This window comes from Ovis aries, chromosome 18 (assembly GCF_016772045.2).
Source record: "Ovis aries strain OAR_USU_Benz2616 breed Rambouillet chromosome 18, ARS-UI_Ramb_v3.0, whole genome shotgun sequence".
In the NCBI taxonomy this organism is placed as follows: Eukaryota; Metazoa; Chordata; class Mammalia; order Artiodactyla; family Bovidae; genus Ovis; species Ovis aries.
The window spans coordinates 21,899,095-22,152,411 of record NC_056071.1 but is presented as its reverse complement, the minus strand read 5'-3'; the positions used below and the strand labels follow the sequence as shown (position 1 = coordinate 22,152,411).

The window sequence follows — 253,317 nt, the reverse complement described above, 5'->3', positions numbered from 1 at the left end:
AATTAGTCTGTAGAGTAATCTGCATGGAACAGCTACTGGTGAGAATATTTTTAAAGATAAATCACTGATTCAGTAGGACCTGAAGTGGGAATTGGCTGAGCTAATGTTATAGCTGATGTTGGTAGAAATCTGTGCAAAGCAGAAGGGATCTTATTTGGACAGAATTCCAAGCTTGCAGAAATGCAGAGTGTTTCAAACCTGTGCTGTTCATTGCATTATTCATTAGTATGTATTCTACAGAAAATAAATCTCTCAGTTACTGAACCAGTAACTGTTCACAATGAATTTTACTCTCGTAGACTTAACCATCATCATTTCCATGAATTTTGGTGTTACTTAACTGTGGTAAAGTTTTTTTAAACATGTAATATTTATTATTTTAACCATTCCTAAGTGTACAGTTTGGAGGCATTAAATATGTTTACAGTGTATGGTAACCGTAATTTCTATACTAAAGCTTTTCATCATTCCCAACAAAAATTCTGTACTCATTAAACAATAACTCCTTATTCCCCCATATCATATTTTGTTTATCCATTCATTTTAGGGTGGGCATTTTGGTTGCTTCTGCTTTTTGGTTCTTGTGAATAATGCCGCTATGAACACAGGTGTACAAAGGGCAGTTCAAACCCCTGCTTTCAGTTGTTTTGAGTATATACCAAAAAGTCGAGTTGCCAGATCATATGGTAAACCTATGATTAATTTTTTTGAGGAAATGTTGTACTACTTTCCACAGCAACTGCACTGTTTTACATTCCTACTAGCCGTGCACAAGATTTCTAATTTCACCACATCCTTGCCAAAGCTTCTTACTTTGTGAGTTTATTTTTAAATTTTTTTTTAAAAAGTATTTATTTTGGGGTGTACTGGCTCTTTGGGCCAGTTGCTCTGTGGGCTTTTCTCTAGTTGCAGTAAGTGGGACTGCTCCTCGCTGTGGTGTGTGGCCTTCTCATCGTTTTGGCTTCTGTTGTTGTGGAACACGTGGCTCGAGGTGTGCAGGCTTTAGTTGTGGCGGCGCCCCAGCTTTAGAGCACAGGCTCAGTAGCTATGGCACATGGGCTTAGTCACTCTGTAGGATGTAGGATCTTCCAGATCAGGGATGGAACCTGCCTCTTCTGCATTGTCAGGGAGATTCTTTACCACTGGGCCACTGAGGATGCCCCTGTTAGGTGTGTGTATATATATATGCACAAATATATATATATGTATACACACATAATAGCCATACTCATACTCATGAGTATGAAGTGGTATCTCACTGTAGTTTTTTTTTTTTTCCTTCTAATCTATATGCCTTTTATTTCTCATTGTAGTTTTGATTTGCATTTCCTTAATGATTAATGATGTTGAGCATCTTTTAGTGTGTTGATTGGCCATTTGTATATCTTCTTTGGAGAAATACCTGTTCAAGTTCTTTGTCCATTTTTAAACTGGGTTTTATTGTTATTGAGTTGTAGGAGTTCTTTGTATATTCTGGATATTAATTCTTTATTGGATATGATTTGCATGTATTTTCCCCCATGCCATGGGTTGCCTTCTCTGTTGATAGTGTCCTTTGATGCACAAAAGTTTTAAATTTTGATGTAGTTCAATGAATTATTTTTTTTATTGCCTATTTTTTTGGTGTCATATCCAAGAATCCTTTGCCTAATCCTCATGAAGAATTACCCCTATGTTTTCTTTCAAGAATTTTATGGTTTTAGGTCTTATATTTAATTTTTTGATACATTTTGTGATAATTTGGGGGGGGTGATTGTATATTTTTTTAACCTCTAAACTTTATTTTGTATTGGAGTATAGCCAATTAACAGTGTTGTGGTAGTTTCAGATGAACAGCGAAGGGACTCAGCCATACATATATATGTATCCATTGGTGTTAATTTTTGTATATGCAGTGAGGTAGGGTGTCCAACTTCATTTTCATTGCATATGGAAGTCCAGTTGTCCCCAGCATCATCTCTTAAAGCGACTGTTCCTTTCCCATTGATTGGACTTGAGACTCTTATCAAAAATCAGTTAGACATGAATGTGTGGGTTTGTTTCTGAACTCTCAGTTCTGTTCCACTGGTTTGTAAGTCTGTCCCTCTGTCAGTCCACAGTGTTTTGATTACTGTAGCTTTGAGTGAGCTGTGATGTAGAAGTCCTCCCACTTTGTTCTTTTTCAAGATTTTTTGTTTGTTTACCTGGGCTGTGTAAGCGCTAGATCTGCCATAAAATATCACAGACTGGGTGGCTTAAACAGATTATTTTCTTAACCATCTGGAGGCTGGAAGCCCCAGATCAAGATGTGAGCAGCTTTGATTTCTCCCAACTTTGATTTCTCTCTTCTTGCCTGTAGCTGTGGCCTCATTTGGTCTTCTCTTTGCATGCACAGCCCTGGTCTTACTGTGGGTCCAAATTTCCTGATCGTATAAGGACACCAGGAGGAGTGGATGAGGGCCCACCCTAAGGGCCTCACTGTGACATAGTTACCTCTTTAAAGGCCCTGTCTATAGATGTAGTCACATTCTGAAGTATTGAGGGTTAAGACTCCTGCATGTGAATTTTGGGGAATACACTTCAGCCTCTTACATAGACTCCAGGCATTTGAGGATCAGCTTTTCTGTTTTTGCAAAAGAAGCCCACTGGAATTTTAATAGGAGTTGCTCTGAATTTTGTAGATGGCTTTGGGTAGTATTGACATCTTGACAGTATTAAGTGTTCTAACCCATGAGCATGTGATGTCTTTCCACTTATTTACATCTTCTTTAATTTCTTAGAGGAATACTTTGTAATCTTATTCTTTCAGATTGTCCTACTGTGATGAGTGCATGTGTGCTAAGTCACTTCAGTCATGTCCAACTCTTTGTGACCCTATGGACCATAGCCTGCCAGACTCCTCTATCCGTGGGATTCTCTAGGCAAGAATACTGGAGTGGGTTGCCATTTCTTAGTTCAGGGGATCTTCCCCACCCAGGAATGGAACCTGTCTCCTGCATTGGCAGGCAGGTTCTTTGCCACTAGCACCACTGGGAAGCCCATTGTGATATAATAAATTTATATTAAAATATATATATATACATATATTTGGTCTTTCTTCCCAGTTCCTGGCACAAAAATCTTCTAAAACCCTTGGGATTTCCTGAGTGTTAAAGATGGAAGGCCCATGATTTATTATTCATGAAGTGAAGAAAAGTGAAAATATTAATCCCTCAGTTGTGTCCAACCCTTTGCACCCCATGGACTGTGTAGCCCGCTAGGCAAGAATTCTCCAGGCAAGAATATTAGAGTGGGTAGTCATTCTCTTCTCCAGGGAATCTTCCTGACCCAGGGATCAAACCTAGGTCTCCTATATTGCATTGCATTTGGGCAGATGCTTTGCTATCTTAGCCACCAGGGACCCTTTTTTTTTTTCCTTTCTTTTTTCAGGGACCCTTTTTTGTTATTCAAAGTAAGCCCTTTTCAACCATACCTAAGTTTATGCTAATGAAGTGAATCTTGGTAGGGTATCGATAGCTTCCAGATCAGGGCTGATTGCTAGAAGAACCAACCAGGTGATTAGAGGATTGGAACTTTAAGCCCCACCCCTGATTTCTGTGGAGGGGGGTTGTTTAGTTGCTGTCATGTCCAAATGTTTGTGACCCCATGAATTCCAGCACGCCAGGCTTCCCTGTACTTCACTGTCTCCTGGAGTTTGCTCAAACTCATGTCCATTGAGTCAGTGATGCCATCCAACTGTCTCATCCTCTGCCTCCCCCTTCTCCTTTTGCCCTCAATCTTTCCCAGAAAAACAGTGCAAGTAGCAATCTTTATCATGGCAAGGGGAAAAGTTTTATAATTTGGGTACCCATTTTAACAATGAACATTATAAGACTTTCCAGGCTATCATGAACCCTTTCTAAACAATATCTCGATGGTGATATAGTAGTTTATCAATAGACACAGCAATTTATGTAACACAGTCATCGATATTTTCGCTGTTTTCAGTTTTGGGCCGATGCTGCTGCAACATGCGTTTGTATCCATAAAGTTCTGGGAGAGGCTGTTTCCTTAAAGAGATCTAGGACTGGAATTGTCGCATCAGAGGATGAAAGGTTGTAACTGCTCTTTTAAAAGGGGGCATCTCAGAGAATCCACTGAGGCAGAGAAACCATCGTCCAGGTGTGCTGAGCTGCTTGCTTCCCCACATCCTCACCTCTCTCATTTTCCACTGCCCAAGTTTCTTTTGTAATTAATTCAGTAGAAAAGGAGTTTAGATGGCATTTCCTCTGTAACTCACGAGGGAGATTATTTCTCCGTATAACTATTCAGTTCAGTTGGTAAATCATGTCCGACTCTTTGTGACCCCATGGACTTGGGCACACCAGGCTTCCCTGTCCTTCACCATCTCCCGGAGTTTGCCCAAACTCATGTCTGTTGAGTCGGTGATGCCATCCGGCCATCTCGTCCTCTTCGTCCTCTTCTGCCTTGAATCTTTCCCAGCATCAGGGTCTTTTCCAATGAGTTAGCTCCTTGCATCAGGTGGCCAAAGTATTGGAGCTTCAGTTTCAGCAGCAGTCCTTCCAATGAATATTCAGGGTTGATTTCCTTTAGGATTGATAGGTTTGATCTCATTGCTGTCCAAAGGACTCTCAAGAGGCTTCTCCAGTACCACAGTTTGAAAACACAAATTCCTGTCAGTTCTTCAGTGCTCAGCCTTCTTTATGGTCCAGTTCTCACATCCATACATGCAGAGGGCTAAGAGGCTAGAAATTGAGTTAATCACCAGTAGCCAATGATTTAATCCATCACATCCATATAATTGAGCCTCCATAAAAACTCTTAAGTGATAGGGGTTAGTGAATGAGTGCTGGGAGGGTACATTCCATAGTCCTTGGAAACTGAAGATCCTGTGCTCAGATTCCTTCCAGAACCCACCGTGTGTAACTCCTCATTGGGCTGTTCACCTGTGTCCTCTATAATAAACCCGTAATAATAATGTTTTCCCCTGAGTTCTGTGAGCTGTTATAGCAAATTACTGAACCTCAGATGGGGTCAAGGGAGCCCCCAGTTTGTAACCAAGTCAGACAGAAGTGTGGATAACCTGGGGGCTCATGGCTGAAGTAGGTGGATTGAGATTTTAAACCAGGGGGGGATTCTGTGCTCACTCTGGGTAGTGAGTGTCAGAACTGAATGAAACTGTAGGACACCAGTTGTTGTCTACAGAGAATCTGAGAATTGCTTGGTGTGGAAAACCCACACACAGATATTACTGTAAATAGAATTGATTTCAGTTTTCTTTTCTAGCCATTACTGGTATATAGAAACAATTGATTTTTTGCAATTTTGAGAATTTGTTGATTAGCTTCAATAACTTTATGGTACATTCATTGGGATTTTCTGTATATAGGATCATGTTACCTGCAAATACAGATAGCTTTACTTCTTTATTTCCAATATGGATGCCTTTTATTTTTTGTCTAATTACTGTGCTAGAATTTCTAGGACAGTGTTAAATAGCAGTGGTAAAAGCAGGCATTCTTGTCTCATTCATGAAGTTACAGGTAAAGTTTGCAGTCTTTTCTTTGTGGAGCATAATGTTAGCTGTGTTTTTTTCGTAAATGCCCTCGATCATGTTGAGGAATCGTCCCTCTATTCATAGTTTCTGAGCATTTTTATCATGAAAGAGTGTTGGCTTTTGTAAATGCCTTTTCTGTATTAACTAAGATGACAGTATTTTTTTCCCTTCCTTCTACTACTGTGATATATTACATCCACTCTTTTCTTACGTTGAATCGTTGCATTTCTATTATAAATTACACTTTGTCATGCTGTATAATCCTTTTAACACACTCAGTTTGATTTGCTAGTGTTTTGTTGAGGATCTTTGCATTGCTTTTCATAAGCAGTAGTGATTTCTGATTTTCTTTCTTGTGATTGTCTTAATATGGCTTTGGTATCAGGGAAATGCTGATCCCATAGAATGTGATGAAAAGTATTCTCTCCTACTTTGTTTCTTTGAAGAGTTTGAGAACTGGTGTCAGTTTTTCTTTAAACTTTTGGTAGAATTCACCAGTGAATCCATGTGGTCCTAGACTTTTCTTTGTCCAGAAGTTACTGATTACCGAATCAATGTTTTTACTTGTTGTAGGTCTAGTGAGATTTTCTACTTCTTCAGTCAATTTAGGTAGTTTGTGTATTTTGAGGAATTTGTCAGTTTCATCCAGATTATCCAATTTTAGAGCCCAAAGAAGGATTCCAGTTCTTTCTTTTGTTAAACCTTGGCTGTTAAGAGCTAGGGTGTGAGAAAGTATCCATGTATGGAGAGGTAAATATAAATATATAAAAATAAATTTGTGTTTATAAAAGTGCAATTTGATTTAGGACCTAACAGATTCAGCTAGCAAAGCAAGTTACAGGTTAAGACTATTTTCCTTCTTAAAAGAAAATGAATATTTTTAATTAAAAAAAATTTTTTTAATTATTTGAACAGGCAGCATGTACATGGTTCACAGTTCAAAAGTTACAAATGAGTTTACAATGAGCAGTTTCCACCCAGCTCATGTCCTTCAGCCTGCTGGCTCCGCCTTTGCACATGGAGCCCTGTTGTCAGCTTCTAATATGTCCTGGATATGTTACATGTGGCAGGTTTTAATCTGTTGTTCAGTCGCCAAATCATGGCTCACTTTTTGTGACCCCATGGGCTGCAGCACACCAGGCTTCTCTGTCCCTCACCATCTCCTGGAGTTTGCCCAAGTTCATGTCCATTGAATCAGTGATGCCATCCAACCATCCCATTCTCTGTCTCCCTCTTCTCCTTCTGCCTTCAGCCTCTCCCAGCATCAGGGTCTTTTCCAGCGAGTCACCTCTTCGCATCAGGTGGCCAAACTATTGGAGCTACTGTACCAGTCCTTCCAATGAGGTTTGATTTCCTTTAAGACTGACTGGTTTTATCTCCTCACTTTCCAAGGGACTCTCAAGAGTTTCCTCCAGAACCACAGTTTGAAACCATAAATTCTTCAGTCAGTTCTTCATTGCTCAGCCTTCTTTATGGTCCAGCTCTCACATCCATACATGACTACTGGAAAGGCCACAGCCTTGACTATACGGACTTTTGTTGGCAAAGTGATGTCTTTGCTTTTCATACACTGGTTTGTCATAGCTTTCTTGCCAAGAAGCAGTTGTCTTCTGGTTTCGTGGCTGCAGTCACCATCCACGGTGACTTTAGAGCCCAAGAAGAGGAAATCTGATGCTGGTTCCACCTTTCTCCCTTCTATTTGCTATGAAGTGATGGTACCAGATACCATGACCTTAGTGTTTTGAATATTGAATTTTAAGCCAGCTTTTTCACCCTCCTCTTTCACCCTCATCAAGATGCTCTTTTGTTCCCCTTTGCTCTCTGCCATTAGCGTGGTATCATCTGCATACCTGAGCTGGTTGATATTTCTCCCAGCAATCTTGATTACAGCTTGCAAATTCATCCAGCCTGACATTTTACATGATATGCTTTGCATATAAGTTGAATAAACATGGTGTCAGTAAGTAGCCTTGTTCTACTCCTTTCTCAGTTTTGAAACAGTCAGTTGTTCCAAATAAGGTTCTGATTGTTGCTTTTTGACCAGAATACAGGTTTCTCAGGAGACAGGTAAGATGGTGTGGTATTCCCATCTCTTTAAGGGTTTCCCACAGTTTGTTGTGATCCACACAGTCAGACTTTAGCATAGTCAATGAAACACAGAGGTAGATGTTTTTCTGGAACTCCCTTGCTTTCTCTTGGACTCAGCAAATGTTGGCAGTTTCACCTCTGGTTCCTTTGCCTTGCTAAACCCAGCTTGAACATCTGGAAGTTCTCCATTCACGTGATACTGAAGCCTGGCTTGAAGGGTTTTCAGGATGACCTTACTAACATGGGAGAATTGTCTAGTAGTTTGTGCTTTCTTTAGTACTGCCCTTCTTGCAAATTGGGATGAAGACTGACCTTTTCCAGTCCTGTGGCCACTGCTGGGTTTTCCAAATTTGCTGACATATTGAGTGTAGCACTTTAATAGCATCATCTATTAGGATTTGAAATAGCTCTGCTGGAATTCCATCCCCTCCACTTACTTTATTGGCAGCAGTGCTTCCTAAGGCCCACTTGCCTTCACACTCCAGGATGTCTGGCTCTGAGTGAGGGACTGCACCATCGGGGCTATCCAGGTCATTACGAGCTTTTCTGGACAGTTGTTCTGTGTATTCTTGCCATCTTTTCTTGATCTCTTCTGCTTCTATTAGATCTCTATTGTGTTCTGTTCTTTATTGTGCCCATCTTTGGATGAAATGTGCCTTTGATATTTCCAGTTTTCTTGAAGAGCTCTCTAGTCTTTCCTCTTCTGTCGTTTTCCTCTGTTTCTCTGCACTGTTCAGTGAAGGACTTCTTGTCTCTCCTTGCTGTTCTCTGGAACTCTGCATTTAGTTGAGTGTATCATTGCTTTCATCATTGCTTTTCACTTCTCTGCTTTCCTCAGCTATTTGTAAAGCCTCCTCAGGCCAACGACTTTGCCTTCTTGCATTTCTTCTTCTTTGGGATGGTTTTGTTCAGTATCTCCTGTACAATATTATGAACCTCTGTCCATAGTTCTTCAGGCACTCTATTTACTAGATCCAATCCTGTGACTCTTATTCATCAACTCCACTGTGTATTAATAGGGGATTTGAGTCGGACCTGACTGGCCTACTGGTTTTCCCCACTTTCTTTAGTTTAAGCCTGAATTTTGCTATAAGGAGCTGATGATCTCAGCCACAGTCAGCTCCTAGTTTTGTTTTTGCTAACTGTATAGAGCTTTTCCATCTTTGGCTACAAAGAATATAATCAGTCTGATTTCAGTATTGACTATTTGATGATGTCCATGTGAAGAGTCATCTCTTGTGTTGTTGAAAGAGGGTGTTTCCTATGACCAGTGTGTTCCCTTGGCAGAATTCAGTTAGCCTTGCTCTGCTTCATTTTGTACTCCAAGGCCAAACTTGCCTGTTACTCCAGGTATATCTTGACTTCCTACTTTTGCATTTCAATCCCCTATGATGAATAGGACATCTTTTTTGGGTGTTAGCTCTAGGAGGTCTTGTAGGTCTTCATAGAATCATTCAACTTCAGCTTCTTCAGCATCAGTGGTTGGGGCATAGACTTGGATTATTGTGATGTTGAATGGTTTGCCTTGGAAATGAACCTAGATCATTGTCATTTTTGAGATTGCACGCAAGTACTGCATTTCAAATTCTTGTTGACTATGAGGGCTACTCCATTTCTTCTACAGGATTCTTGCCCACAGTAAGTAGATATAATGGTCATCTGAATTAAATTTGCCCATTCTGGTCCATTTTAGTTCACTGATTCCTGAAATGTCAATGTTCACTCTTGCCATCTCCTGCTTGACCACTTCCAATTTACCTTGATTCATGGACCTAACATTCCAGGGTCCTATGCAATACTGTTCTTCACAGCATCAGATTTTACTTTCATCACTAGACACATCCTCAACTGGGCGTCATTTCTGCTTTCATGCAGCCTCTTCCTTCTTTCTCCAATCTTCCCCAGTAGCATATTGGACACCTTCCAACCCGGGAGGCTTATCTCTTGGTGTTGTATCTTTTTACCTTTTTATACAGTGCATGGAGTTCTCACAGCAAGTATACCGAGGTGGTTTGCTCCATTCCCTCCTCCAGTGGTTCACATTTTGTCAGAACTCTCCACTGTGATGTCCTGGGTGGTCCTGCACAGCATGGCTCATAGGTTCGTTGAGTTATGCAAGGCCCTCTACCACGACAAGGCAGTGATCATGACGCGTGTCCATGCATTGTTAAGACGCCCTCCCTTCAAGAGGTGTAGGTTTCATCCCTCTCCTTGGTTATGGGCTGGGCTTAGTGACTCACTTAACAGGACATGACAGAGTGGCAGTCTGTAACATCCCAGACTAGGTCATCCGAATACTTTGTGACTTCCTTGGATTAATTGCTCTGTGCGAAGCCAGTTGCCTTGTTGGAAAGACACTTTGGCAGCCTTTTGAGAGGTCCACCTGGTAAGGGACTGAACCCACAACCACAATGGGGGAAAGTCACCTTGGACGTGGACCAACCCTCCAGCCCCAGTGAAGCTTTCAGATGACTGCACCCCAGATAACATCTTATTCTTCTAATTGAGATATAATTCACGTATCATAAGGTTTGCCCTTTTGAAGTAGAAACCTAGTGGTTTTTTAGTATAGTCCCAAGATTGTGCAGCTGTCACCGCTATCTAATTTCAGAACATGCCCATCATCCCCAAAGGAAGCCTCGTACCAATTCACTCCCCATTTCTCTACCCCAGCTCTTGGCAACCACTAATCTACCTAAAAATATCTAAATAAATGAACCAGTACTCATTTGTTTTGGGCTGCTGGCTCCTCGTTGCTGTGCTCGGGCTTTTTCCAGCTGTGGCGAGCAGGGGCTGCTCTCCATTGCAGAGCACAGGCTCTGGGCTCACAGGCTTTAGTAGCTGCAGCACATGGGCTTGGAGCTTGCGGCTCGTGGGCTTCAGTAGTTGTGGCACGCACAGGCTCAGTAGTTGCAGCTCATGGCCCCTAGAGCACACAGGCTTCAGGAGTTGTGGTATGCTGGGCTTAGTTGCTCCGAGGCATGTGAAATCTTCTCCAACCAGGGATGGAACCGTGTCCCCTGCACTGGCAGGTGGATTCTTAACCACCGAGCCAGCAGGGATGTCCCCACTAGCCTGCTTTCAAGTCTATGGTTTGCCTGGAAATTTCATACAAACAGAATTGTATAATATTATGGTCTTTGTACCTGGCTTCCCTCACTTAGCATCATGTTTTCAGCATTCAACCATGTTCCAGTATATCAGTATTCCACTCCTTTATATGGGCTGGTAATATTCCAATGTGTGGATGATACCATGTTTTGTTTATACATTTATCCGTCTATGAACATTTGGGTCGTTTCAACTTTTTAGTTATTGTGAATAGTGCTGCTGTGAACATATAAAATTTTTTGTATGAATCTTAGAGTTTTCATTTCACTTGAGTGTGTATCTACGAGTGCACTTGTTGGTGTCCCACGGTAACTTGATGTTTGACTTTTTTGAAAAGTTGCCAAACTGTTTTCCAAAGCAACCGCACCATTTTACATTCCAACAAGCCAGAATACTGGAGTGGGGTTTCCAATTCCTCCACATTCTCAGCAAAACTTACTAACTGTCCTTTTTTGATGATGTCATATGGGAGTGTGTGAAATGGTGTCTTATTGTAGTTTTGTTGTGCATTTCCCTGATGGTTAAGGATGTTGAGCATCTGTTCATGTGCTTATTGACCATATGTGTATATTCTTTGAAGAAATGTCTATTCAAATCCTTTGCTCATTTAAGAACTGGATTTGTCTTTTAATTGTTGAGTTATAAAATTCTTTATATATTCTGTTTATTGGGACCTTATCAGGTATATGATTTGCAAATACTTTCGCTCATTCTATGAATTTTTTTTTTTTCACATTCCTAATAGTGTCCTTTGAAGCACAGAGTTCTAGGTTTTGTTGAAATCTGATTTATCTATTTTTTCCTTTGGTTGCTTGCACTTTAAGAAATCACTGCCTAACCCAAGGTCACTGATTTATGCCTGTGTTTTCATCTAAATACTATACAGTCCATGGAATTCTCCAGGCCAGAATACTGGAGTGGGTAGCTGTTCTCTTCTCCAGGGGATCTTTCCAACCCAGGGATTGAGCCCCGGTCTCCTGCATTGCAGGCAGATTCTTTGGGGAGCCACCAGGGAAGCCCAGGAAATAAGAACCACCAGGTAAACTGTTTCATCTAAAAGTTTTATAGTTTTAGCTCTCATTTTTAGATCCTTGATCTGCTTTGTGTTAATTTTTTTATGTGGTGTGAGGTAGGGGTCCAACTTTATTCTTTTGCATGGAGATATCCAGCTGTCTCAGCCCCATTTGTTGAAAAGACTGTTCTTTTCCCCCATTGGAAGATCTTGGCACCCTTGTAGGAAATCAGTTAATCATAAATGTAAGGGTTTATTTCTGGACTCTCAATTCTGTCCCATTAACCTATATACCTATCCTTACGCAGGTATTACACAGTCTTCATTACTTAAGTCTTCATTATAGAAAGTTTTGGGCTTCGCAGGTGGTGCTAGTGATAAAGAACCTTCCTGGCAATGCAGGAGACATAGATGCAGATTCGATCCCTGGGTCAGGAAGATCCCCTGGAAGAGGGTATGGCAACCCACTCTAGTACTCTTGCCTGGAGAATCCCCATGCACAGAAGCCTGGTGGGCTTGCAGATTCGATCCCTGGGTCAGGAAGATCCCCTGGAAGAGGGTATGGCAACCCACCTAGTACTCTTGCCTGGAGAATCCCCATGGACAGAAGCCTGGTGGGCTTACAGTACATAGGGTCGCAAAGAGTTGGACACGACTGAAGCGACTTAGCACGTATAGAAAGTTCTAAAGTCATGAAGTGCACGTCTTCCAACTTTGTTGTTCTCTTTCAAGACTGTTTTGGCTATCCAGGTCTTAGGTAATTCCATATGAATTTTTAGGATCGGCTTGACAATTCCTACCTCCCCAAAAAATGGCAATTGGGCCTTTAAAAGGGGTGGTGTTGAATCCATAGATCAATCTGTGGATTGTATTAGCTTCCTAGGGCTGCCATAGTAAAGAACTACAAACTGGGTGTCTTAAAACAATAGGGATCCACTTTCTCATAGTTCTGGAGATTAGAAGTCTGAGATCAAGGTATCTTCAGGGCCATGCTTCCTCAATCCTGTAGGTAGATCCAGCCTTGTCTCTTGCTAGCTTGTGGTGGTTTCCCAGCAACCTTTGGTGTTCATCGGCTTATAGGTACATCACATGTGGCACCTTTTTATAAGGACACCAATCATATTGATTTAGGGGTCCACCCTATTCCAGTGTGACCTCGTCTTAACTAATTACATCCACAAATGACCCTATTGCAAATAAAGTCACTTCTGAGGCACTGGGGTTGAGATATGAACATATGGCTATTGGAAGCGTATATATAATATACCAGGAGGAGCAGGGGGCGACAGAGGATGAGATGGTTGGATGGTATCACTGACTCAATGGACATGCATTTGAGCAAACTCCAGGGAATAGTGAAGGACAGGGAAGCCTGGTGTGCTGCAGTCCATGGGGTCGTAAAGAGTTGGACACAACTTAGCAACTGAACAGCCACAACAGTATATATTATTGATTCTTTATTCAGTATTATTGATTCAAACAGTATATATATTTGATCCTTTCCATTATAGATTATTATAAGATATTACCTATATTTCCTAATTTCATTCTTAATCATAGTGTATAGAAGTAGATGATTTTTTTATTGAAATATAATTGCTTTACAGTGTTGTATTCGTTCCTGCTGTACATACAGTGAAGTGATAGACTTGATTTTTATATGTTGAAATTTTTTAATATAAATTTATTTTAATTGGAAGTTAATTACTTTACAATATTGGTTTTGCCATACATCAACATGAATCCGCCACAGGTATACACGTGTTCTCCATCCTGAATCCCCCCCTCCCATTTCCCTCCCCATACCATCCCTCTGGGTCGTCCTAGTGCACCAGCCCCAAGCATCCAGTATCATGCATCGAACCTGGACTGGTGATTCATTTCTTACACGATATTATACATGTTTCAATGCCATTCTCCCAAATCATCCCACCCTCTCCCTCTCCCACAGAGTCCAAAAGACTGTTCTATACATCTGTGTCTCTTTTGCTGTCTCGCATACAGGGTTATTGTTACCATCTCTATAAATTCCATATATATGCTTTAGTATACTATATTGGTGTTTTTCTTTCTGGCTTACTTCACTCTGTATAATAGGCTCCAGTTTCATCCACCTCATTAGCACTGATTCAAATGTATTCTTTTTAACGGCTGAGTAATACTCCATGGTGTATATGTACCACAGCATTCTTATCCATTCATCTGCTGATGGACATCTAAGTTGCTTCCATGTCCTGGCTATTATAAACAGTGCTGCGATGAACATTGGGGTACACATGTCTCTTTCAATTCTGGTTTCCTTGGTGTGTATGCCCAGCAGTGGGATTGCTGGGTCATAAGGCAGTTCTATTTCCAGTTTTTTAAGGAATCTCCACACTGTTCTCCATAGTGGCTGTACTAGTTTGCATTCCCACCAACAGTGTAAGAGGGTTCCCTTTTCTCCACACCCTCTCTAGCATTTATTGCTTGTAGACTTTTGGATCACAGCCATTCTGACTGGAGGGAAATGGTACCTCATATATTGAAATTGTATCCTGCAACCTTGCTACTTTTGGGAAGGAGGACATTTCCCCCTACCCCTTTTGAGTTCTTTTGGCTGGTATAATAATTGAATAGACACCAAACAGATTAACAGGAGGGAAAGGAACTATTTTGTACACATAGAGGTCTCATAGAAATGAGACTCCCAAAGTGACCAAAGAAGGATATGTTATATATCAATTTTGAACAAAGAAACAATTATTTGTGAAAATTTAATGAAGGGGCTTGTGCTTAAAGTTGCAAAATTTGTTTATGCAGCTTTCTTAGCCTTGAATTCCCTAACGCTGGTGATAAGGATGCTTTCTGTTCTCCCGGTATAGGGAGGAGATTTTCTTCCCTCTTTCAGGGGAAGCAGGGAGGTCAGAGTATTTTTTATATCATTTTGTCCTCTATTTCTCAAGTAACTTCAACTCAAGACCATCACTGTGCCGTCGTGGCATATCTTGGAGTGGCCTGCTCTGATCCCAAGTGAGAAGGAAAGTGAGCATGGCTCAGTTGTGTCTGACTCTTTGTGACCCCATGGACTATGCAGTCCATGGAATTCTCCAGGCCAGAATGCTGGAGTGGGTAGCTGTTCCCTTCTCCAAGGGATCATCCCAACCCAGGGATCGAACCCTGGTCTCCTGCAATGCAGGCAGATTCTTTACCATCTGAGCCACCAGGGAAACCCCTCTGATCCCCAACATTAGGTCTAATGAGTTTGTGTGTGTGTGTATTCCTTGGGGTTTTCTATAGACAAGATCATATTGTCTGCAAATAGACATAATTTTAATTTTTCCCTTCTGATCTGGAGACTTTTCTTTCTCCCCGCCACTCCTCCCCCCGCCCACTCCCCAGTTTTCCTGGTGCTTTGCCTCAGTACAGTGTTGAGTAGTAGTGAGAGCAGGTATCTTTGTTTCATTCCTGATATTGGGCACAAAGTTTCCAGTCTTTCACCGCTAATGAAGAAGTCAGCTGTGGGTTTTTCTATTTCTAGTTATTGGTATTTTTTTTTTTTTTATCATGAAAGAGTGTTGGATTTTATCAAATGCTTCTTGAGATAATCATGTAGTTTTATTCTCTGAGTAAAATGTGTTACAATGATTTTCCAACATTGGACCAATCTTGCATTCCTGAGATAAATCTCACTTTTTTATGTGTAGCTGCATTCAGTTTGCTAGCATTGTATAGACGGTTTTTGCATCTATATTTACAAATGACACTGATTGATGGTTTTCTTGTTATATATTTGTCTAGTTTTGGTGCCAGAAGGGTAATACTGGCCTCACAAAATGATCTGGGAAGTGTTCCTTCCTCTTCTGTTTCTAGGAGGAATTTGACAGCAGTTGGTGTTAATCCTGTTTTAGATGTTGGTAGAATACAGTGGTGAAGCCATCTGGTCTTGAGGTTTTCTTTGTGGGAAATTTTTTGATCGCTAATTCTACCTCTGTTTATTATAGATCTGTTCAGCTTTTCAATTTCCTACCATGTCAGTTTCATTAATTTGTGTCTTTCTGGGAATTTGTGCCTTTCACCTAGTTATCTCAAGTGTTGTTATATAGTTATTCATAGTATTCTTTATAATCCTTTTTATTCCTGTAAGGTTGGCAGTAACGTGACCCCATCTTTCATTCATGATTTTCCCTTTTTTATATTCTATCCGGCCCAAAGTTTTTCACTTTGTTCATCTTTCAAAGTATCAACTTCTGGTCTCGTTGATATTTCTCTATTGTTCTCCTATCTTTGTTGCAATTACTTCTGCTATAATCTTTATTATTTCTTTCCTAAGGTTTCCTTTGATTTAGTTTGCATTTCTTTTACCAACTTATTAAGGTAGAAAGCTGTTGATTTGAGTTGTCGTCTTTTTAATGTATAATTTACAGCTGGAAATTTTTCTGCAAGCACTGCTTTCGCTACATTCTGTAAATTTCAGCCCCTTATATTTTCATTTTCATTCATCTCAAAGTATTTTCTAATTTCTCTTGTTACTTGTTCATCAATCTTTTAGTGATTAAGGATTATGTTGTTCAACTTCCAGATATTTGTGAATATTCAGATTTCCCTGTTATTTATTTCTAGTTTTATTCCATTTTGAGTAAAGAACATACTTTGTATGAGTTCAGTCCTTTTAAACTTATTGAGCCTTGTATCATGGCCTGTCATGCTCTCCAGGCAAGAATACTGCAGTGGGTTGCCATGCCCTCCTCCAGGGGTCTTCCTCACCCAGGGACTGAACCTGTGTCTTGTGTCTCCTGCATTGGCAGGCAGGTTCTTTGCCACTATTGCCATCTTGGAAGCCCAGTTGCGTTACAGTGTTGTTCAGATCTATCTCCTTGTTGATCCTCTGTCCACCTATAATTGAAAGTGGGGCATTGAGAACTCCTCCAATGATTATTGTTAAATTGTCTAATTCTCCCTTCAGTTCTTTTGGTCTTTGCTTCATGCATTTTGCTGCTGCTGCTAAGTCGCTTCAGTCGTGTCCGACTCTGTGTGACCCCATAGACGGCAGCCCACCAGGCTCCCTGGTCCCTGGGATTCTCCAGGCAAGAAGACTGGAGTGGGTTGCCATTTCCTTCTCCAATGCATGAAAGTGAAAAGTATTAGGTATATATGTTTATAATTGTTACATGCTGGGAGGGATTGGGGGCAGGAGGAGAAGGGGACGACAGAGGATGAGATGGCTGGATGGCATCATGGACTCAATGGACGTGAGTCTGAGTGAACTCTGGGAGTTGGTGATGGACAGGGAGGCCTGGCGTGCTGCGATTCATGGGGTTGCAAGGAGTCAGACACGACTGAGCGACTGAACTGAACTTGATAGACTGCTTCTTTTAGCATGATAAAATGTCCTTCTGTGTCCCTGGTAACAAGTTTTTGCTGTTTTAAAGTGTATTTTGTCTGATGTCAGTATAGCCACTTCAGTTCTCTTTCAGTTGCTGAGGGATAGATCATTTGTATCCTTGTAGTTTCAACCTGTTTTGTCTCTGAATCTAAGGTGTGTCTCTGGTATTGATTGGATAGCATATAGTTTGATTGTTTTAAAAAATCCCTTATGACAGTCTCCACCTTTAGCCACAGTGTTTGATAAGGTGGAATTTATGCCTTCCTTTTGGCTATTGGTTTCCTCTGTGTCTCACATCTTTTCTGTTCCTCTATGTTTCCACAACTGCCTTCTCTCTGTTAAATAGATATTCCCTAGTGCACCATTTAAATTAGCTTGTCATTTCTTTTATTATGTGTCTTTTGAATTATTTTCTTAGTGGTTGTTCATTTCTAATAATCTAATCATCGAGTTCAGATTAATACCAACTCTATTCCAATAATATTGAAAATTTTGCTCATATGCATTTCTGTTTCTCCCTTGCTTCGTGTTGGTATCACCCACATTAAATCTTCATATATCGGATGCCCACCCACACCCCAGCGCCATGGCATGTCACTGCCTTCTGGCCTCCATAGTTTCATGATGAGAAACCAGCTGCTGCTCTTACTGAGGACGTCTTACACATGATACGTGCTAAGTCACTTCTCTTTTCTGGCTTTTAAGATTCTCTTTCTCTGGCTTTCAATAGTGTGATTATGATGTGTCTCGGTATGGTTGTCTTTAAGTTTATCATATTTGGAGTTCACTGAGCTTCTTGGGTCTGTAGGCAAATGTTTTTCATCAGATTTGGGTAATTTTCTGCCATTATTTCTTCAAACATCCTTTTTGCCCTTGTTCCTCTACAAAAAGTTTGAAAGTAAAATCTTTAAAATTTTTTTAAAAAGTTTAAAAGTAAAATGGTAGAGAAATTTATGATTTCCCTCTCTCTATTGATCCTCTCTTTGGTAATACATTGTGTTCTTACTTTCCTTTAGTACAAATAGTATTCCTTTTAGTTCTTTGAATATATTTTAAGTAGCTGATTTAAAGTCTCTGGTCTGGTCTTTGAAGCTATTTCTTATTGATAAAGTTTTGCCCCCTGCCCCGCCGCCCAACCACACCCCCTGCCCCCTGCCTCCATATCTGGATCACATTTTTTTTTTTTGTTTCTTTGCATGTCTTGTAATATTTTCATGAAAATCTGCCATTTAAATTAATATAATGTGGCGGCTTTGGAATTCAGGTTCTTCCCTCATCCTCAGAGCTTTTTGTAGTTGCTGAAGTTACTTGTTGGGTAACTTCTCTGAACTATTTTTGTAAGGTCTGTACGCTTTTTGGTGTGTGTCCACTGAAGTCTCTGCTTGGTTAGATTAGTGCTAACAATTGGTCGAAGATTTCCTTTACTGCCTAGAACAATATATCACCTGGTCATTGCCAAGGGGTTCTGTATGCTTGTCGTGGTATGCCTTCAACCCTCGGCCAGAGACTTAGTAATATCTCTGCCTTACACTTCACTTTCTGCTTGTAAAGAGCCTCAGTGTCAGTTTGCAGTAAGAGGGCCTTATCAGTTCTTTTCTGAGCATGTACACAATCCTACTACTGGTGGCTCAGCCTTCTGGATTCTGAGGAACATTTCAGATTTTCAAAGCCCTTATAGACATCTCCTGCCCTAGATTTTACTTTTAAACTTTTTGAGGTAGCCTGTTGTTTGCCTCAATTGTTACCTACACCCTGCAGTAGCCATAGCATCAAAAAAATTATCTTGAAATGTTTTTACCAACACCCTCAGGGAAAAGACTTTTCTCACTGGACCAGCTCCAAGTCTAATCAGTGAGGACAGCCTTGCAATAGAGGATTCCGGGAGCCACCAGACAGGTCACATGATGGCGGTTCTGTGGGAATGAGGCTTTCAAGAAGCCCCGACCCCGGCTTGCCTCTCCTGCTGTCTGCCAGGCGGCTGTTTTCCACTGTGATTGTGGTTGGTGATTTTCAAGGCTATCATGGAGCCGGAGAGAGGGGGGTGGAGATAAGACAAGTTAAATTGCCCCAAAGCTCACTGTCGTTACTGAGTTTCGGTCACTTTTCTTGATTGAAACTTCCCAGATTGCTGAAATCTTCTGGTTAATTTCCAGACTCTGAAAAGTTAGTTCTGACCACTTTTGTCAGTTTTCTTACTGCCTTTCTGGAGCTTGGTTAGAACTTTTGAAGGTCCTTACTCCACTTTTACTTGACTGCAACTCTGAGAGAGAGACTAAACCAGAACCATCCTACAAAGGCACCCCCAAATTCCGGACCCACAGACACTGAGATAATAAATGTCTGTTCTTTTAAGTTGCGAAGTGTCTGAGTAATTTTTTAGGTATTTGTAAGAAAATACATATATTTCTCTCCTCTTGCTGCTGCTAAGTCGCTTCAGTCGTGTCCGACTCTGTGCGACCCCATAGACAGCAGCCCATGAGGCTCCCTGGTCCCTGGGATTCTCCAGGCAAGAACACTGGAGTGGGTTGCCATTTCCTTCTCCAATGCATGAAAGTGAAACGTGAAAGTGAAGTCGCTCAGTCGTGTCCAACTCTTAGCGATCCCATGGACTGCAGCCCACCAGGCTCCTCCGTCCATGGGATTTTCCAGGCAAAGGCACTCTACGCAGTGTTCTCCATGTTTTTTACTTAGTGAATAGTGGTTTCTTTCTTATTTCTCTTTTTGTATTTATTTGGCTGCATCGAGTCTTTTTTTTCCCCATTTTTTTTTTAATTTTTATTTTTACTTTATTTTACTTTACAGTACTGTATTGGTTTTGCCATACATTGACATGAATCCACCACGGGTGTACATGTGATCAAGTCTTAATTGCATCAGATCTTTTGCTGTGGCACACGGATGCTCCTTGTGGCACGTGTCCTTTAGTAGTTACGGTGCGATGCTCAGCTGCTCTGTGGCATGAGGCATCTTAGCTCCCCGACTAGGAATCGAACCAGTGACTCCTACATTGCAAGGTGGATTCTTAACCACTGGACCTCCAGGGAAGTCTCCCCATTTCTTTTTTATGGCTCTCTGGGATACTGTGCATACATTTGACCAGTAACTTATGATGGATATCTGCCTCCACTCACCCAATGATGTATATTAAGGCTGTGTCCAGGCTTCCGCTGTTTTAAATAATGCTGGATTGTGGTAGTTTTCTTTCTGGCACATGTGTTAAGTTTTCAAATGGGCCTGGCTCTGCCACACAGTTATATAGGAGCTGGCAGAGGCTTGACGACAGAGCGGTCTCTTTCTAGCCGTTCCTGCACCAGAGACGGCTCACATGTGGCAGGCTACGTCATAAGTCGATGTCCTTACAGACAGGCTGACACAGACCTGTCTGGCTTGAGGAAAATGTCTGCTGAGGGGTGATCCTCCATTCCTGTGATGGATTTGAAGGAAAAAAAAAAAAAAAACATAATGCTGGGATGAATAGTCTTATTTATTCAAGGTTTCTGTTATGTGTAGAAAATTCCCATTTCTAGTTTTGTGTTTGCCCTCTAAAACCTGAGCTTTTACGTTTTGTTTCCATAGAAACAAAACCCATGAACGAATCTAGTATTCTGCCACAGGACAGGCAGTTATCTCACTGAACAGGAAGTCTAGAGTTTTGAGGTTCCCAGGGCTGGTTGATAACACTGGAAACCCAGGTTTCTCCCATCCTTCAGCATTCTCTCTGTTGGAGGTGGCTTCATCCTTGAACTAGGAACAATATGGCTGCAACAGTGCTGGGTGTCACATCCAGACTCAACCCACCTAGAGAGAAGGGGGAGAGAGAGACTCTTTCTGTGGTTCCCTGGGGGGAGTGAGAACTCGATTCACAGTCATTCTTGCAGATTTCTCCTTATGGCTTGCTGGGCAGGATAGGGTCACCTGTCCATTCCTGAAACCGTCACTGATAGATACAGGGTAAGCATTTGGCATGGGAGGCAACCCCAGTATCAGTGAAGCAGAGATGGTGGCCTTCCTGCAGGCAGGGAGAGTCAGCATTAAACCTGAACTTGGAGCTTTGTTCTAAGGTCTTTAGGTCACAGTTGTTGTTCAGTCACTCAGTCGTTTCCAACTCTTGGCAACCCCATGGACTGCAGCACACCAGGCTTCCCTGTCCTTCACTATTCCTGGAGCTTGCTCAAACTCATGTCCATTGAGTCAATGATGCCATCCAACCGTCTCATCCTCTGTTGTCCCCTTTTCCTGCCCTCAATCTTTCTCAGCATCAGAGTCTTTTCCAATAAGTCGGCCCTTCCCATCAGGTGGCCACAGTATTGGAGCTTCAGCTTCAGCATCAGTCCTTCCAATGAATATTCAGGACTGATTTCCTTTAGGATGGACTGGTTTGATCTCCTTGCTGTTCAAGGGACTCTCAAGAGTCTTCTCCAGCACCGCAATTCAAGAGCATCAATTCTTTGGCGCTCAGCCTTCTTTATGGTCCAACTCTCACATCCAAACACGACTACAGGAAAAACCATAGCTTAGACCCAATGGCAACCCACTCCAGTACTCTTGCCTAGAAAATCCCATGGACAGAGGAGCCTGGTAGGCTATAATCCATGGGGTCGCAAAGAGTTGGACACAACCTAGCAACTTCCCTTTCTTTTCTTTCTTGACTATATGGAGCTTTGTTGGCAGAGTAATGTCTCTGCTTTTTTTTTTAATATGCTGTCTAGGTTTGTCGTATCTTTCTTTCCAAGGAACAAGCATCTTTTAATTTCATGGCTGCTGTCACCATCCACAGTGATTTTGGAGCCCAAGAAAATAAAGTCTGTCACTGTTTCCATTGTTTCCCCATCTATTTGCCATGAAGTGATGGGACTGGACGCCATGATCTTTGTTTTTTGAATGTTGAGTTTTAAGCCAGGTTTTTCACTTTCCTCAAGAGACTCTTTTGTTCCTCTTTGCTTTCTGTCATAAAAGTGGTGTCATCTGCCTATCTGAGGTTATTGATATTTCTCCCGGCAATCTTGATTCCAGCTTGTGCTTCACCCAGCCTGGCATTTCACATGAATGTGCTCTGCATATAAGTTAAATAAGCAGGGTGATAATATATAGCCTTGACGTACTCCTTTTCCTATTTGGAACCAGTCCATTGTTCCATGTCTGGTTCTACCTGTTGCTTCTTGATCTGCATACAGGTTTCTCTGGAGGCAGGTAAGGTGGTCTGGTGTTCCCATCTTTTAAGAATCCACATCAGTGCTGTTCTGTTTTCCCTTTGACTGTCAGGAAACTCTAAGCTAAACTTGCTGCTACTTGGAGCAATTATGGGACATCCTGGCATGTTTTATCCTCCCATTAGCTTTTTTTTAATCTTCATTTTTTAATTGTGTGTAAAATTTCTGGAAATTATACATTCTTGGAGTGGAGCTTATTGTAAATAGTATTTTTAATTTTCAGTTTTTAAAAGTTAATCTTAAGGGAGACTTGAGTCTTTACTTTTTGTAAAATCATTTGGAAGGTAAATCTTTTTTTTTTTTTCCTCTCTCCCGAAATCATTTTCTTTTTGAGAGCTCCACCACACCTGCAGGTCTGTGGCTACATCACTAGGTACCTGGGGATATTTTGAGCTGAACAATGGAGGGAGAGACCAGTGCCTCATGTGAAGCCAATTTCTGTCCAGAAGGAAACATATTTTTAATATATGAAAATGCTCAGATAAATTCTTATTATTTCTATTATTAGAAACACTGCCTATTCCACGCTCCGTGAGTGACTCGCACTCGGGCCCCCTCTCAGCCTCGGGGACAGAAGCACCCAGCGAAGCCGCCTCAGTCCTCCCCACGCCGCCTCCTGCATTGTTCTCGGCCTGCAGTGTTGTTTTTGGCCCCTGGGTTAATGCTATTGCTTCCTGACGGCTGAGTGTGTTTCCTCCTTTTCTTGGTTTTAAATAGGATCTTTTCCACGGGACAAGAATGGGGCCTTTCAGCTGGGGTCTGAGGCGTTGGTGAGGTGGGGGTGACAGGAAATGGGAAGGGTGGCTTGTGAGAACACCATGTTGCAGGGCCCTTCATTCTACAAAGAGAGTATCTGTTAAACCTTTTCAAAATCAGCGTGCTGGGCCCAGACTGCTGCAGGGCAGGCTCTGGGCAGCAGGTCAGGGGGCCAGGGGGCGGCGTGTCCAGCCAGCTGCTGGCAGTGCCCACGCTGCCGGTGCGCTGAGAGGTTTTGCTTTCTGGTGCACCGACCTTGCAGGAGGAGCAAAGACGTGCTTTTCTCTCGTGACGTGAGCCGTGACCGTGTCAGTGGAGTGAAAGGGCTTCTAAGTGTATGCACGTGATGGTTCCTGACTTTCCGAAATTTCCTCTTTTTATAGCAGGATAAGACAAATTGTTCAGAGTTTGTTCAGCTTCTTCCTGAGCTTGCTGTGAGCCGATGGTGTTAATAACTCCTTTCCCCATTGTTTCTGATCCCGATCCTCAGGGACAAGGTTTCCTTGTGACTCAGAAGCCCATTTTTCCGCATCCAGTTATTTCTTTGAAGAAGATGGGGGAGCAAGACTGCTTCCTACTTTCCTTTGACCTTTTTCTCCCCTTGCTGGAAAGGTTCAGCTCAAGCAAGGTGGGCAGACAGACCTTCCTCTCTGCTCCCGGAACTCTCTCTGCTCCCAAGGAGACACAGGCAGCGCCCACTCGCCACTGTCCGTTCCTGCCGAGTCCTCTGTGAGGCTCAGGCAGGAGGTGGAAGGTGTGGAACACAGTTATTGCTCTGCTTCTCCCCTGTCTCGGCGTGCCTGGGGGCTCAGGCCTTGCCCGCGGCCGCCCCAGGGACCCCAGCAGCAGGGACTAGAGCTGCGCCCTTTGTCTGCCCCCTCCCCGCCTTGCCCCTGACTGCCTCAAGCTTGTGTTGTGTCCACAGAATTAAACATGAGGTAGGCGTCACTGCAGAGTCCGGAGTCCACCTCCAGCTGCCTCCCTCCTCTGGTGTCCACAGGCCCTCAGCGGTCACTTCCCCGTCTGGACTGGTGGTTCCCCTCTTGAATCCTGGTTATGGACTCACACCACCTCCTCCGCCATTCAGATTTCAAACCTTGGAGGTATAGAAATAACCACAGGTATTATGTTTAGAGAAACCCAGAAAAGCACAAGGCTGGCAGTGAAGCCCCAGTGACCCCTGCCTCCAAAGACAGCCCCCGCCTCCAGAGACAACCCCCACAAAATGCCAGTGCATTTCCTGCCTTCTAGTTTTTTTCCCTAATCACACGTATCTTCTCCTCTCCCTCCAAAATGGGTCATTCCATATTCTTCAATGAATTTTCATTTAATAACACAGCCTTGAGGTTGTCCTGTTTCCTCGATTTACTAAATCATTCTTTTTAGTGACTGCAAACAACTCTGTTTTGGAATCACACCAAACTTTTCTTCTCAACAGTCCCCTTTGCTGGGCATTTGGATTGTTCCCAGTTTCTAACTTATGAACAGCTGTGGTGCACACCCTCGAGGTTTCCCATGGTCCCCATCTCACTGGTTGTTGCTTGAGTTAGTGCTGTTCCAGCTTCCCCATCCCTCTCCAGCCCCTCCCGGCTTTGTCTTGTCTCTTAAACTTGGGTGAAATTAGCAGGGTTTTGTTGTTCTGTTTTGAAATAAACTCTGTATTTTATATCATGCCTTTTCCATTGTGAGATGATAAGGATATTTTCTTCATTTTTTTTCTAATGCTTTTATGTTTAATTTTCACTTCTATAATTTAAAAAAAATTTTGGCTGCATGGGGTCTTAGTTGTGGCATGCGAACTCTTAGTTGTGGCATGTGGGATCTAGTTCCCAGACCAGGGATTAAACGTGGGCCCCTGCATTGGGCGCATGGAGTCTTAGCCACTGGACCACCAGTTGTGGTTTGGTTGGTCAGTCTTTCTGACCCTTTGCAACTCCATGGACTGCAGCATGCCAGGCTTTCCTGTCCTTCACCATCTCCTGGAACCTGCTCAAACTCATGTCCGTTGAGTCGGTGATGCCATCCAACCATCTCGTTTTCACTTCTAAAGCACTGGCACACTAAGAGTCACTTTCTCAGATAGCTACGTCGTCATCCTCACACTTATGGAATGAATCCGTCTTCCCTCCAGTGGTGTGAAGCAGCGCCTGTACTATTCTACTAAACTCCTGTGTCTGTTCTGATATATTCCTGGCTCTGTTCAGTTTTATTTATTCATCTGAATAGGGGTCAGTGTCTCAGTGTTTTAATCATGGCAGCTTTTTATCTTCTCATGTGTTAGGCTAGTCCTCTCTCTTCACTCATTTTCAGAATGTTCCTGACTTTCCTTCAAATAATAGATTAACATGAGAATGACCACTACATTAAAACGATTTTGAATTCATAGAATAAGTTAGGGAGAAATTGACTGTTTTACAAAATTAACTCATCCTGAAAGTAGGGTTCTCCTTTTCATTTATTCAGATCTTTGACTTTCCTCAGGAGCACCGTTCAGGATTCACATGTGGACACAGAGTGGCCGCTGGTCCCCACAGGCAATCCATGTCACTTGTTCCGTGGTGCGTGACCAGAGATTTGGTTTATGTAGTATTTAAACAAATGCTAGCATGCATGCATATTGTTCTGTGTTATGTCCTTTCCCCACACTTTAATATATCTTGGCAGTCTCTCCATATTAGCACATGAAGAACCTTCCCATTCCTTTTTATACCTAAAAAAAGCATAGGATTCTATTGCAGGGACAAACCATCATGTATTTACTCACCCTTCTTAAATCATAGACATTTAAGGTATTTTCAGTCTTTTAGTATCACGAGCAGGGCTGTCATAAACAATTCTGTATATGTATCTTTTCCCACATAATGAGCATATCTTTGGGGCTAAGAATCTGCCTGCAGTGTGGGAGACCTGGGTTCAAATCCTGGGTCAGAAAGATCCCCTGGAGAAGGGCATGACTACCTACTCCAGTATTCTTGCCTGGAGAAAGAATCCCATGGACAGAGGAGCCTGGCAGGCTACCGTTCGTGGGGTCACAGAGTTGGACATGACTGAGCATGGCTTGAGGAAGGTGTTTCTGGATGTGGAACTGCTTGGCCACGATGCTCCTACAGTTGTGATCCGGGCACACTCAGCAGTGCTGCCTCCACAGAGGCTGTACAGGCTTACACTCGCCGCCAGCACGTAAGAGTGCCTGTGTCCACACTCTGCCAACACTGTCTTTTTTGTTTACTAATCTTAAAAGTGAGAAATATCTCAAATTGGTTCTACTTTGCATTTCAGTCACTGTCAGTGAAACTGGAATCTTTTTATGCTTTTTTCTATGAACTTTCTGTTCATAAGTGAAGTCGCTCAGGCGTGTCCGACTCTTTGCGACCCCATGGACTGTAGTCTACCACACTCCTCCGTCCACGGGATTTTCCAGGCAAGGGTACTGGAGTGGGTTGCCATTTCCTTCTCCAGAGGTTCTGTTCATATCATTTTCCTATTTTTTCCTACTGTTTACTTATTAAGTTCACAAAAATTGGTATTTTGGGAAGTATACTTTTTGTAAACTGAATTAGAAACATTTCATTTCTTTTGGTTTATTGTGGTTGGTATCTAGAATATTTTTATAGTTGAGTTCATGACTGTTTTTTCGTATGGCTTCCCTGTGTTGTATATATACCACTTAAACTTTCTCTACTTAAAAATATTCTCCTAGCCATCTAATCACCAGGCATGGTGACCACATTAAAAAAAGAAAAAGATGGAATAGTTCAACATTTAGAAGAGTATAGTGATACATTTTTAAAAGACAGATATACCCATCACCAGGGCTTCCCAAGTGGTGCTGGTGGTAAAGAACCCAGCTGCCAGTGCAGGAGATGTAGGAGACCCCTGGGTCGGGAAGATCTGGAGGAGGGCATGGCAACCCACCCCAGGATTCTTGCCTGAAGAATCCCATGGACAGAGGAGCCTGGTGGGCTACAGTCCATGGGTCACAAGGAGCCGGACACAACTGAAGCAACTTAGCATGCAGCACTACCCATCACCAGAACTATGGTAACGCTGTGCCATGTCTGCTAGATTGCCGTCCTTCGAACGTCTCTGTAGTGACAGTGCCTCCCCTGCCCCTGAGGTCACCGCCTTTGTGCAGCTGCAGTGTGCCCTCCTGGTCAAGGTCGGGGGCCTGGATTTTGAGCCTGCAGAACACCCCCAGGCTAGCCGCAATGGAAGGGATTTACCAGAACTCTTGAATGAGTTTCCTGGAAAGTCTCCCTAAAATACAGATGAGGGCTTAGGCTGAGTCAGCTGTGCCCCAGAGCCTCCTGCTTCCACGGCAGTCAGCGCTGCCAGCGGGGAGAATGCAGAGTCAACAGCTCTTCACGTGTTCTCCGTTTATGCCGCGACTCTTTTAATTTTGGTTGCGCAGCACGGCATTAGTTCCCTGATCAGGGATCGAGCCTGCGCCCCTTGCAGTGGAAGCTCAGAGTCCTAGCCGCTGGCCTGCCAGGGAAGTCCCTGTGAGACACTCCTACATGGAGCCTTGTGCACTTGCGTCTCTGCCCATGTATGTGCTACGTCGCTTCACTCGTGTCCAACTCTCGGCTCCTCTGTCTGTGGGATTCTCGAGGCAAGAATGCTGGAGTGGGTTGCCATCCCCTCCTCCAGGGGCTCTTCCCGACCCAGGGATCCAACACTCGTCTCTTACATCTCCTGCATTGGCAGGTGGGTTCTTCACTGGGAAGCCCTTGCATCTTACAGCGGAACCTAAGGGAGTGTGGAGGGAAAAGCACTTGCTTTTCTAGTTAGTATCTACACCAGGAGCTTGGTGTCACACAAGCCAGTTCACAGCATTGGTAACCTTCCTGAACGTTTTAATGCTCCTACTATTAATTTTTCCATGAGTAATAGAGTATTGTTTCGGGTATTCAAAACATTGACGCAAATGGTATCATACTGCAACTTAGCCTTTTCTTTCGATATTCTTAAGCCTTTCCCTGTTGACATTTGCAGCCCTCCTTCATTCTTTGTAACTGCTGTGTATTGTATGTGTATCCGTTGTTATTGTGTAACTAACTGTCCTCAAATTTACTGGCAAGGAACAGCGTTTACCATCTCCCTGTTTCTGTGGGCAGGAACCTGGGTGTGGCTGAGGTGGGTCCTCTGGCGCAGGGTCTCAGGTGTCTGCCGCAGCTGTGGTCTCATCCGAAGACCCAGCTGTGGCAGCATCTGCTTCCAGCACACTCGTGTGGTTGCTGGACTCCGAGGTGGCCGTGGGCTGAAGGCTGGCTTCTTTGCCATGTAGGCCTCTCCAAAGGGCAGCTCACAACATGGCAGCTTGCCTCATCAGAGCAAGCAGATAAGAACAAGAGAGTATGCAGGGTGGGTATCACTGTCTGTAATGAATTGTGGTTTAGTCACCCAGTTGTGCCTGGCTCTTTCGCAACCCCATGAACTGATGCCCACCAGGCTCTGTCCATGGGATTTCCCAGGCAAGAATACTGGAGTGGGTTGCCATTTCCTCCTCCAGTTCTTCCCAACTCAGGGAATGAACTTGCATCTCCTGCTTGGCAGGCAGATTCTTTACCACTGAGCCTCCTGGGAAGGCCTTCAGGTTGAATAATCTCCCCCCAAATTCAAATACCCTGAAACCTCAGAATGTGACCTGTTTCTCGCTGTTATTCCCCGCACCCCCTCAACTATACCTACTTAATTTTGTCTGGATGTTTACCAATCTGTGCTTACCACTGCTTTCTATAGATACCCCACCCCTCTTTCTGAACTCGTTAAAGAAGTACATCTTTCAGCAGTTTTTCCCATAGTGTTCTGTTCGTGATTAACATGTGCATGTCTGGAGTAATCTTTATTCACCTTCGCTCTTGAACCATAGTTTGGTATGTAATTCTAGGCTGACAGTTTCCTTTAGCATTCTGAAATACTATTCCCTTGTCTTGTTGCAAATAAGAATTCTGATGGCAGTCTAAAGCTCGTTCCTTTGTCAGTGAGCTGTCTTTTCTCATGGGTTTAGGCTTTTCTCTTGAAACTGAACGCTCTGCATTTTCAGGGTTGTGTCATCCTGAGATTTGATGTGCCCTGTAATATGAGGAGTTGGCTTGTCAGGTCTGGAAGGACTCCCAGGCGCGCTCTGGATAGGGCTTCTCCCCACTTCTCCTCCCCCCAGATCACCTAACTTAGACGCAGTTTGGAGCATCTCCTTCTACCCTCCATATTTTAACACTGGTTTCACATTTTCCATTTTTAATCTCTGTGCTACACATTGAGTCATTTCCTTAAAGCTTCCAATTGGCTACTTCTCTCTTTAGTTATGTCTGGTTTTCTGGTAAACCTACGCAGAAGTTTTCCATTTGTTTTAATGACTATGTTCTTCATGCTTAGAATGTCTCTTTGGTTCTTTTTCAGATTTTTTTTTTTTTTCCTCAGAACTACCTTGGTTTACCTTATGGTTTTCATTGCTTCAAACATGCTGAGTGCTTCCATCCTAAAGTCTCTTGCTGATTATTCCCTCTGCCTCACGATGGTTGAGTTCCCTGTGGGATCACTCTCTTTTCTTTCCTGGAGGGGAGAGGGCTTTCTTCCCACGTCAGTCAACAGTTACCAACTTGGGTCGCCTGACTCCACACAGGAAAAGGGGGGATTTGTTTCCTTAGACAGACCCCTGAGGGGCTGGCCTTGTCAGACCTCCAGAGGGCCCTGACATCTTGAATGGGCATCAGGAACCCAGGACCGTCCCTGGGAGCCCCTCTGCCAGCCCCCCAGGGCACATGACCTCTCTGAATGGGCACCTAGTAGTGAATTAAAGGTATCTCTGAGAATTCTTCAACATATTCTGGCCCATTATGACCCAAAATAGTCATTTAACTATTTATTTCTTCTGTTAAAACAAAAGGTATCTTCTTTATTTATATGGAGAAAAAGATAAAGTATTTTAACTATAAGACTTCAAAGAAAAGGTGATACATGTTTTCTTTAAAACAAATACTTTAATTTCATTTTTATCTGGAAAAAAAGCATACAAGTTTAAAAGGAAACAGCAAGAACTTTGACATGTCGTGTCATTTTTTTTAAACAGTACTAGAACTTGTTCAAAATGTGAAGATACAGAACCGTTATAAATTTCTGGAATCAGACTCCAAATACAGACGAAAACAGATTAGTTATAAAATGTCAATTCACGAAATATTCCATTTTCTGTTTTTTATCGGGAATATTCTATAGAAACACTGTATACAAAATAAGGCAGACTTTTAGAAATTCAAGTATAAGATTTTTAGGAAAAATAAGTGTGAAGTCCAATTTCTTTCCCTTTGGGGAGTCGCCTGCAGAGCCAGTGTTGGAGCTCTGGCTGCTGCACAGAAGAGCCCTTTCGAGCTCTTCTGGGGTCACTAGTTGTTATTCAGTCACTCAGTTGTGTCTGACTCTCTGCGACCCTATGGACTGCAGCATGCCAGGCTTCCCTGTCCTTCACTATCTCCTAGAGCTTGCTTAAACTCGTGTCCATCAGGTCGGTGATGCCATCCAACCATCTCATCCTCTGTTGTCCCCTTCTCCTCCTGCCTTCAATCTTTCCCAGCATCAGGGTCTTTTCTAATGAGTCTGCTCTTCGCATCAGGTGGCCAGAGTATTGGAGCTTCAGCATCAGTCCTTCCAATGACTATTCAGGACTTATTTCCTTTAAGGTTGACTGGTTTGATCTCCTTGAAGTCCAAGGGACTCTCAAGACTTCTCCAACACCACAGCTCAAAAGCATCAGTTCTTCAGCACTCAGCTTTCTTTCTGGTCCAATTCTCACATCCATACATGACTACTGGAAAAACCATAGCTTTGATTATACAGACCTTTGTTGGCAAAGTAATGTCTCTGCTTTTTAATACACTGTATAGGTTTGTCAGAGCTTTTCTTCCAAGGGGCAAGCATCCTCTAATTTCAGGGCTGCCGTCACCATCTGCAGTGATTTTGGAGCCCAAAAATAAAGTCTGACACTGTTTCCACGTTTCCCCATCACTTTGCCATGAAGTCATGGGACTGGATGCCATGATCTTTGTGTTTTGAATGTTAAGTTTTAAGCCAGCTTTTTCACTCTCTCCTTCCACTTCCATCAAGAGGCTCTTTAGTTCCTCTCCACTTTCTCCCATAGGGGGGCATCATCTGCATATCTGAGGTTATCTGTATTTCTCCCAGCAGTCTTGATTCCAGCTTGTGCTTCATCCAGCCTGGCATTTCACATGATGTATGCTGCATATAAGTTAAATAAGTAGGGTGACAATATACAGCCCTTAACATATTCCTTTCCCAATTTTCAAACAGTCTGTTGTTCCATGTCTGGTTCTACCTGTTGCTTCTAGACCTGCATACAGGTTTCTCAGGAGGCAGGTAAGGTGGTCTCATATTCCCATCTCCTTAAGAATTTTCCAGTTTGTTGTGATCTACACAGTCAAAGGCTTTAGTGTAGTCAACAAAGCAGATGTTTTTCTGGAATTCTCTTGCTTTTTCTGTGATCCATTGGATGTTGGCAATTTGATCTCTGGTTCCTCTGCCTTTTCTAGATCCAGCTTGAACATCTAGAAGTTCTTGGTTCACATACTGTTGAAGCCTAGCTTGGAGAATTTTGAGCATTACTTTGCTACCATGTGAAATGAGTACAATTGTGCAACAGTTTGAACATTCGTTGGCATTGCCTTTCTTTGGGACTGCAGTTATAATATACCTTTTCCAGTTCTGTGGCCACTGCTGAGCTTTCCAAATTTGCTGGCTTACTGAGTGTAACACTTTCACAGCATCATCTTTTAGGATTTGAAATAGCTCAGCTGGAATTCCATCACCTCTACTAGCTTTGTTTGTAGTGATGCTTCTTAAGGCCCACTTGACTTCATATTCCAGGATGTCTGGCTCTAGGTGAGTGATCACACCATCATGGTTATCTGGGTTATTAAGATCTTTCTTGTATAGTTCTTTTGTATATACTTGCCACCTCTTCGTAGTATTTTCTGTTTGGATATCTTAATCTTTTTCTGTTAGGTCCATTCCATCTCTGTCCTTTATTATGCCCATCTTTGCATGAAATGTTCCCTTGTTATCTCTAATTTTCTTGAAAAGATTTCTGGTCTTTCTCATTTTACTGTTTTTCTCTATTTCTTTGCATTGTTCACTTAGGAAGGCTTTCTTATCTCTCCTTGCTACTCTTTGGAACTCTGCACTCAGATGGGTATATCTTTTCCTTTCTCCTTTGCCTTTCGCTTCTTTTCTCAACTATTTGTAAGGCCTCCTCAGACAACCATTGTGCCTTTTTGGATTTCAAAATTTTTCCCAATTAACATCAATCAGAAAAGCCTAACATACATAAATATTTCTTTCTTTTTTTTTAAAATTTATTTTAGTTGGAGGTTAATTACTTTACAATATTGTAGTGGTTTTTGCCATACTTTGACATGAATCAGCCATGGGTTTACATTGTGTTCCCCATCCTGAACACCCCCATCCCATCCCTCAGGGTCATCCCAGTGCACCAGCCCTGAGCACCCTGTCTCATGCATTGAACCTGGACTGGCGATCTGTTTCATATATGATAATATACATGTTTCAATGCTATTCTCTCAGATCATCCCACCCTCTCCCTCTCCCAGAGTCCAAAAGACTGTTCCATACATCTGTGTCTCTTCTGCTGTCTCGCATACAGGGTTATTGTTACCATCTTTCTAAATTCCATATATATGTGTTAGTATACTATATTGGTGTTTTTCTTTCTGGCTTACTTCACTCTGTATAATCGGCTCCAGTTTCATCCAAATATATTCTTTTTAATGGCTGAGTAATATTCCACTGTGTATATGAACCACAGCTTTCTGATCCATTTGTCTGCTGATGGACATTTAGGTTGCTTCCATGTCCTGGCTATTATAAACAGTGCCGTGATGAACACTGGGGGTACATGTAACATACACAAATATTTCTATAGTGCAGTAAAAATGTATCATTTATTTTAAATTTGCATTATGAAAATAAGTCTATACACCAAGTGATGCATATTTTTAATGACTGAATCATGTAAATTTGGTCATGGCATCTAAAGTTGGCTTTGGCTTTGAAGTATTTTTAAATTCATAGAAAATAGTGAACTTCTAATAAAATAAATAAAACATTTTAATAATTGATATTAATAATCAACTTCAGAATTTCTTTGTCTTTTTCATTTGCCATTTAATTTTAAAAGAGAAGTCACTTTCAATAGTGTTCCAAAGTGAATGATTGCACCTTCTATGATGTGGAAAAGATCCGATTGCCATTAGCTCTTCTTAAGCGCTGAATATAATTGAGAAACTGCAAGAAATTCTGTCATCAGCAGAAACTCCGTCAGCGTCCTTGGCTGGGCCTCCCGAGCTCGGGTTTGGACAGACCGATGCTGATGCAAGCCATGTTCTCTGAGACTCTCTGCGCAGCCCCGGCAGCAGGCTGGCGCAGTGAGAGGAGGAAGCCTCGCTCCACGGCAATGGCATCAGGTGGTGGTTAGGGAAGGTGACCGCGTCCGGGGGTGCTCTCGCTGGCTCTGTGCATCAGGGGGCTGATCGGCTAATACTGAAAGGAACTCTGGCGGCCCTCAGGCATCCCTGGTGACCACAGGGGTTCCCTGCTATTCGGGAGGCGGGCGCAGGCTCCGCAGCTTCATGTCGTCCAGTCCTTTCCAGTATTTAAAGTTGTTGTCGAGATGCTGCATTAACTCGGGCAAGTCTACAAAGGCTGCAAGAAAAACGGGAGTGTGGTAAGACTGCGCCTTCCCGGGATGCACATGGAGGCTTTCTGAGGAGAGGGACAGACAGGAGGGGACAGTGCTCCGTGCTCGGCAGACATGGAGTGGCCCACGAGAAGCTGAAACCCCATCTGCGCTCAGTGCCCGCCGCGCCTCTGTCGCCAGCTGACAGCTCTGGCGGAGGGAGCGAAGGGGGCTAGCCCGTTTTATCACCCTTAATCAGCACCCTGGGCTGCCTGATCCCAGCCCTGACTGGCTCTCCGGGGTGTCCCATCCCCCTTCCTTGAGCCCGTCCCCTTGCACCTGCAGCACATGGCAGGAGCAGCGAGCTAGTGAAGAGGACTTGGGCTGGGAGTGGCCACATCTGGTCTGGGCCCAGAAGCATTGAGCAGAGCCTGCAGTCTGGCCCAAGGCCCCAGTGCCTTCCACCACCTCAGTCCTCTGTCCACCCCCCTCAGCACCGAGACATGGACTCGTCTCCTGCTTACGGGATCCGGACCAGACATGGGTCTGCCTCCCGGCAGGGGCCCTTACCTAAAAGCCCTCTACCTGCCAGGGGGCTCTGCCCGCGCTGAGGGCTACGAGGAGGGCCGTGCCCCTGTCAGAGACCAGCCTGCCCTCGGGTGGCTACCGGGGGAGGCGGAGAAGCTGGGTGGGACAGCGGAAGAGCTCCCTCAGAACGTAAGAGGTTTTGAATCCCCAGCTTTTGACCAGCAGCCCCTTCAGCCCATGTTCAACGCTCTCATCTCTGCGATTGGGACAACAGGTAGCCCCGGAGCCAGGGGCAGCCGAGGAGAAAGAGCAGAGAGCGCCCCGTCTGCCGGGACCTCCTTGTCAGCGCCTGGCTTCTCCTCGGCCTCTGTGCACTCTGAGCCCCCGAACATACTCTTCAGTCAGAACGGCACCATGTGCTCCCCGTTCCTGAGGGATACACTCCGCGCCTTCTTACCGTCCCAGGCATCAAACATGTCTGTGATGAAGTAGTCGATGAAAGAGATCTGGGATTTGGGGATGCTGCAGGTATTTCTGTCAAAAACCGGCATCACCACAGGCAAGTCCCGTTGCTTCTCTTCATCTGTCTGCAAGGCGGAAAATGCCAGAATTATGAGACCCCAGGACCAGGCTCCACGCCCGCCAGAAGCATCCCCTCTACCAGAGCCTTTCCTGGCAGCCCACAGAGCTCGTGGGAGAAGCTGGTCACAGCGCCAACCAAGCACCCGGACCCTCCACGACGTGTCACGTCGTCCCCAATGGGACCCAACCCACATCTTCGGCACCTGAAGGCTCCTGCTGAAGCTCCTGTGGTGCTGTGCGGGGTTCCTGCAGTGCAGGAGCGCACCAGTCTGCCCAGCCGTCTCCCACCTGTGGGCATGTCAGGGGCCTGACCCAGGGCCACAGTGCCGAGTGAGAAACAACCCCCTTCACAGAGAAGGGACAAGTGCCTGCTTCTTACCTCAGGCCAGATTATTTTATTTTAAAAAGGTCTGAACAGCCTTGAGGCAAAAAAGCTCTAGGATGAAGATTTTATGTACTTTGATAGACCCTTACAGAACATCTTCAGTATTCCAATAATATGTGTACAAAACTGGAAATACAATGAGATCCTGGTGGGAGGCACGTTTATCTTAAAAGATTAAGGGAATTTCTCGTTTTTTGCTTTCATCATGTTGCTTTCATCAGAGGATCCAGGAGAAAGGATGAAGTGATACCCGAAGGGTGATGATGAAGCAGGGGGTCCTTCCTGGAGTAAGGTATGAACTCAGAGGGTTTGAGGGCGCCATTGGAATCACAGAGAGGTCCCTGGGGAGCCAGGCAGCCAGGGCTGAGAGTTAAATAGATGGTTACCCAAGGGGCAGGAAGAAGGGTCTTGAGTGCAGGACCAGGTAAGGCTGGGGTGAGCCGGGCGAGAGGACTGGAGCCATCCCCTGGTGCTGGAGGCACAGCTGTCCTCGGGGGTTTTGGGTCTTTGTTCTGTTGGTCTGGGCAGGCTGTCCCTGTGGGCAGCTAGTGAGAAAGTGATGGAAGGGGCAGCTCAACACGGAAGACAGGCAGGGAGTTAACACTTAGGAAGCCTGGTGTGGGTGCAGGAATTGGTTCTCTAGGGGCATCCAGCAGGGAGGGTGGAGATCCTGGGACGAGTGGACCCGCTGACCAATCCTGGCTTCTCTGGAGGGTGGTCAGTGAGAGCAAGGTCTGAGGACGGGAGGTATGCAGTGCATTCGGCCATCAGCCAGAGCCTGGCTCTGTGGCTGAGCTCTGTGGGCCATGTGGAGCTGTGGGAAAGTGAAGGACCTCTGTTAAGCATCTAATACAGGGACCAGAATTCAGGTGTTCCACAGGAGCAAAAGAAGACCTACACTTGGGGCTGGAAGCCTGTCCCTCCAACTCTTATACCTGGAACTGTTCCCACAGGGCAAACTGGGCCAGTCCTCCTTGTCCCCCCCAGCCCAGCGCTGTTCTGGACAGCTGGCCAGGAGCTGCCTCCCTGGTTCCGTTCTGCTTCTATTCTGTCTTTCTGAGGCCTGGCAATCACCAGCAGGGCGGCAGGGACTGGTGAGAAGTTACTGCCACCTCACCCTGCACGTCGATGGGTCCGAGGCCCGAGACACTGGAAGAACTGGGCTCCACAGCTAAAGGCAGGTGAGTTTCCTTGGAAGTGACAGTGATTCACTACAGCTCTCAACATGAAATCTCCACTGGAGGACACAGGTAACCTCTGGGGGTTTTCCCAGGAGGGACCGTTCCGCACGGAGCACCGTGCTGCAGAGACGTGCTTGTGCTGGGAGGTGCGGACAGTGCTGGGGACAGTGCCGAGGAAGAGGCCTGGGCTCCCTGTGCAGGTGGGCGGTGCTAGACTCCGGGCCAGGGCAGAAGCCAGCAGGAGGAGCTGCTGCTGCTCCAGGCCTGGGGGCCGAGGCACACAAGCTTGGCTGTGACTGCTCAGGCCAGGCTTTCCTGAGAGGCAGGGCAGGGACCATCTACACCGCTGTCGGGCCAGGAGCACACCCCGGGAGGTGTGGGAGGCAGGGTCGGGGGCTCTGGGCAGAGGATGAGTGGGAATACTGACAAGTCTGGGCTTCTGCTGTGGTGGAGCCTCTGCTGTCAGGCCAGTGCTGGCTCAGCAGGGTCAGCTCCGTGTGAGTCTCTGCCCTGGTGTGTGCGTGGCAAGGGGTGGAGGGTGCAGAACAGCCCACCGGCCTGACTGCTCAGAGAGCAGGGCCCTGGGGCGGGTGCTCTCCTGACATGCCTGCCCTGGTCAGCTGTTCAGTTAAGAGTCTCCACATCTGTGTTCCTGAGGGGAATGAGCTGTAACTTTCTCCTGGGATGCCTTTGTCAAGTTTACGTACCAGGATAGTAACAGCTTCAGAAAATGAGCTGGAAAATGTCTCACCTCTGTTTTCTGGTTTAATTTGTAAGACTAGCATTATTTATTCCTTAAAGGTTTCACAGAATTCCTCAATGAAATGATTGAGAGTTTTTTTTATTAAAACAAAAATCATGAAAACATTTTGACAAAATATTTCTTTACTATGGACTTTCTAAAGTTATTACTTAACCATGTCAGTTAGGGTAAATTGTATTGACAGTTTTTAAGGTACTCATCCATTTCATCTTAGCGGTCAAATTTATTGTGACATTCCTGATTTTGGTGATTTGCATTCTTTTTGGTTATTTTAGCTGCGTATTTACCAATTTTGCCAAAAAAAAAACACCCCAACTTTTGGCTTTGAAAATTTTTGTTATTCTTTTAAATATTTTTTACTTTATTTTATACTAGAGTGTAGTTAATTTACAATGTTGTGTCAGTCTCGGGTATACAGCAGAGTGATTCAGTCATACATGTATCTTTTTAAAAAAATTTATTGGAGTATGGTTCATTTTCAATGTATTAATTTCAGGTGTATAGCAAAATGGATCAGTTATTTATATATATATATATATATATATCTCCAGTCATTTTTAGCTTCTTTTTCCTGTAGGTTATTGGAGAATAGAGTGGTGTTCCCTTGTTATACCGTGGGAGCTTGTTGATTATCTCTTTTATATACAGTAGTGTGTATCTGTTAATCCCAAACGAATTTATCCCTCTCCCTTGAAGTCTGAGAGTCTGTTTATGTTTTGTAAATACGTGCCTTTGTATCATTTTTTGGATCTCACGTAGAAGCTGCTATGACATTGACCCTTGTCTCTCAGGCTTACTTCCCTTAGTATGACACTCTCTAGGTCCATCCCTGTCGCTGTACATGGCACTAATTTTTTATGGCTGAATACTATTCCCTTTTCTTTTCCACTCCTGTCAATAGACATTTAGATTGCATCCATGCCCTGGCTATTATAGTGATGCAGTGAACACGGGGGTGCGTGTGTACCTTATGATTTTCCTAGGATATATGCCTAGGAACGGGATTGCTGGATTATACAGTAGCTGTTTTTAGCTTTTTAAGGAACCTCTATACCTCTGTAATGGCTGTACCAATTTACATGCCACTAACAGTGTAGGTGGGTTCCCTTGCTCCAAACCCTCTCCAGACTGTACTGTTTGAAGACTTTTTGATGAACATTCCTGACCACTGTGAGGTGGTAAATCACTATAGTTTTGGTTTGTATTTCTCTAATAATTAGTGATGATGAGCATCTTTTCGTGTGCTTTGTGGCCATCTGTGTGTCTTCTTTGAAGAAATGTCTATTTAGATCTGGCCGTCTTATTATTGGGTTATTTGGTTTTTTGATATTGTGCTACATTAGCTATTTGTATATTTTGGCGATGAATCCCTGTCAATCACTTCATTTGCAAATATTTTCTCCCATTCTGTGGGTTGTCTTCATTTTGTTTATGGTTTCCTTTGCTGTGCAAAAAGCTTTTAATTAGGTCCTATTTATTTATTTTCATTAATCTAGAAGTAGATCCAAAAAGATATTGCTGTAATTTATGTTACAGTGTTCTGCCTATGCTTTCCTTTAAGACTTTTATAGTATCTGATCTTACAATTAGGTCTTTAATCCACTGAGTTTTGTTTTTGTGTATGGTGTTAGAGAATGTTCTAATTTCATTTTTCACATGTAGCTGAGAGTTTTCCCAGCACCACTTATTGAAGAGACTGTCTTTTCTCCATTTTATCTTCTCACCCCCTTTGTCATAGATTAAGGACAATAGGTGTATGGGTTTATTTCTGGGCTTTCTGTCTTGTTCCATTGATCTGTATTTCTATTTTTGTGCCAATACCACACTGTTTTGATGACTACAGGTTCACAGTATAGCCTGATGTCAGGGAGACTGATTCCTCCAGCTCCGGTTTTCTTTCTTGGAATCGTTTTTGCTATTTGGGGTCTTTTATGTTTTCATACAAATTTAAAAATTTGTTCTGGTTCTGTGAACAATGCCATTGGTAATTTGGGAGAGACTGAACTGAATTTGATTACCTTGTGCTGTACAGTCATTTTGACAATACTGATTCTTCCAATCCAATAAGGCCAGAGGCGTCCCAGCACCTGAGCCTGCAGGCGGCTGGGTGGGGACAGCTCTCAGTGCCAAAGCGGTGACCTCCCGGAGAGCTCAGCTGAGGAATATACCACAGGGCCTCCACCACTGGTGTTCCTGCCCCTGCAGTGGGCCACAGCCAACCCCTGCCTCCAGGAGCCCCTCCAAGACCTGCAGATAGGTCTGGTTCAGGCTCTAATGGAGTCGCTGCTCTGCCCCAAGCCCCAGTGCTCATGAAACCTTGCGTGTGCCCTCAAGAGTGGAGTCTGTCTCCCCCAGTCCTGTGGAGCTCCTGCACTCAAGCCAAATGTTCTGGGGGCTCCTCCCCCCGATGCCAGACCCCCAGGCTGGGAGCCTAACGTGGGCTCAGAACTCACTCCTGTGGGAGAACCTGAGCAGGTGTGGGATTTGATTATATTGTGAAAGCGGCTGTCCTCCTGTCTTGTGGTTCTTCTTGGTCTTTGGGTGTAGAGCCTCTTTCTGGGTAGGTGCCAATCCTTCTTTGATGAGGCTGTTCAGCAGTTACTCGTGACTTTGGTGTTTTCATGAGGAGCTGAGCTCAAGTCCTTCTGCTCCACCATTTGTCCTTTAAGTTTTTCTAGTATTTCTTTACTGTTTCCTCATTTTTTTTGCTCTTATATTACTTCTTTTCTACTTACTTTGTCTCTTTCTAATTTCTTAAACTGAAACCTAAGATGTTAACTTTAGGGCTTTTCCCTCTAATTATAAATGTCCCTCTGATCACTGTTTTGCTTGCATCCCACAATTTTAATATACTTTGATTAATTTCCTTTATCTGAACCATGGACTATTTAGAAATGTATTGTCAGTTTCTGAATATTTGATGTTTACCTAGGTACCTTATGCTACTAATTTCTGATTTAATTCCACTGTGCCTGGAGAATAGATTCTGTATGATTTCAATTATTTTAAGTTTACTGAATCTTTTGTGACCCAGCATGATGCATATTGGTGAACATATCAGTGTCCTTAATAAATATTCTGTAGATGTGTGATACAGTGTTTTATAAACATTAAGTACAGTAAGGTGGTTGACAGTGTTGGGATTATGTGTTTTTACTGATATTTTAATCTGGTTGTTCTATCAATTACTGAAAGGGGGTATTTAAAATCTCCAGCCATGTTGTACCTGTCTCATTTATTTTGAAGCTCTGTTATTAGATTCACACACACTTATGCTTATGTCTTCCTATAGGACTTTTTATCATTATGAAGTATCTCACTTTATCTCTGGTACTATTCTTTGTCTTGATGTCTATTCTGTCTGAGATTAATATAGCCATTCTAATCTGTAAATATAATTTACAGTTTCCATGGTATATCTCTTTCCATCCATTCACTTCACACCTCTCTGTTCTTTAAAGTGTGTCTTTTGTAGACTGCATGTAGTTGGGATTAGTTTTTCAAGATCCATCCTGATGATCTGTCTTGGAGTGTTTAGTCCACTAAATTTTAGTAAGTATTGATGATTAGAGTTGGCGCTACCATTTGACTGTTTTTTCTATTATTCTTGTTTTCTCCTGTTGCCTTTGTATAGTTTAATAAATTTTAGAATTCCATTATACTAATATATCTATTAGCTTTTAAGGTACACCAATTGCTCTAGGGATTACTGAGTACATTTTGGGATTACTAAATATATCCTTCACTTCTCAGCCTACTGAGCTAATACTATAACACTTAATGTAACAGGTAGGTCCATTTTACTTTCTGCCACCCTATATGCTGTAGTTGCCATATAGCTTATGGTTACATATGTTATATCCTTTACAATTCAGTGTTATAACTTGTGCTTAAAATAGTCTTATGTATTTAGAGAAATTCCAAGAAGGAAAAAAACTTTATTTATAGTTACCCAGCTGTTTATCATTTTTTAAAGTGTTTTTATCTTTTTATTTTTACTGAGGAATTTGATACACAGCATTATAGTAGTTTCAGATGTACAACATAATGATTGAAAATTTTCATATACTGCAAGATGATTACTACCATAAATCTACTTAACATCTGTCACCATATATAATTACAGAACTTTTCCTATAATTACAACTTTGAACATCTACTCTCTTAGTAATACAGTACTGCATATTTGAAAGTTGCTAACGACAGTTCCCATGCTGTACATTACGACCCCATGACTTCTTTATTTTATAACTGGGAATTTGTACCTTTTGACTCCCTTTAACCACCTTGCATCCACAAGCTAGCAACCACAAATTTGTTCTTTGTAAGATTCGACATATAAGTTAGATGATATAATAGTTGTCTTTTTCTATTTCACTTAGCATAAACCATTTAAGGTCCATCCATGTTGTCCCAAATGGCAAGAGTTCATTCTTTTTAATGGCTACATAATATCCCATCACCTTACTCACTGACCTATCAATGGATGCTTAGCTAAGTAGTCCTGTGGTGAATGTGGGAGTGCATGTATCTTTTGGGGTGGTTAGTGCCATTTGTTTTCTTTGGATAAATACCCAGAAGTAGAATTACTGGATCACATGGTAGTTCTGTTTTTAATTTTTGGAGGCATCTCCATAGTGGCTGCACCAATTTACATTCCCACCAACAGTGCACAAGGGCTCTCTCTTCACATCCTTGACAATACTTCTTACCTTTCTGATAACAGCCATTCTAACAGATATGATGTGCTGTCTCATTGTGGTTCTGTGATTTACCATTTTCGGGGCTACTCTCTCAATCTGTCCCACCCTCTCCTTCCCGCTCTGTGTCTACAAGTCTGTTCTCTACGTCCACATCTCTATCTCTGCCCTACAGATAGTACTGTTTTTCTAGATTCCACATATATGCATTAATATATGATGTTTTTCTCTGTCTCACTTCACCCTATATGCCAGTCTCTAGGTCTATCCACCTCATGAGAACTGACAAATTCTTTCCTTTTACATATAATGGAATATTACTGAAGCGACTGAGCCACACACCCCACAGCTTCTTTTATCCACTCATCCGTCAATGGACATCTGGGTTGCTTCCATGTCCTGGCTATCATAAACAGTGCCGCAGTGAATACTGGGGTACATGTAGCTTCTGAGTTATGGTTTTCTCAGGGTATATGCCCAGCAATGGAATTGTTGGGTCATATGGTAGCTTTACTCCTAGTAATAGTTTAAGAAACCTCCATACTGTTCTCCACAGTGTGACAGTGTTTATTTTGCCTTCATCCTTGAAGGATATTTTCACTGGATACAGAATTTTAGGGTGACAGTTTTCTCCTAACAGCTTTTTAAAGATGTTGTTCCAATGTCTTCTGGCTTCCATAGTTCCTGACATGAAGTTACTGTAAGTAATATGTCATTTCTCTCTGAGTGATTTCAATTTTGTTTCTGTATCTTTGGCCAGTAGCTGCTTGAGTATGACATACCTGGGCATGGGTTAGATTTGTTGAGTTTCTTAAATCTGTATGCATATATCTTTCACTAAATTTGGAAACATTTTAGCCTATATATATATATCCACACACCCCTGGCCCCAAGAATTTTTTTCTACCTAGAGAAACTGGGAGGGGCAGCCAACAGTGTAGTAATATTTTTAAAGTGCTATTAGGGGAAAATGTCAAATATCCATTGAAAATATCCTGTAAGAATGAAAGCATAGGCAAAATAAAACACATTTTCAAATAAGGGAAAACTAACAATTCACTGCCAGTAAGCCTGTAATATAAGCAATGTTCTTCACGGACAGAATTTCATTTACAATTCCACTTCTAGTTTTAAGTCCATTACTTCCTATGGTCCTTATGGTGTTTCTCTCTTTTACTTGAGGGAACTTCAGGAGCTGCATCTTACCTGAGAGAAATACTCTTCTGAGATGCGTGCAGCCCACTCGATGCACTGCTCCAGGGGCCGGCAGGGGTTGGACACGTCAGCACACTTGATCAGCATCCTTTTGATCAGAGTCCGGTTCTCTGGAGTCCTGAGCATGGTGTTTATGGCTTCTTGATCTTTATCAGTTTCCTAAAGCATGAGTGGAATTCAAAGCAATCAAAACGGAACCCCAGGTACCAAGCCGTTTTACTGTTGTGGCCCCACTGTAAGCACGGTGGGGCTCTGTCTGGGATCTACAGTTAGGGTCTCTCAAAATAGTGCCAGGGATGCTCTGAGGTTGGCCCTCACTCTGCAGTGGGGAAAACCAAGGCCCAGTGAGATTCCAGCAGAACCCGGAAGTAGAGCCTAGCACTGGAGGCTGGTGTATCTGCCTTTCCCCATCTTGACTCTCTCTGTTTCTCACAGTTGCCTTTTCTTTCTATCACTCACTAAGTACTCAAAAGACTGGCTTTATCTTTTATTATTTATATTCATTAAAAAGCACCATGGACTGAAAAGTGAACCCTTTCTCTGCCCTGGCAACGGGCAGTCCTGTGGTCCTCCCGGGGCCCTGCTGCTCCCCACCCACCCCTGGGAGAGGTGTGATCCTGGGAGTCCACCATCAGTGTACACAGTGTGTCGGATACACTGATGTTCCCTAAACTCTGCCCTCACATTTTATGGTGGACAGAGGACTTAGTCACGGTCTTGTGATCTGCACTCACAAAGACATCTTGTGGTAGGCATGAAAATCAGTATAATTTACCATTCTATTTTACAGAGGATGCCGGGACTCTGAGAGGTGAAGAGACTCAGCCAGAGGTACTGAGCTCGCCCAGGATAAGAGTGTGAGCCCTGCTTCTGGTCTGGACTCTTGTCTCTCCACAGTAGTGCCTGCGTCTGGCTCACAGGGAGCCCCTCTGGCTATGGAGCCTCAGCCCATGGCGTAAGGGGCCTCTGAAACAAATTCAGGTTGGAAGAGGGCGTACTGGGTCAAAGAGGTGAGCAAGCATCTGCTCTCCGACTCTGGGCCACCAAGCAGCTTCCAGAGGAGTCAGCCATGTGGTGTCTGTGAGCAGTCACAGTCATCCCCTATCAGTGGGACAAGATGGGAAGGGAGAACCCTGAGGCCAGGCTGCCTGGTCTTCCAGAAAGTGACAGACACCATGCCCTCAGTGATTCTCACCTCCCACTGCCCACCAGCTTTGTGCTGACCCTTCTCTCTCTGCAGGTGTGTGACTACTGTTCAGTACTGCCGGCTGGGAACTATTTTCTTCCACCTGCTATGACCCACTGGATCCTGGTTTCCAGTCTCTCAGTAAAAATCCAAGTAGTGACAGCAGAGAGGAGGAGGATGACTGTCAAGGAGAATGAAGACTCTGCTGAGTCTGGCAACTTCCCAGAATGGATGGAGAAAGCCAAGTCTGCGAGGTACGTGGTTTCTTTCTGTGCAGGGGTGGGGGGGTCAGCTGGGGTGTCTGTGCACAGGAGAATGACTGAGTCCTTGGAAAGGGCATCAAGTCTCTGACAGACTGGAGAATGGGCAAGGGTGAGGAGAGCAGAGTTCTCAGCAGGTTTCAGATTAGGTGAGACAGGGACAAGTCTGAAGGGTGATAAGCTAGAAAGCCAGGGACAGACAAAAGCCACGGCCAAACACCTGAGCTGCAGCAGTAGAGCTGGAGTCAAGAGGCTGTCTTCTCAGGATGAGCCATCTCTGTGCTCGGCGAAGACTGGCAGGGGGCAGCAAGAGTGGGGGAGGAGGAACGTGGGATTGGTGGCTGGGCAGCTGTGGGCCTCAGGCGGGTGCTGCGCTCAACACTGACCTAGCGTGATGGGCGCTGTTTATCCAGAGCGCAGCGCCTCGAGGGCTGCTGTGCCCATTCGAGACAAGGAAGTGGTGAAAGAGAGCCGAGAACCCAGAATGCCTGCTTTCTCAGCGGTGGGCTCTAGTCTGGCAGTTTCTCTTGCCAGAAAATTCTGGACTCCATGCCTCAAATCCAACACCACCAGCACCCTGTGGTCCAAATCCAGGAGCCTCCCCAACCCCCATCCTCCTGTGACACAAACCAGCAGAGGACAGGCGCGGCTGCACAGTGGGCAGTGGCTGGCGAGAGACCTCGTGGTCTCCAGCTGGCCCCAAAGTACTCAGAGGAGGGGACGGGGCGACTGCTGAACAAGGGCGCAGGAACGGCCCACCTCTCTATCGTCAAGTCCCTACAGAATTGTCATGCTTTTTCTTGTATGTCTTGCCAAGTCTTTGTACTTTAATTTCCACTGGTTAAAAAAGTATTTATATGCAGTGAGCCCAGTGCGGGGATGGTAATACTCATGATCTCTTAAGCCCAGGTTTCCCCACAACACACAGGAGGAAGAGTCCTAAACACAGACTCCATTTGCAGTCCGCTCACCTACCTCATCTTCTTCTAATGCTACCAAGGGCTTGTTGATGATGTTGACAAATTTGTTGACGTGCTCGAAGTGCTTTGTCATTTCTGTGGCTAACACCATGTCGATGATACCCTGGCGCAGCGTCTGGTAGTCGCTCCTGTTTCAGACAAAAGAGGAGAGGCTACTGCTGATTACTGATCCAGACCAGACAGGCGCTCCTGAAAACCAGCTGTGATCTAGGGCCTGTGTCCACTGCGGCTGAAATTCTAATGAACTGGGCTGCAGTGGCAGGGCACGCTTCAAAGAATGCGAAGGTTAAAGGTTGCTGCCTGGACTGCTACTAGTAAGGAGACCCTGAACAGAAGTTAACATGAGAATCTTTGGGCAAAACTGTGGGCTTCCCTGGTAGCTCAGCTGGTAAAGAATCTGCCTGCAGTGCTCGCTTCGGCAGCACATATACTAAAATTGGAACGATACAGAGAAGATTAGCATGGCCCCTGCGCAAGGATGACACGCAAATTCGTGAAGCGTTCCATATTTTTGAATATACAATGGAGTAAAGACAATCTCTTTAACAAGTGGTGCTGGGAAAACTGGTCAACCACTTGTAAAAGAATGAAACTAGATCACTTTCTAACACCGCACACAAAAATAAACTCAAAATGGATTAAAGATCTAAATGTAAGATCAGAAACTATAAAACTCCTAGAGGAGAACATAGGCAAAACACTCTCAGACATAAATCACAGCAGGATCCTCTATGATCCACCTCCCAGAATGCTGGAAATAAAAGCAAAAAATAAACAAATGGGATCTAATTAAAAATTAAAGCTTCTGCACAACAAAGGAAAATATAAGCAAGGTGAAAAGACAGCCTTCTGAATGGGAGAAAATAATAGCAAATGAAGCAACTGACAAACAACTAATCTCAAAAATATACAAGCAACTTCTGCAGCTCAACTCCAGAAAATAAACGACCCAATCAAAAATGGGCCAAAGAACTAAATAGACATTTCTCCAAAGAAGACATACGGATGGCTAACAAACACATGAAAAGATGCTCAACATCACTCATTATTAGAGAAATGCAAATCAAAACCACAATGAGGTACCACTTCACACCAGTCAGAATGGCTGCGATCCAAAAATCTGCAAGCAATAAATGCTGGAGAGGGTGTGGAGAAAGGAACCCTCCTACACTGTTGGTGGGAATGCAAACTAGTACAGCCACTATGGAGAACAGTGTGGAGATTCCTTAAAAATTGCAAATAGAACTACCTTATGACCCAGCAATCCCACTTCTGGGCATACACCGAAACCAGAATTGAAAGAGACATGTACCCCAATGTTCATCGCAGCACTGTTTATAATAGCCAAGACATGGAAACAACCTAGATGTCCATCAGCAGATAAATGGATAAGAAAGCTGTGGTACATATACACAATGGAGTATTACTCAGCCGTTAAAAGAATTCATTTGAATCAGTTCTGATGAGATGGATGAAACTGGAGCCGATTATACAGAGTGAAGTAAGCCAGAAAGAAAAACACCAATACAGTATACTAACACATATATATGGAATTTAGGAAGATGGCAATGACGACCCTGTATGCAAGACAGGAAAGAGACACAGATGTGTATAACGGACTTTTGGACTCAGAGGAGAGGAGAGGTGGGATGATTTGGGAGAATGACATTCTAACATGTATACTATCATGTGAATTGAATCGCCAGTCTATGTCTGACGCAGGATGCAGCATGCTTGGGGCTGGTGCATGGGGATGACCCAGAAAGATGTTATGGGGAGGGAGGTGGGAGGGGGTTCATGTTTGGGAATGCATGTAAGAATTAAAGATTTTAAAATTAAAAAAAAAAAAAAAAAGAATCTGCCTGCAATACAGGAGACCCCACTTCCATTCCTGGGTTGGGAAGATCCCCTGCAAAAGGGATAGGCTACCCACACCAGTATTCTTGGGATTCCCTGGTGACTCAGACAGTAAAGAATCTGCCCACAAGGCAAGAGACCTGGGTTCTATCCCAAGGTCCCCGGGGGAAGCATATGACAACTCACTCTAGCATTCTTGCGTGGAGACTCCCCATGGACAGTGGACCCTGGCAGGCTACAGTCCATGGGGCTGCAAAAAGTCGGACATGACAGAGTGCCTAAGCACAGCACATGCGTAAGACTACAGATACAGTGTTATTCGTGTTCTCATAAGCAAAAGGCATATAGTTCTTAAGATTAAAGAAAAGCTAGAACATAGCCAGCTGGGGTTATGAAGAACATACCCCACACAGAGGAACCTTGAGACCCAACAATTTTAGAGCCCAGAAACACAGAGGGTGGACCATCTGGAAGCTGAGAGAATCAATAGTGCATACCTGATGCCTCTTCCTCTAGCCCTTTATATTTATTTTAAAAAAGTTTACTTTTTGAGGATGGAAACCATTTAATTAAAAACATAAAAGGTACAAAGAGTATAAACTGAACTCTCTCTGCAGCTATGCTCTCTTCCCTGGAGACAGGCAAAGCTGTCAGGGTCTTGTGTATTTTTCCAGTGATAACTGACGTATATGTAAGCAACTATGGAAAAACCAACTTTAAGTCCACATATGAAATTCTAAAACAGAAAAAGTGTTTTTAAATCCCTTAGGTTTAATAACTTCCCTTAAAATCCCAATTAGTAAGTATTCCTCATGACAGATCACTTCTGTCTAACAGCCCCACCCTAGACAGTGAGGGCCCCATCAAGAAGAGAAGACACTGTAATCTCACAGCATCACCAATCAGACATGAGAAGTTTGCTGGGCAGAGCTTGCTGGGAGTCTGCCAGGCAGAGGTGTAAGACGACAGCTTCTGAATCTGTCAAGGTGTCAGCCTTACACTGTGGTCTTGAAATGTTCAGGACACAAAGGAACTGAGCCTTGAAACCATCATGCTTGTGAAAGAAGCCAGACACGGCAGACCACATCCTGGGGTGCTTCCATTCGTCTGAAATGCCCAGAACTCACAAAGCTACGGAGGCGGCAGGTAGAGCAGCGACTGCTTATGAGCTCGAGGCTCCCTTGGGGGTGATGGAAATGTTGCAGATGTCGACTATACGGATGGCTGCACAACTTGGAATATACCAAAAGCCCCGCACGCTTTAAATGGGTGAACTGTATAGTACCTAATTATATCTCAGCAGAATTGTTTTTTAAAGAGCAGAAGGAAACATACTTTCCAGCTCACTGTTCTTACCGTTCCATGTTTTTAAAGATGTTGCATTTGTCATCGCCAGTGGTCAGCTGGAAAGCCAAGGCCGCGTGGTGGTGCTCCAGCACAGCCATGTCATTGTAGAGAATGGCCAGCTCGCTCCCGGCGTTGCACAGGAAGGAGTTGGTCCTCCCGGGGTGGTCCACATCGTGGATCGTGGCTGCGAGGAGGGCACCGACTTCATCAAGCGGGTCTAAAGTTTGCTGAAAACAAGAGTTCTTTTAAAAATTGGGGCATGACACTGAAAGCAAGGTAGCCTTCTGTGTAGTTCTCTTTCTGCCCTTCTGACTTTAAGGTAAGAATATTTCAAACTTCTGAGAAAAGCACAGTGTTGAGCAAATCCAGTTTTCCTAACTCTACTCAGAAATAGTTTCATCTTTGCATGTTTCAGAGGAAACATTATCTGACTCCCAGTGTCGCACAAGTTAGGGATTTACCAAGACACAGGGTGTCCTCACCAGACAGGAGCCACTTCCTCAGCCAGTCTGTCTTTAGACCCATCACAAAAAAAGGTCCTTAGTCTGAGGTATTGACTTTCTACTTGGAACAGTACTTTGATTTAAAATATCAATTGGGAAAGTAAGATCCCACATGCCATGCAGCACGACCAATAGTTTCCATTTAAAACTTTAAGTACAGAAGTGCATGGTACTTTCTTCTAATAGTCTCCATTTCTAATGTGTATATTCCTGTTTTCTGTATTTTTTTTTTTAAAGTTTAGATACCTTTTTTTTTTTAAGTTGATACCTTTTTTTTTTAAGTTTAGATACCTTTTTTTTTTTTAAAGTTTAGATACCTTTGTTTTGTATTTTTGATTAGTCTGACTTGCAGTGAATTCTCTTGGTTGTTTCAAAGAACAATCCCAGATGCTCACTTTGCTCTTCTCATTCTATAGGTTTTGATACATAGGTTTCTCATTTTGTTGTTTTCTGTTATTTTTGGTTTTATTTCTTTGTTTAACCCCAATTTGTTCGAAATATTTTCTCATTTGTAGTGGCTGACATTTTTTTATTTAAGTTTTTTGAAGTATATCAAGACTGTGTCTTAGTATCAAGATCATTTTTGGAAATATCCTGCGAACACTTGAAGAAAAGGTGTATATCTAATAAACCAGGCTTGCAAATTTATTTAAATTGAAATTCAATAGTTTTAACTTAAAAAAAAAAGGTTGTTTTGGCCATGCTGCATGGCATGTGGGACCTCAGTTCCCCAGCCAGGGACCGGGCCTGCAGCGCCTACGCTGGGAGCATGGAGTTCAACCGCTGGGTGCCAGGGAAGCCCCCAGGGAGTTCTACCTTTAAATGGGTGAATTTTATGATGCAAATTACGTCATAAATTATGGCAAAATTAAGGTATTAGTAGCTTTCTGAATGTATATTTGTATGTTATCTATCAAGGAGTTTCAAAAGCATTAAATTACAGCAAAAATTAGGTTGCCTTTATGCTGAACCACACCGACACAGATGTCTCTCCTCTGCCCTCTGAGTTCACTCTTTATGAGAACAGACCTCTCCCCGGACCCTTGTCCTACCTGCGGCCTTAGACATGACCTTTAGCAAAACAGCAACAAAAAACCACCAAAGAATACAGCTAGAGGGAGGCGGGACTCGCCTGCGCTGCTCTTGTGCCTGGAGGCTGACCTGTCTCATTCCTTGAGAGGCCCTGATTTCTCACTGATTCCTCCGTTCTCAGGTGCTTCCGAGACTGACACGGCTGTGCACCTGCGCTCCCTGGGCTTCTGTGCCAGTTTATGGCGGACGATGATAGAAATACTAATAACACAAATACCCTGGCAGAGCAGTGCAGGCCTAGCTGCTGCTTCAAACATTTCCCTAATGAAATGATTTACAATGTGAATAGCTTTCTTAGGAAGCCTGGTTTGGAAGTGGGCAGTGAGCAGAGTGCCTTGGATGGCACTGTCTTCTGTGACGCTCTTACTGTGACACACTCACATTCCCTTTTCTCCTGAGTCCTCAAAGCTGGAGCTAAAGTGGCTCCTATTCTAAGGGGGAATGCCCAGGGCCACGTCGGGAATTAGTTATCCACTCCCCAGAGCCAGGGTGTGGCCCTGCGCCTCAGGAGGCCGCACCCTCCTGGGCCAGACGGCACCCTATACCCAGCACCCTCACCCCTGCTGTGAAGCACAGGGCACCAGCACAGCTCACCTTGATCCTCTCTTTGCACAGAAAGTAGGCAGTAGCGTGCAGCACATCAGCAGAGTGCGTGGAGTTGTGGTAGGGGTTGGAAGCGTGGTAATTGGCTTCGATCACCTGTAACCAGGATCTCAGCGTCGCCTCGGGGCATTTTAAGAATTCACAGACTCCGAAGCGAGCAAACACTTTGAGACCAAGGTAAATCAAAGGCCTATAGAGAAAAACACACAGCATTAAATCAAAGTAGAGAAACAGGTAGAGTGTCTGATCTGTTCAGATCCAACGGGCAAACCTGAGCCAGACTTCAGGGAGAGAGCAGGACAGCAAAGTGGAGCCTGTGAGGGTGGCCTGCAGGGGGCGCCCTGTCGCGCTCTCTCCTGGTGGCCGGCACCAGCCCTGGGCAGAGCCCAGCTGCAATTCCGGGGGCACCCGCACGGTGCTCCTACTGCGTAACTGCTGCAGAGGCCTCCCGGCACCAAGAGGGTGTCCAGGTCAACGTGCTGCCAGGCTAACCGCATCCTCCCCTGGGGCCTTGCTGGACGTGCGTCACTGGCCAGACGTCTTGCTGGAAGAAGATACCAGTTCCCCACGGCAGCACGTGAGCCAGACGCTGGCACACATCATGTGATGGTCTCAACACTCTGGAGGTGGAGGCTTCCCCGGACAGGTGACCAGCTGGTGCCAAATGAGGCCTGTCCTTGCGAGTCACCATCATCCAGCCTCTGGCCTTAGCTTTTGGCTCTGCTGAGGCAGTGGCCAAGCTGGTTGGGCTCCCAGGACCTGGGCAGACCCGCCCTGTGCCAGCTCACATTAGGATGTAAACCAGTGCCCACAGCTTGGTTTGTCGCTGTCACTGGCCCTGTGGGGCACACAAATGCAGAATGTCTCAGAAGCTTGACTCACTCTGAGTGTGGGCAAAGGGCAGGGGCCGTCATGGGGACCACCACCCACATGGGATGAGACCCGACGAGTCTCCTGTAACAGCCTCTCTCTGCCTGTCTGCTGGGGTTGACGCCTCACCCTCCTGAAGGGCAGTGCTGGCTGGCATTAGATCTGAACGCCCTTCCCGTGTGCCAAGCCAACCACACTCCTCTGGCTGAGTGTTCTCCAGCGAGGTATAATATGGGAGGGGAAACCCAACCCCACCCTACTCTTGGGGACCACACTCAGGTCAGGACTCTGGAGTGTGGGGTGTCCCTATGCTTGTCACCAACACAGCAATCAAGATCTGGGGACAGCTCTTCTCAGCATGTACATCCATGTATTTATTTTTTTGGCTGTGCTGAGTGGCATGTGGGATCTTAGTTCCCTGACCAGGGATCAAACCCAAGATCCCTGCACTGGAAGTGTGGAATCTTAACCACTAGACTGCCAGTGGTTCTGAGCTCTGAAGTGAGGCTCTTTGCTGCAATGTCAACATATCACTACTTAATACCTACAGGAGAAATTAATAACCGTATCTTACAAAAAGAAAACCTCTGCTACTTGGAGACTCCGAGTAAGTCACTTTCTCCCTCTGTGGCAGTCATAGCCAAGCGAATTCCCCTTGGCTTCTCCCTGACTCGAGGTATCTGCTGCTCTTTTCCTGGGGCCTCCTCCCTAACCAGGGACCGGCTCTGAGCAGAGCCTACACTCCCGGGGAGGCTTTCTCCACACTGGCCCTTGGAATCCAACTCCCTGTCTGCTGAGCTTCCATGGGCTCACCTTTTATGAGTGGCAGCCTCCAATTCAAAAATATTGAAGTCCCAGTACTCCTCCTTTTCCATGGCCCGAGTTATCTGTGACGGGACATCATGAAGGGAGATGGGGACGATGCTGCTGCCGGCAGCCTGCTGAAGGTCTGCAGGGTAAACAGAACGGGATCAACAGGCTTGACAGCATTTGCCACCCCTCAGGGGGAAAAGCGGAGCTTTGGGGGCAGATGCTTTGTTTCCTAGGGTTTATGATAAACCAGAAACTTCTTACTGATTAAAAAAAAAAATCTCAAAATTTTTATCTGAAAATTTATCTTTAAGTGTGGCTATAATACTAATGACAGTATTAGTCGTTCAGTGATGTCCGACTCTGCAACCCCATGGACTGTAGCCTGCCAGGATCCTCTATCCGTGGATTCTCTAGGCAAGAACACTGGAGTTGGTAACCTTTCCCTCCTCCAGGGGATCTTCCCAACCTAGGGATTGAACCCTGGTCTCCTGCATTGCAAGCAGATTATTTATTGTCTGAGCCACCAGGGAAGCCCCAATAGTATTAGCTAACATGCTAGTAGCAATCCAATAAATTAAAAAGGAAAAACTTACTTTTTGTTGAAAGAACATACTCATTTCCGGATAATCTTCGCAAACCATCCTGATAAAAATCAAGGAAATAAGAAACAAGGAAATCACAAGTATTCCTTACTCCTTGAAAACCCAGGACAGCCAGTCACAGAGGACAGCTGCGGGCGGCCATCTCCACCCACACGCACACATCGAAGCTCCCCTGTGATCACCCGTCTGATGACTACTGACAGCCCTACTGGTATGAAATCTAGTGGCTTTGGCAAGCAGCGATTAGGCAGGGAGGTGAATTTTCATTTCTGAACTTTGTCACCAAGACAGAAGGTAACAGATGGTAATGGAATGGTCTGTTTTCCACAGAGCTGGAGGCCTCTATCCTAGACGGCACCTAGAGCCCATGGTCCAAAGCCTCCAGCTAACAAAATGATCCCTCAGCCTCCTCCCACGATGTCACCTAATCTGTACAGGACGCTCTGGAGGGAGCCAGTCATTCTGTTCTGTAATACGGCATGAAACACTTCATATTTTTTTCTGCCCCAGTTTTCAAAATCTTCAAATTTTATTTAAATCAACTACTTGTAGAGCCCTTAAGTAAAAATGGAGACGCAACGCAGCAGACAAGCTGGCTGTCCTGAACACGCTCCTCCCTCTGTTCCAAGCTGAGGTCCCCCGTACCCCCCACCCCCCTGGACAGGCAGCAGGTGGGTGATGGCTCAGCAGGAGGGCAGCTGAGCCTGAGCAGTGGATGATCTAGGCCTTGGCTGACCCCACACACAAAGAGCGCTGTGTAGGACAGCATGTCAACAAGTAACCTCTGAGAAAACAAGCGAGAGCAGCGGGATGGAGCCAGCAGCCTGTCAGCACACTCACAGACACCAGGCCCCCAACGAGGTCGTTGGCATGAGGATCATCGTCCTTAGCACCGAACTGTGGCGAATATAACTCAGTGGTTCTTAGAATTTCCAGCACACGGTCTAAGGCTTCTGTCACAGGCATGGGACTGCTTTCCTGGGCAGCATTGATGATATTGATGACCTATAATAATACGGAAAGAAAAGTCCTGACTCTCATCACCTTAAAGGCAATGAGAGAGCAATCCAGAGTCAGGCTGGCAGCAGGGCTCATTGTAACTTAAGACAGCCAAAGTGCTCCTGTCGCCTTCCTCTCTCCGCAGAGGCAGCAGCTCCATACAACTAGGAGGGCCTCATCACTGCTGTGGGTCGCTGCGTCACCTTGGTGATGGGCGCCTCGATCGTCATGGAATGGATCCGGGCCATTGAAGAGTGTCGTCTCTGGCTGGAAACTGTGGAGAGACCAGGTGGTCCAGGGATCAGGGTGAGCATGGCCTCACTCACTGCCTCCCACCCTCTTCCTCCAGGGGTGAAGGGGCAGGACCAGGGCTACCTGGTGGCTCAGCTTCCTCCCTGTCCTACCAAGCCCAGGATTCTGGCAGACCAACTCTGCCTCCTTCGGTTCAAGGCACTGGGAGGCATGTGACCCCCTAGACTGAACCTCTGAGGTCATAGGCCAGCAAGAGAACAGAGGAAGCAATCTAGCAAGTCGAGGCCACACATTAGCCTCTCTGTGTCTGTAACAATAACGTTTTATAATTCAGCTTGCTGCTACCCAGGAGAGAAACGTTCTGAAAGACAATGCCACACAGGCCCTTTGTTTCATATATGGCGGGAACAATAAATACAGCTCAATGAACTGAAATCGGTATTTCTGGTTCAGCTTTTCAAGGCATCCTTTGGTGCTTTTCACTGTTCTGCTTGAGATAGGTACCTAATCTGTCAGCTTAGCTGAGGTAGGTGGCAGGTATTATGCTCTAATGTTTGTTACTTTTTTGTTGCTCCTGTCAAGACCCAGCTCCTCTGGGGTGGGGAGAAGCCTGGGCAGTGAACGGGCAGGAAAAGACACGCACGTGGTGTTCTGTCTCTCCCTGAAAGCTCCACTGTCCAGCCACATGCTGTTTACCAAAGGCCAGAGAGGACCACACACTGCTCTACCCGCTGAGATGTCAGCCTTATTTTACCAAACAAGGGCCTGAGGAGAAACAACCAGGACTAACCTACTCAGGGGCTCTCACATGCTTTAAATTGCAGAGACCAACAAAAACTCCCTAAATCTAATGCTGGTGACTGGCACATGGATGCTATCTTTCCACTTTACCCAACAAGGTCATTAAACCAAAAATTGAAACCACTATTCTATCACTATGTCATAATAGGACTTATTCTCATTAAAAAATATAGTGACGGTGACATATACTTATAAAAACCAAACAATACAGTGAATACAATAAGGTGAAAAAAGAATAAAGATTGTTGTGACTGCGTGTGCAGAAAATCTGAAAGACTCTACAAATGCTACATTTACAGTCAGTAAGTTTATCAAGGTTACTGGGTGGAAGGTCAATACACAAAAGTCAATTATATTTCTATATATTAGCAACAAACAACTGGAAACTAAAATAAAAAACCATTATGACAGCATCAAAAATAATCAGTATTCAGGAATAAATCTAATGGAAATCCAAGTGTAGGACCTACACACTGAAACTGCGCAACACTGCTGAGAAAAAAGACGCCCTAAAGAAAGACAAAGAGCACGTTCACGTTCTGAAAGACTCAGGATTATCAAGATTTCAAGTTTCTCCAACTTCATCTATAGATTTAAGACACTCCCCAATAAAATCCCAGGAGGTTTTGTGTGTGTGTGTGTGTGTGTGTGTGTGTGTGTGAACTAAGTAGCTGATTCTAAATGCTATGTGGAAATGCAAAGAACCTAGAATAATCAGGATAATCTTGAAGAACTTTACCAGATATCAAGACTTACCATATAACTGTAGTAACTGATCATGGTATTGGTGCAAGCAAGGACGAATGAAACAATGAAACAGAATACATGAGTCCAGAAACAGACCATGTATTTATAGTCAACTGGTTTACAAGAATGATACTATAGCAAAGGATGGTCTTTCCATATGGTGATGGGCCAGCTGGGTTTCCCTGCAGGGAGAAAATTCATCTTTGATCCCTACCCTCACTCAATATAAAAACTGGTTTGGAATGAATCACAGAGCCAAAGTGAAAGATAGAACAATAAGGCGTATAGAAGGAAACGTGGGAGAATAGTCTTCACGACCTTGGGATAGAGAGAGTTCTTAAAAAGGACACAAAAAAGTACTAGGTACCACAGAAAACACTGATTGAATGAACTTTAAGATTCATTAAGAACCTCTGTTCATTAAAAGACTATTAAGAGTGAAAATGCAATCCACAAACTCAGAACAGTATGTCTGGAACACATATCCACATCTAGAATATGAAAAGAATTCCTACAACCAACAAGCAAGAGAAAACCCAATGATAAAAATAGGCAAAATTTATGAATGTCACTTCACAGAAGAGGATATCCAAATGGCCAGTAAGCATATGAAAGAGGTGTCATACAGAAAATTAAAATTAAAATCACATCTGGTAGAGTATCTATAGTTTAGAACCTAGTGTAAGCCAGTATGAGAGAATGAGGAGCGACTGGAACACTCGAAGATGAGTAGCGGCATGAGGCACAGCCCCTGCCGGGAGAACTATGCACAGGTGCCCAGAGGCCCCACAGTGCCAATCCTGGGCGACGAACCCACATGTCAACAAAGAGAGACTTGCATAAAAGCACGCACAGCAGCCTTACCCTTAACAGCCCTCAAATGGAAAGGTGAACACAAAAGGACCATTCCTAAGAGAATGGATCACAAATTGTATATACAAACAATGAAGTGCTCCCAAGCAACAGAAAAGAACCAACTGCTAACACCCCCAGCAACGTGGGTGAGCCTCCAGCACGCCGAGGCGAGTGAGAGGAGCCACACTGCGTGTGCACTGCGCCATCCCATCTCTGTGAGGCGCCAGAAGAGGCCAGACTAACTCGTGCAAGAAATCTGCGGATGCCTCTGTGTGTGAGACCTGTGCGCAAGTGAAGGCCTGCATGTGTGTATTTCCTGTATCTATTTTGGGGTGGGTGCTAACAGTCTATACAGGTCAACGGTACAGAACTGTCAAAACTTATTGAACTCAACACTTAATATGGATTATATGTAAACTTCAAGTCAATCAAAAAGAACAAACATTAAAACCCAAAACCATTAAAAGAAAAATGTTTAAACTCTTCAAAATAGAGAAATGGACAAAGTAATGCAAAGGATGAAGAGGAGTCACAGTGTGGCAGCGAAGATGGTCCGGGGCACCTGAGTGACCTCTGCTCTGCTCAAGGGCGCTGACGGGGAGGACCATGGTGAAGATGGTGCCAACAGCTGCCATGACCCCTGCCAGGCACCACACACACTCAGTTAATCCTCACGTTGTCCCCTGTGGATCGCAGAATTATTCCCATCTGATGACGTGGAAATGGAAGCACTCAAGCCCACCCCAAAGGCTGCACAGAAAGTAGATGGAGCTGGGACCTGAGCCAAGGTCCAGCTGAGGCCTGAGTCCACACACTTCCCTGTACCACCTCTGCCCCCTGCCCCTGCAGCAGAAGGGGGGATCTATCCTTTATTCCCTGACTCCATCAGAAGGGTCAGATGAACCTACTGGCAAAGGAGTCAGGGGCGAGGGAGAAACGCACGCAGACTTCTATAGGGGCCCCTGCCTGCTGAGCTGGAGGGTGGGGGCCGTCACCCAGGCAAGATGAGGAAGGGAGCCTCATGTTTCCATGTGCCCACCACTCAGAGGAGCACGTTTTCTGCCTCGTCTTTGTCACCTACCTTCATTTGTTCGAGAGGCAACAGTTTTGACATCTAGGGAGCTTTTTCTCCTGTCTTTATGTTTGCCTGACTGATTATCTGTGGAAATAAATGATAAATTACCTCCGTGAAGAGATTATAACAACATATTAGTAAAATTACCAATATGAAAGCTTTAAAAGACAAAATTTAAGATTTAGAATGCCATTTAGTGAAGTGAAGTCACTCAGTTGTGTCCAACTCCGCGACCCCATGGACTGTAGCCTATCAGGCTCCTCCGTCCATGGGATTTTCCAGGCAAGAGTGCTGGAGTGGATTGCCATTTCCTTCTCCAGGGGATCTTCCAACCCAGGAATCGAACCCGGGTCTCCTGCATTGCAGGCAGACGCTTTACCATCTGAGCCTCCAGGGAAGCCAGAATGCCATTTAGGATGCTGCAAAAATCAACACAGTACACCAAGATGAAGTCTCTCAACAACTGGGTTTAAGCGAGACCAACTTTCTAAAAAAAAATTTTTTCCACTCACCATAAACGAGGGCTTTTGAGTTTCTAGATTGTTACAGAGGCTCAGGCCACAAAAACTGGCAGAAATGAACTCAGGGGAATTTCACCTACTTCTACGTAGTTGAACAAGTGGTGGGAAAATTTTGATCCCCATCCACCCTTGTCCCAAAGTGAAAAAAATCTGTGTTTTTTCTACAATACAAGCCCTAAAATGCCCTGGGAGAGGCTGTGCCTCTCTTCTGGAGGCAGGACAGGGAGCGCTGGTCTGGGGTCTACTTCTCTGCACCCCCTTCCTGTGGATGGCACCACTGACCCTCCAGCCCAAACAGGAGGGGTCTGACTCCTCTCTCCCCCCAACCCCACACCGATCAATGACAAGGCCAAGTGAACCTTCCTTCCTGCGCCCTCCTGGGTGTCACCCATGGTGTCAGGCCTCTCCAGCCTGTTCTCATTTCACAGATGGGGACATTGGGAGCCCCGTGAGATGAGCTCTCTGCCTTCTCCTGGCTTCCTCCCTGGACTCTTGCTCGCATACAGGATCCAAAAGCAGGCCCTTGTACTCCTCTCCACCATCCAGACCTTCTCCACTTGCTCTCTGGTACGTTCTCTTCTATATAGGCACTGGCAGTGACCTCGTCAAAATCGCCGATGACCTCCTGCTGCTACCTCTGAAGGACTCGAGTCAGTTGTGACCTGCCTCGTCTGACCTGTGTACTAGACACTAGTCAGTGCTAGCCTGAGCTCGCTTTCTGAAAACTCTGGTCTGCACACGTCCACCCTGGCTTTCCCTGCACCTCTAGCTGTTCCTTCCTGGTCTCCATCACCGCGTCTCCCACTCCTCAGCACCCTGCTGTTCCCATAGGCTCACTCTCTGCACCCGCTTCTCTTCTCAGACAGCACCGTCTCATTCTTCCCTACGGCCTTTACTCAGTCCCGTGCTGCTATCGTGTTCCTGGCCGTCCTCCCATGCTTCCATCCTCCCCATGCTTCCATCCTCCCCATGCTTCCATCCTCCCCATGCTTCCATCCTCCCCGGTCACTCGTCTTCCATGGGGACGCCCCTCAGCGCTTCAGACGAGCTGGCCCTCTTCTCCCAGGCCACTCCTCATCCCAGTCACTGGGCAGCATCTACCTGTCCACTTAGCTGGAGGCCAGTCATCCATGACGCCTCCCTGCCGCTCTCCCTCAAGTGTGCAGGTGTGATAAATGTCTAGATTCCACCTCCTAAACGTCTCTTCCCTGTCCAGGCTCGGACACCTGGATTACAGGACACCTGGGTTATCGTCCTCTGGGTTACAGGGACAGCCTGCCTCACCGGTCCTACCAGCCCCAACCTTGTCCTCTCCAACCCATTCTCTCCAGACAGTGCTCACTCTTCTGATTAGAACATTTTAATGGTGCTTCACTGTTTTTAGGGTCAGGTGTAAATTCCCCAGTGTGGACCCAAGGTCCCTTGTTCTGAACCTCATCTCTCCAGGTACCATGAGTTACCTATGATGTGCTAGGCCACCTCCCAGATCTCTCTGCCGTGGCAGTAGCTGCTCACCCCCACTTAGAAGGCGCCCTCCCCGGCTGCCTTCTCCTCCCTCTGCCTTCTCCGCTTGGTTGTCCTCTTGGAGGTGCAGGTCAGATGTGGTTCAGGTATCCTCCCCTCTGGGGAGCCTTCCCCTAATGCCTCAGCCCCACCCCGCCCCCTACCCCGCCGGGAACCATCGGCTTTACTGTGCAGCTCCCTCACTAATTGTGAACGACGTGAAGGCAGAAATGATCTTCCCCGCCCCTTCCTGGGTGACCAGCACTGCCAGCACGTTGCAGATACTCAACAGACAGATGCGTATCTGTTTCTCCAGATATATGCACACACACAAACCAGAGCACCACTAACAAACCACTCGGAGTCCACGGCTCGCCTGCTCAACACCCTCAGCACCTTGGAGGTAAAGAGGAACTCCCTGGCAGTCAAGGACAGGAGCAGTGTGCTCGCTGCAGCCAGCCGTTCATCTCTCTCAGTCTTGACCACACATGGGCTGCATGGACACAGCTCCCCTGTCTCAGGAACAGCCTTGACTCCGCTCCTCCACCTCCAACCAGGGACACGGTGCCCTGCCCAAATGCTCATTACTCCGTCCAGCCACACCTACTCTAACCACTCAGACTGCGGAGTCTCCTCTCTCTGAGCTCCAAGGAGATCAGTGTCCAAACAGCAGGCTGAGAAGCTGCGCTGTGACCTCCTGCAGTTCCCCCCTTCTTCTCCCTTTCTGCCCCTCAGCAAACATTCGCTGAGCGCCTGGGGCAGGTCAGGCTCCACGGCAGGCATCGGGGATGTGAAGACAACTGAGGCTGCTGCTTCCAGATGGAGAGCCTAATTTCCCCCCAACACCGAAGGACCCTCCACGATCCCACCTCCTTCCCACACTGACCTTTTGTACCGGTCGGAACGTCGCCCTGCTCTTTCTAGAACACACTCTGCACTCTCCCTCTTACGTCTAGGTCGCTTTTCCTCTGCACCCGCCTCCTCACTCCAGTCCACCTCTCCCTGTCTGGAACTTGCCTCGCTCCCCGCCCTCCTCCCCAGTAACGGTCATTCTTGACCACGTGCTGTGTGCCCCTGCTGTCCATACGGCCCTCTTCTTTTCAGGTTAAAGCCTGACCGCTCCCGGGGCGCCCGGGGGAACTGTCCCAGCATGTGCCTCAGACTCCTGGAGCTGGCCGTCTGGGCTTGAGTGCCAGCTGACCGCTTCCTAGCTGGATGTCCCGGAGCAAATCATGGGGCTTTTCATCTCCTTGTCTGTAAAAAGGGAGCCTGGTCTGTAAGGTGTCTCCCCCACTTAAGTCCTCCCGAGACAGCCCTGAGGCGAGGCAGGTCTGATGGGGTGTCTCCGCTGAAGACATGTGGTCCGACACCAACATCACTGCCTCTTCAAGCCATCAGGCTGACAGACCACACTCCGCTCAACACAGCTTCACGGACGTGCACGCACTGGAGGTGAGACCTGCCCCAGGATACCTGTCAGAATGCCCACCTGTGCTCAGGACCCGGGAGTCGGGGAAAGAGATGCTGCTACAGCGCTAGGAACACAGTCCCACCTACACACCAGGTGAGCTCATCGGAGGTAGGGCCTATTTCCAGTTTTTCCAAAGCTCAGTGAACCCTAAGGGTGAATACAGGGCACCGTACCTGCATAACTGTCGGTCTGAACACATTCAGCTATCTTCTCCGCCTAGAAATGAATATCAGAAGCCGTTAGATCTGAGTGCCTAGTGACGCAGTAAGGGAAATCCGGCTGGGCCCCCAGGGCTCCCCCTACATACCTTATTGTTGCCATTGCACACTCTGATAATGGACACATAGTGTCTAACTTTTCTGCAAGTAGAAAACAATGCATTATATTCCTCCCGGCCCTCAATTCTGGTGGACAGCTAGCTAGTTTTCCGTTATGAAAACAGCATCTCTCTTTCACAGCACACACAAGGCTTGGAGAGAGCAGTTCTATTGCTTGTGGTCAAGGCTGCCAATAAACAAACAAGAGTCCACAGGCATTCCCTGGTGTCTCTGGAGAAGAGAGGTTGACTCTTCAGTGAAAATAACAAAATCCTTCCAAGTCATCGCAACATTTAATAAAAAATACCCAGGTTTCAAAAATGTACTCCCTGTTAGCTAACCAAAAGCCTTTAGTTCCGTCACATGTTTTCATGTTTACAAGCCTTTACACTAATGCTCGTCTTTGAGTTTCAGCAGAGTCTGCTCACAACACTCGTGGTAACAGTCACAGGCCCCTCTGGGGCTGAATGTGGGTGTCTAGAACCAGGCAGCTAAGGTTCTCTTGCGAGTTGCTGACTCTCCTCACTTATTTACTATTCTTTCCATTTTTCAGCTTTTCCCCTTGATAATCCAATCCCTACACAGTTTGCCCCCACTCAATGAGGGAAGGACATAGAAAGGCAGAGTCAGAACAGAGAGCCCACACAGAGCCATTTCCCTGAGGCAGTCGCCAGCTGGCCACCAGGCCTGCTGACAAACACGAAAGCCTCACGGGCAATGTGCGGGGCTGTAGCCCGGCTCTGCCGAGCACTGTAGCCAGGCCCTGGGCTGAGCCCACCTCTCTCAGCCTCAGCTTCCTCATCTGTCAACCAGAGACCGTCACAGTGCCACCAGCGCAGGGCTGTGGTGAGGAGGAGGTGAAGGGGTGCCCACAGGCCCTGAACACCTGCCCAGGGAGGGAAGGGCTCCCAGACAGCAGCGTCGTTACAGCACTGTCTCCACACCTCCTCCTCGTCTTCACGACCAAGAACACACGCTAGGTGTGCTTTTATATTTTGACTTTTGTATTTATCATACACATTTCCCCCTGTGAGTTAATTCTCTATGATCACCATTTCGTGTATTTTATTGTTGAGTGTTTTGCAATTCACACTCAATTTTCCACTGTTTGTATTATTTAACAGATTCCGAGACAAACTATGACACTTTTAGGCCCCTCATATACACTGCCTTCCAGTCTGCGGTCACACCTGTTTCATATGAGTTTCTATTAATGACAGTATTGAAAACACTTTATCTAATTTGATAGTTCTGTGCAGAAATGATACAGAGGCTGCCAAACCAGATGTGTGTGTGCTCAGTCATGTCTGACCCTTCTGAGACCCCATGAACTGTGGTTCACCAGGCTCCTCTGTGCATGGGATTCTCCAGGCAAGAATACTGGAGTGGGTTGCCATTTCCTCCTCCAGGGGATCTTCCCGACCCAGGGATTGATCTGAGCCTTCTGCACTGCAGGCAGATTCTTTACCTGCTAAGCCAGGCAGAAATCTTTTAAATGTAGAGTCCACCAGTGAGTGTTCTTGGCACAAAGGTCAGTGAGGTGGCATCGGATTTAAATGCTTTCATCTTTTATGTATGTGCTCACATAGCTTAAGCAGGACTGTTGGAGTGTGGCGGCTCTGGGTTGCCAGCAGGAGGGTCAGGCTGTGACCATGAGGAAGCCACCCTGGAAGGTCACACTTTGGTGGTAACTGACCTGGTTACCAGTCCTTCTTATAAGTTTCCATGTGCAGTTAAGAACTGCACACTCTTAACTTACTTAAGTATTTAAAGTATATGCTGCAATAAGCCAAACATGGTATACTGACTGAAGTACTTGTTTTTTCTACTTACCCTCCCTGTCCAATGACAGGTATTATCTTCACATTTTGTTGTACGTTATCTCCATTTTTCTTCCTGACAGAGTAAATTCCTTGCCATTCCTATAAACGGAATGTGAGCATCATTATACACTGTGTTCCAAACGTGAACCTAAGTACATCCTCCACCTCAGGCTCCTGTTCACTCCCAGTGGCCACCAGAGCAATTAGGAGAACAAGATCCAGCTAAGGAGGACAATTCAGCCAGTGACTCTGCTTAGATAACAGAGTTGCATATAAGTTTTCCAGTCAAATGGAAACAGAAAGTATTTACTCAACACAGATCCTATTTCTTAGCAAAAATACAACAGAAGTCAAAGTTTCAGATCCTGAAAATAACAAAGTCCTACCTAGAAAGCTATTATGAAGAGAAAATCTGGTAACACAAACGCCTCACCAAGTGCTGACACACACAGACGGCCAGTGAGTGGCCTGTTTGGTTCCGCACATGTGTCTGTCTGCGCTCCTCTCGGAGTGACACGAGGCCTGCACCTCCCTCTCTCTGCTCCAGGGCCAGCTCAGCAGCGAGTGGGACTTCTCTGACTACCGGGACAGGCCCTTCGTGGTGGGGTCATCGCCACCCAGCTGTCCTATCCAGGGGTGAGCACAGAGCTGGCATGTGGTAAACGGTCAAGGACCACTTGGGGCCTTAGCTTACTTAATGGAAAAGCTAGGCCGAGGTCAGACCATGGAATCCTGGCGGCCAGGCTAAGGGACCTGAGCGGGGAACCCTTAGGGTCCATGAGGGGGTGACATCATCGGCACGATGACCTGGCGAGACCCGTCTCCAGCAGTGCAGGGGGACTGACTGGAAGTGAGGCTCCTCGGCCGGGAGGCCTCACTGCGTTCCGCTACCACCGTCTTGGAGTGTGGGGAAGAGGCCCTGAATGTGCTCAGGCCCAGGCCGTGGATCCAGCCCTGCAGATGGATTTGGTGAAAAGGGAATGAAGGGAGAGGGAGAATCCAAAACCAGTCCAGGATTCACAGTCCAAGCAGGTGTGAAGACAGTCAACGAGCAGAGACAGACGAGGGCCGAGAGAGGCTGGGTCTCCTGTCAGTGGGGGATGAGAGAGATTCATTGCTCTACAGGTTGGTTCCAAGATGACAGCAGGTGATGAGACAAACCTTGGAAAAGACCTTTGGGTGAAAACTGGGGAATGGGAGCCATGCACGCAGAGGAGGAAGGATGTGCAATGATATAATAGGGAACAGCAGGGGACAGAGCGCCCTGAAAACCTGGGAAGAAAGGATGGGAGAGGGGAGCTGGAGAGAGGGTGAGTGGGAGAGTCCCGGGGGCTGCAGAGGGCACAACGGGTGAAAAGCTGGGACTCCCTGGCAGCCTAGCGGTTAGGACTCTGCACTTCCACTGCTCAGGGTACAATTTGCACAGCACAGCCAAAATATATATATATATATATATTATATTATATATATATATATATTTTATATATATATATAAAAAAGCTGAAGGGCTCCCTGTTTGCAATGTTTTCCATTTGAACATCACTGGAATTTCTCCTGTGCCCCTAAGAATATCTGGCTGGTTGGACACCTAGAACCTGACACTCCAAAGTCCCCACCCATCATCTGACCATCTGTGAAGGCTCCAGCCTGGTCCCCAGCACAGGTCTGAACCCTCTCCATGGACCACTGTTTGTCCAGGCTGGCCCCTTCTCAACAAGCCCTTCTTCTCCCTGGGAAGACTCCATTAGAAAGGCCATGTATCTTTCTCAAAACAACAACAACAACAAAAACCCACAACTGCCCAGCTAAGTGGTCTGCCCTGCTGCAGGGCCAGCCAACTAGGAATGACCAGCAACAGACACGTGGCAGCTCTCACACTCTCCCCAGGAACTCAAGATCATGCAGAACCAATGCCCTGGCTCCGTTCTGAAATAAAGCAGTTAAGTATAGAGGTTGATAATAGGATAGTATGTTATATTCTCTGCTCACAGCAAACACAGATGTTAGAGAACACGTGTCCTGCTGTTGGCGTTTGAGGCCCTTCATACCTGGTGCCCCAAGGCATGACGCGGGAGGCGAGACGCTGCCCACAGGGGTCTGGGGGGATCCCTGGGCCTGCAGCTAATGCGCTGGATTCCCCCATCCCACCCCATCTCCACTTGCTCTCCTGAGAGGGAGAGGAGTGCCTCACTGACCCTGCTGCTGCCAGACAGAGGGGTGCGAGAGCCCCCATGTCTGACCCCCCACAGAGCCGCGCAACAGAACCACAGGCTGACCCCGTGGCCGCCCTGGACCTGGCCGCCGGGACTGGGGAGGCCGCCATGGCTCTGCATGGCTGCTCTCCTGTGGCTGCCTTTGGAGGACGCCCCGCCTCGGCCCAGCAAGGGAACACCAGTGGGCCTGAGCTCCTACGTTCTCTTGGTTCATTACCGCCCATGTTTCTCTTTCCAGAGAACCGGCCACGCTCTCTGGTAAGAAGATCTTCATCCTTGACAGAAGGAGAGCTGAAGGAGATCAGGATGCGTGCAGCGCTCACAGTGGCCACTCCCCGACAGGGCACCGCCCGGCCCCGCAGCCGGCCAGTCCCTTCCCTGTTCTCACTGCAAAGCCACTGCTGACTGTGCAGGACACCCACCCACTCACAGGCTCCTCGGGGGGCCCAAGCCAAGTATCGCTATGAGCTCTGCACAGCCCTCTGCCCCTGCTGGTAGCCTGCCCTCGTGGGTGACCAGACAGGCATGGAGCCACGTGCCCCAGGGACAGGGCTTCCGTGGGCCTCCAAGCGCTGGCAGGATGGCAGCTCATAAACTTCTCAAATGTTTTAAAAAATCATATTCACTGTCCCAACTCCTAAAAGTTAAAGAGAGCCCAGCAGAAAAGCCTGAGAATGACTATGGAAAGCAGTGGCCTTTTCCTTCCTGGCGTATTTTAAAAGCTAATACCAGTGAGGTGCTGACAGATGCCGTGGTTCAGAGAGAGAAACGACCTCCAGCCGGAGCCCGCCTCTGTCTGTCCCGAGTACCGCGGCACTGCGACTTCTCCTGTCATGGTGTATCTGTCTGTTCTGTGTCCTGGAATGTATTCTCTGAGCAGCTTTTCTTTGCTCGTCTTTCTATACCGGAATTCCGCACAGTGCCTGGCATTCAACAAGTGCTGACCAAGTGAACAAGGCCCCGAGAACGGATGGGCTCAGCTGTGTTCTGAGAACGTGTGGATTCACTGGCCATCCTTTACCCTGACCACTGCCAACATCCATCACTGAGAAGATTATTAGAAAGATCAAGTTACTTATTACAAAAATGAAAACAATGACTTCATATGTCAAAGTTACTCTTCCTGGCTGGTCAGGTTATATGTCCTTTCCTAGCCTCCGTTTCCTCATCTGCAAAGTGGGCACAATAGGGATAACACCACCTACAGTTCCCCAGGTCTGAGGCTCCCCAGCTCTGGCAGTACTCAGTGAGTGCTCAACCTCCTTCCACCCCTCTGTTTGTGGAAGGGACCAGGGTGCCACTCTCTTACTCACCTTGCATGAATTTATAGTATCGAGCAAATCAGCCTTTTTTTCATTTATAGGCACTTCTGCTATTTCCTTCCCTATTAATTCACCTGACTGATAGCCCATTGTTGTTTCGAACGCTGGATTTGCATACTGGGAGGGGAGGGGAGACAAAAGAGAAAACATCAAGTGAATTAAAAGAAATGTTGAAAAGAGAACAATCAACCTAAACCATCATCCTTCCCCCCCAGAAAGCCCAGGAGACTGGCGCTCACTATGATGGTGCTCAAGCTACAAGAGCACAACCCCAGGAAACCCTGGAGTCTGGAGAAGCCTCTGCTCTGGTGACGCTGGGCTGGGCTTGCTGCCACATTCTCCTGAGGTCCAGGGAGAGCGGCAGTCTCGCTCGCACTTAAACGCCCTTGGAGGAAAGGAGCATGGAGATACCTGGGGCTGCTGCACAAAGGCTGCTGGGATCACGACACTGAGAGAAAGCACTGTCTGGGAGTCTGACCCACCCAGCCCCTGCTTCCAAAAGTCACTTAGCTCCTCCCAGGTTTCGGTCTGCACATCTGTTGAATGGGGATGAAACGTTTATTTAGCCTCTTTCACATGATGCAAATGAAAGATGAGTCTGGAAAGCAGGCTGTGACAGAGGAAGTGTTTACAAATATAAGGCTTTACAGTGAAGTTTCACATAGGACTGTAAGAGTACAAGAAAATGCCTGGGAAAGCTGTGTGTGTGCTAATAAAAGTAACAAATAATGCTGATGATAAACAACAGCCATGCTGTTTTCCTTGCTAGGCACCACAGCAAGCAAGTTACACACATTAACTCACTTCAGTCCTCAGAACATCCTTACGAAAGGCAGGTGGTTGTCAGCATTATTATTCCCGTTTGTACAGATGAGAGAGCAGATTCAGACAGATTGGGTAACCTGCCTGAAGATGCTCAGCTCGGCAGAGGCCGAGAATAAAGGAACGCAGGCCTGACTGATACCAAGCCTGTGCTCTCAACCACCGGCCAGTGTCACGTCTCAGGGCACCGACTCCTGAACGTGGACATCATCAGGCTCTTTACCAAGAAAGTCACAGTTAAAGTGAAGAACTGCAGTGCTCATTACTAAAATCAACGTGGGGCTCATTCTCAGACACAAGGAACATTCCCCTGGCACATCTAGAACACGTGTTACCTGTTTGCTGTTATCTGAAAGCCATGTGACCCTCTTTTACTTTTTAATTTTACTGAAGTCTAGTTGATTTACAATATTGTGTTTTCACTGCACAACAAAGGAAATCAGTTACACATATACATATATCCATTCTTATTTAGAGCCTTTTCCCATAGAGGTCATTACGAAATACTGAGTAGAGTTCCCTGTGCTATCCTATAGGTCCTTGTTGGTTATCTTTTTTTTTAAAGGTTATTTTCTTTTATTGTGAATTATTTTTAAATGAAAGCTATATTATCTTAAGTCACTTATATGAAGCCACTTTGCTAATAATTTGTTAAGTAACTACTAGATTACTTTCGAAATTTTGTGTCCAGTAAATTTCTATGGTTTCTATAGTAAACTACCATCAAAAACAGTTAAGAAAGGAAAGCGCACACAGCCCTTATGGGCAGGGCCTCTCCTTGTTGCAATCGTCTCTCCCCACTTGGCTCCAAAATTCTGGATAAAAGCCCCTCCTTGCATAATAAATAAACAAGCAACAATGAGAGAAAAAATAAATGCCAGTGCCATATGTCTACAGAATACCTTCTAGCATATTAAGCAATTATTAGAAACTTTTCTTACCCCAGAGGGAACTTATCTTAGACTTTGTATTTTACAGATTTTGTTCTGATAAACCTCTAAGGAAAAACTGGTCCCTTGAACTTCAAAGAGAGAAAGAAAAAAAAAAATACCAAAGGGGTTCAACCCTAAAAATGCAAACAAACCAGAAATGCAGGACAAACTTCCAAAATAACAAACCTGGATAATGTGGTCTTCACTTGTAATCTCAATTGCTTCTTGACTTTTCTCTAATGCAGCGAACATTGAATTACAAGCCCTTTATGGGTAGAAAAGAAAAAGGACTGATTAATATAAATATTATAAAGTGAATTCTAGTTTTGGAATATTACATTAACTTACTTAATTGAGTTCTTTGATTATAAAGGTAACTGATGCTAACTTGAGAAAAAGAAGGGGGGAAGATTAAAAAGCAGAAGGAAGAAATAAACGCCTCCTGCAACCCCGCCAATTGGGATCACGACTCTGCACAACTTGGTGCTCTCCTTTCCATTCTAAGGACAAGTGGACCAGGGGGAGCCCACACAAGGGTCCGAGCACAGCCCTTCACTGGTTGTGGGGCGTGCCTCAACCTCCCCGGGTCTCTCCCTTCCCACCATGTGCAGAGTCCTCATGAGGACTCAAGTTCCCTGCACAAAACCTGGCAGAAAAGAGGCGGCCCATCGCCTGCAGCTACCACCTTCAACAAACTTTTCACAAAACAGATCATCAGGATCACTGGCTTTGTTCCCTGCATCTACTTAGCCTTATATTGTGAACATTCTCCCTGTCCTTGGTGGTTGAAAACATTTTTGAGTTACACAGGTAACAACTTTTTTTTTATTAGAAAATGAAAATAAATGAAATACTACATCATACCCACTAGGATGGCTATTAATCAAAGACAGTGTTGGTAAGGAACCCTCGTACACTGCTGGCAGGAGCGTAAAACGATACAGCTGCTTTGGAAAACAGTCTGGCAGTTCCACAAGCTGTTAAGCACAGTTACCAGTTTTACTCCTAGATAGGTACCCTACAGAAACAAAAACATACATCCACAGAAAAACTTACAGCCCGCAAGTGGAAACAACCCTAATGTCCATCAGCTGATGAATGGATGAATAAAATGTGATATGTCCATACAATGGAATACTATGCAGATATAAAAGGAAACAGTCCTCATGTGTGCCATCATATGGATGAATCTTAAAAACCATTATGCTAAGTTAAAAGAAGCCAGTCACAAAAGGACCACATATTGCATGATTCTATTTTAATGAAATGTCCAGAACAGGCAAACCTATATATACAGAGAAATTAGATTAATGGTTGTCTAGGGCTGGAGGTCATGAAATGTTCTAAAATTGTGGCAGTGGTGGCACAACTCTTGTGAATATACTCAAAGCCACTGAACTGGGCACTTTAAATGGCTGAACTGTACAGAATGTGAATTATATCTCAATAAATCTGTTTAAAAATAAATGAGATTAAATCATCTGAAATCCCAACACCTATAGAAATCAGTTGGTGTTCTAGGCAATTTCTTATATAAATATATATGCTGTATATATATATATTTATAAAAATATAATCATACCCTATAGTTTTATAATCTTGTCCCACTGAAAAATTATATTAATATCTTTCCATATCATTAATTAGTTCCTTATCATCACTTTTAATAACGTGTAATATTCTAAAGTTATACAATAATTCATTCAAACAAATTTCCCATGACTACACATTTAGGTTGCTTTCAGCTTTTTATTCCCTGCATATGCCTCAGATGATGAAAAAAAGAATGCAACTGTCTACTTTTCATAAAATTCATAATTGTTCACATAGTGCTGTTATATTATTCCTGGTATTACTAAGCTGTCTAGGTAAATAAAACAAAACAGCTTAGCCAATAAAAACTAGTCCTTCTTTCTTGGCATATATGTGAATTAGCCCAATAAAGCTATTATTTAAAAAAACAAGAATGAAAAAAAAAGAAGTTTCCACCTCTGATATAGCAAGCTAGGAGGAGATGGATCTGGGAGAAGCCTTCCTGGGTTTTATCATGTGTTTTTAAATTTCTACAGATCTGGTAAATAAAAAATGGTGAATCATTTTAATTTCTTTGGTTACTACTAAAGCTGAACATTTTTTTCATGTTCACTGGCCATTAATAACTCTTATAAACTGCTTATTTATGACATGTCCTTTGTAATGTTTTTTTACTAGGTGTTTCCATCTTTAAACTGATTCATCAAAGCTCTTTACATATTTAGGATATTAATCTGTCTGTCCTGAACGTTATGAATGTATTTTTTCCTAGTTTGCTATTTGTCTAAATTTTGAACATTATGTGGGCTTCCCAGGTGGTGCCAGTGGTAAAGAACCCAGCTGCCAATGCAGGAGATTCAAGAGATGTGGGTTCGATTCCTGGGTCAGGAAAATCCCCAGAGGAGGAAATGGCAGCCCACTCCAGTACCCTTGCCTGGGAAGTCCCATGGCCGGAGGAGCCTGGTGTTGAGGTACTTTTACCATCTGAGCCACCAGGGCTTCCCAGGTGGTGGTAGTGGTAAAGAATCTACCTGCCGGTGCAGGACACACAAGAGATGTGGGTTCAATCACTGGACAGTTTGATCCCGGGGTTGTAAAGATCCCCTGGAGGAGGAAATGGCAACCTACTCCAGTTTTCTTGCCTGGAGAAGCCCATGGACAGACAAGCCTGGCGGGCTACAGTCCATAGGGTTACAAAGTGTCAGACACGAAAGAAGCAACTTAACACACAAGGTGTTTTCACTGGGACAAGCTTAACATTCTTATCTTGCCTAATCTGCTTCTCTTCCTTTATGAAATCTTTTTGAAGCCACACTGGGTTTACCAAGGCTTCACTGTCCAATGGCATATGTCCACTGATATTTTTAGTACTTCTGTGGCCCTACTTTTTAACATGATGCACACTGGAGTTTATTTTGGAACTGGGTGTGAGATTGGGATATACCTTAGTTTTCTTTCCACATAGTTAATAAATTGTCACAATTCTGTTCACTGGAAAAATTTACCCTTTCCTGTGTGGATTTAAATTGCCATGGTGAACATATATACTTATGCTCTCAGTTCTTAAATACACTCATTCTTATTTCTAGACTTTCCATTCTAGGTTACTGATCTGCTTGAGACACATAGCTTTTCAGTGCATTTTAGTATCTCAGATGAAGCCTCTGTCTATGGCCCTCAATTCTCAGCCCCACACTCGTCCCTTCCCTGTTCTGTTATCCTGTCTCCCTGCACAGTGGACATCTCCCTCTTGCTGTCAGCTGGCACACCAAAGACAAAACACAGCATGGGGAGAGACGGTGAGTGCAGCTCTGAAGATGTGGGTTACAGCCAGAGGGCTACCTTTGTCCTGTGCCATGTGAGAGAGCTGGGACGAAAGTCAGTTAACCTCCCTGGTATCAGCTTCAGCCAACAGTAAGCTCCACGGCTCACAGCGGGGATGTGGCAGCCAGGCTGCGGAAGGCCCAGGAGTAAGGAAGGGGCAGGCTCAAGGCCAGCCAGCCACCTCAAGCTACCCTGAAGAGTCTGGCAACAAAAAGGAGCTCTTCTGTAGGCCTCAGCAGCCCTGAAACACCTCTGCTCATAGCACTTCTCTGCTACCTCACACTTCATTTCATTTCATCTATGAAGTATTTTCTTCTCCGCATGTGGTACCCTGTGCTGGTCGCCGCCCATCTTTATATTCCAAATTCTAACCCCCTTATCTCCCCCTGAGTGTGTACAGACAGTGATTCCATTCTCTCTTGGATCCTGGTAAAGGAAATGTCAAACAGAACCCAAGGAAGAGACTGAGGATGAGAAAGACTTTTTTTTTCACTTCTGTCAACCTCAGATAATTTTACTAATTTTGCTACTTTTCTCACTCTACAAAGAACTAGGTTTATATTCTTTTCAGGTAAAAAAAAAAAAAACCTGTTTAGCATGAGCAGATTACAAAATGTTTATTGTAGAGAAGAAAACATGTCACCTACCAGAAATATGTATGTACATATAAAAAAGAATTTTTAATTAAAAAACAAAACAGGTAATTGGGTATATATTCTTTCACATTCTGCTTTTTCATTTGCTATTATTTTGGTGCCCCATCTTTTTTTTTTGGCTGTGCCATGCAGCTTGTGGGATCTTAGTTCCCCCACCAGGGATCAAACCTGGGGTCCTGGCAGTGAAAGTACTGAATTTTAAACACTGGATCACCAGGGAAGTCCCCACTGGAGCCCCGTCTTTAAATGTTAAGTCTCACATCACTAACACGCCTACCCGTTAGACATCCAGGCAGACTCTCAAAGTCCTATGCAAGGAGAGGTGCTTTCCCACTGCCCCATCCTATTTTAGCAGGAAGTCAGTAACAGCCAGTGGAGCCAGCTGCCCACACTCAAGTCCTCAGTTGCAGCCACATCCTGGGTGGTATGGTGGGCTTTCCCGAAGCAGCAGAATTACCTGAGTTTCAGCTGTGAGCGCACTTCTCCAAATTCCAGCTGGAGCAGTTCATTGTAACAGGCCATGGGGCTGGGGTTTTCTATATACCTCTACAAACAGAAAGGGGATGGTGTGGATCAACACATGTGTACCTTTAAATTATTATACACACATATACAAAATAATGCTTTCCAAAAGACTTCTCACAGGAAATGAGATGAAAACTTACAATACCAAATCAGCATTTAAAAAATAGTGCTTGCACATATCTGAGAACATATTAAGAAACCACTGAATTGTATACTTTAAGTGGCTGAATTGATCAACTGTACCTCAGTAGAGAAAAAAGGCAGAAAGGAGGAAAGAAAGAAAAGGGAAAGTGTTTGCTAGAAAAAGATAAAATTAAAAATCTTTAAAATAATTTTTTAAAACTAGTATAACCATTTAATGGAATAGCACGCAGTAGTGTGGATGTGAACTTATATTCAATGATGCATAAGATACACTGTCAAGTGAAATGAAGCAATGGAAAATCATGTTATAATTATTTATGTATTTCTTCTATAAAAATGTTATATCAACTTTAAATAGTTGAATTACATGGAAAATGAATGGTATCTCAATTAAGTAGTCAATAAATGAAATTAGGAAAAACAGGGTCCATTCTTGGGCATATCCAGAGAAAACGGTAATTCGAAAAGACACATGCACCCCCAAGTTCATAGCAGCACAATCTACAATAGCCGAGACATGGAAGCAACCTCCTAAGCGTCCCCTGACAGAGGAATGGTTAAGAAGGGGTGGGTGTGTGTGGGTGTGTGGGTGTGTGGGTGTGTGTGTGTGTGTGTGTGGGTGTGGGTGTGTGTGTGTGGGTGTGTGGGTGGGTGTGTGTGTGTGTGTGTACCCCGAAGTTCATCTACAATAGCCGAGACATGGAAGCAACCTCCTAAGTGTCCACTGACAGAGGAATGGATACAGAAGGGATGTGTGGATGTGTGTAATAGAATATTACTCGCCATAAAAAATGCAACAATGCCATTTGCAGCAACATGGATAAACCCAGAGATCAGCATACTAAGTGAAGTAAGAAAGAAAAAGACAAATATCATATGATACCACCTATATGTGGGATCTAAAAATATAAAAATGAATTTCTTCACAAAACAGAAACAAACTCAGACATAGAAAACAAACTTACAGTTACCAAAGGGGAAGGGATGTGGGGATGGATAAATTAGGAGCTTGAGATGAACAGATACACCCTACTGTATGGAAGATAGGTGAGCAAGGTCCGACTACGTATCACAGGAAACTACATTTCAGTATCCTGTAATAACCGTTAATGGAAGAGAATCTGAAAACGTATATATACGTATGTATATACTTTGGCCACCTGATGCAAAGAGCCAACTCATCGGAAAAGACCCTGATTCTGGGAAAGATTAAAGGCAAAGGGAGAGGGGGCAGAAGAGGATGAGATGGTTAGATGGTATCACCAGCTTAATGGACACAGATCTGAGCAAACTGGGAGATGGTGAAGGATGGGGGAGCGTGGCGTGCTGCAGTCCATGGAGTCACAAAGAGTCAGGCATGACCAACAACTGAAGAACAGCATACATATATATGACTAAATCACTTTTATGTACACTTTTCTGTGTTGTTCTAACACAACAGTGTAAATCAACTATTCTTCCACTAAGAAAAGCTCAAGGGAAAAAAAACCAGGGATTAAGAATACTTTTCTTTCAGTGCCTTGAGCTATGAGGATATTTTGATGTCTACATGTCACTGGTAGAGGCTAGAATATGCAGAAGGAAGAAATTTATTAACGCAAGTCCCATTTATATTAACTTTCAGAGTCTCGTCACTTAGATGAGAGTCCTCTTTAGTGCTGCACAAGCTCACAGTAAGCAAAAACACACTTGCAGAGGTCACTCCCACTAGGCAACATCTCCCTGTACTAACGTCAAACAGCAGCTCAGCTAAGCTGACCAAGGATCATCCTCCACAGCAGAGGGGCTTGCAGAGCCATGGCTGGCCCCAGGCACTCCTAGCCCTGCAGATACTAACTATTCTCTACAGGATGAAAACATCTCAACAAAGCAGACCACATGGAAAGGGGAAGCCTGAGCCCATTCCACCAGATTAAGAATTTCATCAAGACATCTTACACGTCACTATGTACTATCGCGTAATTCCACTCTGCTGTAATGTTTGTATTTACTTGCCCCTGTTTCTGTGGCACACTCTTGATTTCACCTGCTCAACACATGGATAGTATTCTATCTGGTGAGGAAGAAGCTGAGGCCTCAGAGGCAGGGTATATGAAGGCCACTATCCACAAGCCAAAGCCAGACCAGCCTGGGCCGTGGGGCCTCATGTGGCGTTCCTTCTACCACCAGTGAAGGCAGACATCCCCCTGTTGGAACTGTGATCTTGTCTGTGTGTCAAGTAGCCTAAGAGCCCAGCCCCTGGTTCATGTCTTAAGGCTGGATGATCCTCTACGAGGCCCTGAAGCTTCCAGAGCCTGCTTCCTTACCCACAAAACAAGACCACCCTACATCCCTGACAATGCCCACGAGAAAGCACTGCGCCTGCAGACGGCTGCATGAACACACAGCAGTCTCTGCTGGCCCCTGGGAGGGAGAGCCAGGTCCCTAGGCCTGCAGGCCAAACACAACCATTCCTAACCACACAAGTCAGAGAGGGACATGCCCGCCAGCTCCCACCAACTGGGAGGAGTAAGAGTGCTGGCCTTGGGACGTTCTGGCGGCTCGGTGGTTAAGAACCCACCTGCCAGTGCAGGGGACACAGGCTTGATCCTTGGTCCAGGAAGATCACACATGTCATGGAGCTACTAAGCCTCGCACCACAACTACTGGAGCCACGTACCGTAGAGCCTGTGCTCCGCAACAAGAGAAGCCACTGCGATGAGACACCTGTGAGCCACCACTAGAAAGGAGCCTCCATTTGGCGGGACTAGAGAACAAGCCTGCATGGCAGTGAAAACCCATAAGGCCATAAACAAACAAAATCATTTTTAAAAAGAGAGAGAAAGTAGAGGCCCTGCAGCTCTCTCTTCAGTGAGTCACGACCCCATAGGAACACCCAAAGACACTGCTCATCTGCACAGGTGCCCACCGCTGACAGGGCAGGAACAGTGGCGAGATTTCTGGGGCACAGAGCGTGCCACGCCAGTAGACAAGAGGTGGGGGACCTGAGATGGACAGGGGTCCCCAGCTATCCCCGCTCTTGGCTGGCCTCACCTGTTCTGCAGGCAAAATCCTGGGACAGGGAGCCACGTGTTTCGTGTGACACAGCCTCCTGCGCATGTGGCCAGAGTTTTCACTGGATGTGTGCATCCAAACGTCTTTATCCCAAAGGCGGATGTTCAGGTTAGAAAACCAGTGCATGTCAACAGAAGGACTGCATCTTTCTCCTTCCGCCTGCTCCCCACCTTGCTACCTCTGCTTGGCTCTGTGTCTAAACATCCTGTCTCTCCTGCCCTTCTGCCGGTTTCATTCATGTCCTGAGGATTCCATGGGGTTGTGGTGGGTAGAGAAGGGCGTCAGGCCCAAGGAGCTTCAGGAATCAGGCTGCTGTTCCTTCAGCTTGAGCAGCAGCCGGTCTCTTCACCCCACCCCAGCCCATGAGAGGGGTGGGGCCACTGGCTCCCAAGCCAACTCAACCTGCCTCTCCCCAGAGCACATCACCCCCACCGGGCCCTCCACCCCCAGTGCAGCTCTGTCCCTGGCTGCACATTAGAACTCCCTGCAATCTAAAAAATAACACCAGTGTGCAGGCCCCTCCCCAAACCAGCAGAACCAGGGCCTCCTCAGGGATGCTTCTCAGGGAGTTCTAACGCGCAACTAGGGCCAAGAGACACCAAACTCTAACCTCAAGGTTCTGGTTCAAGGTGGTGAAGTCGAAGGATGTGCACTCATCTCCTGCGAGAGCAACGAAACTGCAACTAGCTGCTGAACAACCATCAACAGGAGGACGCTGGAACCCACCAAAAACAGATACCCCACGTCCAAAGACAAAGAAGAAGCCCCAATCAGACAGTAGGAGGGGTGCAATCATGATAAAACAAATCCCATCCCTGCTAAGTGGATGACCCACAAACTGGAGAACAATAATACCAAAGAAGTTCTTCTGCTGTTGTGAAGGCTCTGAGCCCCACATCAGGCTTCCCAGACTGGGGGTCTGGCAAAGGGACTGGGAATCCTGAGACTCTTGACTTTGAAGACCTGCGGGATTTGATCACAGGACTGCCACAGAACAGGGGGAAACAGACTCCACCCTTGGAGGACACAAACGAAATATGCGGTGCACACCATGACCCGCGGGGAAGACACAGGCGACTGAACCAGACCTACCTGCTACTCTTGGAGGGGCTCCTGCAGAGGCGTGGGGGAGCAGTGGCTCACGAGGGGACAGGGACGCTGGCGGCAGCAGTCCTGGAAGGGGCCCCTTGGAAGGTGCCATTAACACTACCATACAGCCTGTAGGCCCCAGGGCTGGGTTGCCTCAAGCCAAAAAACAGGGACAGATCAAAACCTTACCCATCAGCAGATAACTGGATTAAAGCTTTACTGAGCCCTGCCCACCACAGCCAAGACCCAGTTTTCCCATGCCAGTCCCTCCCATCAGGAAGCTTACACAAGCCTCTTAGCCTCATCCGCCAAAGGGCAGATATAAGAAGAAGAACCACAATCCCATAGTGGCTAGAATGAAAGCCATATTACAGAAAGTTAATCAGGATGAAAAAGCAGGAGGTTATGTCCCAGATGAAGGGACAAGATAAAATCCCACAAAAATTAAATGCAGTGGAGATAGGCAACTTTCCAGAAAAAAAAAAAAATTCAGAATAATGATAGTAAAGATGATCCAGGATCTTGGAAAAATAATGGAGAAGAAGCAAGAAACATTTAGCAAAGACCTAGAAGAAGTAAAGAACAAACAGAGATGAACAATACACTGCAAGGAATCAATAGCAGAATAACTGAGGCAGAAAGGATAAGTGACCTGGAGACAAAACGGTGGAAATCACTGATGCAGAACAGAATATAGAAAAAAGAATGAAAAAAAAAATGAAGATAGCCTAAGGGACCTCCGGGACAACATTAAATGCACCAACATTTGCATTTTAGGGGTCCCAGAAGGAGACGAGAGAAAGGACCCAAGAAAATATCTGAAGAGATAATAGCTGAAAACTTCCCTAACATGGGAAAGGAAATAGTCAACCAAGCCCAGGAAGCACAGCGAGTCCCAGGCAGGAAAAACCCAAGGAGGAGCAAGCACACCAAGACACACAGTGATCAAACTGACGAAAATTAAAGACACATAAAATATTAAAACAGCAAGAGAAAAACGACAAACAGCAAAAAAGGGAATTCCCGTAAGATTATCAGCTGATTTCTCAACAGAAACTCTACAAGCCAGAAGGGAATGGCATGATATATTGAAAGTGATGAGAGAAGAACCTACAACCAAGGATACTCTACCCAGCAAGACCCTCATTCAGATTTGATGGAGAACAAAAGCTTTACAGACAAGCAAAAGTTAAAAGAATTCAGCACCACCAAATCAGCTTTACAACAAATGCTAAAGGAACTTCTCTAGGCAGGAAACACAAGATAAGGAAAAGACCTACACAAAATAAACCCAAAACAATTAAAATGGTAATAGGATCATAAATATCGATAATTACTTCAAATGTAAATGGATTAAATGCACCAACAAAAAGACAAGACTGGCTGGGCAGATGAAAACACGTGCACGTATGCACTTCCACTTACCACATCACTCTACTTAACCCCCCAAACAGTATGAAATTATTTTATACTGTTCGGCTAATCATGTTTTTGTTATGGCTTGCAATTGTAATGATCTTTTATTTTTTGTCAGACTACTGACTGTGAAAACTGATAAATGTCTTTTACTACTGGGATTACATAACTATTATTTGCTTAATACCATTGTACCATGATTGGTCAACAGAAAATAAAAGAATTCTGTTATTACTAAAACTACCATTTAATCGGGAAATCTGTAATCACTTTTTAAAATCCAGATGTGTATCAGAATAATCTTGGAATTTTCTGAAAAATACAAATGCCCAGGTTTTGCTTTTTCTCTCCAAAGCTCCAAATGTGTTTCTAATGAGCAGCTATGTTTAAAAACAACTGGATTATATGATGATCTTTTACTTTTATCTAGATGGTTTCACTTTTTCTATTTCATATTCAGTGCTCATATTTCATTTATGTTTTCCAATTTCTCATCTCTTTTTTAATGTTCTTTCTCAAGCCTTTACCAAGTGCAGCCAAAAAGCTTTTGTAAACATAAATAGTATGTATTATATATATTTTAGAAAACATGAATGTTTGCCTATCTAAAACATTTATGACATTTTGATTCCACTTAATTGACTTAGTATGAATAGAATGCTAGATTTCTAATTTATATTCATTCAAAACTTTGACATAGTTCCATGTATTTTGGCATATAGTATTACTGCACAGCTAAAAGTCTAGAAAGTTTATCTTAGTCACATAAAAACAATCTTTTTGAATGAGGCTAGAAACTTCTAATCCAATTCTAAGGCTATAAAGAAATACAATATTATAAAAAACAAACAAGAAATTAACATGTGATACAATATTATTAACTAAATACAGATTTTGTTAAATTTTACAAAACTTTATGTTAGTGTCCATTATTTGTTTTCATACCTTATTGAAGACTCCACCCTATATTTAATTACACTGAGCAGCTTCAGGTACATGCAACAAATTCTGGTAAATTCTCTTTTCATTTTTATTCCAATACAAATATATTTCTAATTTTCCTTGTTATGGCTTCTTAGATACAACCATCATTTAAAAGTGGACATTTAATTTCCAAATGCATGGGATTTTTAAGGTATCTTTGATATTAATTTCTAATTTTGATACTAATTTCACATTTAAATGCTTTCTTTTCTTGAATCACCCTGTGTTTTTTCAGTCTTCCTACTTTATTGAGGTTTTCAAAGATCTCTCTTGGTAAAGTTACACTGCACTTGAAAATATGTGGATTGGGTTATTCTCAAATATCTTTTGATACTGATCTCTAACATAATTCCACAGTGATAAGAGAACAGACTCCGTATGATTTTAATAACTTTAGACCACCACATTTTTGCACCTGATCTTATGTCCCTGGATCTCTATCTTTCAGTGTCTCCTACTTTATAATCTATGGGAGCTTGAAGAGAATTTGTATCCTACTGCTGTGTGAGAATTGTATAATAAATCATAATTATTTTAAATTGGTTCATGATGCTTTTCAGGTCTACGTAAGATTCTACTTCTCTGTATACGCATTCTATTAAGTGTTTGATATTGAAACTACAACTAAAAATCTTAATTTATCTACTTAAAAAAAAACAATTGTAATATATATAGTGGAACTATATGTAACTTTGTTCTGTATTTTCGAAGTCTCCTGTAAATGTCTTATTGTGTTTTCATAACTGAAAAAATAAAAAAGAGGGGGAAAGATTCCCTAACCTCTGAGATTTTAGTCAGAAAGCTCAACTGCCAAGTCCAACTGAGGAGGTAGGCAAGTGTGCATCCACTGTGGAATCCTGAACTGGGGCCATCTACAGAAAAGCTGTCTGTACTATGAATCCAGAGATCGCACTGCAGTGATGGCTTTCAGGTCTGGGGGTGGGCTCAAGCCTGGGCCACACTGCCTCCCAGCCATGAGACTTCGGAAAACCACCTTGCCTCCAGGCCTGAATGCTCTGCAATCTGTGCCCTCTGTCCCCTCAGTATCCTTCTGATACCTGAGTGTATGGGACTCTGCGTGAGAAGACAAGTTACCTCACATGGTCTCGGAGGACTGGTCACCTAGTTGGATTCATCACTTACTAAGTGGTGAGACTGCTACCTCCATATTTCCTAAGTCACATACCTCTAAAATGACTATTTCAAACCTGTGCTTTATGCATGGAAGTGCTTTTCAAAGAGACATGCACTTAACCACAATTCTGGCAGAGGCTGCAGGGAATACCTTGATTAAGTAGTGCAGGTGAGAGGGCAGGGAGACAGTGTGTGTCAGTCACCTTTGAATTTTACAATTAGTTTAATGATAACACAATTGTACTACGAAAACACGAGGCCCATGGTTAACTAGACTTTCTACTGGAATATACTCTGCAGGCCATGAAGCTGTGCTGATGGACTTCCTTGTATACAATTTCAAACACGTATTTCCAATATTGCTTGTACAACCTCATACAAATAAAAAGCTTAATGCCTCCTGGCAGCTATCAGTTCAGTTTAGTTGCTCAGTTGTCCAACTCTTGGTGACCTCATGGACTGCAGGCTTCCCTGTCCATCACCAACTCCTGGAGCTTGCTCAAACTCATGTTCATTGAGTTGGTGATGCCATCCAACCATCTTATCCTCTGTCATCCCCTTCTCCTCCTGCCTTCAATCTTGTCCAGCATCAGGGTCTTATCTAATGAGTCAGTTCTTCACATCAGGTGACCAAAGTAATGGAGCTTCAGCTTCAGCATCAGTCCTTCCAATGAATATTCAGGACTGATTTCCTTTAGGATTGACTGGTTTGATCTCCTTGCAGTCCTAGGGACTCTCAAGAGTCTTCTCCAAGACCACAGTACAAAAGCATTAATTCTTCAGCGCTCAGCTTTCTTTATAGTCCAACTCTCACATCCATACATGACTACTGGAAAAACCATAGCTTTCACTAGACAGACATTTGTCGGCAAAGCAATGTCTCCGCTTTTTAATATGCTGTCTAGGTTGGTCATAGCATTTCTTCCAAGCAGCAAGCGTCTTTTAATTTCACGGCTGCAGTCTCCATCTGCAGTGATTCTGGAGCCCAAGAAAATAAAATCTGTCACTGTTTATGGCAGCTATAGGTAAGCAAACAACTCGAGGCAAGATGAATAATCTGTCCTCCCAGTCTCATTAGCTTCACTGGAAAGTCAGAAACATCGAAGGTCCTTGTTAAGGATGGCCAGTTCTGCAGCCTAAGAGTGCTAACACGAGGAACTTCAGAGTTCTCAGGGGAAGTTTCTTCCTCATGCTTCCCTAGGCAGTTTAAGGAGGGGCGACCTAAGGATCCGCTGGGAACAGGTGACCCACAACTTCCAACCTGGTATCCTTATGATGCTCACCTGCACACTGGCTAGCATGGCTGTTCTCATACAAGTTCAACTGGAAGTCAGGGAATGTGGACAGGTGCTGACGTGTGAATGTTGGCGAGGGTGGCGTCAGAAAAGGAGAACCACAAAACTATGTAATAGTAACAACAATGTAACATTTGTATATAAAATGTGTATTTAAAACAAAGTCTTAAGTTCCACCATATCTGATGTTGATATTGAAATTTCTGTGTTCCTTTTGTCTGCATTTACTTGTTACCTTTTTCTTCATTATTAACTTCCTTTTATCACTATCTTATAAACAACATATAATTGTACTTTTATAACCCAGTCTAATGGCTTATCCTTTAATGGGAGAATGCAGCCCATTTTCATGCACTTGACTTTGCTCCTGTCTTGCTCTGTGTTTATCACTGATTTCGCACTGTTGTTTCCTCTTCCTAGGATATGCCAATGTAATCCAGTTGCTAAAAATTCCATACTTCTTGGGCAGGGGCTGCTGCAACGCTTGAGGGATCTTGGTTCCTTGACCAGGGACTGAACTTTGGGCCCTCAGCAGTGAAGTGTGGAGTCCTAACCACCGGACCACCAAGGAATTCCCACAAACTCCATAATTTATTATTTCAGTTCTTTTTAAAAACAATTTATTTTTGGCTATGCTGGATCTTTGTTGCTGTGAGAGCTTTTCTGTAACAAGCTGTAACAAGCAGGGGGTACCCTCCAGTTGCAATGGGCAGGCTTCTCATCGTGGCACACAGGCTCTAGGGTCTGCGGGCTTCCGTGGTGGCGGCTCCTGGGCTCTACCGCACAGACTCAGCATTGGTGGCTCATGGGCTTAGCTGCTCTGCTCCGGGGCATCTGGAATCTTCAGAGACCAGGGATCAAACCAATGTCTCCTGGGTTTGAACCACAAAACTGTGTAATAAGAGTCTAAAATTTATTAGATTATTTTAATAACCTAAGTAGATTTATTTAGATTATTAAATAAATCTAATTTGTTTAATAGTAAATTAATGTATTTTATTTAGGCAGGCAGATTCTTTACCACTGAGCCACCAGGAAAGCCCCCAGAAGTTTTCTTAAACTTTTCTTTTATTGGTTACTTTCCTTTTCACTGATCTCAAAAGCAGACATAGATTTCTCTACTATTATTTGAAAACAGGTACCAATTAGTTCCAGAACAAAGTCTCTCCCATGAGCAGTGCTCTAGTCTGCACATTTCCCACAAAGAAGAAAGCGTCAGAATCCTTTCACTGCCCACCCACTTCCCTGTCTGCTAGATGAGCCACAAGGATGCGCTTACTGCCACTTTGTCCCCTGAAACCCTGAAGACACCTAGGGTAGGGTGTGCTTAGATACCCTAGAATTTAAAGACTGAGGTATTATCGGATGTTATATAATTACATATAAAGATACATATTCCACACTACACACACACACACACACACGTGTTATGTACACACACCACTTCTCTCCACTACTTTCTCCCTCATCTCAGAGTTCTGTTCTATTTCATTGGTTGAATGGTTGAAGTCCTTATTTAATTATTTTCCTCAGACAGGGCTTCTGGGGAAATAGATCTCTGGGTTTTATGTATTAATATAATGCCGAAAGGAATACCTCTTCCCTGAAGGGTTAACAATCACTTGGTTGGTATGGGATTCTCAGGTTATGGTCATTTTCCATCTGTGATCTCTAATCAGATGAGACCCTGTTATTACTGCTTTACACAGTAGAAAAAGATGCTGGTGCTGGGAAAGACTGAAGGCAAAAGGAGAAGGAAGCGGCAGAGGATGAGACGGCCGGATGGCATCACCGACTCAATGAACATGAGTTTGAGCAAACTCCGGGAGAGAGTGAAGGACAGGGAAGCCTGGTGTGCTGCAGACCATGGGGTCATGAAGAGTTGGACACGGCTGAGCGACTGAACAACAACAAATGTGTTTGTGTTCACCCCACATTCACAGTTTCTTGCTCCTCACTCTTTCTTGCCTTTCAGGCCTCCCACTTGGGACTTAGGACTCATCTTGCTTCTGCTTTAAGTATATCCTCCAGAATTTTCCTTTGAGAATCTGCTAGTTACAAATTGCCTCAATTGTCATATTTCTGTAAGTCTTGATTTCATCTCCATTTTTGAAAGTATTTATGCTAATTATAAGGGATCCCAGGTGGCACAGTGGTAAAGAATTTGCCTGCCAATGCCTCCATTCTAGTTATTCTTGCCTAGGAAATCCCATGCACAGAGGAGCCTGGCAGGCTACAGTCCATGGGGTCGCAAATAGTCAGATATGACTGAACAACTGAGTACATGCTAGGTATAACACTCTAGGAAGGCAGTTATTTTCTTTTATCACACTGAAAATACTATTCCACTGTTTTCTAACTTTAACCTACTGCTGCCGTGAAGCCAGCTGTTAGTCTGCTGTTCTGATTTTTTTCCCTCTGGCTGATTTTAATATTGTCTCTTTATTTTGTTTGTTTTTTCACTATGATATGTCCTCTTTTTATTTATTCTACTTTGGAATTCTGGAATCTGTGGATTATAGTCTTCCATCAGTTCTGGAAAATTCTCTTCAAATATAATGCCCCATTCTCTCTCCTACTCTTCTGTATCTCCAGTTATACAGATGCTAAACCATCCGCTCTATCCTCCACTTTTCTAAACTTCTCTAACTTATTTTCTGTTTTTGGATCTTTGTGCCACATGCTGGATAATTTCTTCTGACCTGCTAAGTTTTAAAATTTTCAGTTTATTACATGTGCATTTCTCAAAATTCAATTATGTTCTGCTTAAAATCTGCTACGTCACTTTTTATAACTTCCTATTCCTTGAAGGTATTTCTAAGCTTGTCCTGTCTTTGTCTCTTTACATATAATAAGCATAATCATTTCACGATCTTATCTGACAATTCTAACTTCTGAGGACTGTGAGGGCCTGCTCCCGCTGCCTCTCTCCCCTGCTAGTTCCCACTTGCAATGCTGCGTTTCCTTATGGATGGGTTAATGCTGACTGAGGGCTGCCTGCTGCCCTTGAATGATTATTTGCAGAGACTCTCTGAGGCTAAAGAAGAAGGAATTTCCCCTGGGAGGATGCGTATCTGCTTCTTCCAGATCCTTGGTAGTGCTTCCAGCCAGAATCAAGGGGTGAGGTTTCTCCATGACCTCATTGATATTTGGGCTACAAGTCTGCCCAATGATCAGCCTTATGTGAGCTCTCTCCATCATGATTCCCAAGGCTCACTAGCAACTAGCTGACCAAAGCCGGCCTAAGCTTTTTGGCTTAAGAGAAACCAAGAGATTAGAGCCAGGGGTAGAAAGAAATGGAGCCATGTTGGGTAGGTCTTACTTCCAGAATCCTTGAATTGGCTTTAAGGTTGCATGTATGCCTGTAAGCATTATTGACAACACATCCTATGGTACAACTTTTAACTAATGAGTAAGCCATTAAAGGAGATTTTTTTTTTATGTTTAGATGCATTTAGCAGGCATAGTTTTGAGCAACTGAGAAAGCAAAGTATTGTGGATTATCAGATTACCAGATTATGAAATTAAATCAAACTATAACACAGCATAAGGACAATTTTTCTTTTTCAAATTAATTCAAAACTATTGCCAGGCTCTAAAGCTGAGATAAAATAATCTGTCATGCTGAATTATACTTGCATAACAAAGAAGTGAGTACATACCCTTGTGAAGCCAGCAGCAATGAGGGACATCACACATGACTCTTCTCTATCCACTCTTTAAAAGAACAAGTAAATGGTTAGAGACAGTTTTTTCTAATCAGTTACATCTCACATCTGTATTTACTAATTTATATAATATTATCATTGGCATATAATCAATAGTTTTAGATGAATTAGATTAACGTACAAGTCAAATGTACAAAGGTAAAACAATGTTCTGTTTTAGTTTCACGCTGGCTTTTTGGCACCAGACATCACTGCTTGAAGCACAGAGATTACACTGAGAGCCAGACCACAGGCGTGAGCACGTGGCTGTGTGAAAATTTTAATTTAGACTAAATTATTTTCATTCTTTTCTTACCTCCCATTTTAATGAAATATAAAGTTTCCCCCAATTATGTATAATGTAAATTCTCATAGATAGTTTGAGTTAGAAGTCCCTAAGAAATATGTCCGGAAAACATTCATACTTCAGGAATGGCATTCTCCCTTGGTTGGCCCTTTTCTAAAGTGAAAGACAGTCCAAAATCACAAAACCTAGTGTTAAAGTACAAACTCCAGCCATGAATTTAACTGCCAAAGTGAAAGAAAATAAGAAAGCGGAAAAGGTCAAACTAGAAAGGGTGATGCCTATCACAGGACACAAGCTGATACTCAGGCCTCTGTTAATCACACACATTACACTGACATCTGAATTTCAAAAAAAGAAAAATATCTTACCTGCGTACTACACCAATAATAACTGTGTTTTCTGAGAGTTTTGATGATCTGATAGACCTTTAAAAAAAAGTTTTAAAATAAATTTAAAGCAATTCTTTAAAAACTAAATACACCTAAACCTAAATTTTGGTAGAACAGTTAAAGTTGGGGGAAAGTGAAAGATCGCTCCACACTCTGGAGTCACCTTCTTGGCTAACTTGACCTTTCTTTCTTCAGGAGACAAACTGCTAACCAGTGGCCTGTGGTGACTCTCAAAATTATGGAGCATGAAGACAGCAGCCAGCTCTGATGACATGCCTTCTATTTGTTCTTCTTCTGGTCTGAGCTGTTTCAGATGGAGAGTTTTCCCTACCTGGGGAATCCCCCTTACACGAGCAGGGTCACTCGTCTCTTCCTGTCAAAGGAAGATGCAGGTCTACATGTATCACAGCCAGCAGACGGTGACCATTACAGGGGGCGTGAGGCAGCCCGAGGGCCAGCTCTCCACTGCATTCTAAGCAGTGCAGAGAAGGGCTCCCGAGCAGGATGCAGGCAAAACAGAAAACAATAAATATTTAAAACTCAGAAATGCAAAGTGTTCTTATGCATCAGAATGAGGAGAATCAACCTCACAGGAAAAGTTAAGAACAGAAGACTGACGGAGAAAAGTAGAAAACACTGCTCTACTGAGTTACCCACGGAGTATGAGGCCACCCTTGGATGGTAAGGAGATCAAGCCAGTCACTCCTGAAGGAAATCAAGTCTGAATATTCACAGGAAGGACTGATGATGAAGCTGAAGTTCCAATGCTTTGGCCACCTGATGCGAAGAGCCAACTCATTTGGTAAGGACTTTGATGCTGGGAAAGATGGAGGGCAGGAGGAGAAGGGGATGACAGAGGATGAGGTGGTTGCATGGTATCCCTGACACAACGGACATGAGTTTGAGTAAATCCTGGGAGATAGTGAAGGACAGGGAAGCCTGGCTGCTCGTGGGGTCCATGGGGAAGCCTGTGCTGCAGTCCACGGTGCTGCAAAGAGTCGGACATGACTTAACAAAGGGACTGAAGAGGCTGCCAAAGGGACTGAATTTAACCCTTCTGGAGAAGCAGCTCCCAAGGAAGCCATGAGGAATGAAAATTCAGCCAAGAGATGAGAGAGGGCAGAGATAAACATGACAAAGAAGAGCAGAATATAAACTCCCCACTGAGATGTGCAATGGCTTTGACCCACCCTACACTGCAGGAAAGAACAGGACTCTCTGGAGAAGAAGAGCCAGGCCACAGGAAGGGGGAGGAACTTGGCCCCTGGCGCAGAAGGAAGAGACACACATTAGAGGGTGACTGCAGATGGAGGGGTATGCAGGGGGCTAGATTTGGACTCCCCCTGTCAAGACAGAAGCAAGCTGGCCCTTGGAGGATGTGTCCACGATGGGACAGAGAAGAGCCAAGACTCACTGCCTTACTTCAGTTCGGCTGGTTCAAGAATCACTTCTGTCACTTCTGAATCACAGAATATAGAAAATGACTGGTGTGACTATTTCTCCACTGTCCCAAGGATGACACATAACATAACCATTCCAGACGTGTGAGGGAAAAGTCAAGTCATCGTATGCAAAGGATGCCTCAGTTTGGGCAAAATTTTCCTGCAGAGGGCCAGACAGTAAGTATTTTAGGCTTTTCATGTCATATGGACTCTATCACAAGTACTCAATCCTGCCCCTGAAGCATGAGAGCAGGCACACACAAAACACAGATGAATGGGCCTGCCTGTGCTCCCCTGCTCTTACCCTTGCCTCAGGGTATTGAGGCTAAGTCTTCTTCTGGAGCTCAGGCGGAGCAAGGCTTAGAATCCAACAGTATATGCAGAGTAGCTCTGGGGTTGGGAAGCTGCTCAGGGATGGAGACGCTTCTCCACCTCCAGGGAACAGCCAGTCTCTCTCATGGGCCACACGGCTCATAACACATACACACTCTCTGTCAACATTTTTGCTTTTCCCAGTGTCCACTCTAAGCCCTATAGCTTCCATTTCTGCCTAGCATCTCCAGAGGGAACCAACTTAAAGGGCGCTTCTTGCATGGCTCTACCAGGGAGGTCACTGCAGGGCCTGCTGACCAGGCCCCAGTCCCATCGTGGTTGCCTGCCTGGAACAGAGCCGAGCTTACCTTCCTGGAGCAGGAGCCACAGAAAGGGCTGTGTGAGCTCAGAAGCATAACTGGCATGGCAGACACTCACACAGACGGGCCCCACCCACTTTTCAAACCTATTGGCTGCTACTCACCCCAGCACTAACCTTAAACAGGGAGTGAAAGATGCGGATTCACAAACAGTAGTTCCATGGCTTCTTAGGACATTTCTAGTTGTTCATCTGTTTATATTTCTATCATATCATGAAGATTTAGTGGGAGAAATGGCAACTCTGAAGTATGCCACCAGCCACCTCAAACCAGCTCATGACTTTTTACAGGAGAAACAGAGATCTGAGTGGTAACAGAGCAGGTAGGCAACCACACAGATGACCTCAGTAAGCAGGTCGGGACACAGGGATAAGGACATGGGGCTGAGGTCAAAGTGGAAGGAAAGACCATGTTTCCCAGAGACAAGTGCATCCCTCCAAAGGAGGTCTAACACTATGAAAAGGCAGGGGTGGTGTCCACTCTCACCACTATTATTCAACAGAGTTTTGGAAGTCCTAACTACAGCAATCAGAGAAAATAAATAAATAAAAGGAATCCAGATTGGAAAAGAAGTAAAGCTCTCACTGTTTGCAGATGACGTGATATTATACAAAGAAAACCCTGAAGATACTATCAGAAAACTACTAGAGCTAATCAGTGAATTTGGCAAAGTTGCAGGATACAAAATCAATACACAGAAATCACTTGCATTCCTATATACTAACAATGAAAAATCAGAAAGAGAAATTAAGGTATCAATCCCATTCACCAATGCAACAAAAAGAATAAAATATCTAGGAATAAACCTACCTAAGGAAACAAAAGAAGTGTATACAGAAAATTGTAAGACACTAATGAAAGAAATCAAAGGTGATATAAACAGATGGAGAGATACTCCATGTTCCTGGGTAGGAAGAATCAATATTGTGAAAATGACTATACTACCAAATGCAATCTACAAATTCAATGCAATCCCTATCAAATTACCAATTTCATTTTTCACAGAACTAGAACAAAAAATTTCACAATTCATATGGAAACACAAAAGACTCTGAATAGCCAAAGCTGTTTTGAGAAAAAAGAACGGAGCTGGAGGAATCAACCTTCCTGATTTCAGATTATACTACAAAGCTACAGCCATCAAGACAGTATGGTACTGGCACAAAACAGAAATATAGACCAATGGAACAAGATAGAAAGCCCAGAAATAAACCCACACACCCACAGGTACCTTATTTTTGACAAAGAAGGCAAGAATATACAATGGAGCAAAGATAGCATCTTCAGTAAGTGGTGCTGGGAAAACTGGACAGCTATGTGTAAAAGAATGAAATTAGGACACTTTCTAACACATACACAAAGATAAACTCGAAAGAGATTAAAGACCTAAATGTAAGAAACTATAAAACTCATAGAGGAAAACATAAGCGGAACACTTGATGACATAAATCAAAGCAAGATCCTCTATGACCCACCTCCTGAAAGACTGAAACCTGCTCAGTTGTGTCTGACTCTTTGTGACACCACAGACTCTACAGTCCATGGAATTCCCCAGGCCAAAATACTGGAGTGGGTAGCCTTTCCCTTCTCCAGGGGATCTTCCCAAACCAGAGATTAAACCTAGGTCTCCTGAATCGCAGGCAGATTCTTTACCAGCTGAGCCACAAGGAAGCCCAAGAATACTGGAGTGTGTGTAGCCTATCCCTTCTCCAGGAGACCTTCCCAACACAGGAATCGAACTGGGGTCACCTGCATTGCAGGTAGATTCTTTACCCCAGCTCCTAGAGTAATGAAAATAAAAACAAGTGGGACCTAGTTAAACTTAAAAAGCTTTTGCACAGAAAAGGAAATGATAAACAAGATGAAAAGACACCCCTCAGAATGGAAGGAAACTACAGCAAATGAAAAGATTGACAAAGGATTAATTTCCAAAATATACAAGCAGCTCATACAACTCAATACAAGAAAAAAAAACAACCCAATCAAAAGCTGGGGAAAAGACCTAAACAGACATTTCTTCAAAGACATACAGATGGCTAACAAACACAGGAAAATATGCTCAACATCGCTCATTATCAGAGAGATGCACATCAAAACTATAATGAGGTATCACCTCAAACTGGTCAGAATGGTCATCAACAAAAAGTCTACAAACAGTAAATGCTGGAAAGCGTGTGGAGAAAAGGGAACCCTCTTGCACAGTTGGTGGGAATATAAATTGATACAGCCACTATGGGAAGACAGTATGGAGATTCTTCTAAAAACTGGGAATAAAAACACCATATGACCCAGCAATCCCACTCCTAGGCATATATCCCAAGGAAACCAAAACTGAAAAAGACACATGTATCCCATTATTCATTGCAGCACTACTTACAATAGCTAGAACACAGAAGCAACCTAGATACCCATCAACAGATGAATGGATAAGAAGTCGTAGAACATATATACAATGGAATGTTACTCAGCCATAAAAAGGAACACATGAGTCAATTCTAATGAGGAGGACGAACCTAGAGCCTATTATACAGAGTGAAGTAAGTCAGAAAGAGAAAGAGAAAGATTGTATACTAACACATATATATGCAATTTAGAAAGATGGTACTGATGAATTTATTTGCAAGGCAGCAGAGGAGAAACAGAGAACACTTATGGACACGGGGAGAAGGAAGAGAGGATAGATGTATGGGGAGAGTAATATGAAAACTTACATTACCATATGTAAAGTAGATAGCCAATGGGAATTTGCTGTATGTCTCGGAGAACTCAAGCAGGGGCTCTGTATCAACCTAGAGTGGTGGGATGAGGAGGGAGATGGGAGGGAGGTTCAAGAGGGAGGGGACATGTTTATACCTACGGCTGACTCATGCTGATGCTTGACAGAAAACAACAAAATTCTGTAAAACAATTATCTTTCCATTAAAAAATAAATTTAAAAAAAGGTAGGAGTGTATTCTAGGCTTTTTACAGTCCATAAGAAAGAAGAACTGGCCAGGAAATAGGAATGCCAGGAACCTAGATTGAAAGCTAAGACTCTTTACCTTAGAATTCATGAAAACCAAGATAGAAATGACATGGCACCATCAAGATGTGCCCCCAGATGTAAGGAAGGAAGACTTCAAAGTCAGGAGAAAAGATGGGGCCTGAGTCCACAGCATGACGTTCTGCAGGCTGCGCAAGCACACTGGGAAGCCCCCAGAACCAGGCTCCCTGGTGTGACGCTTGTGACACAGCTGTGCACAACAGAACACTCTCAACAAGACTCAGCTCGCACGTCAAAGACGTGCAGAGGCAGGGAATCCACGCTGCTATGGCACTTTGCAACATCAGGAACCTAGCTTTTCCTGTCTTGGTTTCTTCCCATAATCCAAGACAGATGCCGAGCTCTAGCCATAATCTAGAGAACAGTTAAGAAAGGCGTGCCTTCTCCCTTCACGGACACTTTCCAGAAAATGCACATGACGTGCCCATTGCCCAGCGGCAAGAAAAGCTAGGGGGCGCAGTGTATGTTCTAGGTGGCTGTCTTCCCAGAAACACTAGAAATTCTACTATTAAGAAAAGAGTAGGGACTGCACTGGTGGTCCAGTGATTAAGATTCTGCGCTTTCACTGCAGGGGGCGTTGGTTCGATCCCTGGTCAGGGAACTAAGATCTTACATGCCCCATGGAACAGCCAAAAGAAGAAAAGAGTAGAACTGGATATGGAGGGGTGGGAGTGGGGCAGGCAACTGCCAGTGTCAAGATGCACCAGGGAACTACAAATAGTTCTGAGGATGGCCTTGACACGAAACCAGAGGAAGGCCACAAGCTGGAGGCTTTCTCTAAGAGCACAGCAAAGCCTTTCCATGAGTTAAAGTTTACAAAAGCCCAAGTCCATCATATGTACTTTGACACTGTTCCCTCTGCTACGGGGAATGGAGTTCACATGGACAAGAATGGAATTTACAGTAGTAAATAAAGGATGATCTTCAAACCATGGTAAGTGCAGAGATGGTTATGAAAGCATCCAGCACTGAGTGCAGTCTCGCTTCTACACTCAACACAGAACATCTGTCCATGTACGTGGGGTTTCTGTGTGGTGCTTTATTTCCCCCATCTTCTTTCGTAAAAATCTCCCCTTCCATTACGGTGCCCTGCTCCTGCTGCACAGAGGAGTATTTCTTCATTCCTTCTGAGGACACTAAGCGTACGTCTTCTAAAAGGTTCATCGGAGGGGTTTTTTGGCAGCTTTTAAAAATATATTCATTATTTGGCTGTGCTAGGTCTCAGTTGTGGCATGCTGCATCTTTAGCTGTCGCCTGAAAGCTCTTAGTTGCAGCATGTGGGATCTAGCACCCTGACCAGGGATGGAACCTGGGCCCCCTGCATTAGGAGCACAAAGTCTTAGCCACTGGACCACCAGGGAAGTCCCTTCAGCTGCTTATAGAAAATAATTTTCTTAGTCTTTAAGGCTGTTCTTTCCCCCTCCATTACTTGGCAGCTTTTTACAGGGCCCCATCTTTGTTCTTGAACTGGAGGGTCATCAACCAGGCAGCGTGTCTGCAGCAGGGAGGGTCAGAGGTGACTGCCTGGGCGTTAGCAGCCATCCTTCTCATAGGTCTGGGCCTGCAGAGCGGTCAACAGGAGCAAGTTCGTGCTCAGAGCACACCGCCAGCAGGTGTGCACGGGTCTGCTACACAGAGCGGCCTCCTGGCCTGCTCGCTCTCCCCTTCTCTCAACTGAGAATTAAAGCAGTTCACTGCCTTGATACCGCAGTAGGTGAAGGACTGATGCCAGGCTCCTCACGCCTCCAGCCTTCTTAAACACAGCAAGAGAAACCATATCTTTGTCTGCCTCCCTCTGCTCCCTGTCCTGTGTTTCCAGTGGATGTAGAAAGCGAGTCACAGAAGTGGTGGTGCTCGGCTCTGGCTGGTGTGGCTCCAGCAGCAGGCTCAGAGGTACGCAGCTGGAGTGAAGCTAGCTTCTTCCCTCCTCCTTCCTCTAGGGCCTGGGATTTCAGCTGTAGAAGACATTCCCAGAACAGGCCCCTCTACTAGTCCCCACAGCATAAGAAACTTGGCAGGGAGCCTGTCCTTCTCTGTCTCCCGACTTCCGACACATCTGTCATCTTATCTTGGTTTGCTAATGGCCGTGGTCAGCTTTTGTCGCCATGGGAAGTTGGGAGGGGGCCCTGGCCTCAGCAGACTGGCTGGCCTCGGCCCTGTCCATCTCCTACTTCACTCTCCAGGTGGCAGCCATGACTGCTGAGAAAAGTCAGCAACTGACGAAAAACCCTACTCAGGGGTTTTGATCAGGTGTCCCAGAAGGAAGATGAAGGGACAGACAGAGCTCCGCCAGGGCTAAGGTCTCGTGAGACGTGTAAGTGGAAAGCAGGTTCAGGAGGGAGATCCTGGATAGAGTCCTTGAAGGGACAGTCAAGCAGGCAGGAGGGAGATCCTGGAGAGTGTCCTTGAAGGGACAGTCTAAAGTGGGCAGGCCCCCTTAAAGGGATGATCTCAAGGGATATAAGCCAGGTAAGGGCCAGAATGGAGATGAAACTGACCAGCAAGATAAATCAAGGTCCACTCTTACCTCTAGAAAACTCCTTACAAATGGCACAAGGGTCCCTCCCCCTTGTAAATCCTCAGCCAACAAGACAAATATGACGTGGTAGAAAACAGCTAGTGAGAGAGACTCCGGATTCTCGACAGGGCTGTGACACAGCCATCAGGAAGGGAACGTGACTGGGGTGCATGTGCAGAGGTCAGCTCTCCAGCCAACACAGCGGGGAGCACTACTCTGCTTGCTCCACACTCGTCCTCCCAAACCTGTGGGCTTTCCAGTTCTGGAGCCAGGCTGACAAGAGCTCCTGACTGGAGGAAGGTACAGAGAAGAGACCCTCTTTCTGGGACTGGACTATGAGACCACACTTTGTGACAGCAGTGAGGATGTGTCCACCCCGAAAAGACCGTCCCTGCCCTCAGATGTTGGAAAGTGGGGGAAAGGGATTAGAACTGTTCTAGTGACCCCCGGGCCAAATATGGACAAAGCTGGGCTCAACATGGAGAACTCCTGAAACCTAGGACTGCCCCTTGGGACCCCTAAGCCCCAGGAGAGGCTGCGCAGATGGTGGTGGGGACTTGGAGAGGACATGCACACATGACAGTCTGTATGTCTCTAAAACCACATAAGAAGCAACCCAAGTCACCTTCTCTATTTTGAAACTGTAAAACTGGACATTTATATATCAAGAAAAGTTTGCTGAGTAAGTTACCCTATTTGTTTAGAGGGCTTCCCTGGTGGCTCAGATGGTAAAGAATCTGCATGAAAAGTGAGAGACCCAGGTTCGATCCCTGGGTCAGGAAGATTCCATTCCCAAAATATGTAAAAATATAACATTTTCCCACCTGAAAAAGTGGGGCATAATTGCATGTCATATGTATTTGTTGTTATTTATTCACTAAGTTGTGCCCAACTCTTCTGTGACCCCATGGACTGTAGCCCACCCAACTCTTCTGTCCATGGGATTTCCCAGGCAAGAAACTGAAGTGGGTTGTCATCTCCTCCAAGGGATCTCACTGACTCCCAGGGATTTGGAACCTGTGCATCCTCCAAGGGCAGGCAGATTCTTTACGAGGGAAGTCTTATATGTATTTTTCAGTTCAGTTCAGTTGCTCAGTCGTGTCCGACTCTTTGCAACCCCATGGGCTGCAGCATGCCAGGCCTCCCTGCCCATCACCAACTCCAGGAGCTTACTCAAACGCAGGTCCATTGAGTCGGTGATGTCATCCAACCATCTCATCCTCTGTTGTCCCTTTCTCCTCCTGCCCTCAATCTTTCCCAGCATCAGGGTCTTTTCCAATGAGTCAGCTCTTCGCATCAGGTGCCCAAAGTATTGGAGTTTCAGCTTCAACATCAGTCCTTCCAATGAACACCCAGGACTGATCTCCTTTAGGATGGACTGGTTGGATCTCCTTGCAGTCCAAGGGACTCTCAAGAGTCTTCTCCAACACCATGGTTCAAAAGCATCAATTCTTCAGCACTCAACTATCTTTACAGTCCAACTCTCACATCCATACATGACTACTGGAAAAACCATAGCCTTGACTAGACAGACCTTTGTTGTTAAAATAATGTTTCTACTTTTTAATATGCTGTCTAGATTGATTATAACTTTTCTTCCAAGAAACAAGTATCTTTTAATTTCATGGCTGCAGTCACCATCTGCAGTGATTTAGGAGCCAAAAAATATAAAGTCTGTCACTCTTTCCCCATCTATTTGCCATCAAGGGATAGGACTAGAGACCATGATCTTAGTTTTCTGAATGTTGAGTTTTAAGCCAACTTTTTCATTCTCCTCTTTCACTTTCAACAAGAAGCTCTTTAGTTCATCACTTTCTGCCATAAGGGTGGTATCATCTGCATATCTGATGTTATTGATATTTCTCCTGGCAATCTTGATTCCAGCTTGTGCTTCTTCCAGCCCAATGTTTCTTATGATGTACTCTGCATATATGTTTATGCAATAAACTGTGGAAAATTCTGAAAGAGATGGGAATACCAGACCACCTGACCTGCCTCTTGAGAAATCTGTATGCAGGTCAGGAAGCAACAGTTAGAACTGGACATGGAACAACAGACTGGTTCCAAATAGGAAAAGGAATACTTCAAGGCTGTATATTGTCACCCTGCTTATTTAACTTATATGCGCAGCACATCATGAGAAACGCAAGCTGGAATCAAGACTGCCGGGAGAAATATCAATAATCTCAGATATGCAGATGACACCATCCTTATGGCAGAAAGTGAAGAGGAACTAAAAAGCCTCTTGATGAAAGTGAAAGAGGAGAGTGAAAAAGTTGGCCTAAAACTCAACATTCAGAAAACGAAGATCATGGCATCCGGTCCCATCACTTCATGGGAAATAGATGGGGAAACAGTGGAAACAGTGTCAGACTTTATTTTGGGGGGCTCCAAAATCACTGCAGATGGTGACTGCAGCCATGAAATTAAAAGACGCTTACTCCTTGGAAGGGAAGTTATGACCAACCTAGATAGCATATTCAAAAGCAGAGACATTACTTTGCTGACTAAGGTCCATCTTGTCAAGGCTATGGTTTTCCTGTGGTCATGTATGGATGTGAGAGTTGGACTGTGAAGAAGACTAAGCACTGAAGAATTGATGCTTTGGAACTGTGGTGTTGGAGAAGACTCTTGAGAGTCCCTTGGACTGCAAGGAGATCCAACCAGTCCATTCTGAAGGAGATCAGTCCTGGAATTTCTTTGGAAGGAATGATGCAAAAGCTGAAACTCCAGTACTTTGGCCATCTCATGCAAAGAGTTGACTCATTGGAAAAGACTCTGATGCTGGGAGGGATTGGGGGCAGGAGGAGAAGGGGACGACAGAGGATGAGATGGCTGGATGGCATCACTGACTCGATGGACACGAGTCTGAGTGAACTCCGGGAGTTGGTGATGGATAGGGAGGCCTGGCGTGCTGCGATTCATGGCGTCGCAGAGTTGGACACGACTGAGCAACTGAACTGAACTGCATATATGTTAAATAAGCAGGGTGACAATATACAGCCTTGACCTCCTCCTTTCCCGATTTGGTACCAGTCTGCTGTTCCATGTCCAGTTCTAACTGTTGCTTCCCGACTTGCATACAGATTTCTCAGGAGGCAGGTCAAGTGGTCTGGTATTCCCATCTCTTAAAGAATTTTGCAGTTTGTTGTGATCCACAGTCAAAGGCTTTGGCATAATCAATAAAGCAGAAATAGATATTTTTCTGGAACTCTCTTGCTTTTTTGATGCTCCAACGGATGTTGGAAATTTAATCTCTGGTTCCTCTGCCTTTTCTAAAACCAGCTTGAACATCAGGAAGTTCACAGTTCACACTCTGTTGAAACCTGGCTTGGAGAATTTTGAGCATTACTAGCATGTGAGACGAGTACAACTGTGCGGTAGTTTGAGCATTCTTTGGCATTGCCTTTCTTTGGTACTGGAATGAAAACTGACCTTTTCCAGTCCTGTGGCCACTGCTGAGTTTTCCAAATTTGCTGGCATACTGAGTGCAGCACTTTCACAGCATCATCTTTTAGGATTTGAAACAGCTCAGCTGGAATTCCATCACCTCCACTAGCTTTGTTCATAGTGATGCTTCCTAAGGCCCACTTGACTTCGCATTCCAGGATGCCTGGCTCTAGGTGAACGATCACACCATTGTGTTTATCTGGTCATGAAGATCTTTTTTATATAGTTCTTCTGTGTATTTTTGCCACCTCTTCTTAATACCTTCTGCTTCTGTTAGGTCCATACCATTTCTGTCCTTTACTGTGTGCCCATCTTTGCATGAAATGTTCCCTTGGTATCTCTAATTTTCTTGAAGAGATTTCTAGTCTTTCTCATTCTATTGTTTTCCTCTATTTCTTTGCATTGATCTGAGGAAGGCTTTCTTATCTCTCTTTGCTCTTCTTTGGAACTCTGCATTCAGATGGTGTATCTTTTCTTTTTTCCTTTGCTTTTCGCTTCTCCTCTTCTCACAGCTATTTTTAAGGCTTCCTCAGATAACCATTTTGCTTTCTTCCAATTCTTTTTCTTGGGGATGGTCTTGATCTCTGTCTCCTATACAATGTCACGAACCTCCGTCCATAGTCCTTCAGGCACTCTATCAGATCAAATCCCTTGAATCTATTTGTCACTTTCACTGTATAATGGTAAGGGATTTGATTTAGGTCATACCTGAATGGTCTAGTGGTTTTCCCTACTTTCTTCAATTTAAGTCTGAATTTGGCAATAAGGAGTCATGATGTGAGCCACAGTGAGCTCCTGGTCTTGTTTTTGCTTACTGTATAGAGCTTCTCCGTCTTTGGCTACAAAGAATATAATCAATCTGATTTCGGTGTTGACCATCTGGTGATGTCCATGTGTAGAGTCTTCTCTTGTGCTGCTGGAAGAGGGTGTTTGCTATGACCAGTGCATTCTCTTGGCAAAACTGTGCTACCCTTTGCCCTGCTTCATTCTGTACCCCAAGACCAAATTTGCCAGTTACTCCAGGTGTTTCTTGACCTCCTACTTTTGCATTCCACAGTAAAAAAAAAAAAAAAAAAAAAAAAAGTAGAGCATATATTTAAAGTGGATAACCAAAATAAATAAATAAAGTGGATAACCAACAAGGTCCTAGTGTATAGCACAAGGAACTCTGCTCAATGTTATGTGGCAGCCTGGATGGGAGGGGAGTTTCAGGGAGAATGGACACATGTATACGTATGGCTGAGTTGCTCTGCTATGTACCTGAAACTATCATAATACTGTTAATCAGCTATACTCCCACAGGAAATAAAAAGTTAAAAAAAAAAACAGCAGAACATAACTACCACCATTGAATCTTTCCCTTAGAGCCCTGGATGGTCTAGCAAGGCCATGTTTGCAAGTGCGAAGGTCACGGTTCTGCACACATCTGTGGCCGGGTCTGGACTTGGATGAGACTGTGAAGGCAGCCAGGGTTTCCTCAGCGCCTCATCCCTCTCACCTCTTCTATCTGGGCTCTCTGGCCCTCTTCAGACACCTCTCCTGCCTCGCAGCACTCCGTCAAGACTATAAGCACAATGTAGCTGAGACATTTTCTTCCCTTCCTCTGAATGCCATCCATCAAATGTTGGAGAGAGAAAGGATCTTGGAAACCAAATGTTCCAGATTTACAGCTGAGAAAACACATCCTCAGAGAAGATGTAAAGTGACCTGAAGGCCAGAGGCTAGGCCCCAGGGTCAGGACTCCCTCCACACCTCCGCAGCCCTCACAGGGGCACTGCCAGATGGCACGTCCGACAGATCTGGCTCCAGGGACAATGGCTAACTGTCATCAACCTGACAGTAACAGGAAAGGGAGGCAGGCAGCACAGCAGGCCTGAGACCAAGGCCGGGGGCAAGTCTGAACAGACGTGGATCACACCAGGGCGAAAGCCACCTTGTCTGACCACCTAACAGGTGAATTCTCAAGTACACAGAAGTCACCATGTACCTATAAACAGCCTTCTGATGGGATGTCAATTTCTTGTCAGCTCAGTTTTTAAATCGTTACATTAATATTTAGCTTTTGATCTTGTCTAGCTCTTAAAAATCAAGATTTAAACATTCCTAAAATTAACACCCAGCCCCATCACTTCATGGCAAATAGATGGGGAAACGGTGTCAGACTTTATTTTTTTCGGCTCCAAAATCACTGCAGATGGTGATTGCAGCCATGAAATTAAAAGATGCTTACTCCTTGGAAGGAAAGTTATGACCAACCTAGACAGCATATTAAAAAGCAGAGACATTACTTTGCCAACAAAGGTCCGACTAGTCAAGGCTATGGTTTTTCCAGTGGTCATGTATGGATGTGAGAGTTGGACTATAAATAAAGCTGAACGCAGAAGAATTGATGCTTTTGAACCGTGGTAATGGAGAAGACTCTTCAGAGTCCCTTGGACTGCAAGGAGATCCAACCAGTCCATCCTAAAGGAAATCAGTCCTGAATATTCACTGGAAGGACTGATGTTGAAGCTGAAACTCCAATACTTTGGGCACCTGATGCGAAGAGCTGACTCACTGGATGCTGGGAAAGATTGAGGGCAGGAGGAGAAGGGGACGACAGAGGATGAGATGGTTGGATGACATCACTGACTCAACGGACATGAGTTTGAGTAAGCTCCGGGAGTTGGTGATGGGCAGGGAAGCCTGGCATGCTGCAATCCATGGGGTCGCAGAGTCGGACACAACTGAGTGACTGAACTGGAACTGGAAAATTAACACATTATAAAATTTTACATTATATTCAAATTATGATTTGTCTTCCCCCAAGTAAAGCTTCCTTTTAAATAAAACTGCTATTTCACTTTTGCTTTGCTTCCATCAGCAACAAATGACTCTTCTTGAGAAAGCAACTTTCTTAGATTTATGTCTGCCTCACAAATTCTCTCATGATACTGATTTTCTGCAAGTATTAAAAACAAGGGATATTTGCCTAAGATTGGCAGACAATGTTCAAATGTGTTGTAACTTTTAAAACATCTAGAAAATGACAATAACTCTTGTTGCAGTCCTATGCAGGTGACAGTTGTGGTTAATGACATACGGGATTTCATCTTAACCCTTAACAGTTCACATTCATATTTTCTTACTGCTTTAAGCAAAGCAAAATGAAACAAAAGAGATAAAGACCACTCCTAAAAGTAATAATATTCTAAAGTGAAAGTGTTAGTTGCTTAGTCGTGTCTGACTCTTTGTGACCCCACGGACTGCAGCCCACCAGGCTTCTCTGACTATGGGATTTCCCAGGCAAAAATACTAGAGTGGGTTGCCATTTCCTTCTCCAGGGGCTCTTCCCAACCCAGGAATCAAACACAGGTCTCCCGCATTGCAGATGAATTCTTTACCGTATCAGCCACCAGAAAGAAAAGAAAAGTTATGACCAACCTAGATAGCATATTCAAAAGCAGAGATATTACTTTGCCGACTAAGGTCCGTCTAGTCAAGGCTATGGCTTTCCCCGTGGTCACGTATGGATGTGAGAGTTGGACTGTGAAGAAGGCTGAGCGCTGAAGAATTGAACCGTGGTGTTGGAGAAGACTCTTGAGAGTCCCTTGGACTGCAAGGAGATCCAACCAGTCCATCCTAAAGGAGATCAGCCCTGGGATTTCTTTGGAAGGAATGATGCTAAAGCTGAAACTCCAGTACTTTGGCCACCTCATGTGAAGAATTCTTGGAAAAGACTCTGATGCTGGGAGGGATTGGGGGCAGGAGGAGAAGAGGACGACAGAGGATGAGATGGCTGGATGGCATCATGGACTCGATGGACGTGAGTCTGAGTGAACTCTAGGAGTTGGTGACGGACAGGGAGGCCTGACGTGCTGTGATTCATGGGGTCACAAAGGGTCGGACACAATTGAGAGACTGAACTGAACTGATCAGCCACCAGGGAAGCCCGATAATATAGTCTAATGTCTTGTTCATTTTACATGCACGGAAAGCAACTTAAAAGACACTGAATTCAACTGAATGTATTTCAGGACTGCATTTATTGTCACAAATGCCACAGGACTCTCGAGGCCCACTTCTCAGGCTCACCTGCACAGCGCCTCAGCATCCAGATGTCGGGAATTTCTGTGGTCTATAATGATGATGTCATGGTGTTTGTCCAAGAAACAGGCGAGGGCAGTCTGAGCCTCCTTGGTAACTGTACACATAAACCCTGCTTTTTCACACGCCCTGCAGAATCCATTACACTGGTTATCTTCTTTGGTAAACACTAAAAGTACCTGAATCAAAAAAGCATGAACACTTCTTTAAAAAAAAAAAAAAAAAAAGATGCTGTTAGAACTGTCATGTCTTAGAAGCCCATAGAAAACTCCCAAGTGTTTTCAAGGCAAGTATACATATGTAAGCATTACAATCTGTTGAGTAAATCCTTTTCCTCCACGTAACTCAGCAATGTTACTGCTCAGCTCCCTGAAACAAGAGCTATTCTAGCTGTTCTGAGTCTGAAAGTCAGAGCATGGGTCAAATGCTTATTTCTTTTGCTAATAAGCCCACTGGAAGAATTCAACAAAAACTTAAGTATTTCATCTTAATACCAAATCAATCAAAACACAAATTTTAGTTAACAGGAAGTTAACTAGGTTACGTCCTTAGACGGTAAATGCCAATAATTCAGTCAAGCTCTTAAAATACTTAATACTTTAAATAATATTTAAAGTATTAAATAATCTGACTCAAGCCTTCTTAATTCCTCCAAGTTTAAAAAAATTACTTTGATTGTAAGACAGGAGATCAAAGCAGACCAAAATGTGACACTTTCAAACCTGCTCATTTAGTGACACGGGAATAGCTCCAGGTGCAAGAGCCAGCTGGCGCCCCTGTGCCCGGCCCGGGCAGGTGAGGCCTGCAGCTGCCTCTGCCCTGTGCGGCCAGGTGCCTGTGCCAACCTGGTAGGGCGTGCCGCCCCATCCCCCTTCACACCCAGGCTGGCCGGCCTGAGGGGAAGAGACTGCAAAGCCGACAGAAACTCTGTTCCTGAAGACTGGGTTCCTCTAAGCTTACTGGGGTGCACAAATACAGCAGAAGCAAACAGCAAATTTCCGCCAGTGCTTTTCCCGTGTTACAAATTCTAACAGTGTGTGTACCTGGGGCATCTGGTCATTCTGGAGCTTAATTTCAGTTGGTTATTTTCTTTAAGATTTTGGACTAGAAAATTTGCAGATAGTTTCTCTCTGCTGGAGCTGATTCAGTACCCTTGCACAGACTACGCTTTTACTCTATTTTAGAAAATTTCAAACCTACAGGAAGTTATGAATGACAATGAATGCCCCTCTTCTAATTTCATGAGTTGGTAACATTTTTACACCTTTGCTCTCTCTCTCTCCACACACACACACACAATTATTATTATTTTGCTGAACCTTTTAATTTTTAAAGTAGGTTGCAGACATTTCCTCATCTGTAAATACAGATGATTCATACAGAATAAATACAGAATAAATTCATCTATATTTCTAAGAAAAAAATATTCCCTGATATAACTGTAGTACTGCTATCAAGTTCAGGGAATTTAACATGGATCTAATATTTTATCTAAAAGAGAAGATTACTTTCAGTGTATATCCTTTACCGCCCCATTTTTAGAGACAATTAAGGTGAGGATTATAGCACTGTGTATTATTACCTGGAGTTGATCTGGATGAAATCTCATGGGGCCAAATTGCACATCAGCTACTGCTACCTGAAAGAAAAAGATCTGCTTAAAATTAAAAAGAAAAAAAAAATAAACTTCCTTAAATGTTGCTCTCTCTAATCAGTGCCACCGATGAAAGTGAAATTTCTACTCTAGAGAAAAATTACATAAATACTTATTAGATGGAGAGAACCCAGGTTTCTCCTTATAAACCCAGGAAAGGTGGAGAAGGACAAACAAAATGTGTCTGCTCTCGGCTTCTCTTTTTCTAGCTGTGTGTGACTCTAAGTGAGCTGCCCACCCTCAGCCTCAATTCCTCACTTGTTACAGAGATCAGGAGGCATACAATATAAAGAACCCCACAGATTAGACACTGAATGAACGCTGGGTCCTTACCATGTCTACTCCCGTCTTTCCCCTGACGGACAAGGAACCCTTACATCTAAAATGGCACAAAAATAATGAAATCCAGTAAGCAGAACCACAGGACATTAGAGCCAAAGACACCTTCTCTATACACAATGGTTATCAATAAATGCTTATTGGAAATTCCCTGGCGGTCCAGTGGTTAGGATTCCTCACTCTCACTGCTGGAGCCCGGGTTCAATCTCTGGTGGGGAACTATGATCCCACAAGCCACACAGAGGAAAGAAAAGAAAGCTTATCTACTTGAGAACTTAAAACCAACACACAAAGATAAATACAGTATCATTGGGGACTTCTCCAGTGGTCTGGTGGCTAAGACTCCACGTGGCCAATGCAGGGGGCCCAGGTTCGATCCCTGGTCAGAGAACCAGATTCCACATGCCGCAACTAAGAATTCGCGTGCCGCAAACATAAAAAAGATCCCATGTGCTGCAACTTAGGCACAGCACAGCCAAATAAATAAATAAGTTAATAATTTTTTAAAATGCAATGCCATAACCAAACCCCAGCAAGTAATAAGAATCACAGTGCCAATGGAGAGCGCAGTATACCCGGGCGCTGCACTAAGGGCTGAACATAGTTATATCTCAGTGCATCTCTGCAACACGTTGGGAGTTCACACTGGGAATTGGAGGTTCCAAGCACTTCGTTTAAGGCCACACAGTAGCTGGGACTGCGCCAACCAGTCTGTTTAGTTCTATAAATTGTGCTGCAAGCCCAGGGCCACTGGAAGGGCTGGGAAGTCTGTGCGCTACAAAAGGAGCACAAGGGAGGGGGGGTGGAGGCTGAAACCCAGCCCCAGGCCATGAGCCCCGGCCCTGGGCTGCTACCCGGAAGAAGAGACACATTTTTGCAGTTTCTCCAGAAACAGTGTGTGTGTTGGCAGGACTCCTACACTACTGGAGGCCTCTGGGTGATGGTGCGATTTCAAACGAAACCCACAGCAGCAGCAGAATGAGATCTGGAAACCTTCTCACAAGATACTTCCTACCTGCCTGCCCAGGCCCCATTTCTCCCCATCCTACAGTAAATCCATGGAACAAAACCTGTGGAGTGACGGAGGACATCCGTGTCTACTTCTAACTGTGAGAAGCTGATATCTACTAATTATGGGACGAAGGCTCAGTTTCCTTGCTTTGTAGGAACCTCATCCCTCAGAAGGTGTAAGGACGAGGGTCGCTGCTCCTCTAGACTCGAGACTGAGGACGGATCTCTGCAGTGTAAAGGAAGGGTGAGCACGGACATCCCATGGCACCGTCTCTCCTCCGGAGCTGGGCAGCCCCAGATGGATGCTGAAGCCAGAATTTCTGAGAGATGATGACCCAGGAGGCCCCAAGAGAGTCTCGAGACAGAGAGGCACTCTGTACAGTCGCTCTCACAATGCATTAGGAAGGAAGGCAAGAGGCACCAAGAACAATGAAGTTTTTGTTGTTTTTTTATTAGGAAGTGAATTAAATCAAAGAACAAGAAATGACAGAAGCCTACTGCTTGAAGAAGACAGTGAAGCCACTGAGGAAGAAGGAAGAAAATGACAGGAAAAAGAAGGAAAATTCATTTTGCTAATTTTCTACAGTGTTGAGAGGTGGAATTTCATGAAAGAAAAGAGAAAACAGTCAACAGGAGGGCTGTGCCACCGCCCAGGATAAAGCAGCTGCAACATTTGGGTCCTCTATGTGAACCACGGGCTGCAGCCTCTTACAAAGGATGCTCATGACATTTGCTGTGAAGGATCAAGGAGATAAAAAAATAAAGTCTGAAAGGGGAAGAAAAAGTACTTATGAATAGCATAAAAATATGTACCAGGTCACAAAGAAAACCTTAAAATATATTCCTAAAAACAAAACTTGCACAGTCTTTGTTTCCAACCATAAAGCAATCAAACCAAAAATAAAAACATAAGAAACAGCCCCTCTCTGGAAATTTAGAAAATATTTACTCATGTAAGTGCTGGATCAGAGAGGGGAATGCAAACTCTACCTATAGATTACTTGGAAAATAATAAAAACATGAATATAATGTAACAAGGCCTACAGGATACTAGAAAATTTTACTCAGAGGCAAAACTTAGTCTTAGATCTTTCTGTCATGAAACAAGAATTAAGTAAATATACTAAGCTTCCAGTTCACTAAATTTGAGAAAATCAACAGTTTAAACTTTTAGGAAATGGGGGAGAGAACAATAAGTTAAAGGCAATAATTAGTAAAACTTTAAAATGCTAATGACTAGCTTGATTTAAAAAAATACATATATATTTGTATATAGTGTTGGTCACAACCTGAAGGACAAGATAAAAATATGGGCAGCTAAGGGGCAAAAGTCCCACTCCTCCTGGGAAAACAATTCTGAGGACATGGTCCTCACCAAAAGTGGATGAAGGAACTTTTACAAAGGACAATGTCCCTTTATGATCTCAACTTATAAAAATAACTCACCATTGCATTAATTCTAAGAAAGAAAAGAAGCTCCAGATTGTCTTTAAAGATCTTAGATTCCACTTCAATATAATTTTAGCAGTGTCATTTCAAACATTAATGTCTCAGCAATTCTATTTTGTCATGAACACTGACTGTATTTACTTAACTTGACTGCATTCTAACCTTACATCCTGTCTACGGGGTATGTCCGGCTCTCAGGACCTCTGTTGAGCGGTGTCCCGGCAGGGCCAGACAGCTACTTACCATTGCCCCCCCAAAATAACCACCACCAGGAAATCTGATGACATTACTCAGCGAGCAGACGTCAGCAGCCGGTCCTCAGAGAGTAAACAACTTCCCAAGAGCTCTGGATTAGGGGATCGGAATGACTAGAATTGGTGGGTCCATTCTTTCTTTGTGTATCAAAATCAGAATCAAACTGACCTAATACTTCAGACCACAGCCCTCTTAATAATTTTTTATTTTTCACATTAATTTTAGAAGGGAATAGTCATTTTCAATTTTAATAACACAGCTATCAGCTTTGAAAGCAACTGATACTTTTAGGTAATATAAAAACAACAGCATATTTGTGGGCTTATATTAGTAATTACACAAGGGGCTGAGTTAGTCTTTCAGGTTTTTTAATATTTATATGTTTGTTAAAATTTATTGTTAAATTGGGATATTAGATTAGGATGATGTTTGTACTTTAATAGTTTAATTTTTTGTTAATATGGCTCATGGAAGTCTAAAATAAATTATTATTAGACACCTTGATGAACCACCTTTCAGTGGTTCTTTTGTTTGCCTAACTGACCTAACATCATGACCCTGCAGGGCAAAGTTACCACGTTATGAATCTTGATCACAGTGGGGGAGGACAGGAAAGAGATATATAATTCCATCCTGTCTAAATATTCTACTCCCCTGACCCTCCCTGTCCTGTCCCTTGCCTGCTTTTTTTTCCCCCCTGTAGCTTTAGTTCCCATTTCCCACACTACATATTTTGTTATCTTCTTATTGAAAGAGGGTCAATATTTATCTGCCTTATTCATTGCTAAATTTCCAATACCCAAAACAGTCCTTGGCACATGGCAGGCAGTCAAAAAATATTTCTGAATCAATGTTTACTCAACAGCTAATCTTTTTTAACCAATCATTTATCTAAAAATCATACTCATACAAGCTTATACATAACACGGGTATATAACAGCACTTCCAGGTTTCAGAGTATTTTCACTTATTAAAGGAACACAAAGAAAGGGAGGAATCTTCAGAAAAGCCTGAACACGAGGAACCACGGAAGAATCATGTGATCTATCTTTTTCCTACAACCCCTTATTAGAATCAGAAAGTTATGCTGGGATCCATTTTTATTAATTGTTTACAGACCCAGGAACTACAGTAAAGATGTAAATCAGATTTTTGTCTTCAGCCCAACTGTCCGTGCCCTCCAGGCTTGCCTGTGCAGCCAGTGGCTGTCTTGTCTGCCTCTCCCGGCAGAGTGGTAACTTCATCAAAGGGGCACAGCCTGGGAAAGAGCCAGGTGTGTTCTTAGGTGCAAGAGTCAAAATTAGTTCAGACATCTGTGGACCACAAGCCATGCACAGAGCCAGGTACTAGGAGTGCAAAGACCAAATGCCCACGCTGTCCGTGAGTGGCAGCAGGGGAATACGTAAATGATGACAATGCGGTGCAGGTTAAAAGAGAAAGAAGGTGTCTGAAAGCGAAAGTCACTCAGTTGTGTCTGACTCTTTGAGACCCCGTGAACTGCAGCCTACCAGTCTTCTCCATCCATGGGATTCTCCAGGAAAGAATACTGGAGTGGTCTACCATTTCCTTCTCCAGGAGGTCTTCCTGACCCAGGGATTGAACCTGGGTCTCCCGCATTGGAGGCAGACTCTTTAACCTCTGAGCCACCAGGGAATGTCCCTACCCTGTGAGTAAGATAAACTCATTAACTCCATTTTATTGATGACCAAACTAAAGCTTCTCTGGAGGAGGAAATGGCAACCCATTCCAGCATTCTTGCCTGGGAAATCCCATGGACAGAGGAGCCTGGCGGGCTACAGTCCATGGGGTAGCAAAGAGTTAGACACGACTGAACTACCACCACCACCAAACTGAAGCTTAGAGCAGTATGGTTAAAGCGCTGGTAACAGGCAATGGTGGCAACTGGGTCCAATTCTTGGGAGCTTAATTCTCATGGTCTTTTCATGATCTACTGGGAAAGACACCTGACCCTAATCTGTATCTAACTGAAACAAGACAAGAACCTGGAAAGCAGCATCCGTCCACTCCACAAACCTTTGTTAAGCACCCACAAGGTATCGAACGGTTTCCCAGACACTGGGCATTCAACAGACACCAGATAACATCTCTACACAGCAGGGAGGGATCTGATGGAGAGAAAATGGGCTGCTGTTTGGAATCAGAGTCAAGGAAGTCTCTCTGAGGTGGCACAGGGTGGCACTGTGGAAGGCGAGATTTGGACGAGGAGTCAGCCATGCCGGGAATGGACGAGGGGCACCAGGCAGAGCACAGGACTTGGGGGTGGGACCAGGGGGACATCTGAGGAAAGAGGGGGAGAGAGGGAGATGAGCTTAAGGCCAGGCAGGAGGTGTAAGATGCAGAGCTTTCTAAGCCGGGACAAGAAACTGGGGTTTTATTCTAAATTTCATGAAAAGCCCACCAGAGAGTTTTACCCAAGGGAATGACATGATCCGATTCTTGTTTTCTAAAAAGATCCCTTCGGCTACCAGTGGAGAAGAGTCAATGAGAGGATGAGAGGGGAGGCAGGAATAAAGCTGAGTAGTAGTCCAGATAGGTAAGAGAAGATGCTTGCTTGGCCTGGTAGTTGCCATGGAGATGGGTAGTTGAATCTGGAATATGTTTTGGAGATGGACTGATCAGGACTTGTTGATGAACAGAATACAACCAAATCCACTGACTCCCAGATCACAGCTGTCATATCTGACTAGAAGTTTTGTATCAGTGTTGTGTAGAAATCTGGGGAGGGCATCCTGGAGAAGCTTGGTCTTTTCCAGATCCACCCACAAGATGGCACCAAGAGCTACCTTGAGGCAAAGCTCCCTCCTAGCTTCTTCCTCTGGTCCTTGTCTGAGGGCAATCTAAACATCCCATGCGTGCATACTAGGTTGCTTCAGTCATATCCGACTGTTTGCGACCCCCTGGACTGTAGCCCACCAGGCTCTTCTGTCCATGGGATTCTCCAGGCAAGAGCACCAGAGTGGGTTGCCATTTCCTCCCCCAGGGATCTTTCCCACCCAGGGATCAAACTCGAATCTCTTTTGTCTCCTTCATTGGCAGGCGGGTTCTTTACCGCCACCTGGGAAACCCAATATCCACTTTCAATGTCCTATAGTCTCCTCTCTCCGCTTACCTACTCTTAATTTGCCCTCCAGTCAATTTACACAGCACATATTTACAAGAAGCCTTTTATGTGTTACCTCAATTGGATTCCAAAATCAAGTCACAGGCTACAGTGAAACTAACTGTTCAGGCTCTTTTTTCCCCAAACCCCATAGTGTTGGGCAAAAAATGGTGTCTGGATTAATGAGCTATTAAAGAGTTTAACACAATTCCTGACAGTGAGTAATGTGCAGTAAATTCTAAATATCTACAGAAAAGGTTTTCCAAGAAGTTTTTGCTATGAAAGTATACTTTTACTAACACACACACACACACACACACAGAGGCATTTTTAAAACTATATTTTCCCAAACAGCTATTTCTTGCAGAGCACTCAGGTAATCGCTAATAAGAACCATGAACATCATGATACCTTTAAATACTGTACAAAATAGAACCCATTTCTTAAATATTAATGTAGTTGGTACAGGGGACAAATAAAGGTTTTCTTGAAACCCTCGAAGAGGACTGACTACCTTTGAAGGTGAAAACAGAAGGAACCAACCCAGAAAAAAAATGAGCCTAGCCAACTGAAGGATAACCCAACCCATGTGCTTCTCTTTAACTGTGTCACTGAAATTTAAGAATCCCTCAAATCCAACAGCAGAAATCTGAGATGTAATATCACGGAGGCCAGACAAGAGTCTACTTCTCACCCATGCATGCCTGCTTAGTTGCTCAGTTGTGTCCAACTCTTTGCAACCCTCTAGACTGTAGCTTGTCAGGCTCCTCTGTCCATGGGATTTTTCAGGCAAGAATATAGGAGTGGGTTGCCATTTCCTTCTCCAGGGAATCTTTCTAACTCTCCCGTGTCTCCTTCACTGCAGGCAGATTCTTTACCTGCTGAGTCATCAGGGAAGCCCACTTCTCCCCTAGATCCTCCTAAAAGAGGAGAATGACCACTTGTATGAACTGGTCAGAATGAGAAGAAGGGTATACAGGCTGCCAGGGAGTGAGAAGAGAGACGCTGAGAACTCAGTGTTATTGACTCAGCTCCCTCCCAGAGAAAACCTGAATCCAGAAGGCATGGATGACGTGCAGACAAGAGGAACATTCCTGACCAAAGATTAATAAGTTAGCATCTTGCCTCTGTCTGGGACAAGTCTATTTCAGGCATGTTTTCATGAACAGGTCATGTTTATCGCACACCCTGCACACTCAGACAGCAGTCCACCTTGTTCAGAAGGCCCGACAGCTGCCTGCCCGCTAGCTGACCACACCAGCCATCCTGAAGCAAACACCAGCCCAGGTTTCATCAGGTTAGCTTCATAAACCTCAATGCTATCTGAAGTGGGTTACACACACACAACAAAATGAATTCTCCACTATCACCCAAGCTTCCCTTCACCAGTATTCCTGAGGTGGAAGAGATAGGGGTTTGAACTCTGACCTCTCTCCCCTCAAAAAACGGTAACTTTAGGCAAGTTTCTTCATTTTGCTAAGTCTCGCCTGGAAAAAACAGTGGGGACGGGGAAGCCTGGTAGGCTGCCGTCTATGGGGTTGCACAGAGTCGGACATGACTGAGGCGACTTAGCAGCAGCAGCAGCAGTGAAGCAGAAATGAGTAACAGATTTTCAGCTCTCTGTGCGGTGCTGGCATAGAACCATTATCACTAGTGAAAGTGGCTGCATACACATTCACAGTGCCCCTCGTCTGCGTCCAGAGCAAGGACGAAATCCTTGCTAGGTGTGGAAGCCAAATACACAGGTGTTGGCAGAAAGCGGGCTTCCAAACTGAAAGCTATTTGAAATAGACACAGAGTTAACACTGCTCATCCCCGCCTCCTTCTTGTGTTAAATCACCAGACGCCCTGAACGCAGCAGTTCTCAACCTGAGGGTCTACTGTTGAAACCATCTCCCAGTCCTCTTTTATGAGGGCTATCCAGAGAGTCTTAGTAATGGGCCTACATGGTTTTGTTTAACAAATAATACTGGTTTCTTTAAAACTTTATTTTGGAACATTTTTCACTACTAATTATGCCTAATTCCAAATGTCAAATAACCAGCTCAGAAAAATTCAGGAAGAAGTCATTTTTGGTTTAGAAAACTGAACTCTGAGTTTCAAAAGAGAAACCACTGGGGAAAGAGGGAGGTATATATTAAAAAATGAAGAAAGTAACACTATCAACAGAGATGAGCAACTCGTGGGGTAGATGAAAGCCTTGGATCCAGAATGGGGGTTCAGCATGGGGGTTGAGGGGAGAACAGCTAGAGCCTTGGGCCTAAGTCATGGAAAATCCCTGCCTCCCCCTTCAGTGCTCACAGCAGCAAAGAGCCCAGGCGAGAGGCTCCCCGGGGAGGCTGTCTTCTCCCAGGGCTGCTTCCTCCTAATGGTTTTAAGGTAAAATCTTGACGAGAAGTTGTCTGTTATTTGCATTTTTAAAATGCATATTTACAGCCTCCAAACTAAATATATATATATATACATATTTAATAGTTTTACTTATTTTTGGCTGTGCGGGGTCTTCATTGCCGCTCGGGCTTTTCTCTAGTTGAGCGGGGGCTCCTCTCTAGCTGTGGTCCGCAGGCTTCTCATCACTGTGGTTCCTCCTGCAGAGCACAGGCTCTAGGCACGCGGGCTTCAGAGCACAGGCTCAGTAGTCCTTCGCCTTTTCTAGACTACCCAGCAGCTGGAATCACACAAGTATGCAGCTTTTCCAGACTGGCTTCTCTGACTTAGTAATATGTATTTAAGGCTCTTCCGTGACTTTTTTGTGGCTTGATAACTCATTTCTTTTCAGTACTAACTAATATTCCACTGTCTGGATGTACCACAATTTACTCTTTCACCTATTCAAGGACGTCTTAGTTGCTTCTAAGTTTTGACAATTATGAATAAAGCTGCTAAAAACATCCTTGTGCAGGTGTTAGCGCAGTGTAAGTTTTCAACTCCTTTGGGTAAATACAAGGAGAGCAAACGCTAGATCTACGAGAGCAGTCTGTTTAGTTTTCTAAGTGGCTGCCATTCTACATTCCCTCCAGCACTGTTGACATTTCCCACCCCACCCCGGCCCGTTGCACCACATCCTTGTCAGCATTTGGTGTTGTCACTGCTCCAGATTTTGGCCATTTAAATAGGTGTGGAACCGCATCTTGCTGTTGCTGTAGTCTACGTTTCCCCTGACACGTGACGGGGTGCATCTTTTCATATGCTTATCTGCTATCTGAATATCTTTGGGGAGGTGTCTGTTAAGGTCTTTGGCTCATTTTTTAACCAGATTATTCATTTTCTTTCTTTTTAATTGGAGTATAGTTATTTCACAATGCTGTGTTAGGTCTTGCTGTAGAGCCAAGTGAGTCAGTTGTATAGACTTATCTCCCCTCTTCCTTGGATTTCCTCCCCATTTAGGTCACCACACAGCACTGAGGAGAGCTCCTTGTGGTATGCAGCAGGTTCTCATTAGGTAGCTGTTCTATATAGAGTAGTGTATACATGTCACCCAGATTGTTCACTTTCAATTATTGAGTTTTTAAGACTTCTTTATATAATTTGGACATCAGACACTCTCTGACATAAATGGCAGCAATATCTTTTTTCAATCCATCTCTTAGAGTAATGGAAATAAAAACAAATGGGACCTAATTAAACTCAAAAACTTTCACACAGTAAAGGAAAGCATAAAAAAAATAAAAAGACAATCCACAGAATGGGAGAAAATACTGGCAAACAGTACAACCAACATGGGATTAGTCTCCAAAATTTACAAACAGGTCATGGGGCTTAATATTAAAAAAAAAATAAAATTAAAAAATGGACAGAAGACCTGAATAGCCATATCCAAAGAAGACAGATGGGCAAGAGGCACATGAAAATATACTCAATATCACTAATTATTAGAGAAATGCAAATCAAAACTACAATGAAATAGCAGCTCACACCAGTCAGAATGGCCACCATCAAAAAATCCACAAACAATACACGCTGGAGAAGGTGTGGAGAAAAGGGAACCCTCCTAGAATGTTAGCGGAAATATAAATTGGTACACTCTCTATGCAGAATAGTATGGAGGTATCTTTAAAAAGTAAAAATAGAGCTACCATACTAATCCAACAATCCCACTCGCGGGCATATATCCAGAGAAAAATGCCAAGACACAGAGGCAACCTAAATGTCCACTGACGGATGAATGGATAAAGATGTGGTACATACATACAACATAATATTACTCAGCCATTGGAAAAAGAATGAAAATAATGCCATTTGTAGCAACACAGATGGAACACAGATGGACCAGGAAATTATCATACTACGTCAGTCAGACAGAGAAAGACAAATATCATATGATATTGCTTACATGCAGAATCTAAAAAAAAATAAAAATAAACTTATTTACAAAACAGACTGACAGATTTACAGAAAAAACGTATGGTTACCAGGGAGGAAGGGGGAAGAGGAAAGACAGACTGGGAGTTTGAGACTGAAATGTACACACTGCTATATTTAAAACAGATAAAGGAACTATGGAATGGCACAGAGAACTCTGGTCAATATTCTGTCATAACCTAAATGGGAAAAGAATTTGAAAAAGAATAGATACATATTTATGTATATGTATAAATTAATAAGTTTGCTGTACACCTAAAAAAAATTCTTAATTAACTATAATATAAAATGCAAATTTTTTAAATGTTTGGTAGAATTCACCAATAAAACGATATGGGCTGGGGCTTTCTGTTTTGGAAGGTTACGGACCCAATTTCTTCAGTAGATAGGTCTATTCAGATCTATTTCTTTTCATGTGAGCTTTGGCAGATACTGTCTTCTCAAGGAACTGGTCCATGTCATCCAGGTAATCTAAGTGCGGACACAGAGCTGTGAAAGTATTCTTTTACTATCCTTTCAATTTCCATGAGATCTGTAGTGAAGTCTCCTCTTTCATTTCTGAAATTAGTAATTTGTATCTTTTCTCTTTTGTAGTTAGCCTTATACAGAGACTAATACATTTTACTGATCTTTTCAAAGAACCAGCTTTTGGTTTCAAGGATTTTCTCTATTGATGTCTTGTTTTCAGTTTCACTGGGATTTCAGTTCTTGTCGTTCAGGTGCTCAGTTGTGTCCGACTCTTTGTAACCCCATGAACTGCTGTACACCAGGCTTCCCTGTCCATCACTATCTCCTGGGGTTTGCTCAAATTCATGTCCATTGAGTCAGTGATGCTATCCAACCATCTTATCCTCTGTTGCCCTCTTTCCCTCTTGCCCTCAGTCTTTCCCAGCATCAGGGTTTTTTCCAACGAGTCAGCTCTTCGCATCAGGTATTGTATTGACCACGTAAGGTATTGCATCAAACTACTGGAGCTTCAGCTTCAATATCAATCTTTCCAATGAATATTCAGGACTGATTTCCTTTAGGATTAACTGGTTTGATCTTGCTGTCCAAGGGACTCTCAAGAGTCTTCTCCAGCCACCAATTCTTCAGCACTCAGCTTTCTTTATGGTCCAGCTCTCACACCTGTACATGACTCCTGGAAAAACCAAAGCTTTGACCATAGGGACCTTTGTCAGCAAAGTGATAGCTCTGCTTTATACTATGCTGTCGAAGTTTGTCACAGATTTTCTTCCAAAGAGCAAGTTGCTTTTAATTCCATGGCTGCAGTCACCATCCGCAGTGATTTTGGAGCCCCAGAAAATAAAATGTGTCACTATTTCCCCATTCATTTGCCGTGAAGTGATGGGACCGGATGCCATGATCTTAGTTTTCTGAATGTTGAGTTTTAAGGCAGCTTTTTCACTCTCCTCTTTCACCCTCATCAAGAGGCTCTTCAGTTTCTCTTTGCTTTCTGCCATTAGAGTAGTATCATCTGCATATCTGAGGTTGTTGATATTTCTCCCAGCAATCTTGATTCTAGCTTGTGAGTCTTCCAGCCTGGCATTTAGCATGATGTACTCTGCATATAAGTTAAATAAGCAGAGTGACAATATACAGCCTCGATGTACCCCTTTCCCAATTTGGAACCAGCCCATTGTTCTATGTCCGGTTCTAACTGTTGCTCTTGACCTGCATACAGGTTTCTCAGGAGGTAGGTAAGGTAGTCTGGTATTCCCATCTCTTTAAGAATTTTACACAGTTTGTTGTGATCCACATAGTCAAAGGCTTCAGCATGGTGGATGAAGCAAAAGTAGATATATTTTTGGAATTCCCTTGCTTTTTCTACGATTCAATGTATGTTGGCAATTTGATCTCTGGTTCCTCCACCTTTCTAAACCCAGCTTGTACATCTCGAAGTTCTCAGTTCACATACTGTTGAAGCCTAGATTAAAGGATTTTGATCATTACCTTGCTAGCATGTGGAATGAGTGCAATTTTGAACATTCTCTGGCATTGCCTTTATTTGAGACTGGGATTTTCATCCCAGACTGGGCTCTTCCAGTCCTGTGGTTTCTACTGAGTTCTTCAATTTGCTAGCATATTGAATGCAGCATTTTCACAGCATCATCTTTTAGGATTTGAAATAGCTCAACTGGAATTCCATCACCTCCACTAGCCTTGTTCGTAGTAACGCTTCCTAAGGCCCGCTTGACTTCACATTCCAGGATGTCTGGCTCTAGGTGAGTGACCACACCATCGTGGTTATCCGGGTCATTAAGACCTTTCTTCTATAGTTCTTCTGTGCATTCTTGCCAACTCTTAATATCTTCTGCCTCTGATAGGTCCTTGCCATTTCTGTCCTTTATTGTGCCCATCTTTGTGTGAAATGTTCCCTGGCTATCGCCAATTTTCTTGAAGGGATCTCTAGTCTTTCCCACTCTCTTGCTTTCCTCTCTGTCACTGCACTGTTCACTTAAGAAGGCTTTCTCATCTCTCCCTGCTATTCTCTGGAACTCTGCATTCAGCTGGGTGTATCTTTCCCTTTCTCTTTTGCCTTTAGCTTCTCTTCTTTCCTCACCTATTTGTAGGGCTTCCTCAGACAACCACTTTGCCTTCTTGTATTTCTTTTTCTCGGGGATGGTTTTGGTCACCACTTCCTGTACAATGTTACAAACCTCCGCTTATAGTTCTTCAGGCACTCTGTCTACCATATCTCATCACTTGAATCTATTTGTCACCTCCACTGTATAATCATTAGGGATTTCATTTAGGTCATACCTGAATGGTCTAGTGGTTTTCCCTACTTTCTTTAATTTAAGCCTGTATTTTACAATAAGGAGCTGATGATCTGAGCCACAGTCAGCTCCAGGTCTTGTTTTTGCTGACTGTAAAGAGCTTCTCCATTCTCTGCTGCAAAGAATATACTAATTCTTATTGTTTTTCTTTGGCTTACTTTGGATTTAATTTGCTCTTCTTTTCCTCTAAGTTTAGATTACTGATTTTAGATCTTTCTTCTTTTCCAACATGTGCATTCAATGCCACAAATTTTTCTCCATGCACTGCTTTTGCTGCAGCCCACAGATTTTGATAAACTACGTTATCATTCTCATTCAGCTCAAAATATTTGAAAATTTATCTTGAAATTTCTTGTTTGACCCGTGTATTACTTAGAAGTATATTATTTAATCTCTGATTATTTGGGGATTTTCCAGCTACCTTTATGTTCTTCATTTCTAGTTTAATCCCACCATGGTTGGAGGCCAGACATTGTTTGATTTCTAGTCTTCTAAATCTGTTAAGATGCTGTGGCCCAGAATGTGGTCCTAATAAGTGTTCCATCTGAGCTTAAGAAAAACGTGTATTCTGATACTGCTGGATGAAGTAGTCAATAGATGTCAATTTTATCCAGTTGACTGACGGTCCTATTGAGTTCAGGGCTTCTCAAGTGGCACAGCGGTAAAGAATCTGCCTGTTAATGAAAGAGACACAGGTTCAATCCCTGGGTCAGGAAGATCCCCTGGAGAAGGAAATGGCAACCCACTCCAGAATTCTTGCCTGGAAGAATTCCATGGACAGAGGAGGCTGGCAGGCTACATGTAGTTCATAGAGTCGCAAAGAGCTGGACATGACTGAGCACACACTGTTGAGTTCAACTATGTCCTTACATAGATTTTTGCCTGCTAGATTTGTCCATTTCTAAAAGATTGGTGCTGAAGTTCCCTACTATGTTAATCTACTATCTCTCCTTGCAGTTCCACTGGTTTTTGTCTGATGCAGTCTGATGCTCTGTTGCTGGGAGCATATATATTAAGAACTGTTATGTCTTCTAGGAGAGTTGATCTCTCCATCATATGTAGTGCCTCTGTTCAGCTTTACTCATTAAAAGCTTCCCTGGGTGGCTCAGATGGTAAAGAATCTGCCTGCAATGCAGGAGACCCAGGTTTGATCCCTGGTCAGGAAGATCCCCTGAAGAAGGGAATGGCAATCCACTCCAGTGTTCTTGCCTGGGGAATTCCATGGACAGAGGGGCCTGGCAAGCTAGGGATTGCAAAGAGTTGGACACGACTGAGTGATTAACACACAGCTTTAGCTGTTAGGTCAGAGTGTTGATTTCCAAACACCTTATGTACAGAACTGGAAACCAGAAGTCCAATACATTTTGAATAAAATTACGTGCAGAAAGTCTCAAAAAGAAAGTGAAAGTGAAGTCGCTCAGTTGTGTCCGACTCTGCGACCCCATGGACTGTAGCCTATCAGGCTCCTCCATCCATGGGATTTTCCAGGCAAGAGTGCTGAGTGGACTGCCATTTCCTTCTCCAGGGGATCTTCCCGACCCAGGAATCAAACCTGGGTCTCCCGCATTGCAGGCAGACGCTTTACTGTCTGAGCCACCAGGGAAGCCCCTAGAAGCAGGAAGTCTCAAATTATAATCCAAATATACTTGTTAGATGACAGTAGCCATAACTGCATAAGCATTTTGGAAAGTAGGAAGTGTCTAAGGGGATGTGCACCTCTGAAATGCTGCAGAGAGGCCAACCCAGAACCATTTTCCCTGGGCCCACTCTCTGCTTCCTCTGACAGGTGACGGGGCTGCATGAAGCAGGCAAACAGTCCTTATTAGTGCCTTCAAAGCAACCACTGGTTAATAACCACTGGTGATTTGAAGGTGTTATTTTAAGCATTTTACACTTCAATATGCTAGACTGTTATTTATGTGTGGTAGTTTAGTCGGTTTCAGCTATGCTTTAGGAAATACATTCAGCATTTTGAGTTCACTTATAATGAATTGTAATCTTTCCCATTCAAAATAGTAAGAAATGACTACTACTTGATACTTTTACTTAGAGCATGTGATGTTCAGGAACCAACTATTAAGGTTAAGCCAAAACTGCCTATGCATACCCTACATTCCAGAGGTGAGAATTTTGGGTCTGTTCACAAAGATCTTTAGGGGACATGTGCAAAGATGTTTGTCCAGGGTTATACAGTGGCAAGGAGTTACAAGCGATGTGGATATATCTAACTGGGGGACAGTAATATGATAGACCCTTTTTCATTTTGCTGCACCAGGATCTTAGTTCCCCAGCCAGGGATTGAACCCATTCCCCCTGCCGTGGAAGCAGAGTCCCAACCACTGGACCACCAGGAAGTTCAATGCTGCAGATCTTAGAAGCATATGCTAAGTGAAAAAAGAAAACAGAATGAGATCTGGAATATAGTATTATTTATGTAAATTACAATACTTAAGTACATAACAAAACATATTTTTCTAAGAATACATAAAAACAAAATGACATACAGTAAATACATTAGAATGGTCACCTGTGGTAGGCAGGGAGGGAGTGGAGAATCAAAGACAAACCAAACAACAAAAAAAGAGAGGAACCTTGGGAAATACACAAGGATTTTTAAACACAAAAAGCAATAACCAAGCTTCCCTGGTGGTTCAGTGGTAAAGAATCTGCCTGCCAATGCAAGAGACACAGGTCAGATCCTACAAGTCGTGGAGCAACTAAGCCCAAGCACCACAACTATTGAGCCTGTGCTCTAGAGCCCGGGAGCCACAACTACTGAGCCCACGTGCCTCAACTGCTGAAGACCATGTGCCTAGAGCCTGTGCTCCACAAGAGAAGCTACCACAGTGAGAAGCCCATGCACCGCAACTAGACAGCAGCCGCCACTCACTGCAACTACAGAAAAGCCCCCACAGCAACAGATCTGGCACAGACCAAATAAATAAACAATAACTAAAAATTATTTTTTAAAAGTAATAACCATAAAGAAAAAGATTAGTAAATTAGATTTTTTAATTAGGAAGTGTTGTTCATCAAAAGACCCTATCCGAGACTGAAAAGGTTAAGTAACAGAATGTATTTGCAAAAGATATAACTGAGAAAGGATGCATACCCGTAATATATAAAGAATGCCTGAAGATCAGCGAGGCAAAACTAGACAACCCGACTGCAGAGAGTCTTGCACAGGCGGATGATGTTAATACGCTAGGAACTGGAAAGGATAATTCAGTCCTCTGTGTCGGAATTCCAACCAGGAAAAGAAAGTGAGCTCATCAAGAATTTAAGTTTTAACAATTTTATAAGAATGTATGTAAGCAGGAAATTTGAACAGATATTTTAAACCTTATAAAACATAAACAAATGTCATTGGCTAAAATCTCTTCTATTTTAAGAGAGTTCTTGAGAGAAAATGGAAAAAGCATATGCATTGACAATTTGTGTATCTACAAGGGGAAATGAGTTACTTATGCAATTACTACACAGTAGAAAGCTTTGTTTCCATAGAGATTATGACACAACTGATTTAGGCCTTAAATTAGAATATTCCGATTTGAATTGAGAAATGATCTTTTTGTCTAAATGAATAGTGTATTCAGTGCGAATAAAAGCTCTGCACATCTGCTGATATCATTTCCTCTGCACTTCAGTAATAATTAATAATGAGAATACATCCACTAAAAATGAATTCATACCCCGAAAGTTTCACAAGCGCCTGAAAATATACACGGAATGACACATTTCTACAGGATGTACGAAAATACATAAAAAACTAACATAAAACATTTCAAGATGTCTTCCTGCTCATTTCACATCTATTACATTTAAACAGTCTTGTGAACAGCAAGACCAAAAATGTCAATTCTGTCTTCCTTCCGTCATCACTACCTGAATATAACAGATAAACTATATTGTGGGAGCTGGGAGGGGTGAGGAAAGCATATTAATCCGAAGCACAAAAGCATCAGAATGTTAAGTTTCAAAAGGAATGAAGCATCATACGAGCCATGGATAGTGTGTGCGAAACCCTTCAATGGCCCCACGCTGCCCGCGGTAAGGCCTGCACTCTCGGGTACGGCATTCAAGGCTCCTGCAGTGCTCAAAGCCTGGACTCCAACTGCCTCAACCTCTCAGAACTCCTTCAGAGTCCCTGTCTCTTGCTGTGGCCACGTCACTCATTTGGTGTGGCACATTCCTGACTTCTTCCTCTTCTCCCCTAACTCCTCCCCATCTTTCTAAACTCTATCAAGGGGAAACCCTACCTACACCTCCGGCCCCAACCTCCACCTGGATGAAGTGTCACACACCGATGCGTTTCCAAGGCATCCTGGGTTTATCTCCATCATAGTGGGATTACATGCACTTGTTTTTCCTACCAAACTGGCTTCTGAGTTCTATTCACTTAAAAAAAACTGGAACCTAAGAAAGTAGAGTGCTTGGTAACTGCTGAATCAACTAATGAATTCTGAACTCAATTACTAAATGACTGAAATCCCCACTACTGCCCCATGTTTCCATAATAAATGTTCCTAAAGGAAATACCTAAGAAAATAAAGGATGAACAATAATCCCAGATGTTAGAGTAAAATCAAGATGGACTACGTTTCCCGATAGGCTTCCTGAGGAGCCACTCTGCTTCCTAATTTCACTGTGAGATCTTTCCAGCTGAATGTATATTTCATCTCACTCTCAAAGGTCTCCAAAGAAACCATCCAATCTTTAGTTTTGTTACTGGTGAGTATATTCTCAATTAGTCCAATAGTCAAACTAAGTTCTGCGTGATTAGATTCTTGTCTTGCTGCTGCTTTGGGCATTTTGGCTCTGCAGTTGAACTGCTCTTGTCAACCATGTTTTGTTTAGGGATCATAGAAAGGGCCTAACCTCCTTTTGAAAAATTGTTTTCCATTAAATTATAACATATATTAAGTGAAAAATAGCATTGGTTTTGAGCATGCATAATAAAGTCTCAAAAGAAAGCATGATATAAAAAAAAACAGGAAGTAAGCCTTCTCTATATCAATCAAAGGCACAATTTTCATATAAAAATGTTAGGATATGACCATGTGACTTAGTAGAAAAATGTGAAAAATCAATAAATAAAAGCAAAAAATATTTTGGAGACTAATAACAAATTTTGAATGTGTACCTATATACACTCAAAATATCTTTATATATCAAAGTAAATGAAACTTGAATTTTATCATACTCATTTAATAGTGTAGGAAAACTTTCCCAATAAAAAGACTTATCAGAGGAAGTATTAGAGGGGACTTCCCTGGTGGTCCAGTGGCTAAGCACTCCCACATGTGCTAACCACAGAGGGCCTGGGTTCTATCCCTGATCAGGGCACTAGATCCCACATGCCGCAACTAAGACCTGGTGCAGCCAAATAAATAAAAAATATTTTTAAAAAATGAAAAAGTGTTAAAATATCAAACATACATGGCAGTGATAAGGAATAAATCTAAAACATGAAGTTATATTCATAAATCAGCCTCAGAAAATAAACGACGGCAGACCACTTCTATAAGTAGCTACTTTCATTTATTCTACATTAATTTTTCACAAACCATTTTCAGTAAACAGGTGGCTGAAGGATTTTGGGAAACAGATCCTAGCACACTGAAGACTTTTTCAGAGAAAGACACTGTGGGATCCATGATGGGCTAGCTTAATTTACCATACCATAGGTAGTCTGAAAAAGGACTTTCAACAGAAAAGAACAAAAAGTCTGAATATGTGGTTTTATTTTCATGGCCATTTAACTTGGATTAGCTCTGCACACTGTCAGGCAGAGCAATCACTTCAGGGTATCTGAACTGTGGTGGATCTGAAGTCAGGGCCCCACAGGAATCGATGAAGATCTGCTCACAGAGGTGAATGTGCTTGGGGAAAGGGGGTTCAGAAGAAAGAGCTGATATTGAATGAAATGCATGAAAGAAATGTGGAAACGTTTTAAATCTATGGCCCTTCTGGAGGTGAATATTGGAGAGTCTGATATTCCAGTGACCCAACAGTTTGTGTCTGCAACTGGTATGTTGAATATGCCAGGCTCTTGTGCAGGGTAACCAAAAGTGACTTTAAATCTTTTCCCCACTTTAAACCTGTTAATGGAAAGAGTACTTCCTCTACTCCTAAAATGAAAATGTCTGTATCTTTATCTGTGAATTGTGTTGTTCAGTCGCTCAGTTGTGACCAAATCTTTCCAACCCTACAGATTGTAGCCTGCCAGGCTCCTTTATCCATGGGATTTCCCAGGCAAGAACACTGGAGTGGATTGCCATGTCTTCCTCCAGGGGATCTTCCTGACCCAGGGATCAAACTCCCACCTCTTTTGTCTCCTGCATTGGCAGACGGGTTCTTTACCACTGAGCCACCAGGGAAACCCAAAACAAAGATAAGTCTTGCAAAATTTTCTGCCCTTTTTTTTCCTTTCATAATTGAGATTTTATTGGTTGTTTTGAGGATCAGTACGCAGACATTTCAATTTGTACTCAATTCTTCATATACGTACCAAAAATCTAAAAAATCATGTAGTTGTATTTCTTAACAGTTATTCCAGTGACTTTCCAGCTTAAAATCTGGAGTAAATTTTCCTTAACAGGATATTAAGTACCAATACGTTCAAATACTGATATGCTGTTACATCCTAAGTCCCACTGATTCACATTTTAATATCAAATACACTACATACTCAAACCGTCAATAGTTCACAGCACGTTGAAGAATTAACTACGAAAATTGGACCACCACGACCAAAGATGTTATAGGGTGCAAAAACCCTGCCCAGGAGAGCCAAGATCAAGGCGTGAGTGGCTGGCTGCAGGAAACACTACCCCCAAAAACGATACGGGGAGGGAGGCAATTTACAGTGGTCAAGACAGTAAGTGCACAACTGACCCCCAGCTGCCAGTCAGTATGCTCTGTGCTACAGTATATAAAAGCTACCGCCCGTCTACGGAATGCTAAGCTAACACCCAAGACAATCAAAGCCTCCCCTATTCAATGTCCCGCTATTTTCTGGTTGTACCAAAAAATAAGCAACCAGCAAGTGATTTCACCTCTAAAAAAAGGCATTTACACTAAAAAAATGGGATAAGGTGGGATTCCCTCCTTTTTAAAAATGTTTTTAGAGCTACTAAAAAACCTGCATCTACAAAATAGTTGATAAAAATATTCCTCTGGATTGAACAAGAAGGGAACAGGGACCACTGACAGGACCGGGTGTGTGGCGTTAGTCAGACTCGGCTTCTGCTTCATCAGAGGCGGGCTCTCCTCATGTTCAGTCTCTCCATTTTTTGCAAGTAAGTCTTCTTCAGTCTCTTGGTTGGCCACTTCCGCCTGTTTTCCCTTTGCTTCTCTTTTCCCTTTTGTTTGCACTTATCTGTCTGAAGACTTATCCTTTCCCACCACCTTTTTTGGCTTCGTTTCCACTTTTGCAGGAGCCAGTTTAGGTCGATCTCCTCTGGAGCTCCTCCTTTGTGACCTTCCTCTCGGGTATCATGGCGCAGGGCAGGTGCCTGAAGGCCGCGGCTCACCGAGAGCCTTTGCAAAGCAGAGTAGCCTGACCGCTACCACTCAACCCAGTACACTGACTGAGTCACTCATATAGCCTCAATTTAGTAACTAAAGATGGTCAGCCTACTTCATTCACATAAAGCTCAAATCGGGCAAAACTCACCTATAGTGTATTTTGGCAGGGAGGTAGTTGCAGGGGGCAGGCGGGAGGCAGCGGGTGACTGAAAGAGAATACTAGGAAGCCTCATAGGTTCCTGGAATGTTCTAGCTCTTGATTGGGATGCTGGTTATTACATTTACCAAATTCATCAGGTTGTACACTTCTGAGTTACGCATTAACTGCATTAACTTTCAAAAAGAGTTTAGGTACTTTAACAAGAAAACCACCAGTCCAGCAGCTTAACAGCTCTTCAGTTTTCGGCTGAGGAAGGCTCTCTCCCCCAGCAGGGCAGGGTGGGCAGCAGCCTCCAGGGAAGGGGTGTCACTCCTCTCTCCCACCTCCTCCCCTGCCTGCCAGCTGCTGCTTGGAGGCAGGGAGCGAAGGACCAGAGAGGAGGTCTCACCTGACTGGTACTATTCGCCCCTCTCTCACTCTAGGAGCCCACTGAGGTTTAAAGCTTTTCCTTTCAAGGGGGGAGAGTTTTGTGGTTTTTCTGGGGTGTCCGACTGTGTTCCTCCCACCACAGTGCCTCTGCTGTTAGGGATCCGTGTCAGTGGAGTATGCGACTCGACTGATGACCTCCAATTTCCACTTATATTTACTGACATGATAGTCTGTGGCCTTAGTTTCATCAGTTAGTTCTGTTACCCTCTGTAGAGGCTATTTCCCTTCGTGTGTATATATTGATATTTAGGTTTATATCTAGTAGTTACTTTTATCAATAGCTGGAAAACGTCTTTCTTTGGAGGGAATCCCCATGAGGAATGATGCAATTAAGGTATTTTCTTCTCTTGCACCATCCCTCCACTATCCTATTTTAGTCCATCATACTATAGCATGTTTAACTTTGTACTCAAATATATACTTCAGTTCAGTCACTCAGTCGTGTCTGACTCTTTGCGACCCCATGAATCGCAGCACGCCAGGCCTCCCTGTCCATCACCAGCTCCCAGAGTTCACTCAAACTCACGTCCATCGAGTCGGTGATACCATCCAGCCATCTCATCCTCTGTTGTCCCCTTCTCCTCCTGCCCCCAATCCCTCCCAGCATCAGAGTCTTTTCCAATGAGTCAATTCTTCACATGAGGTGGCCAAAGTACTGGAGTTTCAGCTTTAGCATCGTTCCTTCCAAAGAAATTCCAGGGCTGATCTCCTTCAGAATGGACTGGTTGGATCTCCTTGCAGTCCAAGGGACTCTCAGGAGAGAGTCTCAGTCCCAAGGGACTTCTCCAACACCACACTTCAAAAGCATCAATTTTTCGGCGCTCCAACTCTCACATCCATACATGACTACTGGAAAAACCATAGCCTTGACTAGACGAACCTTTGTTGGCAAAGTAATGTCTCTGCTTTTGAATATGCTATCTAGGTTGGTCATAACTTTTCTTCCAAGGAGTAAGCGTCTTTTAATTTCATGGCTGCAATCACCATCTGCAATGATTTTAAAGCCCAAAAAATATACCTACACCTCTATTAGTTTGTCTGTTAGCTTTAAACAATACCCTTTGAACCTCAGCTATTAGAGATGAGGGGAAAAGATTCTAAACTTACCACTGTCTTCTTTCCCCTTCTCTCAAACTTGGTTAGATAGAGAATTTCATATTTTCAGGTCATATAACCTTTACTTTCTGTTCTATTGCACTGATCTTCAAATTTGTTTCAACCTACAGGTAAACAGAGCTTGCAGCAGTTGTTTTGCTGGAGTTTTTCCAGTTACCACTTGGTAGACTGAAGTTTGTCTTTGACTAGATTCCTCGAGGAGAATTCATGGGAATATTCTTTCTCAATTTCATCTATTTAAAAACTTGTCTTCTTAAAAAATACGATTTCAGTGAATATAAAATCCTTGAGTCAAACTTACCTTCTTAAGGATTTTGTCAGTCTTCCCCCAGATTGATTGATCACAAGGAGCAGCCAAATTTTCCCCTTCTATATGTTAGTCCATCTTTTGGCCTAGTTGTCCAGATAATTTTTTCCTTCTTTTTTTGACTGTGCTGGCTCTGGTTGCTGCACAGGCTTGTCTCTGGTTGCAGCAAGTGGATGCTACTCTGTAATTGCGACGTGTGGGCTTCTCATCGTGGTGGCTGCTCTCGTTGCCGAGCATGGGCCCAAGGGTGAAGGGGCTCAGTCATTGCTGCTCCCAGGCTCTAGAGCACAGGCTCAGTATCTGTGGTGCATGAGTTTAGTTGCTCTGATGTATACAGGGATCTTTCCGGACCAGGGATCGAACCCATGTCTCCTGCACTGGCAGGTGGATTCTTTACTGCTCAGCCACCAGGGAAGCCCCCAAACTGGACTTGGAATGTAAAGCTCAGGAACTTTACTGGGAGGCACTGCAAGGCTGGCCGTTCATTGCTAATTTTTCCTGGGTACGGTGCGTCCTTTCAAACTACAGATTCAAATTCTCCTTTCTGGGCACTTTTGATGATTTACATTTTCAAATTTTTGTCTGTTTTTTTCCTCCTTCAGCAAATTTCTGTACTTCTCATTCATAACTATCAGATTTATAAACTATTTTCACTTCACTTATTTACTTCACTATTTTCTATACATTGTCTTATGTCACTGTTAACTCTGCCTTCATTTCTTAGATGGCTTTCATTTTTTCCTTCACATTCCTGAATTTAGATTTCTTTGCCTGCCGACTTGCCACCTCTTCCCAAAGTTCCTGTATTTCTGATTTGTGCTCCAACTCTTTACAGCAGTGAGCTGACTTTTTTCTTTAACTTGTGAAATATTTGGTCAAATTTTCACTTGTTCTGTGCCAGTGTTTCTCTAGTGAGTGCTGTTCAACATCAGCTCTTTATTTCATGTTTCTTCATCATTTAAAAAAAATTATTATGTTTGACAAGATCCTGATCTGGTCCATTTTTTTTTAAAATCTATCTTAGTTTAGTTATTTGAAGAAGGTTCACTTGGGAGAGGAGCCAGAGCCACGTCCAGGCGGATGGGAGTACTCTTTCTTTTTGGGGGGAGATATTCTTGAGCTTCTCGTCCTCCACCCGGGTGGCTGTGGGCGCTGTTCACAGCAGAGTCCTGTCCCTCCTGCCCCCACAGCTCAGCCTGCTCCCCACAAACACTACTTGTATAAGTCCTCATTCAGGGCACCCTCCTCTGTGTCTTGGAATCAAACTGGATCTGGTAAAGCTCCTGCCACCAGGCTGTGCAGTCGCTTCCACTCTTTCAAACCAGACATTTTGGTTCTGAACCCCAGGGTGTATCCCTCATCTTGGAAAGTGCTATTTGCTAGCTGAGTTTTCTTTTCCGGAGGTCTGCAGCTACGAGTGTTTTCTACTTCCTCTCTATCCCTGGTCCAATCTTTCAAGAACTTTTTCCACTTGTTTTCTGGTTTCGGGTTGCAGACATCTTCTAATTTCTCCAAAGACAGAGTTTTCATTTCCAGGGTTTTTTTCAACCCCCTCCCTAGTTGCTTGGGATAATTTTCAAGGGGAATATGAAGAAAGGCTAACTTTATCACATTCAAATCTTAAGTTTTCCTTTTTTTCCTCCAAAAAGAAAGCGCTTTTATAGTTTGAGTCTAAAGTAATACATGGTTACTCCAAAATCCACAGAGTACAAAACGGATGCAAAGGAAGAAACAGCTGTGACCTGAAATCTATCTCAGTAACCTAAAGGAGTACTCCATGTTAGCAAGTGAGCACATACCCTGATGCACACATAAATGAACTCTTCCCACACTTTCCCTTAAAACTGAGAATTTTCTTGCAAATATGGATCTGTTACAATTTTTAATAGCTACATGATATTCACAAGAACTTCCTTTTAACTGAGAGTATCATGAGACACTGAAATGTTTAAACTTTAAAATGAAACAACCCAATAAAACCAGAAGTCGTGCCTCTTTAAAGACCAAATTTTCCACATTTTAGTTTCCGTATAAATCTGAGAAAATGAGGGACTTATTCCACTGGCTTTTAGAAATAAAACAAGGAGGCCTAGGTCTTTAAAAGCTAGGTTACTAAGGGTTCTTAAGTTACTGTCTCCAAGACCTTTGTTCCCTGTATATAGTAAATATACTGTATTTTCCTGGTTTTTCATTTACAAGAGGGAGAAAATCCAAGCAACAAGATTATCCAAGTTTTATACTAAGGACAGTCTCTACAGGTTATTAATCAAGAAGCAAGTCTAGGGAATTTCAGGCTGCTCCTTTCACAACCCAAGGTGAGCCTGCACCATGGTGTCAAACCAGGGAATGCATGCAAATTGCCTGCAGTCTGAGTTTTCATTAAATTGCCTTTTCTAATCCATTTCCTTAATTACTGACAATAGAGACTTAGAACTATATAAACACAGACCCTTAAAGCTGGCTGGAGCTGTTCAGTAAAGAGAAAACATTCTGTTCTTTCGCTTAGCAGACCACAGAGACATTTTTTCTTTCTACGAAACATCCCTGACACAAATAAGCAAGCCTCTGAATGGCAGAGCACTGGCCGGCACCAAGGAGCAGCAGCTGTGAGAGAGTATTACTCACAAAAGCACTCCAGCAAGCGCTTGAGCGCAGCCTGGAGGTTAGGATACGCCCCTTACAAAACTGGGTAATGCCCGATTCAGCAGTAAAGCAGTCAGGCCCAAGAAGACCTGGAGCTCAAGAAGCACAGTGATCTGCCTCCAGTGGCTTACTATAATCAAGCTACCACCACCACCACCAGTTGTGACCTCTGGGTGTTTACTATGTACCAAGGACTTTCTAATTCAATACTCTCATCAACCCTATGAAATAGGAACTGTTATCATTACTCCTGACTACAGACTGGAAACAGACTCAACAAGGTTAATCTGTAAGTGGGGGAACGGAACCGGACACCAGAGCTGAGTAACACCCCAAGACCCACACCTGCACTGCACCACACTGCCTCACGAGCTGAACAGTTAAGGAACTCAGAAAAGGGGTAAAGTGCCTTTGATCAAGAAAGGCACAAGAGGCAAGAATCAGGCTGGGTCTGGAGAGGCAGGCTGGACTTGGGCGAGCAGAGAGGCAGAGAAAGGGCAAAGTTCTTGTAAGCAAAAGCATACAGAAAAGGAAGGCAGAGGCAGTCTTTGACAGCCATGTGGGTGATGCTAATTACACAATCTCCTCCCCCTCGCCCGCCCCCTCTCGTGTCCCATCTATCTGGCCAACTCCCGTTCAAGAAACTGGAGGACGAGATGCGTGAGAGACAAAGATAGGAGTCCGGCCCCAGTTCTGCCTCTCATCATTATGTGGCCTTGGGTTAGTCACTTACATCTCTGGGCCTCGGTCTGGTCAGCCAAGTAAGGAATGTAATGGGCAATCACGTTCAGGTAACATAATAGTATCTCATGTATTTAAAAATCTTTTAGGATATATAGATTTCCTTTTGTAAAAAGGATATGAAATTAGGTATTTAATCAGCAGGTTTGGATGTGAAATTGTCATTCCTTCATTCCAACAAATATTTATAGGGCCACTTTTTATGGGCTAAACCTTACTGAGTACTGAGGTTATAGAAATAAAAATATGGATCTTATCTTCCAGAAGCTAAATATAGAATGAATATAGAAGAGCAGAAAAACATTAAAAAATAATTACAACACTTTGTGAATGTTTAACAACAAAAACTTGTACAGAGCATGGCTGAGAAGTGACTGATTAACCTGCCGGCAGGGGGGCGGAGGGGGACGCAAAATTCTTAAATGTGTTCAAGAGAGTGATGCCTACTCAGGTAAATCCTCAAGGAACTGCAGGGCTGTGCCAGGTAAGGAGAAGTAAAGGAGCAGTCTAGAAAGAGAAAATGTTATGTGCCAAGGCAGGCTGGAGCCAGCATGTTCAGAAACAGCCAGAGGCTCAGTGTGGTTAAGATGGAAGACTCCCTGGTAGGTGAGGCCACAGAGGGGGTCGGGTCAGAGGGCAGACGGCCGGGTTCACCAGCAGGCCTCAGCAGTCAGCAGTGCCCCGGTCAGGTGAGTACTCAAGGGCCCAGGCACAAATTCCAGGTAAAAATAATAAAATGGCTCCCAACCCCCAGCAGCAGGTTTGAGCTGCTCCCACATCCCCGACTCTGATCACAGCCAGAACCAGAAATGAGCGACGAAGTCCCACAGGAGGAGAAGACCAGTGAGGCTGGGGGACTGGTGGGGGCAGCAGCTGGGACATCAAGGCAAACTGGGTCGAGTTCAGTGGAGGCTGAAGTTCAGGGAACTCAAGATACTTCACAGGCAGGAAGACAACTCAGGAAAAGCCGTGACAGTCACTGTCAGACTTCTCAAGGACTTCATACACGGAGAGAAAAGCTGAAATGGCTGTGGGACTTCACCTAGTAGGCCCGGCCCATGGAAGTTGACAGAGAGGTTCGGGCTGAATGAAAGAGAGGAAGACGCCTGAGACGGCCTCTGTAAGATGCCTTCCTCACAGCACCTCCCCATCTACGCCCCGCTGGCACTTCATGCTGTGGCCCTCTGCGGAGCACAGGCACCCAGAGCCCTGGGCCGACGGGACCCAAGGGGCAGCTGCTGATGGGGAAGGCCTGACTGTAGCCCGCCAGGCTCCTCTGCCCATGGGATTCTCCAGGCAAGGATACTGGAGTGGGCTGCCATGACCTCCTCCAGGGGATCTTCCCGACCCAGGGACTGAACCCAAGTCTCTTGCATCTCCTGCCTTGGCAGGTGGGTTCTTACCACTAGCGCCACTTGGGAAGCCCCAGTGGGACACAGTCTGGTGGGAAACCACTTTCTCCCTGTTGAAAAGGGTGAATGAAGCTTTTCTGGACTTCCCACTGGTGACTCAGTGGGAAAGAATCAGCCTGCCACTGCAGGAGACACAGGTTCCATCCCTGGGTTGGGAAGATCCTACCTGCTGTGCAGCAGCTAAGCCCATGCACAACTACTAAGCCTGAGCTTTTGAGACCGGCATGGCGGGGGGCAATTACTGAAGCCCAATTGCTTCTAGAGAAGCCACAGCAATGAGAAGCCCACGCAGCAATGAAGACCCAGCACGGCCAAACAAACGGAAGGAAAAGAGTGCATCTTCCTGCCTGAGGCCATATCGTGTGCGTGCATGATGCTGAGGACAGAGCTGCTGCCCTGCGGTTGAAGGCAGACAGGAGAATTAACCATCCCAGGACCCCTCCTCCAGGCTTACGTGAGAAAAGTGTAGCTTTGTAGTTGTGAATGCTGTTAGCTGCAGCACAGACAGTCCAAGATTCAGAGAACAGACCAGAAGGGGCAGCTTCACAGAAAGGTCTTGGCTGAGGCCTGGAAGGAAAACTGTAAAGCAGAGTCTGGCATAGAAAATGTGTCTTTCCCATTCACTTCCCTTCACTATTGGACCTTCTCATAGTTTTACTCAGCATCACCAAAAATATCCCAGTAGGGGGAAAAAAAGTGGAAACAGAATGCTGTATACTTGGGAAGAAGTAGGATAGAAGGTAAAGGCAATGGACATTGTAAGTGCAGAAAAGAACCTTTGGTTTAAAAAATATTATCTCTGAAAATTTGTAAATGATGCGCTGATGTTTAAGGAAAGTTTAAAAAAGGCCCATGAGTTTTCCAAAGAAGACATATGGATGGCCCAATAAGCACATGAAAAGATGTTCAACATCTCTCATTATTAGAGAAATGCAAATCAAGACTACAATAAGGTATTACTTTATACTAGTCAGAATGGCCATCTTTTAAAAGTCTGCAAACAATAAATGCTGCAGAAGATGTAGAGAAGAGAGAACCCTCTTGCACTACAGGTGGCAATGTAAACTGATACAGCCCCTATGGAGAACAGTATGGAGATTTCTTTAAAAATCAGGGATAAAACTACCGTTATGGCCCAGCAGTCTCACTACTGGCCACACATATGCCCTGAGAGAACCACAATCGAAAAAGACACATGCACCCCAATGTTCACTGCAGCACTATTCACAGCAGCCAGGACAGGGAAGCAACCTAGATCTCCACCACAGACAAATGGATAACGCTGTGGTACACATATACAAGGGAATATCACTCGGCCACAAAAAGGGGGGTGAATTTGAGTCAGGTGAACTGAGTTAAGTGAACCTTGAGCCTGTTATAGAGTCAAGCAGGTCAGAAAGAGAAAAACAAACGTAATATATTACAGCATATATACGGAATCTAGAAAGATTTTTACAGATGAAACTAATCGCAGGGAAGGAATGGACACACAAACAGAACAAACTTGCAGACACAGCTGGGGAAGGAGAGGGCGGGACGAGCTGAGAAAGTAGCACTGACGTGTCTACACTGCCATGTGCGACCAGACAGCCAGCGGGGACCTGCTGCACAGCACAGGGAGCTCAGCCGGGACGCTCTGTGACGACCTGCAGCGGGGCGGGGAGGAGAGGGAGATGGGAGAGGCTCAAGAGTGAGGGCAGACATGCACACGCATTCATGGTTATGACTGACTCATGAGGCCATATGGCAGAAACTAACACGACATGGTAAAGCAATTATTCTCCAATTAAAATAATAATAACAATGAAACACCCATGAGGACAGACTAGATCTGAAGGAGTCCGAGGCAAACACAAGGTGTGGAGGGAAGGGAAAAGCAGTAAAAATAAGAAACGTTAACTTCCTGACTGTAGCCAACACTACATTACTTACTTTTTAAATTTCATTTATTTTTATATTGGGGGGAATTCTTACAATTTTGTTGTTTTCTGCTGCACAACAACACAAATTAGTCATAATTTTATACACACACACACACACACACACACACACACACACACACCCCTTCCCTCTTCAGCTCACCTCCCTTCCCTCCCCCATCCCACTCCTCTAGGTCATCACAAGCACCAGACTGGGCTCCCTTCCCCAATTTATTAAGAAAAGAAATTTTAATGGAAAGTTGGGTCATTTAAAAGAAAATTCTTGGCTTACGGAGATCCTACTACCTATGGTTAAAATAAGAAACTGACAAAATATGTCAGTTATTATTAACAAAGCATTTCAAGGCTGGCTGCCTAAATGAAATACCATTCATTCTCCAGAGGGCTCTGCATGGTCTTTAATTGATGGGCGATTTTATTCTTTGTATCTCTCCCTCCTAAGAGCCTGCTTTCTGCAGCCATCAATCCTTTCTGGTGGACTCCAATTTAACTCAGTATTTACTAAGTCCTAAACCCCACATTGAAATATGCTGCATGCAAAAGATTTTTAAAAATAAGAAAGACAGGGCTTCTCTGGTGGTTCAGTGGTAAAGAATCTGCCTGCCAGTTCAGGGGCTTTGCCTGTCAGTTTCCTAGAAGGCAAAAGGTGTGAAAGGAAGAGGGCATACTTCTCTCTGCAGATGGTCCCTGGTCTGGAAAGATGCCACATGCCACAGGGCAACTGACCCTGTGCACCACAACTGCTGAGCCTGTGTTCCAGAGTCTGGGAGCTGCAACCGGGCTCACATGCTGCGACTACTGAAGCCCACACGCCCTAGAGCCTGTGTTCCACAACAACAATACAAGCCAAGAGAACACACTGGTCACAGCAAGCACCCACTTCCAGCAACATAAGAGACGACTCTACACACGGACATCACCAAATGGTCAATACTGAAATCAGATTGATTATATTCTTTGCAACCAAAGATGGAGAAGCTCTATACAGTCAGCAAAAACAAGACTGGGAGCTGACTGTGGCACCGATCATGAGCTCCTTATTGCAAAATTCAGGCCTGAACTGAAGAAATTAGGGAAAACCACTAGATGATTCAGGTATGATCTAAATCAAATCCCATATGATTATACAGTGGAGGTGATGAAGAGATTCAAGGGATTAGATCTGGTAGACAAAATGCCGAAAGAACCATGGATGGAGGTTCACAACATTGTACAGGGGGCGGTGACCAAAACCATCCCAAAGAAAAGGAAACGCAAGAAGCCCACGCGCTGCAACCACAGAGTAGCCCCCACTTGCCGCAACCAGAGAAGAGCCCACGCAGCAAGAAGACGCAGCAAGCCACATATGAATAAATAGATCTTTTTAAAAATCAAATCAGAAAGATAGTGTCTGATGCTCTCGAGCAAACTACAGGGGTTTGAAAAGGACCAGACAAGCCCACAGGGCAGAGCAGAAGGGAATTCTTTGTTGTGCCAGGAGCAGGTGTGGGAGGGGTCAAGTAGGAGATGGGGCGGGAGATGAGCCTTGAAGGACAAGCAGGCTTTCGAGACGCCAAAAGGGCAAAGAGGAGGCTACAACTCAAGTCACACAAGCAAGCAAGAAGTGAGCTTTTTCCCTATCAAACTCAAATACTAGCAACAGACGACACTTTTGGTAGGAGTAAAAACTGGTAAAAGACAATTTAACAGTATAAAGTTTCTCTGAATGTTCACGCTCTTTGATTTAGCAGTTCAAGTTACATAAACTTCTCCTAAAGAGAAATCTTAGTATTTAGTATCAAGTGCATATATTACATTCTCAGAAAAATTTGAGAATAATGATGGTGTGGCAAAAAATCTTTAATTATATGGACAGTCCCTACAACATTGTTTATAACAGTCAAATATTGTCAGCAAGTAGTTAAGTTCTATCCCCTATACGATGTAATACTATGAAGTGTTTGAAATAATAGAAGTACATTAGTTGGCATGGAATGTGTTAACATAAGTTTTAAGAAAGGTTTCAGAAAGATGTACTATAAGAGCCCACCATTTGTTTTTAAATGTATATACGGCCACAGAAAAATGACAAGAAGGATACGCAACAAAAAAATTCAGTGATTTTCTCTGAGTGGTAAAATAACAGACAATTTTTATTTTGACTTATTTGTATTTTCTAGCTTTCTAAAGTGAACCTGTATCATTTTCACATAGAATTATGTAAATTTTCTAAGATATCTGAATTAAAATGTTGTCTTTTTTATGATACTACCCCTGATAACTCAGTAGGTAAAGAATCCACCTGCAATGGAGGAGACCTGGGTTCGATTCCTGGGTTGGGAAGATCCCCTGGAGAAGGGAAAGGGCTATCCACTCCAGTATTCTGGCCTGGAGAATCCCATGGACTGTGTAGCCCGTGGGGTTGAAAAGAGTCGGAAACGACTGAGTGACTTTCACTTCACTTCACTCCTCAAATACAGCACAATACGTTTTGTGAGATGACAGTGAATGTCACGGCTCAGTCAACTTTACACATTTCCTTGAAAGGGCAGAAGCAACCACAGGGAGGAAGAGAGGAAAGCAGGTTGTCTTAGCAGAGTCCAATATCAATACTTCACCACACCATGGTTTCAACACCGATGGGTGGACACCTTTCCTGAGACTGTTTTACTGCAAACACCCCTTTCCTCACAGAGGGGTCATTCTTCAGCCAACAGATCTTTAAATATTTCCCGATCATCCACAAAGAGAAGTACGCCCTCTTCATTTCACACCTCTTGCCTACCCTTTTAGGAAACTGACAGGCAAAGCTTAGATTAAAATTCCAAGGAGGGGACTTCCCTGTTGGCCAAGGGGTTAAGACTCCACCCTCACGATGCAGGGGGCGTGGGTTTGACCCCTGGTCGGGGGCCAAGGGGCAACTACTGAAGCCCGTCTGACACGACGAGACCTGTGCACCAGACAAAGACCCCACGCCCCCACGTGACGCAGCAGAGGCGCCACGCGCTGCAACTAGGACCCGGAGCAGCCGAGCAAACAGATGCTGCAACAGAAAGGACCCAGGGGAGCCCAGGCTGCCAGTCCAGCCCACAGCCCATTCTGAAGTGCGCTGACCCTCCAACAGGGTCTCACGGTTCTCCTGGTGGGCGACGACAGACCCGAACAGGAACGGCCTCAGAGGCAAATAACGATCAACTCCTTAGGTCTTCATCAGTGACCAAGAACTACATCATGGTAACCTACTAGTTGAGGTGTTAAGAGATAAATGTGGTGTTCATAAACCAAATCAGATGTTACTACAGTTAAGCAGTGTTTTAAAAAAAAATTTGTAGAAATGTAAGGAAAACAAGTTACATCATGAACCAGAATATACAGATACACGTAACTGAAGCACCAGTTTCACGATAGTATTTATTCTTACTACAGGGGGCACTTCTTTATTTTATATTCCATTTCATTTAAAAATAACCCAGGATTTCCCTGGTGGCCCAGCAGTTAAGATTTCGCCTTCCACTACAGAGGGTACAGGTTTGACCCCTGGTCAGGGGAGGCTAAGATCCCACATGCCTTGAGGCCAAAAACCAAAACATAAGCCAGGAGCAATGCTGTGACATATTCAGTAAAGACTTCAACAAAACAGAAAATAAAATAACCTGCAACGGTTTTTAAGACAATCACACACTTTTCGACCCTGACCCTTTCGACCCTGACTGTTTCAAACAACAGAGAATATATGCTTTCTGGACACTTCCTTTAGCAACCTTCTCTCTTGGAAAACCAGCCACCATGCTGTGAGAAGTCCCAACCAGATGGAGAGGCTACATGCAGGCACTCTGGTGCTCTGCTCAACCCCAGTGGGTCCCCCATCAGCCTTCAAGGCATCCCAGCCCCGAGATCAGATATGCGGGTGAAAGAGACTTCAAAGCACTCTAAATTCCAGTCATTTGAATCACTCCCTGCCATCTGAGGCCCCAGGCCTCCTGGAATAGAGACAATCTACTCCCGATCATGCCTGTCTGAATACCTGCTCCCAGGATCCATGAGTATAAGAAAATGACTGTCGCTGAATGCCACTAAGTTTGGGGTAGGTTAGTCACAGCCATAATAACTAGAACAACAGTGCTGGGCATAACCTGCAAACTCGAGGTCATGATCCATCTGGGCAGACTGACGATCACCGGTTCAGAGGACACTGACTCGGCACCAGAAGCCTGGCATGCAACCAAAGTTCCCACTGAGTCTGTGCACACCCAGACAAGCTGAAATTTTTACAACTGGGAGCAAGCGGGGTGGATGGAGTAGGGTAAGGTAGGCAGTGGAGTGCTGGGCCCCATATAAAGTGTGCCAGCATCCGAAGGGTTTCCGATTCACTGGGGCCAAACTCTGAAACATGGCGAATGAGGCTGAAAGCTGGATCACGCTGTTCTCGTCCGAGTCTCCAGGTGTTGCCAGCTTCTGACAGATGGCACAGTGCCACTGCATAACAGCTGACCGAACGGATACTTATGGGTCTCCACGAAAACGGTTTGGTCTAAAAGCTGCCTATTTACTTATATCCACTTTCAATGCTGTCAGAGCCCTATGGTTTCAGACTTTTCTGTCAATGGATAACTTCTATCTAAATATAAACTCAGATCAATATGTTAAGGATTAGCAGATTCTTAAAAAGAAAGGGTACAGATGAAGGCATTTCTGATGAATGGAGAATGTCCAGCAGGTCTGGGGCCAGAGATTTTAACTGTCATTGGGCTTTTCTTTCTTTAAATGTTATACTAATATTACAGTACTACCTCTGAGGAAAAAAAGCAGGAAATTCATGAGTAGCATAGGACTGCCAGGAAGGACAGCCTGAGATGGGAACTGTGAGGAAACCCCCCCAGGGAGGGGCAGCGAGTTTAAGCACACCCTCCTCATGGAAGCAGGATCTCTCAAGGGACTGGCCTCGAGGGAGTGCCCCTTGAAAGTAAAGGTCCAGATCAGAGAAGTAGTGGGAGTAGGGGCTGAGGGGCTCTCAAGGCACAATTCAGGTCACTTCAAGGGGAGCAGATCTGATGCAAGACTTCTGGTGGCCTTGGGATATAAAGAGTCTATGTCACATTCTCAGTGACCGCAAAAACAGGCACACACACATCCGAGCTTGAGACAGTGGAAGGTCAACCAGAAAGGTAAACTGCAAACCAGTGAAGAAGCCTAAACTAACCTAACTGATTTATCCATGTCTTCCCCTTACCTCCAAAGGAAAATGTTGTACTGTTATTACCTGAGATAAATCTGGTTTGAGTCCTTTGTTTTTTTTTTAATCTAGATGTACTGCTGTTTGATTAATTCTTTAACGTGTAATGCGCACAGGTCACTGGATATTTGAAAAACTGTGTCTGGGGCAACTGGTAAATAAACTGAAGTCCCTGTTGACGAGAGCAGGGATCAACCACAACTGCAGGCCCGTTCACAAATGTAAGCCAGTGAGCACCAGCATGAGACAGACAGGAAGTACAAAAAAGGCCTGCTTTTTGCTTGGCATGTAGGTACTCGGTAAGAATCCATAGGAGAATGAAATACATGGACAAAGAGGCTGGGAAATTTGGGGAAACTGGGAAGGAATGAAGACAAACTAGTTTCTTTTAACCTCTTCTACTACATGCAGAGGGGGTGAAAGGGAAGTTAACAAAAACCGAAGCCTGAGCAGGACAAGGAGATGGACTGCGGCCTGCACAGACATTAGCTGTCACTGAGAAGCAACTCATTCATCTGCATGAACTTGGCCGCTACTGCTGCTTAGTCACTAAGTCTTGTCTGACCCTTTGTGACCCCATGGACTGTAGCCCACCAGGCTCCCCTGTCCATGGGATTCTCCAGGCAAGAACACTGGAGTGAGTTGCCATGCCCTGCCCCAGGCAATCTTCCCAACCCAGGGATCGAACCCGCGTCTCTTATGTCTCCTGCATTGGCAGGTGGGTTGTTTACCACTGAGATACCTCCTCAGCCCAAGGAATTGGCTAAGTTCAAACTAAGAGTCTTGTGACGTCAGAAAAAGATTCAACATGGGCTAACAAAGGAAAGTCGTCTGTTAGGGAAGAAATCACAAACTAGAGCAAACTCACTTAGGAGATGGCGATTCCATACAGTTAGTTCAACCAAATGTGTGCCAGGCATCGCGCCCAGGATGCAAAGACACTGTCCCTCCCTCCATCAGGGAGGTTACAGGGTCCCGGAGAGAACGACAGACGATGACGATATACAGTGTGCAGGAAAGGGGGCTACAGGAAGAAGAAACGATGTCAGCAAAGACTTACTGACCACCCTTTGGAAACCAGAGCAAACGGCACTCTCCACTAACCTCCAGGCATCCGTGGAAGCTGTGGACAGCCAGTTCCAGCACACATCCACAGTCAACCCTGGCAGACGAGATATCACCTTCCCTGAAGGCTGTCCATGCGCTCCTGCTGCCCAGCTTCATCCCTGCTAAACTCTCCCTCCTTCCCTGAACAACTGGGACAGTCACCCCTCCCCTCCACCAGCTATGGCCTGCTGTACCCTGTGGTATCAACATCCAGGTGAACAGACCTTCCAGCAACTCCAAGGTCCCTGACAACCCCCGACCTCGACCTCCACCCTACTCCACGCCGGCCTCTCACCACCCAGAACTGTCCCACAGCAGAATGCTAAACTCCAATATCCTTTTTCTCTGACATATGCCTACTCTGCCGGCTCTCGGGAACGCTTCTTTCTCCTCTTACAACTCCCTGACTTCTAGTCCTGTCGCTCTTCCTTCTTCCCAACTCGCCACCTCCCATCCGGTACAGACCACATGGTCCATTACACAGACCACCGCTCCAAAGCTCTACACTCGCAACCCACCTTCTGGTCTCCCCCCTCCTCCTGCCTTTCCAACACAGTGCGTGGCAAAGCCACACACCCCAATCAGTGCAGCTGCTCATTTCCTCTATTTCTACACCTGGGCTGCTGGACACTGCTGGAAAAAACCACACAGCCTTATAGAATGAGGCCATCTCTACCCTCAGATGCCTGGAAGCATTTCTGCGAGCCCAGCCAGCTCTTATTCCTCCCTATCCAGGGATGTCTTCAAGGTCTGTACCCTCTCACTCTCAGGATATGTCTTCTTCATTTTCAAGATATGATCTAGCTCCTATTTTGTAAGAAAAATGAGGCAATCAGGCAACAATTCCTTCGTATTTGTACTGCTCTTAATCTATACAAAAAAATGATGTGCACTTCCACACTCACATTGTTCCTGCCAACGCCTTCCTAAAAGAAATGTCCGTCCTCCTGCTCAGAGCCCAACCAGAGGACCCTCTGCCTTAATCTTTAATCTCTCTACTGACTTATTCTCTTTTGCATGTTAACATGCTCATAAATAGCTCTCACTTTAAAAAGAAAAAAAAAAGAACAAATCTTCCCTTGAGCCCTTTGGCTGTAATTCCATAACATGCTACCATGCCACACACACCCTTCTGAACGAAGCAACCTCAACTAGCTTAATCTACGTGACACAGAACAAACCAATTAGACATAGCTCCCAATACGCAGACATGGCTGTCTGGTGCTGCAGCTCAGAGGACAGCAGACAGGCAGAGGCAGCTCAGTGCCCACCCATGCAGCAGCGGGGAGAAATGGACCCGACTAGTCCTCTCTAGGGGCTTCCCTGGTGCCTCAGCAGTAAAGAACCCACCTGCAATGCAGGAGATGCAGGTTCAATCCCTGGATGGGGAAGATCCCCTGGAGGAGGAAAGGGCAACCCACTCCAGCATTCTTTCTGGAGAATTCCAAGGACAGAGGGGTCTGACGTGCTAGAGTCCATAGGGCTGCAAAAAGTCGGACACAACTGAGCAACTGAACAACAAAGTCCTCTCTAAGGAAGTATCACAGAACTCCCAAGTACCCATGTGCCTGGACCACTGCTGAGATCTACTTGCTCTTTTCCATAAAGCTGCTTGTACCTCTCAACTAGAAAGGCGGGAAACAGACCTGAAGTGGCTAAAAACCAAAACATCAAAACATGCTGCCCAGCATTTATACTTACCACTTGGTAATCCTCATGGGAACTCTTTCAGGCAAAAATTATTAACGGGTAATAAAACTGATTGGTGAAAGTTCAATGAAAAAAAGGGATATTTACATAGCTTCAAAATACTTGCCCAGAAGTTATCCATTAATTTCAAAGGCAGAAATGTGTTAGGGGACCCAGCAGACACCATGTTAATCAAGGAAGCACAGTGAGCAGCTTCCATAATGGAACAAATGTGCCCTCCGATACGACACACTGAGGAGGCCACAACGTCACTTGTGGCAGTACTCCAACAGAAATGCGTGATCCGAATCTACCAGGAGAAAACGTCAGACAAACCTCAAATAAGAACAGTTCTACAAAGTAAGTTGCTGTACTCCTCAAAAACGCCTAGATCCCAACAGACAATTACCAAGGGACTGTCTCAGACTGAAGGCTACAGAGACACGACCACTCTACGTGTGATCCTGGGCTGGATCCTAGATCAGAAAATATAATAACAACTTTCTCTTTGGCTGCAGAGGAAATTAGTGAGAGAACTGATGAAATCTGAATAACATCTATGGATTAGATAACAGTGTTGTAACAACATTAGTCTTATGATTTTAATAACTGGATTGATTACAGAAAATGTCTTTCAGAAGAAGAATAAGCCACATACTAACGCATACATACGCAATCTACAAAGACGGTACTGATGAACCTATACGAAGGGCAGCAATGGAGATGCAGACACAGAGAACAGACCGTGGACAGGGAAAGGAGGGCGAGGAGCCAACTGAAAGAGGAACACTGAAACCAGCCCTACCACATGCAAAATAGAGAAGCCAGCAGGGATCTGCAGGCGACACAGGGAGCTCAAACCTGGTGCTCTGTGACAACCTAGAGGGATGGGACAGGGTGGGAAGCTGGAGGGAGGTTCAACAGGGAGGGGACACACACACACACACACACATACACACACACAGACACACACACAGACAGACACACAGACACACACACAGACACACACACACACCCCTATGGCTGATTCATGTTGATCAATGACAGAAACTAACTACTGTAAAGCAATTATCTGCCAATTAAAAAAATAATTTAAAAAGTTAAGGGGAAAAAAACATCTTTGCTTTTAGGAAACACACTGAAGTATTCTGGGGTAAAAGAGTGTCATATCTACAACTTACTTTCAATTGGTTCTGAAGATAACAGCAATATGGATGCAAAGAATGAATGATAAACACGCATGCTAAAATGCCAACATTTGGGGGCATCTAAGTGAAGAGTATGCAGAAATTCTTTGTACTATATTTTTTACAACCTTTCTGTAAGTCTGAAATTATTTATTTTAAAAATTGGAGTGTTTTTTTTTAAAGCCCAGAGTTGTGAGAAGTATAAGGAAAAACTGGCCAAAACCACAACCGTAGTGAAGGACTTCAAAATGCCACCCTTGTCTGGCAGATTAGGCGCGTACAAAGTAAACACAGGCACAGGATTCAGAAGATTAATAATCCCTTGATTTAACTGACATACTTAGAACTTTGTACCTAACAGAGAACATACATTATTTGCAAATGACCATGGCCATTTAAATGAAGGGACAATAATGAGCCTCCTTCCTTGACTCACAACTGACTTCAGCGGTAGATCCATCTGTGGGGTGGGTCATCACCCACAGGGTGCCAAGAGAAAGGGGCTCAGGAGGAATTCTAGACACTCCAGAGAAAACCCCCCAGCAGCCTTGTAAAGATCCAAGAAGAGCCTTTTAAAAACTTCATTATGAAAACTTTCAAACATACACAAAGATAAAGAATGGTGTAAAGAACCTCCACATCGCTCAGACTCAATAATTATCATAATTTGGACACACCTGCTATAGCTATGCATTTTCTGTTGTGGTATTGGGCACATCTCTGAAATTTTTCACCCCTAAAGATTTGTGTGTCTGCTTTTCTACCCCAAAATTCATCGTGTCTAACAAAATTCAAAATAATCTATTAGTATCTATCATCCATTCACGTGTCCCTGACACAAGAGCTTTGAACCCCTAAGTTTCTCACACCAAGCCCTTCAGCCCAGAATGGTGGATTAACAGTGAAATGACTGCTTCAGAGGGCAGCCTCTTTAGACAAAGACTCAGAGAGCCTGGACCACTCCCACCCAGCTAACTATGCTGCTGAGACTCTCATATAGAACAATTTCTAAGTAACACAAAAGCATGAAAATCTAATTTTATTTATTTAAAAAAGTTATTGAGGGGACTTTCCTGGCGGTCCATTGGTTAAGACTCTGTACTTCCAATGGAGGGGGCCTGCGTTTGATCCTTGATCACACAACTAAGATCCCACTTCCATACAGCATAGGCAAAAAAAAATTTTACTGAATGAAAATCTGTTTTTAAGTGGGGGAAAATACTTTCACTGTAGAGTCAAAGAGTAAATGTCCTTAATGTAAAGGGTGCTTATGTCCCAAAATAAGAATGATCAAAGAACATAAAAAATTAGCAGAGAGAGAACTATCAATCCTCAAAAAGATACATGAAAACTATTCAGTCTTACAGTAATCAAGTGAATGCATATTAAAATAATGACTTGTTATGTGTCATCTAAATTTGCAAACATTTCTTGAAAAAAAAATTCAGTGATAGCAAAAGTATGGCTCTGTAAGTGGGTACAATCTTTCTGGAGAACAATTTTTTCAATATGTTCCAAAACTCTTATTCTATTTCCAGGAACTGTGCTAAAGCAATCACAAGAAGCCTTCCCAGGAGGTCTGGGGGTAAGAATTCACCTTGCAACGCAGGGGACAGGTCCAATCCCTGGCCCAGAAAGATCCCACATGTCACTCAGCAACTAAGCCCAAGTGCCTCAGCTACTGAAGCCCTCCCACCCGTGCTCACAACAAGAGAAGCCACCGCCATGAGAGAAGCCTGGGCACTGCAGTGAAGGGGAGCCCCCGCTCGCCACACCCAGAGAAAGCCCAGGCGCAGCAACAAAGACCCAGAGCAGCCAAAAATAATCAATACATTTTTAATAAAAGGAATCATAAGAAATATACACCTAACTGTATAAATAGGAATTCAAAGCAGTGTTATTTATTTCTAATACCAAAAAGAAGATGTGGGGAAGAGGTGCTGAAACATCTCAAAGTCCAATAGTAAGAGACTGGTTAACTATCTTGTGGCATTAAAACAAAAGTACTAGAGACTGGTGCTGCTCCAAGAGTGGCCCACGGACCCACTGCTACTAGCTCACAATGAAATAACGACTGAGCCAGAGTGTGAATCAACCACAGAAAATGTTTAACAGAGGATATTCTAAATGAAGAAATCAGCGTGTTGATTTACACCTGGCACAAACTCCTGACCTTGTCCCGAGACAGAAACGGTCTGCCTACATGACTACCTGAACAGCACCACTACAGACTCGACCTCCCAAAATCATATCCCAAGGTTGCCCACATCTGTCCATATCTACTGCTACCACCAAACCCAAACTACCTCTGTGATTGGACTTAGCCTTCTGCTACTTATGTGTCCCCTATAATCCATTTTCCACTCAGCAGCCAAAGTAATTGGGGCTTTTTTCCCCCCAGCATCATTCAGATAGAATCAAAATGATCATTTTGAAATGCCCATCAAATCAGGTTTATTCAAGATACACTGCAAATACATTTAAAAATCTTAAAGAAAAATTTTTTTTCTAGAAACAAACGGAAATTTATAAAAGTAGACAAAACCAGAACAAGACAATAACCATAGGAAAACTTGAAAAGGCTATAGAACGAGCACTAGCAATGTTCTAGAGCGTGGCAGGGACGCCTCACACTCACCCGTATTTGGCTCTCTCCTGGCACACACAAGGATTCCTCTTCCCACCCCGCGCAAGGAGGCCATTACGACAGTTCCACCCCGAAGACCGTGCACTAAGTGATGCATGTCAGTGAGGCCCGTACCGGACGGTGTGCAAGTCACCAGCGTCTTCTGCACCTACCCCAGAAAGCCCTGAACGAGGTGCTGAGATGGCAATGATGTAAGATGGGAGAGCTCCTGAGGTTTCATTTTTAAACCTTCATTCATCTTTTTTCCTATACACTTGTTTTTAAAATTAGAATTATACAGTATCTACTATTTTAAAAAAATAATTCCGTTTATTTATTTTGGCCATGCTGGGTCTTCATGGCTGCTCGAGCTTTTCTCTAATTGTGGCGAGCAGAAGCTACTCTCCAGGGGCAGCGTGCAGGCTTCTCACTGCAGCGGCTTCTCTCGTTGTGAAACCCAGACTCTAAAGCGCAGGCCCTACAGTTGTGGCGCACAGGTTTCGATGTTCCAAAGCATGGCGGACCTTCCTGGATCAGGGATCGACCCTGTGTGTTACCACTGAGTCACCAGGAAAGCTTCTACTATTTTTTAAGTCACTTAAATATAGTATATATTTTCACATATTTGAAAACAGCCATTGAAATTTCATTAACTATTGAGAAAATGATTAGATACTATACTATAAAGTTGAGAGCAGCAGAGATGATCACATTTATTACAATCATCCTTGAGTGTATTCTCACCCCACTTTGAAAGGAAAAACAAATTAAAAATTTCTCCATGTAATTTCTTTCCACTGTTCCTTTTCTCAATGTAAAAGCCTGCTAAAGTTTAAGGAAGAAAATGGAGGAAAAACTAGAAATTTCCTGAAAAACTAGAAATATGATACTATTTTATATTAAAAACAAAGCACTCTCTTTTCTATTTTACACTGCACTGGAGATACTATCTAATGTAACCGGGTCAGTTCAGTTCAGTCAAGAGACTGCAATTAGTGATCTAAGAACTGGGAAAGAAGAGATAAAACAATACACATAATATCATAGTATTATCAAAGACTTGATGGAAAAAAATATTATAAATCAGAAAATTTACCAGGTTATACAATAAACATACCAAAAACTAATGGGCTTCATTTACAGGAAATTAATTCAGTTATAAAATACAATCAAAAAGAAAACACTACTTATAAAAGCAAAAAAAATTTAAACTTAAGCTTAATAAGACCCTCTATGCAGAGAAGTATGAGAGCATTCCTGAGGGTCTTCTCTGGCCGTCCATGGACAGAGGAGCCTGGCAGGTTGCAGTTCGCAGAGTCAGACACACTGAGCTCTCATGCACACGCCCCAGTGGTTAGGGCTCTGGACTTTCACTGCGGGGCCCAGGTTCAATATTTGGTCAGGGAACTGAGATCCCATAAGCTAACAAACAGAAGAAACAAACAAAAAGCCCTAATCTATCTTTTAGACTCTAATAGATACTATATGTTAAAACTATCATTTTTCTAATGACAAAGCCAAATCTTTCATTTTAGGCAACTGCTGTTTGTTGAGTGTTTATAATTTTTTAGGCATTGAGCAGATTGTTTTACAGTCAGCATGTAATCAAATTGTGATGACTACCCTTACTTTAAAAATAACACTTGGGCTCAGAGAGGTTATGTGACTTGCCAAAGGTCAAAAGGCAGGGAGAGGCAGGGCTGGGATTCAGACCGGTACCGCCTGGCTCTACAACTCGGCTCCTGACCACTTTACACAAGGAGGAAAAAAACCTACAAAAATCATCCAACAAACAAAGCTAAGTGTAAATGCACTGTCTTAAATGCTTCTTTCTGGGTCAATGAGAGCAAAGCTCTTGGCTTAATGCTGCCGGTTAGAACAGTATATGAGAACTCTCCATTTTCCCACATCAAGTTGAAAGCGACAACTGAAGTTCAGAGAAGATCAACATAGAAGATATTTACGTTACTTTCAAAGTTGCTTCAGAGAACAATTTAGGAGGGAAGGGGTAGGGAAGACAGCCAAGATTTCAATACTAAGGAAAGAAAAAGGAAACAGGGACTCTGGAACGAACTTCCAGGACATATTTCTCAGGCTTAAAATAGGCTTGACCTTAGGACTGTCATGAGAAAAGCCAGGAGAAATGAAGTCATCATATATAAACTGTTTGTCCTCAATAACATGACTAGTGGGCACAGAGCTCAAAACTAGGTTAAGGGACAGTGGCTGGTCAGCCAGCTCTGTATCATTCTTTCCACTCCTCTACAGGTCAAACTTGAAGGCAATTAAAGTCACCATAATCTCAAAACATTCCACACAATCTCATAGGGGAAGTTCAAGCCCATGGCTCCTTCAAGCTTGCACTTCCCCCACCTAACAGTAGAAAAGGGTGGAGAAAAAAGGCTGCTCCCTTTAAAGTCGGTACACTCAGTGTATTCATTTGACAACCAGCAATGGATGTGAGCACTGGGGTAGCTCTGGAGACACCGTGGCTGGTGGAGCCACACCTGGCCTCTGCCCTCCTGGAGCTTAAGATCAGGAGGCGTGCGTGCGTGTTCAGTCACTCGGTTGGGTCCCACTCTTTGCAACACCATGGGGTGTAGCCCACCAGGTTCCTCTCTATCCATGAGATTTCCCAGGCAAGAATACTGCAGTGGGTTGCCATTTCCTTCTCTTGGGGATCTTCTTGACCCAGCGATTGTACCTGAGTCTCCTGCATTGGCAGGCAGATTCTTTACCTTTGAGCCATCTGGGAAGCCCCTAAGATCAGAAGAAGCCTGCAAATACTCACACAGACATGTGGCGTCAAAGCTGTGCTTCAGGACATGGTGCCAACAGAGCCTGTGACAGGAAAACTGGACCCTGCATGACTGGAGAAGGGAGGCAAGCAGCTCATCACGGGAGACTCAAAAGGATGAGAAGGAACTGAGGGCAGAGGGAGTGGAAGACTTGTACAGCTTAGACTAGGGCAAAGGCACATGCCAAGCGAGTCCCGGAGACCCGACGGGCAGATGCTGTACATCGTGAAAACTCTGACTCAAAGATGATACCCAGCTGAGGTTCTTACTACAAATTTTTATTGAAGACTAACATATTTACAGAAAATAGTATGAATCCTAAGTGTGGAGCTTGCTCAATTATCATAAAACAAACGCCCTCAGAGCTACTATCCAGGGGGAGAAACAGAACACCACCACACTCCGAAGCCTTCACACCTCCAAGCCATTATCCCCCTTCTTCCCCAAAGGCCAGCACCATGTTGCCTCCTGACACCATAGCTCTGCCTGAACTTGAACTTTGTCTAAGGCAAGCCACACGGCATGGAATCTTTCTGTCTGGCTTCCATCACTCAACACTTGGCTTGTGAGATTCATCCACGCTGTCGCACGTGGCATGGTTCTTTCATTTCCACCGCTGCAGAGTATTTCCTTGTATTCTTATATCACAATTTATCCTCCTTTTGATGGATCTTGGGGTTATTTTTAGTTTCCAGCTATTATAAATAATACGTCTATGAACATTCTGGTATGCAACTTTTGGTGAACATGTGCACATATCTCTGCGGGGTATATATCTAGGAGTGGAATTGATGGATGAGAGTAAATACTGCTGAAAGGTCTTCCAGTATTCTATCAAAAGGTGGAAAGGAGCTAAGATGGTCTCAGGTTAACTTTCTACAAGACTTCCTTTGCCTACTCACAAAATAAAATTTCCTCTTCCACTTGCCCGCCCACTCTTCTCCATCACCCCGAAACAACAAACATCTCTCCCTCACCCTCTCTCTCTCTCTCTCTCTCTCACACACACACACACACACACACACACACACAACAACCCAGGAAGAACAAGGAAAAACGCGCAGAAGTCCTGTGAAGGACACTTCCTTCCTTTTTCTTTTTTCAGGACTCAAAATCTGTCCCTCCCATGTGCCCATTGTCAGCACAGGAGCCCTGAAGACAAAGGAGCGGCTGGCCTGGGAGGTGGCCAGGCAGGCGGGCGGGCGGGCGGGCGGGCGGCCTGCCTCACAGGCTCGCGAAGGTGGAGTGGGTGCCTGGCTCCTCAGACTCTGGGAGAGGGAGGCTCCCTAGGGCAGGAAGAGACCGAAGCCGGCGCACAATGCTGGCAGACCCTGCCCGAGGAGACGCAGTGAAAGGCGATGGCTCAGCTTCGGGGCAGGAAGGCGCGGGGCGGAGGTGGCAGGAGATTCAGGGAGAGGGTGGGCGAGGGTGGGCGTCTGCCGGGTGCTAGGGCCTCACCCTGGTGGCTGCAGGCAGAAAAGGGGGCTGGGGCCAAATTCAACAGAGGCCTCAGCTGCTGAGGGGAAGCCAGGGCACTGGCAGGAATCTAGGAGAGAATGTCAGAGCCAGACCCACACCTGGCAGTGGAATAAAGATGGGAGTACGTCTGCAGCAACAAGGGCCAGCTGCCAGAAATGAGACTGTCCCGGGGCGTGGAACTTGCATGACTTTAACTTCCTCCAACTAAATTCTACTCCAGTACTCTTGCCTGGAGAATCCCATGGACAGAAGAGCCTGGTGGGCCCCAGTCCATAGGGTCGCAAAGAGTCGGATATGACTGAAACAACAAAGTGCACACACACAAATTGCGGGGGAGGAGTTACACACTGAGAAGGAACGGCCAGGTGGGGCCAAACAAATCTAGCCAGGGTCCAAGGAGAAAGGCACCAACAAGAAGCCAGGCAGACCACCACAGGTGTCAGCAGACTGGAGTGGAATTCAGAAAAAACACTAAAGCAGATGTCACTAACCTATATTTCACTGCCACAACCCAGCACACGTCACCTGACTTCTGACATCTCTCTGGGCCACCAGCTAGCTACACGACAGAGAGACTGCTGGGAAAGCCCTGGGATAAAACCCCGTGAAGGCCACAGCTGCTCTCCTCCAGACCATGCCATCAGAGGGAGGCCACTCCTCATCGCCCCCGCATCACCCCAGTCAGCCCCCAGCTCTGACCGTCTGAGATTTGCATCACCCCGAGACACCACGGGCCACTCACACTCATTAAGGGCCTTGGCCTCTCAACATCAGCCTTCTCCACCGCAAGTCCTAGGCAAGGTCATTGTCCACGTGGCCACGCCAGCACACCAGGGTTCCTTCCATTTAGTTCTGACTGCTCCCAGGTCCACCCGACCCTACTCAGGACATCAACTGACAGAGCGTCCACCAGCTTTCTCTGGCCACAAATTCTCAATTCATCACTTCTGTCTCGTATCTTTTCAGTTTATACTAGCAATAACCACTGTTAACAAAAGTAGCAAATATAAGGAGTGTTTACTATGTGTTAGGCACTATTCAGAGCGCTTGCGGTGCACTGACTCACTCAGCCCTCACAGTCCTCCTGGAGCATGAGCGCGGTTACTATCTCGCATGACATGACTTGAACCTTGAGGCGCAGAAGGTAACTTTCCCAACGCCTCACAGCTCTAAGTGGCTACAGAGAGGTTTGAAAACAGGTGGTCTGGCACCAAAGTGTGCTCTTATTCTCTCATTTCTTTACATTCTATCGAACATGCGCAGAGGAAAGTACATGTGCCCTAAGTGCACCAGTAGATGAATTTTCACACTGAACACCCCTGCACAACCAGCTCCAGATGAAGCAGCCACACTCCTGGTGTCCTGGAGGCCCTTGGGCTCCCCTTCCAGTGCCACTGTGTGGCCGGCCTCTTAGGGCGGAATTCGTTTACCACCTCCGAGCCTCTCCACTGGCCTCGCTGCTCACCGCCAGGGCAGGCTGCTGTGAACAGTCAGCAGAGCTGCGAGGTGCTACACGGCGGACGCCGCGCTCAGCACTAGGCTCGTGTTCCCTTCACGGAGATTACCAGGTCTCAGCCCACCTGTTCTGCTAGGTGCCCAGGCCTCTTCTTCGGTCGGGTACTCCTGTTAAACCCAAACTCACGGCCCTAACTCTTGCCCTCTCGTCTGCCTTGTCAACAGCTAGTGGACATTCTGAGAAAGGCCAAACTCTAATTCCAGGTGAGCCCAACTGCCCAGCTCAGGCCCACACGCACAAGACTGGCTGAGCACCGCTGGAGTCACATGACCTTGTGGGACGGTGTCAAGGGATGGCTGGGGGCCGCGTGCGGCCACGGTGCTTTCTGTGCCTCCTTGCACACTCCTCCTCCGCTCCTCGGAGAGGCAGCTCCCTGCATTCCCCCTTCTCAAGCCAGCTGCCCTAACCCCATCCTCCCCACCCCAGCACAGTCACTTATCTCACTCCAGTAGGCAATCCTAGAAACACTTCCCATAAGCAAATTTCAAAGGCAAACTAGAAAAAAGTTATTAACCGTAAAAGACAAATGGACTAAAAAGACTCTTAACTTTTAAGAAATTTCATGCAAATTAGAAAAGAGCTCCTTCCAGGTTATCCAACAGAAAGTGGCCAAAGTAACAAACAATATACAAGATAGAAATTATAAATATCTGGAAAAAGACTTCTAATCAAAGAAATGTAAATAAAATTGGCCAAGATTAAAAAGTGATATACCTTTTATCAATAAAAATATCCTTGTTTCATTTAAAAATAAATTTCTTCTACTGTTTAAAAAAAAAAAAGAAATAATATCGCTCTCACAGAGAATGAACTTTAATGCCTGAATCCACTAAGCAGGGGGCCTGGGACCACGGCCTGTGGTCTGACCTGGAGCCCACGTGGAGCACGATGCCCTCACCTTGCACTGAGGGGCCCTCTCCACCGTATTTATTACGCGAACATTACTGAGAGCCTTGACCTTCAGAAAGGGCCCAGGAGTGGGGGTTCTTCAGGCTTCGGCTCAGCAACCACCTTCTCCTGAGTCACGAGCTCCTGTGAACTCTGGGGCTGTTTTCCCACTTGTGGAGGCTGCAGAAGCTCTGTGCCAGACGTGTGACCCAACCCCCTGGTAACCGTCCAAGTCCCCCTGGCAGGCACTGCCACACACGACCCAACTCCCGACTCAACTGACCCACCTACCCTGTGCTCCCTCGGCCCCAGTCCTCTCTGTTTGCTTTTTAAGCCTACAGTAGGTGTTCTTTACCTCAAATCTCTTGAAATAAGCACAGGAGGGCAGCTCGAATGACGGGGCTGTCAGCCCTCTGCTGCTCTCCGGACTGAGTGAGTCAGGCAGGACGTTCACGGTTCACATTTCGACACCACAGTGGCAGGAGGTGTCTGTGTGCTGAGCTGATGGCTTCTGGCTGTGCAAATTAGCTTCTTGAACAATTCCTAAATACCAGATTACTTTCAATTGCCTTAGTGAGTAACACATAATACTCCCAAATTGTTCTTTAAAGAACACCATGTGGCAATTTTTTTTTCAAGATACAGCTACTATAAAATCAACAAATTTGACAAATTGTTCAAATTTTGGAAAAGCTTTAACACTTCAACTCAAGAAATAAAGAAGGGACGTATATATCTCTATATATACTATAGAGATAACACTCAGCTATATAAACCAATTGTATCCTGCAACGTGTATAATATATTTATTCCATAATATTTTCCTGATGAAAAAGAAAACTTTAGAGAAGTTGCTAAATAAAACATGGGAAAAGAAAGCATATGAACTATGTTCAGTTCACTTTGGTAGAAGATAAATAAAAAATCTGAATTTATTCTTCAATGAAACTATCTTTCAATTCAGAGACAAATCATTGTCTAAAGGGTTTTTTAAAAAAAAGGAGAAGAATGTTCAAAAATACTTATCTCAGCTGTAATTCCAGGTAACTGAGAAGTCAAACTAGGATAATGTCCATTGAGGTTCTGCTTGGGTGTTCAAGTTTTCAGAGAAACATCACAGATACGGTAGCAACGAACCAAAGCAGAACTCAGAGATCCAGATTCCGTCCTTCCTCTCCCCCTGTTCCGCCTCCCTTTCATAAGATCTTTCATAAGTTCCATCAGTCAGGACAGGGCTGGCTGCAGATAAAGAAAATTAACCTCAAATACTTTATGATAAAGTGGAGTTACAGACTCATGCAAATGCAAAGGGCAGGGTGAGGTCTTCCGAGCCTCAGGATCAGTTCCATAAGGCTCCGGCTCTGTGACTGCAATTTCCCATGCCTGTTCCTGCACGAGCTGGCAGGGTCCTCACTGGGGGGTGGAGGTGAGCACATCCATCCTCCAGGTACTGCAGTGTGACTGAGACAGTTTATGTCACGTGGCTGCCTCTGAACTAGTGACTGGGACCAGAGGATCCGTGTCCTGCCTGACTTCAGCCTGGGTGATGCATCCACTACTGAACAAATGACTGTGGCAAGAAGGACATCAGGGACCCCCCTGGAGCTGGGGGTGGGCTCGCTCAATCCCACCCAAACTTTACTAGTGCTCTGCACAAGAGAAGGGAAAGGGGAAGAATTACAAATGTTTCCAAAGAGGTGTGGTGGAGACTGGCTGGCTGTTGAAAGCCAGTTCCTCTCCTTGCTGGGCACAAACAGGCGTAGACAGATCACATTTCCCAGCCTCCAGGGCAGGGAGGTGTGGCCAATGGAACAGACAGACATGAACTATTTCCAGGTCTGGTCCCTCAAAACCTCTCACCCACAATCTTTCATGCTATTTCCCCTTCTGCAAGCTGTCTGTGCAGACAGGCAGGGTGATCTCAGGGAGCCATGTGTTGGAGACGGCAGAGCCACAAGACGGAATGAGCCTTAGTCTCCGAGCTGCCGCTTAGAGAAGAGTCCTCCACTGATTGGGAACACCTGTTTTAAACTTTGGGCTTCCCTGGTGGCTCAGTGGTAAAGAATCCACTTGCAGTGCAGGAGACACGGGTTTGATCCCTGGGTTGGAAAGATCCCCTGGAGAAGGAAATGGCACCCCACTCCAGTGTTCTTGCCTGGAAAATCCCATGGACAAAGGAGCCTGGTGGGCTGCAGTCCATGCAGTTACAGAGTTGGACATGACTTAGTGACTAAATAACAATTTTAAACTTTACCTGACTGAGCAACTTCTTTGGAGGTTAAGACTTTTGTTTATTTGGGGGTTTGTTACAACAATCAGCCTGTCCTAATAGCTGAAGAAATTAAGGTCTGCAAGTTTGAATGACTTGCCCAAGATACACTTAATTGACAAAACAAACACAAAAACACAGGATGCAATGATCCTGCCTCAAGAACGCAAAAAGGGAAGAGAAGACAAGTGACAGATATGAAAGCACCAGACAGAAGTGATGAGCAACACAGCATCACTAAGTATCTTTGAGGCAGAATGCACAAGTAAGGAGCAGGTCAACCGGGAAGCCCTTTCTATGTCAAAACTGGTGGAAATTTCCCCACAAGTCATCCATTTTTCTCTTACCGAACAGAATTACTGGAAAGTTTCTCTGGTAAGTGAGAATGCAAACTGCCTCTGAGTCACAACTAGGAACAATAACTCTCATTACACATAAAAGTGGATTAATTCTCAAGCTGAAAAGCATTTGGGGACTTGGGCTGGATCCCAGTGTAGGGGAGGCTACTGTCTGTCAGACCAATACCCCTCTCTTCCTGTGAGAGCTGCTCCCATCCAAGTTTCTACTTCAGTGAAAGCTGCTGCTCATCAGAGAAGCCACTGCTGGCCACTGGGCAGGCAGGTGTTTCAAGCTAGGCTCAACTTGGTTCTTCCTACAGACTCTTAAGTAGAGAGTCGAGTCTCTACTGGAAGAGACTCAGTCCCACTCCACTGACAAAGCTGTGAAATTAAAGCCAGGAACTAGCAGAGGACACTGCTTCTTGCTAAGCAGAAAAAAGCAGCCCAAGACACGCATCCGGAGAAAACCATGATCTAAAAGGATGCATGCAGCCCAGTGTTCACTACAGCACTAGTTACAAGAGCCAAGACACGGAAGCAGCCTAAACAGACACCTACGGAAGGAGGGACAAAGAAGATACGGTCCATCATACGTGGACTATTACTCAGCCATTAAAAAGAAGGCAGTAAAGCCATTTGCAGCAACAGGGATGGACCTAGAGTGTCACACTGAGTGAAGTAAGTCAGACGAAGAGAAATATAGTATGACGTCCCTTATATGTGGAATTAAAAAAGAAATGATACAATGAACTCACTCACAAAACAGAGACTCACAGGCTTAGAGAACAAACTAAGTGTTTCCAGGAGGGAAGGATAGGGGAAAGGGCTAGCTAGGGAGCTTGGGAGGGACATGTCCTCACTGCTATATTTAAACTGGACAACCAACAAGGACCTACTGTACAGCGCAGAGAACTCTGCTCAGCGCTACGTGGCAGCCTGGATGGGAGGGGAGTTCCGGGGAGAATGGATACACACGTGTGCGGCTCAGTCCCTTCGACGTCCACCTGAAACTATCACAACATTGTTAATCGGCTCTACCACATACAAAATAAAAAGTTAAAAAGAAAAAAAAATCCTGACTAATATAATCAGCAAAACTGCCTCGAGAGATAAGACAAAAAATTTCACAGCATCTCACAGATCTCCTAAAGTAAAATGAAAAGTACAGAGGCATAGCAATGTCAAGTGTGGACTCAGAAACCAGGGCACTGGGATTTAATCCAAATGCTCCCAGCTCCTGGCCAGGAAACCTTGGGGAAAGCATTAAACCTCCCACTTGCCTCAGTTTTCTTATTCCTACAGGGGAGCCTTTAGGATAACACCAAGCCCACTGGGCTTTCTTGAGGATTAAATTAGTTAATACACATAAAGTACTTGGAACAATACCTGGTATGTAGTAAACAGTCAATGCATGTGCGTTATTGTTACATTTTATCAACCTTAGTTGATGTCTGGGTTAGTGACCCCCATTTTTAGCAAGCCAAGGTGGATCAAGCCAGGTGAAAGCAGGCCCCACACTGACCACAGAAGAAAACATGTCTGTCCCACACTACCTGACCGTCAGAGCACACCATCAAGTCCTGACACTCTTTTCATCTGTAAGGAAGGGACGCCTTCAGGTGCCCACTAAGGATAGCAACCACCTCAGACCCTCCGGGAGCTGAGCAAGGATGCGCTGTATCAGACACCAGCCTGCCCCTCTGTCCCCTAGGGTATCTGTTCTCTCCAACCTTCTTCAACTCCCTGGGCCCCCAGGAGCCACAGTGAGACCGCGGGGTGGGGGCCCCAGACCTGCCCATGGGGACCTCATCCATCTTCTGAGCATGCATGATCTTGACAGTTTGAACCCTTCGTCCCATCTTAGGCTTGTCTTCCCTTCCCCACAAGGGAATTTCACAAACACAAAAATCTGAGGGTACTTGTTCCAGACATAAGATGCTTCCTACGACAATCACCTACTTCCTTCATAGAGCTCTGCCTCCAAAGGTTTTTTTTTGCTCTCTCTGCTGATTAAGTTGGGGAGAAATTCTCAGCAGAGTGCTTTTCTGGAAACTGCACAGTTTATTAAGTCCCTGGAAGTATAAGGAAGAGCCTGAAGCGTTCGGTCTGTAAAGGCATGGGATGAAGCTAGAGGAGGCTGGGTGTTGAGGTCATGGAGAGGAATGGGCAGTGGGCAGCCACAGAGGGTCTGAGGCAGGGAATGGCAGGACCCCTCTGCACCTCCTCTGAACTTCTGCCTGCAGGGCATCTGCACGTGGGGCCTGCTTCTCTGGGAACTTGGAGACGTGGAGAAGGCTAAGAACACTGGGAGGGGGCAAAGCCCTCAGGACATCCACCAAAAACCCCCGACTCCAAAGCAACCTGGTGGGTAGAACAGGGGCCCAGCAAGAGTGTCAGGCCCACAGGGCTTTCTAGAGCCTAGCCAGGTGTCAGGAGTGCTGCTGCAACTGGCCAGTGCCTGCCCACTGGAAGAGTAAGGTCAAAGCCGTCAAGCCCTGACCGGAGACCCCCTCCGGCCAGCCTACATGATTCTACTCCAGCAGAAACCGGGCACAGTAAGCTAGCTTTTACACTGTAGCAAAGCTAGCCATATAAACAAGTGACCCCAAACCAAAACTGTGTGATTACCCGGGAGATTCATTTGGGATCTGAGGCATAAATATCCTTGGCCTCTCAAAACAAACACAAGTTCTGGCACTGAAAACTCTTTTTTGGTTTACAGGCCAGCAAACCACGGCACCCCTGTTTATTTTTCCATTATCTGTATATTCAGCAGCACCAAAAGGACTATAACAGAGCTTCCTACTCTCCTAACCCACTGGTGAGAAAATGCAATTCTGATCCATAAGCAAACAGACACCAGAGAAGTCTGTCACGTTTGTGGTGCCCGACAAGCATCTCTGCACGCCTTCTCTCCAACACTTGTTTCATATATGAGGAACTGTGGCTCACGGACAAGTGACACAGCTTGTCCCAGCTGAGTACCAACACGAGAATGCAAGCCCGAGTCTGAGGCCAGTTCCCTCTCCTTTTTGACTGTATCACTGCAAGAGGTATGTTCAGATTTCTGGACAAGCACTGGAGAATCAAGGGTTGGGAAGACACAAACAGAGGCAAGCCAGTTCCCTGGGATGTGTGCCCTAAAGCGGGGGGCTACAAGCACTCGTCTCGCATTACCTGCAAATGCCTACTGCAGACCCTGGTGCACAGGGAGCTCTACGTAAATGTGGCCTGAATGAAAAACTTTGTTATGATCCAATACCTCGTGGTCCAATAAAGAATCAGGGACTATCATGCCAACTCACCAAACCAGAGTTCTTCATGGAGATGGAAAGTTGAGGTGGAAATTCCTACACTGGGGAGAAGTGAGACCAGAAGTCTTCTAAAACACTTCCAAATCAGCCTCTGAAAACTAATCTCACTGTAGAGATCAGAGTCTCGGAGAAGTACTAACTGATTTTTTGGAGTATTAAAAACGAGTGTATGTTGGCTCATACTGTCATCTACCAGTTGTCCCCATAAGAGTGTTCTGAGCCTCTGATAACACTGTTCGACTCACTGCCAGGCTGACCAAACCTCACGCACACCACCTTCATCCCAGGCAAGACTTCACTGCAGCTCACTTCACTTGGAATCTCTAGCTTTTAAAGACTATTTCTTAATGCTAGAATAACAAAAAGACATGACTTCAGTGCTTCGGGAAGAAAAAGAAACAAAACCTCCTGCTTTTACCTACAAATGTTAGGGCAGTAAAGAGAGCCGGTCAAGTATGTATTGAATGACTACATAAATACTGTAGGTTCCCTGCATGCCAACTCCAAGTCCAAACATATGAGTTACAAACTGAGAATAAAGACACAAGTATCTGTAAAGCAATTATCCTTCAATTTAAAAATTAAAAAAGACAGATATCTGTACATGACATTAAAATGAAAACAGAACCATTCTGCAATAATCAAGCAACTCCACTAACAATATCCAAATTCTGATACCCAAATGATAGCATAAATTTCAAGCGTTTGATTTCTTTTTTGCTTCTGATACAATCAAACCGCTAGACCAGAGTACACTATGCCATTTCTTCCTCCATAAAATGGAAGCTTGGGAAGAGTAAAGTTAAACATCTAAATAATAAAATTCTAACAGAATGAAAGATTTCGATATGTAATTGTAATTTATCTGGCCAAATTCATAAATAAAAATTTTACAAAAAACACAATGCTTTTTCATTATAGACTGCCCAAAAGGTCTTAAAATTTGCCGTACCAGAATTGTTTTTAAACCAAGACTCAAAAATAACAGATTCTCCATCTAAAAATAAACCCCAATAAAATACTGCAGATATGCACAAAAACTTAAGATATAGTACTGTCATGTAAATTATGTTTTGAATAAATTTTAATGACATGGGAAAATACAGTTAGCTCTCTGTACCCACATGTAGAGAACCCACAGATACATAGGGCCCACGGTACTGTACTATTTTATACAAGGGACTAGACTATCCACGGATTTTGGCATCCACTGGAGTCCTGGAATCAATCTCCTGCAGATACCACGGATCTTTAAAAAAAAAAAAAAGATAACCAAGGATCGACTACAGTTGCAATTTATTATTAAATTTAAAAGTCAGGATATAAAACTGTACAAAGTATCTGCTTAAAATGTACATTTAAAAATTGATTCAATGGATACACACTACTACATATAAAATTATAAACAACGAGGACCTACTATATAGCATAGGGAACTATATGCAATATCCCATAATACTCTATAATGGAAAAAAATTTGGAAAGGATATATATATATATATAACTGAATCACTCTGGTGTACTCCTAAAACACTGTAAATCAACTGTGTGTTTATGTGAGTGTATGGGTGTGTTAGTTGCTCAGTTGTGTCTGACTCTTTGCAACCCCATGGACCGTACTGTAGACCGCCAGACTCCTCTGCCCATGGAACTCTCCAGGCAATACTAGAGTGGGTTACCATTCCCTTCTCCAGGGGAGCCTCCCGACCCAGGGATCAAATCCAGTCTCCTGCACTGCAGGTAGATTCTTTACTGTCTGAGCCACCAGGGAAGATTAAACCAACTATACTTCAATTTAAAAAACATAGCAAAAAACAATTTTTTAACTTAAAATTTCCTATGCATGCATAAGAAAAAAGAATGCAAGGAGTTACTAATATATTATGTACAAATATCTTGAAGCATATTGTCTTAAAACCCAAAGCAAATACTGCGCCTCGGGTAAAGAACGAGACATGTTGCTATTAACATCAGGATAAAACAAAGATGCACATTAACACCATTATTATTTAACAAAGTTCTGAAACTCCAAGCCAATAAGAAAACAAGAGATGAAGTATCACTTTTAGAAAGGAAAACCCAAAACCATCAGTCAGCTAATAATGTGAACATTACCTCAAAAACCCAAGACACTATACAGTTAAAATTCATATATTTGACAACAACCATAAAAGACAATCAACTGAGAAACTACACAATTGTTTACTAAATTAGGTAACATCAATATATTTCATCTAACTGAAACAGTAGATTTAATGAAGATTCTGGCTACAACAGAATTATCCTATTAATAAAAAGGAATGAGACCCATATGAAAATAGTTAAATGAATAATAAACTCATATTTATGACAGAAGAATCCTATAAAGCTACTGATTCTTCCCAAATTACAGTGGATTTAACTCCAATACAGGCTTCCCTGTTGGTTCAGACTGTAAAAGAGTCTGCCTACAACGCAGGAGACCTGGGTTCAATCCCTGGGTTAGGAAGATCCCCTGGAGAAGGGAATGGCAAACAATTCCAGTATTCTTGCAGGAAAACTCCATGGACAGAGGAGCCTGGTGGGCTATAATCCATGGCGTCGCAAAGAATCAGACATGACTGCGTGACTTGCACTCACTAACTCCAATACAAACAAACTCTCCCCCAAATTCGAGAGTAGAACAAAATCATTCTAAAATTGATACGGAAGAAGAATGGGTTAAGGAAGTTTTCTTTAATGGGGCATAATGAGAAAAAGGATTAACCTTATCAGACACTATTAAAACACATAAAGCTATAAAATGAAGTCAGTGCTGTAACAGGGCAAGTAAGGATAGATAATCAAAACAGACAGTGCAAAGATATGATAAAGGTGAGAGTATAAATCAACTGGGAATAAAAAGAATCATCCACACAAAAAGACGCTGGAATAATGACTATTTTGGAGAATTATGTCCACCAGGGAAGCCCTAAGAGTAATATTTTAAAACCCAACACATTCATTACCATTTGAGGCACCAATTCCTTACTATTAAAACTGTTAAAGGGAAAAATAAAGCACTTATACTGCCCTTCCAATAAGAACTGTATCTTATAGTAGTGATAGGCCTAACTGTTGAAGAAACTTCTACTTTACAGAAGAGCATAACTACTGCATGGAGAAAAGTGAAATGAATGAGGAAACCTCATTTGTTAATACTAGGGAGAACTGTTACTTTAGATAAGGATTATCAAGTGGTGCTATAAAGGAAGGGACTTCCCTGGTGGCTCAGATGGTAAAGCGTCTGTCTACAATGCAGGAGACCCGGGTTCGATCTCTGGGTTGGGAAGATCCCCTGGAGAAGGAAATGACAACCCACTCCAGGACTATTGCCTGGAAAATCCCATGGACAGAGGAACCTGGTAGGCTACAGCCCATGGGGTCGCAAAGAGTCGGACATGACTGAGCCACTTAACTTTCACTATAAAGAAAGGGAAGGAGGGAGAAAGAGAAAGCTTAGGTGAACAGCTTATGGTGAATTAAACATTTGTAGGGACTTCCCTGGGGGTCCAGTAGTTAAGACTCCACACTTCACCGAAGAGGGTGCAGGCTGATCACTGGCTGGGGAACTAAGGTCACAAATGCCCTGGGGCACAGCCAAATAGATAGACAGATAGATACACTTTAAACACACACACACATTTATATTATGCCAAGGGCCACAAGGTCACCTTCTAGTCATATGAGGAGAACATAAAAGTTCTAGTGGAGTAATCAGATGGTCATCACCCTAACCCAGTAGTCAATCTGAGCATCTGTAATGGTGGGCCAATCAGACATCATGTATTTTCTGATGTGGTTTGTGACTCGCCAATGATACAGCCTAACCCAAAACATCTAACTTTAATCCATGTTGGATGTGATTTCTAGTTTATAGGAAATCAGCAGATAGAGGGGAAAAGCTCAATGACACCACAAGGAACCTGTAAGATGAGTCCAGAAGTTGGGACCAAGTAAGTGGTCAGGTCTCTTCAACAACTCGGTGTAATATAAAAGGTGGGGCTGGGCAGGCTAGTTTAAAGGCAAGGTAAGGGTCACGACAAGCAGATGCAATGCAGGAGACATTTCTAGGATCCCCAGGGAAATTGGTATGGTATGATACAGCTATTAGATAAAACTAAGTACTGAGATGGAAACATGAAGACCACTGGCTGCAGAAAGTCTATTGCCAAACAGTATGTACTTATGGTGGCTCCTCAAAAAATTAGGAACAGAATTACCGCATGATCCATCAAGTTCACTCCCCAAAAGAACTGAAAGCAGGAACTCATAGATATGTATACCCCTGTTTGTACGCTGCGTTATTCACAATAACCCAGAGGCGGAAGCAATCCAAGTGTTCACCAGTGGATGAACGGATAAACTAGATGTGGTGTGTGCATACATGGGATATTACTCAGCCCTAGGAATGAAACTCCGATACATGTTACAACATGGATGAACCCTGAAGACACTGTATTAGGTGAAATCAGCCAGTGACAAAGTGTAAGTACTCCATGGTTCCACTTGCATGAGGGACCTGGGGTAGTCCAAAGGCAATAGTGGTTGCCAGAGGCTGGGGAGGAGGAAATGAGTTTAATGTCTGAAGTTTTAGCTTTGGAAGATGAAAGGGTTCTAGAGGTTGACAGAGGTGGAGACTGTAGAAAAATGTAAAGATACTTAATGCCACTCAATTGTACACTTAAAACTGATTAAATTGGTAAATGTAATGTATACTTTATAATTTTTTAAAAAACCATTATGTACTGTATAATCTAATTTCAGTGGGAAAATGTAATTATATACACAGATAGATCAGGGGAGGACAGGCAGACAGGGGAGGGAGAGAGGGAGGAGGAGAGGGAGGGGGAGATAAAGAATCTGGAAGGACATGTACTAACATGTTATAGTAAGTGATCTCTAGCTGTGGAGGCACTAGCTAATTTTCCATACTCTATATACTGCCTCTCTAATAAGACAGGATGTTGTATAAAGAAAATAGGAAAAAACATAAAGAGTATACATTTGATTTCACAAAAATATGAAATGTTTACGATTTTAAAAATATTCAATAAAGAGAAAAAGACTAGAGAAAAAGATATGCAATAAGCATGAGCGATCAAAACTTAATTCCCAAACACATTAGAAAGCTCTTATAAAATTCTTTTAATTCTAAAACCCAGAGAAATAGGCAACAGACATAAATTCAGTGGAGGCAAAGTTCAAGTGTTCAAAACACACTTGGAAAAGAAAAAGGTAACCATGAATGAAATAAATTATAACTAAAATACCAATATAAAATATCACTCTCCCACAATCAGATTGTTGAAAGCCTAAGAAGTACTATCATACGCTCCTGTGATGTTAAAATCTGATCACATCTTTCCAGAGGGCAATTTAACAATGTGGATCATGAGCCTTTAAAAGTTAACAATCATGGGACTTCCCTGGTGTGCAATAGGTAAGAATCCGCCTGCCAATGCAGGCGACACGGGTTCCATCCCTGATCCAGCAAGACTGCACATGCCTCAGGGCAACTGTGCCCGTGTGCCACAAATGCTGAGCCCACGCGCCTAGAGCCTGCGCCTGCAACAAGAGAAGCCCCCTCAATGAGCAGCCCACACACCACAGCGAAGAGGATCCCTGGCTCCCAGCAAGTAGGGAAAGCACGGGCGCAGCAACCAAGACCCAACATAGCCAAAAACAGAGACAAAAAAGTTAATAGTCACAGTACTATGACTCACTCACACATGAAACAGAGGAATCTCAAAAGCATAACGCTAAGTGAAAGAAATATAAAACAGTGTATACCACATAATTCCTCTTATTGTGAAATTCTCAAACAGACAAAGCTCACCTACAGTGGGGGAAAAAATGAAAAGGTGGCTGCAGGGATGGCCGGAAAAGAGCCTGGGAAGGAGCAAGAGTGAACTTTCTGGAAAGACAATATTCTAACCTTGACAGAGGTTTGACTTACACAGATAAATGTATGCATCTGTCAAAACTCAGCAAATGCACAATAAATGTTTATGCATTTGATTGCACATAAATTTTATCTCAAAAGAAAAATCTAAATACTGAACTCTAATTAATGATATACACGCTGCAATATTTTAGGCAAAGTCTGCTGCTGCTGCTAAGTCACTTCAGTCATGTCCGACTCTGGGCGGCCCCATAGACGGCAGCCCACCAGGCTCCTCTGTCCCCGAGATTCCCCAGGCAAGAATACTAAAGTGGGGTGCCATTTCCTCCTCCATAGGCAAAGTACAGATGTCTGCAATTACTTTAAAATGCATCAAAGGAAAGGAGGTAGAGACAGCAAGAGACTGACACACAGTTGCCTCCTGGTTTCTGCAGGGCACTGCTTTCAAGACTCCCTCAGACACCAAGTCCATGGATGCAAAAGTCCCTTATGTGAGAGGCACCAAAGTTACACATAACCTAAGTACAGCCTTCTGTATGCTTGTACTTTGAATGGTTTCTAGATTACTTATACTACCTAATACTATGTAAATGTTACATAAATTGCTGGAAACACAATGTAAAGGCTATGTAAGTCATTACTACAAGGCAAATTCAAGTTTTGCTTTTTGGAACTTTCTGGATTTCCCCCATCACCCCCTCTCACACCCTCACTGGTTGAATCCCCAGAGGCAGAACCCATGGAAACAGATGGCTGAGCATATATGATAAAGTACAGTAAAGAACATACATGATATGCAAGTAGAGTAAGATGCTACCATAAAATACACGAGTTGGGGGTATACAAACTGTTTTGTTCACTGCAAAATTCCTTCAAGAATTTTGAGATATTGTCTAATGAAATGTTAGAAACACTAAATAATAGTCAACAGCTACAAGGCAGTCCTCTGGAGTGCTGGAATATTCTCTCCTGGTCTGGGTGGTCATTACCTGCAGCATAGATGGGTGCAATTCAACCAAGCCATACTCTAAGACTCTATATACTTTGCTAACTACGTTTATACCTCAAAAAATGTTTAAATAAACAGCATTCAGAATAGGACTTTAAAGCATATGTAATTAATATACTCAAAAAGACAACAGAGTACGCTCTAACCAAAAAAGAAAGAAAACCATGAATTAGCAGTTATAAAAAGCACACACCATAAATCTTGAACACAGAAACTGCCCCATTTAAAAACTCAATGGGCTAGATAGCTGAGCAGACCCTGAGGAATGAATCAGTGAGCTAAGAGAGTACAAAAACCTTCACAGATGACAGCATAGATGGGGAAGTACAAGTAGTAAAGAAACACAGCACAAAGATGTGCCTAGCGCCCATCGTGGGAGCAGGCTGCAGAAAAAGTGAGGAAATGGGGGAGTGACAATTCAAAGAGTAACAGCTAAATGTTTCCCAGAACTAATGAAGAACAAATAAAGAATAAAACTATGAAGAAATATCTTTAATTAGTTATTTAAAGTAACCTACATGAACGCAAGGAAACATACCACCATTTTAAGCGTAGCTATCTCCTGATTATGCAATTTAAGTGATCCGTGTCCTTTTTCAAGTTTTCTAAAAAGAATATTACTTTTGTAATGAGAAAAATAAAAGCTTACTTTTTTGTTTTGGTTTGTGGGGCTTTTTGTTTTCTCTTTCATTTTTAATTGGAGGGTAATTGCTTTACAATATTGTGTTGGTTTCTGCTGTACAACAATGTCAAGCAGCTGTAAGTATACATAGGTCCTCTCCCTCTTGAACCTCCCTCCCACCCCTCCATGCTGTCACAGAGCATGGGTTGAGCTCCCTGTGTTATAGAGTAACTTCCTATTAGCTATCTATTTCACATATGGTAATATACATGTAAACATGTATGAAATAAATCCAGAACCAAGAGACAAGAAAGGCTTTTCTAAAAAACTCCCCATCCTCTCTTTCCTCTGGCTCCTACCCTATGCTATGATAGTAAACCTGTTGCTGAAAGAAGTTACCACAAACTTGGGCAAGTCATTTGATCTCTTTAAAGTTCTGCTTCTTTTAGGTCTTCAACAGGGAAAATAAACGCTGTCCTTTCTACTTCATAGGAGTTTGGAGAACATCAAATGAGATAATGGATAAAAACTGCACTCAGTAAAATCTGATTTCTCTTGAGATCAAATAAATATTTCCCCTTTTAATGAAGATTTCCGTGGAGAGAAACAATTCTGAGACTCACAGTCCGAGAGAACAAACTTCTTGTTACCAAAGGGGAAAGAGGGGAGGGATAACAGGAGTTTGGGATTAGCAGATACAAACTACTACATACAAAATAAACAGCAAGGTCCTACAGCACAGGGAACTATATCCCCTAACTTGTAATTCACGACAATGAAAAAGGATACATACAAACGCATTCACTTTGCTGTACCCCAGAAACCAACACAGTGGGAAGCAACACAAAGTGCAAACCAACACACAGTGCAAACCAACTGTATTTCAATTTTTAAAAACACAGCACCCAGTCACCTGGACAGCACAGCACAAACGGAGGCAGGCTATCAGTCCTGAGCCGCAGACCCGGCCCGGAGCCCCTCGCCCCCTGAGCCCGCTCCACTCCCCAGCCGGCAGGCGGGCCTTCCCTCCCGTCCCAGAGCACAGCCTGCGTCCCAGACCACCTCGACCACCGCGCTGCCACACCTCGTGCCTGGCCCAGCACCACAGCCCCGAGTCACGCCCCACTCCCAGCTTCTCCTCGCGCGGCCAGTGCATCTTCCTCCTAAAACTTCATAGGCTATATTCATCCTGCAACCACAGTGTTGAGAATGAAGATGCTGAGGTTCAGAGGATGGACTCCGAAAGCCTCGACCTGGCTTCCAAGCCTCCCCTCCTGCCCCCATCAACTCCTCCCTGTGAACAGCCAACTCCAGCTCTAGCGCAGGCCCAGCCCCTCCGGCCTTCCACCCTCTGGGCCCAGACCAAGATCCCGCCTGCGCCCTGAACACCCACTCCACCCCTCAGGCGCCACCCTCACTTCCAGGTCAGAGGCCCCACCTTTCCAGGGAAGACTACTTCTGTCCTGAGGGCAGGGCCTCCTGCTTGGCTCCAGATCTTCTGTAGGAGGCACTCAAATCAACCTGCCAGTCATTTCAGTCCGTAAAATAAACTTTCTCTGCCTAACAATTTTATAGTAATTATTTCTCTGGGTTTTCTTTATAGTTTTAATATCTATATGCATGTGCATATCACATACACTCCTACATAATATACTGCTTAGCTATTAATCTTTAAAAAGGGTCACACTTTACAAATTCTTCTCTAAGTTTTCTTTCAACATTATTTTGAGACTGATCTATGTTGACACCTGTAGCTATAAGCCATTCATTTTTTCACTTGTTTTCCCTGAACTTTTTTTTTCCTCCTTTACTGATTGTTTTTTTTTTTAATTTTTTTAATTTTAAAATCTTTAATTCTTACATGCGTTCCCAAACATGAACCCCCCTCCCACCTCCCTCCCCATAACATCTCTCTGGGTCATCCCCAAGCACCAGCCCCAAGCATGCTATATCCTGCGTCAGACATAGACTGGCGATTCGATTCTTACATGATAGTATACATGTTAGAATGCCATTCTCCCAAATCATCCCACCCTCTCCCTCTCCCTCTGAGTCCAAAAGTCCGTTATACACATCTGTGTCTTTTTTGCTGTCTTGCATACAGGGTCGTCATTGCCATCTTCCTAATTCCCTGAACTTTAAACTTTTTCTTTTGTGTTAGGCTGTAGCCAGTTAGCAATGCTGTGATAGTTTCAGGTGAACAGCAAAGGGACTCAGCCGCACACATGTATCCATTCTCCCCCAACCCCCACTGCCATCCAGGCTGGCACCTAACACTGAGTTCCATGTTAATCCATCTATTTCCAAAGCCAAAAAGCATTCTTTTGCATAGTACAACTTATTCATCCATTATGTTGCTGAGGGACACCTTTGTTTTATCAAAAAGGTTGCTATTATCAATAAAAGCAATGCTCCTATGAACATTCTTGTACATATCTCAGCACACATGTATTTCTAGGCTTAAAACTGCCAGGTCACAGGGTCACATGTTTAGCTCTCCTTGGTAATGACAATGGTTTTCCAAGCAGTTGAACTGATTTACACTTTTACTTACACTGTTGAAGAATTCCTCAAAAATATTGTCAGGCTTTTAGAAGACATGGAAGCAACCTAAACATCCATCAACAGAGGGATGGATAAACAAGGTGTGGTGCACATATACAATGGAGTATACTCAGCCATTAAAAAGAATGGAATAATGCTATTTACACCAATATGGATTGGATCTAGAAACCGTCATACTGAGTGAAATAAGTCAAGACAGTGAAGGAGAAATATCCTATGATATCCCTTACATGTATAATCTAAAAAGAAACGATACAAATAAACAGGAAGAGACCCACAGACTTGGAGAACAAACTGATGGTTGTGGGGGTCAGGGGAGGCAGGGGGCGCAGGGGTGACTGGGGAGTTTGGGACAGACACACACTGATAGGTTTGAAATGGACAGCCAACAAGGACCTATTGTACAGCACATGGAACTCTACTCAGTGTTGTGTGGCAGCCTGGATGGGAGGGGGATCTGGGGGAGAATGGATATATGTGTATGTATGGCTGGGCCACTTCACTGTTCACTTGAAACTGCCACGACACTGTTAATCAGAGATCCCTCAATACAAAATAAAAAGTTAAAGTACTGTAAGGCTTTTAAACATTTGCCCATTCGGTGGGTATAAAATGTTATTTCATTGTGGTTTTAATTTGCATTTCTCCAATGAGGCTGACATCTTTCCACACATTTATTGGCCATTTGGTTTCCTCTTTAATGAGCTCCTTGTCCAAGTCTTTGCTTATTTTTCAATTAAGCTTTTTCTTATCTATTGTAGGAGTTCTAGATACAGTCTGAATACTAACCCTTCATTGGTATTAGGCATCTTTCAGTTTATGGTTTCCTTCCTTTTCACTCTCTTTTGTTGAGAAGTTCTTTATTTTAACCTAGTTGAATTTATCACCCTTTTCCTTCCCGTAAATGCTTTGCATAACTTATTTAGCGCAAACAGGAGACTGTTCTTCATTTGGGCTTCCCTGGTGGCTCAACGGTAAAGAATCCACCTGCCGATGCAGGAAGCACTGGGTTCAATCCCTGGGACGGGAAGATCCCTTGGAGAAGGAAATGGCAACCTACTCCAGTATTCTTGCCCAAGAAATCCTATGGACAGAGGAGACTGGTGGGCTACAATCCATGGGGTGGCCAAAGAGTCGGAGGTGACTTAGCAACTGAACAACAGAACCCAGAGACCATGATGACACATTTATAATTCCTTTTAATACAGTTAAAATGAAAACTTCAAAAAAGGAAGTTATATAGACAATTAACACATGAAAACATTCACAAAATGACTAGCCATCAAGGAAATTAAAATCAAAACCACAAGGACATATCACTACACACCCACCAGAATGGCTAAAATTAAAAGACTGATAACACCAAACTGGGGCAAGGATGTAGACCAACCAAACTTTCATTATACACTGTTGGCGGGAAGGTGAAACTGGGGAGCCCTGAAGAAAGGTCAAGCAGTTTCTTAGAAAGCTAAACATATTGGATAATAGCTATCTTATGACCCAGCAATTCCACTTCTTGACATTAACCCAAGAAAGATGAAAGTACATGCCCACGTAATAATTTATACCAAAATATTCATAGCAGCTGTACTCTTAATAGCCGAAAATGAAATGCAGGCCTAGCATCCATTGACAAGAGAATGAGTAAGTGAACTGTGATCCAGTCATACAACAGAATACGACTCAGCAAGAAAAAGCCACCTACTGACTCATGTGACACAGATGAATCTCAAAACTACTCTGCTGAAGCCTCGACAAAAGAATGCGTTCAGGATTCTACCTCTACGAAGCCTAGAATAGGCAAAAACAATTTATAATGGAAAAAATATAAGAACGTTGGTTGTTCATGGGTAGGGTTAGGAATGGAGAAGGAGCACAGAGAACTTTCTGGGGTGACAGTAATATTCTGTATCTTGACAGAGATTCTGCGTTACACAGGCATACACATTTGTCCAAAAAAAAAAAAAAAAAGAGAGACAAATTTTGAATTCTAGGTGATATGCATAGTAAAGTGTTTAGTAGTTAAGTATATTGATGTATGCAACTTACTTGGAAATGGCTCCAAAAATAAAACAGATTTCTGGGTGGATACAGAAATGATAAAGCAAACAAAGGCAAGTGTTACCTAGAGAATCTTGGTGGTGGGTACACATGTGAGAATTCTTTCAACTTTGCTATACGTTTGAAATTTTTCAAACTAATATTAGGGGAAAGATGAAAATATATTTTTAAAAGGAAGAGATTTGCTTCAAAAAATAAGCAGATACAGGGTTTCCCTGGCAGTCCAGTCCACACTGCCAACGTAGGTGGCTTGAGTTCGACCCCTGGTCGGGGAACTAAGATCTCCCAGGCTGTGCGGCACAGCCAAAAAAAAAAAAAATTAAATATAAGCAAATATATTTAAGCAAAGTTTGTCCTTGAGAAAGGTAACTGAAGAAAAAGATCAATCCTTGCATGTACTGGTGCTTTGGAATTTACAAAACATATGCACATAGACTATTTAAATGATCTTCACCAAAATCCAGGTATTCTGGTCTCATTTTATGCTTGAGAAAATGTGGGTCAGAACTTGCTAAATATCACACAGCTGGTACCTCACGGTGCTGGCTTTAAAAACAAACACCTGTGGCTCCTCCACTTCTCTTCTTTCCAACACACCTCACTTGGGAGCTGCTGTAAACCTCAAACGTGTGAAGACCACATGTAAACTGCCCATGGGCCTCCACCCCTCTGCGTGTCCCAGGAGCAAAGGACAAGGCTGAAGCAGTGCTGCACTGACGAGCAGGACATGAAAGGGAGATGCGCGTCGACAGGCAGTGAGCACGACCTTAATCGAAGGTGAATTTTCAACCCACACGGAATAAAAGCTGACCATCCTCGCCCTGTCCATGGGGGTTCTCCAGGCAAGAATACTGGAGTGGGTTGCCATGCCCCTCTTCAGGGATCTTCCCGACCCAGAGACTGAACCCGGGTCTCCTGCATTGCGGGCAAACTCTTTACTGTCTTAGCCACCAGGGAAGTCCTGGGGTTCTTTAAGCCCATCCAGAAAGTGTGGGGAAAGCTGAGCTTGCCTTCCCGTCTACACAGATGAAGCCTGTAGCAGAGAAACTCCAGCACAAGACTTGTCAAAACAGCTCTCTCACAAGATACTCCAGCACTCATCTTATAGAGCAGAGCAAAAGCAGAGCAGAGGGACGGGACCCAGGCACGTTTGCTCAACCCTGACACGGCCAGAATAAGAGGCAAAAGCTTTACTAATCACCCTGCGGATTAATCACTGGCTTCAGGGTATTTTGGCTTTTTGTTAAAGCATAACACACCCCAATAATTTCTGTTAAATTTAAACAGGTGAGATAGATCCATGGAATAGAAATAAAAGCACTTTCAGCCTTAGAGACGGGTGTATTTATCCAAACACCTACTCAGTGTGCCAAACGCTTTGGAAACTGTACTGAAACCAGTACATAGCCCTTGCCCTCCAGAGGCCTATCATCAAGCAGCAGGCTTGGGAGAGAAATCTGAGCCCATGAGAGCTATAGGGGAGGTCCCAAGAGTAGAGGAGAGTGCAAGCACAACCAAGGGCTCAAGGCAGGATGTGTATGTGTGGAACTGGGGGCAGAAGAAGGGGTGAGGGGCTGCCCTCCAGGCTGGCTCCTACGGAGGTCCTAGCTAAGGAAGGCTACCTACAGCCTGAGCAGGAAAGGGAGGAGAAAGCAGCCCCGAGGGATGCCTGCCGACTGATTATAGGAGTTAAGAGGGGAGATTAGAGGGCCTCACAGAATGCCTGATTGGAGGCATTACCTGGGACAGGGCCAAATATAGCTGCAACTTCCGCAGACACGAGAACCTAAGCTAGGGCTGGAACCAATCTCCCCAGTAAATCAAGACTTGAAATTTTCATAACAGATTCAGGATGCCTGCTTAAAGCCCAGGTGGTCCCATGATGCTCAAAGCTGAGTGGGAGGCCAGAGAATGGTGGATCTAACACTGGGAGAGGCGGTTGGTTATCAGAGCAACCAGCCAGGAGATAAGCACCAGGAACAATGGATTTGCATCCCTGCTTAACTGTCTGGCCCTGGGTGAGTTTCTAACCTCCACACATTATCTGCAGAAGGGAAATGACACCAGCCACCTCACAGGGCTGAAGAGAGATAAGGTCCACAAGGCATCCAGCAAGGTGCCTACAGTACAGGAGGCATCGAGGAAAGCCAGGTGCAACTCGGCCGAAGAGCTTGCACTCCCAGACCTCAGAGTCCAAGGCCTCCTACCACTGACCCCTGTGCGCAGAGAAACCAGGCAGGAGCCACCAACAGTGGACACACCCAAGGCTTACCCATGCGCCAGTCACCTTCTCCCTCTGTTCTCTGATTTCTTTTTAATTTTTAAAAATACTCTGTCCTTTAAGGCATTTTAGGTAATTCTCAGATGACCCCCTCACCCCATGGCCTCACATCCCGAACCATCCCCTACGGAAGAACCCAATCCAAACAGGCAAGCAGTCCAAGGGGTCGCCAACATCACAAGACACTTGACAGGGAACGTTTGTGCCAGAAGGGGCCGAACACTCACTCACTTCAGAAGGAGAAGGTCAAGGCCCGGCTGAGAGTAGGTCTGAGCTGACAGAGCTGTGACCTTCATCACATCACTCTTTTACAGTCATGATGGTAATGACATTAAGCACTAAAAAAAAAAAAGTGTATAATACAAAGTATTTTATGTATATAATAGGCATCCAAGAAAATTTTAAAAGCAGTTATCTTTATAGCCAGGCTTAGCGAGATAATGAGATTCTATACAGCAAAAGGCATAAGAACACAAGGATTAAAGAACTCAGAGCCCATGAGCTCAAGATAAAATTCTAGTCACTTGCTTCAGGAACAGAAAGTTGGATCCCATTTTCTCAACTACACTTTTACAGGGAAACTTTCAGTAATTTATATAATCTATAATTCAAGGGTCAATGACCCTACTGGGGGGCGGGGGAGGAGTGGGAAGAGTGGTCACCCAGGTCTCACAAAAAGAAAACTTCACTTTCTTTTAGGGAAATATAAGAGTTGGATTAATCCACTCTGTATATTAACAACAGACAACAAATTTTACTCCAGAGCAAGGAAACACTAAGAAACCAGCAAATTTTGATGGCCTAGGGTGATTCATGTCACCAGTTTTATGGAGGATGGTGGGCTGGCGGGGAAAAGGAGGGAGAAAGGACTAGGAAGAAGGGGAAGGTGGTAAAAACCAAGAGAAAACTAGGTGGAAGGAAAGAAAATGACACAGCAAATACTAGAGAAGGACAAACGGCGAGTCAGCCTGAGAGCTGACGGCAGTAATCCCTGGTTAGAGGTCAGCGTTGGTCGCGCTGTTACCGGTCACCTCTGTGTACTGCTCACCCGGCCGCGCTAATCCTTAAGTCTTCACAGGGAAATCTGGGCTCACCAGAGTGAAGATGGATTATTTCCTGGGTATAAAAGCGTTAAAAGAGGAATACCAGACCCTTCCAAAAACTCAAGTCTAAATTCTACAGCCTTCACTCTAGTTAAAACTAGCTTCTATTTCTCCTTTACTAGGACTGGCTGGATTTTCCACTTCTAACAGTCTAGTTCACACAATTCTCCAATTTAACCAATGTCTGTGGAAGGCCTACGGGGTGGGGGTGGGTGGGGGGGAACAGCAGAACAAAACGGAGGGGCTGCCCCTTCACAGGGCTGATGAGTGACACAGCGGGAGGCGCGGACCCACCTTTAGCTGTTCCCTGTGGGTCTCCAAAAAGGGAGGGGGGGGGGGGCAGAAGGTCTCCTTGGACACTCCCGCCCCCACACTCAGATCTTTCAAGGGCGACTCAGAGTCCTAGCCAAGGAGAAGGAAAACGGAGTAAATCTAAAGACTGACAAGAAAATATTAAATGTTACAGTTAAAGTGCACCCTGATTCAAAACAAAACAAAACTCTAAGTGTTCAAACTGAACACTGCATTCATTATCTGTAACCACAGAGACTATAACTCCTGAAATGAATAAACAGCCAGCGTATTTTTAGTAATACTTAAATGAGTTCATAAAGATGAGCCAACCTCCTGTATTACGAGATCCTGAAGTACCTTTGGAATCATTAAGAAGCAAATTATATTTATTGAGTTGTACTGTTCAGTATATTTCTTGCACTTTGAATACTGGTTATCTCATGTGAGGAGTCATGACTTAACATGTGGCCTGCCTCAGATATACCTCAATAAATGGGCTCCATAATCAAACACGTTTGGGAAGTGTTGCACATTCTAAACACGGCTTGGAGGTTCACAATGTGTTTTAGGAAACTAAGTTTTCTGACAAATCCTGTATTAAAGAAATCTGACAAATTTAGCCTGAGCCAGTATTTCCCAAACTAACTTGACCACAGAAACTTTATTCATTTAATACTTATTAATGGTCCACAAACTGCTTCATGGAACACACATGGGATACACTACAGGTGCGTGGGACGCACTGCTTAATTACTCTGAAAATGCAACTGATTACCAATCTCCCAAGCATTCTGATGAACTGGTGTTTACTACATGGTATAGAAATACAAAAACTTCCCCAGTGAACTTCTGACTGGAATTCACTCAATAAGCTGACTTACTAGATTTTAATAAGAAGTTATTTTTTAATGAGCTAAAATGGGATCTTCGTATGTTTATATAAGGGAATTCACTGTGTAATAATTTGACTTTGCTACATTGCTGAAAGCTTATCTTCTCTAAACATGGGTTTTTAAATTTCCAGAACATACTGAGTATCTTAATTTCAGAAGATGCATTCCCTTAAAGAGAAAAATAGTGAATTAAAAATATGCTGATATTTACCTCTGCCCATCACTTGACAGGGCGCGACCTGGTGACTAAACCACCACCATCACTTGATTTGGGCTTCCCTGGTGGCTCACTAGACAGGCCTAATTACAAACATCTGTAACTGAGATGTGGCATCAACATGTTGGAGTTCATGAATAACAAGCATGGGACTATTAATTCTGTGGCTGTGGTGTTATTTATAATTTGGCTCCTCCTCTTGAAAAACTAACCTTAAATCCTGCACCGGAGGTTTTATGGAATCCAATTCCAGCGGCTGAAAAAGTTTCATCATTCCGTTAACGACAAAAATCAAACTCAACATTTATTTAGCACCTATTATATGCATGCCACTGGATTAAGCACTGTAATGATGAATGTATTTTTCTGGGTCCCCACTCAAGACGATGGTCTGACAAGACTCTTAGAAACTCAGGGGTCCTCCTGACAATGTGGGTGGCAGAGAGCAAACTGCTGCACTGGAGATGCTTACAAGACACCTGGGTGAATTTAGGACATCCACAACTGCCCCCAGTAGGCCAATAAGACACAAGACTTCTTGAAAAGCTACTGGTGTTAACTAAAAACTTACTAGTACTTAATGCAAGATAACCAATATCAGATCTGGGTCAAAAACTTGAAAGCAGTTAAAGCTTCGCTGTTCAACTTCACCTGTGTAACACTTTTAAAAAAAAGAAAAAGTCAGTTAGGTAGCTTAACCCACAAGCATTACAACGGTATTAAGTGCAGCTTAGGTAAGTAGTTCACAACCATCACAGGGTTCTTCAATGACTCTGTAGGACTCCCAAATGCGATGAACAGAGTGAACCTGAATTTTCAGAGCGCGTAGCAGAGGGGGAGAGTGTTGCATCTACGTTATGCAACACTGAAAAAGACTTTTCACTTTCATGTAGAAAAAGTATGATGACTGCTGGAAATTTAAGACAGAAAATGAATCCATTTCTAACCCTCTAACTGGAAGATCTAGCAATAAGCAAGAAAATCAAGACAATTCTACAAATGACACAGCAGCAGAGACTGATGAGCCTCAACAATCTATACAGCCGTGCATACAGGAATATTTCCCCCTAGATTAATACACAAACAAAAGCATGAATTCCAGCTCTAAAATTTCAAATCAGAGAACCAGAAAGCGTCTGCAGTCTGTCTTCATGAACTTTTTTTCCTTTTTAAAAAAAGGAAAAACACCTTTCCTTTAGAAAACCTTAACAAAGACGAAGCCCAGAAACTTTGGCAAAACATAGCCAAGGCAACAGGCGCTGGAGAAGACACGCAATTTTACAAAGTTACCAAATGTCCCAGTAAGACTGGTTGATAAATTAACTTCGTTCTGCTGAACGCTTCAAAAACTGCGGTTTTGATAGTATTTTCTAATTACACAGGCTTTAAGAACAACATGTATGCTAATAAACGGGGACCTCAAATACATGTGCAATGAAGCAAAGCTGATATTCCAGATTACATTTTAAATAGTCCAAAGAAAATGGAAAACTGCAACTGCAGGCTTGCGCAAAGCCCAAACCGGGAAAACACAACTGGGCGGCAGGGTCCAGTACCCCGGCTTCGCAGGCTGGCCGCCCTTCCCTTCCACCCGGAGAACCAGAAGAACAAAGTTCACACTGACTGAACGTTCAGGGTCGCGCCAGAATATCGAGGGGAGGAGGAGGCGTCCTCCGCACCCGCTGTCTGGGTAGGGAATGGATTCAAGCGCCTTGGTCAAGTTCACGGCGGTTCCTCGCCCCAGACGGCGCGACAGACATGCCCCGGGAACCGACGCCGCGGTTCAGGGAGCGTCCTCCTGAACAACTCGGCTAAGCGGGGCCCCCAGGACCGGGGTCAATCCTCCTCCCGGCGCCGCCCCGGCCAGGACGGTCCGCGGGCGTCCGTCAAAGCCGGGAGAGAGGGCACCGCGGCCGAGGACGGAGCCGCGCCCGGCCCTGCGGGAAGGCTGCCGCCCCGCGGGGCCCGGGTTTCACCGCGGACCGCAGCCCCGGAGCCGCCCGCCCGCCCGGCGCCCCTTTACCTTGCTGCCGCTGCCTCCGCGAGGCTCGGACTCTGCGAGGCTGGAGCCGGGGTCCCGGGTCGAGGCGGCCGTCTTCTGGCCGGGTGGGAGGCTCGGCCCGCCGGGCGGGAGCGGCGGCGCCGCGGGGCCCGGCACGTCCTCGGCCTCCTTGCCGCCGGGATACACCCCACGGCTCTCGGAAATGTGGATGCTCGGGGCGCAGCCCATGCTGGCGGCAGCGCCGCGGACACGCTGGCGGGCAGCCGCGATCCGGTCAGTAAACGGCCCGCCCGGCGCCTCGGGGCCGCCGCGTGCGCCGTGTCATCTCCGCCTGGGCGGGCGGCGGCGGCGGCGAGCGCGGGTCTCCCGTCAGGAAGTGCGGCCGCCCCTTTTATCGCGGTGCGGGCGCGGCGGCGGCGGCGGCGGAGGCGGCGGGGAGGGGGCGATGGGGCGGGCAGCGCACCGCGGCCGCCCCTCCGAACATGCCCTTCCAGAGGAGGGAGCCGCCGGCCGTCTCCCCTCACATCGCCGCGCTCGTCTCTGCCGCGCCGCGCTTCCGGGGAATTTCAGGGGAGGAGATTTGCGCTCTCCCGGCCCGAGAGCCGACAAGTCCCCGCCGCGCGAGCGACGCCGCCCTCGCCGTGAGGCGGCGCGACCCCCCGGGGGAGGTGCGCTCCCGGCTACGCCCGCTCCGGCCCCGGAGGCGCTGTGGCCGGCGCCTCCAGAGGCTCCGGGCTCTCACGTCTCTCCGCCAGCCGCCCCACGGATAAATGCCCTCCGAGGGCTGGTGGCGGAGAAAGCTAGAACGGTTGAGCGGTGCAGGCCGGAGGAATCCCGCCGGGACAGCAAGGCCGTGTCCACCCCGGGAGGGACGGAGGGACGCGGACCTGAGGCCGCGCCGTCGAGAAGCGCTGAAGCGGCGGCGCTCGCTCAGGAGCTGCGGGCGGCGCGGCTCCGGCTCCGGCTCCGGCTCGGTATTCCGGGCCGGGTCTTGCCGGCAGCACGCCGCGCCCAGCCCCCAGCGGTGACCTCCAGCGGGTGCTGGCGTCAATGCAAAGCAGCTGGGGTGCCCGCCGCCGCCTCCCGGCTCCGCCCGCCACGGAGCATGCGCGGCCACGACGGGAGGGGCGCGCGGCCAGGCTGCGGGAGGGAGAAAGACTTACCCATGGCCGCACGTGGTCACCCCCGAGCCAGTGGTCTCTGATCTCCGGCCTGTGGCCACTAAAACCCATACCTCAGGGTTCGAATCCCGGCTCCGGAACTTAGCAGCTGTGTGACTTCGATCAGGGCCCTGTCTCTGAGCCATTCAAGAGCCAGGAGGGGGAGGGTGGGGGGTGACGGGTGTTACTGACTCGGGCTCAATCCGTGTCCTCGCGTGCCAAGATCTGGAGCCCTAGGCCCGCCTACACCGGCGACTGGGAGGCTGGGATGACAAGAAGCCACATTTCGTGGCAGGCTGGGGATGCCGTCCTACTCGTCCTTAACCAGAGGAGGCCTGTGATGACGCCAGACGCGTTGGCAGAAGGGCACCCCACACACATCGCCACCCGCTCACTGTGTGACCTTGGGCGAATCACTTAGCCTTTCTGTGCTAGGTCTCCTCCCACGATCAACTGGAGAGTGGCACCCCTGGGTGTGCATCACGTACCCTGGAGCTGCCCACCTCGGACCCACCCTCACTCCCGCCCCTCTCTCCCTGCGGCTCGCGGTCAGCCGAGACCCGGCACGGCTAGTCCCTTTCCTCTGCCGCCGTCCACACCTTTCCTAGCGCGGCCCTGGAACGACCCTGAGGTGCCGCCCACTCCCGCCTTGGCCCCGGCTACTGTGAAGACCTGGAGGGGTATTCCGGGCTGGAGTCCCTGCTGCGGCGCTGGCACTGCCGCAGAGGCTCCAGCGCTGGGTTCCCTGCGGCGGCTCAGGCTTCAGGGTGCTAGGGAATCTAAGATCCACAGCCCCCGCGCCCTCTCCAGCAGGGATCTTTAGGGCCCGAGGTGGGCACCGGGCAGTTCCCCAAGGGCAGCAGAGCAGAAAGGCCCGGTAACCGGGGAGCAGCTTCCCTCTACCGGCCCTCTTTACTAACCTAGCTGGCCCAAGCCACTGGCACATGACTTATATTATCAAGTTCAAGCACATTTAGCAATAATCATAATACCCTCCCTGCCTTATAAAAATACCAACGGCTCAATGACGATGTCTTAAAAGACACAAGGGAAGATTTTTACTATCACCAGTAATTCTACCAGCACTGCAGTGTTTTCTGCCTCAGTGCTCCTGGATTTAGAAGGTAATTTTTCCAGGCAGAACCATGACTCTTCTAAATAAAGAGTAATTGGTGAAGAAAATGCTTTCAACCATCAGAGAGTTTGCAAGTCTGTCTCAGACCCTCTGTCCTCCCTGCTCTGCCTCACTGAGAAGTCTGGCCTTGATGACTACCAGCACTGACCTTGCCTCCTTCCAGCACTCCAGGGTGCCTCCTGGGCCCACCTTCTAATACAGGACATTGTTGTCCTGGCCTCTCTCTGGACATCCTTGAGCCCTGCTCTAATTAGGGGTGAGGACACTTACCCCCAGCTGACCCTGATCCCCTTATCCACTAGCTAGCCTCCTGCGCTGCCCTGTGCTATCGTGAGCTGGTCACTTACCCTCTGTTCTCAGAGAACTGTTGCATAGTCACATTAACTGATTTCCAGGTCTGCAATTTAGGAATGCTAAACTTAGAGACCTAAAACCAAGAATGAAGTAGGAGCAGGCAGGAATGGTGGGAGACATTTGCCTACTTCTGGGGTCACAAGGAGCAACCCCCCACTCACTTCCATTCATACTCTGGAACTCAGCCTGGAACACTCCAGGAAGTCACAGCTTCCCCCCTCACCTTAGCTAGCATCAATTCCACCACTGCCCTCCTTCCCTGGCCATCATCTGAACCTCAAAGTCCCTGAACACTTCTCTACCCAGTTTCCCCAGACCTCAGTGACAAGGGACACAAAAGGAGTCGCAGTGACAAAACCAACCCGAACCTCACTGGTATGTGCCACTCACTGGCTCACCCAGGACTCCGGAGCCCCTGTGAAGAATCCCTCCACATAGGTGTGTGTGAAGAGAGCTCACACACAACCCTACTCCTGCTGCAGGAGAGGCACCCCCAGCCATGTGGGTATCTGGAAGTTGGTGGCATGCAGAACATACTCCCCCGCCACCCCAATCCATTCTCCCCGCCCCCAACTGCAGGGACCCTCAAACAGGACTGCTTGACCCCCTACCAGGCTCAAACTTGTCAATGAATGTCAACTTCAGTTCTTATTCTGCATGAGGTAAATGGGACCAGGAAAGGACTCAGCCGAGAGACAGAGGCCAGCCTGGCACCCTCACTCCCACCCACCCCCACACACACAGCCCATTTCCAGGAGACTCCTCAGTCGTCTGGCCCCTCCCCAGTTCATGAGAGACGTGAAGATGCAGTGCTCCACACAGCTTTATTCTATGTAAAACCCAAACCAACTTGGTTTACGCGCCTCTTACACGTAAGCTGATCCTTTTTCTTTAACAACTGGAGCTCCCTCGCGGCCTTCTTTCCTCCCCTACCTGGGAGTCAGCATTCAAAGGCTGCTACTGGCGCCCACCTTTCTGCTCCTTTCCTTGCCTCCCCACTGAACTGGGCTGGAAGCAGCCAAGAGCAGGAGAGATCCCACACCCTGAGGTGCGAATCCCAGTCCTGCCACAAGCCCTCTCTCCAAGCCACTTTCCTTCACTGTAAATCTAGGATTAATGATATCTACCCCTCAGGGATTAAATAGGCTAACTGATGTCAGATGCCCAGAATAATTACTGAGCGCCTGTGTCTTAGCTTGCCAACTTCTCCTGGGTCCTTTCAACACCATCTTCCTGCAGGCCTGCCCCTAGACTGACGAAAACTGCTGGAGGAAATAAAATTACCCCGAGGATCCATACCACTACAAATCTGGCATCAGACTTCGGTTCATTTCTCTAAATTGCAAGATTTTGTACAATGTGATTTTTAAATCTTTTAAAATCACATTCATATGTGCTAGAAAAATAGTAAAAAAAAAAAAGTTAAAATTAGCATAAGTATATAAAATGTGCAGAAACAAAGGAAAGCCTTTCTTCCTTCCCCAGTCCCTTCCTTCCGTAGAGGTAACTATTGTTAACAGTTTGGACCATATGCTACCAGACCTGTTTCTATGTTAAATAATCAGACACACACACACACACACATGCACACACACACACAGCTGTTAGAATATCACAAGCAGGGCTGCATTGAACATCCTTGAATGCATCTTTTTCTGTTAAGATGGACTCCTAAAAGTTGAATTGTTTGGTGAAAAGGTATGTACCCTCTCATCCCATCCCAGCTCCAGAAGGGATGAAGGGAAATGAAAACATAGAACCAGGCTGAGCTGTGCGATTGAAAGGGGGAACCCTTTAGCCATACCCTCTGCACCTGGATAGGGAGGATCTGGCTACCCCAGATACAAAACCTCTGTTGACCATCCTTTCCAGGCCCCTGGCCGGCTTACCTTCATTTCTCTCTGTACTCCCAAGCCCTGAGTACAGTGTTTGAGTGTTCCTGCCTTTCTCTGGTAAGGCACTGGACGATCCGCCCTGAAGAACCGCAAGAGAGAGCAGCAGTTCCCATAGGTGAGGACAGCAGAGGGAAGCCTCCAGGTGCTGTCCTCTGACTCCACAACCCAGGTGCGCCTCAGCACTTCTCTCCTCTGTTTGGCTCTGGACCTTGGTACTCAGGATTCTCCTGGAGCTTAGAGCTAACCACCCACTATGCACCCTTTTTCTCAGAATGACCCTATTCGCTCCTGCTATTTCAGACTCCTCCACTCCCAACAAGGGGGCTCGGCCTCCAGTGCCAGCTCCCTGCTACCCTCGACTCCAACCACACTTTCCCACCAGGTCAGGGGGTCACACCTCTCCCACCTACTAGAGACGGTCTCAGATTCCAAACACTGCTGTATTTGGTTGTAAAGGTCAGAGCCGCACTCTGCCAGTTCAGCCACTATTAGTTGCTCAGTTGTGTCCGACTCTGTGAACCCATAGACTAAACCACCAGGCTCCTCTGTCTATGGGATTCTCCAAGCCAGAATACTGGAGTGCGTTGCCATTCCTTTCTCCAGGGGATCTTCCCAACCTAGGGATTGAACCCAGGTACTTCTTGCTTCATTTCCCCAGAATACAGGAAGGGAACGGGAGCTCGGATCAGGGCCTCAGATGCCACTAGGACCATCTCACAGTCCTGACTGCTCGACTCTCAACATAATTTCTTGTAATGCTGAAAACATGACCTTTCGGAGCTCCCATCTCTACCTTCCCAGTCCCACAACGACACTGTCAGTTTCCACTGCAGAGAAAGTTCCTTGTCCGAGGTTCCTAATTTGGAGTGTCCCTACCCCCAGGACCCCATGCTTAGAGAGGCCCCAGTCTTGGTTGATGCTCGACCATATTGAAATTCCTAACAAGTGTTGAACAAGAAGCCCCGTATTTTCATGTCACCCTGGGCCCCACAAGTTCTGCAGCTGGTTCTGCCTCCCTCCTCTGAGAAGTGCTTTGCTCAGATGTGTGCAGGGGAGAAAAGCATAGGGTAGTGCCAGCAAGAAAGGTGGTGTCTTGGAAAAATTCACCGGGCCTTCCCTGAAGGTCCTGTTGTTATTTCACAACAAGAGTCCCTGCCTCCGTCTGCCCTGGACCCAGCATCCCAGCCCGGCTCTGCCTCTGGCCTCACCCTACCTCCCTGGCAGGTGAGACAGGCCTCAGGTTGCCTCAGGAATGGCCACCTCAAGAAGCAGGCCACAGGGGGTGGATAAGTGTTGGCTTCCCCTCCGTGAGAGCAGGAGTAGGGGAGCAACACAGGGTCCCCCAGCCTAGAGGAGGAGAGCAGTGTGTCCAGACAGCCCTGAGAAGGGACCCTGATGATACCAGCCAGCCAGACGGTGTTAGGATTTCTGCCAAGCACACCACGTGTGTGACCTCATTTATTCCAAAGGCACTGAGGCTTTTTAGAACGAGGGCTGATGCAGGTCTTTAATAACCCAATACCTACCCTCTATAAAGGCTCTGAAAGACAGAAGGATGCTTCTTTAATACAATTAAGTGTATTTATTTCCAGCTAAGAGCTTTCAAGATATTTAATAGTGAAGCCCTAGAATACTCCCCAGGGCTGGGACACAGCAGGTCTATTCTAAAGAGAGTCCCAAGACCAAAAAGCACTTGACTGGAGCATAATTAATGGATTCAGAAATAAAACAAAGGGCAACCACCCTCGCTACTGTTACCTAGTGTTGTCTAAATGGTCTGAGAAATGCAGTGAGGTACGGCTTAGAAATGACAGCACAGATATTTCGACTGGAGAGAAAATTGATCATTAATGGTGGAGAATATAGCTTTATATCTAAGATACTCAGTAATCAATGCAAGAGTTATTAAGATGAAAGATTTCTCTAAAGTGACCAGATTAGAAGTAAATAAGTGAGACTTCCCTTCTTTGAAATGAGAAGCTGAATCATAAAACGTTAGATCTAAAAGGGACCGGGAGGACCTCCCTGGTGGTCCAGTGGTTAAGAATCCACCTGCCAGTGCAGCAGACACTGGCTCGATCCCTGGTCCGGGAAGATTCCACACGCTACGGAGCAACTAAGCCCGTGCGCCACAGCTACTGAGCCAGCGTGCCGCGGCTTCTGCAGCCTGCCCACAGCAAGAGAAGCCCACACGCCAAATCGAGGAGTAACCCTCCATCACTGCAACTAGAGAAAGCCCGAGCAAGGCAGCAAAGAGCCAGCGCAGCCGCAGATAAACGCATAGCTTAACTAAGTGAAAGAGTGACACTCTAGACTATCAGCGGCCCGTCAGAGAGTACAATGACAAAATGGAGCCCAGGTTTCCCCAGACTTCACCTGGGCCACCGTGGTGGTCATAACCCACATTTTGCTGGCTCTTTCCCCTCTTCGAAGGCAGGCCTCCAGCCACGTTTCCCCCAGTTACTTCTGAGAGTGTCTGAGGGTGGGTCTGAGGGAAAGTAGTGAGATCACCCGCCATCCTCTCTGTTGCTGGTACCCCTGTACCACGTTAATTGCAGGGCCTCTGGCACAGACTCCTGATGCTGTGAAAGCTGAGGCTCTGGGGTCCTGAGGGCACTGAAGCTCCTTAGGGCACTGTGCTCCAGGTACGCATTAGGGGAAAAGGACACACGTATAGGGTCACCAACCATGTATCAGTTTGCCCAAGACTCTGATGGTTTTAACACTGAAAGTCCTGCACCCTGGAGACCCGCAATCCAGGCAAACCAGGCGGGTTGATCATCCTATACGTCCTTCATACACACATGTGCACTCACATACATGCGCATATAAACACACACACAATGCCTCACGTTGTCTCCTAGGCCCTAAAGCCATGCTGTTTGTGCCCTGTGTCTTGCAGAGCTTATATCTGGGCAAAGAGCCCTTCTGGGCTTCCTTGATGGCTCAGCAGTAAAGAATCCGCCTGCAATGCAGGAGACTGGGGTTCAATCCCTGGTAGGGAAGATCCCCTAGAGAATGAAATGGCAACTTGCTCCAGTATTCTTGCCTGGAAAATCCCATGGACAGAGAACCCTGAGGCTCCATGGGGTCACAGAGAGTCAGATATGACTTAGTGACTAAACACACACATACACACACATATATATTAACATGTGAAAATTCTGTGACATTCAAATATTTGCGTCCATATATGAAGTTTTACTGGAACACAGTCACACCCATTTGTTTACACATTGTCTACTGTTAAGGAAATTAAATAAATCATTTTGTTTAGGCTTAGGAAGCAAAGCAGAGCAGGCCTCTGACCCTTGCTTCTAACCAGCCTGGACACTGCCCTGACTGTGAGTGACTTCCTGCTGTGAGTGCAAGACTTCCAGCACCGTAGATAACATGGGGGAAGCATTTTGAGATTATTGAGCCCCTGGCGGGGACCTGGCCATCCAAGCCCCAGGCTTAACAACATTCCAAGTTTTACAAGACAAAACCGACAGCATTAAAATGAAACCAGGCTTGCAGTTTGGTCACTGATGATGATATCTGTTTGAGTCCTGGGATTATAAGCGGGAACCCAGAACTGCAATCTTGAAGTCTTACCCAGGGAGCAGACGTGCTGCCTGGGACCTGGGCTCCAGATGTGCTGTGGCAAGGGACTTGCCAGCGCTGTTTAGGTCTGACGTTGGTCAAAACCCAGTTTTGTGATGTGTCCTCTGCTCTGTATATTTATCTTTTCTTTTAATGTTAGTATATCGAAAGTAAGTTAGATAATTCTCTAATAAATATATGTATTATTTATTTGTATATAATGAGTGGCTTCTTTGGTTAACAAATCCTTTGAACCTGAGACAAAAGTGAAAACTTTGGGCAAAACATCTATGGCTACTTTTGCAATCCTTCCAGCGTCAGTCCACAGACTTTCTCTTGGGGACTCAGACTCACACCCATGCCTGGGTAGTGTAGGAAGATCCTAGAGCCTGGTGACTTTCCCTGTTCTCCACCCTCACCGGAAAATCACGCTCCTTCCAACCCCTTCCATCAACCTGCTGCAGCATCAGCTAAACGTGGAGCCTGCCCTACACAGAAGCATCACCATCTACATCTCCCCAAAGCCCCAGGAGGTTAATGTTATCTATTGGGGCTTCCCTGGCAGCTCAGACGGTAAAGCGTCTGCCTGCAATGCGGGAGACCCGGGTTTGATTCCTGGGTTGGGAAGATCCCCTGGAGAAGGAAATGGCTAATCCACTCCAGCACTCTTGCCTGGAAAATCCCATGGACAGAGGAGCCTGATAGGCTATAGTCCATGGGGTCACAAAGAGTTGGACACGACTAAGCGACTTCACTTTCTTTCTTTCACTATTGTGGGGGAAAGGGAGGCTCAGAGAGGTTAAATAACCTATCTTAGGTCACACAAACACCAGACAGCAGAACCAGGCTGCCCGAGCTGATGCCAAAGCCTGACCTGTCTCTACTGTGCCAGCATTTCCACAAAAATAAGCTTTGGCTTATTTTTAATAAGTTGTTGTTCTTGTTATTTAGTTGCTAAGTCATGTCCGGGCCCATGAACTGTGTAGCCTGGCTCTTCTGTCCATGGGCTTTCCCATGGACATAACGGAGTGGTTGGCATTTCCTTCTCCAGGGTATCTTTCAGACCCAGGGATGGAACCCACATTAGCAGGCAGATTCTCTACTGCTGAGCCACCAAGGCAGCCCTGATAAATAAGCTACATATGGGAAACTGAGGAGCCAAACATCATGGATACTCGAGAAGCAGAAAGTGAAATATGACACATCCCAGAGCAAATGCAGGCTGCTTCACTACCAAGATAAATGGGAGATGAAATGCAGGGCAGCACACTGTTTACCAAAAGTATTTGGGGCTTTTGAAATGTTAGCCACGATGATCGTGAATCACTCCTCTTAAAGCTCTTAATCCAGGGTAACCCTCCTTTTTCCGCTGGCTCCTCTCCTGATTCATCGAGTTGCCTCTGCTGGCCTGAATCACCAGTCCAGAGTTCTGGGTCTCAGGCCTCCCAGGTTCCATGGGAAAATTGTCATTCGCTTCTCTGGAGAGGTGTGTCCTGTGTAAGTGTCCCCAGGCCTGCTTGCAGGGGAGAGAAGGCTTCCGAGGGGGAAGACTCCAGCCTAACAGAAAAGTGTAGCTGGAAAAAGTCAAGGTGACAGGCGGAATCTCATTGTCATAACCAGGGTCCCAGATTTATCCCTTCGTGCAGTCTCTCTGGAGCGTCTAGCACATGTAGGCACTGGGCTGGATACTGGGGACTCAGCGATGGCAACATATTAATGGAGCTCATAAGCTGAGGTTGAAGCCAGGCGTCGTTCAACTTCATAAGAGTATAATTATAAGTTGACGAGTGCTGTGACGCACAAGGAGCTCTGAGTGTGTATCACAGCAGGAAATGACTTAACCTCGGATAGAGGAGGGTGAGCACCAGGATGTTTTCCCTAAGCTGAAATATGACTAGATAGCTGTTCTTCATGCCCAGGACCCATTCATCCTTATTGTTCAGTCACTCAGTCGTGTCCAACTCTTCGAGATACCGTGGACTGCAGCACACCAGGCTTTCCTGTCCTTCACCACCTCCCAGAGCTTACTCAAACTCATGTCCATCGAGTTGCTAATGCCATCCAGCCATCTCATCCTCTGTCGTCCCCTTCTCCTCCTGCCTTCAATCTTTCCCAGCATCAGGGTCATTTCCAATGAGTCAGTTCTTCGCATCAGGTGGCCAAAGTATTGGAGTTTAATCTTTAGCATCAGTCCTTCCAATGAACACTCAGGACTGGTCTCCTTTAGAATGGACTGCTTGGATCTCCTTGCAGTCCAAGGGACTCTCAAGAGTCTTCTCCAGAATTCATCCTTGAAGCTACCTCATTTTCCTCTGGGAACCCATGGTCACCCCTAGTATAACCTCAAGCTATTGGGGTGGAATATTTAGGACGCACCACATCCCTGGCTATAGAAATTAATCTAGAAATAGGCACGTGATCCAATCCAGAGTTAATGAGTGTCAGTGTTATTGGTTGAACCCCTGATCCAGCCATACCTAAAGTCAGAACTACATTTGGACTTTTCAACTTTCAGAACTTCTGCTTTTGATTAAGCCTCTTTGTGGGTCTAAAATTTTGGTCTCTTGCAAGTAAAAATGTCCTATCTGAGCTACAAGGATGAGTCAGAAAGTCACATCTAGGATATATAGCACTGAGTGAATGAGTGAGTGACACTCTCTCACTCTTTGTGACCCTGTGGACTGTACAGTCCATGGCACTCTCTAGGCCAGGATACTGGAGTGGGTAGCCATGCTCTTCTCCAGGGGATCTTCCTGACCCAAGGGTCGAACCTGGGTCTCCTGCACTGCAAGCAGATTCTTTTCATCAGAGCCACCAGGGAGGGGATCAGCGGGCAGGAGGAAGGGAAAAGCCGGTCTGGCTCTGGCAGCATCGTGGCAGTGGCTGTGGCTGGGTTGGTGGCAGCAGTAGTGGGGGGTGGGGTGAGCATAGGGGGCAGGACCTCTAGCAGCTCAGCAGCGAGGTGTGTGTCCTCCTGGAGCCAAGCAGCTTCCTGACCCCTGGGAAACACCCTTGTCACACTTCTGTGTCTCCAGCTCTTTCAAAACCTGTTGGCCAATTCCCCTCATTAAATCGTTATCTTTGCCTGAGATACCTCGAGAGGTTTGTAATTTCCTGGTTGGCCACTGATGGATGTAATCGCCGATGGGGTGACTGTTATGAACCGCTGCTCTCATAAGGTGTTACTCCCAGTGGCTGCCAGGGTAGTCCACCGGGCTTAGGAAATAGCAGATAAGGCAGAGGAAGACGGGGTTTAATCTCGCTTGGTCTGCCTGGGGAGCTTTCAACCACTGTGGTACAGCAACTTCTCATTAAGATTATGCTAAATTTGGAGGCAGACACATTTCAAGGGCTTGAGTTAACGTGGAAGAATTATGTCCCAGGATGACCATGGACTTACGGTGACTCTAGAGAAAAAATAATTTCACAGAGAATCAGATGGGTAGTTCCAGACTTGAGATCACCCAGGCTGGAACCAACAGCTTCTGATGAAGTAGTTTGTCTGAGAGTCAGAATTACATTCACCCCTGACTGCCACCAACTCCTGGTGGAGAAAGGCCACGGACTGGAGAAAGGCCCCCCAACTCTCCGGTCCCCATCTATAAAAGGAGGAGCCCAGCCATGGCAGACACGGTTTGTTTCCTCCCCGACAGGCAGCTGTCCTCCTCTCACCTGCTTCCCGGGTCCTTCCCAGTCCATGGGGTGATGTTTGATTGGCTCCAGCCAATCGTGGCCATGCCTTTCCCCACATCAGGGATTGGTTCGGTCATGAGCCTGTGACATACCCCTGGCCCTTGAGATGTCTGGAGTGCTCTGGGGGGTGGTGTGGAGAGGGGTCTCTGGGAAGGTGTGCTCACTGAAAAAGAAACACAGCAAAGACATATGGGAACTACCCAGGTGGTCTAGTTGTTAAGACTTCACCGTCTCATGTATGGGGTGCAGATCTGGTCCCTGGTCGGGCAGCTAAGCTCCCACATGCCTCAGGGCCAAAAACCCAAAACATAAAACAGAAGCAATATTGTAACAGATTCCATAGACTTTAGAAATGATCCATATCCAAAAAACAAGAGAGAGAGAGACTGGACGCTTTCTTCCTCTGGAATGACTGGGTGAGAAAAGGATGCTTGGAGCCATTTCAGCCACCCAGCCACCGTGAGGGGAGAGCCACCAACAGCTGAGAATGGCAGCGTGGAAAGGTGAACCACAACTGTGTCATCACTGTCCCCAGGCCATCCCAGACCTGCCCAGTGTCTGAACTCCTCATTATGTGGTGTGAAACAGTTCCATTGGGTGAGCTACTTTCAGTTGGGTCTCCTGTCAGCTGCAGCCCAAAGCCCTCCACCTGACATACGAGGCCACCAGTTGAATTTCCCTGTTCTTTTACCTTTTTTTTTTTTTTAATTAAAAAAACATGTATTTATTTATGACTGTGCTGGGTCTTTGCTGCTGCATGTGGTCTTTCTCTAGTTGTAGTGAGTAGCAGCCACTCTCCGGTGGTGCTGGGAAGGCTTTTCTTTTTTAAGAAAGATATTTATTTGGCTGCCCGGGTCTTAGCAGTAGCATGCTAGATCTAATTCCCTGACAAGGGATCAGACCTGGGCCCCCTAAACTGGGAATACGGAGTCTTAGCCCCTGAAGCACCAGGGAAATCCCTCTTTCTTTTTTTTTTTTCCAAACATTTTATTTTGTATTGAGGTGTAATCGATTAACAATGCCGTGATAGTTTCAGGTGAACAGCTAAGGGACTCAGCCGTACACAGACACGTATCCTCCCCCAGACCTGTGTGTGCAGACTCAGTAGCTGTGGCCCACGAGCTTAGTTGTCCCGCAGCATGTGGGATCTTCCCTGGACCAGGGATTGAACCCGAGTACCCTGCACTGGCAGACGGATTCCTAATCGCTGAACCACCAGGGAAGTTCTCCCTGTCCTTTCTAGATCTAACATTCTTTCACTTGGCTTCTCTTTTCAAAGAAGGAAGCAGGCTTGGAAAGAGGGGACTTGTCCAAGGTCACACTGTGTGTGACAGAATTCGGACTCCAGGCTGCTGCAGCCTCCCCCCTGCTTACCCGCTTTGTCTGAGCCTTAGTGCAATGATGGTGGTCAGTTCTTGTTTCTAAGAAATGCTTCATCATGTCACTCACAACTTCTCTGCGTGGGAGGGGAATACAAGATTTGATAAAGATGATCCTGGATAATCTCCTGCCCTGCAGCCTGCACCTCTGCATGTGTGCCCTTGAGACCCAGAAGAACATGTACAGAAGTCTGGGTGGGGGCAGGACGTTTTCCCAGCTTGTAATTAGTAACTTTGGCAGGGATGGTGCTGCTGGCCTTCATGGACCACCCGATGACTGTGCTCCCAGCTGCAGCTGATCCAGAGGATCAGAGCTCAAAAAGAGTCCTTTTCCTTCTGAAAAGTGAGAGCCTGCCAGCACCCACATGAAGGACACAAAGAGCTCAGGGAATCCTGATTTCTGGCCCACCTTTAGGAGGAGAACCTCGTGTTAGTCTTTCAGTCGTGTCCGACTCTTTTCGACCCTGTAGACTGTAGACCACCAGGCTCCTCCGTCCATGGAATTCTCCAGGCAAGAATACTGGAGTGGGCTGCCATTCCCTTCTCCTGGGGATCATCTTGACCTAGGATCAAACCTGGTCTCCTGCGTTGCAGGCAGATTCTTTACCATCTGAGCCACCAGGAAATTCTGAGATCCTATCCAGCTGGAGAAGCAAGCAGCACCAAAGTTGTGTCATTACAGCAAGCGAAGCCTTTTGGGGTGTCTCCAGGGGATCTTTCCAACCCAAAGATCAAGTCTACATGTCCTGCATTGCAGGCGGGTTCTTTACCACTGAGCCACCTGAGAAGCGCCTTAACTGCTGGGCTGCCAAGGAAGACCCTTTCTTTTGTATTCTCACCTAACTGTGACTATTTAGGCATGTAACAGCCAAGTTTTCTATCCCCTCGCAGTGCTTGTTCTTAGACCCTGGACGACCAGGTCAGATTCGTGAGGTTTGGAGTGATGGCCACAGTGGGGCCTGCAGCCTAGGAACCCACCTCTCCCTCTTCCCTAAACAAGGCTGGGGATCTAGGTTTCCTCTCTTGTATCTGCCAAGGGCTTAGGTTGTGAGTCACAGAATCCAACACTGGCTGTTTTAAGCAAAAAAGGAATTTGGGAGAAAGGCTATCGGGATGCTTCGGGCTCTAAATAGCACAATAATAACAGGACTTCTCATGTTGAATAACAAGAAGACAGGCAACAAGTGCTCCAGGACTGGCTCGGTGGCTCAGAGGGGTGACGTGGTTCCCAGCCCCCAACATGACTGGATGACCCCCACCTCCTTGTACCTGCACCCTTGTGTGATCCCTCTTGTGTTAAGTACTGCTGTGATGTGAAGACGACAGGACACTGCAGAAATGTCAGCAGGTGACTTCTAAGCTGTGAAGTCACTGTGGCTTCCACCTCACTCTGTCCCTTGGATGGCTCGCTCTGGAGGAAGCCAGCTGATGTGGGGTGAAAGTGTTACTCAGTCGTGTCCAACACTCTGTGACCCTGTGGGATGTAGCCCCCCCCAGGCTCCACTGTCCATGGAATTATTGAGGCAAGAATACTGGAGTGGGTAGCCATTCCCTTTTCCAGGGGATCTTCCAGACCCAAGGATCAAACCAGAGTCTTCTGCATTGCAGGCAGACTTACCACCTGAGCCACCAGGGAAGGACCTGGTGGGATGAAGACTCAGGCAGCTCTAGGAGAGGCCCATGTACTGAGGAACTGGGGCCTCTAACCAACAGCCTAGGAGGGCGCCATCTCGGAAACGGACCCTCCTGGCCTGATCAGGCCTTCGAGGGTCTGCAGCCCCAACCAACAGTCTGACCCCAACCTCGTGAGAGATCCAGGCCTGAACCACCAGCTTAGCCACACTGAGCTGGGCCTCAGACTGAATTTTTGCATCTAAGCCTCATAATACCCATGCACTAGTGTTATTGTTTTCCACAAGCAGTGGTAAAGAATCTGCTTGCCCATGCAGGAGACACAAGAGACGTGGGTTCAGTCCCTGGGTTGGGAAGATCTCCTGGAGAAGGAAATGGCAACCTACTCCAGTATTCTTGTCTGGAGAATTCCATGGACAGAGGACCCTGGCAGGCTACAGTCCAGGGGGTCAGACATAACTGAGCACACACAGACACACACACAAATATGCACACTGTGCAGGGGTTTATTTCTGGGCTTTCTATCTTGTTCCGTTCATCTGTATTTCTATTTTTGTGCCAGTACTACACTCTTTGGATGACTATAGGTTCGCAATATAGCCTGATGTCAGGCAGACTGATTCCTCCAGCTCTGTTTTTCTCCCCTGGAATTGCTTTAGCTATTTAGAGTCTTTTGCGTTTTCATACAAATTTTTTTTTAAAAAATGCTACAGTTCTGTAAAAAATGTCATTGGTAATTTGATAGAGATTGAACTGAATTTGATTGCCTTGGGCAGTATAGTCATTTTGACAATACTGATTCTTCCAATCCAATAAGGCCAGAGGCGTCCCAGCACCTGAGCCTGCAGGTGACCGTGTGGGGACAGGTCTCAGTGCCAAAGCGGTGACCTCCAGGAGAGCTCAGCTGAGGAATATGCCACAGGGCCTCCACCACTGGTGTTCCTGCCTCTGCAGTGGGCCACAGCCAACCCCTGCCTCCAGGAGCCCCTCCAAGACCTGCAGATAGGTCTGGTTCAGGCTCTAATGGAGTCACTCCTCTGGCCTGGGCCCCAGTGCTCATGAAACCTTGCGTGAGCCCTCAAGAGTGGAGTCTGTCTCTCCCAGTCCTGTGGAGCTCCTGCACTCAAGCCAAATGCTCTTGGGGCTCCTCCCCCCGATGCCCAGACCCTCAGGCTGGGAGCCTAACGTGGGCTCAGGAGAACCTCTGCAGGTGTGGGATTTGGTTACATCGTGAAAGCGCCCCTCCTCCCCTGTGCCTTAATCCTCTGTGATCATCGTTTCTAATGGTGCTGTATTTCATTGCTGTGCTGTGTGCTTAGTCGCTCAGTCGTTTCCGACTCTTGGTGACCCCATGGACTGTAGCCCTCCAGGCTCCTCTGTCCATGGGATTCTCCAGGCAGGAATACTGGAGTGGGTTGCCATGCCCTCCTCCAGAAGATCTTCCCAACTGGGGATCAACCTTCCCAACCCAGGTCTCCCACACTTACCATCTGAGCATACACTTGCCTGACATCTGTGGTGCCGTGAGTGACTCGGATTTAATCAGACTGAAACAACCTCGGCATGGGGCCCCCGCAAGGAGGCCAACCACAGCAGGAGCCCAACTCAGCGAAAGCTCCCGGGTAGAGTGGAAAGCAAAGACAACCCAGCGCAAGGGAAGTGACAAGAGGCCTATCGTGCTGGAAACCGGGACACCGAAAAATGAGCTCAGCAGAAAGCTCACGCGGCTCAGTCTCAGACTCCAGAAGACCTCTGGTTAAGGTAGGAGGTCCTCGCTCCTATAGCTGGAGGGACAGATGCCTAACCAAATCTTCATTCCTTTACAACTTCTCCTTTCTTGGTTCCTCGAACTGCCCCCACCCCCACCACCATCAGGTGAGCGGCAGTGGGCGTAACGGAGGGACTCTGGAGAGGATGCTCTCTGGTATGTCCCAAAGGCACTATCTGTTGAGTCCCAGTAGCTGCTACCCAAGCCGGTGGGGGTTCTTCTGTCCTTACTCTTCTTCGTGCCAAGGATCAGGCCAATGAAAACTGTGAGCACCGGTCAGATATTTAGCAGATTTTACAGCAGGCTATGAAGGGGATTCCTTGCCACGTTTTTCCCACTGCTTTTTCGTCCTGTCCTTCAGCTCTCTCTCCCAAGACTTGAGCCTGGCTAAAACCCATGAAGCTCAGGCTGTGATGTCTCATTGCAAAAATTCAGTGAGAGACAAAATGATAGGTAAGAGGTAGATTGCTTAGGATTCAGAGAGAAGCGCGCTCTGCAGCGTGCAGGCCATGGAATGGGGCCTGGCTAGGTTTTGCAGGAGGGGTGAAGTCATATGCTAATGAGTGGGAGGATTATCCCAGCCATTGGGGAAACACCCACTCCTCTGTCTTTTGACAGTCCTGCCACCTCTGGGTGTGTCTTTTGGTTTATAGATTGGGGATTAAGGTTTACTTGAATTTGACTTGTCATCTTGGACCCAATTGATTTTAATCAGTTTACATTATGCCCTTATGCCACGTCATTCTTTCAAAGGTTGTGCCCTGTCCCCTTCCCTCCTGTTTCATGCTCTTTTCCTGAGCCCCATCCAGACCCACAATGTCGCCTCTGCAATCTTCTGGAGGGACAACCAGAAAATAGCTGGCCCTGGGGAGGGAAATACTGTGTAATATCCAAGCCCTCTAGATACTCAGCCCTTCATCTTCCATGTTTCCTCAACATGTGCAACACCAGCATCTCTCCGTGAACCCGCTGGGGCGGGCGACGGGCACACAGTGCCTGCTAGAAGTCCATCAGCTGGCATCCCTTCAAAGGCAACTGGGCTTCCAGGGATAATGTTTGCCACTTTGGGAGTTGGTCCCGCAGTCTGTTTGGGCCCAAACCCTTACCACCCTTCTCGTAAAGTTACAAACATAACCTTGGATCAAATCTCCACTCCACTTTTATGGAACATCTGGTCTGTTGCCTCTTAACAAATTTGTTTTTAAGCCAATTACTAACTCCTACAATTAGGACCCTACCCCCTTGTAGGCAACATTGCTCCACCCAGCCTACTATTAAAATACCTTAATGTCCCTAACAGGGCCAGATAAACTACCCCTTTTTCACTACTTCTGTTACTACCTAAAGTGGGTCTATGACAATGAAATGCTTACCAGGGGAGACACCCTAACCTGCTCTTAAGGAGGACTAGGGGAAGAAATCAGGGACTTGCAATCCCTTAGAGTAAGAGGACAAGGCTTATGACTGTTTCACTGTTTCCCAGTCTCAGAGCACAGGCTTGGATTGCTTTACATCATGTCTATTCCCGTCTACAGTGGACAAATGAGCAATGAGTTAAGACTACAACTCCTTAATCCTACCCAGCACTGGTCATGCTGGAGACCTTGGGGATGCCCAACTCCAATCCGGGGGTCCTAGGAGGTTGACCTGCCTTGACCTGCCTAGGGATCTGGTCCTTGAAAGGTTGTCACGCCTCAACCTGCTTGGGGATCCGCCAGTCCAGGGGTCTCAGGATGTCGTCACACCTCGACCTGCCTGGGGACCCAATTCTTGGGAGGTCGCCTTGCCTCGACCTGCCCACGGATTCCATCTCCAGGAGGCTGTCACGCCTCAACCTGCCTGGGGGTCTGCACTCTGCCCGGGGGATGCCTGGCTCTCGGGTTGGAACAGTATCGGGTAGGATTAGCTTCAAAAAGACTCACCCCTAAGGAAGCCCGCCCATTGAAACTGAAGGAGGCCTATTAGTTTTTTCCTTTTTTTTTCCCTCTCTGTCATGACTGTCTTTCAGATGGGAAATAACCAATCCACTTCCTGGCAGACGCCCTTGAGATGCATCCTTAATAAGTGGAAGCTGTTCAATCCTCCAAGGAGAAGTCACTTAAAATTCTTTTGTACCACTGCGTGGCCATAGTATCCACTGGGGGATGAGGAACACGGGCCTGAGGATGGGAGTTTAAATCACAATACCATCCTGCGACTAGAATTATTCTGCAAAAGACAGGGAAGTGGACAGAGATCCCCTATGTCCAAATTTTCTTCTGACTAAGAGATATGAAAGGACTCTGTCTTAAAGATGGGATTGTTGTACACCCTAAAAGTGAGCCTGCTAGGCAAGTGGTGTTAGGCACAGGCAACCAAGAGAAGGCACCCCCCCCCCAAAGGCTCACCTCCCATGACCCCAAAGAGACTGGAGCCTTCCATAGCTCCCGAGTTGCCTGGTGCTCCTTCCTTGTATCCAAATGTGCCCCCATATCCAGGAGCACCCCCTCCACAAAAGCCAGCTCCAGTATGTCCCTTAGTTGAAACCAGAGGAGAATTCAGACCAACCTGGGTCCATAAGCCCTTCTCCCTCTTAGAACTAAGATAGATCAAACAAGACCTGGGAAGCTATACAGATGACCCATGCAAATATATAGATACATTTCAACATATTACCTTGGCCTTTCACTTGACTGGAAGGACATCATGGTCATATTTAGTCAAACTTTATCTGACCCTGAACATACTAGGGTCTTAAAGGAAGCCCGAAGGTATGCAACAGGGCTTCACACATCAACCGTTAAATACCCAGTAGGGGAAACTGCAGTCCCCTCCTCTGATCCTAACTGGAATTATAATGACCCTGAGCACATCTGGGAAAGGGATCATTTTCTAATCTGTGTGAAGGCAAGACTGAAAGCAGCCCAACAAAAAGTAATTAGCTGGAGATATGTAGTTTTTTGATGCAGAAGTGCTGTGTCTCTCTTAGCCTGGCAAAGCAATAAAGCTAACCTTTTCTGTTTCACCCAAAACTCTTCCCCTGGGATTTGATTCAGCACGAGAGTACAGAGAGGCTGAGCTTTCAGTAACAACCTCACTTCTCTGATAGATCTAAGAAGAATTGTTGATTTTTCAGTTTGTTCTGCTTTTTTATTTGTTGGGATGGAGTGGTGACTTCTAAGACCCGTACATGCTGGATTGGAAGCTTGAAGTATAGCCCCATTCTCTCTGGTCAAGCCCACCGGACCAGTCTTTGCCTCCAGCTCCTCCCATCTCCTCCAGCCCTGCACTCGGTGCCTGCCATCCTGCTTTCTTCCCTAATCCTAGGGTTCTCCCAGGTCTCTTGCTGACAGCTCTTCTCCAAAGGCCCACTCCAGGGAACGTCTAGAGAACATCCAGGGACACAGCAGCAGTCACATGACACAGGAGTGCCAGCAATAATGTTTTGGAACTTTGTTTACAAAATCTTCTCCAAACTCTTGCTGGGAAAGAAGACGACGGTAAGAGTTGCTCACCCTGATGTGAACTGTGGCAACCAGTATAGAGGGGTCTGTTGGCTGGAGGAGGAGCCCCCCAAGCCTCATCAGTGTTGGGAGTGTCCTGAGTCTTGGCCCAGGTGGGACTGAGCTTCAGACCAAGTCTTTGGAAGGCACCGTTAGAAGATACAAGGCTGCCTGGAACCGGGGTGGAGCTACCAGTAGAAGAACCAGGGAAGGAAGCAAGCAGAGGATGGCAGTGTGGTTAAGGCTGCAGAAGCAGAACTAGAGATGCTCATGCTGGAGTAGATCCAGGAGAGCACCAGCATTACTGTTTGCAATAATTCTTTTAAATTATTTTGAGAGATACTTTTTTAACCTTTAAGATTCATTGTAGTTACATTTATAATACTTTCTGTATCAGTTTTTAGGTGTTAGAAACTGGCAAGAAGCCTGAGAGGAGGCTTAATTCAGGAAAATCTATCTTTTTCAACAGTGTCAATGTGAAAAACATTTTTACAAATGAATTTTGGCTCTCAGGCACTGATAAACTGAGGCATTCTAGTGTATGATATGGCCACCATCTTCAAATGAAAAAGCAGGCACTTGCTGTCCTTTGAAATATCTGCTGTATCTATGCTGCTATGTGTGCATGAGTTAACCTGCTTTTATGGTTGTATTTTTTGTGTTGAATATCTATTTTGAGTCTGCATCATTATACTTTGATTATTCATAATTTTTCACTTTATGTAACTAATGCATGTTGACAATAAACTGTAAATAAAAGAAAAAAAAAAAAAAGTAATTAGCTATGCCCAGGTCTCAGCAATAACTCAGGAGCCCAGTGAGAACACCATTGCCTTTCTGGAAAGGCTAAAAGAGGCCCTCCAAAAGTTTACCAATCTGGACTTAGACTCTTATGAGGGACAGGTGATTTTAGAGGACAAATTCCTGTCCCAGTGTACATCAGATATCAGAATTAAGTTATAACGGCTACAGCAGCAGGACCCTGCTGCCTCTTTAGATAAGATGGTCCAGACAGCCACCAATACCTTTTATAACAGAGAACAGGAGGAGGCCAAGGCCCAGGAGAGGGAGAGAAGGAAAGAGACAAGGCATACCCAGATGCTAGCCACCCTCCAGGGAAGCCCTATGGCAAACCCCGAGTCCCTGAAGGACAAAGCATGAGGCAAACTCCTAATCTGTAGACAGGCGGGGCACTGGGCCAAAGAGTGTGCAAACCGTGACAAGTCTCCAAAAATAGCTTGCTACAAATGCCATCAACTGGGACATTGGGAGGCACTCTGCCCTCGGGACCTAAGAGCCTCAAGGTTAAGTGCCAAGCCTTCCCTCACGATGGTTCAACAGGACTGAAGTGGCCCGCTCCAGCCAGCCCGCCTGTCACAGATAACCATCATGGGGCTGGAGCCAAGGGTGCACCTGGATGTGGCAGGTAGGTCTGAGAATTTCTTGGTTGACACGGGGGCTATCTACTCTGTCTTGATCTCCTACTCCGGAGCCTTCTCCTCCCAAACCTGTACCATTTTGGGTGCTACAGGAAAAGCAACTACTAAAAGATTCACCCGAGCACTTCTTTGTTGCTGGGATGGACAAATATTTCCCCACCAGTTTCTGGTGGTCCCTGAGTGTCCTACTCCCTTATTGGGAAGAGATACACTCACTAAACTAGGGACCACCCTTGTGATGGGAAGCTTTTCAGCCCCTAGAGCCCTGCAGCTCCTGGTTACTACTGAAGAACCCATTACACCTTCAATAGAGAGGGGCCAAAAACTATGGGAAGACAAAATTAACCACCAGGTGTGGGACCAGGGGACCCCTAGACGAGCCCACAAAGCTGAACCGGTCATCATTGTCCTCTGAGATCCCACTCAGTTTCCTAACCAGAAACAATATCCCTTCAAAAGAGAGGCTCTGGAGGAACTACAGCCTTTAACAAATAAATTCCTTGCTTGTGGGCAATTGGTCCCCACAAATTCGCCATGTAACACCCCAATCCTCTCAGTAAAGAAAAAGGACAGAACCTGGCGAATGGTTCAAGATCTCCGGATCATAAATGAAGCTGTAGTCCCCCTCCATCCCATAGTACCCAATCCCTATGTAATCTTGAGAGAAATCCCACCCAGTGCCAAGTGGTTTACAGTCTTGGATCTCAAAGATGCATTTTTTCCCATCAGTTCAGTTCAGTCGCTCAGTTGTATCTGACTCTTTGCAACCCCGTGAATCACAGCACCCCAGGCCTCCCTGTCCATCACCAACTCCCGGAGTTCACCCAAAGTCATGTGCATCAAGTCAGTGATACCATCCAGCCATCTCATACTCTGTCGTCCCCTTCTCCTCCTGCCCCCAATCCCTAAGAGTATTTTCCAAAGAGTCAACCCTTCACATGAGGTGGCCAAAGTACTGGAGTTTCAGCCTCAGCATCAGTCCTTCCAGTGAACACCCAGGACTGATCTCCTTTAGGATGGACTGGTTGGATCTCAGAGTCTTCTCCAACACCACAGTTCAAAAGCATCAATTCTTTGGCACTCAGCTTTCTTCACAGTCCAACTCTCACATCCATACATGACTACTGGAAAAACCATAGCCTTGACTAAATGGACCTTTGTTGGCAAAGTAATATCTCTGCTTTTTAATATGCTATCTAGGTTGGTCATAACTTTCCTTCCAAGGAGTAAGCGTCTTTTAATTTCATGGCTGCAGTCACCATCTGCAGTGATTTTGGAGCCCCTCAAAATAAAGTCAGCCACTGTTTCCACTGTTTCCCATCTATTTCCCATGAAATAATGGGACCAGATGCCATGATCTTCGTTTTCTGAATGTTGAACTTTAAGTCAACTTTTTCACTCTCCTCTTTCACTTTCTTTTTTTTCTTTCTTTAAGCAGAGGCCCATGATTCTTTATTTCCTGGGCCTGCGACCCACATCTAATCTGGTCGAGTAACCATAAACACTGCCAAAACGCCCAGAGTACTCCTACAGAAGCAGGCGGTCACTGAGCGCAAGAGGAGCTGGGTAGCGTTGCCTGCAGGGAGTTGTAGGCTGACAGCTGCAGGTGTTTGCGCAGCCTCCTTGAGAGACCTGCGGGTGCTGCACCACGGAGATTGAGCCTGCAACAGCTACCGCAGGACCATGGCTGGAAAACGCAAATCTGACTTTGCTTTCTTGCTTGGAATCATTTTGTGAGGATGAGTTCTCATCACTCAAAGGATAAATTCATAGTCCTAAAGTAACATTCAGTGTCTTTTTCATCACCATTTAGTACCCGTGGTACTAATAACATTTCCTAATTATTCTTCAAGACGATTCTGGACGTTTCCTCCGAGAAAGGGGCTTGCTTCGGACCTCTCTTTTCTGTGCTTCCACAGCACTATCTTAAAATTCTCTAATATCATTTACAATCCCGGCTAGGTTTCCCAAGTGCTTACATGGTCGTGCTAGCCTAAACTGTTTACCCTCACCAGCTTATTAATTTTCACACAACTGTCTCAGACAGTTGCTATCAGTACCATTCTGCAGATGAGGAAACTCTAGCCTAGAGACATTCCTTCACTTCTCAGGGACAGTCTCCCACTAGACTATGAGTTTCAGGCTGGCGCCAAAAGCCCGTGGCTTCTCTGCAGGTCATGCCCTGGGGCGGGGTCTGGTGACGACACCGCGTCCCGTGGTGCTTTGCCCGCCAGCGCTGCCACTGGCCTGGCCAGTCGGCTCCCTTCCAAAAGTGAGGCACCGAGTGGTTGGCCAGCCCCCCGGACCCGGAACGGAGACCAGGTCTGCGACCAGGAGGCTCGGGCCAGTGCGAGGCAGTCGCCACAGTCAGTCACGGTTCCTGGGCGACAGCGGCCTCCACGGGCACTCCAGCACCCGGCAGGGGAGGAGGGCACCCAAGTCCACGCCGGCCTCCGAGCCACTCCATGGCGCCGGAGTCCACAACCCGGCCCTCCCAGGGGACAGTCATGGCGTCCCAGGTGAACCCATCGGAGAAGAAGAAAGATAAAAAGGGGAAGAACATCCAGACGGTGGCGAGATGCAGGTAGAGCGAGCTTGCAGGGTTCCGAGCCTTGGGCTTGCTATCGGGCTCCTCCCTGCGTGTTCCAAGAAGAGGGATTTTGTTTGCAATTTTCTGAAGGAACCAGACCTTCCTGTTTCATAGTTTCCTACATTCTAAAATTTTCTTCAGAAATGTACACTCCACTTTTTTCAGGAGTTGCAGCGAAATGCTCTGTTTCAGATGCTCTATCTCTTCTGTATATTCCTTAATCAGAGCTTTCTTGGTGAGTTTCTGGCTAACCTCAGGCTTATTGACTATATTCTTTGCTCTATGAGCATATTCCAATGTACTCAGAGTTTCCTCCAGATTGAGAGATGCAGGAGAAACTGTTGCAATGATAGATGTTCTTGTAAGTTCCCCAAGAGAGTCCTGGAGGATTCTAGTCAGTTTAGATTCTCAATAAGGAACATGAGGTGCTCTTTCCACAAGAGCAGTAATGACCTTTCCCAGAGTCAACAGGGACTGATTGATATTTCCAGCTTCCCGAGCTCTCTTGCCAACTGCTCCAGAACGGCCACTGTTCTCACTGCCTGCAAGATCAACCAAGTTCAGCTTTCCAGTTTTAACAAGCTCCTCTCCATCACCTGTAGTTTCTTTCATATGTATTGTAACAGAGAGAACTGAGTAGGGTAGACTAGAGTAGGCGTTCATCAAAGTTGCTGCGGCTGTCCTTTTTGCTGCCTCCGTCTCCAAAATTTGATAGACTTCATCTTTGTTGTGTACTGTAATTTCTTCTAAACCTTTGATTATCACTCTCCTCTTGTTACAGGGATCATCAAACATCTGCAGTCTCTCAGAAACATCAGAAGATGGATTAAGGAGATCAAAGAGCTCTTCATTATAGATTTCCAATAGTGACACTTTCACTGACAATTCAGTACCATTATCAGTAAGTTTCTCAAAAATCTGATGAAGAGTACGCGGAATTATACCAGCCAAAAGATCCTCCTCTCAAGTATACTCTTCATTAGGGGTCCTTTCACCTTCCATTGTAAAGGTTTTTCCACTGCCGGTTTGGCCATATGCAAAAATAGCGCAATTATAGCCCATAATAACTTCATCCAGAATTGGACAAACAACACTTCGGTAAACGTCAATTTGTTTAGTATTTGCTCCAAAAACCATATCAAAAGTGTATGTTTTCCTTGAGCTTTCCTCCGCCAGTCCTCAGTTTGAACACTAACTTCCTTCCGCACATGATCACATTCCACTACTGAATGGGCATTAGCGTTCTGCTCTGCCAGATTAAATGGTCTGCATCTCACCACCACCTGGACGCTCCTCCCCGCTTCATCCCTTTCCCCCACAGATGAATTCGGCTGAGACGCCACGACCGTCCCCCAAGAAGGCCAGGCCATGGACCTGGGTGCCGTCGAGCGCACAGCGGCCCGGTGGCTGGCGCGGACCAGGGCGCCCATGGAAATCGCCATTGCCCAGGAACCGTGACTGACCGGGGCGCCTGCCGGGCACCAGCCTGAGCCCTCCAGCCGCAAACCCAGTCGCCGCCCCAAGTCCAGGAAACCGAGCAACCACTCGGCGCCTCACTCTCAAAAAGGAGCCAACTGGCCGGGCAAACGGCAGCGCAGGCCCTCTTTCACTTTCATCAAGAGGCTTTTTATTTCCTCTTCAGTTTCTGTCATAAGGGTGGTGTCATCTGCATATCTGAGGTTATTGATATTATCCCAATATCTTTCTGCCTTTGAGTGGGAGGCCCCAGGAGAAAAACACCAACAGATGACTTGTTGGACAGGACAGTATTACCTCAGGGGTTCAGAGATAGCCCCCACTTGTTTGGACAGGCCCTTAGCCGGGATCTCCTAGATCTGGACCTGGGACCTAATGGGAAAATATTACAATACGTAGATGACCTACTAATCTGCTCTCCAGATGAGAAAAATGCCCAACAACATGCAATTCAGGTTCTAAACTTTTTGGCAGAAAGGGGATATAAAATCTCCCGTGCTAAGGAACAGGTGGTCAAGATAAAGGTCACTTACCTGGGAGTTCAGATTACACATGGGTCCAGGAGGCTGTCCTCTGATCGGGTACAGGGAATCCTCCAGTTGCCCTCCCCCACGACTCGAAAACAATTGCGAGCTTTCCTGGGGCTAACTGGGTATTGTAGAATCTGGATACCCAACTATGGTCTAATTGCCCAGCTCTTATATGAAAGCTTAAAGGGACAGGGTGATACAATCCCACTGATGTGGGGAACTCCTCAAAAGAAGGCACAGGCTAAACTAAAACAGGACTTAACTCAGGCACCTGCCTTGAGGTTGCCAGACCCAGAAAAAGCATTCCAACTTTATGTCCATGAAAGAGAGAGAATAGCCTTGGGAGTGTTAACTCAAAGGTTGGGATCTGAGCCCCAGCCTGTAGCTTACTTATCCAAAAAGCTTGATCCAACTGCCCGAGGCTGATCCCCCTGCCTTCAAAATCTTGCAGCTATTGCAATCATGATAGAAGATGCTTTAAAACTCTCCTTTGGGGGCAAACTATTTTTACCAGCCACCAAATGAAAACAACTCCTAAATGGGAGAGGCCATTTATGGATGTCTGATCAAAGAATCTTCAGATATCAAGTAATGCTGATGGAAAATCCAGGCCTCACTATATCCCCTTGTGAGGTTCTTAACCCAGCCACCCTCCTGCCTACCCCTGAGGGCTCTCTCCCCTTTCACTCTTGCCTAGAAACCTTGGACCACTGGAGAAAATCCCAAGAGGGATTGTCGGAAGATCCTCTGACCAATCCTGAGGAAATCTGGTACATTGATGGAAGCAGCTTTGTCTTGGATGGAAAAAGAAGAGCAGGTTATGCAGTTCAGTTCAGTTCAGTTCAGTTCAGTCACTCAGTCATGTCCGACTCTTTGTGACCCCATGAATCGCAGCACGCCAGGCCTCCCTGTCCATCACCAGCTCCCAGAGTTCACTCAGACTCACGTCCATCGAGTCCATGATGTCATCCAGCCATCTCATCCTCGGTCATCCCCTCCTTCTCCTGCCCCCAATCCCTCCCAGCATCAAAGTCTTTTCCAGTGAGTCAACTCTTCACATGAGGTGGCCAAAGTACTGGAGTTTCAACTTCAGCATCATTCCTTCCAAAGAAATCCCAGGGCTGATCTCCTTCAGAATGGACTGGTTGGATCTCCTTGCAGTCCAAGGGACTCTCAAGAGTCTTCTCCAACACCACAGTTCAAAAGCATCAATTCTTCGGCGCTCAGCCTTCTTCACAGTCCAACTGTCACATCCATACATGACCACTGGAAAACCATAGCCTTAACTAGACGGACCTTAGTCGGCAAAGTAATTTAATGTCTCTGCTTTTGAATATGCTATCTAGGTTGATCATAACTTTTCTTCCAAGGAGTAAGTGTCTTTTAATTTCATGGCTGCAGTCACCATCTGCAGTGATTTTGGAGTCCCCCAGAATAAAGTCTCACACTGTTTCCACTGTTTCTCCATCTATTTCCCATGGAGTGATGGGACTGGATGCCATGATCTTCGTTTTCTGAATGTTGAGCTTTAAGCCAACTTTTTCACTCTCTTTTACTTTCATCAAGAAGCTTTTAGTTCCTCTTCACTTTCTGCCAGTCTCCAATTTTGAGACCACAGAGGCTAAGCCTCTGCCACCAGGTACTTTAGCCCCATCAGCTGAGCTCATAGCCCTGGCTCGAGCTTTAGAGCTGGAAAAGGGAAAAGAGGAGTCATTTACACTGACTCCAGGTCTGCCTTTCTGGTGCTACATGCACATGCTGCTATGTGGAAAGAAAGGGGCCACTTGACCACCTGAGGGTCCCCAGTCAAATATGGTGATCAAATTCTTAGACTCTTAGAGGCAGTCCATCTGCCCACTGAGGTTTCAGTCTCCCACTGTAAAGAACACCAAGAAGGGAGCACGGAAGTGGCAGGAGGGAACCAAGCAGCTGATCAGGCAGCTGAGAGAGAATTACGGAACAGTGACCTAATTGGCCACCCTAGTTCTAATTTGCCAGAAACGCCTTCATATACTGAAGGTGAGACTCTTAAAGCTAAGAGCGAGGGCTTTCAAGAAGATCATATGGGGTGGTTCCAACAGGAGGGACTCCTTTTTCTGCCTGGGAACCTCCACTGGAAGTTGGTTAACTTCTTACCTGCCACTACTCATTTAGGGGGAAAGGCCCTCCAAAGATTACTAGAAAGGTCCTTCAGAGGAACAGGCCTCCAAACAACTATAAGGCAAGTGGTCTCCTCTTGTCCCACTTTCCAATTAAACAACCCCCAAGGAGCTTGAAGACCCCAGCTGGCCCAGCCCATCCAACGACGTGGGGCCTACCCAGGAGAGGGCTGGCAGATGGACTTCACCCAGATGAAGGGATACCTATTAGTCATGATAGATACATTCACAGGGTGGACTGAAGGCTTTCCCACCCGGACTGAGAAGGCTGAGGAGGTGGTAAAAAAAGAACAAACTGCTCCCTGAAATCATTCCAAGATTTGGTCTGCCCAGGTCATTACAAACTGAAATGGGACATCATTTACTTCTAAGGTCACCCAAGGGGTCTCTAAAGCATTGGGCATTACTTATTATCTCCATTGTGCCTGGAGGCCTCAGTCTTCAGGAAAAGTAGAAAGAGCCAACCAATTCTGAAAATCAGCGATAAAAAAGATAACCCAGGAGACCTCCCTGGGATGGAAGGAGGCTTTACCGATAGTTCTCCTCCGCACCCGCGTTGCCCCTAAGGAACAGGTTGGTCTTAGTCCTTACGAGATGCTATATGGGAGACCTTTTGTTTATGTCAATGACCTCTTCCTAGATCCAGAGGTTCAGACCCTCCAGTCTTATACCATGGCCATTGATAATTCCAACAGGATATACGCTTGTGGGGTATAAACCAGGACTCAAAAGATTCTAAGGAGTCACCACTATATGCCCCAGGGACTCAAGTCCTAATTAAAGTCTGGAAAGATGGAGTCAACTCCAGCCCACATGGAAGGGCCCCTACCCTGTAATACTCTCTACCCCTACAGCAGTCAAGATACCAGGACATGACTCCTGGGTTCACTACTCATGAGTCAAGCTATGGAAGAAAACAGAAGAGGACACTCAGTACACCTGTGAGCCCCTGAAGGATCTCAAATACCTATCCAGGACTACCAATGAGTGCCATTCCAATGAGCACGCCCAAAATCAATACACCTGTGAGCCCCTGGGAGAGCTCAGACACCTATTCAGGGCTATAGATGAGTGCCATTCTAATGAACACCCCCCAAATCAATACACCTATGAGCCCCTGGGAGAGCTCAGACACCTATTCAGAACTACAAATGACTGCCATTCTAATGAACACCCCCAAAATCTGGTTTCTGGGGATAAGATTTCTCAGGATAGCTCTACAGAGCCAACACAGCTTGGCAGGGATTATACTCCAAAACAAACAGGAGATAGATACTCTGATCCCTGAACAGGGAGGGACTTGAGCCATCCTGGCGATGGGAATTTGGAGTTGGCAGCTGTGAAGAGTTACCCCATGCCCAAGGTAAGAGAAACCCAAGTAAGATGGTAGGTGTTGCAAGAGGGCATCAGAGGGCAAACACACTGAAACCATACTCACAGGAAACTAGCCAATCTAATCACACTAGGACCACAGCCTTGTCTAACTCAATGAAACTAAGCCATGTCTGTGGGGCAACCCAAGACGAGTGGGTCATGGTGGAGAGGTCTGACAGAATGTGGTCCACCAGAATGTGGAGAAGGGAATGGCAAACCACTTCAGTATTCGTGCCTTGAGAACCCCATGAACAGTATGAAAAGGCAAAGTGATAGGATACTGAAAGAGGAACTCCCCAGGTCAGTAGGTGCCCAATATGCTACTGGAGATCCATGGAGAAATAACTCTAGAAAGAATAAAAGGATGGAGCCAAAGCAAAAACAATACCCAGCTGTGGATGTGACTGGTGGTAGAAGCAAGGTCCAATGCTGTAAAGAGCAATATTGCATAGGAACCTGGAATGTCAGGCCCATGAATCAAGGCAAATTGGAAGTGGTCAAACAAGAGTTGGCACGGGTGAACATCGACATTCTAGGAATCAGGGAACTAAAATGGACTGGAATGGGTGAATTTAACTCAGATGACCATTATATCTACTACTGTGGGGAAGAATCCTTCAGAAGAAATGGAGTAGCCATCATGGTCAACAAGAGAGTCTGAAATGCAGTACTTGGATGCAATCTCAAAAATGACAGAATGATCTCTGTTCATCTACAAGGCAAACCATTCAATATCACGGTAATCCAAGTCTATGCCCCAACCAGTAACGCAGTAAAGCTGAAGTTGAACAGTTCTATGAAGACCTACAAGACCTTTTAGAACTAACACCTAAAAAAAGATGTCCTTTTCATTACAGGGGACTGGAATGCAAAAGTAGGAAGTCAAGAAACACCTGGAGTAACAGGCAAATTTGGCCTTGGAATGCGGAATGAAGCAGGGCAAAGACTAATAGAGTTTTGCCAAGAAAATGCACTGGTCATAGCAAACACCCTCTTCCAACAACACAAGAGAAGACTCTACACATGGACATCACCAGATGGTCAACACCAAAATCAGATTGATTATATTCTTTGCAGCCAAAGATGGAGAAGCTCTATACAGTCGACAAAAACAAGACCAGGAGCTGACTGTGGCTCAGATCATGAACTCCTTATTACCAAATTCAGACTCCAGTTGAAGAAAGTAGGGAAAACCGCTAGACCATTCAGGTATGACCTAAATCAAATCCCTTACGATTATACAGTGGAAGTGAGAAGTAGATTTAAGGGCCTAGATCTGATAGATAGAGTGCCTGATGAACTATGGACGGAGGTTCGTGACATTGTACAGGAGACAGGGATCAAGACCATCCCCATGGAAAAGAAATGTAAAAAAGCAAAATGGCTGTCTGGGGAGGCCTTACAAGTAGCTGTGAAAAGAAGAGAAGTGAAAAGCAAAGGAGAAAAGGAAAGATATAAGCATCTGAATGCAGAATTCCAAAGAATAGCAAGAAGAGATAAGAAAGCCTTCTTCGGTGATCAATGCAAAGAAATAGAGGAAAAGAACAGAATGGGAAAGACTAGAGATCTCTTTAAGAAAATTAGAGATACCAAGGGAACATTTCATGCAACAATGGGCTCGATAAATGACAGAAATGGTATGGACCTAACAGAAGCAGAAGATATTAAGAAGAGGTGGCAAGAATACACAGAACTGTACAAAAAAGATCTTCACGACCCGGATAATCACGATGGTGTGATCACTCATCTAGAGCCAGACATCCTGGAATGTGAAGTCAAGTGGGCCTTAGAAAGCATCACTATGAACAAAGCTAGTGGAGGTGATGGCATTCCAGTTGAGCTGTTTCAAATCCTGAAAGATGATGCTGTGAAAGTGCTGCACTCAATATGCCAGCAAATTTGGAAAACTCAGCAGTGACCACAGGACTGGAAAAGGTCAGTTTTCATTCCAATCCCAAAGAAAGGCAGTGCCAAAGAATGCTCAAACTACCGCACAATTGCACTCATCTCACATGCTAGTAAAGAAATGCTGAAAATTCTCCAAGCCAGGCTTCAGCAATACATGAACCATGAACTTTCTGATGTTCAAGCTGGTTTTAGAAAAGGCAGAGGAACCAGAGATCAAATTGCCAACATCTGCTGGATCATGGAAAAAGCAAGAGAGTTCCAGAAAAACATCTATTTCTGCTTTATTGACTATGCCAAAGCCTTTGACTGTGTGCATCACAATAAACTGTGGCAAATTCTCAGAGAGATGGGAATACCAGACCACCTGACCTGCCTCTTGAGAAATCTGTATGCAGGTCAGGAAGCAACAGTTAGAACTGGACATGGAACAACAGACTGGTTCCAAATAGGAAAGGAGTGTGTCAAGGCTGTATACTGTCACCCTGCTTATTTAACTTCTATGCAGAGTACATCATGAGAAACGCTGGACTGGAAGAAACACAAGCTGGAATCAAGATTGCCAGGAGAAATATCAATAACCTCAGATATGCAGATGACACCCCCGACCCCTTATGGCAGAAAGTGAAGAGGAACTAAAAGCCTCTTGATGAAAGTGAAAGAGGAGAGTGAAAAAGTTGGCCTAAAACTCAACATTCAGAAAACAAAGATCATGGCATCCTGTCCCATCACTTCATGGGAAATAGATGGGGAAACAGTGGAAACAGTGTCAGACTTTATTTTGGGGGGCTCCAAAATCACTGCAGATGGGGACTGCAGCCATGAAATTAAAAGACACTTACTCCTTGGAAGAAAAGTTATGACCAACCTAGATAGTATATTCAAAAGCAGAGACATTACTTTGCCGACTAAGGTCCATCTAGTCAAAGCTTTGGTTTTTCCAGTAGTCATGTATGGATTGTGAGAGTTGGACTGTGAAGAAAGCTGAGCGCCGAAGAATTGATGCTTTTGAACTGTGGTGTTGGAGAAGACTCTTGAGAGTCCCTTGGACTGCAAGGAGATCCAACCAGTCCATTCTGAAGGAGATCAGCCCTGGGATTTCTTTGGAAGGAATGATGCTAAAGCTGAAGCTCCAGTACTTTGGCCACCTCATGTGAAGAGTTGACTCATTGGAAAAGACTTTGATGCTGGGAGGGATTGGGGGCAGGAGGAGAAGGGGATGACCGAGGATGAGATGGCTGGATGGCATCACGGACTCGATGGATGTGAGTCTGAGTGAACTCTGGGAGCTGGTGATGGACAGGGAGGCCTGGCGTGCTGTGATTCACGGGGTCACAAAGAGTCGGAGACGATTGAGCAACTGAACTGAACTGAACTGAACTAAATGCCCCTACTTGTCCTTGTTATCGGAGAAGGCAATGGCACCCCATTCCAGTACTCTTGCCTGGAAAATCCCACAGATGGAGAAGCCTGGTGGGCTGCAGTCCATGGGGTCCCTAAGAGTTGGACACAACTGAGAGACTTCACTTTCACTTTTCACTTTCACGCATCGGAGAAGGGAATGGCAACCCACTCCAGTGTTCTTGCCTGGAGGATCCCAGGGACAGAGGAGCCTGGTGGGCTGTCGTCTATGGGGTCACATAGAGTCGGACACGACTGAAGCGACTTAGCAGCAGCAGCAGCAGCAGCAGTCCTTGTTATGCCATATTGATGCTGCTTGTGATTGCTCCATGTACGGTCAATTGTCTAACCTGTTTTGTCTCTGCCCAGGTCAACAAGCTACAACACGCAGTGCCAGTTCAACAAAGATATAAAACTCCAGCCGACCACGGAAAATATCCCTCACCCTTAGATGGACACCGCTATAAGGACTCTGAGGCTTGAGACTAGCAAGACGGGGAGGCCCAATACCCCTCACCATCCCAGTTCAGCAGGAAGTAGCCAGAAAGACCTCGACGCCCCTATTCCCAAAGAACTGGGCCTCCCATCTCTTAAGGGGGGGAATGTTAGGTAGTTAGAACAGGAAACAGGAGTCCAGAATGGCTGTGGCTAAAAGACAAGGAAGGGAAAAGCCCGCCAAAATAGAGCAAAGAAGGTCCGAGGATCGGAGTGAGGACCTCAGGTAGAACAAACAACACTCCTGGCTGGCCCAATTTACATAGGGCAGGCCCGGGGGAGGAAAGAACATATAAAAAGAGGAGCCAAAGGGCTCTTTCTCTCTCTCTCTCTCCCTCTCTCCCACACGCTGGGGCACTCTTCTCTTTGCGTCTTTGGGTCGACATGGCCTCACGCCCCGAGGATGGACTTTCCTACTATTTTCTAAATAAAATAGAGCTGTAACACGGAGCTGTAACACTGATTTGTCTAAGAGCTATAACACGGTCCGTTCGAGACCTGAGAGCTATAACATGGTCTAAGACCCGAGAGCTGTGACATGCCGAGGGCTTTAATGTCCTTCACTCCACATCTTTGCTGTGATCAGACAAAACCGAGGGGCATACACTCGCCTGACAATGGGCCTATCCCATCACCGCATTTTGGAAGCAAGAGCCCTGTTGCTGTCATGTTCCACTGATTCACCGATGTGCAGGAATTTTGCCCTAAGGTTTGACCTGTTGCTGATTTAGATGGTCTAGATTTTATTGTCGAGTGTCCTGCAATTCACACTCATAATGTTCCACTGTTATTATTTAACATAGATTCTGAGACAAACTATGGCACTTTTAGGCCCCTGATATACACTGTCTTCCAGTCTGTGGTCACACCTGTTTCATATGAGTTTCTATAAATGACAGTACTGAAAACACTTTATCTAATTTGATAGTTCTGTGCAGAAATGATACAGAGGCTGCCAAACCAGATGTGTGTGTGTTCAGTCATGTCTGACTCTTCTGAGACCCCATGAACTGTGGTTCAGCAGGCTCCTCTGTGCATGGGATTCTCCAGGCAAGAATACTGGAGTGGGCCGTTCATCTCTTGCAGTCTTGACCACACATGGGCTGCATGGACACAGCTCCCCTGTCTCAGGAACAGCCTTGACTCCGCTCCTCCACCTCCAACCAGGGACACGGTGCCCTGCCCAAATGCTCATTACTCCGTCCAGCCACACCTACTCTAACCACTCAGACTGCGGAGTCTCCTCTCTCTGAGCTCCAAGGAGATCAGTGTCCAAACAGCAGGCTGAGAAGCTGCGCTGTGACCTCCTGCAGTTCCCCCCTTCTTCTCCCTTTCTGCCCCTCAGCAAACATTCGCTGAGCGCCTGGGGCAGGTCAGGCTCCACGGCAGGCATCGGGGATGTGAAGACAACTGAGGCTGCTGCTTCCAGATGGAGAGCCTAATTTCCCCCCAACACCGAAGGACCCTCCACGATCCCACCTCCTTCCCACACTGACCTTTTGTACTGGTCGGAACGTCGCCCTGCTCTTTCTAGAACACACTCTGCACTCTCCCTCTTACGTCTAGGTCGCTTTTCCTCTGCACCCGCCTCCTCACTCCAGTCCACCTCTCCCTGTCTGGAACTTGCCTCGCTCCCCGCCCTCCTCCCCAGTAACGGTCATTCTTGACCACGTGCTGTGTGCCCCTGCTGTCCATATGGCCCTCTTCTTTTCAGGTTAAAGCCTGACCGCTCCCGGGGTGCCCGGGGGAACTGTCCCAGCATGTGCCTCAGACTCCTGGAGCTGGCCGTCTGGGCTTGAGTGCCAGCTGACCGCTTCCTAGCTGGATGTCCCGGAGCAAATCATGGGGCTTTTCATCTCCTTGTCTGTAAAAAGGGAGCCTGGTCTGTAAGGTGTCTCCCCTGCTTAAGTCCTCCCAAGACAGCCCTAAGGCGAGGCAGGTCTGATGGGGTGTCTCCGCTGAAGACATGTGGTCCGACACCAACACCACTGCCTCTTCAAGCATCAGGCTGACAGACCACACTCCGCTCAACACAGCTTCACGGACGTGTACATACTAGAGGCAAGACCTGCCCAAGATACCTGTCAGAATGCCCACCTGTGCTCAGGACCCAGGAGGCAGAGAAAGAGATGCTGCTACAGCGCTAGGAACACAATCCCACCTACGCACCAGGTGAGCTCATCGGAGGTAGGGCCTGTTTCCAGTTTTTCCAAAGCTCAGTGAACCGTAAGGGTGAATACAGGGCACCGTAGCTGCATAACTGTCGGTCTGAACACATTCAGCTACCTTCTCCGCCTAGAAGTGAGTATCAGAAGCCGTTAGATCTGAGCGCCTAGTGACGCAGTAAGGGAAATCCGGCTGGGCCCCCAGGGCTCCCCCTACATACCTTATTGTTGCCATTGCACACTCTGATAATGGACACATAGTGTCTAACTTTTCTGCAAGTAGAAAACAATGCATTATATTCCTCCCGGCCCTCAATTCTGGTGGACAGCTAGCTAGTTTTCCGTTATGAAAAGAGCATCTCTCTTTCACAGCACACACAAGGCTTGGAGAGAGCAGTTCTATTGTCTGTGGCCGAGGCTGCCGATAAACAAACAAGAAGGCTGCCAAGAAACAAACAAGAGGCATTCCCTGGAGAAGACAGATTGACTCTTCAGTGAAAACAACAAAATCCTTTGGAGTCATTGCAACATACAATAAAAAATACCAAGGTTTCAAAAACGTACTCCCTGTTAGCCAGCCCAAAGCCTTCAGTTCTGTCACATGTTTTCATGTTCACAACCCTTTATGCTACGCTCATCTTCAAGTTTCAGCAGTGTGCTCACAGCACTCGTGGAAAGAGTCACAGGTCCCTTCAGGGCCGAACGGGTGAGTCTAGAACCAGGCGGCTGGGGTTCTCTCGTGAGCTGCTGACTCTCCTTACTTATTCACTGTTCCTTCCATTTTTCAGCTTTTCACCTTGATAATCCAATCCCTACACACCCCAACATAATTTTGGTTTTAACATTGTTAGGTGTTTATATTATAACTATTATTACACTCTTTTTTTTTTTTTGGCCACGCTGTGCAGCTTGTGGGATTTAATTCCTGACCAGGAATCAAACCTGTGCCCTTAGCAGTGAGAGCTTCCTTGTTTCTGACCATCCTTTGGGGGATGTTCTTTTGAGTGTGTTAATGCTGCAGAATTACTATTTTTTTAATCACTGCCTGCTGGTCAGAATCTCAGAGTCGAGTAGCTCTGATTCTCTTCCTCTTTCTGAGGCCTTGATAAAACCTTAAAATAAAACCTTAAATCCTTACCCAGGGAATTCCCTATACTCCATTTTTTACAGTTATACATAATCATGGTGGAGTCATACAGTCTACTATGATTTCCATCCTTGCAAAATGCTTTGTTTTTCCCTTGAGTAAATAATTGGCTTTTGTCTGTCTACTTGCTTACTTATATAGGATCCCAGACTTTCAACCATCTTAACCTCTCTCAGGAGGTTGAGACATCCCTAAGGTATTTCTCAAGGGGTGCTATCACTTTCTTTTCTTTTTAAGTGTCCCTCCAAAAGCCTTGTGACCTGCTCCAGTATGGCTGAGGTATCCTCTGCACTCACCTTGGATAGCTGAAGTGAAAATACTTTCCTACCCTTGCACTAAACATTCCCGGGACCAGGCAAATTAACTTACCACTAGGCTTCCCAGGTCGCTCAGCTGCCACATTTCCAGACTGCAGTCAGTTCCCAGACCCAGAGGCCTCTGATGAGCGGGCAGGCCTGGTGTCCTGAGGAAGAGACGTGCAACACTGCTGCAAATACAGGCTATCTACATCTTCCTGACTCCTCCCCAGAGGGGCTCTGGAAGGCCACGTATGCCCTGGAAAAAAGGAAATGCCGAGACCTTCGGAGATGGCTGGACGTTATCTCTGAACTGACGTGCTTTCCTAGGAAATGTTCAGAAAACCCTTAGGAAGCCAGAGGGCTTCCCTGGTGGCTCAGGTGGTAAAGGCTATGCCTGCAGTGCAGGAAATGTGAGTTCAATCCCAGGGTCGGGAAGATCCCCGACAATGTGGGGATATCCCAGTGCAGACACGACTGGGCATCTGAACAGCAAGAAACACCCAAGGGCTTGTGTGCTGCTGCCTCTTCCTCCTAAAGCTTCACTTCGCTCTTCACCCCCTGACTCATCCCTACCTTGCCCACAGAACCCTACTGAGGTGCCTAAGAGGCTCCTCTCGCAGGAGAGAGGATTGATTTGGGGACCCCAGCACCGATAGACCTGGAGTCTAGGTTACTTTTGGGCAAACATCCAAGGATGGTTGGGCAACCATCCTTTGGTTGAGCTAGGATGTCTGGTTGCAGCCAGAGCAAGCAAGACAGCACAGGTTAAAGAGGGGCTCAATTCAGGACAGTCAGCACCGCTGTTCAGTCCCACTCCAGGCCAGTCATAGGATCCAAGGCTGCCCAGACTCCAGGGATGGGAGGGCAACCCAAGTCAGGGAGGTGGGAGGAAACTAACTGCGCTTTGGTTTCCTTTGTTTTCCTTTAATCTAATGGTGATGCTCTATGGGAGTATAGTTGATTTGCCATTTGGTGCCTGTGGCCATTATACAGCCGCCTGATTCAGTAAGACATATATTAACATATGTCATATCTGTTCTTTTTTGGACTGTTTTGCCCTAGAGGTTATTGCAGAATTTCAAAGTTCCCTGGTGAGCATCAGGTGTTCGTGCAGTGTCTGTTAGATACACAGATTCTGTGTAAAAGTGGAAGAAGGAAAGAAGGAGATAATCCTTGTGGACTACCTGTTACAGATACAGCTTTTTGGGTATATCTTAGTATCACCCTCCCAATTCATCCCTGGCTTTTCCTTTTTTGGCGGGGGGGAAACTTTGTGTTTTAATTCCCAGAGTCTCTTCTTGTGTTGTAAATTACTTACCCTGTATTTCTTTTTTTAATTTTGCCTAGAAGAGACATCATCTGCTATTTTGTCTATTGCTAACTTTGCTTAAGTGTATGATCCTCCAAATTCCATCCTTGTGGGGACCATTGGCAGAATTTCATAATTTCAGTGGTGGTTGTTCACGTCTCAGTAAAGCCCATTGTATATAAGCACCACATTTCTTTAAGATTTAGCCTGCTCATGGACAGTTTTGGGGGTTCGTGTCTTGGCTATTGGAAGTGGCACTGCAGCGGACTTTGGCTGGCATGTGCCATTTTGAATGATGGCTTTTTTGTAATATAGGCCCAGCTGTGGGTATGAAATCCTAGGCTTAGCTCTCTTGAAATTTTCTTTCTGGCCTATAAAGGCTATCCTTTCTAGGGACTGTTGCCAATGTCCATTCCCACAGAACATGTCGGGGCGGGGGCGTGGGGGTTCCATCATCTCTCAGCTCTCTCCACCATTTACTGTTTGCCGATAGGATGGCTCTCAGTCAGATGCGATTTGGTTTCTTGTTGTTGTTTTAACTGACATTCCTCCTATAATAACTAGGGAATTTGACCATCTTGTCTTGCGGCTCTTTGGTTTTGGGTTTTTCTTTTTTTTCCCTTGAAAGATGAGGGAAAATGTGCCTGTTTCAAGTGACTTCTCGTAAGTTGGTGTGTTTGGAATCTGTTTCTGCAATACCCACCACAGGGCCTTTCCTGAGAGCAACTGCCATTAGCAGCCCCACAGGCCTTGTGAATTGGAGGTGCCCTTACCTGGGCCCATCACTTCATGGGAAGTAGATGGGAAAATAGTGGAAACAGTGTCAGACTTTATTTTGGGGGCCTCCAAAATCCCTGCAGATGGTGACTGGAGCCATGAAATTAAAAGACGCTTACTCCTTGGAAGGAAAGTTATGACCAACCTAGATAGAATATTGAAAAGCAGAGACATTACTTTACCAACTAAGGTCCATCTAGTCAAGGCTATGGTTTTCCAGTGGTCATGTATGGATGTGAGAGTTGGACTGTGAAGAAGGCTGAGCGCTGAAGAATTGATGCTTTGGAAATGTGGTGTTGGAGAAGACTCGAGAGTCCTTTGGACTGCAAGGAGATCCAACCAGTCCATCCTAAAGGAGATCAGCTCTGGGTTTTCTTTGGAAGGAATAATACTAAAGCTGAAACTCCAGTACTTTGGCCAAATCATGCAAAGAGTTGACTCATTGGAAGAGACTCTGATGCTGGAGGGATTGGGGGCAGGAGGAAAAGGGGACGACAGAGGATGAGATGGCTGGATGGCATCACCGACTCGATGGACGTGAATTTGAGTGAACTCCGGGAGTTGGTGATGTACAGGGAGGCCTGAGTACTGCAATTCCTGGGGTCGCAAAGAGTCGAACACGACTGAGTGACTGAACTGAACTGATGGAGAAGGAAATGGCAACCAACTCCAGTATGTTTGCCTAGAGAATCCCGAGGACAGCGGAGCCTGGTGGGCTATTGTCCACAGGTTCACACAGAGTCGACATGACTGAAGCGACTTAGCCACACCACAGCATGGGTATTAAAATCCTAGGCTTAGCCCTCTTGAAGTTTTTTTTTTTTTCTTGGCCTGAGGAGGCTAACCTTCCTAGGGGATGTTGCCCATGACCATTCCCACGGAATGTGAAGAGGGGTTCTGTCATCTCCCAGCTCTCTGCTCCATTTGCTGTTTGCAGACAGTCAGGATGGCTATTCTTTGGGAATTGATTTCTTGTCATTTTAGTTGGCATACCTTCTGTCATAATTAGGGATGCAGAGCATCTTGTTCTCTGGCCTATTGGGTCTTTTCTCACTGTTTCCTTAAAGGATGTGAGGAAAATTTACCTGTTACAATTGGCTTCTTGAAAATCGGTTGTGTTTGGAATTTATTTCTGCAGTACCCACACAGGACCTTTCCTGAAGACAGCTGTCATCAACTGCCCACAGGCCTTGTGAATCGGAGGTACCAGTGAGCACTGCTCTCACACGCTAGTAAAGTAATGCTCAAAATTCTCCAAGCCAGACTTCAGCAATACATGAACCATGAACTTCCAGATGTTCAAGTGGATTTTAGAAAAGGCAGAGGAACCAGAGATCAAATTGCCAACATCTGCTGGATCATGGAAAAAGCAAGAGAGTTCCAGAAAACATCTATTTCTGTTTTATTGACTGTGCCAAAACCCTTGACTGTGTGCATCACAATAAATTGTGGAAAATTCTTCAAGAGATGGGAATACCAGACCACCTGACCTGCCTCTTGAGAAATCTGTATGCAGGTCAGGAAGCAACAGTTAGAACTGGACATGGAACTGGACTGGTTCCAAATAGAAAAAGGAGTACATCAAGGCTGTATATTGTCACTCTGCTTATTTAACTTGTATGCAGAGTACATCATGAGAAATGTTGGGCTGGAAGAAGCACAAGCTGGAATCAAGATTGCCGGGAGAAATATCAATAACCTCAGATATGCAGATGACACCCCCTTATGGCAGAAAGTGAAGAAGAACTAAAGAGCCTTTTGATGAAAGTCAAAGAGGAGAGTGAAAAAGTTGGCTTAAAACTTAATATTCAGAAAACTAAGATCATGGCATCCTGTCCCATCACTTCATGGCAAATAGATGGGGAAACAGTGGAAACAGCGGCTGACTTTATTTTGGGGGGGCTCCAAAATCACTGCAGATGGTGACTGCAGCCATGAAATTAAAAGACGCTTACTCCTTGGAAGGAAAGTTATGATCAACCTAGATAGCAAATTCAAAAGCAGAGACATTACTTTACCAACGAAGGTCTGTCTAGTCAAGGCTAAGGTTTTTCTAGTAGTCATGTAGAGATGTGAGAATTGGACTATAGAGATAGCTGAGTGCCGAAGAATTGATGCTTTTAAACTGTGGTGTTGGAGAAGACTCTTGAGAGTCCCTTGGACTGCAAGGAGATCCAACCAGTCCATCCTAAAGGAGACCAGTCCTGGATGTTCACTGGAAGGACTGATGCTGAAACTGAGACTCCAGTACTTTAGCCACCTCATGCAAAGAGTTGACTCATTTGAAAACACCCTGATGCTGGGAAAGTTTGAGGGTGGGAGGAGAACGGGACGACAGAGGATGAGATAGTTGGATGGCATCACCGACTCGATGAGACATGAGTTTGGGTGGACTCTGGGAGTTGGTGATGGACCAGGAGCCCTGGCTTGGTGCAGTCCATGGGGTCGCAAAGAGCCGGACACAACTGAAACCGAACAGAACTGAAGCGCTGGTGGTCAAGTTGTAGTTACAAGAAATGCCCACAAGGCGGCAGCACTTCTTCATGCCCAACTCTGGTTCCACCTGCTACCAGAGCCTTAGGGAAAGTCAGCTTCCTCGGCTGTGAATTGAGTGAAATGTGCCTGAGCAAACGCCTGAGGGCTTGAGTCCCACTACTTCTTCCCTCTGAAGCTTCACCCCTCCCTGCTAGACTATTCTGCACCTGGGACAGCGCTCCCTCCTGTGGTTTCTAGTAAGCTTCACTCTCAGGAAAGGAGGCTGCAACTGGGTACCCCAATGCCTGGTGGTGCCTTTACCCTGGTCCTCGAGGCCAGAGGGGCAGGCCACCATCTTTGGGGTGCACTAGGGACTCTAGTCCCAGCCAGAGAAAACCAGACAGCACAGGTTTAAGGGGGGCCTCTGTGAAGGACACCGTTCACCTTGACTCCACATCAGTCCAGCCCTGGGTCTCATGCCTCCTCAGGCTCCAGGGATCGGATAGCATCTCAAGTCAAGGAGGCCGGAGGGAATTACTTTTCTTTCCTTCTCTTTTCTTTCATCTCAGGCCGACGCTATGTTGAAGTCTAGTCAATTGCAGTTTTGTGCTTGTCCTCAGTATATAGTGGACTGATCCAGTTATGACATATACATACAGCTTTTATTACTTTCTATTGATGCTTTTGCCAATAGAGGTTATTGAACAAGGTCAAGTAAAGTTATCTGTGCCAAACATCAGTTCCCTGTGGAGTAACTATTCAGTTCAGTTGCTTAGTCATGTCAAACTCTTTGTGACCCCATGAACTGCAGCACCCAGGCTTCCCTATCCATCGCCAACTCCCGGAGCTCACTCAAACTCATGTCCATAGAGTTGGTGATGCCATCCAACCATCTCACTCTCTGTTGTCCCCTTCTCATCATGCCTTCAATCTTTCCCAGCATCAGGGTCTTTTCGAATGAGTCAGCTCTTTGCATCAGCTGGCCAAACTACTGGAGTCTCAGCTTCAGCATCAGTCCTTCCAATGAATATTCCGGACTGATTTCTTTTAGGATTTACTGGTTTGATCTTCTTGCAGTCCAAGGAACTCTCAGCAGTCTTCTCCAACACCACAGTTTAAAAGCATCAGTTCTTCAAATCTCAGCTTTTTTTTATAGTCCAACGCTCACATCCATACATGACTACTGGAAAAACCATAGCTTTGACTAGACAGACCTATGTTGGCAAAGTAATGTCTCTGCTTTTTAATAAGCTTTCTAGGTTGGTCATAGCTTTTCTTCCAAGGAGCAAGTGTCTTGTAATTTCATGGCTGCAGTCACCATCTGCAGTGATTTGGGAGCCAAAGAAAGTAAAGTCTGTTACCGTTCCCATTTTCTCCCCATCTATTTGCCATGAAGTGATAGGACTGGATGCCATGATCTTCATTTTTTTAATGTTGAGTTTTAAGCCAGCTTTTTCATTCTCCTCTTTCACCTTCATCAAGAGGCTCTTTAGTTCCTCTTCACTTTCTGCCATAAGGGTGGTATCATCTGCTATCTGAGGTTATTGATATTTCTCCCAGCAGTCTTGGTTCCAATTTGTGCTTCATCCAGTCCAATATTTTGTATGATGTACTCTGCATATAAGTTAAATAAGCAGGGTGATAATATATAGTCTTGATGTAGTTCTTTCCCAATTTTGAACCATTCCGTGTTCCCATGTACTCTTCTGAATATTGCTTCTTGACCTGCATACAGATTTCTCAGGAGGCAGGTCAGGTGGTCTGGTATTCCTATCTCTTTAAGAATTTTCCACAGTTTGTTGTGATCACCACAGTCAAAGGCTGTAGCATATCAGTGAAGCAGAAGCAGAGGTTTTTCTGTAAGTCTCTTGCTTTTCCTATGATCCAATGGATGTTGGCAATTTGATCTCTGGTTCCTCTGCCTTTTCTAAATCCACCTTGAACATCTGGAAGTTCATGGTTGACATACTGTTGAAGCCTAACTTGGAGAATTTTGAGCATTACTTTGCTAGTGTGTGAGATGAGTGCAGTTGTGCGATAGTTTGAGCATTCTTTGGCATTGCTGTTCTTTGGGATTGGAATGAAAACTGACCTTTTTCAGTCCTGTGGCCACTGCTCAGTTTTCCAGATTTGCTGGCATTTCGAGTGTAGCACTTTCATTGAATCATCTTTTAGGATTTTATATAGCTCAGCTGGAATACCATCACCTCCACTAGCTTTGTTCATTGTGATGCTTCCTAAGGCCCGCTTGACTTTGCATTCCAGGATGTCTGACTAGGTGAGTGATCACACTATTGTGATTATCTGGGTCATTAAGATCTTTTTTTGCACAGTTCTTCTGTGTATTCTTGCCACCTCTTAATATCTTCTGCTTCTGTTAGGTCCATACAGTTTCTGTTCTTTATTGTGCCCATCTTTGCATGAAATGTTCCCTTGGTAGCTCTAATTTTCTTAAAGCGATCTCTCCTTTCCCATTCTATTGTTTTCCTCTATTTCTTTGCATTGATCACTGAGGAAGGCTTTCTTTTTTCTTTTTTTTTTTCAAATATTTGCATTATTTTATTTATTGATTTTTTAAATATAAATTTATTTATTTTTATTGGAGGCTAATTAGTTTATAATATTGTATTTGTTTTGCCAGCTTTCTTATCTCTCCTTGCTATTCTTCGGAACTCTGCATTCAGATGGGTATATCTTTCCTTTTATTCCTTAGCCTTTTGCTTTTTTCAGCTATTTGTAAGGCCTTCTCAGACAACCATTTTGCCTTTTTGCATTTCTTTTTCTTGGGGATGGTCTTGATCATGGCCTCATGTACAATGTCATGAACCTCTGTCCATAGTTCTTCAGGCACTCTATCAGATCTAACCCCTTGAATCTATTTGTCACTTTCATTGCATAATCGTAAGGGATATGATTTAGGTCATACTTGAATTGTCTGGTGGTTTTCCCTACTTTCTTTATTTTAAGTCTGAATTTGGAAATAAGGAGTTCATGATCTGAGCCACAGTCAGCTCCTGGTCTTGTTTTTTCTGACTGTACAGAGCTTCTCCATCTTTGGCTACAAAGAATATAATCAATCTGATTTCAGTATTGACCATCTGGTGATGTCCACATGTAGAGTTGTCTCTTGTGTTGTTGGAAGAGGGTGTTTGCCATGACCAGTGCCTTCTCTTGGCAAAACTCTGTTAGCCTTTGCCCTGCTTCATTTTGTACTCCAAGGCTAAACTTGCCTGTTACTCCAGGTATCTCTTGACTTCCTACTTTTGCATTCCAGTCCCCTATGATGAAAAGGACATCTTTTCTTGGTGTTAGTTCTAGAAGGTCTTATATGTCTTCATAGAACTGTTCAACTTCAGCTTCTTCAGCATTAGTGGTTGGGGCATAGACTTGGATTACTATGATACTGAATGGTTTGCCTCGGAAACGAACAGAGATCATTCTGTCGTTTTTGAGACTGCACCCAAGTACTGCATTTCGGACTCTTTTGTTGACTATGAGGGCTACTGCATTTCTTCTGAGGGATTCCTGCCTGCAGTAGTAGATGTAATGGTCACTGAATTAAATTTTCCCATTCTAGTCCATTTTGGTTCACTGATTCCTAAAATGTCAGTGTTCACTTTTGACATCTCCTGTTTGACCACTTCCAATTTACCTTGATTCATGGACCTAACATTCCAGGTTCCTATGCAATGTTGTTCTTTACAACATCAGACTTTACTTCCATCCCCAGTCACATCCACATGGGTGTTGTTTTCGCTTTGGCTCAGCCTCTGCATTCCTTCTGGGGCTATTTCTCCACTCTTCTCCAGGAGCATATTGGGCACCTACTGACCTGGGGCGTTCATCTTTCAATGTCCTATCTTTCTGCCTTTTCATACTGTTCATGGGGCTCTCAAGGCAAGAATCCTGAAGCGGTTTGCCATTCCCTTCTCCAGTGGGCCACGCTCTGTCAGACCTCTCCACCACGACCCCCGTCTTGGGAGCCCTACATGACGCTCGTAGTGTCACTGAGTCAGACAAGGCTGTGGTCCGTGTGATCAGTTTGGTTAGTTATCTATGATTGTGGTTTTCATTCTTTCTGCTCTCTGATGAATAAAGATAAGAACTTCCTGATGGGAGGGACTGACTGTAGGGGAATCTGGGTCTTGTTCTGATGGGTGGGCCCATGCTCAGTAAATCTTTAATCCAATTTTCTGTGGGCAAGTGGGGCTGTGTTCCCTCATCAGGGTGGGGCTGTGACCACAGGCCAAACTATGGTAGGGGTAATGGGGACCTCCTTCAAAAGGACTTATGCTAGCACGCCCTGCAGCTCCCAGGACTGTCATTCGGTGCCCCTGGTGACTGTTGACCCATGCCTCCACTGGAGACTCCTGGACACTCACAGGCAAGTCCGGATCAGTCTCTTGTGAGGTCACTGTTTCTTTCTCCAGGGTCCTGGTGCGCACAAGGTTTTGACTGTGCCCTCTAGGAGTCTGTTTCCCCAGTCCTGTAAAAGTTCTGTAATCAAATCCCACTGGCCTTCAAAGTCAAATTCCCTGGGGGGTTCTCAGTCCCTTTGCCAGATCCCCAGGTTGGGAAATCTGTTGTGGGCCCTAGAACTTTTGCAACAGTGTGAGAACTTCTTTGGTATAATTGTTCTCCAATTTACGGGTCATCTGCTTGGCTGCACTATGGTGGGGCTGATGGTGACCTCCTCCAAGAGGACTCATGCCACATGTGGGGCCTCCCAGAACTGCTGCAGCCAGAGCCTGTCCCCGTGCGGCCACTGCTGACCTATGTCTCCGCAGGTCAAAGGAGGTCTGGCTCCATCTCTGTGGGGTCTCTGGGTCCAGGTGCACACAAGGTTTTGTTTGAGCCCTCTGAGCATCTCTGGCAGGTATGGGGTTTGATTCTAAATGCGACTGCACCCCTCCTACCATCTTGCTGGGGCTTCTCCTTTGCCCTTGGACGTGGGGTATCTCTTTTTGGTGGGATCCAACATTCTCCTGATGATGGTTGTTCAGCAACGTGTTGCAATTTGGAGTGCTCGCAGGAGATGAGGACCTGTCCTTCTGCTCGCCATCCTTCCTACTCCGTAATGAAACGCAGACGATACCACCCTAATGGCAGAAAGTGAAGAGGAACTAAAGAGCCTCCGGATGAAGGTGAAAGAGGAGAGTGAGAAAAATGGAATAAAATCCAAAAAACTAAGATCATGGTATCTGGTCCAATCACTTTATGGCAAAGAGATGGGGAAGAAATGGAAACAGACTCCAAAATCACTGCAGCCATGAAATGAAACACCTTACTCAGAACACCAAAAGATGAACCACAGACTGGGAGAAACTATTTCCAAAACACATATTAGAGAAAGGATCTGTACTCAGATTATACCAAACAGCTCCTTAAAACTTGATAAAGATTGAAATACATACCTGGCCAAAGAATATAAACAAATATGTACATAGAAATTTATATCAATATATAGAGAATTGTTTGTATCTCTCTGTAGATAGATGTTTACATGTTTAGGTAGACAGATATTTATATCTCTTGGTAGATAAATTGCTACTTAGATATTCTATAAAATTAGTAACTTCCAAAAAAATAAAATAAAATAAAATTAATAACTTCCATAAAATTAATAACCTCTATAAAATTGAAAATGTCCATAAAATTAAAACTTCCATAAAATGAATAGGTCTCATAAATTGAATAACTATCATATATTGAATAACTTTCACAAAATTATTAACTTTCCTAAAATAAATAACTTTCATACATTAATAATATTCATAGAATTACTCACTTCCATACAATTACTCACTTTCATACAATTAAAATAAACTTCTTTAGAGAATTAAAACCTTCCTCAGAAAAATAAAAATTATAAAATTAAAAACTTCTACTCTATGAAACATCTCATTCAGAAAATCAAAAAATGAACCTCAAACTGGAAGAGACTATTTTCAAACCACATATCAGATACAGGATCTGTACTTAAATGATACCAAACAACCCGAATAAGATTTGGTAAGGATTGAAACACATGCCCGGCCGAAAAAGACAAACAAGGAGGGAAGGACTAGGGTGGGGTAGAGACAGCCCCTTGAGACAGCTAACCCTCTGATCTGACCGTCCCACACCTGGGCTGATATCCTGAGAAAACCAACATTCAAGAAGGCATGTGCTCACTAACCTTCACTGCAGCACTCCTAACGATAGCCAAGACACAGAACCAGCAAGAGGTTCGCCCGCAGGCTAAAACTTATAGAGGGTGCCGTACATGTAGATAACTGACTGTTACTCACCCCAGAGAAACCGCCGCTGAAACTAAAATAACACCACTGCTGGCCCCAGGGATGGACCTTGGAAGATCACACACTAAGTGAAGTCAGCCAGACAAGAAAGACCACAGCATATGAGTCCATTCTAGAAAATTTTAAAGAGCTGATACAGGGAACTAATTCACAAGACAAAAGGAGACTTTGAGATTTCTAACACAAACAAAATAAGCCAAAAGAAATGAATAAATAAAGGCTTTATCTCCTTCCTTCCTTCCACATGTGCAGAAACTCTGTATCTCTAATAGACACCCCACAAGGACCTGAGGATCATCACACTGAACTTCACTTGAGTTTGCGCAATCTCCTCTATGGAAAAGAATTGAAGAAACAACAGATGTGCCGTCTGTATATGTCACAGCTGACTCAGGTGGCTGTACACTGCCAACAAGCACAAAACGGAAAATCATCCCAGCATCCCATGAGATTAAAGAAAAGGAATTACTAGTTTATACCCTGCCACCTCCTTAACTTGGGCTGATATCTCGTTCCTGGAACCTGAGTAGACTTGAGTCCCAGGGCTGGATTGGGGTGGGGTCAAGACAGGCCAGAAGGTGCCCTTCGTTGACACCCCTGTTAAACCTGCACTATCTGGTTGCCCTGGCTGGAACCAGAATCCCTAGTGCCCCCTAACGATGGTGGCCTGACCCTCTGGCCTTGAGGACCAGGGTAAAGTCACCAAGAATCCAGGTTCGCTGGTGCCGGAGTCCCAGCTGAAGCCTCCTTCCTAAGAGCGCAGCCTCAGCAGGGAGCCGTGGCCCAGGTTCAGATGAGGCTGGAGGAGAGGGGTGCAGCTTTAGGGGGAAGCACTAGTGAGACACAAGCCTTTGGAAGTTTGCTCAGGCACATCTCACTCATTCATAGACCAGGAAGCCCACTTGCCCTAAGGCTCTGGTTGCAGGTGGAACCAGAGTTTGGCATGAAGAATTGCTGCCGCCTTGTGGACGTTTCCCGTGACTATAACTTGCCCACTGCGTCTTTACGAGCACCTCCAATTAACAAGGGCTCTGGGGCTGTTCCTACCAGTGCAGGAGCTGCAGGAGACTCAGGTTCCATCCTTGGGTTGGGAAGATTCCCTGGAGAAGGAAATGGCTACTCACTCCAGTATTTTTGTCTGGAGAATCCCACAGTCCATAGGGTAGCAAAGAGTTGGACATGACAGAGTAGCTAACACTTCCACTTTTTTTTTTGTTTTTTACTTTCCTCCCACAAATGGAGAAATCTCAGAATCTCTGTGAATACACGGAAATCTGTATCACTAACATATACACAGAAATCTATGTCTGTAAGAGATAATCTGCAAGATTACTCCTTCCTTGCTTCCTTCCTCCAGACATAAAAATCTGTATGTCTAACATATATTACCAAAACCTGTATCTTTAACATATACACGGAAATCTTGTATCTCCAATAGATACTCCACGAAGACCTGATGTTCATCACAGGGAAATTTGCTAGCCCTTCTGCTATTCCTCCATGGTAAAAGAATCCAGAAAAAGAGACATGCTCTATGCGCACGTCATAAAAGAATCAGGCAACAGTATAACGAGGACACTATAATAATTTCTTGGCTCCAAATTCACTAAGGACGGTGGCTGCAGCCGTGAAATTAAAAGACGCTTGTTCCTTGGAAGGAAAACGATGACAAACCTAGATAGTATATCAAAACGTAGAGATGTTACTTTGCCAACAAAGGTCCATCTAGTCAAGGCTATGGTTTTTCCTGTGGTCATGTATGGATGTCAGAGTTGGACCATAAAGAAGACTGAGTGCCGAAGAATTGATGCTTTTGCACCGTGGTATTGGAGAAGACTCTTGAGAGTCCCTTGGACTGTAAGGAGATCAAACCAGTCCATCCTAAAGGAGATCAGTCCTGAATATTCACTGGAAGGACTGATGCTGAAGCTGAAACTCCAATACTTTGGGCACCTGATACGAAGAACTGACTCATAGGAAAAAACCCTGATGCTGGGAAATATTGAAGGCCGGAGGAGAAGGGGACAACAGAGGATGAGATGGTTGGATGGCATCACCGACTCAATGGACATGAGTTTGAGCAAGCTCCAGATGGTGAACGACAGGGAAACCTGGCAGCTGCAGGCCATGGGGTTGCGAAGAGTCGGACACAGCGGAGCGAGTGAACAATGACAACAAAATCCAAACTGCTGTGAAAAGTCACCTCACACAGGTCAGAATGGCCACCATCGAAACATCTACAAAGAATCTGCGCTGCAGAGCACGGAGGCATAAGGGAAACTACTATAGTCTTGGTGTGGATGTAAGTGGGTGCAGGAACAATCAAAACCATCAAGGAGGTTCCTTATAAACTTAGTATCCAGAAACCACATGGTCCGACAATCCCATGTCTGGACGTGGACCCAAAGAAAGTCAGAATTCACAATGAACCATGCACCCTTCTTTTCAGGGCACCACGGTTAACAACGGCCAAGAACTAGAATTGCTGCTGGACTAAATACTGGCCTTCTCTGCCCACTGAAGCCAAATAAAAACTACGGAGACAGAGTTTGGAGGAAACACAGAGTGACTTTAATTCTCAGCCAGCGGAGAGAGGAACACAGGAGGTTCATGCCTCAGGAACTGTGCGCCCTCCCCACCATGAGGAGTTTAGGGGCTTATATAAGACGAGGGCTTCAGTCAGAAATCAGTCACGAGGAAAGCTGATAGGATCTTGATTCCTTCCTCTTGCATCATTTCAAAGACATAGACTGACATCAGCAGCCCAGTAATTGAGTCCCGCAGCTCGGTGGCTCTGCGGCCTGCTTTCTGAGGTGCAACTACAAGGGGAAGGGTGTTTTTAAGAGTAAACACCAGAGAGGTGATATGGGGTGGGAGGTGGGAGGGGGGTTCATGTTTGGGAACTCATGTACACCCGTGGTGGATTCATGTCAATGTATGGCAAAACCAATACAGTATTGTAAAGTAAAATAAAATAAAAATAAATTTTTTTTAAAAAAAGAAAAAAAGATTAAAAAAAAAAAGAGTAAACACCAGACAGGGGATGTACTTAGCATAGAGTCAAAGGAAAATAGGTGCAGAGTTAGGGGGCAGAAAAGCAAACTTAGTCACAGACACGCAGAGTTAGGAGCATTAAAGTAAAAAAACCAGGAACTTTCAGGCCTGCTCACTGCTCTCTTTATCGTCTTCGTTCCCAGGAAAGTGAAAGAAAAAACTTGTTCCTCTTTTTCTTCCTTGTCACTGCAACAAATTCAACCAAGAAATCCTTTGACAGGAGAATGAGGACCGAGTGGCGCGCCTCTGCACGGGAACACGACTCAGCCGTGAATCAGACCAGAATAACGCCACTGACAGCAGCGTGGATGGACAGGGTGACTACCTGACTCAGTAAAGGAGGTCAGAGAGGCAGACAAATGCCACAGGACATCACTGACAGGTATATGTTTGAAATGAATGCAAATGTCGGGTATTATGCAACAGAAACAGACTCACAAACTTAGAAAACAAACATGATTATCCAAAAAGATTATGGGGAGGGAGGTGGGAGGGGGGTGCATGTTTGGGAACGCATGTACACCCGTGGTGGATTCATGTCAATGTATGGCAAAACCAATACAGTATTGTAAAGTAAAATAGAGTAAAACAATAAGAAAAAATTAAAAAACAAAAAAACAAACAAACAAAAAAACAAAAAGATCTTAGGATCGAGGGATAAATTGAGATTTTGCAAATACCACATGCTCATTAATATATATTAAACAGTTGATCAAAATAAATACATTGAAACGTACAGGGTAGTCTATGGAACACATTTTAATCATCTATATGGGAAAGAGAACCCCAAAGGAACTGATAAACATCTGTGTATAAGTGAATCAAGCTCCCATATGCCTGAAACAAACACAATGTCAGAAAGCAACTCTACTATGAAATAACAATGTCCAGAAAAAGGAAAAATGGGAAGTGGGACACGGAGAAATCCTGCCTCCTTGTGGACATTTTTTGTAACAACAACTGCGCTGATTGGCACTTCCTATTCCCAAGGTCCCTGGGAGGTGAGGTGAGGTGAGGTGAGGTGAGGTGAAGTCGGTCAGTCGTGTCCGACTCTTTGCGACCCCATACATTGTAGCCTACCAGGCGCCTCCATCCATGGGATTTTCCAGGCAAGAGTACTGGAGTGGGTTGCCATTTCCTTCTCCAGAGGATCTTTCCAACTCAGGGATCGAACCTGGGTCTCCTACATTGCAGGCAGACGCTTTACCGTCTGAGCCGCCAGGGAAGCCTAAGGTCCCTGGACCTGGAGGTAAATAACAACTGCCCTCCAGAAGTCCCCCAGGGGTGGTCAACGAGAAAGAATTCAAACCTGGGCCGATGTTCAGGGAGCCGATTTCAGCTGATTTCACCTTTAACTCACATCCTTTAAGAAAAAAGTCACATGACATGATGTCAACATCGCTGAGGAAGTCCTGTCAGTCCTACAATGAGCTATCACCTCCCACCGGTCAGAGCGGCCACTGTTAAACCCTCCACAAAGGTTAAATGCTGCAGACGTCGTGGAGGAAAGGGAACCCTCCTCTTCTGCTGCTGGAAATACTAACTGGTGACAGCCAGTCTGGAGGACAGTGCGCTGGTCATTCCCGACGTGCCCAGCAGAAAGCGGCAGCAAGGGGTACCTGGAGACAGGGTCGTAGTTTCCCAGACCAGGAGTCCTAACCACTGGGCCACAGAGCCAGCGGTCAGGGCTAAGGTCCCTCGTCTTGCCTGCCTGGTCAGGAGCGAATTCAGGCGAGGAGGCAGAAGGTGAAGAGTAAAGTAAGAAGTTTACTGAAAAGAGAAGTGCGTGCGGAAAGGTGCAGGGCCGAGCTCAGAGACAGAGTTTTGCCTTTGGGAGCTGACATTCTTTAGAAGGGGCCAGTTCTCCGGGTCTTTGTCTTCCCTCAGGCCAGTCATCTTGCTTTGTCTCCCCCCGCCCAACCCACCCAGTTAACGTGTCTCAGGACCCTCCCCTGGGTGCACGCACACACACACCTTAGCCAAGATGGACCTCAAAGTGAAGGCTTCTGGGAGGAGCAAGACTCGTTATGGCCTGGAATTATCCTCTGACTTTTGGCTCCAAGGAGCCTTTCTGCGCACGTGTAGTGTTCTCCCTTATCCTTTACTCAGACAGGGTTTTGTCTCTCTTTGTCCTTGCCAAGATTATTCCCTTGAGATGTTTACGCGAGACAAAGACTAGTTATTTACCTGTTTCGGTTGGTACTTCAACTTCCAAGCACAAAAGCGGTTGGTTGTATATTTCTCAGCTGGAACCTACCTATGTTGCCTCAGGAAATGAAAAAAAGAGGCTGGCTGATTGTGAATTTCCAACCTGGAGGCCATGTATCTCTTACCTCACTGGTTCCTTCAACAGTGGAAACGAGAATAAAATTAGAATATCCCCAAACACCACACACAAGAATAAACTCCAAATAAGATAGCGATAGAAAATTCCAGAAAAACCTCTACTTCTGCTTCACTGATATGCTAAAGCCTTTGACTGTGTTGATCACAACAAACTGTGGGAAATTCTTAAAGAGATGGGAATACCAGACCACCTTATCTGCCTCCTGCAAAACTCGTATACAGGTCAAGGAGCAACAATTAGAACAGGACATGGAACAATGGGCTGGTTCAAAACTGGGAAAGGAGTACGTCAAGGCTGTGTACTGTCACCCTGCTTATTTAACTTATATGCAGAGTATATCATGCAAAATATTGGACTGGATGAAGCACAAATTGGAACCAAGACTGCCAGGAGAAATATCAGTAACCTCAGATAAGCAGATGACGCCACCCATTATGGCAGAAAGCAAAGAGGAATTAAAGAGCCTCTTGATGTGAGTGAGAGGAAAGTGAAAAAGCTGGATTAAAACTCAACTTTCAAAAAACTAAGATCATGGCATCCAGTCCCATTACTTCAAGACAAATAGATGGGGAAACAATGGAAACAGTGACAGACTTTATTTTCTTGGGGCTCCAAAATCACTGTGGATGGTGACTGCAGCCATAAAATTAAAAGACGCTTGCTCCTTAGAAGAAAAGCAATGACAAACCTAGACATCATATTAAAAACCAGAGACATTATTATGCCTACAAAGGTCCACCTAGTCAAAGCTATGGGTTTTCTAGTAGTCATGTACAGATGTGAGAGCTGGACTATAAAAAAGGCTGAGCACTGAAGAACTGATGCCTTTGAACTGTGGTGCTGCAGAAGACTCTTGAGAGTCCCTGGGACTGCAAGGAGATCAAAGCAGTCAATCCTTATATTCAGGAAATCAACCCTGAATATTCATTGGAAGGACTGATGCTGAAGCTGAAGCTCTAACACATTGGCTACCCAATGCGAAGAACCGACTCACTGGAAAAGACCCTGATGCTGGGAAAGACTGAAGGCAGAGGAGAAGGGGACAACAGAGGATGAGAAGGTTGGTCAGCATCACCGACTCAATGGACATGAGTTTGAGGAAACTCTGGGAGATGGTGAAGGACAGAGAAGCCTGGCGTGCTGCAGCCCATGGGGCGGCAAAGAGTCAGACACGACTGAGCGACTGAACAACAAAGATAAAGATCGCACCTTAGCGCGGCTCAGTGGTAGAGAACCCGCAATAGACTCAGGTTTGGGTCCTTGCATCGAGAGGATTCCCTGGAGAAGGGAATGGCAACCTACTTCAGTATTCTTGCCTGGGAAATCCCATGGACAGAGGAACCTGGAGGGCTACAGTCCATGGGCTCGCAAAAGAGCCGGAGACAACTTAGTGACAGACTTCCAAGATAAAGATCTAAATGTAAGGTTGGATACTATGAAATTCCTGAGGAAAAAATACAGGCAGGGGAAGCTGTGACATTCATTGCGGCAAGCTCTTCTGGGATCCACCTCTTAGAACAAGGAAAAATAAACCAAAAATAAGAAATCAGCCCACAAGGTGTGGCCCCTCACCACTTGTCACCAGCCCAGCTATGCTCCTAAGGGGCAGAGAAGATGGAGTCAGGTGCAGCTGCAGGCACTCTTGCTGCCTGGAGGGGATGGCGGTGGTGGTTTAGTCACAAAGTCGTGTCTGACTCTTGTGACCCCATGGACTATAGCCCACCAGGCGCCTCTGTCCATGGGATTTCCCAGGCAAGAATACTGGAGTAGGTTGCCATTCCCTTCTCTAGGGGGTCTTCCTGACCCAGGGGTCGAGCCTGCGTCTCCAGGATTGCAGGCAGATTCATTTACCACCTGAGCCACCAGGGAAGCCCTGCTGCCTGGAGGGGGCTTGTTTATAAAGACCTCAACCCAGGCGTTGCTGGGAAGGGCTGGCCGACTCATCCAGGGCAGCCAATCCTCATCCATCAGGGCCTCACAGTTGCAGAAAATGGGCCTTGCTGTGCCGGCCAGGTGCAAGGAACAAGTGTGGGTCTGAGGGTTGGGATAGACATGTGGCTGCAGCTCTGACTTAATTTTTAATCATTGTATCTGGCCCAGGAGTGGGAGAAAATTTCAAGAAGACTTTCTCCTAAGGAGAGGAACCCAGGAGTCAGGGAGAAGAGGGGTGGTAGGTGCAGACAGGGTGCAGTGGAAGCCTCTGAAGGCTCGCTAGAAGGAGGGCGCACAGAGTGAAGTCCAGGGTTACTGACCTGCCCAGGAGCAGCTAGCTGTTTGTTAGTCCAGGTCCTGCTCTGAGGTGCTCAGGGCCAACTCTTCCGGACCTCAGAAAGAGGGCTGGGAGGTGCTCTGCAAGTGTGCTCTGCACAGTTTCAGTGTGCTGAGCCCTGCCCAGACAGGCCCCCTGCCCTGGGAGAGCTCTGCCCACATTAGCAGAGGGGCCCCCTGCCTGCCCTGGGAGGGGCCTGTGAACAGGCTCCCTCTCTTTGCAGCTGGCACAGAGCTGCTTAGGATGCAGATTAAAATCAGCCAAGGACAGAGGTCAGGAGCAGGGTCAGGGGTCCCTTGGGTGTGGACACACAGAAGTCCTGGCTTGCTACGCTCCCTGCATGACACAGGGTGTTGAGGCAAGGAATATGACTGTATCCTAGGGGCAAGCTGACCAAGAAGATGGCCAGTTAATGTCTCCAAGTAAGCATCTTGTCAGGGTCTGGATGCCAGGTTCTTTTACAAATTAGGGGAGGAGGAAAAGAAACAAACTAAAAAGGCCATTAATCTTGCAAATATCTTGTAGAAAGGCAAGCCTCAGGCAGGGGATATGTTAATTTCTCCCTTCCTGCCATCTGCTGGCAGACAGGGTTAACAAAGGCACTTTAGTTTAGGAGCCAGGCAGAGAGGCAGGATTCTCCCAGGCAGGCCCTTAAGTGTGATTATAGTAACAAAAGTAACAGAGCAAGTCAAAGACACAGTTTCAACAGTTTTGGAGTCAGAACTGGCTTATTCCTTAACATCCTAAAGTGCAGGGTTGATTCAGGTCCTCCCATTGCCCTTGCCCTTCCCCTTCCCCAGCGCCTGGCACCACTCACTGACTTCCTGTGAATGTCTGGATTTGCCTGTTCTGGATGTTTCTTGTAAATGGAACCATATAGGCTGTGATTATTCTGGGCTGGATGTTGGTGTCCTCCCCGCAAATTCATATGTTGAAACCTAACCCCCAAGGTGATGGTGTGAGGAGGGGGGGCCTTGAGGAGGTGATGAGTTCGTGAGAGTAGAGACCCCATGAATGGGATTAGTACTCTCATAAAAGAGACCCCCAAGAGGCCTCCTCAGCCCTTCCTCCACGTGAGGACGCAGTGAAGACCCCAGCCCACACCCATAACAGAGCTTCACCAGAACCTAACCATCCTGACGCCCTGATCTCAGACGTCTGGGCTCCAGAGCTGTAGGGAATGCGTTCCTGTTGCTGAAGCCCCCAGCCTTCTGTTTTGCTATGGCGGCCCGGGCAGACCAAGACAGGCGTCCTTCTCGCTGAGCAGCTTCACTCAAGCTTCACGGTGACAAGCTTCACCGTGTCAGAGCTTCACTCTTTTTCATGGCTGCGTCACATGAAGCCGTGCTGGGAAATGGCTAGAGATGGGATGACGGGGGGTCATCAGGAGGTGGATCACAACAGTCCTCATGAGCCACAATGAGGAGCTGACTCTGCCTGAAAGGATGCCTGGACCTCCTGCCTCTTAGCCATCCAGTTACCTGTGTGCCGCTCAGCTGTCGTCCATGGCGTGTCCTGAGTCAGTGCCGTCATGAACTGGCCTGGTGGGCAGCGGCAGATGTAGGAGATGAGATGTAGCAGGACCCCCAGGAAGGTATCCAGGCCAGTCCAGTGTTGAAGATGAACCAGCCCTGCCCACTGCCACTCACGGGGTGATGGGTGTCCCACCCCCTGCCCACCATTGGGTGCAGCGGCCTCTCCCCTGCTTCCAGAGCTGGGCCCTGCTTCCCCCGTCCCTCTGGTCAGGAGGTGCTGACAGGCCATTCTAGCAGGACCTCAGGATGGAGGCTTTGGGGGCCCTGCTCAGGAGCACACAATCAGTGGGCATCTACTCCTGCAGGGCGGGCCACAGAGAGCTACGTACTTGCTGGTGGGCGTGAGAGCAAGCACCAGGGTTAGGGACTGCAAACCTGCAGTGGTCTGGCCTCTTTTTTTTTTTTTTTCTAATTCGATTTAAATCTGACTCAAAGTCACTATCCCACTGAACTGGTAAGACATTCAGTCTCAGGCAGCACACTCTGCACTCCCGAGAATCCATCTCTTGCTTCAACAAGGTCTGGACGAAACAGACCCTGGGATGCCCCTTGCTGTTCCTCCACCAAGGGACCCTCCTCCCTTTCTTCTAGTCACAGTCTTCGGAATCAGCCATTCCGCTATCCTCGTGCCTTGAAGCTAGTGAGCCCGTGCAGCACGGCTGCTAAGCCTGTGCTCTAGAGCCCCCACTTGCCGCAACTACTGAGCCCACGTGTTGCAGCTACGGAAGCCGCGTAGCTAGAGCCCCTGCTCCACTGCGAGAGAAACCACTGGAACGAGAAGCCAGCGCCCCGCAGCTGGAGGGCAGCCCCGGCAGCTGCCACCAGAGAAAGCCCTTGTCAGCAACGAAGGCCTACCACAGCCAAAAAAATAAAATAAATCGATATATCTTTTTAAAATAAATGTTAACTGAATATATTTTTAACCCAATAGCTGTTACCATGACAAGCACATAATGGGAACACAAGGTTTATACGGGATCTGGCATTGCTGTGAACTCTCTGACCAACATGCAATTGGGAGCGATAATAGATTAATTTTGTCATTTCAATTTGTTAAAGACCTTTTTCTCTTATACAGGCCATTCACAATTTTTAAAAATACATATTTTTATCTCACTAACAGTGTTAAGGCAGCTTGGGGGTTGTTCTGTTCCGTGTGTCTTCATCCCGGAGCCCTGGCTGGCCAAGAAGCCCCTCTCTGACTTGTGCCGTCCTCTGGGAAGCAGGCTGGTGTGGTGGCTCAGAGGGTGGCCTTGCGCTCCAACAGGCCTGGGGTGAAAATCCGGCCTCATCAACACCTCTGTGAGTTAACAGGTCATTTTTGGCTCATTTTACTGATAAGCAATCCGAGGCTCAGAGAGGCTGACCATCTTGCCCAAGGTCGCATAGGGGTATGGAGACAAGGAGCCAGAGCTCAGCCACAGACGTGCCTGGCTCTGGAGCCCATTCTCTCACTTCACCCTGCCCTTCTGCTCCTGCAGGGTAGACTCCGGTCTGCCAGCTAAACGTGGACAATGGAGCACATGTATTCAGCTGTTTGTTCTCAAAGCCCCACTAAAAAGACAGGAGAGAAACAAGACACTGGTGAAACAGGAAGGACACCGAGGACGGGAGCAGCAACAACGAGGGGAGGAAAGGTTGACGTTTTGGAAGGTGAAAAGCAGAGGAAGGAGGTGGCAGAGCTGGGAAGGCAGGACCGAGAGGACTCGGAGGCACCTGTTCTGGCGGAAGGTAGGAGTGGAGGTGGGGCCAGAGGCAGGGTTGGAAGTAGGATCCGCAACCCACTGGCCCGCTCCACGCAGCCCCAAGGATGCCCCAGCCTCTGATACACACACAGGAAACAGGCACAGTGGAATGGATGCGGCTCTGTGTTTTCTTTATTTATTTAAAGGATTTTTTTTTTAATGGGGACCATTTTTAAAGTCTTCACTGAATTTGTTGCAATAGGGCTTCTGTTTCATGCTTCGGCTTTTTGGCCGCAAGGCATGTGGGATCTTAGCTCCTAACCAGGGAAACTGCACCCCCTGCCTTGGAAGGCGTAGTCTTAGCCACTGGACTGCCAGGGAAACCCCAAGGCTCTGTATTTCAAACGAGGGATTGAGAGATTAAGTCCTCCCACTTTGTGCCACCCCACTATCAGAATTCTCTCTGCCCGATGGATACACCTCAGGCAGGACACTGGAACATTCTTCCCTAGAGAAACACAAGGGCCCCAGGCCCGTGATCTGTAAGTACTGACATGTAAGCACTGCCAGGACTCCGCACTTCCACTGCGGAAGGATGGGTTTGATCCCTGGTTGGGGAACTAAGATCCTGCAAGCTGCACAGCACAGCGAAGAAAGGAAGAAAGGAAAAGAAATATAGGATGAAGAACAATGGGTTACCAGACATCTGAAGAAAGCATCCTGTATAGAAGACAGGAGTTAAGGAAAAAACGAGCGGAGAGCTCAGAGACAACACCGACGGGACAGAGGAAAATGCCTTCAAATGATTAACATTCTCAGACACGTAGGGGATGACATTACACCCACGAAACAGAAAAAAGACACTAAAAACAAAACTTAATCATAAGGAAGAAGCATTTGAAAATTAAAATTATGGCAGCAGGAAAAACATTGAGAGAGAAGTTGGAAGATAAAGTAAAGTAGAAGATAAATCCAGAAAGTCCAACAGTCAAATAATAGTTCCAAGGAATCATAACGAAAGGAATCCCTGGAGAAGGATATTCTTGCCTAGAGAATTCCATGATTTAAAAAACTTCCCAGAGTTCAGTGACACAAGTTCACAGACTGAAAGGGCCACCCTGGAAAGCTAAATGCACCCTCAGTGTTCATAGCAGCCTTATTTACAATCGCCAAGATATGGAAACAACCATATCAACAGATGAATGGATAAAGAAAAGGTGGTATCTGTGTGTATACAATGGAATACTACTCAGCCATCAGCAAGAATGTGATTTTTCCATTTGCAGCAAAATGGATGGACTTGCAGGGCATTATGCTGAGTGAAATTAGTCAGGCAGAGAATGACAAATATTATATGATTTCACTTATATGTGGAATCTAAAAAATAAAGCAAACTAGTGAATATAACAACAACAACAAGAAAGCAGACTAACAGATACACAGAACAAACTAGTGGTTACCAGTGGAGAGAGGAAAGGGGAATAAGAGGTAGAAATATTAGGTATAAAATAAGCGATGAGGGGCTTCCAGAGATAAAGAGTCCGCCTGCCAACGCAGGAGACACAGGTTCCATCCCTGATCTGGAAGACCCCACATGCCTTGGAGCAACTAATCCCATGCCCCACAGCTACTGAGCCCATGCTCGGCAACAAGAGAAACCACCGCAATGAGAAGTCTGTGCACTGCAATTAAAAAGCAGCCCCCATTCGCCACAACTAGAGTAGAGCCCGCACGGCAATTAAGACCCAGCATAGCCAAAAATAAAATAAGCTACAAGGATATATCATATAGCATAGTAAGCACAGCACTTTATAATAACTATAACTGGTCTATAGAGTATAGCCCTTAAAAATTGTGAATCACTATATTATACACTGTAACATATAATATTAAAAGTCAATCATATATCAGGTTAAGGAAAAAAGACCCACCTAATTCCCAGCACAAAGAATGGGAAAAGATCCATTATGATGTTAGAATACCAAGGATAAGGAAATTATTCTAAAAGCTTCCAGAAAGGAAAAAGTCATTAATATTCAAGTGATCAAAAATGAGAATAAATAGGATCAGCTATCTCAACCAGAACACAGCTGGATAAAGTCTTCAAAGCTGTAAGAGAAAACGATTTCCACGAAATCCTATGCCCTGTCAACTAGTAACCTAATGTAAGGATAGAATAGAGACATTTTCAGGTATGCAATGCCTCGGAAAATTTTTATCTCCCGTGTTTGGATTCTCCACCAAAATCAGAAAGACAAGAAAATAATTGGCCCACACAGGCAGGAGGTGGACTCTTTTTCTGGTACTGCTAGACTTGTTAGATCATGCGTGTGGAGCCCTCTGGTTCGGATGGAATGAAAAGAACTGAGGAAAGGAGGCAGTAAATCCAGGGTTCTCCGGCTTTTCATCAGAAGGGCTGCGGACGATGTCCCTGATGAAACGCTATTGATAGGGGAAACTGAGCCATCTGAAGGGGCTCCCAGTGGGGAGACTGAGCCCTCCTGTAGTGGGATGGTGGACCCCGCCAGGAAAATTGTGTTTTCAGGTCTACCCTCCTTTGGAGGCTCTGAAAGTGAAGTCACGCAGTCGTATCCGACTCTTTGTGATCCCATGGACTGTAGCCTACCAGGCTCCTCCATCCATGGAATTTTCCAGGCAAGAGTACTGGAATGGGTCGCCATTTCCTTCTCCAGGGTATCTTTCCAAACCAGGGATCGAACCCCTGTTTCCCACATTGCAGGCAGACGCTTTACTGTCTGAGTCACCAGGGAAGCCGCTCTGCCTTCTCCCAAAGAAGGCGGAGGTTCCCAAAAGCGGCCTTACCCAGGTCCTCCTGGGGTTCTGCTCTCTGCAGTTTCGGAACCAAGGATCCAGGCTGGGGTGGGGTCATCCACCGTATCGCAGAACCCACCGGTTCTTTCACCGCGCTGTGGGGACCGGCGAGGAGGGAGCGACCGGTGCATCTACGCCACCTGGTGGAGGAAGGGAGATTGCAGCCTGGAGCCAAGGATTTTCGCAACAGTGTCCCTATTGGGAAAAACCACTACTTTGCTACTTGGTTTGCTCCGGGCTAGTCCTCAATCTCATCTTTCCCTCATTTCACACACTCTGAAACCAGGCATCTTTGATTCCTACTCCAGCCTCAGAAGTCCTATAGCATCGTCTCCCCCAGACTCTACTGATCAAAGTGGTCACAAGCCTGCCTGGATGAAAGGAGAGGGGACGTGGACTGGCTTTTCAAGGGGAGTTTGCAGCCACCTTTTTAAACTGCCACAGAAGTCCCATACTATTAATCAGAACAAGAATAAGGTATTAATGTTTTTACACATGTATCGGTTCATTGGGTAGATTCATGAGGAAGCCAAAGTATTATGATGGTTAAGAGTCTGGGGTTAAAATCAAACAGAACTGAGTTCAAAGACTGGCTCAGCCATGGAGCAGTGTGTCTTGGAGCAAGCCACTCCTCTGTGCTCAGTTTCCTCGCTGGTAAAATGAGGGTAAACAATATCTGCTTCACAGAGTTAGGGGTTTTTGTTTTTAGGACTATACAGGACGGCATATGCAAGTAATTTGTTCCATAATAAGCATTCAGAAAATGATAGTCCCCTTTACCCAAGTTATTTCAAAATTTCCATTAGTTCTATTATCTCAGACACTTTTAAATGTTTCATCTAGTGATTTATGGCTGCACTGGGTCTTCACTGCTGCGTGAGGCTTTCTCTAGCTGCAGCAGGCAGGGGCCACTCTCTCATTGCAGTGGGCCGGCTTCTCACTGTGGTGGCCTCTCTTGTTGTGGAGCATGGGACCTATGGCGTGCAGGCTCAGTAGTTGTGGCACGCAGGCTTAGTTGCCCCTTGGCATGTAGGAGCTTCCTGGAGCCAGGATCAAACCCATGCCCCGTGCACGGGCAGGAAGACTCTTCACCACTAGGCCACCAGGGAAGTCCTCTCAGACTTTTTAAAGATGTGCTAGCCTTGCACGTCTTTACAGACATATGGAAAGAATAGCTGCCTTTCTTCGGGGGACAACACCCCCATTCTTTGGGGGAATTGTTCAACCCCCTGCCTCCAACCATGCTGTCCGAACAGGAGCTGCCATCTTCTGCTTCCCGGGTCATAGTGACAGATCGGGGAGTAGGGAAAAGTGCCAGGCTGGATCAGTGATCACATCCCACCTTCCAGCCCTTAGTGACTGGCCTGGAGGAGGGCCCCTGACCCCAGAGGATCAATCACACTCTTGGAGATTTGCCCTCTTTTTATTCCCCCAACGAGCTGTCGGGGGGGATGTAAGCTTCCATGTGAATCCATGATTTTCCGATGGCCAGGATCCCAGTCTTATGGAGAAGGCCAGTTCTACAGCAGGAGGTCACCATGTACACGGGAAGACACAGCACAGCGAAAAGCAGGGGCTGAAAGGCACAGAGAGAGTCCCGGACCACCCCTGGGAAAGGCACAGAGAGAGTCCCGGACCACCCCTGGGAAAGGCGCAGAGAGAGTCCTGGACCACCCTGGCACCCGCTGCCTGGGGCTGTCCTGCAACTTTCTGGTGAGAGTCCATCCTCCCCTTTTCTCCAGAACTGTTTGTTTTCTGTGGCTTGCAATCAAATGAACTCTGAGTAAAATACTGCTCTGACTTATATATTTTTTTTATTAAAAAGGTAAATTGTTCATAAACTCCAGTACTTTCACTATTATAAGAAAACCAATAGAGAAGACTCTTGAGAGTCCTTTGGATGGCAAGGAGATCAAACCAATCAATCCTAAAGGAAATCAACCCTGAATATTCATTGGAAGGACTCATGCTGAAACTGAAGCTTCAATATTTGGTTACCCGATACAAAGAGCCAACTCATTGGAAAAGACCCGGATGCTGGGAAAGACTGAGGGCAGGAGGAGAAGGGGGCGACAGAGGATGAGATCACTAGATGGCATCATCGACTCAAGGGACGTGAGTTCGAACAAACTCTGGGAGATAGTGAAGACAAGGAAACCTGGTGTGCTGCAGTCCAGGGGCTGCAAAGCATCAGACACGGCTTAGCGACTGAACAACAGTGAATGACTGTGACACACCTCATAAGGGGTAAAACCCACCAGGCTGTTGAAAGCTGCTGACTTGAGCTTCCTAGAATTCATTCCAGCTTACGTAGATTACACTGATTTATTGAATGGTGAAACATTTCAGATATCACCTCCTTTCCCCTTCCAGCCACCAAATTTTCTCACCTGGGGTTCTGTTCTTACCAAGATGACCCTGGACCCAGCCTCCAGCATTTGGCCATATTCTGGCTCAGAACAGCTGATGCCGCAAAACCCAGCTTGCCCCAGGTCCCAACAAAGAAGATTAGAGATACTTATCCCTGGGTCACTGTGGAAGAAAAGATCCTTTGAAAGTTGTGGGCTTTGATACAGTTCATTTCTCCTCTAATGGAGGCATTGACTTTGAAAAAAATAGATCGGTTGGAATATAAACAAGCAACACCTCTAAAAGTAGAAAAGAATCTTACTGAGAAACCAAGTTTCAGGAGATAAAAGCAATCTTTAGTTCACAAGGCAAGTTTCCCATCTCATCCCTAAATAATTTATCTTTTTTTCTTGGAAAGGTTGTCCTTTGTCACCTGGCATTGAATAGCAGAAACAGCCCACATGTAGTAGGTGGGCTGTTAGTAGTGGCTTCAGAAGCCTTCCCTGGCAGCTCAGATGGTAAAGAATCCACCTGCAAAGCAGGTGACCAAGACTCCATCTCTGGGTGGGGAAGATCCCCTGGAGAAGGGGATAGCTACCCACTTCGGTATTCTTGCCTGGGAAATCCCATGGACAGAGGAGTCCATGGGGTCTACAGTCCATGGGGTCGCAAAGAATCGGACACATAAGCTCTGTTTATTGCCTATCTTGTGTCTGCTCCATCGCTCAGTCGTGTACAAGTCTCTGTAGCTCCATGGATTGTAATCCACGAGGCTCCTCTGTCCACGGGATTTCCCAGGCAAGAATACTGGAGTGGGTTGCCATGCCCTCCTCCAGGGGATCTTCCCGAATCAGGGATTGAACCCATGTCTCTTCCATCTCCTGCACTGGCAGGTGGGTTCTTTCCCACTAGCGCTACCTGGGAAGGTCTTTAAGCTCTATACACCATGTGAAACACTCGGTGGGCAGGAGGGGAGCTGTGGGGAGGAATGCTCTTCTGGCTCCATCCTGCTGCTCTCCAAGAGGAAAAACACAGGTCCCATAGGCTTGAGTCTGCTTTATGGGTCAGGCCACGTTCACTAGCTGGCCGGGTAACTGTAGGTTCACCAGTTCCACACAGCTGATCGGCCTCTTCCGCTCTGCCTGCTTTCCCAAGCCTGAGGCATAGAGTTGGTACGACCCTGCCATGACCCTTCTTCATTCCTTTATGGTGGTCTCCTGTCAAAATGCTGAATTGGAAACCTTTGCAATTTGGCCCCGTGGCTCTCTCTCCACTTCCTCTCCCATGAGTTTCAAGACTCTGGCTTTCTTCTTTTAGGCCTTGGGGGCCAGTGAGTGGTATATTTCAGACCTGGACTTTATCAGATGGAGCGGTCATCTTTCAGGCTCCAGTGGACCCCACCAGCCCCAGGCTGTCAGAGAACCCGCTATCAAGAGGTGAGGCTGGTTCTCACTTGTTGTTTCCCAGTTCTTTTTTTAAATATACTTTTTCATGCAGGATCTTAGTTCCCAGACCAGGGATTGAACTTTTTCCCCCAGTGGAAGCCCAGTGGACCACCAGGGAAGTTCCTCCCATTTGGTCTTGTTTCCTATTTGCTCTTATCAAGAACCCCACAGGGAAAAGGCAAAGCTGCTCTTTCTTTCTGCCTGTCTTGCTCTTCTTGTCCAGTGGCAGGGTGTGTATGACAGATCCCAAATAAGACATGTACAAGATACATATTCTTCTTCACTCACATAAAGTTTGCACTGTAATGGCAATCTTGCTCTACAAAGACCTCTGGAGCTCAGGTTCCTTCTAACTTGTGGCTGCCCCATCCCTGGCCTGTTGCTTTTGTCTCCACAACCTAAGGGGGCTCACCTTCGAATCTGTGTTCCAGCAGGCTTGGAGCAAAATTGTGAAATGTTTCAGGGACGTGGAGGATGTGTCCCTTGTCTAAGGCAGTGGTCAGCAAGCTATAGACGGCAGGTAGGCCATCTTTCCTACACTGGGTCAGGTGCTCTCTGGTCAGATTTTGGTGACCATTATTTTGAAATTCTTGTAAGCCAGGTTCCTGATATTCATTTGCTGTTGTTCAGTCCCCAAGTATTGCCTGACTTTTTGCAACCCCATGGACTGCAGCGTGCCAGGCCTCCCTGTCCCTCACCATCTCCCGTGGTTTGCCCAAATATTCATTTATAACCATGCTGATTTCTTTTGTCCTCTCTGCCTTCCTTTTCTCGTTGGGATATGTTACTATAGCAGGACCAGAGTTCCATTTTGACTTCTTCCTGAATGGCTATATTTTCAAGTGTGGAATCAGTGCCTGAATATGCCGGCTTCTCCTTCGCTTCCACTCACAAAGTCTCTGTGGGCGGTTACTCCCACATTACCATTCCATGTCTTTGTCAAAACTTGATCCAAAACAGCAACTCCCTTCCTCCTCTGGAACGGAAATCACTCCCCAGGCAAGTTAGGAACTTGTACCCTGGATGGAGGGTAGGTAGGGATCCTAATAGATGTCCCAGTAGAGAAGGTCCCATCCACTCCATTCATATCCTAGCTCTGGTCCCCTTTGTGATTTGGGTCAGGACTTCTTTCCATTCTCTCCCTCCATGACAATTCCTCTTGGCGTTTTACTCTCAACACACAAGCTTCCAGCTTTGAGGATTTCTGAAGCAGGCATGTAGCTTCTTAACACTCCTCCATCCTAAGAGGTCTGCCTCTTTCAAACACCCTCCCAAGGCTAAATTCACTCTTTTGCCCCAACGCATCATCTTGGTTACACCCGTGAGATCTTATTTACCACCCTGTGTTCTGGCTTCAATCTTGAACTTGCTCATGACTCATGAACTGTCTGTACATCAGGGAAGAACAGCTGTGAATCAAGTCTGGGGCAACTTCTGAAACTATTATGTCCTGTGTGAGTAACAGCTGAAAGAACTCAAGGTTCCCAGCTCAGAAAAGAAGACTGGATGGCTGCCATCTTTGAACAGTTGGAGGGCTATTTTGTGGAGAGTAGAACATTTCCATAAGGTTTCTATAAAATGTGATTTTTTAAAACCAACGAGCAAGTACTTTGGTTTTGGGTGGTGGGGGAGAACAATAAAGACACAGACATGATTGGACTTGTTCATTCTGGGTTACTTGGAGTAGCCCAGAATGGCAAAACTTTTTGATGCAGAATCAAAACGAACTTTCAAAGAAGTGGAGCTGTCCAATATGAGACGGGTTGCCTGGAGAAGTAGTGAGATTCTTGTTTGGATGGTAGGCAAGAAGATGACGATGAACACTTGATTTCAAGCGGAATGAGGAGCTAAACAATGTGGTACTCTGAGGCGGCATCCTCTTGATTGAAAAGTGAACGGAACCTTCTTGATTAGCTCAGGTTAGAGGGGATTCGGGAAAGAATTCAGCTCTCACTGAATCCAAGGAAAAATTGAGCAACGAGGCTGCAGGAAGGGTGGAGATGAAATCAGCTCCAAGCCAGGTCCACTGTGATGACTCAGCTCTGAGCTGTTTCTTTTTTTCTCATTTTTTTTTTTTTCTTTTCCTTTAGCTTGATCTTTCCCAAAAATCTGAGAGACAATTGACATGACCATAGGCTTGCTTCTCTTGAGTCAGGTGTTCAGTCCTTATTCAGTCTACAGTGGTCATGGGGGTGGAGTCTCATGATTCAAACATAAAATCTCTTGGATGACAGAGACCATCCATGCTGTGGGTATAAAAATTGTAAGAAAAGTTGGGAGGGGCAGACAGCCTCAAAATGATACAAATAGTCCTGTCCAAACTCAGGGCTCACCAATTCTGAGTCATTAGTAATTTCAAGCAGATGATGTTCTCTATGTGGTTGTAAAAAGGCCAGGACTAATTCATATTCAGCCGAAGGCACGCGCTTAAATTAAAGTGAGGGGTCAACAGAGGTGAGAGCAGGACCACAAGGTGAGAGCAAGATGAATCAATGGAAAAAGAGTAAATGGGGCTCACTGATTGACTCACAGATCTTGATGGGTTGCCGGCTGGAACAAGCATTGTCTAGGACAGAGCTACCCCTGGGCTGAATTACAAGTTAAAAAAATTTGCGTCCATGCAGGGTTTTTCCCATGCTATTATTTATTTGGCTGTGCTGGGTCTTCATTGCTTCGTGGCCTTTTCTCTAGTTGCAGCAAGAGGGAGCTACTCTCTAGCTGCAAGGGTTTCTCATTGTGCTGGCTGCTCTTGCTGCAGAGCACGGGGCCTAGGATGAAGGGCCTTCAGTAGCTGCGGCTCCCAGGCTCGAGAGTTCTGGCTTGGTATTTGTGGCACATGGGCTTAGCTGCTCTGTGGCATGTGGGATCTTCCCAGACCAGGGATCGAACTTGTGTTCCTTGCGCTGGTCGGTGGATTCTTTACCACTGAGCCACCAGGAAAGCCCATCCCATGCAGTTTAATAATTTTTTAATTTTAAAATAGTTTTAGATTTATAGAAAGGCTGTATAGAGTTCCCATGAATCCTATAGATCCCCCTGCCCAGTTTCCTCTCCCAGTTACTATGATTATCACAACTGATAGAGAAATTTTAATGTTTTTAACATACTCCACACTGTATTTGGATTTCATGAGTTTTTCCCTAATATAATTTTTCCATTCCAGGATCCCATGCAAGATACCTGGATCAGTTTCTTAGGGTTTCTGGAACAAATCACCACAAATTTAGTGGCTGAAAACAACAGGAATGTATTCTCTGGAGTTCTGGAGGCTAGCAGTCCTGAGTGTGCAGGGCACCCTCCCCCTGAAGCCTCTAGGGGAGAACGCTTCCTGCCTCTTCCAGCTTCCAGTGGCCCCAGGGGCTCCTTGGCTTGGGGTGGGCTATATCTTGGAGCATGATGCTGATCTCTGTGGCCATCTTTATACGACCTTCTTTGTGCATCTTTGGGCCTGTGTGCTTCAAACACCCCTCTCCTTTCTCTTATAACGACACTCAGTCATTGAATTTAGGGCTCATACTAAATCCAGGATAATCTCATCTTGAGCTTCTTAACCTAATTACATCTGTAAAATCCTACTTCCAGCGAAGGTCAGATTCACAGGTAGTGAGGGCTGGCATTTGGACATAGCTTTTGGGGGGAACAAAATTCAATCCACTGTGATACACATCGAGTCATCTTGTCTCCTTTGGCTTCTTGGGGTTGTGACAGTTTCTCAGAGCTTCCCTGCTTCTAATTGACGCCCCTTTTGAGGATGATTGAGGATCAATATTCTGTAGACTGTGTCTCAATTTGAGTTTGTCTGATGCTTTTCTCATGGTTAGACTGGGATTGGACCATAAAAGCTGGACCATAAAGAAGGCTGAGTGTTGAAGAATTGATGCTTTCAAATTGTGGTGCTAGAGAAGACTCTTGAGAGTCCCTTGGACATCAAGATCAAACCAGTCAATCCTAAAGGAAATCAACCCTGAATATTCAGTGGAAGGAATGATGGTAAAGCTGAAGCTCCATTATTTGGCCACTTGATGCGAAGAGCCGACTCATTGGAAAAGACCCTGATGCTGGGAAAGATTGAAAGCAAAAGCAGAAGGGGGCGACAGAGAATGAGATGGTTGGATGGCATCACCGACTCAACGGACATGAGTTTGGGCAAACTCAGGACGAATAGTGAAGGACAGGGAAGCCTGGCATGCTGCAGTTCATGGGGTCACAAAGCGTTGGACACCACTTAGCGACTGAGGTTAGTTATAAGCTTTGGAGAGGAGCACCACAGAGGTGAATTGCCCTTCTCGACACAACGTATCAAAGGTACGTGTTCTCAACTGAGCTTACCACTGAAGAGGTTAACTGTGACTACCTGGCTAAGGAAGTGTTTACCAGGCTTCTCTGCGGCAAAGTTTCTTTCCTGTTCCCTGCTTCCATACTGTACCCTTTGGAAGAACATCACTAAGCATAGTCCACCCTTAAGAGGTGGGGAGTAACGCTTCACGTGCTTGAGTAGGGAGTATTTGCATACATCGTTTGGAATTCTTCTATTGTCCTTACAATTTTAGACGCATGCTATCATAGGAAAGGCAGGTTTCATGGATTCCAACCAGAGTCCCATGGCCTTTCTGCAGTTCCCCTTAGTGAGTCTGAAATGCAGGACAAATCATCTGAGGAGACAATGCTCTGAAGAGTTTTCATTAAGAACAGAAAATGCTATCAGTTCAGTCACTCAGTCATGTCCAACTCTTTGTGACCTCATGAATTGCAGCACGCCAGGCCTCCCTGTTGGAGAAGGCAATGGCAACCCACTCCAGTATTCTTGCCTGGAAAATCCCAAGGTCGGAGGAGCCTGGTAGGCTGCAGTCCTGGGGGTCGCTAAGAGTGGGACACGACTGAGCGACTTCACTTTCACTTTCATGCATTGGAGAAGGAAATGGCAACCCACTCCAGCGTTCTTGCCTGGAGAATCCCCGGGACTGCAGAACCTGGTGGGCTGCCGTCTATGGGTTCGCACAGAGTCGGACACGACTGAAGCGACTTAGCAGCAGGCTTCCCTGTCCATCACCAACTCCCGGAGTTCACCCAAACCCATGTTTCATTAAGAACAGAAAATGCTATAGGACAGAGTTATTCACAGCAAGGACTGTTGTGGTCCACATCTGCTTCCGGGTCTGCAGTAACATACGTATAGATGTTGAAAGTGACATTCAGAAACTGCATAGCAGTAATCTTATGTTCATTGAATCAAGTAATAAAGATGCCTTTATTATTATTATTTTCCCAGTAATTCACTTATAGTGTCCTTTATACAAGGATTGGTCCAGGACGAAATGAGGGGGGCAGAAAATGATCTCCAGCACAGAGTGGACCCAACAGAGTGTGGCCTCACGCAGCCTCTGGTGTTCCAGGCTGCCCCCTTCTCCTTACCCACCCTGCATTTGCCCCTTGATCCCAGATGTGAGGCGTGGACACTCACACCATGGGCCCCACCCCCCAACCTCGTGGCAGTGACCTTCCCGACAGGGCATGCTGTTGTCACTGCCCCCTCCAAAAGCAAGACAGTCCCTCTGTGGTGCCCCCGTGGGCAGCACTCTACTGCTCCGAGCCTGGCTGTGGTCAACGCCTATCTGCAGTCAGCTCCATGGGCAGCCACAGCCAGCCACGCCTGGGAAAGGCCTGCTCTCACTGTGCTCTGGGCATCCAGGCCTTTCCATGAACAAAGCCCTTTCAATTCCTTTCGCTCGTGGTCAGGCACATGCAGGGAGCGGCAGGAGCGGGGCAGGAGCCTCGGATCCTGAAAGGGCTTCCGGTGTCGACTCTTACCGCTCTCTCCAAATGCAGCCATTCATGTAGTTATGTGACAAGAGGAGTGCCTGACCAGGCCATCCCACCAGACCTGAATTTAAAATGATCAATAGATGGCCCACAGGCAAGCGAAAAGACGCCCGATACCACTAATTGTTAAGAGAAATGCAAATCAAAACTACAATGAAGCACCACCATGCACCAGTCAGAATGGCCATCGTTGAAAAGCCTACAAACAGCAAATTCTGGAGAGAGTCTGGGGAAAAGGGAGCCCTCTTACATTGTTGGTGGGGATATAAACTGGTGCAACTGCTATGGAAAACAGTATGGCGGTCTCTCAAAAGAACTAAAACAAAAAACAAAAAGCTAAAAATAGAGCTCCCGTATGACCCTGCAATTCTACTCCTGGGTGTACCCAGACAAAACTATAATCGAAAAGATACACGTACCCACCACGCTCATGAAAGCGTTAGTCGTTCAGCCGTGTCTGACTCTTTGCAACCCCATGGACTGTAGCCCACCAGGTTCCTCTGTCCATGGAATTCTCCAGGCGAGAATACTGGAGTGGGTAGCCATTCCCTTTTCCAGGGGATCTTCCTAACCTATGGATTGAACCTGTGTCTCCTGCATTGCAGATGGATCCTTTACTGTCTGAACCACCCATGTAATAGCAGCACTATTGACAATAGCCAAGACATGGAAACAACCTAAATTTACATCAACAGTTTAGTGGATAAAGAAAATGTGGTGCATATATATATAAGTTCAGTTCAGTATATACGTATATATATGATAGAATACTGCTCAGCCATAAAAAACAAATAATGCCATTTGCAGCAACGTGGATGATCCTAGAGATTATCATACTCAGCAAAGTAAGTCAGAAAGAGAAAGACGAATACCACATGATACCACTTATGTATGGAATCTAAAATATGACACAAATGAACTTATCTATGAAACAGAAACAGACTCACAGACAGAGAGAACACTGGTGGTTGCCAAGGGGGAAGGGTAATAGGGAAGGGATGGATTGGGAGTCTGGGATTAGCAGATGCAAACTACACACACACACACACACACACACACACACACACACACACACACACACATAACTGAATCACTTTGCTGAACATGGGAAACGAACATGTTGCAAATCAATTATACTTCAATAAAATAAATTTTAAAAAAATTATAAATATTTCTCGTATGTGGACTGATATCACACCAAGTATAGAAGAACATAGAATCTGCATATTTCAAGAAACCTAATAACCTCAGATATGCAGATGACACCACCCTTATGGCAGAAAGCAAAGAGAAACTAGAAAGACTCTAGATGGAAGTGAAAGTGGAGAATGAAGTGAAAGTGAAAATGGAGGGTGAAAAATTTGGCTTAAAGCTCAACATTCAGAAAACGAAGGTGGCATCTGGTCCCATTACTTCATGGCAAATAGATGGGGAAACAGTGGAAACAGAGTTAGACTTTATTTTGGGGGATTCCAAAATCACTGCAGATGGTGACTGCAGCCATGAAATTAAAAGACGCTTACTCCTTGGAAGAAAAGTAATGACCAACCTAAATAGTATATTGAAAAGCAGAGACATTACTTTGCCAACAAAGGTCTGTCTAGTCAAGGCTATGGTTTTTCCAGTGGTCATGTATGGATGTGAGAGTTGGACTGTGAAGAAAGCTGAGCACCGAAGAATTGATGCTTTGGAACTGTGGTGTTGGAGAAGACTCTTGAGAGTCCCTTGGACTGCAAGATCCAACCAGTCCATCCTAAAGGAGATCAGCCCTGGGATTTCTTTGGAGGGAATGATGCTGAAGCTGAAACTCCAGTACTTTGGCCACCTCATGCGAAGAGTTGACTCATTGGAAAAGACTCTGATGCTGGGTGGGATTGGGGACAGGAGGAGAAGGGGATGACAGAGGATGAGATGGCTGGATGGCATCACGGACTCGATGGACGTGAGTCTGAGTGAACTCCGGGAGTTGGTGATGGACAGGGAGGCCTGGGGTGCTGTGATTCCTGGGGTCGCAAAGAGTCGGACACGACTGAGCCACTGAAATGAACTGAACTGATGTAAAAATACACAGGCACGTTCAAATATCTGATATATCCCTGGTGGTCTAATGACTAGGATTCAGTGCTTTCAAATATTGGGTATAAATAGAAATCGTTGTTTAAATTATTGACTTGGGCTTAAAGTTGGGGAAAAAAAAAAGAATCCTGTCGTTATCTTGTAGATAACCTGATACTACAGTGTATTGTGTTAAAATATATAAAAATTTAAGTGGCAATTTGTATAATCCTATTCTGGCATTATTTTCACTTTGTAATATACTAAGAACCTCAAAAAATGCCATTGGCCAGGCCACGTTTGGGTGCTCACCCCGCCAGCCCCAGTGGAGTCACTTTCCCCTTCCCTCCTCTCAAGGACCCCTCCTCAGAAGCCGTCTCCACCCAGGCTCTGCTGGGGATTCCCTTCCCAGTGGATCCTCTTCTTGCAGGAAGTTTCCAGCTCTTCAGCTCATTACACAGCCTGCTCCACTGCTGTCCGCCTACCTAGCTCACAGTCCAGCACACAGTGGGTGTTACAGACTGAACTGTGTGCCCCTAGATCCCTATGTTGGAGCCCTAACCCCCAGTGTGACAGTATTTGGAGACGGGGACCTTTGCAAGTGAGCCAGGTTAGATGAAGTCATGAGAGCTGTGCTCCCATGATGGGCGAGATTAGGGCCTTTATTAAAAGACACCGGGGAGCTGCTCTCTTTGCTGTATGAGGACATGGCTAGAGGGTGGTGTCTATAAACCAGGAAAAGAAGCCAACCATGCAGGCACCCTAACCTTGGGCTTCTTGCCTCCAAAACTGTGACAAAATGAATTTCTGTTGTTTAAGTGGTGCCGTCTGCAGTACTTTGTTATGGCAACCCAAGCACGCCAAGTAAGATCTCAGGTACTCATACACGTTCCTTGACTGAATAAAGAAATATACAATCCTGGAGTGGACAAAGTACTTTCACAGGATTCATTCTTTGCAAAGATCCCTCTATGCTTCAACTCCTTTTGATTTTCTAGTGACAGTGTTAGTTACTCAGCCATCTCCAACTCTTTTCAACCCCATGGACTGTAGCCTCTGTCCGTGGGATTTCCAAGGCAAGAATACTGGAGTGGGTTCTATTCCCTCTTCCAGGGGATCTTCCTGATCCAGGGATTGAACCCAGGTCTCCTGAATTGCACGCAGATTCTTTACCATCCTAGTCACCAGGGAAGCCCCAAAGCACACGTCTGACAGAGGTGGAATTTGAACTCATGCACGTAGAGCACAATGGACTAGCGGTTTAACCCCTCGGCCTTAACCACTTGGGAACCTTGTCCTTGTTGATTTCTAGTGTTTCACAAAACCTGGCACTTCTCCAGGCCGGTGACACAAAATCAGTTTGGGTCCTTAGGGTCTGGTAAAGACACCTTGAATCACTTGGTGGTGGGCTCGTCCAGTACTGAGCTGGTCCGGATCCTGAAGCCCTTTTTGGATTTAGTGCAAAGAATGCTGATTGATTAGCAACGCCTGTCGTGACTGTGGGTGGTGTAAGTGGAGGCATCTGAGCCAATCCTGACCCAGAAGCTGCTGCTTAGGGTGCAGTTAGGCACAGGCACTAAAAAGCAGAGACATTACTTTGCCAACAAAGGTCCGTCTAGTCAAGGCTATGGTTTTCCAGTAGTCATGCATGGATGTGAGAGTTGAAATTTAAAGAAAGCTGAGCACCGAAGAATTGATGCTTTTGGACTGTGGTGTTGGAGAAGACTCTTGAGAGTCCCTTGGACTGCAAGGAGATCCAACCAGTCTATCCTAAAGGAGATCAGTCCTGGGTGTTCTTTGGAAGGAATGATACCAAAGCTGAAACTCCAGTTCTTTGGCCACATCATGTGAAGAGCTGACTCATTGGAAAAGACCCTGATGCTGGGAGGGATTGGGGGCAGGAGGAGAAGGGGATGACAGAGGATGAGATGGCTGGATGGCATCACCGACTTGATGGACATGAGTTTGGGTGAACTCCAGGAGTTGGTGATGGACAGGGAGGCCTGGCGTGCTGCAGTTCATGGGGTCGCAAAGAGTTGGACACGACTGAGCGACTGAACTGAACTGAACTGAGGCTCAGGCAGCTGGAACCAGCACAGGTACCTCCTCTAAGCAGTGTATTTTTGTGGTCCCACCCTCAAGGGACTCCCAGCTTCTGCAGGTGCAAGAGGAAGGAGCGTGTTGGGTGGAGAAGAGGGTGAGAGTCCGCCGCTCGGATGGCCAAGGAGCCCCCTGGATCAGAACAGCTCTTGAGCTGGAAGCAGCCCATACAGGTATAGCACAGGATGCATGCTGGCACCTCTGACAGAGGGTGAATCCCATTCCATAAAGGCTCATTTAACACCTTTCACAGTATGTGCTCAATACATGCTAAGTTGGTTCAGTCATGTTCGACTCTTGGCAACCCCATGGACTGCAGCCCGCCAGGCTCCTCTGTCCATGGGATTCTCCAGGCAAGAATACTGGAGTGGGTTGCCATGCCCTCCTCCAGGGAGATTTTCCCGACCCAGGGATCGAACTTGCATATCTTTAAGTCTCCTGCGTTGGTAGGTGGGTCCTTCACCACTAGTGCCACCTGGGAAACCCCCACTTTTCATAGGCCCAGCATTGTGCTGAGCACCATGAGGACCCAGAAACATCCGAGTCCTGTCTCTGAGGGGCAACAATTCTCCCGGGAATGTGACTGGTCAGGTGATGTGTGCACAGGTGGCCCAGGAAAGGAGGCTGGGGAGGGGGTGGCGCCCAGATACTAAGAGACAGCTGTGACGCCCAGTCAGGAGGGCCTCCTGTGACAGCTCAAAGGGAGTCGGGGCTGCAGGGAGCAAGGAAGAGCCTTGCCCTGGGGCATGGGAGTCAGGCCACTGACTCTGCTGTGCAGAGCTAAGAGCAAGGACATGGGCCCTGCAGAAGGGACCCAGGGCCAGCCCATGGGGGTCACAAGGAGGAAGACCAGTGCCCAGTAGAGCCCAGATCCTTGACAGAGCAGGGTAACTGCTAACCACCTGGGCCTCAGGCCCCAGCGGGGGAGCCTTATCCAACAGAGGGGGTGAGGGGACAAGGGCCCCATAGCCAATGGGGTGGGGACAGGCACCCTGCAGGCCCCAGCAGCCAAAGCTGCTAGGGAAATGAGGACAGAGTGCAAGGAGCATAGGGCAGGACATGCTGGGTGA

The 253,317-nt window shown here is 45.4% G+C and overlaps 1 protein-coding gene, 1 long non-coding RNA gene, 2 other non-coding genes and 1 pseudogene across 10 annotated transcripts; 3 read left to right on the top strand and 2 right to left on the bottom strand.

The window, feature by feature from the left end:
• The first annotated feature begins 20,294 nt into the window (after positions 1-20,294).
• LOC114109248 (small nucleolar RNA SNORA12) lies at positions 20,295-20,440 on the top strand. The gene has a single exon (XR_003585926.2). It is a non-coding gene; the product is annotated as a small nucleolar RNA SNORA12 (small nucleolar RNA).
• Positions 20,441-30,038: 9,598 nt separating this feature from the next.
• On the bottom strand, positions 30,039-178,610 carry PDE8A (phosphodiesterase 8A). 7 transcript variants are annotated; one of them, XM_012098500.3, is made up of 22 exons: positions 177,997-178,610; positions 103,774-103,830; positions 102,180-102,370; positions 86,940-86,996; positions 86,220-86,274; positions 73,374-73,462; positions 69,090-69,168; positions 67,141-67,266; positions 63,625-63,713; positions 61,782-61,833; positions 61,648-61,690; positions 57,986-58,063; positions 54,453-54,523; positions 54,091-54,255; positions 53,242-53,290; positions 52,649-52,784; positions 50,957-51,155; positions 48,777-48,994; positions 45,559-45,691; positions 43,129-43,296; positions 34,769-34,898; positions 30,039-33,809 (listed from the first exon to the last, which is right to left on the bottom strand). In XM_012098500.3, the coding sequence occupies exons 1-22, from the start codon at positions 178,063-178,065 to the stop codon at positions 33,703-33,705; spliced, it is 2,361 nt and encodes a 786-aa protein (XP_011953890.2). In that variant the 5' UTR covers positions 178,066-178,610; the 3' UTR covers positions 30,039-33,702. The 7 variants fall into 7 exon arrangements, with proteins under 7 accessions (XP_011953890.2, XP_014957393.3, XP_060257644.1 ...); XM_015101907.3 differs by lacking the exon at positions 177,997-178,610 and adding an exon at positions 176,855-177,375; XM_060401661.1 differs by lacking the exon at positions 177,997-178,610 and adding an exon at positions 152,298-152,376.
• LOC132658114 (uncharacterized) lies at positions 43,198-47,417 on the top strand. Its single transcript, XR_009597211.1, has 2 exons — positions 43,198-44,577; positions 45,488-47,417. It is a non-coding gene; the product is annotated as an uncharacterized LOC132658114 (long non-coding RNA).
• Positions 45,970-46,076, top strand: LOC114109266 (U6 spliceosomal RNA). The gene has a single exon (XR_003585940.1). It is a non-coding gene; the product is annotated as a U6 spliceosomal RNA (small nuclear RNA).
• Positions 178,611-200,726: 22,116 nt separating the features above from the next.
• LOC101105109 (kinesin-like protein KIF11) lies at positions 200,727-202,387 on the bottom strand (annotated as a pseudogene).
• Between the last annotated feature and the right edge of the window lie 50,930 nt (positions 202,388-253,317).

Coding starts and splice junctions, on each gene's coding strand:
- PDE8A (XM_015101907.3), bottom strand. CDS start 177,061: ATGGGCTGCGCCCCGAGCATCCACATTTCCGAGAGCCGTGGGGTGTAT. Junction 102,371..103,773: donor TTCATCCAGATCAACTCCAG/GTAATAATACAC, acceptor TTTTTGATTCAG/GTACTTTTAGTGTTTACCAA. Junction 48,995..50,956: donor TGTGCAAAGAGAGGATCAAG/GTGAGCTGTGCT, acceptor TCTTGTTTTCAG/CAAACTTTAGACCCGCTTGA.